Source organism: Pteronotus mesoamericanus, unplaced genomic scaffold (genome assembly GCF_021234165.1).
Source record: "Pteronotus mesoamericanus isolate MK-2021 breed Mesoamerican mustached bat unplaced genomic scaffold, CSHL_Meso_final contig_130, whole genome shotgun sequence".
Lineage (NCBI taxonomy): Eukaryota > Metazoa > Chordata > Mammalia > Chiroptera > Mormoopidae > Pteronotus > Pteronotus mesoamericanus.
In genome coordinates, this window is record NW_026555060.1 from 23757348 (window position 1) to 24010282 (window position 252935).

Sequence of the window (252935 nt, forward strand, 5' to 3'; positions counted from 1 at the left end):
ATCTTGAAAAACTGAAACTATTTGGATTAAACAGCTCTGCCTTTTCCCCTCCCGCCAGTCCCAGGCAACCACCTTTTTACTTTCTGTCCCTATAAATTTGACTACTCTAGACACTTTATATAAATGTACAGTAATCGTACAGTATTTGTCCTTTCGTGACTGGCTTATTTCACTCAGCATAATGTCCTCAAGTTTCATATATGTTGCAGCATGTGTCAGAATTTCCTTCTTAAGGCTGAGTAATGTTATATTGTATGTATATACTACATTTTGCTTATCTATTCATCCATCAATGGAACTTAGGTTGTTTCCACATCTTGGCAACTGTGAATAATTGTGCCATGAATATGGGTTTATAAATATCTGTTTGTAACCCTGCTTTCAATAATTTTGGGTATATACACAGAAGTTGAATTGTTGGGTCATGCAGTAATTCTATTTTTAATATTTCGAGGAACCACCATACTGTTTTCCATAGCAGCTGCACCATGTTACATGCCCATTAACAATGCACAACGGGGAGTGAACCAAATTTTTATAATGGGGAGTAAATGTGTCTGCTCCTTGCTCCAAAGAGAGAGATACCATCTCTCTCTTCTAAGGCTGTTTGCTATATAATTATCCTTGTAAAGATAGTCCAGAACAAAGAGCAGTCAAGTGTCTTGCTTTCAAGACATGGAGAAATATGAGTGGCCCTTGGAGAATCGTCTCTGAATAGTATGCCTTATCTCCTCAACCCCATTACAATCTTCTTGAAGTTAGTAATCATGCCATACTATTTCTATAACCCACATTTCTAGTGGGTGGATAGTGGTCCCCAAAAGATAGGTCTGTGTTCTATCTCCCTGTAAATGAGCCCTTGTTTGGAAAAAGTACTTTTGCAGATGTAATTATCTTAAGGATCTCAAGATGAGAACATCCTGGATTACTCAGGTGAGCCCTAAATCCAATGACAGGTCCTCAGCGGGAGATTAGAGAGACAGAAAAGGAGGGCAGTAAGTATTTGGGAGTGCCTCTCATTATGATGGGCTATGGGAAAGAATAACTAAGAATGCAGCTGTTGATCCTCATCCCTTCTGTGGTTCATAAGCCATTGTCAGAAAATTAAATAATAAATCCGATGAGGTACAGGGACTTGGTAGGCATTTCAATGATGGAGGTTGGGGGGGTCACACATATACCATAGGGGGAAGGCAGGTGGGGTAAACAGAAGGAGAGTATTTGACTGCATAGTAGAAGGCCAAGGACATTCAAGGCTCAGCCCCTACTAGCCATGTGACTTTAGTAAGTCTCTTAACCCTGCAGAGTGTCAGTTTTCTTCTCTATAAAATGGGGCAATATTATCTACCTTACCTGTATCACTTGGTTACAATAAGGCTGCCCAGCTAGCTATACAAGAAGTGGTGCAAAAGAAAGTACTTCAGAGGTTGTCAAGCACAACACAGATGTAGATGAGGCAGAAGATAGAATGGGAAACCCTGACACACTGCAGCTGTCATCAGACAGCATCCTGACTTTGAGAGTCTCCTTGTCACACCTGTTAATGGTTACCATTGTGGTTTCTTCCCTGAGTGAGCAATCAAGGAGGATTGTGGGAAATCACCCATAGACACTTAAGTAAAAACTTTATAAAGCCTGTAACCCGTCAATAGAAGGGAGCCATTCCCCGGCCACAGATGGCCTGTTCCCATTTCCTGGGAAGTGTATTTTCCTTAATAAATGTCCCACTTGCTTTGCTTTATAACATCTATGTGGTCAGTCCAATTCTTAGTCCACAACCACCAAAAGCCTGGTGCCACCTCTAGCTGCCACATATAGAATTAACACAGGTTAGGCATGATATCAAGCGTGGCAGCACTTACCTTCCAGGGAAAGCCTGGAAGTAATGTTTGTTACTGCCCTTTTTTTTTCTTTTAGCCCTGTTGAAGACTAAATGTTCAAGTAGTCTAGTTTAATGGGACAGATATGACATCACAGCACTGTTGGTATGAATTTTCTGGAAGAGGTGGGCTTTGAGATGAACTTGGAATAAAAGAAAGACTTCTTAGATCTTAGGTAGAGAGCAGGAGTGTCTGATAACATGTCAGAGGAGAAATAAGAAAACCTAAAATCTTTTGCATAATTGACCAGGAAAAGATCTGTGAGTGCAAATGCAAGGTGATGTAATTAGGATAATTTGATAAAGAGTCTCAAAATCAAATGTGAATAAATTGGATCCACTGAAGAAGCATCCACCAATTATGTTGTCAAGAATGCAGGTGGGAGAAATGAATTCAACTACAGTGTCTGGATGCAAAACTGCCATTTAGTGTGATTTATTTCATATGAGAAACGACCTCAGGCTGTCCCAGCGATTTACAGGGAGGAAAAAAACAGGACAAACACACACACAAATTTTAAAAACAAGAAAAATCCCCTAACATTTAGCAATCAGCCAGTTTGCCAGAAGGAATGGGAGATTATTCAGAGGTTCCATGCCTGAGGGAGAGTGGCAATGGTTAATCAGATAATCTGGGGACATGTGTTGGATGCTTAAATGTAGTTACTGAGCTTTCTCGTAAATACAATGAGGTATGATTGCATTTTAAATTAATTCTGATCATAACGGTCTTTCAGTTATTTATGTTCATTTTTATTTTGCATGCCAAATTGATTTTTAAAATAAGTATATAATACAATTCAAGAGGATGTGTTCGAGGTAAGCACTGTTTTATTAGCAAGTATTTATTGTGTATTTTCGCTGTAGGTGATGAGGATGATGAAACAAATATATATTTACTGTATGTCAGATGTTGAAGTAAAGACTTTCAAATATATTAAGTCATATTAATCTCTATGATGTAGGTATTATTCTCATTTTCCACTTTGGAATCTGGGCCTGAAAGAGATTATATAGCTTATCCAAAATAGTGTTTTAGCAAATTCTTACAGCCCTACAGTGCTGTGGGGCGGTTGCCCGCTTTGTTTTTAGAGCAGACACTTGTCTACACAATGTGCCACTCTGTGCCTGTCATTAGAACCCACCAGCCCTTATCAACCTTGCAGATGCCAGCTATTCACTCTACTTGCCTCTCTCCCACTCAGAGGTGGCACTTAGATCCCATTAGGTTAATGACACATGAAGGTGCCTCCTGGGGGCCATCAGGGCAATTTTAAGATGTCCTGTCTTCATTAAGCTGCTGCAATACTGTCCAGCCACCTGGCAGAAGGGAAATATATGAATAGCCTGGTCCTCAAGGGCCACAGATCCTCTGAGCTATAGGACTGCCACCTGTTGGCTTCTTTGGGAGGAGAACAAGAATCTCCCAGTGTTTCTGTGCCTTGTGTTTGGATAATGTGTTACTTGCAGCTGAGAGCGTACCACCAACAGAGGGGGGGCAGGCTTGCCTGGGTGCCTGAATTCTCACCACCCACTTGGAGGGGGATGTCTCTCTCTGGGAGACCAGGGCAGCCTGTGTACGGCTGCAGGCCGTCAGGCCACTCTGCATGAAAGCATGCCCCAGAAGAGGATTTGAAGACCAACTTAGGTTCCCCTTTTTGGGAATTTTAACTGAGATATAGGGAGATGGTTGTTCATTCAGCAGAGGAGAGAGTAATAAAAGCAAAACAAAAATGAAAAAACAGAGACTGAGAAGCTGAGTCATGTCAAAGTAGAGCAGTCCACTCTAGTGAATTTCACTCATAAACTACTGATACTCAGAGGAGGACGGATAACCAGAAGGGATGAGCAGTGTGGGCCAGTTACCCCTGTTCACTCCATGTTGTATGATGCTATGGCAGTACACCTCCAGGACAGGGACTCAGGGAACTCAGAGCAGCCTAGGCCTTCCACTCCACCATCGGTACCATGTTGTTTCTTTGGCAAATCTCCAAATACACCAGCACATTTTTAATTAGCTTCGTACTTCCACGTCATTCATCTTCCCAATCAGCCCCTAAACCTGTATGCCAGTTGCTGCCAATGTCTTGGACCTAGAGCAGCCTCCCAGTTCAGCTGTCTCTGTGAGGCCTGGCGGTAAGGCCTATTCTTTCTGGTTTCTTGCTTGCTTCACTCTTCCAAGTAACTATAGGGGAAGCCCCACGCCCAACCTGATGTAGGCTGAGACACATCCTGCATACAAAACAGACTGCCTAACACAAGCCCCTTCCACTAAACCCTGATTTCCTTATACTCAAATGTTCGTTCACTCAGGCTGCCATAACAAGATAAGTGACTTAAACAAGTGAAATTTATTTTCTCATGGTGGTGGAGGCTGGAAGTCTAAGATCAAAGTGCCATCTGCGTTAGCTTCTGGTGAGAGCTCTTTTCATGATTTGTAGACAGCCACATCCTTGCTAGGGCCTCACGTGGCTTTTTCTTGGTTGGTGTGCCGAGAAGAGAGCAAGTGTCAGTGAACTCTGATGCTCCTCTTTTTTTTTTTTAGATTTTATTTACGTATTTTTAGAGAGGGGAAGGGAGGGAGAAAGAGAGAGAGAGAGAGAAACATCAATGTGTGGTTGCCTTTCATGTGCCCCCTACTGGGGACCTGGCCCACAACCCAGACATATGCCCAAGACCAGGAATCAAACCAGTGCGCCTTTGTTTCGGAGGCTGGCCCTCAATCCACTGAGCCACACCAGCCAGGACTGATGTCTCTTCTTATAAGGACACTATCCTACTGGATCAGGGCCTCACCCTTATGACTTCATTTAACCTTAATTATTTCCTTAGAGCCACCATCTCTGAACACAGTTATATTGGATGTTAGGGCTTCCATATACAAATTGAAGCGGGGGGTGGGGGCATGCAATTTAGTCTGTAGTGCCTTGAAAGTGGTAGCCATACTAATTCAGCTTTTAACACCCACCCCCATCAGAGCAGTCCTGATATTCCTCAGTGTCCAATAAATGCTAGTTCAGGGAAGTCATGAATGAAATGACAGAGCTGGAATTTTAACTCAGGTCTTCCAACCACCTAATCAAATGCTAGACACCTACGGAACTTAAAGGAAGAATAAGACATGGTTTGTCCGCTGGCAGCTTAATCTTATTATGGTGGCAAGCCAAATAATTGAAATAAATATAAAGCTTCACGCCATGATGAGTGGGCCCAATGGGAAGCATGGAAGAGAGCTCTGGAAAGGGCAAGACATGAGCTGGCCCTAAGGGGCTGGTTTGTTTTGATACCTTGGAGAGGAAAAGGAAGGGTAATTCGGAAAGAAGACCTTGGGATCTGACATCTGAGATGGAGGTCTGAGATTTAGCGTGGTAGTCCAGGATGCAGTGAGGAGACCGCCTGGGCTGGACAGAAGTACAACATGGGGTGAAAGTTCAAGAATAACCTGGGCAGGAGAGACCAGATCTGGAGAGTTTTGGAAGATTCTGAACAAGAGGATGACATCTTAAAGTCTAAAGTAAACTTTGCACTAAGACCAATAGTCCTGCCATTTAAACCAACTGTTTAAAAATTACTAGAAAACATAATCCTTTCCTTCAGTAAAGGGAATTAGTTCATGGCTATGACAATCAACACTGAATAGATTAGGAAAGATTTTTTTTTAATTTTATGGATTATTGATGTGGTTGTGCAGAAGATGTTATAATTTTAAAGTTAGAAGTACACTCAATATTCAAGATGAAACTTTAAGTGAATTCTTTATACAGCTAAGTGTAACTTCCTATTTTTTTCAACCAATGTATTGGATTATATAACACCTACAGTCATGCTTTAAGCTATAACTTGCATTTTGTTTTTTCTAAAACTATTTATTATTTGGGAGAAGTGAACTCTTGGGAGTATATTTCAGAGGTCCAGCCTGACTCCAGAATTTTCATATATATATTTTAGGAAAAAACTAAAGAACATTACATTTTTTAAAAGAGAATAACATGAAAGACTGCTTGTTTAGCTACATGCAATTCCTTAGACAAACTATCAAAAGCCATACCTACTCTTGGGAAAATATTCAGATAGTGTGATAGAATGAAGTGCTCTCTAAATGTTAAGAAATCCAAAGCTTGAAGGGCACTACACTTCCACTCTTCACTGTCTACAGTGTGTCATCATACTGTCCTTCAACACCCGCCAAGGATCTGCCCATGGAGACAGTGGTGCTTGAAAATTATTGTGAGATATTTAGCGGTTTTAACACAAATTTAAGCCAGAGCTTTTAGGAAGTGTGGATATTTAAGAGAATGCCTTCCTATGTATGTATGTGTATATCTGTGACTCTTTTAATGGTGTAACATTTAAAAAAAGCTAGCTTTTTAATATTAACATTGCTTTAAGAGATAATCCTTTTGGGTGATGTCACACAACTTTCCATATTTAGCTGGCACATTGGTTCTATTTATTTTTTCAACATCTGAATGCATATCATTATCCCAGCCTTGGGCATATTTGGGGCTTAGGAGAATAGCTATTGGGACTATAAGAGTCAAGCCTTTAGCCCTGCCCGTGCCCAGTGCTAAGTTTAACAATTTTGGATTGAATGGTCTACACCCCATTATTTCACATCAAGTCCTTTCTTGCTTTCACTCTTTTTCTTCATTCAAATCAGCATACGGTTGCCCTGCCAGTCTCTGCCCATAGCCTTCTCCCTTTTTCTTTCTCTCCCTCTGGGTAATATAAAGAGAAATGATGTCAAATGTCATTCTACTTCTTGGAAATTCTTCAGGATCCAGACCTCTCCGGAGGGCAAATGCAGTTAATAGATAGTGAAGGTCAAGTTGACTGTGAGAGCTCAGGCCTTTGTTTGGCTGTCCTACGGGTTCTTCTACTGTAGCCCCGAGCCTTTGACCGCTGCAGCTTTTAGGAGAGGAAGAAGAGCCTGGTACTTAAAAGTCCTTCTGCGGCTTTCAACACAGATCAGCCTGAATGAAGGGACAAAGAGAACATGTATGGGCTTCAGGGAAGCTGAATTTCCAGTTCCCCTTCAAACTTCTGCTGAGCCGTCCTCCATTCTTGGATGAGCATGAGTAAGGACACTGAGCAGCTGAGCACAGACAAAAATGCTGGTTCCCACCTGCCTCCTGCCTCAGCATTTACAGTTCCTAACCAGGCCCTGGCTCTGACTTGACACCTTGAATCTGGACTGTACAGTCAAGTTCATTTACTTCCTGGCTCTAAACTACCTGCATCTCAGCTTACCTTTGTCCGGTGTCTTAGCTCTGGCTTTGATCCTGGATTTCGGAACGTGATACTACTACCTTCTGGCTGATCTTCTAGCCTAGATTTATCCCCCTTGCTGTTCTGGATTCCCAGTGTTGGTTTCAGACAGGAAGGGGCTGAAAATCATGGCCAGGTCCTTGGTGAGCACGTGGGCCGTTGACTCTCTGTGCAATCGGCCATTGGACACAACCGTGAGCTCTTAGGCTCCAGTTTCCTCAGGTCTTTCAGGTGAGCCACCCCACAAGTGGCTGCAGTTGGTCACAGGCTATACAAGGTCTCACATGAACCCGTGGTCGTGATTTGGAGGACCAGCATTGTTAGCAGAAGCCTCATGAGACAGAAAGTGTCGTGGAGGCAGTAGAATGGCTGCTACGAGCCTGGTGGCGTCAGCTGTGAAGGCTGTCTTTCTCTTTCCCGATTGGGGTCAGGAGTCATAAAACAATGGCTCTCCCTGCTTGTGATGCCCCCTGAGCCTGCACTGGCTCCCTCCCACTCCTGGCATCCTGAATTTCTATCTTTGGGTTCCGTCAGAGACAGCATACCATCTCACCAGCACCCTACCTCCCCCAAGTTTCTAGATTCCCATAAGATTTTTATTTCAGCTCAGCTTTACAAGATAATTCCCTATAGCCCCAGGGTGTCCAAGGCTCCATTTCCATCCCTACATAACATGATAAGCAAGAGAAGGTCTAACCTGAGCCTCTTTCTAAGCCCTTCTGTTTCCCACTATGGCTAGGAATCTCAGGACCCAGACTCACCAGCCCTACCCCAAAATGCTGAAGGGGTGTTTGGATGTGGAGCTGGAGAAGGTTCCAACATCACGTAGAAGTTAGTTACTTCAGAACAGACCTCTCTGCTCCCACGGGTGCCTTGAAGGAATCCTGTTCTCCCCTCCTGCTGTTGGCAGGAAGGGCCTACACTTGGGCTTATCCCAGACAACCCTTTTTCTAGGGTGTCAGCCGACCCCCAGGTGAGGTTCTACCCCTTCATAGACCGAGCCACTCCTGCCTTGATTTCCCCTTTTGACCCAGAGCACTGGCCTACTCACTGGTCTCTCTCTCTCTTTTTTTTTAATCTTTATGGTCATTTTACTTCAGAGACCCATTGCTAGGTGGGGTTTTCCCTCCCATGACTAACAGACCCCTCCACAATTTCCCTGACTTTAAGTGCTACAGAGAAGGGGTTGGGCGTGAGTCATCCAAATGGCACTAAGCACCTTCCACAGGTGGGACGACTCCCCAGGGAGACAGTTTTGCCAAGCCAAAGACAAAACATCCTACTAGACCTTTCTCCCAGGCCAGTGGCTGCTACATGCCTTACATTTATGCAACTTAAATAATTCTTCCACAGTTAAAAAGACCTTCTCTACCTCTAGTCATTAGGAGCAGGAAACACAAATAGCATCTTCTGCCTTTATAAAAATTTGGGTATAATGCCTTTCTTTCTGCTGAAGGGAAGGGATGTCGTCAGAGTCTTATCTCCAGCATCCGTGAGCTCTATAATCCTGGGTCTTATTTTCAATCCCTCCTTCTTTTACAAGGTAGAGGGTGTTCTCTATGTGTTCCTGGGGAGTATAACAAATTCTTTGTGTGGTGGGTAATTAGAGATGAGGAAAGAAGGTTTACTTTCATTAAAATTTTCTAAATTACCTGCAGCACTGATAAGTCCAGTCACACCTCGCTTTCTTTTTAAATAACTGTGACAGTGCAGGCTGTCACACAGCACAGTCTGCACGCCTCTACAGCGGCATTGCTCAGAGCTGTGATGCATTAAGGGTGACTTCCGGGGGCGTGGGTGAAAAATCCACAGACATTCAATTGCAGTTCTCCCTTGTACACCAAGTGACTGGATCAAATGAAGCATTCTTTAATGCCAGGCCTTGGCATAAAAAGCCTCTTCATGAGGATGTGGATGAAAAGATAAAAATTACAAGTGAAAAACTTTAATGTCATAACTCTGGATCCACAGGAGAAGGTTCTCAGAGGCTGGGCATTTCTCCTCAGGAAAGATATGGTGGGAAAAGCATCAATAATGGCAGTACCTTTCTTATGCCAGGACTTGGCTGCCCTTGGCTTCCACTCTCTGACACTTCTTTTGTTCTTATGGGAGGTTGGGAAGGGCCAAGTTGGCTCTCAAGATGTCATTTGAATAAGCAAGACGTCACTGCAGCAGCCCCTAGGTGAGCTCAGCCCTCTCGCTGGCTCTTCTTTCTTGGTTTTTTCAGAGCATCCCACTGGTCCTTCTTCCCCAGGGCAATCACAGCACATGGGAATGGCTTGTCTTTTATCATACCATTTACTTCTACATAGAGGTACAATACTTATTAATACCAGGCCTTGATACAGCTCTCTGTACCTCTGTGCTAACCACTCTTTACCATGGAATGTCCTGAAACCTTTCCATCTGAACCTGGAACCTCAGCAAGGCCATATCAATTTACAACATGAACTGTCCCAACACACAGGAAAACTTTTACCTTTCATGGTTCTAACAAGATGAGATAATCACCAACAGAACTTGAGAATGATCCCTTACACTTAATGCTATGACTGCTTGTATAAGTGGGTTTTGTGGACAGAAACCTGTCCCCATTTATCTCTGATTCCCAGGACTTTATTTAGTGTTTTTGGCATAATTGGAACCTGAGAAATAACTATTCTAAATATTGAATGACATTGCTTGAACTTAAACAGCATACACCGTTATTAAGGATTTATTTTATTCTCCTTCAGCCTTTAAGGATGTAGATGTATGCAGGAGGAATCATTAAAAAAACTGAAAGGATAAAGATGGACCAAATCTAACTCTTATTCAGCAGGGAATTATTGCTTAGCAGAATTCGCCCAGCTTCTCCAATGAAGGAGGGAACAGGGATTAGTTAATGCAAATTCAAATTAAAAATAGCAACATAGATACGCAGAGACATACATTTTTCCTCAGTGCTCACTGCTCCCCAAATATCTTGGGTGTTGAATGCTTTGGATAGATTATGCCAGAAAATCCATATGTAGGGCGAATAGCATGGGAAAAATTTCACCAGCTATATCAAGTTCCTGATGTATTGTTTTTGAAAGTCCCCAGATAATTCTATCTTTAGAGTAGAATATCTGTTTCTAAAGGGCTCATCTTGGGCTGGTTGCCCTCTATTGTTCACAGCTGTACGTTGCCTGTATCTGCACCGTGGAACCAGACTCAGTCTAACCTTTCATTAAATCTGCAGCTGGGGAGATTGGACCAGGTGACGTCAGAAGGCCTTTTGCCTCCTCGTGCTGTGATGATGTGAAACCATCAGACTAGATCTGAAAGCAGTGACCCTCTCTCTCTCTGCATGTTTTTCTCCCATTTCACTGAGTCAAAGCTTGGAGGGAAGTTGCTGAGGTAATTTCTTTTTAAACAAATAAATGAACGAAGTTTATTTCAGATGAAATACAATGAAAGTAAAGTCGATTCTCATTATTCATGAGAGGTACATTCTATAAAGTCAACGTTAACACTGAATTAGTGAGTACTGAACTATTGCACCCCAAACTCTAATCCAAGAGTCATCAAACTAGGGTTCCCAGGGACAAATCTAGCCTTCCATTTGTTTTAGCAAATAGATTTGCGTTGGAACACAGAAGCAAACACCCGTTCATTTACATATTTCCTATAACTTCCTTTGGCCACGGAGCAGAGTTGAGTAGCTGCAACAGAGATGATGTCCCACAAAGCCAAAGATATTTACTGTTTAACTGAAATTGGTCAGCTCCGGCTCTCATTTGTTCAACAAGCACCTATTGAGTACTTACACTAGGTGCAAGTTCTCAAATTCAAAATAGTACATACGTAATAGGAATTCAGCTTTCTTTCCCAATGATCTTATCTTGAGTGACGCTAATTTTTAAAATCCCTGAAATGGCTCAATTGTAGCAACTTTCGCTCTCCCCCATCCTTGCCCAAGAGTCACTGCAGAGATCCTGCTGCCTCCCCTGAAGGCAGTGCCTGGCTGCCAGCTCCCATCTCTGCTCCTTCCTGAGGGGAGCCCCGTTCTGCCTGCAGTGAAATACCCATCTCCTCTGCAGTATCCCCCTCTCCCTCCTTCTACTCATATATTTTTTTTAAAAGCATAACAGTACAACTATTAGCTGAGGCCCAATCTTTGTTACCACTGCCTAGGACAAGAGTTTTCAAACATTTTTTTTTAAGTGAAATTATTTTAGAAAAAGTAATTGCATGAGGTCCCTAATACATATAAATCAATAACAATTTTAAGATCCTGTCCTGGCTTCCCACCTCACAGAACCTTGGAACACTTCAGAATCATTTTAACACCAATTGCTTAGGGTACTGAAGAAACAGAAATTATGGAAAAATTATATATCATTGAAAATACTCTAGTTGCTCCCTTAGCTGTTAGAAATGTATGGTAAAATGAAGTAAGACCAGTTTAGGTCTACTTTTAAGGGAATTTTCTTTGGGTTATTTTATTTCCCCATTTATAGTTAGGAAGGCATTATGGCCAGGGTCAACCAAATTTTAAAAAAAAAGGAATAAGAAGTCAAAGACTGTGAATCATGCAGAACTAGATCCAGTTGAAAGAATGATGAACAGGAAATGTCCAACATCACAGCATGAGGTTGAAGTTAAAGAATCAAATTCTACTGGAGTGTAACAAGCATAGAGTCAATGTCATGGACTTGTAACCAAGGCCAGAGAGAATGTCTAGCATAGACTTTCAATCTGGAACTTTCTTTCTGCTAGCTTACTTTATCCATTCCTAGACCTAAGTTAATGGCCACGCTTCCATCTAGACTTCTTGTGCGGGGGAATTCAAAATAATGACTTAGGATGGGAGGTCAGCTACGGTCTCCTGCTCTTATGATACAACGTGCGACTGGAGTCACTGTCTCCATGTTTAGCAGGGGACTCATGCCTCCCTCAGACCCTGCTCATCTCTCCTGCAAGATATTCTTCTGCTGATCTAAAGTAAGAATTTGGCTTTTCCAACTATATCAGACTCCAGATTTTGGCATGCTCAGATACCTTGAATTGCAGGCTCTATTAAGACATTTGTTAACATCATATATTTGTAAAATAGTATTTTCTTTCTCTGGTAGCCTAAGCATGTCTCTTTCTTGTGGCATCTATGGAAAGCCGTGATAAGCAGTCAATATACTCCAACGTCCTGAATTTTTCTACTAAATCTTGTGTTAGCTGTTGGTAGGCACATTATCTGAGTTTCAATTTATTGCCACTACATAAAAGGACTTCCAACTTCTTAGCCCACTATAGAGTTGTCCTCAATATTTTCCACTCCACTTAGCCAATTTCACATTGTAGGATGTTACTTATAATTCCCCTCTTTATGGGAAAAAACTACACATCAGGATGAAGCACAATACACAAATAATAAAAGGAATTTATTAGATCACATTGCAAAAAGTGTAATGGCATTTAGTTTGATCAAGGCTCTAATTCCATTTCTCTATGATTCTGTTGGCTTGTTTTCCTGCTTTCTGTCAGGTGCACTGTCCCCTCCCCCACCCCCCCACCCCCAGCAAAATGACTCTCTCTACCAGTTTCAGCTTTCACTGTGCAGGAAGAGAGGGCTGCTTTTTCCTCCAGGGGGTGAACAAAAGAGTGCTTAATTGCATTCAGATCAGACCAGTTTAGATCATGTGCTCATTCCTTATTCAGTCACTGGACAAAGAAGGTGTGTTTATGTTCATTATCTTTTGCCAGACAAGGGCCCACCTCTCCAGTCAATCCTACCTTAGCCACACAACTGCTATGTGATAGGGTTAGTAAGAATGGAAGTGGGAAGGCCACCAACCATGTGCACATACCCCTTGGAGACTCTGCGGGCTAATCAACTGCAGGGGACTAATCAACCCTGGGCAGTGGGCGTCTCCCCCTGGAACACAATGGCTCAGATACCACCTTGATGGCTTGCAGTCCTCCTGGAGCACAAAGTTGGAACTGCTTGTGGTCTCCTGGGGTCAAGGTGGGTCATACCTTCTGTTCCTGAAACAATAGCTTTTTACACATTAATTACCAAGCTTATTGACTATTACCTAAAACTAAAATATTCCAGCTCTTGAGCCCCCCATCATTTCCACACACAGGCAACTGATGTTACATCTTAGGTCATCCTTGTGGCAACATTTTCTCTAACCATCAGAATTTGTCTTTCGAAGATGCTCATTCTGCTCACAACTGTAAGATTGCAGACCATTCTAAAAGGGAAGCATTCCCACAATTTTCTAGGGGTCCAGGGCTTCCATCCTGCATGAAACCCATATTGCCCTTTCCCTTTAGTTTTACCATGTGAATTAGCCTAAATTCAGCCACCCCTCAGGGTGAGACCGTTTCATTTGTAGTCATCAAAGTCTTACATCCTGTCTACTTGCACTGTTACTATCTCAAATATGCGCATTCGTGTCCTCAGCAAACTTGTAAGTTGTTAGGAGAACCAAGGATGAGGGCTCCACCTTCTGTGGGTCCCAGCAGTTTTACGGGTGAAGTGGTTGGAGCACCTTTCCCAGAATCAAACACTGTGGCTACATGATTAGGGGGGACCTCGGACTGGTCAGGAGTTCCGCAGCCTGAAGTAAGAATGCAAATTTCCTTTTCATATCCATTTAAACAACTTAGAAACTACCTTGGGGCTGATCATACTTGGATTGTAGGGCCAGATAGAGTCATCACCCTGTTATTATTTCATTCTTCAGCATATGAGCATATGAAGAGATGACAGAAGTGCACTGATAGGATTTTTGTCTGCAGATCCACACATTGAATCAATCAGCATCACTTTATCAAGGAAACAGATACCAGATAATCATGCTCCTGAGTAACCTCATTGAGAATGTGGTGACTTAATCCACTAAGGGTTTCTGGAATCCTAATGCTTAGGGCAGGTCAGTTACAGGCCTCAGAGGACAAAGGGAGAAAAAATATTGTGTCATATGGAGGCATTTTTTCTAATGATCCCGAAGGTTGTTCTCAAATGGAAAAAGTATATATTGTTACTATGGTACTCCTGAAAACCAAGAGGTCCTGACTCAGCAAGGATGCCATCATCCAATAGTTAATGTCTACAAAGACAGAGTTAAAACTTTTGTGGGGGCAAGGAGTCCTACTGTTTAGTTAATTAACACAGCCATCCCCTTCCCTTTTTGTGTGTGTGAAAAGAATTAAGTTCCACTCTCTTAGTAACTTTCATGTATATAGTACAGTGTTATCAACTATAGTCACTGTGCTGTACATTAGATCCTCAGACCTTATTCATCTTATAGCTAAAATGTTCGTACATTTTTACCAACCTCTCTCCATTCTCCCAGCCACTGGCCACTACTTTTCTACACTGTTTCAATGAGTTTGACTTTTTTTCCTTATAGATTCCATGTATAGGTGATACCATGCAGCATTTGTCTTTCTCTGGCTTACTTCACTTGACATAATACCCTCTAGGTTCATTTATGTTGTCATAAATAACAGGATTAAATTATTTTATTCATTTAGATTATTGGACTTCCAGACAAGATGGAGGCATAGGTAGATGCCTCCTCACACAACCAAAAGAGGGACAACAACAAATTTACAAACAAAACATAACCAGAACTGCCAGAAAATTGAACCATATGGAAGTCTGACAACCAAGGAGCTAAAGAAGAGACATTCATCCGGACTAGTAGGAGGGGTGATGACGGGCAGCCGGGGCGGAGAGGATGCCCAGCAAGACAGCGGCTGGAGGACTGGGTGGGCAAGATGGCGGCTGGCAGCCCCACATTTGTGTGCAGATAAACCAGGAGGAACACCAGGGGAGTGAGATGGTCCACTCAACATGGGGTCCCGGTGCAGAAAAAGAAAGCCTCAAAACCTCTGGAGGGAAAAGCCTGTGGTGGATGCGGCAGTGGGAAAAACTCCCAGCCTCACAGGAGAGTCCATTGGAGAGACTTCCAGGGTCCTACGACTTATACAAGCCCACCCACCTGGGAATCAGCACTAAAAGGGCCCAATCTGCTTGGGGGTATAGGGGAGGTGACTGAAAGCCAGCTGAGAGCCACACAAGCAGCATTGTTCTCTCCCTGATCCCTCTCCCACCTACTGCATCACAATTCAGTGATGTGGGTTGCCCTGCCCTGGTGAATACCTAAGGCTCCGCCCCTTCCAATGTAAATGGTGTGCTGAGATCAAAAAAAAAATATGGCTCAAATGAAAGAACAGATGAAAGCTTCAAAAATAGAGCTAAGTGATGAAGAGATAGCCAACCTCTCAGATGGAGAATTCAAAACACCGGTGATCAGGATGCTCACAGAAATGGTTGGGTATGGTCGCAAAATGGAAGAAAAAGGGAAGGCTATGCAAAATGAAATAAAGAAAAATACACAGGGAACCAACAGTGAAGGGAAGGAAACCAGGACTCAAATCAGTGATTTAGAACAGAAGGAAGAAACAAGAATTTAAAAAAATGAGGAGAGACTTAGGAACCTCCAGGACAACTTTAAATGTCCCAACATCCAAATCATAGCAGTACCATAACAAGAAGAGGAAGAGCAAGAAATTGAAAACTTATTTGAAAAAATAATGGAGAACTTCCCCAATCTGGCCAAGGGAATAGACTTCTAGGAAGTCCATTAAGCACAGAGTCCCAAAGAAGTTGGACCCAAGAAAGCACACACCAAGACACATCATAATTCAATTACCCAAGATTAAAGATAAGGAGAGAATCTTAAAAGCAGCAAGAGAAAAGGAGACAGTTACCTACAAAGGAGTTTCCATCAGACTATCAGCTGATTTCTCAAAAGAAAACTTGCAGGCAAGAAGGGGCTGGAAAGAAGTATTCAAAGTCATGAAAGGCAAGGTCCTACATGCAAGATTACTCTGTCCAGCAAAGCTATCATTTAGAATGGAAGGGCAGATAAAGTGCTTCCCAGACAAGGTCAAGGTAAAATGTTCATCATCACCAAGCCCTTATTATATGAAATGCTAAAGGGACTTATCTAAGAAAAGGAAGATGATCAAAAATATGAACAGTAAAATGACAACAAACTCACAACTATCAACAACTGCACCTAAAAAAACAAAAACAAAAACAAACCAAGCAAACAACTAGAATAGGAACAGAATCTCAGAAATGGGGATCACATGGAGGGTTATCAGCAGGGAAAGGGAGGAGGGAAAATGAGGGAAAAGGTACAGGGAATAAGAAGCATAAAGGGTAGGAACAAAATAGAGAGGGGGAGGTGAAGAGTAGTATAGGAAATGGAGAAGCCAAAGAACTTATATGTACGACCCATGGACATGAACTAAGGTGGGACCGCTGGTGGGAGGAGGGGTGCAGGGCAGAGGGGAATAGGGCAGGAATAAAATGGGACAACTATAATAGCATAAACAATTAAATATAATAAAAAAAAATATTTTATTCATTTAAAAACAAATAGCCCTTGCTGGTGTGGCTCAGTGGGTGGAATGCTGGCCTGCAAACCTAAAGGTCACGAGTTCAGTTCCCAGTCAGGGCACATGCCTGGGTTGCGGGCCAGGTCCCCAGCTGGGGGACTGCAAGAAGCAGCCAACTGATGTTTCTCTCACACATTAATGTTTCTCACCCCCTCTTCCTCTCTCTTTTCCTTCTCTCTAAAAATAAATAAATAAAATCTTTTAAAAAATAAAAAATAAAATAATTAAGGTACAGTTGAAACAATCTAAATGTAATGTAGTAGTCAGTTCAACTCTATATCTTCCAAATACATTTATCTAGAGTCTTAGGCATGAAGAAAAAACATCCAAAGGAATCCCACTTGGGAATCAGAGCTAAGTCAAGGCCTCATCCTAGCCTTGGTTCCTGTCGCTTCCTAGTCTCTTTTCTCTGAAAACTCTTTTGACTTCTGAAACTGAGTGCAAGTCTCACCTTGTTCTTGGAACGTCCCAGACTCTCCTTATCATCTTAGTGCTTATCTGTTTCACCTTTGGATTTTGGTTAAGTGTACTGGACTTTGTATCAGCAGACAAGGTACCTATCCCTAACATGACAGCTGTGGCTGACATGGACTTGGAAGTTTGGGTCAAGTGAGTTGGTGGATTTATTTTTTTGTTCTTTGGGCTTATTTTATGGGCACATGTTAATGCAACATGCAATCATATAGACAGTTACAAACAGACTTGGCTCTAGGCAAGTTCATGGATGTATATGCCAAGGTGTGCAGAAGATTTAATGTAGGTCTTAAATGAAAAAAGGTGAGTTAGTTAAAAAAAAAAAAGGTGGTGGGAACAACTTTTAAATTAATTAAAATTAATCAAATCAACAAAAACATGGAATTTAAAAGACAATTAATGTGAAAACTTACTTTCTGTTAATCAGATAATTTGTATCTTAGCTCTGATGGAAATCTCTGTTCTCACTCCATTCTTAATATCAAGAGCAGAGACTGTGTTTCTTGTAAACTGAGTTAGAGAATGATTTTGACTACCATTCACAAAATTCATGATTTTTACATACATTTTCTGTATGCCTCATGGGACAATACTATATAATTCCAAGGCAGAGGAAGTCAAGAATGCTCTTGGTTCTCATTTATAGAATGGACAGCATCTAAAATCTAGCCAAATGAGAACTGTTGTTCTATCATGGTGACTTATGAGAGTAATAATAGGGTAGTATCAGTCATTTAGGACTTTATGATGAAAATTTCCATGTACTTCCATAGCAGTCAAGTTAAAGACTTCTAGAAGTATATACTCCAGTGTATTTACTTTTTCAAGTACAAGCAGGCCTTCAACTGTCTACATTGTAATACATTTGCATAATTTAATACAAACAGATATCCCATTTTCACTGACTAGGTTATTTGAAGAGCTGAGCTGCCAGGTGTGGAGATGCTCAATTAAGACTGCAAGCCAAACTCAAAGTAAGTCTTCTTTAATCACTAATTGCAAGAGTAAAAGCAAGAGGCTGAACAGGGAGAAGTGCCGGCTCTCCCAGTGTTCCATTTTTCCCATGGAATGGCATGAGGAGAATGAAGAGAGAGTCACCCTATCAGTGTGGACATGGGGTATCTTACTGCAGAGAGTCCTGCCATTTTATGGCCCCAGGGGCACGGGGCAGGGCAACATCGCACCAAGTCTGAAGTGGGAAGGGCAGCTTCCCCTGTGAGGTGAGGCCTGCAGGAAAAGCTTTGTAAATTGCCTATGGGTGGACCTGAAAATCACAGATTATTTGTTTTTTAAATTTTTTATTTATTTCTTTTAGAAAGAGAAGAAGGGAGGGAAAGAGAGAGAGAGAGAAAGAGGGAGAGAGCAAAACATCATTTTGTTGTTCCACTCATTTACACATTCATTGGTTGCTTCTTGTATGTGCCCTGACTATGGATCGAACCCACAACCTTGGCATCGCGGGACAATGCTCCAACTGAGATACCTGGCCAGGGCTGCAGACGGGGCTGCACAGTGGGTTTTAACCAGGAGCAGGACTTCTCAGTTTATTGGGTTACATCTGGCCTGTAGGATGCTTTATTTCTGAGTTCTATTAAGTGCTAGTGACAAGGAAACTTGAACTAACTGAAAACAAAGAGGAATTTATTAGAAGGGTATTGGAACATTTTAAATAATGGGAGGAAGGGGTGAATAATAAAATTATGGGGATGACAGTGATACATCTGAGCTTTGGAATCAACCAGGGCTGGAGTCTTGAATATCACCAGGGCTTTCCTCTCAGCTCCTCTCTACATGTTAGTTTACTTTCTCTTATTGTGGCCTGTCTGCCTTAGGCAAAATGGAGTCTGCGCTGGAAAGTCGCTGGGGCGGCTCAGATAATGAAGGGAATATGACTAATAACAACAACATTGGAGTTGCATATATTGTAGCTCTACCATTAGCCCTATCTTTTCCAGTTCTAGCTGAAGGAAATAGAACACCCCAAACCTTCTGATTGGCCCCTATCTGGATCAGTCACTGTGGATGTGGACCAATCATTCTGTTCTCATAGCTGGGCCTTGGCCGTTGGGGCCCACCCTGACCACTGGGCATCATTCCCAGAGAAGAAGAGATTATTAGCCAGAAAGAGATATGTGTCTTCAAACACATGGGGAGAAGTCATTTTGGTACTATATCTAAAATTGTAAGGGAAGAAGGATTATTGAGAAAACTTGGCAAACAGCTTTGCATTTGCCAAAATGCTTATTTTATAAATAGAGGAAACATCAAAAGTTACTACATGGTTCATTTACTTTGTTTTTATAATTTTTTAGGAAATTCATTTCTCTTCTTTGCCAGGTTTTTTGTTTTTTGTTTTTTGTTTTGAGCTCTTTCACTCTCTCTTTCTCCCTTTTCCTTTACACACGCACACATCCACTGTGCAAGTCTCAGGATGCAAATTGAATGAAAGGTGAAGTTTCTGTTCTTAGAAGAAATTACATTTCTCTTTCCCTCTTGATTTTCACCTTCTCTGTGCTATAATTTTAGTTGAATAGCTCATATCATTAATTCAGTAAATGTGTCTCTGGGAATAAACATGACTTTTCCAACATAAAGTTTTCCTGAAGGTCCAAATTTTACTGTATTTGCCCAATGATAAAGTTAAGTTTCAAACAGTGTATTGTGTTCTTAATAGACTAGAAGGAACGACCGTAGTTCTAGTTCCTTTTAAAGGACAGCTGCTGCTCACATAACTTAAAACTTCATTGCAGGTCATGATCTCAGCCTTGGCTACTTATTTATTGATATTCTGTCTCATTCCAGTAGTCACTTGAGAGCAGCAAGCTTCGGTTTTGTAGAATAATCATCTTTGAAAAAACAACAATCTTTCATGAGGCTGAGGGTTCTATGGTGAAGAATTCTTTCTGCTCCGTGTTGTTCTTTTTCTGAAGGTGCCTCTCTCCAGCTTCCTTTTACCCTCCAACCCCTGCAAAGGCAAACCTCCTCCCTGAGAAATAATTTTCCTCTTCTTTCATGGAAGAAAATGAAAACCTGACTTTCTGACCTCTTTCAACGTAAAATGTAATTGATCTCCAATGCAATTTGAGCAATTCTCTATTTCTAACTAGTTCTTTGATATCCATCACGCCCCTTTTGTGTGTCTCCTGATATCAAACATGAAATTTTCCACTGCTGGGCATTTGATCTCACGTTAACCTACTTTCCACCTTCTCTGGCCTTTAAGGTGTTGCTAATGTCATAGGACTTGAAAATATCCCACCTTGGGGAGTAGGTATCAAGTTATCTTTCTAAGGCTCAGAGGATCCCTTAGGACCTCAGTTACTGCCACCAGGTTTCTCTAAGGAATTTGTAATTATACTATTTATGAAACAAAATTTTAGCTTTCCATAAGAAAATACCACTGTTTTGTGTGAATTTCAGAGTGGCTGAGAGAATAAGGAAGTTGCTCTGCCTCAGGTTTCCCTGTGCTTGAAATGACAGAAGAACTGATTTCACAGGTTCTGGTGAGGAGGAAATGAGTCCATGCACTAGAAGTGTGGGGAAACCTGCCAGAGACATCCGGATTACTCACTGTGAGCTGCTGTTGCTCTGCCAGGAAATCGTCTCTGTAAGGCAGAGTGTGGAGGGGACAATACCACATTTTTGGGCAAAGCATCTGAGGCTTTGGTTCACATCTGGATCTCTACCACTGTTTCGGCAATACACTTACTTTCAGTGTCTTTGGAGTCAAAGGCAGGTTAACATCACCTGCTTTAATGGAAAAGAAGTTGTGAGACAGAACAACATAACACATTATGAAAGTAGTCTATAAACACAAAATCCTTCCTGGGGTTATTATTATACTTTGCCTCTTGTAGTTTTGGTCCCTTGTACAATTCTTTGAAAATCCTCACCTGAGGACGTACTTACTGATTTTAGAGAGAGGGGAAAGGAGGGAGGGAGAGCAAAATAGATGAGAGAAACATTGATCTGTTGCCTTTCATACACACCCTGGCTGGGAACCGATCCCCAAACCTAAGCACGCGCCTTGATCAGGAATCAAACCTGTGGACTTTTGGTGAATGGAATGACACTCCAACCAACAGAGGCCACACAGGCCAGGGCCCTTGAACAATTCTGACACCATTTCTGGTGTATGGTTTTTCCAATACCACCAAGCAATTCTCCAACATTAGCCAGGTGCCCTGCAGTTTAACTCAATTCCAACACTATCTACTTGGACATGGTGTCAGATCTCACAGGTTAGAGGCTCTGTTCCATGAGACTGCCCCCACATCAGATGCCAACTGCAAGTCCAGATTGTCTCCTGCGCTTCTGACCAACTGGCTATAGATCTGAGGCAATGTACCACCTCCTTGGGTTCCATTAATTTGCTAAGTGGCTCACAGAACTCAGAGAAATGTTTTACCTACTAGATCACTGGTTTATTGTAGAAGGAGATGCGTAGGGCAAGGCATAGGGAAAACGGTGAGGAGCTTCCATGCCCTTTTCTGGAACACCCCTCTCCCCAAGTCTTCATGTGTCCATCAACCTGGAAGCACCATGAACCCCATCCTTTTGGGTTTGTAAGGAGGCCTCTTTACATAGATCTGATTAAATCATTGACCACCGGCCACTGATTCAACCTCCAGCCCCTCTCCTGTCTCCTGAGATCAGGGGGGTTGGGGTTGGGGTGGGGACTGAAAGTTCCAACCCTCTCTCATGGCTGGCTCCCCTGACAACCTTCCCCTGCCTCCACCCCCAATCCTTAGATGCTTTCCAGAAGTCACCTCATTAACATAAACTCTGGTATGGTTTAAAGGATTTTGTTGTGAATATCAAGACACCTTTATCACTTAGGAAGTTCCAAGGGTTTAGGAGCTCTGTGCCAGAAACAGGGACAGAGACCATATACATATTTATTATAAATCACATCACACCGTGTTTCACCTGCCTCCCAAATCTGCCTGAACAATGAAGTCCCTCATTTAATTTATGCTCATTTGAGTTTGGTTTCTCTCATTTGCAACCACAAGAACATTGTCAAGTGCAAATGTGACGTGATTGGCTGGTCCTTCACAGTTGCGTGTGGTTTGGATGGCGAGGCTGAGGTGGGAGGCCGTGATGGGCTATGACAGCAGGGCCTCGTAGAAATGGGGTGGGGACAGCAGGGGCAGGTCCAGGAGATATTTCACAAACGATACGTCTTTCTGTAAGTATTTATTTTACCCTACAGCGAACACAAGTTATCTCGATCAGAAGCAGACCAGGATTTGCTTACAAAATATCTTTACACTATTATCCTATATCCATTTTGCCCCTCGGCAATGCAAGGGCACGTAGTGAAGGTAGGTGTTATTTTGGACATACAGTGGGTATCCTTACAGGATAGAAACTCCCAAAGTACGAAATTTGGTGTTAACATAGGAACCGCCCTACCGCACAGCCCGCCTGCTGCGCCAGCCACCCTTCCCCGTCCTGCACCCCAACACCCCCCCACCCCCGCTTCTGCTGCAACCCCTGCCACCAAAGGAAAGAAACTTTAACTTTCTAATGGAAACAAATCCTTTCTGAGAGGAGAAGGGGATGGTTCCTATGCATTACAATGAATGTAAATAAGGGAAAATGATTGGCTAATGAATGGCTCCAGGGCAGAAAAATCTGCTAATCTCTCTGGAGTTACCCACCGCCTCTCTTTCAAGTACTTAGGTTGCCAGTAAGATTTTCTCAGAAAACCCTGGCCAGCCAGATACATGAAATATTCACCTTGTTTTCTGACAGCAGGTGGAACCGATGGGACTTGTGCATGGGTGCATGAATTTGGGTGGTGAGGTTGATGTTAGTTTGGAGGTGACCCTGAGGTTTCTGGCCAAGGAAAATGTGTCTGGTGAGGTTACTTATTCGGGTAGCAGGCGGGAGGAAACTAGGAGAGCTGGGCTTGGAGGGGCAGGGAGATCCATAGAAGGATGTGCGATGGTTCCATCTTAGGACAAATTGAATTTGAGGTGCTTGATGGTCATGTGGATGGACATACACAGTCAGTAACTGGAAACTCGGGTCTGAATTTCAACAGCAGATCTGGGCTGCAGACACAACCGCGGGAGTCCTTCACAGGCTGAGTGTGATACGAGGGGAACGTGTAGCTTGTGCTCAGGACACAGGACAGTATGTTCAACAGGCTGTATGAACAGAGCAGAGGGGAGCCTTGGTCACATCTGTCAGGCATATGCGACTGAGCTTGGGGGACTCTTACAAAACACACTTGCCCTCCCCAACTGCAAATCTAGGACAGTGCAACCAACTTACCCTAGAAACAAAGGGAAAATACATCATTCCCCAAGCTTTTCAGTAGAAGGTGCTGCAAAGTATCTTCAGAATTTCTAAAGCCGTGGTGTCACAAGTGGTGTGACCATGTGACAGAATCAGCTGGAGGAATGTTTCTTAACTCCCAGGGACAGGTTCCACTTGCAAAGGTTCGCATTCTGATAGGTCTGTGGGGTGCCCGATGGCTTCAGTATTTTTTTTTAATCTCCCCAGGAGATGCTAACGTGCATGGGTGTTTGAGCACCGCTGTTCTAAAGGTATGGGCATGTGATTGTGGTCTTCCTACAAGAGCAACTAAATAAGAAATGAAGAGGCCGCTGCTGTGTTTTTGCAAAGGTATTTATCTTTGAGATTAGTAGCAAATAAATTATGGGTATTGGGCTCCTACCCTAAAATTACTGCTTTTGTAAGCTGTGTCCTCATATGCATTCCTAGACTAACATATAAGGTTGCACCTTCACTGAGTCCGCTGGTTAACGAAGAACACTTGGCAAAACATCCTGCTTGCACAAAGGAGGAGAAGCTTGTAGAAGGCAGCAAGCAGGGGAAATAGAGATCCTGCTGTTCTGTCTACCAGTTTCCAGAAACAGTGCAGAGAAGCAGCTGGTATAACAAAAGATGATCACTGTTACACTGTAGCAAGAGGATTAGGGAACTATAAGATACAAAGAATGATTAAGTAACAAATTGTATTTATACCATAATTTACAAGGAACTTTAATATTCATTATCTCATTTGAACTCAACCTACCAGAAAGTTGAGCAGACACCACCAATCCTATCTATAGCCACAGAAGTTAGTCACCTGTCTGATCATTGGTGACAGGTCTGACACTCAGAGGTGTTAGGAGACCACGCAAGTCCAGGTTTCTTGCCCAATCCCTAGATTTTAACAATTAGTATGGCTCCCAATGCCTTCTATTCTAATTGTTGAGCATCTATTGTGCACAGATGAACAGATGGCAGAGGGCACAGAAGAGCTGGCAGGAGGCACAGGGGCTAGAGGGTGGCGGGCCCAGCATGAGGTGGATGCACAGGGCTAGACGTCAGGAGGTGGGCCCGGTCTCTTGCTACGGTCTAAAGGTTTGTGTCTCCCCCAAATTCTTATGTTGAAATCCTGATGCCCAAAGTGACAGTATTAAAAGGTGGGACCTCTGAGAGCTGCTTAGGTCATGAGGGTACAGCCCTCATGAATGGCTTTGTGGCCTACACAGAGCTCTCACCCCTTCTGTTATGTGGGGAATTCTCACAATGAGAATTCTTTGACCCAAGAGTGTCCGCACCAGAACCTGACCACGCTGGCACCCTGATCATAGACTTCAGAAATAAATATTGGTTGTTCGTAACTCACCCAGCCTATGGTGTTTTTGTTATAGCAGCCTGAGTGGACTAAGACACTCCATGTGGTCACTCACTGTCCATGTGGGGAGGTCATCTCAACAATTTCAACCTCAATACCCTACTGTGAGGTTATCAAGCCTCTTTCATGTTCTAAATCCTCAGGCTCTCTAATTCCTCTTCATCCCATTGAGGTGAAAATGGTTTTACAGGGATCATTAGTCACTTCCAGGTACCAGAATACCAGCATTAAACAAGTCACAATCACTGTGAAGAATAACAAAACATTTTCCACGGACTTTGGTGTGTATTTATATCCATAGCTTTGAAAATGTAGTTTTTCGGGGAGCAGGGGAAGGCTTGCAATTTCTGCTTCCTCTAAAGAGCTTAGTGGGAGCTGTTCCACATCTATAGTGTCCTTCTTGTCCACTGCCCACTTTCTTCTTTTATTCTGCGGAACATGGCCACCATCATGCCCACGTCAACAGGTTCTCCGTGATGTTGAAGGCTGGCATAAAAATCTCAAAACATACCTGCAACTTGCTTTAATTACGGTGTCCAAAGAACAAATAAGTCATGGGATTTCGAAACAGTTGAAAAATCCCCCCACATTTCTATCGTTGCACTCATTTTTATCCCTTTGTCCTCTTGATTAAAAGAGGATGAACACAAGAAATCACATAGAGTTTATCATACTTGCAGCCTGATTACTTTGAACTTTTATGGTCTTATTTCCTTTTTGGTTCTGGTCTCATCTTCCTGAGCACTTTGCTTCACTGTTTTAGCATTGATCTATTTTAGTTTATACCAAGTAAAATCCCAAGCACATGAGGTCTTCGTCATTTCAGTGACGCTGCATATCTCCTGTCACGGTTTATGGCCCATTCTTTCTTAAATTCCTCTGCCATCCTGCATCCGGACCAGAACCATGAGTAGGTAGGTGGGTGGTTCTTTTCCCTATGAATGGTGCCCATATTGCACCCTGAGTAACATTTACACCTGGTGAGCAATTTCACCTTGATTTTTCTATTCTAATTAGAGGTTCCCATGTGAAGCTTCAAAAAGAAAGAGACCAGGTATTGAAGTCAGGCAGACCTTTGTTCATATGCTGGGGCAGATTTAGGAGAGATGATGTGAAATATCAGGAATTTTGGAAGCCAGTTGTTAGAAAAAGCAGTTATTAAACATTTAATTTTACAAAGTTATGACTAAATAATTACATTAAAAACAGAGGTAATAAATACTCAAAACTCGTCAGTCCCTAATTATTGACTATACTTGGTTCTTCTTATTCACGGTATAGTTATGTTCTATAAAGTTGCCGTGAATTCTGAATTAGGAAATAACAATGCTAGAATCATTGCTCCTAGGAGAGGGTTATATGCCTGTGAGCCTCTGGTCACAATATTTTTTATCAACTGATCAATATATAATCTTGTTTTATGTGTTGATGCCATAATACTGAACTTACGGCCAATGGCACTATAACACATGCCTGAAGCAAGCTTATCTAACGCATGTATTTTCTCCATAAGGCACATTGCAAGCCTTCTTGACCTTAGGAGAACTAGAAAGCACTTCAGCACCAGGCTTGGGGGCCACTGCACAGTGCTATCACCAACAAAAGCACAAGAATGTAGAACATGTGGGAACATGCTGTTGAGCAACACAAATTTTTTATTGCTCTGCACATGTCTATGAATGACTGCGAAAACACAGCAAGGATTGCTTTGGGGGTTACACGTACATTTTTAGCAAATAGGCAGATTCGCAAATATGGAATCTGCAAATAATGAGGATCAACTATTTGACTATGCTCTTCAGGTTACTTACCTTTATTGTATCTGTGGAAATATAACTGTGTGAGACAGTGCATTTCTTTCCACCCCCTTAAATTTTTTTAAAAATTGACTTTAGAGAGAGAGGGGAGATAACATCGATTAGTTGTTCCACTTAGTTATGCATTCATTGGTTGATTCTTGTATGTGCCTTGACCAGAAATCGAACCCGCAACCCTGGCACATCAGGACGATGTTCTAACTAACTAAGCTACCCAGCCAGAGCCTGTCTCCCCAACTCTTGAGTGCAGTGATGTCACTCTAGTTGCTTAAAGCTGGCCACATGGGAGTATTTACACCAGGGAAATTGGCAATGCCAGAAATCAAGGCTTGATTTGTCTAGATTTAAGAAAACTATGGATAAAAATGTTAATAAAACAGATTCAACTTAAAACTGTATCATGTCTAAATAGTGTGGTGATTGCTGGGGGGGCAGGGGTATAAAGGGACTAAATGGCAATGGGAAAAATATAATAAAGATTAAATTAAGAAAAAGAAATTTGGGAAGGGAGTAGAATACTGATTACTACTTAAAAAAAAAAAAGGGCCTCATGTCTAGACCCATTACCCTGTGACTAGCACAGCAAGTTGAGGAAATAGTCTCACAGTATTCAGAAACAATTATCTGACTCAGCAAAGAAGATACATTATGATGGATGAACAAGTGATGCTCTGACATGTGTCTTTGTTGTTTCAGTTTCATCTTAATCATTCATGTAAAAAAACCAACGTTCGTGTCAGAGCTACATCTCTTTGTCAATAGCTATAACAAGTATGACAAAAATTGATGAAAGCACTCTGAGAAAACTGTCAAATGAAATCTACAACTACGTGTTTTGTTAGGATTTGTAAGCTGTGCCCTTACACATCTTTTAATCAGGAACATTTATAGCTTAAATGAATTTATTTCCAGAGAGATGGATGTTTAAGTGGCACACCCTCCTTGTTTCTAGCTTAGTGGCCTCAAATTACTTAACACCCCAGGCCTCAATAATTAGGTTTAAAACAGAGGAACAGATATGTCTTTGTAACAAGGTTTTAAGAATTGAATGCATTATTATTCCCAATATATTGTTCCTAGGGTACAGACTCAACAAACGTCAGTCCCCATGTCCTTACGTGGAAGACAGCAGCAAGTCCATGCCACCCCTGGGCGTACCCACCCATTCCGTCTTCCCAGGGCTGCCTGGGGAAGTCTCCTTACTTACATCAGGCGAAAACTCACCACTAGGTGGCATAAGCAAGATGTCTTTGCTGGCTTTAGTTCTTGAGACAACATAATGGATTCAGAATGCTGACATATTTTACTCTCACCAGTCGAGAGAGAAGATAAATAAAATGTTTACAGTCTGCAGTCACAGTACTCTGTGCAGACAGAGTCTGGGGATCAGTGTTGGCACCTGAGCAAAAATGCTACCTTGTGAGCCTCATTTTGGACAAGTGAAAATGAGTTAAGCCCCATTTTGGCAGACTCAACTTCCCTTTTGCAAACCTTGTTTTCCTACACAGTGTCTTCTAACCACTGCTGGCTGCTCCACGCTTTCCATACTGGTGGCAGACCCAGATGTGTCCAGCCTAATGAGAAGCTGGAAAAGCCGCCTTACCCCCAATCTTCCTGCTAGATCTCCCATAATCAGTACTGTCAGGTTCTGAAAACTGATGCTTTAAGGCGGTGACCGCCCCTGGCAGCAACCTCAGGCAGAGCTGCGAAGGGCTGAGTATCTCCCAGCATTCCCCCAACCACTTAGGTCTGACCCTGCGTGCTCTTGAACAGGCTACTTACCTTTTCCTGGGACAGTATTTGACAAAGAGCCTCTCCCCGGGGTCTTAGTGGAGTCTGCAAGGGCTCACCTTTCACCTATGGTGGGACTGTTCACTCTCAAAGGTTCCCTTACTTGTTAAGCTACAGACACCCATTTATTTGTTTATTTTTTAAATCATCACCTGAAGGTATATTGATTTTTTTTTTTTTAAGAGAGAGAGGAAGAGAGGTGGAGGGAGGAGAAAAAGAGAAACATTGATGTGAGAAAGACACATCAACAGGTTGCCTCCCATAGGCGTCATGACCAGGAATCAAACCCACAACCTTCTGATGTACAGGACCACACTCCAACCAACTGAGCAATCCTGCCTGGGCCACAGACACCCATTTAGATGTCCCAACACTGTGGGGGACTCTCTCAACAGGTTTCTCTCTTAAAAGCAAAATATTAAACATTAAGATTTTAGAATTAAAGCAGTAAAAATCAGCCTGATTAGTTTTCTGCCTGCCTGGAATTCATGAATAAAGATTTTGTAAAAAAGCTGTTCCTATAAACACAGCTAGCTTAATTTATTGCCAATAATCTCTTCTATGCTCAAATGTTTCCATCAATTATTTTGAGGAATAGTTTTACACATCTGGGATGGTTCTGGTCATTTTAATGAGGTCTTTTGGAAGCTGTTTCAAGGTGAATCAATATTGTACATAAAAGAAAATATCAGTTTCTTGTAAAGTGCAGACACCTCTCCCTATCTGAACCAGCACACAATATTACTTTGTATTCTTGATTGAAACTAAACTCAAAGGTAAGGCTTTAAGCACTTTAACCATAGTGTAAATTTATGGTCTTTGAATATAAGTCTAACAAATTGGCATTTAGACTACCAAGAAATCAATAGCAAATTCCTCATAACAACTTTGAAACAAATAATGGCTCCGATAAATGAAAAGGACCATAAAATAGTTTTTTTCCTTCAGAGTTTATTTTGAATTTTCATTTTTGGATAACCAAGCAGCTCTTTAAGGAGAATGCACAGAAGAGTCATTCTGGCACTTTTGGATAGTACATAAGTTTTTTTTTTTTTTTTTTAATAGTCACATTCAGTCCACTTGCTCAGTCCATACTCCATGTTGGGAGAGCAAGATCAGCCCATAGGATTCCAGCGTTAATACGTAACTGTATATACAAACAGCCAATAAAACCATAATGGTGGCCAGTGGCCAAAGGGATGGGGGGGATCCTCTAAGGTGTCCTCTAGTCTATCTTAGCTAAACAGAATCCACGTCACACAGGAGAACAAGAGTACACTGCGCTGAAGTCAGAATTCTGCGCACAAACGGGCACTTGGCAGCATGCAGTTCAAAGAAAAGGGGTATCATTTAATAACTTTATAAAATCCAGGCAGTTCCATTACAGGAGTTAAGAAAAACAAAGAGGATAAGTGAGGGACTGTCTGTTGTCACTGTAAAAAAGGCACTTGGAGTTAATGGGACCAGAATTGAAGGATTTTCAGCTGATAAAAAATTTCAGTACAATTTCATTAAAAGGCTTGGATGTTAAGAGATGACACTCAGGAGTTCCTGAAAGGAGACATAGAAATAAACAACTGAGAACCAGAACAGATGAAAACAAAGGACTAGAATCTTGATGACCAAACTGGATTTATGAAAATAGTGAACCGGATATGAAACCCAAGCAAAGCAAAATCCTAAACAAAGTAAGAGCATGAAGCAGCGATGCATAGCTTTCCGTTGAGGTAATGAGTACCTCGAGACACTAAGTGCCAAGCTAATTTCTCAATCATAACTTCATAGGAGCATTATCGTGATAAAATTGACTCAAGCAATGCAAAAAGAGTTTCATCTGTTCCCACAATCTGAAGAACTGAGGTTATCATTAGAACCCAGCAACATCACTTGGGGTTTCTCAGTGTCCTCGAGTGGACACGTCAAGCACGTGGAAGGACATTCAGACACTATATTTGGCCACCTCCCTGGTGGTGGGGCATCCCTTACCTAACCCGTTCCTTTCTTCTGAGTCATCACTGTAATTGCTTTCTAACGTTCGCACGAACGGTAATGGACACGTCCACTGGCCACGGTTGCCCTTGTTCCGCTTCTTCCACAAACACATAAGCACGTCCCGAAGTAAGACTTTTTGGCAATTTTGTTAGATGGGGTGACTCTGCGGTCGCTCATTTAATGTTAAATGCCATCAGGGGCCTCTCTTCCCGCTTCTGCCAGGGGCTCTTCTTGTCCTCTCCTTGATCGTCGTCGTCGTCGTCTTCGTCATCCTCGTGAGCAGATCGTCTCTGATCGGGGCTGGCTAAGGGCTCTGGAGGGACGTCTGCAGTTCGTTTGGTCGTCTCCTCCTGCAGGCTGGGCAGCTGGCCGCCGCTTCTCCGGCTAGAGCTGTCCAACAGGCATCGCAGGGCACTGTCGTCGGGGGTGCAGACGGTGGTGCCACACTCACTGCCACTTTGGTCCATGTCTTCCAGGTATACAAGCTGCGTGTAGGCGGTGCTGTCCCCTGCCCTCGGCTCCTTCTGTGGATGCTCCTGGACGGGTGGGTGGTTCTGCGGGAGAGACAAAGGATCTCCTCTTCCCTTCCGGGCAGATTTTGGTTCATTCATATCCACACCCGAGTCCAAACTGGCGTCGTTACTTCCGTTCCTTCCAGCTCTTTGGAGATCTATGTAAGAATGTCTAACATGCGCATTGGACCTGCCATCCAGAGAGACAAACCAGGCCCGGGGGTGCGGGAGCGGCTTCCCACCACCAAGTTCCATCAGAGCCTTTTCGGTTAGGAGCTGGACCTCGCTGTTCATCTGGGCTAAGGCCGCATCGTTCAGGGATGCTGGGATGGACAGAGACTCCGACATGGACGTGTTCTGTGGGCTCCACTCCCGGCTGCCTGCATCTTGCAAGTGCTGCTGAGAGATTGCCTGGCACGATAAGGGCTGGGCTTGGATCTGGGAGGAGGGGTGAGGGAAGATCCCCGTGTGGGGGCTGGAGAGCTCAGCCTGTAGTCTTTCTATTTCAAGCTGCTGGTCTGCTGGGACGACCAGGGGTTGACCTACGTATGAGTGGTCCCCGGGGAGTTTCATATAGTGAGCGGGGATGACCAAGGCAGGCAACACTTTTCTGTAAACGCTGTCATTGACCTGGTCAACGGAACTGCAGCAGACCAGCTGGCCTGGCCGCGGAAAAGACGTAGGTCTTTCCAGGTGATCTACAGATCGCGACATCATACATTCAGTAGGTCTGCGGTCAAGCAGCTGTTCTTTCTCAGGAGAGGAAGTCGTGGGGTACATGTGTTCCTGGATGGTAAGCTTACTTGCTGTGGAAATATGGTTAATGGAGGCCTGACTGTCTCTGTCTTGCTTCTCAAACAAAGGCTGTGACAGCATGGCATTGTAACTCCTCCTGTAGTCACTGTTACCAGGGGACTCATAGCCTTCCCTTTCCATAGATTTCCTAGACTTTAAGGGGAAAATCTCCACGGACTTATGGTAGTCTTTGCCCAACGTCCCGCTTGGTGTTAGGTTATCAAAGGAGATTTGGCTTTTATCTTCTTCCTTATGAGACAGCAGTTCCTCCCGAGAGCTGAATTCTTGGGAGGTGCTGTAGGAAAGCTTTAGCATGGGGGTGTGCATGTCCACTTCTCCATTGGAAGACATCATTTCTAAATGGACCCCGCTCATCAGCTCCTTCGTGCCCGGGGCGTCCGGGTGGCTGTGGCTGGTGACAGCGAGTGGGCCTGGGAACTCCGACTCCCGACGGGAGAAGAGCAAGTTGATGTGAGACATGGAGGTGGACTGATCCCTTTTGGAACTCTCCAGGGCCGCAGGGAGCTGCAGTTTTCTATGGTGTTGACGAGGTTTCAAGCACTTCCGCCTGCGATCAAAGAGACAACAATCCAAACCCAAAGATTAAAGATTCTCCTCATGGTCAAGTTTCAAGTTAAATCCTAACTCGCAACTGCCAAAGAAAGAAACAAGACAAAACAACTAATTGGCAGCGGCAGCCAGAAGCCTGCTCACCCCACACCCTCAGCCTTATTTTGATTCAGAGCAGCACAATCCACAGATTTCACCCTCAGGCTTTATAAGTACATCCGAGTTATTCACTCAAAAGCAGTACCCGAAGAATCGACAATCAACATTCTTGCAAACAGAACAGACGAGGCATCACAATAAAAATAGTTCTGCTTTGTCCTTGAGAATATCACATCTTAATCAACGTTTAGGGATATTCTGAACGAATCATAGGACAACTGTCAAACATTTTTTTTATAACACCCCTACTAGGCAGGTTATATACAGTGTGCCTCATATGTCTTTTGCTCGTTTGCAAGTTACATGACAAATGTTCAATTTGTAGATATTTTTTCATGAGGAAAAAAGGGACCTAGATCAGAGAGAAAAAAAAAAAAAAGACCTCCATATCAATGCTTGCACAAAACATTCTAAATGAAAAAAAGATATTGCCAAAATGGTAAAACATTACCTGCAGTAATATAAAAGGAGACACAGCAAAACCAAAAGTATGAAAGCCATTCCTCCTAAAATGGCCAAAAGAAATACCGTGTGATACGTGGTAATGTCCTGTGTGACCACGGGACCTAGAAGGTCAGAAAAGGGCATTTTAGATTTGCGAAAACCTTTAAATATAAAGAGGGATAATGAATAAAAACGTCATGTTTTTATTACTCTCACGGGCCTGAAGCAGGGCAGATGCGGACACCCTTCAGATGATGTAATAACGTCACTCAGTGAGGCGGGACGACCAGCGCGGGCACTGAAGCAGCTGTGGCCAGCAGCGCCCTGCGTGTGCAAACACTGCATGCAGCGTGCCAGGGCCCCTCCTCAGCCAGGAGAGCCACGTTCGTTCAGCATTGTAAACACGTGAATTTAATAAAAGCAAATGGACGCATGATAATAGAATGAGTGGGACTCTTATGCTCAGAGAAAGGTGGCCTGAATATTAGGAGCTTTTATACTACAGGAGAAAAAAAATCACAGAATTTTACTCTCACTTTCACTGGGCGGTCATTAGGACTGTGTGAAGAGCCCTTTGCCTAAACAAATCAACTGAAACCTACGAAAGAAGTGGACTATGACTTAAAAACCATCCACAGCTTATTACAAGCCTTCCTCTGCAAAAACCAAAGGCCTTCCGTGTTTAAAAAATTTTCCTCTGCAGTAACTTTTCAAAAATGATTAATCTTATGTGGCCACAGACCTCTCCAGAATTTATAGACCAGGTTATCAGAGATAAACTGACTTTTTCATTTACCTTGTACAGAATTTCAAAAGGTACTTTAACTTAGACTCTCTATGTTCAATGGCTGTCAGAATGTATGTTAATGTCACTGACAGCAGGTCCACAGTGTCAACAAAAACCTCCCCAAATTACGCTCCTTGGGCCCTTCCTCGTGTCCAGGTGCCCTGGCAGGGCCCTGAAGGCGGGAAGGCAGGAGTGCAGTGTTTCGTTGTTTCAGAGCAGTAAGGTTCTGATCACTAAATACCAAAACCACCCATTTACTCACTGATTTTTGATATTCTAAGGGATAGATTTCTTCAAAAATCTTCTGAAGGAGGCAAACCTCTTAAAAACTTGATAAACCCAAAAAGGTTTACTAGTTTTTGTGAATAGTGACATTACTTAAATTCCTAGGATAACACCATTTTCTCTCAAATATAATCCACTCCAATGCGGGGGGAGTTAATATTTACAAAAGTTGGAAGAATATCCGACAACTACATCCTGCCTTAACGTCCAGAGAAACAACTGTGTTACACAAAGACACCTCCGGAGGCATAGGGTGCATGTAAAATTCATGTCCAAGTAACTGAACCTCAATCCTTGTAAGTACTTAAAATGTTACTATTTTAACCTCTTCCAATAGAAACCTTTATAAAACTCACAGGTATACTTTCTTTCCTTCTTAACCAGAGAATTAAAGAGGAAAGCTCGAATTATGTTCTTGTTGGTTTTAGGCTCATGAACACACAACATCACTGTAATTTGTTTTAATAACAGCAATGGCTGTGAGATTAACAACATATGTGTTTCTACATTAAATGCCATCAGGGGCTGTGCTATGTATGCTTTTTATAATTGTTTTTCCTCTTCCTTCATTGCTAAGAAGCTCCAGTGGACCTACATCCAGCAGTTCTTTCTCCCCTCTTTGCAAAGGTATCTATTAATCTGTTACATGATGGAAAAACTGATAGCCAACGGTGTTTGAAATAGGTCTAAAATGAAAGTTAACTTTAATGCATTGGCTTTCTGGCCTCTACTTTGGTACTTATGGAATCTCTTTTCTTCCTTATTCTTCATCATCTCCTAGATAGTTCAGACTTGGAGACTGGTTCATGCCTATATTGCTACAAGAACAATATCATAAAGGGAAACACATAGTGCGTAAACACAGGTGTGACACATACATTCTCTCAGTATGGGAATATAAAGTAAATGGTGACAGATCTTTCAACACCCTTCCAGGAATGGCCTCCAACACATTAGTTACTTCAGGAGTCTCAGCGTTCATTCCAGTGATAATTCCATTGCCAGAATATTTTGGACTCCCATTTTGGAACTGCCTTCATGATTAATTTACAAGAGGCTCTTTCCAATCACAGCACACTTCGACCTAGGCTCAATCACCTGCTTTATTTCACCACACTGGGATGTGCAAGACTTTCAGATGCACCTATGCAACATTGAAGGGACCCTCTGAGCATAAAGATCTACCATCAGTGAAGAGTTTCACTAAGGAAGACAGTCCAAGAGATGCAAATTCAAAAGGTATTTTGAGCAATGGAAGCCATCGCTGGAAATAATTCTCTTAATGTGACTATTTTGAAAAAAAACCCTGGCCCTGGCTGGGTAGCTCTGTTGGTTAGAGCATCGTCCCAAAATGCCAAAGTTGTGGGTTTGGTTCCTGAGCAGGGTATATGAATGCACAACTAAGTGGAACAACAAATTGATGTTTCTCTTTTTCTAAAATCAATCAATAAAAAAAAAATTTAAAAAACCCAATTCTGGAATACTCACTGGGATAAATTGGGGCACAAAGATTAAAAAGATAAACTTTTAGTCACATTTTAAAAAATACAAGTTCATTCACATTTCCTAAATGGAGATGAATATTCTTTTAGGGTCAAAGCCACTGGCTGGTTCTAAAGCCTTTCAGAAATGCCAGATTGAGTCTTTTGCCCCAAGAACTCCATGGTGACTTTCTGTGAGTCCTTCTGTTGAATGCCTTTCCCTGCATGTTCTCTTACACCAGGCCACAGCTGTTTCAGGAATTAGGGAGGAGGTCCGAGCTGCCTCTGTGGGCTTTAGATTAAGAATTTCCTATGGCAGCTGTCTAAGAAAAACAGAGACATGAGACAAGATGATTTTCTATGCATTATTCTTATCATAGATGGGGGAGTTCCAGCCAGAACTCCCCAGCCCCACGAAATAACTTAGTTTCATCATTTGATTTTTCAGACTCTCAACTATTTTTGAGTAAGATTTGATGTCACTGCTGAAGTTGTTTTCAAAAGCATACTCAGTCTGACCCCTCAAAGATATCATTCCCCATGACTGCAGGTGCTGGCTTCACATTACCTGGGTTGGGAGGAGACATGGCTGCCACCCAGTACCCCAGCTGAGGGGCAATGTACGTCCACGTCAGCTGGCTGCCCTCCTGGTGCACGAGGCCTAGGCCACTCTTCAGCCACGATCCTGTGGGGTGCAGAGAAAAACTTCAGCTCTAGGCATGCTGAACTCCTAGTTAAGGCTTAGATATATTGTACAAGTCACCTTAAATGTCATGTTGATAACCAATTAGGTAGCCAGAACAGGCTGCATACAGCTTTCTGTAGAGATTCTTTTCAACTTGCTTCGCTTTACTGTTTCTTTGCCTTCCTTATTAAATTCCCTTCAACCACTTTATCAAACATCCCTACTCCCAAACACAGATAATTTTAGCAGAGGCCTTTAGAGTTTAGAAGGAGAATAAAGGTAGCATGATGGGTTGGTGGTAGCAGAAAGAGGGGCGAATCCAGCACTATTTATATTCTTTAACTTCACACAAGTAAGTGGATTTCCTATCTGGAATCACAGACTGGCTACATCAGAATTACCTAAGAAAGTTTAAAAATATGTATATTCATTTCTTGGTCCATCTTTGCAAATACTGACCCAGAAAGCCTGATGTAGGTGAGTATTTTTGAAGACTTCCAGTTGGTCCTGATGCTGGAAAAACACCGAGTAAGTCCAAGTCTGCATTCTGTCTTTTGCTTATTACTTAGGCTAGTATTTACCATTGATGAGCACCTACTATGTCCTGGCTAGTCATAGGGGATATGTTTTATAAACACTCATTCCTCGCTTGGTATCCACAGTATATTGGTTCCAGGACCACCACAGATACCAAAATCCAGGGGTGCTCAAATCCCTTATAGAAGAACAATGCATGCAGTTGGCCCTTCACATCTGCAGACTCCCAACCATGGATCAAAAATATGTGCAGTGGGAACTTCAGTTCTTGAACTTAATTTGTCCCAGAAAACTGTTCGATAAGTGGTTTGTTAAAAAACCGAATCTCCTTTGTCACCTGAGATGTGTGACTGATCATACAGGTATCAGCATGAAAGGGCTGTCAGATCAAGAACTGAGAACCGAAGTTTTGACAACCGAGACGTATTTTCCATCAATGACTTGGTCCAGAACGAATTGTCAAGGACCAAGATATTTCAGAACCATGTTTTGACTTGTACTGTTTTCAGTCCATGGTTGGTTGGATCCGCAGATGCAAAACTCATAGATACAAAGAGGTGACAGTATGTTATCTATAATTCTCACAACAACCCTACGAAGTTGGACTTTTTCCCTTTTTGAATGAGGACACTGGAGATTGGTGAGCTTCGAAACTCTTTCGAGGCCTTCCAGGGATGAGAGTGGAAAAGGGCACTTAGGTAGGTCTGTCTATCCAAGGCCAGCACTTGCTCTTCTGCTGTCCTGTGCTGCACCTCCTAGGAACCTTCCCAGAGTGATGACTTTTTCACTTTGTAAGGTTTCTAGGAGCAGACTCATTGCCCAAGGTCATCGGGCCATCGCCGGTCTCACCTGCAGAGAAGCCTACTTTCAGACCCACTGTGGAGTTTGGCAGCAGAGTCAAGCGAGTGTGTTGGCCAGGCCCACCAAGGACATGTGAACACTCACCCGACCAACCAGGAAAGACACTGGCCACCTACGCAGGACGCTCGCTCTGCCTTGGTGCCCACGGTGCTCCTGCCGAACTCAGCTCCCTCCTGTAATCATCCACTACCTTAAATGGTCACAGGTGAAGAACCTTGTCCACCTTGTCACAGGTGAAGAAACTTGAACCGAGTCAAATGCATCGACTGTGTGCCAAATATTCTACACTCTGGGCTCCAAATCCGTGCCTTGCCCATGTACACAGATCACTGAGGTGGCAATCATGGATTTTTTTTCTTCCTCTTGAAGAAAGAAACAATAGTTGGGGCTGCTTCTAGGGCCTTATCAGTTGCCATAGCAACATTCAAATGCAGCAGGAGGAAAGGTGCGTGGTGATGTCTCGGAGCTCCATGCCTCTGAGCTCGTACACCTCTGCTGACTGCAGCTGAACAAAGAACTGGAGAAGCCAGGGTCAGCAAGCGCCTTGCACCATCTGACTGTCCTGGGGAACAGGCTGAACCATGGCTCCAGACGGCTTCAACTCAAGTTAGATGACAATACACGCTGGAAGGTTTCTAAAATGAGTATGAGAACAAGGATGCGTAATTCCAATTCCTTCACCAAACGTCAAGCCAGAAATGATTAAGCCACTCAGAACATCACTTACTTCTCCAAGGCTAAGGAGGGAATAGACGCAGAGGGCATATGACACAGGAAGTGAAAGAGTTCCTATGTTTGATATGAACATTTCCTTGAAGGTAGAGAATGAATCTCTTGTGACTGCTTCCAGTTCCCCCTGCCCTCTGGGACCCCATACTGCATAGCTCATGACTTACACACCACACCCCACTCCCACACAAGCTCTCCCACAATAGCAACCCTGCCAGGACCTCCGTATCAGCCAGGAAGTGGCTGCACATTCTTTGGTTTAGTTTTCCCCAGATTAGAGTCTTGAGTCATTGCTGTTCGAATGGAGCGGATGCTGGGTCAGGCTAAAGGGAACCCACAGGGAAAGAGCTGGAAGCTCCAGAGTCTTAACTCCTATTCACTCAAGGGCAAACCACCTAACTGGATTGCTAAGCTGCCTCTGCCTTCTACAACACAACACAGCATTTGGAAACACTGTAAAAACACCTCCTAGATATACCAGGGACAAGCTTCGTGGGTGGACACACACATTCCACCCAGCCAACGAGTTCCCATATCCAGCCTGGAAGGTCCTCTGTCCGGCGGCAGCAGCGGTGGTGATGCTGGTGGGAGCCAGAAAGGCTGGTGACTAAAGGACACACGGCTGCCTGGGAGCCCAGGGAGGGCAGAGTGCCACCTGGGGTGGGCAGAGGAGGCTTCCAGTTGAGTTGGGCTTTAATGAACTGGCGGGACTGTCAGCTGTGGGGATGGGTGAGTGGAGCGGGGGAAAGAGGAGGGACTTGCAAGTAAAAGGGCTTGCAAGATGAAATGGGTGGGGTGGAGGTGCAGGGGGAGGGGGAGGGAGGGAGCTGCTGGCGGGTGCTGGAAAGGAGTTTGGTGCCTGCTTGCAGGCAGCTGGGTGGCAGCTGGGTGGGGCTTCAGACGCCATCAGCAATGGGAGGCCACTGGGACCTGGAGGTGGAGGCACAGTTGGTCGAGCTTTTCTCACCACCTACCCCTCTGCCACCCCGCCAGCCCCCTTAGTATTTCCTGGATCGTCCTTATCATGCACTCTTGGACCCAAGCTTGGTGTGTGACTTGGCCGACAACTGTTGCTTCAACCTCACAGTTTCTCTTTTCCAAAAATCTATCCATCTTTTAAGATTCAAGTCACGCCATGCATTTCCCCAAGTTCCTCCAGCACTCAAGCATCTTCCACAACTGGGCACTCCTGGGGCACGTGTTTCTGCATCACTGATTTTCCAGAAACATCTGTCACCCGTTGTCCTGTCTTACCTCCTCTATTAGACCAGAGGCTCCACACGAGTGGGCCGGGTCTGAGATTCCTCTGTCTTCTTCTCAGCACACAGAAATCTCTTTCGTGTAAAAGCTCAGCAGTACTTAACAATGACTGAAAGCCAGACATGCAACTTCAAAAATAACACCAGATGACCTTCTGTGGAAAGCTGGACGTGGCCAGCAGGCAAGGCCTCCTGACAAAAGTGAGGTTCAGATCGTGACTTTGCCCTTTTCAACTAAAGGGAACAGAGCCAGCTGAGAAAGAAGCATTGCTTTTGGCCTAAGTTTTCGGTGAAATGTACCCATATTCAGAAAATAGGGGGTGACACTGTCTTGGGATTCCACAATCATGTGAGTGTTCTGTTTTGTAGGAGAAAATAAGCTGCAGGGAACAGGAGAGTGAAAAAATTGCATACTAGAAACCTACGCCTCTCGTGACTGAATCCTGACACTGCAGGAAGAGGACTCTTCCGCAACTGAGAAGCTGGCACACAGTACAGGTGCTTGTACTCACGGCTGGGGAACTTGTGCCTGGACCATCCCCCTGACGATAATGGCAGCAGAGCACAGACCTCTGTATAATCCCCTTGGTTTGATGAGGTTGTGTGACTGCTGGACCCGATTTGGCCAGGGTGCTCAGCAGGTGACTCTCTCTCACCTCTGTGGGGCCCCAGGCATGGATCAGACAGAAGAGGGACCAGGGTGTGCCTCGTGTGTGTATGTAGGGAAGCTCCAACTGCAAGGCCTCTGCTTGCTCTCCTTGTCTGCCTGCAGGCCTGCTGGATGGGGCAGCCACGGCATGCTCCCAGATCAGAACAACTGCCCAAAGGCCTGTCCTGACTAAGCTTGTCTCCTCTGTGGTCCAGACACAGAGCAGCCCCTGACATCATCACAGCAGCCCAGCAGCTGCTTCCTCTGTTCATTTCACTCCGGTGCTTCTCTTTCTCCTTGTTCCACACTAGTCCCTCCCAGCCTCTTCCCATCACTCCCTGAGGGCTTGCTCCTGACTCACTCAGGGTTCTCTTCAAAGCTGGGCAGATGCCGGGAACATCGCGAGTGTCCAGGCGGGTCACCTGATGCAGATGTGCATACAGGACCCTGTGCTCCCTTGTGCTCTGTCCCCTTGGCCCAGCCAGGAGGCCACCTTCTTCAAGCACAGCTGCTCCTGCACAGAGCACATGGTCCACTGGTAGGTGGGTCAGCGGCATGTCTATTTCTGGGACCCGACATGTTGTGAAGGTTATAGAGCAACCCTTCTGGCATCATCATCACTCAGAAATTCTGCATTACTGAAATTTCTAGAATGCTGGTTTCCAAATAGTGTTTAAAAGCATTTGAAATCTATAATGCTCTTTCTTTATAATGTAACCATAAGCCTTAATTAATACATAAAACTAATACAAGATAAGCCTCTCCGCATGAAGGTGAAGACAACCCCCTCTCTCCATTGCAACTCCCAAGACATGTCCTAAATATGGCTTGTGAGTTATTTTTTTTTATTATAACTTGGGTCTTATTTGCCATAATTTGAAAAGGCAGTTTTGTATAATTCTAAAAAGCATCACTTACTCCTGCCTTATAAAATAGAATTTAATTTTGATTTTCCACAATAGCTCAGGGTCATGACTGTGATTGACTACAATGCTAGGCTCTAAAATATTGCCGTCCTTAGGTCCCCATCCCCTCCCACATTTGTTTCCCACCCCTTCCTGCCCTCCCTCTCTCCTTCCATCTTCCCTCTTCCCCCCGTTCCTCCCCCTTCCCTCTCCTCCGTCTCTGCTGTCATCAGCGTGTCTATAATCAGCTCTGCCCCCTCACCACCACCAAGCCCCAAGCCCCACCCAGGGAGGTCTGCTATTGGGAACTAGATAACCCGCCTCGTTAAAATTGTCTCTGGAAGAAAGTCAGCAGGCAGGGAGAAAGCCTGGGGAGCAAAACCCAGTGTGGAACAGTGGTATTCTGAATCCCAGGTTGCTATTTTTTTGTCTTCAGTAGTACACCAACAGGTCAGTTTTTGCATGAATTGTCATTCCCTAGAGTTAAACCCTATACAATGGAAAGATTTAGAGATATTTTCGAAAATAAATCCTTTGTTGAAAAATCATCCTCACCTTTTGAAAATTATTTAGATATGTATTCAGTTGGCAAGGTTTGCTGTGTATGAAGAGCGCCATGAGTTCTTAACTTGGAAGCTACACTGAACTCCAAGGATTATGACACATAGTAATTGACAGAAAAAGATACTCCTATGCTGGTCTGTAAGATCTGACAGGGGCTCTCAGCAATCACCAAGGGCGCTGCCGGCTTGCTTGTTCCCAAGCAGTAATGAAATCAGCTTTTATTTGCAAAATACAAAGAAAAGTGAGTTCAAAATGGCCATCAAAAGGGAGAAGAACTCTACAATATGAAAAACAGCCCAAAACACAAGGTTTAATTAGAATACGACCTACAGAGCTCAGACTGGCCTGGCTTTTCCTGCCTGGAGGCCCTGTTTTAGCTTAAAGCCAGGCTAGCTCAGCTCTGTATTTGGTGACAAGCCAAAAAACGTGACACTAGGAGCACAACTGACTTTGAAAAGGAAACTCCAAGTGAAAACCCACACTTGACTTGATTACAAGTTGAAGTTGACACCTTGCACAGGAGCAAGGTACAGGGACACAAGTGCCTGCTCTGACACTGAGGTTGGTGGCCATGTGGCACTTCTGGTCACTGGGAAGATAGGAGACCAGCAGGGAAGGGGTGAACTGGCCCCAGTGTAAGATAACCCTGCACGTGAGTTCCAGCTGTGCCACTTTCTAGTGGTGTGACCTGACGACTGGCCAGGGATGGCCAGCAGGGGACCTGGAGGTCCTTGGTGATGTCACGGAGGGAGGGGGGCAGTCCTGGAGCTTTGGTTTCACAGCACTTTTGCCCTGTACACAGTGAACATCCTCACGGTCTGAGCACTCACAGTGGGTGGTCTGCTTCCTAGAGGGAACATCTTCTGACTGACACACTTTTCCTGAAAGAGGCTGGAGTGAGTTCTACGAGATCCATAAGCTGGGACACATGAAGAAATTCCACAGCCACTCAGAAAAGCCATCCCAAAGCAGTTCTATGAATCAGAAGGTGGATATCCACACTGTGACATATAGCCACTTTTACTCTTGCATCTAAATTTCACTGTGAAATGGCTGGTAACAGTTACAGAGAGAGGTGAGACACATACAGGCATGACACAGGCAGGAGCTTGGACGGCAGGGGCCTACGGTTGTCCTGCCGCCCTGCGGACACCGACCCTTGGGCTGTGGTGACTATTGCTGAATAATCAGTATGGAGTGGGCCTTAGCTGGTTTGAGGAACAAAGTTCTTAAGAGGTATGTAACTCTCAGATCCATAGTTAGTGCTTATTAGTATCACTATTGCTAATTTTAGTCATAGGGCTTGTCGAAATCCCTGAATATGCTGAATTTCTCTAGAAACCACATGACGGACTTTTCCAGGCTTTCATCTGTGTTATCTTAAGCTATAACCTCCATTGTACGTTTCTACCAATGGTGCATATAGAAGTACCGAGGTCTATTTCATACATGCCTTAATAAAACTGGGACAAGATCGTTTACTAAAATCAGAATATAAGAATCCATCACATTCATCAGAGTAGCAGAAAGTTTCAATTTTTACTTTTATGATATTGTGGAGTAGCCTTCTTCCCATCCCCCCCATTAAAGTCTATGCCTTTGAGTATCTATGTTTCCTTCTTTAGAATTATTTTTTCATGAAATCTGTGAGGAGGAAACATTCCTTGTTAATTACATAACAAAGCATTAACCTGGTGGTCAATTATCTAATCACTCTTGTTGAAAGCAATCAAACTGAAGAGCAAAAGTTACAGATGGCTGGATTCTTAGAGCTTCAGGCAAGTACATGTCAGGACTGGTTTATACAAGATTAAAATTAAGGGCAACTCACTATAAACAACATCCTTCTGTTCAAATAATAAAAATCACGGATATGTTTAATTATTAGAAATTAAAACAAGAAATGAATCTGTATTCAGCTACAACATGTACTTTTTCAAAAGTGACCCTGGGTACTTTCAGGGTCGTTTTCTGAAAAGAAGATTCTTAAAAATAAATGTAATTTAAGCAACTGATTCCCACCCACACCACCCCCTCCCTCTGCCCTGCCCTGCTGCTTTAAGCTTTAGCTGGGTTATCACAAGATTTTACTGAAACAATTTTGGGGAGAGAGCAGTAATGGGAAACTATAAAGATTCTGGAGGAGTTATAGGAAGCTTATGCCTTAAATAGGTAGCCAGAAGTGGTAGAATACATAATGGCATTAATAAAATTTAATGAGAGAACTCTGAATTTACTATATATATATATATATATATATATATATATATATATATATATATATAAAAATTTTCCAGAAAGGAGTTCATCAGGCTACAGGCTAATTAGGCCCATATGGAGAGAAATTTTGTTCATTACCTAGTAAATCTAATATCCACTTTGCAATTACATCTCAGAAGGGATTGGGTGGGTTAGCAGACCAGGATTCCAGGAGGCACAGCCACTAATATCTGGCATTCGAAAACTTGTTCAAGATGAGGGACAGCGCAAGAGAGAAGTTTACAAACATCTAGACAGATGCAATAAGATGCTCTAGACCAGCGCTATTGTCACATGCGCTGATCTGGTTAAAATGCAGATTCTCATTCAGTGGGTTTGGAGTGAAGCAGGGGATTGTGCAGTTCTAACAGACTCCCCATCTGTGGACCACATTTTGAATAGCAAAGCTCTAATTTATTCACACTTCTGTGGCTGTGGCACTTCTTTCAGAAAACCCTGAGGCCATTTCCCACCATGCTGTTGCGGTGCAGCAACTGGGCAACCAGTGCTTGAGCAACTTCAGAAATATTTCTAACATATTTAAGAAATACTTTAGTCACTTGCCTGATGAAAGGCCAGGAGCTGGCAGGTAGGTCCTCAAATAATGTCGTTTTGTTATAACGTTGATGGTAAGATGCCTTGGGAACTTTAGTTCATGTCAATCAGCCGATAGTACACTTGGTTTTGTTACACATCCTTTCGCTTAAAGTTGCAGTTTCCAAGAACGTATTGAGGATGATGTTAAGTGAGGACTTACCGTACCTACAGCTGTGGTTGCACCCTTGTCTTAAGGGGCAGTGTGGCTTAGTGAACTGGCTGGTTTGTGTGTGGCCACATTGGTTCTAACCTTAAAATCTCTATGTTGACTGTTTTTTCTGCCCAGAACCTTCCACCCCCAAGACATTCCCAGGTCAGGCTCCTAGTTTCAGATCTCAGCTCAAACAGCACCTCCCCAAAGGGTCTGACCAGCCAATCATTCCCTCTGACGTTGCTATGCTTACACATCTTACTGTACTTGTGCCATCTGAAGTAAACTGGTTTGTTGTCTCCATTTAGAACAGAGGCTTCATAATTACAGGGACCTTCCCTGACTTGTTTCATCATTGCTTTATCCCAAGAGCCTAGAACAGAGTAACATAGGGGACAAAGATGTTCAATAACTATTTGCTGAAATGAATGAACTGTTTGATTTTTATAAAAAAAAGAGTGGCCAAAAATAGAAGTCCGTGGCAAATCTTTCAACTTTTAAATGTTGGCCTGTGAAAACACAACAAACAAACAAATGCCCCCAAATCAACTGTGTGGGCCAAACTGAACACATCTGGGAATGGGTTTTTGTCTTGCACTCCCAGATTTAGTCCATTATTGTATTAAGCCACTTTAAGTCTTGCCACAGAAGCAGGAACATACAAAAATCTGATATAATAGGAAAAGAAAGAGTTGAATTCTGAAGGAAATCTGGTTTGCATCTCCCCTTCTCTATGACCCTTGCATGTGCAAATGAGCACTTCACTGGACTCAGCTCCAGCTTCTTTCTGATTAAGAAAGAGCGTAGCCTCCTACCTCCCGGGTTGTGTTGCGAATAGTGATGAAAACTGTTGGTTTATAGTAACACCTGTTTTGCTTATGGATACGCTCGGCTGAGAATGAGGAGGAAAAAAATGCTTTTTTCAAATGATCTCATTCTCCTCACTCTCTTCAATTCAGACACAATTCAAACTGCACATTTGAAATGGCTGGGTCACTGTGTACAACTACATCCATGTGGCATATTACAGAGCAAGCAAGGATGCTTCTGTGGAGACCTATAAGGAAGCATGCTCTGCGCAGGCTAGGTTTGTACTATGTGTGTGTTCCGTGTATGTGTGCGCACGTGTGTGATTCACAGGAAGGGGTGATTCAAGGGACGAGGGAAAAAGAACCAGGATATTAAGGACTTAAACACGTCTGGCAATGTGTTGGGTGCTTTATGTGCTTTCTCTCTTCTGTCCTATACAATCTTGAAAGGTAGGTATTATAGATCTCATTTTTGAGGCTAGAAACATGAGGTGCAGAGAAGTCACTGATTTGTCCAAGGACAGGCCCACCCCTGACATTTGCAGAACTCAAGGCAAAAGTACACATGAAGGCCCATATACAATATATCTAAATATTTAACTGATAAAGCAAGCAGTCACATTGTTAAATAACTATGTCCTCTCCTCCCACCATAATTTTAAAATAGCCTAAAGGTCAGGGTCCAATGCAGAGTTCTTAGACTTCTCAGAGCACATATGAAAGGAGAGTTAGCTTGTGACCTGCCCCACTTCTCAACTCACCCCAGACATATGCACATGGATGTAGACTGCCCCCCGCTACATGTCCAAGCTCATTCCCCAGCCAGCAGCCACTCCTTCGCAATGTCCCTGGCCTGGGGGTGTGCACAGGGCACGTGCATGTGACTGGACAAGTTTGCCTGTGGGACATGGACCTGGGGAGAGGACCTGGAAGCTGTTTAGACCTGTTTGGGCAGGGAATTCTGAGGTCTTGGGGACCAGGAAGGTGTTCTAGAAAGAGAGGCTCAGCTTCCAGGTGGCCACCTCCCTGTGGCTCAGAGGACATCTTATCCCCTGGGGAAGGGGTACAGCTAAATGAGGACCAGAGTGAGACCCTCTGAAAAGGGGGTTTAGAGCAAGGGTCCCTCTTACTAAATTTTATTTGAAAAGACCTATCTAAAGGGGTTCTCCAGGAATGTACACTTTCCCAAGATTAAATCTTAAGTGTTGATGAAACTTTACCTAAAGGAGATACTAAGCCAGGACTACCATTCATACCAATGATTTTCAGACCTGATTAACTTATATAACTATGTTTAAAAGAAAAAAAAATCCCCATACATGCATGGACCTTATTTAAAAGAAGTCATAACGTGTTAAATGTCCTTATACAAAAAGAGCTTAGAGATCATATAAAAGTATAAACCAAAACAAATTTATAAAGGAAACCTGATGACATGTTACTGAGGCAACTTGGTGCCTGCAACTTAAACGCTGGCACAGATGGCTAGGGTGAGGTTCCGTCTGACCTCGGTGTACCTAGGATTCAATTTTCCTACCACTTTTCTCTAGGTAAACTTACCATGCATTTTCCCTCTTTTAACATACTTTGTTTTCCCTTTTTGTTACTATGGTGGGCTGTGTCTTTCATGTATGACATCTGTCACTGTTCAGTTCTCATTAGTCCTATTCTATCAAATAGTCTATTCATAAATGCAAATAAGGCAATACAAGTATCTGATGGTCTTAAATTCTGTACTGAGAAGGTGGGGGGCAAGGAGAATTGGAAGAAGCTGGTCAAAAGGAACAAACTTCCAGTTTCAAGTAATGCACAACATGATGACTCTAGTTAACACAGCTGCATGGTATATATGAACATTAACAGAGTAGGTCCTAAGAATTTTCATTACAAGAAAAAGAAACTTTTTCTTCTTTTTTGCATCTATATGAGATGATGGATGTTAACTAAAGTTATTGTGTTAATAATTTCACAATATATAGTAAGTCTAATCATTACGCTGTGTACCTTGAACTTATACAGTGCTGCATGTCAATTATATCTCAATACAATTGGAAAACAATTCTGGGTCCACATGATGCAGAATCTTTTTCACATTAACTTTTAAAAGATTATTATCAAAACCAAACCCCAGATTTAAAAATCTTGGTGGACAGTTCCCAGACCCCAAGGAAGCTCTCTGGGTCTATAGGCCCCCAGTGGGAGATTCATGGGATCCTACTCAAGAAGAGCGTGGCCATCTGGGATCTTCGCCCTCCCAAGTCCCCATCCTTAGATTCTTCCCCTGTGAAGTGAGGACAACATTACCGATTGCTATAAAGGCTAAGGTCACTGAGCTGTCACCAAGGACAAGAGCAGGGTGGGTTGAAGTTCAGGTGGCAGGCAGCCAGTGGGCTCATTCCCTGGTGAAACCCCTGCTCTGTACACCAGGGGACTGACAGCCCCACTTTACTCAAAGTAAAAAGCATTACTTATTCTGAACTTTGTCATTTGGAAATAGGGAAACAGCAATGACATTCAAAATATGGAACAACTGGTAGAGCATGGGTACCCACTCATCAGCTTGGATGCCTGGTACATACCAGCTCCACAGTAGTCTGGCTGAGACGGGGAGATTAAACTTAAAGGCATTAGGCATTTGTCGTGCCTGTCCTTCTCTCCTATGCCATGCTCCACCAAAAATGCACTAACCGAATATGGGCAATGATGCTTATAATAACAATGGCTAACATTTATAGAGCCCTTTAGTGAGTCCCAGGAACTACTTTAAGTGTTCTCCATTAACAATAATTCTATGAGGTAAGGACAAGGACTGTTAGTCCCATTTTATATATGAGAAAATTAAGGCCCCCAGAGGTTAAGGGACTTACTGAAGGTCACACAGCTGGTAATCGAAGAGGAGCCAGTGTTCAAGTCTAAGCTGTCTTAACTGCTCAGCTACATGCTGTCCTTATCCTACACACTCCTGCTACTGGGTTGGCCAAAAAGTTCATTTGTTTTTTTCTTGTAAGATGGTTCTAATAGCGCTTCGTTGCCTTGAACTTCATTCAAAACAATTTTGTGAGATTGTCTTGTGACAACTGTCATATCAGCATTAAAAAAAAAATCAAAATTGGTGAATTTTTGTGTAGCCATTTTAATATTGAAGATGGAAGAAAATATACAACATTTTGGGCATATTGTGCTTTATTATTTCAAGAAAGGTAAAAATGCAACTGAAACACAAAAAAAAGGTTTGTGTAGTGTATGGAGAAGTTGCTGCGCCTGGTCAAAAGTGTCAAAAGTGGTTTGCGAAGTTTCATGCTGGAGATTTCTCACTGGACAATGCTCCATGGTCAGGTAGACCAGTTGAAGTGGACAGTGATAAAATGGAGACATAACTGAAAACAATAACGTTATACTATGTATGAGATAGCCAATATACTCAAAATATCCAAATCAATAAAGTTATTAGTAGAAATGAAACATGTGTCTTTTATTTTATGGAAAAAATCATACAGACTTTTTGGCCAACCCAATACATGCTGTACAACCAGAGCAATATTCAAATCTGTCAAGAGCACTTTTACCTTTAACTACTCATTTCAGGGGAGATAACTGAAAACAGAAGACATTTAAAAAGTATTTGGTTCTGACATAAGTTATGGCAGCTTTACTTTGCTAATTATTTTTCACCCAGGCTGAGAACAGAGCAATCATGTTAGACGTGGTTCCTAAAACCCAAACCAAGTGGCCCCAAAGCCAGAGGCCTCTGAGGCTGCTCGGTGAAGGGGAAGCCAGCAAAAGGATGCAAACTTGCCACAGATAATCCACAGAGTGAATACTCCGTAAGTGGTGATTAAGAGTTGACTGTAACATAAGACACACTTTCTTCCAGGAGGAACATATTGATCTAAACCACAAAGCGGGCAACAGTCATTTGTAAAGCTTGCCAAAAATGGTTTCAGTTAAACTCAAGGATGGAAAGTTCTAGTTCTATATGAAATGACACTTTAGGAAAATTAAGTCTCTAAGAGTAGGCTTTCAAAACAAAAGGGGCCCTGAACCACAACTACACTATAGCAAACGGGATGGTATTATTCTCTAAAAATTCTCATTTGGTGGGGTGGCGGGGGCTACAAACACAAAAGGCTTGACAATTCTTAGGAATGGATTGGTATTACAAGATTGTTTTTTGAGTTGCTAGGCAACATCAAAAAACAAATGGCCTTGTTCTGAGATCACTCTGCACTCACCCTCCCCACGGACAGCGCATGTGTTCTCCGCCTCACTCTACTCCTCTTGGACAAAGGAGCAGAACATCGCAACTGTGATGCTAATGGCCCATCTCCGCAGAAAGATACCAATCTGTGTCTCAGAAACGAATCACAATTTGTTGGCCACCTGGCAGTCAAGATCTCAGGCAGGACACTGTTTTCACTGGACTGTCATCATTTACGCCCAAATTAAGTCCTATGCTTTCAGTGTTCTTTTCTCTTACATTGCTTCAATCAGCTTTCTTGGCAGGTACATTACCATTTTTTCCTCCTACACATCTAATAGAAGCTCAGTTCACTTTTATGGGCAATTTTCACATCTGGGAAAAACAAAGTAGACTTTTCGTGAGAGTTATTTCTTTGTTTCCAAGAAACAGCCTTCCCTGAGAGGAGACCATCTTTCTTACAGCTATGTTGACATTACTCTACGATAGGTATGTCTGCTTCCTTGTTTGTTAATACCCTTGTTTGTTAACTGTCGAGTCTCTTCTTTTTGAAAAAATTAAAGGATGCATCTGGTTCAAAAATTAGTATCATATATATAAATACATACTTAACATTACAGAAATGAACTCCCTTCTTTTGTTCTAACTTTTACCTACCCAGTATAAAATAGCTCATCCTTGCAATTCAATCACTGCACCTTGGTACTGCAATATGTCCCTTTCCATCTGGACACATGGCTCATGGCATATAGAGAAAAAGATAAGTCAGTGATATTTTCATTTTCTTAAATTAAAAACATAATTTAGTGCTTTAAGAACTCCCACTCCTTCCTCCCTCCAAAAAACAATGAAAATGAACAAAATCTTAGATCTATATTTTAAATCAAGCTCCACCTGCAAGGGTAGCAGGCCATAACTTACCTAAAAGCACTAGTTCAATGAGCCCAGTATCAGAAGGGATATTCACGATCTGAAGCAGAGACAAATCCACTACAGGCCAATCATGAGTGGGTATCCCTAGTGCCTGATACATATGCGCCATACATGATAAGAAGCTGGTTCAGTAACCACCATTTCTATAGCAACCCACACACACTCTGCAGGCTGTGCTTCGGAAAGGCAGTTAAAACTGGATCCTACAATGCAGCTTCACTTAGAACACACTTTTATTCCTGTCATCTCATTAGAATGAGAGTATTCAAATCAAGCAACCTAAGTTATCATTAAAAGGCAGAAACTTGTCACATATGTAACTGTAATTCTTGATTTCTTTGCCACTCAATGTCTATTGGTAACTTTTAATTCAAGCCACTGGCCTGGATTGCTTGTTCCTAAGGGACCATTCCCCAGGGTAGCAAGTCAGATCACAGTCTGACAACCCAGAACATCAGACAGCCATCTGCTGTCCCAGTTATAGGCGAAAGAGAGTAAATGCTTATAAAAGTGGGCTGACACAATCATCTCTTACTGTCCAGAAAGCCTCAGCTACAATATGTTCACCGTGACCAACAAAATTTCATTTGGGTCAAGCTGGCCCCCTGCACAGGACTGATAAGAAGGTGTGTATGTCCACTTTGTCCCACCCCTCAGACACATGTTGACACCCCAGACACAGGCACTGGCACTGGCACTGTACCTCTTTTCAAAGGAGAGAGTACCGTTAGAAGATTATAAATTAAAGACATCTGCTAATTCCTCAAAGGAAAAGACTCAGACTCACTAAATCGAGTCCTCTCTTGCACCATAAATCAAGAGGCATTTTAACACAATGGCTTCCGCACTGCATGTAAACGCAGCAAAAGTTTCAACTCTAGTATATGCAAGTTGTGCTTCTTTTTTTTTTATTGTTGTTCAAGCACCACTGTCTCCATTTCCCCCACCACCACTCACCCCTACCCATCCCTGCTCCCCACCCCCGATCCTATCCCCTTTGGCTTTGTCCATGTGTCCTTTATACATGCACTCCTGGATTGAAGTATTCAAGTTAGTGTTAAAATGTGAATTTACTTTTCAAACAGAAATCCCAGAGAACTAAAAAAAGAGTTCCGTCTTTCTTTGCAGAATTTTAAATCTTGCCCTATAAAGAAGGTGTTGGCACTCTGAGAATCAGTAGTCAGTTCTGGTAAATGCTGGAGGGTTGCCTGGATGAGAGCAAGTACGAACTGTGACTGAATCAGACGCCCCAGTTTGGTCCTGCACAGTGTAGAGTACATTTGCATTCTTATACTGAATGGTAAGAGCTTCCCTCCTGAATTCATTTTCGGTCAGGGAAAACAAAATTTTCTGTAATAGTCCAAACAGTAAATATTTTTCGTTTGAGGGAACATGCAGACGGTCACAACTGATCAACTCCACGGATGTAGTGAGAAAGCACTCCCATAGCCCATTGCAAACAATTGGGCATGGCTGTGTGCCAGTGTCTTAGTCCACAGACTAAGTGGCTTATAAACAACAGGAATTCATTTCCCACACTTCTGCAGGCTGGGAGTCCAAGATCAAGGTGGCATTAGGTTTAGTATCTGGTGTGGACCTGCTTCCTGATTCATCAATGACAGACACCCTCCCATTGTGTCCTCACATGGCAGAAGGGGTCAGGGATCTTTCTGCAATCCCTTTTATAAGGGCACTAATCCCATTCATGGGGGCTGCATCCTCGTGACTTAATCATCTCCCAAAGGGCCCACCTCCTATTACTGTCACATTGGAGTTAGGTTGCAACATGTGAGTTTTGTCGGGGGATACGAACATTCAGTCTCTAGTGTCGAATAAAATTTTACTGTAAGCTTACATTTGAATTTTCAAAATTTATATGTCAGGAGATATTCTTTTTCTTTGAATTCTTTCTTTAAATCTTTTAAAAATGTAAAAACCATTCTTAGCTTTTGGGCCACAGTTTTGCTGATACTTATTTTGGTGAAAAATTTTTAATGGGTTCACAAATTGCTGTATCTGGCTGTTAAAACACTTTGGAATTGTAATTACTTAAACTCACCTCAAAAGTAGATAATTTGAAGTGTTAAACTGGTTTGAAGTGATTATCATACTGGACTTAATCATAAGTAGCAGTTAACCAGTGAATAGTTAAAATACTTAGGAGATGTTCCTATGTTTTTTCCTGATCTGATTACACCACCTTGGAATTTATTATTTAACTGAAATAATTTAATTTATACTTAAATAATATTATTGATTAAATGTAATAATAGTGAAAAAGAAAACCTTATGAAATGTACGGGCTTCTATTGAGTTTAGTAAGTAAAGAATATATGGTTTTTTGATTATGTCCATCCATTCTTAAAGATAACATTTGCAGAAAACACAATAGAATTCATTGGATTATTTTTGAATAACTCTCCAAATATTGGCTTTTTCTCTGCCCACAATCTGTGATAGCCAGAAATTTGGCAGTTATATTTTTTCACAATAAATGCTAAGTTAAAAAGACCATTTACACAGAAATAGATCAATTACTCAATGAAGATTTCCAATGAAAAAAGGCTCCATGCCATGGGAATTGTTTCCGGAGACTTGGATAACTTCAGCGGCTTCAATGACTTCTACTCTGCGTTAGTTTTCTATTGGTGCAGTAATAAATCACTACAAACTCAGGGGTTTAAAACAACACACACTTACTCTCCTAGTTCTGGAGGTCACAAGTCCAATTTCACTGGGCCAGAGTGAAGGTGTCAGAAAGCTGCTTCCTTCGGAAGGCTCTGAAGGGAGAAGCTGTTTCCCTGCCCTTTTCCACTTCTCATGACTGACTGTACTCCTTAAATGGTGGCCGCTTTCTCCATATTCACCCCAAGTTCTGCTTCATTGCTGTCTCCTCTGATTCTGACTCCCCTGCGTCCTTCTGAAGGACCATTGTGATTACAGTGAGCCCATCTTGATGATGCAGGAGAATTTCCTCATCACAAGACTCTTAACTTAATCACATCTGTACAGTCCCATTACCATGTAAAGTAATACAGGGTCCCAGGGATTGTGATGTAGAGATATTTGAGAGGCCATTCTTCATTCTGCCATATATATAAATTCTTTTTTAAAATAAATTTTTATGTGTGAGCTGTATACAAAACTAATGTGAGCAAGAATAGTGTTCCTATAGACTTACGTCATATTGTTATGACATTTGAGGTCTGTCTAGAAGGTATCCAGCCATGTAATATGAAAAATAGAGAAAAATGTTTACTGAAGAAAATACAACATACAAGAAACACTGTACATAGGACAATGATGCCTGTTCCTGCAAAGTAGGCACCTTGGGACCTCACACTGTTCTCCCAAAAGCCATCAGCTGCCCCGTCATATTTTCCTATATCTCACTGATAGCCTGAAATCTTTTCTTTTTCAAAGGTGATTTTAGTTTTTGGAAAAGCCAGAAGTCACAGGGCACCAAATCTGGGCTATAGCGGGGCTTAGTCACCTGAGTGATTTGATGTTTTGCCCAAAAACTCTACACAAGATGTGATGTCTAAGTGGGCATGTTGTTGTGATGAAGCTGCTAATCACCAGTTGCCTGTAGCTGTGACCTTATGAATCATCAGAATAGTTTCCACAGAGGAATGTTCAAGCTGAATGCAAAATCTGATGCACATTCATTGCTTTGCTTGCTCAGTCATTTTGAATGTGACGGCCACACAGTACACATGTTCATTCAATGGAATCTACCACCCGCACTGACTAATACAGTGAAGTCATTGTTCACACATGCGCATTCCAGTCCACTCTTCTTGGCTTCCAGGTTGCATTGATATTGCACAAACCATCTCATTATATTAACAATGGCTAACTTTTTTCCAGACAAACCTCGTATATATGTATAAATTCCTAGACAAAGCTTCAGTGTACAGTTAACCCTGAAACAATGCAGGGGTTAGGGATGCTGCACAGTTGAAAACGCTCATATAATTTTTGACTCCCCCAAAACTTAGTCATCCCTCAGGATCCCCAGAGGGCAAATGGTCCCAGGAACATCCTCTGAAGTTACCAAAATCTGGCAACACTCACATCCCTTAAAGAAAATGGTGCAGAACAATGCATACAGGCGACCCTTAGCATTCATGGATTCCCAACCACAGACTGAAAATATTGTTTTCAATCTGTAGTTGCTTCAATCCACGGATGCAAAACCTGGGGATACTGAGGGTTAATGGTATATTTATGGGGGAAAATATCTGTATAAATGGACCATTGTGGTTCAAATTGTTCAAAGGTCAACTGTACTAGGAACATAAACTTTTATGCTCCCAGCACTACTCAACCATATTCAAGTATAGTCATTCAAAACAGAGGGGGCAGGAAGAAAGAAAAGGATAATGGCAGCAAGATGGAGAAAATCCAATATAACTGTCCTTTCTCTAAATAAGAGCTCAAAGCACCACGTATACACACATAGGTAAGTGAAGGTAAATTCTATGTCTACAGTCATCTTAAGTGCAAATGTTATATTGTCACAGCTTTCACTGTCCTGACTTTAAAAAGATCTGATTCAATCACTCAACAAACACTTTAGTTGGGTACCTAGTATGTGCCAAAACTATTCTTGATGATAAGGATTCTAAGACTTGGCAAGGACACAGATAATAACTAAGAAAGTGCAAGGTCATGTCCTTAGTGTTTCCAGTATCACTGCAATATGTACAATGTGTCTAAATACCTGTTTAGGGGATAGAGAAAGGGATTTGAAAGGAGAGATCCTGCTCACCCAAAGTGGCAGGCTGTGAGGGAGTCCTGAGCATTCCCAGGGAAGGGTAAGTAGTTTATTGTGGCAGCAAGATCGGTGTGCAGGAGACAAGGGCTGGCCATGAGGCGGGGAGGCAGGCAGGGCCAGCTCTGAGGAGATTGAGTGCCATGTGAGGCAGTGGGGACTGCCTCACAGTGAGTCACTCCAAGACATTCTCATGTGGGAAAGTGACCAGTCATTTTGAATGACAGCTCAAGCAGCAAAGCAGAAGACCTACCAGCGGGAAGGAAAGGCAGAAGGCAGTCAGACAGGTGCGGAAACTGACCAGAGAAGAGGGACGCTTCTGAACCGAGGCAGAGATACCACTGAGAAGGAGCGGTGAGGGCAAGGTGGGGAAACGCTGATCTGACATCCACATGACTCTGCAGGGTCCAGACATGGGTGCCGGTGGGGAAGTGAAGCAAAAGAATATACTGGGGATAACTCTGAGGTTGCTATTGCGATGGTCTGGTAGGTGATGCCCTTAACCAGAGGGAAAAAAACAGAGATGAACAGGAAGAGAGGCTGGAGTGAGGGGAACTGATGAGTCTCAGTTTTAGGCATGTAAAATGTGAGTTTCTTGTAGGACATCCAGAAAGAGATGTCTAACAGACAGTGAGAAACACAGAGCAGAGAATCAGACCTGGGTGCACAGACAGCTGTGGGAGTGTGAAAAGCAGTGAGATGCCCCAGTGACTGCAGAGAAAGTAAGTTAGGAGCTGGGTGCAGGACAAAGCCCAGGGACTGGCAGATGAGGAGGACCCTGGAGGATATTGAGTCAAAAAGCCAAGAAAGGAGGGCCCTCTACAGAGGACAGAAAACCATTCAATGCTGCAGAAAACCATTAAATGCTGTGTTTAACAGCATTTTAAATGAGGTCATCTCATTTAACAATCGTGCTGCTGCTGGTGAACTCAGTGACATTTGTTTCAGGGGAGTGGCAAGGTGGAGGAGGGACTGTAGTGTATAGAGAGATGGAGGCAGCACACAGGGAACAATCCTTCGAGAAATCTGGGAAAGTGGTTTGAATGGCACGGCACAGGAGAGCCTCTGCAGAATGGGGGGAACTTTGTTTACCTAATAAACTCTTAGGGAACACTTGCTTTGTACACCAGGCACTGTACTAAGCTTCTTATAAATATTAACTCATTTACTCCTTGGTGTGGTTGACTTTATGTGTCAACCTGGCTAGGCCACAGTTTCCAGATATTTGTTCAAATGTGTTTGGATGTTGCTCTGGAGTTATTTTTAAGACGAGACTAACATATAGATCAGTTGATTGGGTAAAGCGGATTACTCTTTATTACATGGATGGGCCTCATCTAGTCAGTCGAAGGCCTTAAAAAAAAAGACCAACTACCCACAAGGAAGAGGGCATTTTGCCAGCAGGCTACCTCTGGGCTCAAACCGCAACCTCAGCTGTTCTTTGAATCTACAGCCTGCTGGCCCACTCTGCAGATTTTGGACTTTCCAGTTTCCACAAGTGCATTAGCCAATTCCTTAAATTTTCTCTTTCTCTGTTTCTGCACATGCGGGCGTGCGCTCACATGCACACACACACACACATACACACACACACACACACTACTGTTTCCCTGGGGAACTCTAGTACACTCTTTGTGACAACATTAGGTACTATTATCATCCCTATTTTACAGTTGAGGAAACTATGGCATAGACAGGGTAAGCAACTTGGCCAAGGCCATACAGCATGAGGGCAGCAGAGCTGGAATTCCAGCCCAGTGTGCCATGTGAGTCTCTGCGCTTTCGTTCTCACCCAAGGACATTGTTTTCATTGCCTTTAGAGAGGGGAAGGGAAAGGGAGAAACACTGACATGAGAGAAACCTGGCTCTGTTGCCTCCCATACGTGCCTGGACCAGGGATTGGACCCACAATCTAGGTAGGTGCCCTGACCAGGAATCGAACCCACAACCCTTTGGTTATGGGACAGCGCTCCAACCAGCTGAGCCACATCATTCCGGGCTGACTCCCTGCTCTTCACCACATGCTGTGCTGCTGCCCCAGAGCCCTGACCCAATGGTGTTCGGGGCCAACCAGCAGGGCTAATGGAAAGAGGCAGGATATACGAGGAATGAAAATCAACAAATGCAGTCTGGTACAAATGTGAAAACAGGCACAAGTGATTTGTTCAAAGTGTGACTTTAACTGTTACAAGTAGCAGAACCCAGGTTTTCAGAATACCAAACACAAGCTTTCCCCTTTCTCCTTCCTATTTTCTCTCTTCTTCTCTATACACGTTCTTTCCTCTCATCAGAAGTGCCCTGCTCTTCAGAGATTCTCTCAGTCATACTCCCCTCACATTGCTTTCTCCTGGAGGCCCAGGGCTCCTTCTGTTCTGACCGTGCCCACAATGCCTCAAAAAACTACCAAGCTGTAGAGAACACATGCCAATGACAAAGTGCCCTACTTACTCAGTGCAGCATAAAAATCCATCTAACAACAAGTTCAACATATCTGGTAAAATCGATGAATCCCCCACAAATAGTTATGGTCTGTTAGTACTTATTTGGAAAGTGAAAACAAAAAACAAAAAACAAAATAACGTCCCACCCCTAACACCAGAAAGACCAATAGGCATTTGGTTCCAAATATAAATCTCTATAAATTAACTACTCAAGAAATTAGGTGTCTTTGAAAATGCACTTGATATAAAAAAAAAAAACTTCCCAATAATCTGAATTGGGTTACTTAAAAACCAGTATTTTCAAGCTTGACTTTCATGGGACTGGGAACTAAAGTCGCCTAAGCCATCAGAACCCTAAGTGCATGCATGTACTCCTACATCATTATTATGAGCGTCAACTACAAAACTCCCTGAAGAAAAATTTGGAAATACGTATTAAAGCTTTAGAATTTACATTTTTAACTCAGCAACTCTACTTGCAAAATTTTATCTTAAGGAAATAACCATGACCATGCATAAAGATTTAGCTATAAAGATAGTTACTGTGCATTGGTGAGAACAGTCATATTCTTCCTGATTGCAGGGGATTGAGCAACCAAGTTATAACATATCCCTGCGATGGAATACCATGCCTTCATTAACGTTACCATTGCAGAATAGTAGCTAATGCTATGGAAAGATGCTCATGATATACAAACAATTTTTAAAAGCATGTTGTTGAACAGTACACAGCATATAATCCATTTCTGTTAAATATATACTTGTGGAAGGCAGCCTCTTAAAATGACCCCAATAAGCCCCACCAGCAGGTGCCCAGGTCTGTGCAGCCCAGCCCCACACCGCTGGGCTCTGTGACCACGAGCACCTCGAGCGCAGTGACGGTACGCCACCTTGACATTAGGTTATAAGAGACTGTGACTTCCATTTTGCCCACTTACGCTTTTTCATTTTTTTAAATCTCTTTCTTATTTCCTCTTGGATCACGTGCTCTAGGGGAGGCAAGCGGCTGTGCTGCGAGCAGCCCTGTGGAGCTGTCCCCGCGGGAGAGAACTGAGGCCTCTGTGAGGAGCCGAGGCCCCCGACAAGCCCGTGAGTGAGACTGGTGGGGAGGGGGGCGGGCGTGCTTGGCAGCCCCGGTTGAGCCTTGAGACGAGAGAAGCCCTGGCTGACGGCCTGTCTGCAGCCTTGCCAAAGACCCCGAGCCAGAACCACCCGGCAGGCTGTGCCTGTGTCACCGACCCTCCAAAGCTGTGAGATGACGGGTGTTCACTGCAGTCGAACGTTGCCGGGCTTGGGGGCAATTGGTTACCTGGCAATAGGTAACTAATCCATACGTGCACAGTGAAAGGACTGAACGAGTGTGATCCAAAATACTATTAGTGGTTCTCTCTAGGTGGTAGAATAATAATTTTTCTTTTCTTTTCTTTTTTGTACAACATTGGCAATGTTTTCCCTTTTTCAGAAAACAGTAAAAGAAAACCACACAACCAAGACACATTCTTTCTAAAGAGACTTTCTAGAGACTTCCTAAAGAATCAAAGTATAAAGATTAGGAGAACCATAATAACTTTTAAAGATCCTTTTCAAGTAAATTAGCTTAAATGTGCAAAAAAGAAAAGGAAAAAAAAAAAAAGAACTCCAAAGAACAGGTCTGAACGGCACTGTGGAGTAAGCACAACCCACCAGAAACCACGCCACGCACTGTAAGCTGCAGCGTTCAATACCTTCAAGGAAAGGAGACTCCCACAACCCTCCTGAAAGGAAAACCAAAGAGTCAGGATGAAGTCATCGGTTAGCTGATTGTCGGCACAGGTGTCTTGCTTACCCAGCTTCTGGTCAAACCGCCATGCTGCGACATAGGCATTGTGCCTCAGACTGCTCTGTGTGGCCAGGGGCACGGTGACATAAATGGGACCATCCACCAGCACGGGCGTTCCATCACTGCTGAGCAAGTGCACGCTGACAGCTGTGACTGGGCTCAGGTCGTGCCTGGTGCCGTTTCCTGGAAGCAAGAGGCATTCTCCATCACATGCACACAAAGACCCACGTGGGGCTGTGGAAACTGTTTCCAAAAATAAAAAATAAAACATAGTAACAGCTACCAATTACTGAGTGCCGTGCCTCCTATCTGCCAGGGGCTGCATTAAGCACACTACACACATAATCCTCACCTCAACTTTCTAAGGCAGGACAACCCCCCGTTTTACACATAGGGAAAGAGGCTCAGAGAGGGTCATAATGGGAGCTGGCCTAATGGCGCAGAATAGCTGGTGGTAGGGATCCAAACTCTGGTTGCCCATTCTAATTGCTGTGCTTTGCTTTAAAAAACAGGCTCAAAGGGGGAGGGCTTGTCCATAATGTGACAGGGAGGTATGGGTGGAAATCCCTGATACTGACTCCTACCAAAGGGATCCCCATGCACATGTTAATTACTAGGCAGATCACCAAAACGCAACCCAAATTTTCAATGAGGCTGCCTTAAGAAAAAAAAGTAAATTTCTTTAAGGAGTGCTTCAAGATACTAACTTCTACTAAAAGTACACTACTGAAAATTTGGGCTTGAAATATTTATGAGTTATTTTAGTTCCCATTGTTATTTTGATCTGTTTAAAAGGAATTTAATATACCAATTATTCTGCATTAGAGGCCTTTTATCCAAGGCAATGCTTTAATGACTGTCTACAGATAAATTAGGCAATGCTTATGAGAGTGATATTATATTTACACACATTGGCAATCCATTTTAGAAAAACTTTTTTCCAGTGAAATATAATATCACACAAAATGTACTGTCATAACTGTAAATCTTTCCTTAAACCCAATGACAAAAACGTTTTAAGTTACATTAGAACATAATCTATAGGACTTCTTATTAAGCTACTTACATACTTAACCACCCATCAATTACCTGAGCGAATTCAAACATTCAATTAGAACTAAATTTAAACATTTAAAGCTTGTGGACAAAAACGGGGCCACAAGCTAAACCTGACAAGCTCAGGGGCAGCCTGCGTGGTGGCTTTACAAACCCAGAAACCTAAAGGAACCCTACAGGATGGTCTGAAATGAAAACTTCTTAACTAAAAGCAAATCAAGATGGGCAGTCCCAGACTGGTATCTTCCATGACAAAGGTCACTTTTACCTTAACTGAGTCTGTCTGTTGTATTTCTGCATCTAAGATAACATACCTTTTGAATATCAGAGTGTTCCTTTTTTTCCCCAGACCTGTCAAGGCACAATCTCCCCCCAGAGCGCAAGACCACAGAACCCCTCAGAGTTCCCTTGTTCTCCGCACACCGTCTCCACATGCTCTAGTGTTGACTGTTACTATCCTGTACCCACCAATGTAAAAGAAGTATTTCTCTCTTCATTTTACTCTTTATCCAATCTCAGCAATTTCCTTGCTTTGCCTTCTCCCGCCTCCCTGATCAAGGAATTTCATGTAACCCTCTTTATACATCCTCCTTTGATTCTGATGTATAAAATAAGGTGCAAAGCTGCCATTCTCTGGAGCATTTTCTCAATTTCTTGAGCTTTGGCTTCCTGGCAATTGTTGTCAGTTTGGCTCAAATAAACTCATAAAAAACTTTAATGTTTCTTAGTGAATTGTAGGGTTTCAACAAGTTATAGCTAACCCCTTCATGGAGCAATTTCTACACAGCTAACAACAGAAGTACGCTTTATAATTTATACCCACATCGGTTTTTCAATGTAGGGAAAGGTGTGGAAATGGAAATTTGATCAAAAGGTCCACGCTGCAGTCATAGAATCAAGTTCTGGAATCTTTTAGGCTGACCATTTCATTTTAGATAAAGAAAGCCAAAACCCAGAATTTTCCCGATTTCTGGTCAAAATATCCTGTGGATGGAGACCTGAATGCGTGCGTTGCCCAAAGGTCACACAGAAACAAATCCAGGTCTACAATGTGTCCCCCTCTACTGGGTTCTGTTAGGTTCTCTCAATGAGAGAAATTAAGTAACTTCCTAGATGCTGTATAAACAACTTAGAGATAATGTTTTCAGTTAGGTAGTGCCGCCTCCTTCACCAAACCTGAGGCGGAGTCTGAAGAGGGAAGCGGTAGGTAGTCAGAGAGCATTCCGGACTCATCACCATCCACCCTCTCCTCCCACTTCACTCTGCCTCCTGATTCCGAGAAATGGCAACCCTGGTTTCCCCACTCGTCGCATTTGGATTCTCCCTTCCTGTTATCTTGCCTATTCCTGGCCTAGGAAGCAGGGTTCCCGGACCCACTGCTCACGTGCCCTCAGGCAAGTGACTTCATTCTTCTGGGATTTTTTTTTTTTTTTTTTTTTTTTACTTATCTGCAAAACTGAGGAGGTTGGACTAGATGCTTTCCTGTGAGTCTACGGAAAGAGACAGACTCAGCTATAAACATTTGGAAGTTAAGTACAGCACTGCGGAAAAGGGCATGTTAATTTAATGCAATATACATTAAGTTAATGTGATTCAATGTTCCTTTAAAAGTCCTCTGTCTGAAGACCCTGCAGGTGCTCCTGTCTGCTTACTGAGGCCTCTGTTCTCAGGGCCCCACTAAATGCCTTCCAAGCGATCCTCCCCCTGCCCTCCCACTTTCTTTATTCTGGAAAGATTCATACTTTGAAAGGCTAAATTGTTTCTCCTCCAGTCCGTGTTAGGAGACTGTAACTCTATATAAAATACTGAGTTCTGTGTATAAGGGGGTCTTTCCTTTCTGCTCCATCTTGTTACCCGGCTCCCGGCATGTCCGAATGAAGACAGGCGTTGGGCGAAGCAGCGGGACCAGGGGGCAGCACCACTGGCCCATGCTTGGAGCCTCTGATTTGTCACTTTGTAACCTGAGGAGGGGTTTTGCTCAGATAGCATTTAGGGTTCTGTCTGGCTTTGAATTCCATTACCAGCTTTTCTGGACTGCAAGACAATTTCACCTATTAGTCATTTAACTGACTCCCCTCTGTCTTCCTGGAGTTACTAGTAGAAGTATCAATTATTTCTAGAAAGCCCCTTGGGGACATCCCAGAACAGTGCTGTGCTTTCTCAGCAACCACAGGGGACCGTGTAATGCTGGGCAGACATGGTATGTAGCCCTACGTGACGCCAGGAAACTTAACAGAGCAGACGGGAGGACATGAGCAAGTGAGGAAGTGGCTGAAATCTCCACAGGGCTGGGTTTCTCTATTTACAATTCTGGAAGTGCCCTCTAAACTGGACACAACTCCCCTTAGGACGCTCCAAGGAAACCAGCCTTCGGAGTACTTTCCCATTGCATCTGTGGCATCTGTTTAGTTTCACTGAACTCTCATTATGACCTGACATCTCACACAGGTATGTGTGGTGCAGGCTCTCACGCTCAGCTGAAATCTCTTAAATGCAGTTTATGAAACAGGAAGCAAACAGTGATGGGGCAGAGGAGGAGATGTGTACAAAGTGAGCTGGGGATGGGTACCCAGCTGGTGAGCTGCCGGGGTGGGAGAAGGGTCCGTGCGCCCACACCCTTACAGGTGCCGGTGAACACGCCGCGGGTGGCTGGTGCCCGTCCTGGTAGCACTGACAGAATTCTTCCTAGGTCAACTTACCCGTGATTTCAGTGGAAAAGAAGTTGAATGTAACCTTCCAAAGACCTCTCTTCTCTCTAAAATAACGGTGATTTTAAAATAAAATAAACTCCGCTAAAATCAATAGTCCTTTGCCTTTGTGTTCTTCTTTTCCCATCATCTCAGATTTCATATTTATTCAAGAGTTCTAGGACATGGGGCACAGAAAAATTAATGAGCTCCCTGCAATGAGGTCGTTTCTCCAAGTTGGGGTTTTATGATTGTGCACCAGTGTGCCAGGGAGACTGGGTGGAGACTTCACGGTGGTCTCAGATTATTTGTCATGTTCAAAACAAGAGTTTTCTCCTAGGACTGTAAGTTTAAAGTAAAAGTTAACACTTTTTCCCCTATAATGTTTACTTAAGATGACTACCATGCATCTGTCTGATTACTGACTACTAATTGTGTCATGATCACATAAAAATTAAAGAAGAAGAAACATTTCCAAAAACAAGTACTGCGGAGGGAAGGAAAGCAATTGACAAATCACCAGGTCATCTTGATCAACCAGTAATTAATTAATATTCTACAAAACAGAGCAGATGTTGCACATGTAGAAGCTTTTACAGAATGGTCAGTTATGTAATCATTCTGAAGTCGTATTCAATGGAAGTGTCCCTGGGAAATGCAGTAACTTACTCATCCATCAGGATTAAACCCAGAACAGCCTCTGGGTTCGAGTTTATGTTGTGACTAGACTCAAGTGTCCGGGAAAAGAAGAATGGAAACAAGAAAACGATTCGGGACTTCAGAAGGCACCACGCTGCAGTCACCAGAAGGACTGGGGACCAGATTAGCTCCCAGCGCCTGGTGCATTGCGCTGCCGGCTATGAACAAAGGTAGAAGGCACACCTCTCCAGTCTCTACTGGTAAGGATTTATTACAAGTTTTCTGGCTGGTGACCTTTACTTTCTCTGATATTTTGGGGGTGGAGAGCACTGGTTTGCTCATCTCAGATCAGCCCCAGGGCCACCTTCCCTCCTGGCTGTGACTGACACGAGGGTGGGTGGGGCTGTGGACTCCGTGGAGGCCAGAAAGGCGGGCTGCTCCACCAAACAGGGGGTCCCAGGGTCAAGGGGAGCGAGGCTGAGGACACAGGGGCAGGAGACTGCTAACTTTGATCTTATACTTTAAAAAAAAATTTAATTAGAAAAATAACTTCTCTGAATTAAATGTAGTCAGTCCACCAGAGGAGAGCTCAGAGAAGGTGCTTAAGGCAGTTGGTATGAGCAGAAAGTCTCAAAGAGACGAAGTTACTAAAACTCAGCTCTGCAATGGTGCAGGCTGAATGCCTTAAGAAACAGTTTCAACAAACTTGAACCTGGAGAAAGAGCTCCCTCCCCCTTCGCAACTTCAGTTCTCCCCTCCAGTATGAAACACTTCAAGCCAACTACAAAGATTCAAGCACAGAAGCCTGGCTGAAAAAAGAAGAGACTCAAATTACCTGTTCCGTTTCCATCTAATCCTCGCAGGTATGGAAAACTGTCCACCTCGGAGGGGGAGCCCGCGGCAGTGAGGAAGGCGGTCAGGTCGCTGTAGCTGGTGTTCTCCGGCAACCGCAGAGACCTCCTCTGGAAATGAACGCGAGGCTGTGGCCGGGCACCTGCAGAAATTAACCTTTGAGTTACATCCCCAAGGAGCAGTTTCTGTTTTTAGAAAATGCCAAAGGAGGAAGTGCTTCTCTAAGGTTTCAGCAGGGCTTCCCCTGCCCCCAGCCCTCCCCTCAGCGCCTCCCATCCCCCCTCAGGAGGGACACTGAGATGTGACAACACGCTATTATGGGGATAGAAATAATAGCCCATTGTCACGTTTGTTTCAACACAGGATGTTATTTAGGTTTTGAACAAAAAGCTTTCCAAGTGCCATTTGTGAGCAGTCTTTTCACAGCACAGCATGCGCCTAGGGATAGGGGTAACATCTTGGGAAACAGAGTCCATGTAAGTGAAACAAGTAGATGACAATCTCTTTACACAAACAAGGCAAGAGATACCCTTTGATAGGGTTGCAAACACATCCTTCTCTATCTGGTAAAATCTGGTTGACCTCCACAGACCCAAGTGAGGCAGAGCCAGGGAATTCAACGTGCAGCCTGGACAAGAATGGCAGAAGAAGGGCCCCACAGCAACGAACGCTCTTCCTCCCGTGGGAGCTGCCATTTGGCATCCAGTCTCTCCTGCTAGGGTGCGTCCTATTTGTGGCCGGTTATGTTGCAGATTTTATGATGAGGCTCTTTTTATGATGCGAAGTGATGCTTCCTTCACCAAACCGAACTCTTCTGAGCAGAGGGGCAGCTGAGACGACAGGCCCCCATCACCCCCTAGTGACATCATCCACAGTTTGGGTTTGCTCCCGATGTTGTTTTGATTGTAAAACCTGAACTTATTTTTAACCGATGTTGTGGTGACAGTCACAAGGCGAAAAGGTGCCAAGTTATTTTGCACAAACCCACCAAAAACATCATTAAGACAAGAATTAATAGAAACGGGAGTTATAGCATTTTACCAACAAAAGTACGTATTTCTCCTGATTAAAATAACATGGTTGCTCAAAGGCAACAGTCCGTCCTGACATCCTGGTCATCGTATACACCGCCCCAGGTTGAGGCAGACCGCGTGGTTGCCTAGGAGCATGCTCTCCCCAACCCCTGGTGGTCTGGCCCAACAACCCTGCCCAGAGTTGGTGGTCTTTATCCTTGAGGGTTTGTTTTAACTCCAGGTCAGAAACTTTTAAGGGGACACACCTACCTAGTGTTCTAGAATAAAGGAGTTTTATAGCTCTAAGGATCAACTAGCCTACGTCCCTCTTCCTACAGGTGCGGCCATGGAAGCCCAATGGACTGGCTGCCCACACAGGGCAGTGTGGGGTAGGCTGCCTTGACCACGGATGACTGAGGTGATCACAGTTCTCCCCAAACTCCAAGTATCACTGATCAGATTTCCCGTGAGTGGTTCTCCACTCCATAAAACAGGCCCGGCGTTAGGGCCCATGGGAGCCTGGTGCCCAAAGTCACGACAGTCCTATCTACCTCTGGTCACCACTGACACTAACAGGGCACACGTGTTCAGTCCTGCTCCAGACCATCGGTGCCCTCTCTTTGTCCCTAAAACAGACCTTCGGTTATCTACTAGCAGCCATGTGTCTTGTATTATGTTTATTTGTATATCTTGTAATTTGAATCTCTTCTTGTTCTGGTCTTTTTCCCCCCTGTCTTCTCCTGGCTCTGCATAGAGTTTGAATGTCACACGCTTCCCAGGCTAGGAGCTGTTTGCTTCTCATAATGCCTTCCCTCCACTCCCCACATGCGCTGTTTGCCTCTTTGGTCCTCCTCTCTGCTGCCCTCGGAGATGGCAAGTCAAAGTCAACGCTTCCTTTTTCACCTCTTCACCCTCAACTACATAACATTCATTGCTCCTGATTTCTTTTTCTTTTTTTTTTTTTTAAAAACATCAATGTGTAGTTGCCTCTCACATGTCCCCCAAGTGGGGACCTGGCCTGCAACCCAGGCATGTGCCCTGACCGGGAATCGAACTGGCAACCCTTTGGTTTGCAGGCCAGCACTCAATCCACTAAGCCACACCAGCTAAGGCCTGATATATCTATATATCTATATCTATCTATCTATCTATCTATCTATCTATCTATCTATCTATCTTTTTTTTTTCAGTGACAGTGAACTTTTTGAGACTTAATTTCCCTTTCTCCACTGTTTTCCGCTTAAAAATGTTCCTTATGCCTGGGTTTCACACAATGGGGAGACAAAGGACTTACTAAGATAAAGAGTGATGTGCCTAAATTGTGACAGGGCAAAGAGGGGGTTGTCCTTGTGAGGGTTAAGACAGAATGCAGAGTCCTGCTGGTTACCCCAAAACAAGGCAGGATATGTGCACCCTTCCAGGCCTAGGAATAGCTCCGTGAGATGGGCAGGTTGAAATCTTTGTGAAGCCTCCCTACTTGTACTAGACCATGAAAAGGGAAAAGGGAGTCATGCTGCACCCAAGGAAAGCACCCCAGCCCAGCCTTACAGGGTTGCCCTGGGACCAGGAAACCGCAACCAAGGCTGCTCCCCAGCTCCCAGAGGCCCCGGGATCTCGCTCTAGTTTTGTGCCTCTCTGTTGGTCTCTCTTGTACCTTCTCTTATTCTCTACTGTGTCATGCATTTCAGTGGGAGATGCATCTCTCCACTCCCCACCCTTGTTCCCTCTCTCCCCCTGCTGCCTTCCTTCCCTTTTTGTTCAAGAGAAGTTGGTCCCTGGCCAGACATCTGGGTCTCTCTGCTGTGGCTGGGGGTGGGGGGCACAGAGGAGCCATGCTGGGGCAGGTTCACTACAAGGGCATGTGGCTGGCCCAGCTTATTTGACACATGCTGTGACCAGTAAGGCCTGGGTACCCATCTGTTGCGGATCAAACATGCACCGCCATGGAGCTCCGGCAAGACCTCTACCTGGTGACATGGCCAAGGAAACATCTGAGGGTTGTAAGGATTGAGGCTATTCTAGGCCGTGGTGTAAATAAAATTTAAAGTGGCATGTGTGGGACTGGGGGAGCATAATGTCCTGAAGCTTATCTTCTTATTAGAGCTGCTAAATTCCCCACTTTTCAGGAAGGGAGGTGACTGGGTGGGAGGGGAGATGGGAGATTGGACAGGCCCGTCTGTCGATCTTCTCCGAATGCCTCTCGCCCACATTCCCCACTGCAGCTGTCCGAGCCTTCCTCTGTTCTTCTCAGCCACCATCCCCAAAGTGCTCAGACCCTCCTCCACTGAAAACACTGGGGCACCATGTCCCCTCTCAGCACTTCAGATCTTTCTTCCCTCTTCTCTCTGTCCCTGCTTTCTTTCAAGGTCAACCCAAGTATGCAAATTCTTGTTTGTTTTATTGCAAGACTTGGCTCAACCAACTATTTCTGCCTTCGTCAATAATCTCCTCTGCAGGCTTTTCCTCCCCAAACAACAAATATACCCATTTCTTCCTCATCTAGAAAAATAACAATAAAGCACGACTTTAACTGCTATTCCCATAAGCATATGTCTTCTCTCCTCCCACCCAGCCCCCAGTGATGTGGCTTCTACCCCAACACTCGCTGCCCTGGGTAATGTCAACTACTGACGGTATGATCTGCTAACCCTATGACCATTTCTCAGCCTTTATTCTCGCTGACCTCTTCACAATGGTCAACAGTGTTCACCGCCCCCGCCCAGGAACCCTCCTTCTTGGCATTCATGGCCCTGAACGCTGGTCTCTCCAGAGTCAGCCCACTTTTTCTTCTGCAAGTGCTTTTTTCCTCCTCCTCCTCCCTCCAATGGAACAGTCCCTGCCACAGCTGCCGCTGCTGCTTCTGGGCTCTGTCCATACTGACTCCTCTCCACTGCCCCATGCTCAGCTGCCACCTCCCTTTCCCGCCAGAGACCCTGCCAAGCTCTGTGTCCACATCTCCTCTGCCTTCTAGCACCACAACCTGGATGCCCATCGAGCGCTCTCAAATCACCATCTGCCTTCCCTCCCACTGAACGACAGCCCCTTCTCCCCATCCTCAGGCTGGGTTCCAGGCTGTCGTCATCGCTCTCCCTTTCTACCGCCCTGCACACTGGCTCCAGTGCCTGGATTGGCTGATCGTCCCTTATCAAATTTTTTAGCATCTTCTTTTCCTCCCTTTCTGCCTCCACCCTATACTACCCTACATTACCCCTTGTTTTAACTATTGCAAAAGTCTCTTAACTGGCCCCTTTTCATCTATTCACATACTGACTTTTCTAAAATTCCACTCTGATTACATCATTTCCCTGCCAAGAAACCTTCAGTGGCTCTGTACCACTTACCAAATGAACAATGGCAGCGACAGTGAGAGACCAACTAGACCCAAACTACTATTCCATCTGCCCGTGAGATAGAGTTCAGCGCTTGAAGAGTTTAAAAGGTTTTTACATACATATTATTTTATTTAATATTTACTACAGTCATGTGAAGAAGGAACTCTCTCCTCCATATGTGAGAAAATCGAGGCTCAAAGAGGATAAAGTGACTTGCCCAAATTCATTCTGTTTGTAAGAGAAGAAATGAATTATTTTCATTCCAACCTCCATATTCCCTCCTAGAACACAATGCCAACATCAGAAGAGATGGCCTACTTACTGCCAGCCGGCTCTCAGACTGCCCAGTGGGACCGCCCAGCTCTCCGATTCTGTGTACCTGCCCGTGCTCTGTTCTGTGGCTGAAGCTTCTTCCCATCCTCTACTTGCATGTGCTGTGCCTCATACATGGAGCATCTCAAATGTCGCCTCTTCTATGCAGCCTTTCCAGATCCCACCAAACTCTAAACTCTATTTGTATCTCTCTTACAGCACCGATCTTTCTGTGCCCCGTATTCTGCTTATTTGTATATCTGCAAGTCTCCCTCATCAGAGGCGCCATTAGAGAACACCGGCAGTGGAATCACTTAGCTTTACGTTTCAATATTTCCTCTGCCACCCTCTAGTTCAGTGACTTTGGCCTTCAGGTTCTTTATCTTTAAAATGGGCATAAATCACACTTGTCTCACAATATGGTTGTTATGGTGCTAGATCAGGACACATGTGCATGATGCCTAATGGTACCTCCTGGAACGCAACAGGTGCAGGATAAGCAATAATTCCCATCTCTTCTCCCCTTTTAGACAGAAGCTCCTTAATCACAGGTACTCTGTGAAACCCATCACACTGTGTCCTGTAGATAGCTGCTACTCAACAGAGTTTACAGAACTGAATGTAAAGCTGAGTTATACTGAGCAACTCACCATGTACTGTCTCAAATAATGATCTGTTTCAATTCTGACTAGGTCAGGGTTCCTCAGTCTTGGCTCTGTTGACATTTCAGACCAGGTAGTCCTTTGTTGGGGAACAGGGGCCGTCCTGCATATTTCAGTATGTCCAACAGCACAGGTGGCCTCTACCCACATAATGCCGTTAGGAGCTCCCACATTAGGACATCACCAGACATTGTGAAGTGTCCCTGGGGACAAAACTGCCCTCAACTGAAAACCACTGTACAAGATACAGTGAGCACCCTCACACTGATCCAACAATATGGGCAAGGGTCTCCTCTATGACGGGCTCAGGCTGTGAAGGGGAAAGGACACAGGCTCTGCCACCCTGGAACTCAAGGGTAAAGAAGGTAGTCGTGGGAACAACTTAATTATCACAGTGTTTTCTATGCTAAACAGTCCAGGAGCAACTGCAAGAGAGAGTCACCCACTGTCCTGGAGAAAAGGAGTTCTGTAGGTGCTACCTGAGAACTGTACCTGAGACTGTGGAGGTGGATGGAAGAGACCATACACCTAGAAGGTCTGTGTGTCGGGAAGGCTGGGGACTTCTGTGGGAGCCAAGAGCAGGCTGCGTAGGACCCAGGGGCAGAGGAGGGGGCTTGTCAAGGGCCTGGTATGTCCGCTCAACTGTACAGACTTGATGCGGCCAGCCCTGTAGGTTCTAAGATGAGCATGACACACTCCTTGCACTTCAGGTTTTAAAATTTTAGTTGGGGAGTTAAGGTATACTCCCAAATATGGTGGAAAGGGAGGTATCCCAATAAGATTGAGAATTCCCAGCTGGAGGGTTGTTCAAACCCACCCTTCCAGTTACAGATAAGAACAGGAGGGGCAGTAAGGGGGCAAGGGATGGGTGGAATCCAAGGACTGGGCCAGGCGGATGGAAGGCATAGCAGTGCCTGGTTCTGGGCTCAGGGCAGCTCTGGGACAACAAGGCAGGACTTTGTGGGTTTCACCTGACTGCTGCGACTCTGACATGACTCCATGGATCCACCGTCTACTTCTCTCTCACCTGCTATGAACTGACTCCCTTTTCTTACTTGTACTTTCTATTTCTTTCTCATTTGGGCTGTGGGTGGACTGGCCCGGTCGCAGACCCACTGCACCTCAGGACCTTTCAGCTGAGATTCTCACTTCTTCTGGGTCTTAGCTCAGTGCCGGTAAAAGAAAGAGGAAGAAGTGCCTCCAGTTTCTCTCTCCCAGTTGGATCCCAGCCCCTGGCCCCGCTGTGTATGGGTATAACCCCCTTGGCAGCTGAGGTTGAAGAGCAAGGCACCAACGTGACTCACACCTCCAGGGAAGACACAGAAAAGGCCTCCTATACACTGAAGTAACTGGGTGAGCACAGCTTGTCTGTATTAGAGACACTAATTACAACTGTTAGTCTCTTGCTGTCATTTCAACCGGGCTAGCAAAAGACTCCTGTGTTAGTAAAGGACATGAGAAGGAAGCGTGAACATTTCCTCATTTCAGGAACAGTATGGTCTCACCCCCATGTTCACTGCAGCATTATTTATAATACCCAGCACATGGAAACAACCCGAGTGTCTTTCAGTGAATGAATGATAAAGAAAATGTGGTCCACATATACAATGGAATACTATTCAGCCATAAAGAGAAAAAAAAACCCCACTATCTGTGACAACATGGGTGGACCTTGAGGGTATTATGTTAAATAAAGTCAGAGAAAGACAAATATTGTATGATGTCACTTATATGAGGAATCTTAAAAAAAAAAAACCAACAAACCCACACTTACATATAAAAAGAACAGATTGGTGGTTCCCAGAGGCAGGGGGTCATGGGTGGGCGAAATAGAAGAAAGGGGTCAAACGGTACCAACTTCCAGTTATAAAATAAGTTCTGGGGATGTAATGGACAGCATGGTGACTGTAGTTTATTATACTTATTGTACATCTGACTGTTGCTTAGAGAATAGATCTTAAAAGTTCTCATCACAAGAAAGTTAGTAACTATATATGGTGACTTACTGTGGTGATGATTTCACTATACATATATTTATATATATAATATGTTATATATATATATATATATATATATATGTTGTACACCTAAAACTAATAGAAGGTTATTGTCAATTATATAGTAATAAAACTGGGGAAAAAAACAGAAAACCATTATTTTTCAGTTGTGAAGCAATAATAATAGTAAAGCTAATCAAAGCAAAATTGGAGGTACCAAGTCCAATGGGCTTAGGCCATAGTGTAGTTCTAATGAGAATGGAAGCTGAGGGCTAAGGCCTAGGTCTGCTCCCTTAGGGGGAGAGAAAGGATGGTAACTCATGACTCTCACTGTTTTCTCTCACCAACTCAAATTTCATGTGCTGCTACACGTGTCTACTTGTTTTCTCTTCAAGAGCAATGGCTACACATTTACCTCAGCTACGTAATAAAAAAAGAACAGATGAGTTCAGCTCATTTGTCAGTGACACATGAGTATGGTTAGGTAAAGAATTATTAGTGTAAATGGTATTAAACACAGAAATAAAGCAAATAAAAACTAATCTGGTGAAGCATTAAATCCAGGAAATAGCATTTTCAAGGCCAATGATTTAGATGGAAGAAAATAACCTCAGCACAGAAATACATTTGACATGAGCTTTGTTCCCAATTCTAATGCAATACCAACCAAAGGGAAGTCCTTCAAGCTTTCTGTGTCTCCACAAGAGAGGTTAGAAGGGGTGAGGTCACATTTACACATATCACTGCATGTGACATGGGTTAAACTAGGGGACAACAGAGAAGGAAAAGCCACACTCAAATGCTCATGAACTTTTTTTCCATTTTGGTTGGGGGAGGGTACTTTTTAATGTGGTAAAAAACCTGTAATATTTACCATCCTAACCATTTTAAAGTGAACAGTTCAGTAGTGTTAAGCATATTTATATTGTTGTGCAACAGATCTCTGGAACCATTTCATTTTGCAAGACAAACTCTATAGGCTTGAATGCTCACAATCTTTTTAAGAGTGATCCTGTCTACTGGCCAGTGAGGCCTGGGCAGGGTCCTGGCTCTGACCTCATGAGGCGAACATTCTCTCCTTTGGAGAAAAGAGAGGTGTGGTATGGAGAGAGGTGGTGGGGTCCCTTCCTTTCTCTCAACATTTAACACCTGTGCCTACAAGAAACGAGATCACAGCCAACGGATAGATTAAAACCAACAGATAGGTTAACCAAAACTCAAATGTGCTGTGCCCCAGCTTTGGATAAATTCACTGCCATCACTATCTGACAATAAGCCGTCCCTCAAAAGATTTTAGTAGTCAGCCCAAAAGCTACTGTCACTTCTCTTTTTAAATATTCAACATACCTTGGAATCCTGAGACTATTTGGACAACGTCTTCATAAACCATTAGAGTAGCTGATCGTTCCGGAAGCAGGCCAAGGCTCAGGGAAGAAAACACTGCAGACACAAACATAGATGTAAGGGAATTGTCACATAAATATATATTTGGTCTCTGCTCTGGTTCCTGCTCTGGTTCCAAAATCTTGTGTAATTTGCCGAGTGATGGGGGTGACAGGAGTGTCTTTTGTAATGAGGGGACTCTGGGTGGCTCCTGGATTGGGGCTGGTTGCCAGGAAGATCAAGCCATGATTAGAACCTTGGAATTTGCAGCCCCACCCCCCATCCTCTGGGAGAAGGAAAGGGCTGGAGACTGAGTTTATGATTGGTCACACCTACGTGATGAGGTCTCCATGAACATCCCCAAAGCGGGGGATCTGGGGAGCTTCTGGGCTGATGAATACATGTATGTGCCAGGAGGGAGATGCAACCCAACTCCCCAGGGACAGAAGCTCCTGCGCTCAGAACCCTTCCAGGTCTCGCCCCATGTACTTCATCTGGTCGCTCATATGTATTCTTTACAATATCCTTTACAATAAACTGGCACATGTAAGTTAAATGTTTCCCTGAGTTCTGTGAACCATTATAGCAAACTACTGAACCTGAGGGGGGCTCATGGAAACGCCCGATTTTAGCTGGGCAGTCAGGAGGACCAAAGGCAGTCTGGGACCTGTGTCTGAAGTTGGGCGGGGGCTGTCTTGTGGGACTGAGCCCTTAGCCTGTGAGGTCTGCACTAACTCCGGGGAGTTAATGTCGGAACTGAGTTGAATGGTAGGACATGCAGTCGGTGTCCAGAGAGTTGGAGAATTGATTGGTTTGAGGAAAACTTCCACTCATTTGGTGTTAAAAGTGTCAGAGAAAGGAAACAGTTCTTCCTTTCAGACAGACTTCTGCCTTGTCACAGGAGCGCCGCCATCCCTCCTGCAACTGTGGGCTATCCTACAGCAGTCTGCCGTTTTTTATTCATTTACGGTTTTTAGTAAAGCATTTGAACCTCTTCATATAGGAATATATAAAAAGTTACATTGTATGCCGTATAAAAATATAGAATTTGTGTATATGTAACATGAGCTATTAACATTAAGACAGACCTCAAAAATACCTGCTAAGGTAATTGTGTGTCTGATGGTAAAAGAATATTCTAGGAACTAATAAGATGATAGAACTTGTGCTATTTCATTTTAATTACTTTATTTACTTATTTAAAGTTATATTTCATTGTTTATGCTATTACAGTTGTCCCAGTTTTCCCCCCTTTGCCCCTCTTCACTCAGCCCCACCCCCCTCCCTCAGGCCGTCCCCACACTGTTGCCCAAGCCCGTGGGTCATGCTGATAGTTCCTTGGCTAATCTGTCCCCTGTGCTGCACTTCACATCCCATGACTGTTCCCTAACTACCAATTTGTATTTCTTAACCCTCTCACCTTTTTCACCCAGTCCCTTACACCCTTCCCATCTGGAAACCATCACAACATTTTTTCTATCTATAATTTTGTTTGTTCTGCTTGTTTGTTTGTTTTTAGATTGTTGATAGATATATATTTATTGCCACTTTATTGTTCATATTTTTTATCTTCTTCTTCAAGAAGACCCTTTAATTCAGGGGTACCCAACCTCTGGGCTGTGGACTGGGACCCATACAGGTCTGGGCCTGTTAGGAACCAGGCCGCACAGCAGGAGGTGAGCTTGAGTGTCAATGCTTGAATTATCCTGAAACCATCCCCTCTCTCCCAGTCCGTGGAAAATTCCTCTTCCACAAAACCAGTCCCTGGTTCAAAAAGGTTTATGAAATGTTAAAGTTTAACATTCCATAATGTTGGTTTGGTGGTGATGAATTCCTTTAGCTTTTTATTGTCTGGGAAGCTCTTTATCTGCCCTTCAATTCTAAATGACAGCTTTGCTGGATAGAGTAATCTTGGTTTTAAGTCCTTGCTTTTCATCACTTTGAATGTTTCTTGCCAATCTCTTCGAGCCTACAAAGTCTCTTTTGAGAAATCTGCTGAGTTTTATGGGAGCTCCCTGTAGGTAACTAACTGCTTGCCTCTTGCTGCTTTTAAGATTCTCTCTTTGTATTCAACCTCTGGTATTTTAAGTGATGTACCTTGGTATGGGCCTCTTTGGGTTCATCTTGTCTGGGACTCCCTGTGCTTCTTGGACTTACACGTTTATTTCCTTCACCAAGTTCAGGAAGTTTTCTGTCATTATTTTTTCAAATAGGTTTCCAAAACTCGTGCTATTTTAAAAATTAAGTACCTCCTGGACTTCCAGCTAAAAGATTCACAAAGCCTATAAGTTTCTGAGTAAAACATGAATTTAAGAGAAAACAAATAAATGTATTATAGAATAATAATCACCAGCATTACTGAACCCTTCCTAACTTGCCAGACACTATTCTAAGTGCTTTAATTTTGGTAATTTATTTAAATCTCAAAACAACTCTATGTAATAGGTACTATTAACATACCCATTGACAAGTAAGGAAACAGGTTTATAAATAAGGAATCAATTTGTCCAAGATCCTATAGCTGATAAATATTGGAGCTGGGATTTGAAGTTTGGAGTCTGTTCTCAACCACCACGCTCCAAGAACTTGTATCAAAGTCCAAGTCTCTAAGTTTAAAGAGGAGAAACATGAGACCAAAGAGGTAAAGTGACTTTCTGGGAAAATATTAGGAACCAGAAATATTAAGTGTTAAGAATATCAATGACTTAGCACTACTGGCTCATAGTCATACCAAAGGGAACTAGTCAGCTGGCCTTGGATGTAATCCCTCTACCAAGTCAGCATATTTAGCTGCCACTATGTACAAGGCCCAGTACTATGTGTGGAACAGATCAGAGTTGGAGGCAGTGTGCTTTCAAGGGTTCTACATTAAAAAGGGGCTACGTCGCAAGTGCCATGAGAAAGCTAAGAAGGCATTATCGTGTTATAGAGAATAGCCTAGCAGCTCATCAAAATGTTAAACACATAGAGAATAGCCTAGCAGCTCATCAAAATGTTAAACACAGAGTTTCCATGTGAGTCAGCAATTCCACTCCTAGGTATATATTCAAGAGAACTGAGAATATATGTTTCCACAAAAACCTGTATATAAATGTCCACAGCAACATTAGTCATATTAGCCCCAAAATGGAAACAACCCAATATCCATCAACCAATGAAAAGGAAAACAAAGTGTGCTCTATCCACACAATGGAATATTGTTCACCCATAAAAAGGAATAAAGTACTGATTCAAGTTACAACATGAATGGACCTTGAAAACATTATGTTAAGTGAACGATGCCAGACACAAAAGGCCAAGTATTATAGGATTCTGTTTATCTGCAATATCCATAGTGACAGAGAGATTAGTGGTTGCCAGGGGCCAGAGGGAGTAAGGAAGAATAAGCTGATGCTAATGGGTATGGGTACTTTTGAGGGCAAAGGAAATATTCTGGTATTAGATAATCATTATATATCTTTGAGAACTGCATAGTTTTATGTGTATAATATGTATATGAATTATATTCCAAATACAAAATTAAAAAAAGAATTAAGAGAAAAAAAAAAGAATCCATCTCAGGGGTTCAAAGTTAGGAGAAAAATCCACACCGGGTTGGGGGAGGGAGGATCAGTAATGCCTGTGAACTAGAACTGATGGGAGGAACCCTGAGATTAATCTTGCAAAACCACTTCAAAGGTAAACTTAACCTTCACTAACAATGACCCCTTCACCTGGTGGGACAGGGTACCTAATGGCCAGAAAGAAAGGGCCAGATTTTTCTGCCTGTAGGAAACTACTTACCTCAAAGCTCAGGCAGGTATTGCACTCCCTGCATCTCTAAGCACAGGCAGCTGGACACTGTCCTGCTCCGTGAGAGGGTGTAAGAGCTCTGTGCGGACTGCGGTGGGGGACTCTGAGCTCTAAAACTGCCTGTAATCATCTCAGATGTGTGGGACCATCGCGAGGTGTTTTAAAAACATTTCTAACCTAAACATTTGGTACTTCCATACATGAAGCATCTGCTCTAGCAAACTGTTTCTCAAACCTTATTTTGTATGTTTCCGAATAGTTTTCGTGGAGGAATGTTCAAGCTTAATGTAAAATTTGATGCAGATTTGTTGCTCTATTCACTCAGTCATTTTGAATGTGACAGCCACTCAGTACACATGCTCACTCAACAGGAGAAAAAACCAATTTCTTGTCATGAGTGTGCTGTGTGGTGTCAGAGGCTCCAGCAGGGGCTTCCTGAAGCAGGAGGGAGGGGACTATGAGCCTCCAATGGACTGAGTGCCCCAGTGGGATGGAGGTGGCAGAGGTGCTCAGATCTGCTGGTAGAGGGTATTTTAACCATCACAGAGGAGATGCTGACTAACGTCTGGAGGTTCTTGTCATGCCAAGGAGATGTGTGTTTTTTGATAAGCAGAGAGGAAGGAACATCTAAGTCTACCTGGGAGAGTCAGGAAGATTTAACACCGCACCGGGTACTAAAGAACAGAAGACAAACTTTCCAAGAGAACAGTGGTAGAAGAATGATAATGCAGACAAATGTGAAGAGAGTAAAATGTCAGATTCCCGCAGAGAACAGCAAGTTGCTCAGGATGACATACATAAGGGAGAAGCAGCTAGGGGAGGAGGGTCTGTGTGTTGTGTTTAGTCTAAACTTTATCCCAAGGACACCGAAGCACTTTAGGCAGATGTATAATTGTGTGTGTGTGTGTGTGTGTGTGTGTGTGTACATATACCCATATTTTGCCGTTATAATGTGCACTTTTTTGTCCAAGTTTTTTAGGGAAAAATAAGGATGTGCATTATACATGTGTAGTATTAATTCCATAGCTATATAAATGTTTTTAATTCTTTTACTTATGCATTAAAAGTGTAACTCTAGAAAGCAGTAATGATATCCAAATGCAAAATAATACCATGGAATATAATAATAGGTTTTGTTTCTAAATATAAATTTAAAAAATTGAGTTAAAAATTAAAATGAAAGATTTTTTTTCCTGAAACTTTGGGCCAAAAACATGGGTGTGCATTATACAGGGCAAAATGGTATGTATAGGAGGTCCTTCCAGAAAGTACACAGCCATGTAATAAGAAAAATAGAGACACTTACTGAAGAAGATACAAAATACAAGAAGCCTTGTATATAGGACAATGATGCCTCAGTCCCCTTCCAACTAGGCACCTTGGGCCCTCACACAGTTCTCCCAGCATCTCTTCCACTATTCAAAATACTCTGCAAAATCCTTTGTTGGAATCATCATCAGCTGCCCCATTATATTTTCCTGAATCTCTCTGATGGTCTGAAATCTCTTCCCTTTCAAAGGTGATTCTAGTTTTGGAAAAAGGCAGAAGCCGCAGGGCGCCAAATGTGGACTGTAAGGGGTGCTGAGTCACCTGGCTGATTTGATGTTTCATGGAAAAACTCTGCACCAGACATGATGCATGAATGGGTGTGTTGTCAGTGATGAAGCTGCCAAGCACAAGTTGCCTGTAGCTGCGGCCTTCTGAATCATCCAGATAGTTTCCTTGGAGGAATGTTCAAGCTCAATGCAAAATTTGATGCAGATTTGTTGCTTGACTCACTCAGTCATTTTGAATGTGGTGGCCACACAGCACACACGTTCACTCAACAGTGTGTACTGCCCCCACTGACTAGTACAGTGAAGTTGTCATTGTTCATGCATGTGCATTCCAATCTCCTCTCCTTGGCTGCCAGGTTACAGTGATGTCACACAAATCATTCTCGTTTATTAACAATGGCTGTACTTTTTCCAGACAGACCCTGTATATGTATGTATGTATATATGTGTAAAATATACATATATACACATTATACATACACACATATATACACATATTTTATATATACATATATTAAATATAAAAATTATATGCTTATATAAAATATTATATATAAGATGACACTAATGCTCAGTAAAATAGAGCGAGCCAGCAGCCACTGCAGTAGTCCCAGAGCACTGCAAAAGGTCCAGTGGACAATCCCTATGGAAAGGAAAATAATTAAGATGTGGAATTATAGTCCCTAGTTGACAGATTATATTTTATATAGCTAAATTTGTTTTACCTGTTTGTCAAGCTGACTTGTCCCCCCACCCCCAATCTATACCACCTTCCTTGAAAGAGGAAAAAAATATGTATTTATATATAAAAAGATATAATATATAATAATATATAATATATAGAGGAAAAATATACATTTGTATATAAAATATATATTATATACAAAATCATATTACATATTTTATATATTTATATATTATACTTGTAAAATATATATTACACTTATATAATATATAAATATAATAGTATATTATATTATACAGTGAAGTTGTATACATATATTTATATATTATATAAGTATAATATGTAAATATAAATATATATAATATATATATTTTATATATAGTGCATATATAAATATATATCCTCTAGGAACTAGCCAAGGATGAAAAAAGGAATCCATTCCAAAATCTCATAAGTATGCTTTTTCAAACAAAACCAGGCATGCACATGTTTTTTAACATACAGAGGTGGGCAAAAGTAGGTTTACCGTTATGACTATGTAAAACAGTGTTTATTATTTAGTTATTAGTTATTGTATTATTTGCCTTCTTATTATTGTCATTACTTCATATCCTTACTTATGATTTATCTTTTAGGTAATGATAGCTGGTAATTTAACCTATTTGTCCACCCTGTATTTTAGAAGAGGCTACCAACTTTTCTCTCTTCCTTGCCCAATTATCTGAATACCAGGAGTGTTAGTGTTGGCCTCCAAAATTATGCATGAACAAAATAAGTAGTTTACTCTGCTTTTCACAATAGACCGGTCTAAATTTTGGCCACACTTTCTGCGAGAGCCTAAGTAGGAGAATCTTTCTTATGTTGACAAGGCAACCAGGGAAAAATAATCAAAGACATGGGAGGGCCCTTGAAATCATTAATTTAGTCTTATTAATTTAGGTCAGAAATGAGAGATGTGGGCTTAGAGAGCCAGATGGGCCCACATGTGCAGGGCCAGCTGGGGGCAGGCAGGTGGAAACCCAGGTATCTCCATGCCTAGTCCAAAACTCTTTCTATTAAACTACACTGTTCCCATTATTTGACTCATTTAAGAAAATGGACCCTAGGGGAATGGCTGCTTTTTCTCAAATGATCATGTCAACAATGTCAAAATGAATATAATTACAATTGGTCCACATTATTTGTGAATGTGTCAACTCCCTATAATTTATTTGTAATCCCCAGATCAATCCTCACGGTGCTTTACGTGTGCGTGTACAAAGCAGTTAAAGATTTGAGTCTCCTGACGTGCACAGTCCCAACTCAGGTCGAACAAGGCAGCACTGCCTTCTTGTTTTAGCTCTCATGCCATAAGCATCCTTTTTTGTGATCGCTTCAGGCTTTCTGGATTTTTGACTGCTAAGTATGTCTCAGATTTATCCCCATTTTTCTAAAATTTCCCTAAATAATTTCTTCAGTTATATCTATATTACCTTCCATAGCTCACGAAACAGTGGTCTCAACCTTTAGTGAAAACTTTTATCTGTAAGTTTACCTATAAGTATCAGTAAGAAAGGGGTTGTTTGTTAAAATGCAAACTCCTGGGTTAACCTCCCCAAATGAATGGTTGAGTCCTGGCATCTGTATATGTTTACAAGCACCTCCTGGTGCAAATATCTATTCATCCTCAAGACTCAGCTCCCCTCTGACATGCCCCCCTTCCCGGAAGCCATCATTCACTCACCTAGGCTGGTTAACAGTCCTCTCAGGTACCCCTACATTGATATATTTTATTTATATATTTGTGTGTGTGTGTGTGTATATAATATATACACAAATATATCAACATTTATCTCCTTAGATGAAAATGGCATCTGTGGCTGACTTCACAACTAAATTATAAACTTCCTAGGGGCAAGTTCTGTGTCTCTGGGTCTCTCTTCTCAGTTCCCAGGGCAGTGCCTGGCACATAGTAGATCCTTAATAAATGTAAAACGAACTACAGAGAATTTGTGAATAAGGGTAGACACCACAGCTTTATAAGCCAGGAAGAGCCACACGTAGCTCCCCTGTGTCCCCAGAGGCAGCAGGGACCTTAATGGAGTGTGTCCAGTGTTCTGTGGTGCAGAGATGGGCACCAACATTGCCAGGCACTGTGCTGGGTGCCACATATTTATGGAGCACCTACTGTGTTTTAAGCATTGTCAGCTAGTTTACATATGTTCACTACTTCTTAATCAGAACAACTCTGTGAGGTGGTTATTAGCTCCATTTTACAGAGATTGGCATCAAAGCTAGAGGGGCTCAAGCACAGCCTGGGAGCCAGAATCTAGGTCATTTGCTGTCCCAAACTCACGCGTCCACCGCTACCCTGGCAGCATTTCTGCCAGCCGTCAGCCCATCCTTGTTGCTCATCTAATGGTGCAAACATATGATGTGGTCATGCACTAGATGGGGCCTTAAATGTGGGAACAGAAGAGACCTAACGGCTGCTCCCCACCCACCCATCCCAAGCTGAATCTGTGTCAGGTACCATTCTAGCTCCCTGTGGTGGACTGACTACTTTGAAGTGGTGAATGGTAATGTGGCTTAAAATAAGAGATACGTATTTGGTCTTGGTCTCTATTCTGAGTACAGAGCTTCTAAAACCCTCAGCATTTCCTAAGTGAGGAGAGCTATAAAGGTGTCTTTTGTTATTCATAATAAACTCCGGCATGGATGGGAGGGGCATATGTTAATGTAGTGGTTTTTGGAAAGCCCCTAGATAGCCTAAGGATGGGAGCTGGTTGCCCGGAACCAATCACACACAAGAGGGCTGGAACTTTCAGCCCCACCCCCTGACATCCGGGGAGGGAGAGGGGCTGGAGGTTGAATCAATCACCCACAGCCAAAGATTTAATCAATCATGTGTATGTACTGAAGCCTCCATAAAAACCCAAAAGGACAGGTTTGGAGAGCTTCCGAGCTGGCGAGCATGTGGAGGTGTTGGGAGGGGTAGACACCTGGAGAGCATGAAAGTTCTGTGCTCCTTCCCACATACCTGCCTGATGCATCTCTTCAAGCTCCCTGTTTCTTTAGTAGCCTTTATAACAAACCAGTCATCTAGAAAGCAAATTGTTTCTCTGAGTTCTATGAGCCATTCTAGCAAATTAGTCAATCCCCAAGAGAGAGGCTGAGGGAACCTCTGATCCACACAGAGCCAGTCAGAAGCACAGGTGTTGACCTGGATTTCCTTTGGCATCTGAATCAGCATGTGTCAGGGGCAGGCAGTCTCATGGGGCTGATCCCTTAACCTGTGTGTTCTGACACTGTCTCCAGGTTGATAGTGTCAGAATTGAGTTAAATTGTAGGACACCCAGCTAGTATATGAGAATCTGAGATTTGTTTGATGTGTGGAAAGAAATCCACATGTTTTGGGATGAGAAGGGCCGGACGAGGAGGACTGTGAGAGAGGAGATACACAAAAGTGCTTTCTCTTAGCAGGTTAGAATGGGGAAGAGAAAGACCATCTCACCAAGACTCCCCTCATCTTTGGCCAGCGTTGCTCTGAGGCCCAGGAAGCAGAGCCAGGAAGCTCCATGCCAGGACACTGCCCCATGCACCAGGCTGGTAATAATCAGTAAGGTACAGAATGTAACGCTGCACAAGTGCGCAGACAGACACTCTAAGGCTTTGACTCCAGGGTGTGTATACTAAGGGGGAGCCCCAACCACCTTCACACATGACCCCACCTTTCTTCCCATAAGAGACTCCTCAAGGTAAAGCAGAGACTAAGCAAATGCTTTCCTGATTGTCTGACTTCTACTTTCAAAATCATTTCTGTGTCTCACTCTGTCACTAGCCTGACCATGAACTCTGTTTTAGAGAAAGGTTAATAAGAGCACCTTACCAGGTAATCGGATTGGCTTCCATGGGGCAGAGTTTGGCACATAGGCATGCTTTGTGGCAGTGACGATCAACTGACTGCCCAGCTTATACCGGAACTTGATGAAGACGACACCATCGGACCCTGAGGTGCCAAAGGCGATGGAGACCTGGTTGGTGAAAATCTCGACGCGCGCGTCCGGGACTGGCTGATGGGTGCTGGCGTCGCTGATGTGGACCTTCAGTGTGACCTCTGCAAGAGGAGAAAGCAATACAAAACAACTTTAACTGGGCCACTTCAACAGTGCTGTAAGTGTTACAGGAGGTGGTGAGTGAGATATGATAAGAAAATTGAGATCTACACCCAAAATACGAATAATTTTAACATGGGAAAATTTCCTTCTTAGAGATCCCATTTTATTTTATATGATTTCCTATTTTGTTCAAAACCACTATTCCTCACAAACTGCTTTCCCTTCGCTTCTTCCTGCTCACACGAATAACTGAGATAAAATTTCTATCCCTTTAGATGGAAAAAAATATTCCAAACAAATGGGCATGAGAAAAAGGCCGGGGTTGCCAAACTTGTATCAGACAAAGTAGATTTCAAAGCAAAGGCCATAAAGAGAGACCCAGAGGGGCACTTTATAATACTTAAAGGAAGAATCTATCAAGAAGACATCAACATTGTAAACTTATATGCTCCCAATATAGGAGCCCCCAAGTTTATAAGGAAATTGTTGGATGATTTCAAAAAAGATAGAGACAGCAACACACTGATAGTAGGGGATTTCAACACCCCACTGTCAAAAATGGACAGATCTTCCAAACAAAATATTAATAAACATATTGTGGCACTGAACGACACACTGAATCAAAGAGACTTAACTGACATATATAGAACCTTACATCCCAAAGGAGAAAAATACACATTCTTTTCAAATGCTCATGGCCGTTTTTCAAAGATAGACCACATGATAGGACACAAAGCAAACCTCAGCAAATTCATGGAAAATTGAAATAATACCAAACGTTTTCTTGGACCACAAGGTATTGAAACTGGAAATCCACCTCAAAGAGAAACTTCAAAAACTTACAAACTCATGGAGACTGAACAGTAGACTATTAAACAATGAGTGGGTCAAAAATGAGATAAGAGAAGAAATCAAAAAATTTCTGGAAACAAATGAAAATGAACAGACAACTGTCCAAAACCTATGGGACACAGCAAAGGCGGTCCTGAGAGGGAAGTTCATAGCAATAGAGGCTTCCCTAAAAAAGATAGAAACATTTCAAATAAAAGACCTAACACTACAACTTCAAGAACTGGAGAAACAACAACAAATAAATCCCAGAGCAAGTAAAAGGAAGGAAATAGTCAAGATTAGAGCAGAACTGAATGACATGGAGACAAAAAGAACAATTCAGAGGATCAACCAATCCAGGAGCTGGTTCTTTGAAAAGATAAATAAAATTGACATGCCTTTAAGCAGACTCATCAAGGAAAAAAGGGAGAGGACCCAAATTAATAATATCAGAAATGAAAGAGGAGAAATAACAACGGATACCACAGAAATACAAATGATCATCAGAAACTACTATGAACAATATATGCCAAGAAATTTGAAAATCTTCATGAAATGGACAAATTTTTAGAAAAGTATAATCTTCCAACACTGAAGGAGGAAGAAACAGAAAGCTTGAACAGACCGATAACAGCCGGGGAAATGGAAGCAGTAATCAAGAAACTCCCAACACACAAAAGCCCTGGGCCAGACAGTTTCACAGGAGAATTTTACAAGACATTTAAGGAAGAGCTAACCCCTTTCATTCTCAGAGTATTCCAAAAAATCCAAGAGGAGGGAAGACTCCCAGACTCTTTCTATGAGGCCAGCATCACCCTGATTCCAAAACCAGACAAAGACCCTACAAAGAAAGAAAACTACAGGCCAATTTCACTGATGAACATAGATGCTAAAATCCTCAACAGAATATTGGCAAACCGCATCCAGCAATACAATACATTCAAAAGATTATCCACCACGATCAAGTGGGATTCATCCCAGGCATGCAGGGATGGTTCAATATACGCAAATCAGTAAACGTGATACACCACATAAATCAAAGAAAAGACAAAAACCACATGATCATCTCAATAGATGCAGAAAAAGCATTTGACAAGGTACAGCACCCATTTATGATCAAACCACTCAGCAAAATGGGAATAAATGGGGCATTCCTCAACGTAATAAAGGCCATATATGAAAAACCTACAGCCAACATCATACTCAACGGGCAAAAACTGAAAGCTTTCCCACTAAGATCGGGAACACGACAAGGATGTCCGCTTTCACCACTTCTTTTCAACATCGTATTGGAAGTCCTAGCCACAGGGGTCAGACAAGAGAAAGAGATAAAAGGCATCCAAATAGGAAAGGAGGAAGTAAAGCTATCATTGTTTGCAGATGACATGATAGTGTACATAGAAAACCCTGTAGACTCTACCAAAAAACTCCTCAACCTAATAAGTGAATTTGGCAAAACAGCAGGATACAAAGTCAACATTCAGAAATCAAAGGCTTTTTGTACACCAGCAATGCAATAGAAGAAGAAGAAATCAGAGAAAAAATACCATTTGATATAGCAAGAAGAATAATAAAGTACCTAGGAATAAATTTAACCAAAGACGTAAAAGACCTGTATGCAGAAAACTATACAACATTGAAAAAAGAAATTAAGGAAGACCCAAATAAATGGAAGCATATACCGTGCTCATGGATTGGAAGAATTAATATCATCAAAATGTCCATACTACCCAAAGAAATTTATAGATTCAACGCAATCCCTATTAAGATACCAATGACGTATTTCACAGAAATAGAACAGACATTTCAAAAATTTATATGGAACCATAAACGACCCCGATTAGCCTCAGCAATTCTGAGAAAGAAACACAAAGTAGGAGGGATCACAATACCGGACATCAAACTCTACTACAAAGCCACTATACTCAAAACAATCTGGTACTGGCACAAGAACAGACCCATAGACCAGTGGAACAGAATAGAAAGCCCAGAAATAAGCCCAGGTCTACATGGGCATCTAATATTTGACAAAGGGGGCAGAAGCATAAAATGGAGCAATAATAGCCTCTTCAACAAATGGTGTTGGGAGAGCTGGACGGCTACATGCAAGAGATTGAAATTGGATCATCAGCTGACACCATACACAAAAATAAACTCAAGATGGATAAAAGACTTAAATATAAGTTGCAACACCATAAAAGTCCTCGAGGAGAACATTGGCAGGAAACTCTCAGATATCCCACGCAGCAATTTTTTTCACTGGTATGTCTCCTAAAGCAAGGGACATAAAGGAAAGAAGAAACAAGCGGGACCTCATCAAAATAAGAAGCTTCTGCACGGCAAAAGAAAACATCAGCAAAATGAAAAGGGAGCCAACCCTATGGGAAAATATATTCGCTAATGATGCATCAGATAGAGGTTTGATCTCCAAGATATATAAAGAACTCACTCGACTCAATTCCAAGAAGACAAACGATCCAATCAAAAAATGGGCAAAGGACCCCGGCAGATGCTTTTCCAAGGAGGAGATACAGAGGGCCCAGAGGCATTGGAAAGGATGCTCAGCATCACTAGCCACCAGAGAAATGCAGATCAAAACCACCATGAGGTACCACCTCACACCGGTCAGAATGGCCATCATAAACAGATCCACAAACAACAGGTACTGGCGAGGCTGTGGAGAAAAGGGAACCCTAGTCCACTGTTGGTGGGAATGCAGACTGGTGCAGCCACTGTGGAAAGCAGTGTGGAATCCTCAAAAAGCTGAAAATGGAACTGCCTTTTGATTCAGTGATTCCCCTGCTGGGACTATACCCTAAGAACACCAAAACGCCAATACAAAAGAACCTATGCACCCCAATGTTCATAGCAGCACAATTTACAATAGCCAAGTATTGGAAGCAACCTAAATGCCCATCAGTAGATGATTGGATCAAAAAATGATGGTACATATACACAATGGAATACTACGCAGCAGAAAGAAAAAAAGAACTACTAAACTTCGCGACAGCATGGATGGAACTGGAGAGCATTCTGCTAAGCGAAATAAGCCAGTGGGCGAAAGACAAATACCATATGATCTCACCTATAAGCGCAACCTAACCAACAATACAAAGATGCAAGGAAAATAAGACCAGCAACACTGAAAGGAAAAGAAATCAACAGAGACAAGAGGGAAGGGGGGGGGGGGGAAAAGGAAGGGAAGGGGAAAGTCAAGGAACATATAGCGAGGACTCATGGACAAAACCAAAGGGGAAGAGCTGAGGGAGGGAAGGAGGGAGGTGGCAAGGGAAAGTGGTCGGGGGAGGCAGAGACAAATGTATTTGAAAAAATAAATTAAAATAAAATTTAAAACAATAAAATAAAAAATATTATTGAAGATCCAAAAAAAAAAAATTCTATCCCTTTAAGACACTGTACACCAAACATAATACTCTTTTATTCTTTCCAGAACTGCCTGCAAACACAGCCTGAGCAGGCTCAAGCTGCTACAGAAGCATCCTGCAGGCTCTAAGCTGTGCAGCCATATTCTTCAAAGGTCCCAGTGAAGATGGATATGAGCAACCCAGGACTGCTGTGCTGGTAATCATGAAGACAACCCAAATGTAGTCCAAAATATTGTTAAAATGGAGAACCAACCACCGACAGAGCAGGAGGAGAGAAGGTTAGAAGAAAAAAAGGACACGTTTGAAAAGATACATGAAGCTGAGTCAGTAATGTTGGCAAGAAGACATAATGAACATGGGAAATGGACAGATTTAAATTAATGTTAACATATTAAAATTGAATGGATCATGTTCAATTCATGCAAGAGATGTTTACTGAGCTGCTACTCTATGCCTAGAATTGTGAGTAATTGTGCAAACTACAGTGGTGAGGAAAAGGAGTGCACAGGCCAGTGCTATGCCTGGGGGACATTTGGTGCAGGCATGAAGGGGCACTGATGGAACAGCATGTGCAAAGGCTCAGAGGCAGGAAAAAGCCATGCATGCTTCCTAAAAAGCAGAAACAGGTTCTGAAAGCTGGACGAAGAGTGTGACGGGGCTGAGGCTCAGTGGGAGACAAGTAGGGGCGAGATCTCTCATGGCTTTAGAAGCTATCTAAAAGGACATCCTTACCCCAAGGGCATTAGAAAGTCATAAAGGCTTTAAAAAGGGGAGTAGAAATCAAACTTACATTATAGAAACATCTGGCTCTAGATGAGGGACAAACTAGGGCAGAGGAGAGGCTGGGGACTGAGCTTCCAGTTAAGAGGCCTCTGTGATAACCCAGGAAGAGATGATGGTGGCCCAGACTCTAGCATGACAACGGACATCAATTGAAGGACTATGTTCCAGAACAACCAGAAGTGTATCCTGCTCCAACAAACTTGTTTTTCTTAAGTGTCTGATATCCAAAGCTCTTCCACAACTGGGGCAACCATATGAAAAAGAATGTCTTTTGCTTCTAGAACCTCAACCTTGGTAACTTGCTGGCTATCTTATGCTACTGAAGCAACCTTTTCAATACTGCAAATTTCAGCTAGTCAATCATTTTTCTCACCCATTTTTTCACATACTGACTTGATACATTTCTGGAGTAGATGATCATAAAGAACAGCTAAAGATCCCTAGGCCTAGGGACTCCACATTTGTACCAAATGAATGTCTCAAAACCTTGCAGAGCAAAAAAAAGTGCTACAGACACTGAACTTGGCTACTTCATACTATAGAAGAAAACTAATGCCAAAAGTGATAAAATTAACATCATGAAAATCAAGGATATGACATCACAAAGCATATTTAGTCAATTCCCTCCCATCTCACCACCGCCATGTCACTGCAGATCTGCAGGACGAGTCCCACACTCATTTTCTTCTTTAACTCAGTCTTCTCTGTCCCCAGGCGGGATGCAAAGCTGTAACAAATTAACTCAGCTTTCATGAGTATTCACACAGCAGAAGTCCTCTACAACAGGGCACTGGGAAGGTGGCTGTGTAGGGCTGCATAGATGATTTATACAATTTTATGGTAACACAACATTTACTAACAATTGGGATTATACTTCTGTGCTGTCTCCCCTGTTTGCTGGGATGGCAAAAAGCAGCTGAGATTTAGAAAAAGCAAAAAGATTCCTGAATAAACACAGAAAGAAAAAGTTCTGCTGAAATCAACAACCTTGAGTCTACCACTTGAATTTTTCCAACACAGGAAGCTGAGTTCATGATCTGCAATTGTGTACTTTGAAAGAGGTTATTTAGCTACTTCTTTTAGTGTGACAGGATGTGAAAAAATGTCTATATAACTAGGTAATTATTACAGACCACTGGGGTATTATTTTTTTTTTTAGTTTTGTCATTTGCTTTAATCACATGATAGTATATCATGAAGAGTCCTCCAGTTTAACAGTGCTAGATCTAGTTCATTTTTAAAAAATAGATTTTATTCTTTAGAGCAGTTTTAGGTTCACAGCAATATTGAGTGGAAGTTATAGAAATTTGCCTCTGGGGTATCATTTTTCTAGAGTAACACTTAGAATGAGATTATCCCTTCAACAAAAAACAGAATTATTTGTACCACAGGAGTAATCTTATGAATAGGTAAGTGAGTCACTATTCACTAACACTAAATCATTTTGCAGATTAAAGGAAGATGCTATAAATGTCCCCAGGTCTAAGTGTGCATTAAGATGCCCTATATTCCTCTGCTGGCCAGTGAGAGCGAAGGGATGCTGCTGCGCTAGGGCACCTGACAAGTAAACCAAAGCTAGGACATCATTCTTTCACTCCTTACACTGCACATCCATCACTAAGGTCTGCTGATTTTAATTCCAAAATAAAAGTTTCGGAGCAGGCCCCTCTTTCCCATTCTTGTTAACTAACAGTGACTTTTTCAGGCCCCTGCCATCTATCATCCAGATTACCGCTCAGTCTCATCAGAGAAACTGCCGCTGTCCTCAGGACTGGCCCTTGGAATCCCACTGAAGCCAGAGGGAGCTGTCTAAACTACTGACCGGACCACTTCCTGTGCAGCTTCAAAGACTTTAGTGCCCACCAGATGTGGCTGGCTGCTTATTTTTCTATGGTCCATGAGGTAAGAATGGCTTTTATAGTTAAACAATTTAAAAAAAAAAATCAAAAGGATAATAGTTCATGTCACAAGAGAATTATCTGGAATTCAAATTTTAGTGTCTATAAATAATAAAGTTTTATTCAAACACACTCACGCTCAGTCATTCACACACCATCTGAGGCTGGTGATATTCAGAAGTTTTAACAGAGACCCCATAGCCTGCAAAGCCTGAACTGTTTACTTTGCGCTCTTTAAAGAAAAAAAAAATGTGCCAACTCCCAACCTATGGGACACATTTCACGGTACCCCAGGTCATCCACAGTCACCCTCCCTGATGCCCAAATACTGCCCACAGGCCCCATGCACTGTCCCTCCCTCCCTCCCTCCCTTCCACGTCTCACCTCCATAGGAAATGCCTTTCTACAACTACTTTCATGTTGCTAGTTCCTATTCATCCTGTAAGAGTCCTAGTTAAGTTAATTGAGAATCTACTCCCGACTCACCAAACCCTCTCCAAACTGGGCTGAGACCCCTCATCTCCTGATGACAGTCCCTCAGACTGTTGACGCTGACACTGCTCCTCCTCTATTTCCATTTCAGCCGGCATTCACCGCAGGCCGCCAGCGTGGGCCAGCCGTGATGACCAGACCCCAGCGCCCGAGGAGCCGTCAGCTTTAGGTATTACATTAACGCCAAGTGTAATCACAAGATGGGAGAAGTGCCTCAAAGGAAAACTGGGTACCACAGCACAGCAAAAGGGAGGGGGACCTGCTTTTAATGGATGGTTAGGAAGGGTCTTCAAGGAGGTGTCCCTGAAGCTTGGGTCTGAAGGATACACAGCAACTAGCCAGACAGACGCACACAGAGAGGGGCAAACGCTGGGGCAAGAATGACCTGGCTACTCACGTACAGGAAAACCAGGGAGGAGGGAGCTGGCGCGGAGGCCCTCAGGCCTGCAGACGCAAGGTCACCACACACTTGCCCCTGCTTCATGGTATCTGCGGTGCTCTGTGGGCTCCTCAGGAGTAGAGGTTCTCATTTTTTAAAAATTAATTTTTGTAAGCTTAAGGCCTAGCCTGGCACCTAAAGCCGTGACACATATCAATAAGTTTATAAAATGAATGAATGAATGCCAGAGTGAAAAGAAAACATCTCCTAACACTTCACTGTCCAACAGAGAAACCACAGGCCACAGGTGGGCAAGTAAATTTAACTTCTAATTAATTAAAATAAATTACATTAGACATGGAGCTTCTCAGTCACCCCCGGCACACATTTCAAGTGCTCAACAGCCACCACGTGGAAGTGGCTCCCATACTGAACAGGACAGACAGATTTCCATCATCACAGGGAGGTTCTATTCTATTTGTGCTACAAACTCTTATCTCAGAATCTGAGTAAAGAAATCCAGAGCATCAGAATAGTTCGAGGATCTGAGCATGGCTCTGAGCCCTCACGGATGGGACCTTCCCATAAGGCTCTGTGTGACCTCTCCCCACCGCACCTGACCAAATACCTCCCTGCCCTCATTTCCTATGCCGCCCTTTTCCAGGGAATCCGAACAACTCCCTCCTTGCCTGGCACACTCTCCCCGACCCAACCCCAGACACCCATCCATGCAGCTTGTTCTCTCAGTGCCTTCAGTCGCTGTTTAAATGTCACCTCCTAAATGAGGCCTACACTGATCACCAGCTAATTTTTAAAACCGTTATTGAAATTTTGGAACCCAGATAAAAGTAGAGAGAATAGTATGAGGAAACCCTCTGCACTGATAAACAAATTTCAATTGCCAACTTTCTACCACTTTTGTTTCATTAATTTTCGCCCCTATTCAATTTCATTTCCTCCTACCACTCCCTTCCGACCTTTTCTTCCTTTTTCTTTTTCTTTTTTGCTGGAACATTTTGAAGCAAATCCTAGGATTATATTCAGTCACATTATTTCCCCATAAATATTTCAATTTACAACAAAGGCTTTTAAAATCATACCCTAAATAACATTATCATACCCAATACGTGTAACCACCTCTTTATATCATCTCATACCCAGCAGGCATTCACTTTTCTCTGATTATCTAAAACTGTAACGGGGTGCAGAGTGGGGGTTCCCAGAAAATAGCAGAGTCTATTCCCCACAAACCATGATTGGGGGAGGGGGAAGTAGAGGATACAGTGTTTAAGATACTGTGTATAATGATGGCAAGTTAATAGCTGTGCTGCTGTCTAGGGTGAAAGGTGTATGTGACCTTAAGAGTGTATCATGACTCCCAACAGAGCCAGGGGAGGCAGATGCCCACATCACAGGGAACACTTGCCCTGACTAAAGATGACAGCCGAAGGGAGGTAAAAGATACGGGAAACTGGCAAAAGTAGCACCTCATAGGAGAGGCCATCTATGAGGTCACATAGGAAGTTCTGGGCCGAGCATTTAAAAGGGTGGACGGGCTGAGAGAGAAGGAGCAGCAGCCACACAGTATGGAGGAAAGGGTGTAGGAAAGAGCCTCACTATGAGGTCTGGAGTAAGAAGACCTGGCAGAGCTGACGGAGCTGTGCGGGGACCTGCTTAAACAGGCACAGATCCGTGAGAGATGCTTGGAGCTGAACTATGACCAGGAACGCTGAACTACAGACTTTGGATTCTCTGAAGGACATATGGAGAAGCCACTCTCCTGGGCTGTGTGCCTCCCTGGACTCCACCGTGATCCAGTGTAACACGGCACATGTTTTCCTGGACTATTACACGTAGGCTGAGAACAACACACCCCAGATCCTGAAGGAGAGAGCTGCTGCGAGAGGATGGCAACTCTGAAACCCACAAGTGCACATTCCAAAGGGGATGGAGATCTGCTTGCTCAGCTGACTTAAGAACAGATAAGGAAATGAGGAACTTTTGGGCATAGTTTTGGCTTATAGCCCTTTGGGGAGCAAAGGAAGCTCTGGATCTCATGAGATAGGAGGGTGCTGAGAAGGAGGTTCTCAGTCCCTCCAAGCTCTGTAAATAAAAACCTGTTTCCTTCAACATTAATTATTAGGTCATGTGTTAAGGCACCATGTGGCTGAACCATGGTTTGCTCCGTTACAAAAACACATTTTTTTTTTTTAACAAATCTGACCATCCTATCTAAAATGTCAACCCAACCGCACCCTGCACTTCTGATATTATCCTGCTCTACTTTTTCTTTTGTGCATGACACATCAATCCTGGCATGATTACAATTTATGTGTTTATTAACTAACTGACTACCAGAATGTAAGTTTTGAGAGAGCTCTTTTATCTGTTTCTTTTTTCTTCTCTATTCATGTATCCCAAGCACACAGAATAGTGTCTGGCACACAATAAGCACTAAATAAATGTGCTGAATGAGTCGCTAAAACTAATAGGCATTTCTGGATATCATCTGGCACATGACCTAAGTATCCCTGGGTTTTGTTGTTGTTGCACTTACTTTTTATTCATTATTGTTTTAAATAGATAATATCAAAAATTCATTTGAAAAGCAATAATCAATTCAGATAGCTAATTGTAATTAATCAGAAAATCTTTACTGATCAGCTACTGTAGCAGAGTATGATAGGAGGTACTGTGGAAGATTTTAAAAAATAATAAAAAATATATGGTTCTTGCTGTTAAGGAATTTATGGTTGTTCTGGGGGTAGGGATAGTTAGGACCAGCCCATGTACCAGAGAACAAAAAGGATTAAACTACATAAGACAGAGTTTAAAAACAGAGCTAAGAAAAGACTAATGGGGTCTGGAGTTTAGTTACAAAAACAAACACAAAGAAAGTAAAAAGATCTGAAAAGTATCCTAGAAGTAGAGATGGAATAGGGGTGCTATTACAAGATTTAAACAGGGCTACCCATGAGCTATACTGTTGAAGTAGAATGGGCACTGGCTACAAAGAGTTGTACTGTCTAGATATTGGCCCTGAGTATGGCTTCCCAAGTTCACAGGTGGACACTTCCTGGAAGAGACCAAAATGGAAGCTGACACTAGGTAGCATGGGAGGATGGTTCTTGGTGGGCAACCCGGCATCTCCTGAACACCTTCTTCCATTTGAGTACTTTCCTACATCACACACTGGGCCTAAGGCAGAAGATAGGAACTTGCTTCCCAGCCCCCTTGGTAGCTAGGAAGCAGGAATGGACTTTGGCCCTGCTAATCTGATGCCTTCACGCTGGATTCTGACTTGAAAGACAGCAACATAAAGAAGCAGTTGCTTTTTCTGACAAAGGGCCCATGGAAGCATCTGGCTGGGGACAGCAGTGCAAGCTGCCCTGTCTCTGTGCAGGAGGGTGGTAGGGTATCCTGGGCTCAGTCTCGCCATATGGCCTAGGCATCATTCTGGCTGCGAGCCTCATCCTCCCAGAAGTTCTATGAGCTTTCTGCAAGCTTTAATAAACATATTTTCTAGTTAAACTAGCTAGAGTGTGTAGTAGTGTTGTACTCCTCAGGCTCTGTGCTGTCTTGGCAGAGCGCTATATGGCCGAGGATCATTTCCTTCAAATTGTACCCACCTGGTTCTACCTCCAGCCGTGGCTTTCCTTTTCACTCTCTGTAATAGTTAACTTTATGTGTCAACATCACTGGGCCTCGAGGTGCACAGATATTTGGCCAACCACTATCCTGGGTGTTTCTGTGTGGGTGTTTTTGGATGAGATTAACATTTGAATGGCACACTGAGTAAAGCAGATTGCTGGTGGGCCTCATCCAATCAGTTGAATAGAATAAAAAGGCTGACCTTCCTCTGAGTAAGAGAATTTCTCCTGCTTGACAGCCATTGAACCTGGATATCAGCTGCTTCCTGCTTTCAGACTTGAACTGAAATTTTGGCTCTTCCTGGGTCTCAAGCCTGCTGGCATTTGGACTGGAGTTACACCATCTTTCCCGAGTCTCCAGCTTGCTGACTCACCCTGCAGATCTTGCGACTTGTCAGCCTCCATAATTGCATGAGACAATTCCTAATAATATCTTTTTTTACATATATGTATATACATCACATTGGTTCTGTTTCCCTCGGAATGATGACTAACAGTACCTATCACAGGTTCTCATTCTGCCCCCTCATGGTGGATGGACCCACGAGTGTGCGCTCAGGTCTCTTCTCGTTACACATTCTTTCTCAGCGCATTATTTCATAATCAGGAATTCAGTCAGGGCCTCTAGAGCATTCTGAAATTTTCATCAGCCAGCCCGAGAATCAAGAAGGAAAAAACAAGCACTCAGGAATTCTTCCTCCACCATGATTCGGAGCTCCTCTGCACTTGGCAAACACAAAGCGTTTGGCTCTATGGGCACAAACTAGTCCATCCTACGTAACACAACGAACATCTGCCTTGTGGGTAGAAAACTAAACATTATCTTTGAGCCCAGCATTATCTTTAAGTCATTTCCTTTCTACCTGCCACAGATTTAGAACTAAACGCGACAAGGCCTTTTCTAATTGTTGGCTTGCGAGAAGGCAGCTCTAAGTAGCAAGTAGAGAACAAACATAATGGCAGAGCCACGAGGAAGGAATGACGGCACGCGCCCCACAGGGGCAGGGAGGAGCCCTCGTCGGCACTGAACAAAACTGCCAGCAGACGAGGACAGGCCATGTGGAAAGCATGCTTCGTTTCTCCTTCTCCCCGTCCTCTTCCAATAACGTACGCCTTGAGTTAGTTTTCTACAAATGACAGAATGCCCTTATTTTATAACTTCTCATCTGAGCTCCAAAACCAACATTTTCAATGTCTCTGTTATAATCATGTGCTAACTGGTTCTACTCCAGATCATAGTACCCTGTGGTCTTCACTGGGCACGGAGTTAGAACAATGACTTTTCCTTGTTCTTTTAACAGTCTACTCATCTCACTTTTCTACAAACTGGCTTCATCTTGAAAGGCAATGTGAAGTTAGTAAACTCCTATTGTTTTGTCATTGTTGTTTTATTTTGTGCAGTTCTGGCTCCCTGTGACCATTTTTCATTCTCTTTCTAGCTCCTCAAATTGGCCTGTGTCCTGGGATTTTAATTTTTTCCTTCCTCTTGGTGTTTAGAGCTGTTGGTTCCCATAGCAACCCACCTAGTCGGGAACCCAATATTTTCTGGGTGGCCATGGGCCCCTGCTGAAAAAAAGGCCCTTTGCACCAGATCAAGCAAAAGCTTTTCTCCCAAGTTGCTTGGAACCTCCATGGCTGCCTGTGACCAGGGAAAACAGGGGAAGAAGAAGTCACTCTCCTTAGGCCCCAGCACGGTAATTAGCTATATTTAACCCAAATTCAGCGGCATCACAATGGCGTTTGCCTCTTAAATAAAACAATAAAAAGTTACTTGCTCATTTAAAATGTTTTTAAAATGGGAGATTACTTCTGAAATGTTACCAGACTTTTGTTCAAGGAGATCTTGCCATTATTTGGTGTTGACATTTTACGGTATCAGTATATTCACTGAATTTCCTCAACATTATATAGCAATTACAGGCATATCCTAGGACGCACAACATGTTTAGGAGAAGCTTTCTGTCCATTTATTTTATAAACATGAAAGGTTTATTTTACTTTGTAATCCGATGAGGTTAGAATGCGCTTTATTACACTAAAGCTTTCTTGTCATTTATTTTCTCCAGTCTTACATAGGGCATATGCACCTTATATTGTTCAATTTTATTTCCTTTCAAAATTGAGTAAATCATGTCCTGAAAACAAATTATGTATTTTCTTAAAAAGCTCTCTATATAATACAGGGCAAAAGTAGGTTTATAGTTATTTGTATGGAAAGTAACACAATAATTAATACATAATACAAGAATAAATTGTGTTGTGTACTCACAACTGTAAACCTACTTTTGCTCCACCCTGTATATGATGTATATTATATTATCATATTATACATATAATCTATTATATAATTGCAGTATACATTAATATATTAATACTATATACATTAATAGAAATGTTAAATATAGTATATAAACATATTTCATATTGTATATTACACATAATATATAATATAGTTTAATAAAAACCTGCTACTATATCTTGGCTATTGAAAATAACACTGCAATAACACTGCATATATTCTTTTGAATTAGTGTATTGGGTCTCCTCAGATACATACCCAGAAGTGGAATTGTTGGGTCATAAGGACATTTCATTTTTAATTTTTTGAGGAAACTCCATACTGCTTTCCACAGTGGCTACACAGATCTGCATTCCTACCAACAGTGCACAAGGGTTCCTTTTGTTCCACATCTTCACCAACACTTTTTTGATTTGTTAATAACGGCCATTCTGACAGGTATGAGGTGATATCTCATTGTGGTTTTAATTTGCATCTCTCTGATGATTAGTGGCATTGAACATCTTTTCATATGTCTATTGGCCATCTGTATGTTCTCTTTGGAGAAACATCTATTCAGGTCCTCTGTCCATTTTTAAATTGGATTGCTTTTTTGGTGTTGAGTTCAATAGATGAGTGGATAAAAAAAGCTGTGGTACATATACACAATGAAATATTACTTGATTATAGAAAAGGAAGAAATCTTAACCATTTGTGAGAGTTTGGATGGACCTAGAGGGTATTATGCTAAGTGAAATAAGTCTAACAGAGAAAGACAAACATCGTATGATTTCACTTATATGTGGAATCTAAAAGACAGAATAAATGAACAAACAAACTTGAAACAGGCTCCTAGGTACAGGGAACAGACTGAAGGTTGCCAGACCGGAGGGGGTTGGGTGGGTGAAAAAGGTGAAGGGATTAAGAAGTACAAATTGATTTGTGGGTGTAAAGTACAGCATATGGAATATAGTCAGTAATATTTTAATAACTACATATGGTGCCAGGTGGGTACTGGAAATATCAGAAACACTGTAAAGTATAGAACTAACCACTAGGCTATATACGTGAAACTAGTATAAAATAATATTGAACGTGAAAACAAACCCCTACTGTATCTTATAAATCCCAGACTTCCTTGAACCCAGATCCTAGCCCCATTAAATCATTTGGCATTCTTGTGTGTGCTTAATTATAAAAGTAACAGTGGTGTTCTTCTGCAAAGACCAAGACTTCAGTTTCATCACTAAGAGAAGGGACAATATAGACATACTCCTGAGGGACAAATCTGCTGGTCCTAGTCCTTCCTGGTTACACAGATCCGTCCCCTCAGCTGCCTTTCTCTACGTAGACACCTACAGTCTTGATTGTACCTAGAGCTGCCCTAGATTCTCTCTGTTAATCTGAGGTCACAATATCTGACACAGAACTCCCACCTAGGCCAGTTTTCCTTGTCAATGTATCCCTAATTTTCAGTGGAGGATTATGGTCTCTGTAATTCTGTTTGAAGTTCTATGCACTTGAAAAGCATATGGGAGACAAATTTGCTGCTGCAGCCCCTAGGAAGTTAGAATCAATTTTGTGCTTTTTGCGTTTTACTGTCTCTGGCACCTGACTCATCCTCTGAACCCCCTGAAAAGACGGCTATGTGGTCCATTCAACAGTTACAGCTGCAGCTGAGAACAAGGAGAAGAGAGGACTGTGCAGGCGCTCCTGCTGGCTGCCCTCCCTCTGCAGGTCGTGTGCTCTGTGCTTATCCCCTTCTGTCTCCACAAGCTCTGCACGCAACGTGTTGCCTCCACTTCCTGTCCCTCCCATACATAAACCTCTGTCTTCTCAGAGGTGCCAGGATTTCTCCGGGCCATCAGTCAGTACATTCCTACTTTCTCCCATAAGATATTTGTACAAGGATTAAACTGATCATCCCTTTAACAATACTTTCTAACCAATATCACCAAGTTGCAAAGAATGCCGAAATACACAGCAAATGTTCACAGAAGTACAGCAATTACAGGAGCTATGATACCTATATATAGAATACATGATACATACATGCAGGGCATGTATGACACTGACTTTCTATTTTTTTCAAGTGACAGGATGCCTTCTTCTCCTCGCTTTAAACACTCTCTAATGAAAACAGAAAAGGTAATAACAATAACCTGCTTTGACTTTTTGGCTAAAGATCCGGTTAAGTCTATCCATTCACTAATAAGATAAACGGCAGAAGTCATTCTCCGTTCTTGCACTCAGTACAGGACAAGGCTTTCTGGAGCTGGTTGCCTATGTAGGTTATGCTATTACCCCATTTCTGGTTTAAGAACAAAAAAAGTAAATGGAAATACCACTACTAAAAACAGAATGCTATAAATAGAATGATGTCATTTGTTTTCAAAGACTACCAAATACAAAAGTGACATGAAAATAACAATAAAAGTGACATATTTCGTGGCCAACTTTGGGGGTAAGGTTGGTTATCTCAGGGTAAACGCTGTAGCCTCCAGTGCCGCAGGTGAGTATTCTCACGGCAAACAGGGAATGGGTTAAAGCAACTTTAAAGTGGCTACATTTTTGCAACTAACCAAGGGGTTATTTAGGTAAAGGTCCCAGGATAATCTGAAAACAATTGGTGGATTTACTTGATTCAAATGTACAACTTACATTTGAATATAACCAAGTGTCATCAAGCAAAATTAATGACAGAATGTTCCTATGATCTCACCTAAGGAAATGATCTGACAGCAAACTAAAGGAACACTATTCCAATCCTCTCAATGTGGTGGTAGCGGGAATCGCTCAGGTATAGCTTTAAAGGAATGAAAGCATGATTACCTACCTTGGGGGAAGCATCTCTAAAAAAGTCAAACCAATTTAAAATAAAAGGATGCTTTAACTGTTGAAAAGAAGAAAGAATGGAAGCAGGTACTGGACAGCAAAATGATGCCAAATATAGCTAAAAAAAAAAAAAAAAGGCCATGGTTCCAACTATCAAGAACTCTCCCCTAAAAAAACAATTAGTATGTATAAACCTAATAATATCCTCATTATAACAACTATAATATGAAAATGTAAATATGGTGAATGCGTTTATAAGCTTCACACAATGTCCTTCACAACAGAACTATGATGGTGCAACACTGTGGGGACAGAGGACCACAAGTGTAAGGAAATCGCTGTGATCACTTGAAAAGGTTTCTGTCCTGTTGGGGTGGTAAAATTTTCACAAAGCCACAAAGACCACTTAGAGAATTTGGAAGAATCTTGCAATTGTGAAGTTTATGAGTAATATTAAGCACATCTATAAAATTAACATACACACCTCGCCAAGCAGTAAAGATCTGTTGGAAGATGCTAGTTAAATGGTTGCCAAGGGAACCTGGTGAAGGAAAAATTCTTAGTGTGTATTTTCAGATCTCCTTGTAGCTACAAATATGCATTTTTAATAGTTTTTTTTAATAGTCTAAGGTTAGATCAAGAGGAAAATTACACGGCATTTATTCTGAATAAAGAAACCTTCAGATCAAGTGGGACTTATCTGGAATATGCAAGGCTGATTCAACATTCGAAAATCAACCAATATAATCCATCACATCAACAGACTGAAAAAGAAAAATCAGATGATCATGTTAGGACATACAAAAAAAAAAAAAAAAAGCATCTGACAAAAATCCAGCACCTTTTCATAATAAAAGCACTCAGTAAACTAGGAATAGAGGTGAACTTTCTCAGCTTGACAAAGACTATCTACAAACCACCCCACCCCCCCGCAAAAAAAACCCAAACGAACCCCAAACCTACAGCTAACATTATACTTAGTGGTGAGAAACTCAAAGCTTTGCCACTAAGCTCAGGGAAAAAAAAAAGAAAGAAAGAAAGAAACCTTCAGATGTTTCCTTTTTAAATTTTTTTTTAAGTAAGTCATTTCTCTCTCTAGGAAGAGACCACATAAAAAGTGCTAAGGGGGAGCTGGTAGGGACAAAGCTGATTCATTAATGACTTTTAGAATTAAAGGAAGGAGCAAACCAGGCCAGCTGCAGCGGCTTGCTGGGAAGCTGTGAATGGCTCAAGTGTGTGAGGCTCTCTGGCACTTGAAGTTTTATGAAAGAAGAGGAAAGTCCTTGACGCAGCTGAAGTTTAGTCAATGTGGTGATTAAATTATGCATTTGTGCTAATCTTTTCAAAGAAAGAGATATTTAACAAACTACAGTGAACCTATTATTAACATTTTCTTTTCTGTTTCAGAAGAAGCTTAAATATCAGAGAGCACTTTAGGGTCTTCAATACGACACCCGTGATGACTGGAGAAGTGTGTACAGAGTGTTTCATGACCAAACAGTCTGAGGCTGGCTCCCAGGCTCCTCATGTATTTGTTCTGTGATCTCAGTCAAGTCCATCAGTCTCCTGAAGCCTCCATTTCTTTCTCCATAAAACAGGGATTCCAACTGTTTTGAAAACATTGTAGCATTTGCTGGAGGCCTGGCAATGGTATTTGTAAGGGGTCTGCTGGCAAAAGGTCATTCCTGATCTTGCCTCCTGGCCCGAAAGCCTTTCAATTGCCCTGGTGAAACAGTATCTCAAAACCACTACCACTTCTCAATGAAAGAGAAATAAAAAGGGAAATATAATGTGGTTTTCAGAGCAGTGGACTCTGACATTCTGTATTTGAATCTCATCTCTCCACTACCTCCTTAATGCTCTTAGCCAGTTTCTTATCTATAAAAATGGGGATGATGCGCGCCTAAGCATCTCAGAGAGCTATAATGAGACGTTGAGTGTAAGGTGCCTAGCATATAGTACAGTGCACACTAAGGGTTTAATAATTGTTAGTCACTTTTATAATTAGCTATTGTTTCCCAATATTTGACTCAGGATCTCTAGAAAGTTTACAAAAGGCCTCCTGAAAAGACTCAGGGGAGGAGCGGTCTACACCTGATTACAGTCCATGGAAGACTCTTCTTTCTCTTTGACATCCACCACTGACAGTTCCTGAGAACACAGGAAGCTGGAAGGAACAGCAGAAGTCACTGTTTGGTGAGATTTCTTTGGGGGTCTCTTGTACTTTTGCACATCTTGTGAATGAGGCACAGACTACCCTTTGGTGTGGAGTCTCTTTGAGGATGTTTGTTTAGTGAACATTCCTATACAATAAGACAGTACTTCTCTCTGAAGCAAAATAAAAGCCTGATCACAATTCCAATGTGTGTGTTGAGGAGGGAGGAGGGTGTGTAGGTGGGGGTCAGCACCACCAAGAAATTGTTGGCCGTCACCTTACAATTCAACTCAATTCTGGCTCTACCTGAAGATGGTATCGGATCCCACAGGGCAAGGTGGCGCAGTCTACAAGACTGCCCCCTCCAACTGCCCCCACTTCAAATGCCAATCTCAAATTCCGGTTGTCACCTGGCTTCCAACTAACTGGCTATAGATTGAAGGTTCCAACGACCCTCTCCTCTGGTTTGATTAATTTGCTGCAGCATCCCACAGCACTCAGGAATCATTTTACTTAGTAAATCACTGGTTTATTATAAAAGGATATCACTCAGCAACAGCCAGATGGAAGAGACGCATAGGGTAAGGCATGGGGAAGGGTGTGGAGCTTCCACACTTTCTTCAGGCATGCCATTCTTCCCAAACCTTCACGTGATCACCCACCTGGAAGCTCCCCAAAACCCCTTCTTTTGGGTTTGTATGGAGGCTTCATTGTATAGGCACAATTGAGTAAATCGTTGACATTGAGGACTGATTCAACTTCCAGCTTCCCTTCCTTTCTGGGAGGTCTGGGGCCAGCAGGGAAAATTCCAGCCCTCTAAAGATATGGTTGATCTCTCTGCTGACCAGCCCCCATCCTGAGGTGTATCTCAAAGGTTATTTCATTAACATACCAAAAGACACCTTTGTCACTCTGAGAACTTTGGAAATTGCAAGAGTTTTAGGAGTTCTGTGCCAGGCCCAGGGACAAAGACCAAATACGTATTTCTTCTTATAAATCACAATTTCACAGGCAGGCATGCGTACTGCCTATTACAAAAGATTTGGGTTCCTGAAGCTCAGAGTTTCTCTTCTGTAATGCAACCCACTGCATGTGCAGGTATCATCTGGTCCTCTTTGAGTTGCCCTATGGGAAATGGGGCGCAGGAAACTGGGAGAAGAACGCTGATGCTCTGGCTCTAGCTAGAGCAGCAACAAAGAGCCTATTATCTCTGACCCGGAAGTATCGTGTCTTCTACCAGCACCTATACAACTGTGGCAGGCTGACATTAACTTAGAAGTAACTCAGAATCTCGCACCCTTCACAGTTCCCAACAGCCTCCAAAAAACTCAAGGAAATCCAGGAATGACAAAGGCACTGAAGCAGGAAAAAAGTGGGCTAGGGTCCTCGGAGAAGGGCCAGGAGTCAGAGAATTAAAAAACAAAGACAAGGCGGTCTCAAGTTTTAGGTGATGTCTTTTGGCACATGGAGGCTTTTTTTTTTTAAAAATCAGACTTTGGATTTTCAAATTATTAAATGATCATCTATCAGGGATAACCAAGGCTGCCCTTTTCTCTTGGCAAATTATAAACACTCTCACTCCTAATATCATACCTACTGCCACCTACCAGCCACTCCATCAGTTTAACATGTTTATTCCAGTATGTTCCACGTGCCCAGCCTTTCCCATAGGACAACAGGGACAAAAAGCAGAATCTGAGGGTTTTCCATTCCTGGCACTGGTGGGCATTTTGTTCATTTTTAAAGTACTGATCATTTTAGTTCCCTTTTACATCTAAGAGTTGAAAAGCCATATGTAGATCATCACAAGCAATACCTAATGAGTAGAATTAAAATCATATGCTAATTGGATTGTTAGTTGCTATTCATTTAACAGTTGAAAATATACATTTGTTTAGTGAAATACCATTTCTGCTTTTTAAATGTTTGAATAAATTCTGTATTAATGAGACTGTAAACTGTGCTTACTCCTACCCATTACAAAACCTCATAATGTCCTGATTAACATCAATGTTTATGAATCCAATTTAATAGGTTTTTTGAATAAATTTAAAACTTTTCATAGCACAATTTAAATTTCCTGCTTCATCTGAGGCTAAAAAAAAATCTGATAATTCTAAACAACAAAGTACTTTTCCTTGTGTTTTTTTTCCCCACAGTGAACACCAATGTACAATATTTTCCACAGTGTTTAAATTTACAGAACTCTTAATTTGTGCCAAATGGATTAACACTTCACCTTCCAATCTTTATAGCTCATGTACTTGCATCAGTGTCAATAAAGGGACTTCATTTTCCTCTTTTGCCTTGAAAAATGAGTTCCACATTCTTCTTTACTGCCAACTCGATTAATAATTGCGCAACATAAAATGGAGATTTTTCCAACTTGCAGTATAAAAGGTCTGCCATGTTTTGTTTTATACTTGAGAGCCAATGCTATTTTTAGCTCTCCTTCAAAAGCGCATTATTAAATGTCACCTGTTAAATGGATCATAGACATATATTCAACACTGAATAATCATTTGGCTTAGACCAAGAACTCAAAAGCTGTTAGAGTGCAGGGCCAATGACTGCATCCCAAAGAGAGCCCAACTGGCCAAAGGTGTTAGGAATATAAGTGTAGGCAGGAAAGTCCACATATGAAAGAGATTAAACTGAAGTCCCAGGGTGGCCCACTGCTGATGGGCCTTCCTTGCTCGTTAGCCAGGGAGAGAGAGCTGGTCTACAGGTACTCACGGCACTTCCTGGGGCTGAACGTGCACCATTGCACTGGGAATATGAACTGAAAGAAGCTGCGAGTTGGGGGAAAGTAGCAAGGAGTGTGAGAGGCTTCATCTGCCCAATGAAGAAACAATGGGCACTTGGCTGTGCTATAATTTTTAATCCTTCACTTTACAGACTAGGGGACTCTAGGTTCTCATTCAACCTTACACAGCTCGTTTGTAACTGAGATGGGGCTGTCAGGGCTGGTAGGTGTATTAGTAATGTATTTTAATTCTGTATGTTTGATGCTTTGACATGTTGGGGCTTTGCTAACTCTGGAGGGACTGCCCTTCCCAGGACCAGCTAATTCCTAGAGATAGCAAACCATGGTCTTTGAGGGCTCTCCTGTGGGTATGCCTTTATATGCAAACTGTCCTATCCAAGGCCCACAGCCCACCCACCTGCGTTATGAAGTTCTCACACTCAGGGTCACTAACCCCCTGCCTTAATTACCTCAGGGCTAGAGATCAGATAATTAGAGACTGCCTCTATGCTGAAGAGCCCAATAAAATTATTCAGAGTTGCCAATCCTAACCCTACCTAGCCTGCTTACCCTGCCTTGCCCATTCCTCCCCAAAAAGACCATGATAAAAGCTCTCGTTCATGTTTTCCCTCACTCCCTCTACCTCCCAACTGACCTGGTGCTTTCCCATGTGGCTCCCCAAAAGGGCAGGTCTTGGGAACAGTGAGTGTAACAAATGGTCTTTTCAATGACAGCTGTCTCCTGATCTGTTGGCCTTGCCATACCTGAATAATAGTAAAATCTATGTTGTAAAACAGATGACTCAAGGTTTTACCGGTTGAGGGATAAGCCATGAACAGAGTACTGGTACAGAACTAGAGTTAGAGGAAGAACCTTCTAAAACTCTGGGCTGTGAGAATAAATGGTACATTCCACATCACAGAAAATACTTCAGCAGTGGGAGGAGAAAACGATTTACCAGAGAAGAACAACAGGAACTCAAGTCAGAACCTGCACACAAACCTGCAGAACCTGTACACGACCTCCCAAATTCTGTGACAGACTTAAAGTGACCAAAGGTATCAGAGCAGTGAATGAGAAATTGCAGACTTTCAACAGCAGAGGATCAATGAAGATTTTTGAGCAGGGGACTGAAGCAATCCATCTCATAATAATATGCAATATTGGGCTGCAACAGAGGGAGGCTGTAGGTGGAAGGAATGATGAGGAGATTCCTGTTAAAGTTCAGCCCCACAATTGCAGTGAGGGGCTTGCTGGTGCATATGTATGTGTGTGTGAGAGCAGGAACAGAAATAGGAGGGAGGGTAAACTTGAACTTGAACTGACTGCCTCTCAACACAGATGAGAAGAGAGCCCCAAGCAGAGGCTCTCAGTGGATCAGATAATAACATCATGAGGGAAGGGTCTGATAGCATGGACATAGACCTGCAAAGGAGCCACCCAAGCAGTGCACATTCCATGTATATATATGATAAATACATCATGGGTGTCACTTTAGTGTGCAACTCAACTGTACATTTCTTGCTGAGACCAAGTTGTACCTTCACGTTCATAAGCACATTTATCCAAATCATTTGATTTAAAAAAGATTTTAAATTATAGATTTAAGTTCAGGTATTTCACTAAGCCTACAACAGATAGAATATTTTGGGTTCTTCTTTGAAAAGGTCATATTAAAATATTATTATCATGCGGAGGAAAAATGTTTAAATCATCCCTTTATCAATATCAGTAAATTTAGAGTAATTCATTCATTTAGCTTTTTAAGGAGGAGACGTTCTTTTAAAGTTGATTATCAAGACCACCGGATTTGGGGTGAAGACTCTCAAGGACGACCCAAAAACATAGAAATGAGGGCAGTGGGAGAAAACTGCATCATAAATACAGCACTCTGCACCCAGAGAACCAGGAATTACTTCCAGATTCCCGTTCTTCTACTCAATTAGGTCACAATCACCTTCTCACTGGAACTAAATTCGGCAAGCATCCATCATGGCTGCACTTCTGCCAGGTCGAGCTTCCTAGACCAAGGCTTTCCATTAGGCCAATGGAATTCCGGAGTGAACTTGAAGAGCCTTTCCAGGGCTTGGAGTCGTGACAGTCTGTGGCTGCAGACACACACTGAAATCCAGCGGAGTGTTGAGATGGTTTCTGTTGGGTGACCTGACTCCCAGCTTCCACGTGCTGGCCCAGGAGTGGAAGGATGACACCGCCCATACACCCTCAACAGGAAAAATACTCTGACTTGTTTTTCAGGAAGCTGTGCATCAGCATAAATCCTACAACTTCCCACTCGCCTTCCTGGAGCTGTTGGATGCCCTATATAAAGGCCATATGGGGGGTGAACCCATGACCTTGGTGGAACACAAACGGGGTTCTAAAATGCTTGAGCTTAGGGGCCACATACAAAATTAAAAAGTTATGATTTCATCCTAAAATAGGAAGAAACTTTAAGACCCCAAAACAGTAACATCCACATCACAAAAATGTGAACATATTCTTCTAATCCTGTAATTTTTCCCCCCAATCAACCAACCAGTGAACATTTAGTGCTTGTTTAAGAGAACGGAGGCAACGGGAGGAAATTAAACTGTTCCTTTTAATGATTAGAAAGCAGTACATATTTTTATCATTTTCATGCTGACCATATTCATGCATTAATCTTTCAAAATCACTGCTTACTGTGCACGCAATCTAATGCAATACATTACATTCCACGCCCAAGTACACAATCAGAGTACGTAGGATTTACTCAGGAAGGGTGTGTACTGTATTTAGCCAGAAAGCAAATCTGTTACCTCATTGTGAAAGTTCATAGATGCTAAGGGGATAACGAGAAAGTCTTGTAAATAGACAAACATCTGTTAACATTTAATTTTTAAAAGCAGAAAGCTATTTTTAAAGATATAGAAAATCTCAGACATGTTCTCTCAAAAAAGTCTATTTTGATCAATATTTCTGTAAGTAACTGCTCTAGTTTTTCAATAACTTTAATAAAGCAAATATAATCTTAACATGAACAGCTATTCTTTGTTGCAAACATGGTCATACATACTTTAAACATTCTGTTTTCTTGCTCATTTCTTATTATTATATAATTTGTAAACAATAAATTAATGGATAGAGATAATTTAAACATAAATATAATACAAATTAGAGGCAAGCAGAAACCAAGTTTATCTTATTTTCGAATGCATATTTACTGAAATAACCAATATTCAAGTAAGCTGAACATGTGCTCACAACTTACAATTTAAATGCAAACCAAAGTATTCATAATCTTGGCTATGATAACAACTGACTAAGTTTTAAATGAAATACTCAAGAGAAGGTGAATTAAATGGACCAAGAAAACAAAATATTTGGAGGTGAAGAATCTAAGTTCTAAATGTTTCTTTTTGGACTTAAGAAATCAGCATTTTCTATGACTTGTTTTCTGCAATGTGAAAAATAACTTATCAATTAAAAACACAGGAAACAGAAAATGCTAATATTTTAATGTAGAAAATTTTCAGTGATCATTCAATTATTTTTGTTTAATGATAGAGTCAGTCTTCAATTAGGCGAAAAGAAGAACATGTAAGAAGATAATGTTGAATTCCTAATCTTTAATCTCTAACGTTGATAGATCTCTGGGGTTAGTTCTTAAGCAACAGATAAAAGTTGTCTCTTCAGTCTGGGATCCACTAGCCTGATGATAAAAGAGAGTTGAGCTTAACTAGCCAGCTGCACTTGATAGTTAAAAGTTTCGTTCTGGCCTTGAATGACCCAATGTGAAAAAGAAGGACCCATTTCCAATCTCTGCTGCAATGCCTGTAATGCCTGCAATGCCTGCAACGCCAGGGGGTATGAGGGAGGGGGGCACTGATTTGAGGAGAAGAGTTTGGTGAGAGGAAATTGGTAGGAAAGAGTAACATAAAATTGATCATTAAGAAAAAAAAACTCTCTTAAATGTACTGGTTCCAAATAACTGTCACATAGGTTCTATTATTTGGTCTTAGTAGTAATCCCGTGACATAGAGCAGGTAATATCCTGGGTTTACAGAAAAGAGGGGTGTGACTGAAAACTCTTAAAGACATCCTAAAAATGGCAGAGTTGAGATGCAAGCTGGTCCGGTCCTGTGGCCCAACAGCGCAGCCGCGCCCTGGGGCCGTCTGGGCTAGCTCTGCAGAGAAGCAGCAGCCGCCCCCTTTCAGCTATAACCCTGCTTGACAGCTCTCCCCTAAAGGCCTGTTTACAACAAAACTTTCTTCCTGTGTAAAGATCTGTTGGATCTAAGCCTCAGCCTTCCAGAGGTCTTCCGTCTCCCTTCCCACCTCCCTGTGCCAGGAAAGCACCTCTGGGGCGAGATGGACCTTAACCACTCAGAGCAAGACAAAGGAGGGAGGGTCCCAGGGAAGGGACAGAGCCCAGGCAGCACTGCACACCGGGAACCTGAGGGATGCAGGCAGGGAGGATGGAGGGAGGTGGCCCTGGAAAATTCTCTTCTGAGCCTCATCTCTGTGTTTCATGTAGTTACAGCCCACATTCTCCCTGTACCCCCAAAGATTCTCCCATACCCCCAAATAGCACACGTTCACAATTACTGCCTTCTTTTCCAAAAGGGACCACTTTTTTTTTTACACTTGGAGTCTAAGCATTTGTTTGAAAAAGACTGAGCATGCTTTTGCATTTTTGTTATCACAACAGGGGACCTGAGTATGCTTTCTGCCATCACAGGTATAATCTCAATGCATATTTGAAATTTTTTCATTTGCATTTAACATTTCAATAAGTTGGGAGTAGAGGGAAAAGACAGAAAAAAGTTCACTGTCGCTGGTGTTGCTCAATTGGTTGTAAGTGTCCTCCCATAAACCAAAAGGGTGTGGGTTCGATTCCCAGTCAGTGCACATACCTAGAGTGCAGTTGCATTACAATTGGGATGTATGAGAAGCAACCAACTGATGTTTCTCTTCCTTCCCCCACCTCTAAAATCAGTAAGCATGTTTTACTTACTCGGGTGAGGATAAAAAAAAGACAGAAAAAGGTTTAATCCATATTCCCTTTTAATTACTTTTGACCCACTTGCTACAAAAGTAGGTAATGATGTTTAAAGCCTCCAGTCTGCATGAAGTAACCTTTGTCTTCCCTGTGCATGTGATTTTGTTTCCTCCTTTAAACAGATCTGGTCTCCCTCCTGCCATTAAAAATGCACTGTAAATACGGCTTAACCTCCATGCATCCTGGGACTCTCCTTAAAAGAGCTCCAAATCACTGCTCTGGGGGCTTAGGCTGAAACCTAGCTGGTGATTCCCTCCTCCGCCAGGAGGAAGTGAAGGAAGTTGCTCTCATGATCCCAGGAAGGAGGTGCCATGTCTTTCTTACACTCTGTCCCCTCCCGGAGGAACAGAATTCTGCGCAGAGAGAAGAGGTTTGTAAGAAAGGCTCAGCTCTTCTCTGTCCTAGTCTTTCCAGTGCATGGGACAGGGGAATCATTTCCAACCATTTCTCATTTGTGGACAATATGGCTTGACTACAGCTCAATCTAAGAAAAATGGTGTGCAGACAGTACCCGACCCAGGGAGGTCCAGAATCATCCTCCACAGCTTACATAGCATGTTCACACACATCACCTCATTCCATCACTCACTTTTATTGTGAAGTATGTGATACACACCTCATCGTGACAGACATGAAAATACACCCAGAAAGGCTGCGGCCTGCCCCAGGTGTGCAGCCAGTACACGGCAGAGCGGGAATTTGAGATCCATCTGCTGAGTCTGGGGCACTTTGTTACACTCAAGCTCTTGCCAATCAAGTCCAGACTCTGCCTTTCAAATCCGACCAGATCAAAGGGTCACCACAAAAGGAGACAGAAAGCCCCTGCTTACAGAGGTATGCCTGAAAGGATGGCAGGAGGGAGTGTTCCAAGTTCCAAACAGAGCAGCTGGGTTAGAAAAATGGTGATGCTCTGACATGTCATGCTCACCCCAGGGCCCTCATTGCCCCCTGGAGCTGGCTCTAGTTGGAGCCAGTGGGGCGAGGGTGAGGGGAGCCAGTGACACGGACCTCTCCACCTTTTCTGAGACCCTCACCTGCCTCACCATACCTGGAGGACTGTACCCATCAGGCCAAGGGTCACAGAAGTGCCCTCTGCAAACTAAACTGTTTAAAAAAATTGGCAGCAGAATATAAATCTACTACCGCTCTGAGTTCAGCACTGATTTCCCTTCTGGGATGAGCCGCGCATCTCCCCGCCTGCGGGAGCAGAGCACCAGTCCAGGGAACCAGCCCTGGACTGTCCTGGAGTCGGACAGCAGATGATGAGAGCGTGGGAACACACTTAGAACTCCTACTCCGAACGGTGGGAGTGTCTCCTTTATGCTGCTTTGAAGCAGTGGAACCGCCTCAGGTTCCAGGACTCAACAGTGGAGGGAGGGGATCGGGGACTCCAGCAGCCTCAGGAGGGAGAGTCCCAGCTCCTATGGCTGAAATGCCTCTAGCGTCGGCCACCAGCTTCCCTGCCCCCGGCAGCAGCCTATTCCATAACTGGACAGTGCTGGATGTTAGAAAATCCCTCCTTTTCCTGACTTAAAATGCTCCCTTCTGTAACTTTTCTCTCTCCACTACTCAACGTGGGGCCTCAGAAGTCAAAAGATGGGTCTCCCTCCTACAGACCCAATCTAGCAGGAACATGAAGATGACAATGTCTAAACTACAGACTGCCTCTAAATCAACTAGCTCTATTTTAATAGGTCCACTTTATTACTATAATGGAACTGACCATTTTCAAAATGCAGGAGATTTTGGGTACCTGTATATTTTAACTTTTGTGTTTGTTCATATTTTTAAGTCTTTTATAATAAAGAACATCCAAACTAAAAGGAAAATTAAGAGGCATAAATAACATTCCAAGGGTAAAGAAAAATACAGCCTTCCCAGGTAAATAACTCCATTCACAATCCACATTGTCATCCTTAATTTGGAAAAAAAGTAAAACATAATGGATTTATGGAGGCCACTTCAGAATCTGCAGGAGAATGATTTGTTTCCTGTTGGAAGAAAGCAAAATTTTGCTGAGTCTACATTCTAAGAAAGTAGGAATTGCTCCTGTACTATTTCTTTGGTCCCCAGAGCCCAACATGAGGTTGCTCTGGGATCTGGTCTCTACTCACAGTCTTTCCTGAAGTCTTCTCTGTCTCATGCTTCCACAATCAGACCAGAGAAGCCAATTTTCACTGCCAAATCCCAATGATGGAGGGATGGTATGCCAAGAGTAATCATACAGTACATGGTAGGACAGCGGCCACCCTATGATTGTAAAGTATTTCAAAATAGAAGGCCACATAATATAGTGCTTTAAAAACATAGGCCTGAATGCTCACAGTAGATCTGGGAACTTGCAGATTTTAACTTCTGTGGTTTTGCCTACTTGCAAGTCCTTTAAGGCTGGCACTGTGGAGACAACCATAATTTGTCCGGGATGTGAATCATGCTCATTGTATAAGGAAGATAGTTAGTGGGTCCACCTGGCTGACTACGCGACACCAAAGGCTGAACGTGGCAGGGCGTTCTGTGCGAGTATCCAGTGATACCTGGCGACCGAGCTCAAGGGACCCCCGCAGCTCTCATTCCTGGGGCCAATCAAGGCATTTCATTCCAACCCCACAGAGGAGGGCACAGCCCCCAAAATGGCCCGCCTTTCTTGTGTGCAGGGGGAAAGGGTCAGGGAGCATCTGGGTGCAGTGCTCCTCTCTCGTCTCGAATGAGCGCCATTCGGACAGACAGGCCAGAAGTGACCCCAGGGAGCTGGTCCCCCCTTGCTGCCCAAGCCTGCGAGGCTGCAGCAGCTGGAAGGAGGCAAAACCTGCTTCATCCAGGCCCATCTCTCTCTTCTTCCTCCAGAGTTACAGGTGTGCTGTGGACTAAAATGGCCTTTCCTCCTATCACGATGGAAAATTCTCAGACTCGTTTGGAATTAGGAAAAGAAGTCGCCCTCAGGTCTCTTTCTCTTTTTAATGAACTGGGTTGATATAATTTATATGTAAAGAAGTCCACCCATCTTAAGTGTGTACAGCTGGACTAACTTTGACAAATGTATAGACCTGTGTAACCACTGCCACAATGCCTATAAACACAGAACATTTCTGTACCCTACAAAGTCCCCTGTCTTCTCGCCCATTTTGACCCACCTATTGAGAAAGGCAGAACAGTTTCTACTCTGGAGCTGAGCAACTGCCATTTACCAGCTGTGTGACTGCAGCAAATTGTCTAATCTCTCTCTCTCTCTTGCCTCTTCCATCTGCAAAATGGGAACAGTAATAATAATTACAACATTGTACTTTATCTGTGAACTAGGTGGTGTGGTAAGTGCAGAGCATTTGCATTTGTGTCTGGCACACAATTGTTCTTCCACATGCATCTGCTGTCATGTCGTTATCATCTTCATCAGAAATGGATGAGCTTCCTTCTCTGTGACTGACTGTCCCTATTTCAGAGGGACTTGTGACAGGGCCCTGGAGAGATCACCTTTTAATACTACGATATCCCATTATTATAATAGACTCAGTACATACGCAAATATGGATTTATTCACAAAGGCCTCAGAAACACTCATCTCATGTAAGAATTTACTCTAACTAATCAAGATTGCTGAGACCTTGATCACACTTACAACCACCTCTATTTCCCTGAGACTAATGTGGAGTCCCCCTCAGCCTTAGGCATAGGCCTTAAGAAGCTTTGCTGTCCTTTTTATTGAGGTTTTTTTTGGGGGGGGGTCGTTTTTTAGTTTTTAGCCCTTTTTCCCTACATAGCAAGGAGTTTGTATTACATGCACACTTTTACATTTTAAATATAAATCAGCATATAAATATTTCCCTTGTCACTAAAAACTTGGGGTAAAGATTATATAACATTCTCTTAGGCACATGTCATTGAATGATTCTGTATTTTTGACTTGCAGGTTGTTTCCAGTTTTTGTGACTATAAATAATGCCACCAGTACCCCTGTGCATCATCTACCTGTTTTGAATGACAGGCATTCCTGGGTGTATTAGGAAGCTGTATTTTCTGTGTAGACCATCTGGGTTGCCCCTGGAAAGCACAGGCATCACTGCAAAGGGTGGCTTCCTTCCTCGCCAGGCCGCTGACTCTCCATGTGTTGGGAGGGTAAGTTCTGGTGCCCTTCCAAACTGCAAAGTAGTGTGTGTAAGGTGAAGGGCTACTTACGGCCACGATCTTAGCATGAGAGCATCCCTCTGAGTGATCCAGTGCATCTGGCCCCTTTAATGCTAAGAAGCCATTTATGACTGGCTCTCTAGACGCTGACTTAGTGACTGAGGCAGGATGAATACTTCCATCTAAAAGCAGCCTTTTTACTTCTTAAGACCCAGTAACTTTCTTTTCCAACCTTCAATAAGAGAGAGGTGCTAAGCAGAATCACTGAAAAAGCTCCATCTATGAGATACCATTTTTCCCTTAAAAGTTTCAATGTTTTTGGCAAAGGCCAGGAAGTTTAATGATATACTATATTGGTCTAATTTTGGCAACATGGGTACTGAGCATACATTCCTTGATAGGAACATAAGTTAATATAACCCCTCTGGCAAAACCCGTCAAAGTCACAAATGCATATATACTTTGACAGGCAACTGGACTTTTAGGAATTTATTCTCTGACACAATATAAGAGAAAAGGTGTTCTGCCCGTCAGGGGTCCTGGGCAGGCCATGGTGACGCAAGGAGGAAATAGTCCATCAACATTTGAGATACTTTGTCTAGTAAAGAGAGTTGTCTAAACAGGTATCGTCTGGGGGAAGCAGAGGAAAACTTACAAGGTCTTGACAGCTGTATTAGGGAAGCAAACCAAGCCTCCAAGACTCCAGGGAGCAGGCGAGAGGAAGGCTGTGCCCGACAAAATGAGTGTGTAGGAAGAAAGACGGGTGAATCGGGGAGGCCTGCGGACAGGCGGGGCTGGGAAGGCCAGAGCAGAGCTGCACGGATGGCCTGGGGATGGAGAACAAGCAGAACTGTCTGGACATGGGACTGTGCTCAGCTGCAGAGCTTAATGCCACAGGGCAGGCCGGGATTCATCCTGTGGGCCTGTGGTCGTGAAAGTGAAGTGTAAAAACGGCTCACATACGTTTCTATTTATAAAAGAAATCCAATTGTATTAATACTTTATACTGATACATATGATAGAGTATAGAAATAAACACACACATATTGGGGGCACATGCTCCATTTTATTGCAAGATGTACACAAAGAAGTGCAGAGACAAATGAAGTCAGCGATGAGGAAGCTGGAATTTCTTACTAGGAAAGTGACATGATTAAATGTGTTGTTAGCAAGGCCACCCGAGGCTGGAGGCTTCTCCTCCTTAATTCCCAGAGCAATGAGTCTGGAGAAAGAAAGGGATCAGGGACTCCTCCTCCCAGCTGACCCTGCCCTTCTGGGAGGGAAGCCGCTACTCAGATCACTACCACGCAGTACGGTGCCATGCACAGAAGGGTCAGGAGGCTGGCTGTGTATCTGTGGGTAGCAGTTCTAAGCAAATAAAAACACAGTTGACTCCTGCATTGCTTGCAGAGGAATCCATTCACCATCTTCCAAGCAGTCCTGTCACTCAAGATACTGGCCCACTCTCCCTTAGGAAGAAGGTGCTTGGAAGAAGTTGAGTGGATTTCTCTGCAAGAAGCAGGAGTTAACTCCTCTATCAAATGCTCAAACTGGTCTGTCAGGGGTTTGAGAGTATCACCTTGATCAGTTATTTTTAGAAGCTTTGAGGTACATTTTTTCTGTTACAGTGTGCTTAGTTTTATTTCTCTCCTCTCTTTCCTAAGCCTGCCTAGTATTTTAATTCTCTTTCCATTCCTTTAAGACTTTCTCAGGATCTAAGCGTGACTAATGTGGGCTAAAGAAACCCTTACTATTGAGGATCATGCTTACACTCTCTCCCAAAGAGCAAAAGATAGGGCAGTCCCAAATTATTCCTGAGAAAGGAGTGACACTCTGATTTTGACGGTCATAAGGGGGAAATTCAGAGGCCTTGCGGTGGTTCCAAGAAAGGTAAAAGGCTGCAGAGGGGACAGAGAGAGAGGAAGAACAAGAAGGACGTCCATGCCCACCCCCACTCTTTATAGAGGAGACCATCAGGGTGTTCAGAGAACAACTAGGAAGGCTGGTAGGAGGGTGACAAGTCTAGAAGGATACATCTAGACCCAAAAGGGTGGTGAAGACACTTTTGGAACCCTAGCACACACCTCCATTTCTATATTCAAGCCCGACAATGGGACACACATTGAACTGAGCCACCAATCTCTGCCTTTCTTTTCTGTCACTGTTCATTCCATCAGAAAGACCATGTTTGCCAAAAATGAAAAAGGATATATCTGCCCCCAGGGAAAAAATAAGACATAGCTGGGAGTTTGAACACGTACGAGGAAGATTCTTTCTCAAAAGTGGGAATGAGGAAACCAACAAAAGCAAAAACAATCCCTTAATCCAAGAACTAAAGGAAGACACAGAACATATACAAAGTTGTTTTTTTTTCCAACAACCTTCTTCACCATTCTTGGGCCTTTTGGTTAAAGAAATAAGAACAGTAGGTAAGAATATCTGACTTTTTATATTACAAAGACCATTTTAGACAATACGGCAGTAATGCCCATAAAAAAAATCATCTCCTACTTCTACCTAAATAGTTACATTGATAAGCGCAGTGCACGTACTGAAAATCAGTGAAAGGCATGAAAAATTTAAGTAATTCAGACAACTCTTAATTTGTCTAAATCAAATGGTTTCTAGATAACATATTTGAAAAGAGAGTCTAATGGTGATGTGATGTGGGCAGATTTTTGTGTTGATCTTGGCATTCACAGCCGGCATCTCTGTCACTCACGTTAGTTAATTTGCCTTTGATCATTTTGTGGCCCGATTCAAGGAAGTCAGCACAGAAAAGTGCGTCCTTGTGTGTGCAAGCTCGCTGCATGGGAAAAGTAGTCCAGAAAATGGATACTCTTTTAAAAATTCAAAATAGAACACTAAATGCTTTAAATGAGAGATACCCTAGCATATATGATTCCCCTGGGGCACAATTTCTGCTCAGGAAAACGGGGGTAACCTGAAACCTCTGCGGAACCAACAGGCCATCGTTTCATGACAACAAATACAGAGCTGTGTCCAGGGGTCTAAAGAAACAAGCTCTTCTTCTCAGGCGGGGTATGTGTCCTCTCACTCACATTCCTAAGAGGACACTTCTCAGAATTTATTCTTACAAACAATAAATAATGAGAAAGCCACAGTTTGAGCTTCAAGTCCTACAAGCCACCATATAGGGTACTTTTCTTTTTAACTTTTTTCACTAAAACTATGACTTGGTTTCACAAATAATGGATTTACAATTTTGTACAACTTTGACTAAAATAAAAACTCTTTGCAAACATTAAATCACAAAGAAAAACCCAAACACAAACATTTTAAATTTCTGTGAGTCTAAAACGTTGGTATATACAAATATTAGCATTCCCCACCAGAAACCAAAACTCTTTCATGAAAACAGAAAACAAATTGAGGCCTAAAAATCAAAATGGTTTGTGCCTCAAGTCAGAAAGAAATGTTGACCGTATTTCATATCATTATGAACTCATGAAACTACACAGGGCCAACTCCTCTAGAAGATGAATGTTTAGAATAGAAATTGACCTGCTAGTTCTTTCCAGCTCTGTAGTTATACAAGAAAGACAGAGATCTCTGATTTTTATCATGCATTATTTATTGTCATTGAGAAACAAATAGTAGATGCTGTTGCTTACTATCATCCAAGACAGCTATATATGTGCCAAGGTGCAAAATTTTGCAGGAAATAAAAACTCTAATGGTTACAATTCCTTTTGCATGAACACAAAACTCTGCCTCTTTATGCTCCAGTGGTAACCTCAGGCCTGATAGAAGGATGGGTTATTAGATCTTTTAAAACCTCTGCAGAGATTAGAAGGCTGCAGAGAAATACCACTGGGGGTTAAAAACAGCTTTCTGAAATTATTCTAAATGGACAAATAATGCTTTGCTTTCTTTGACAGCTGTTCAATAACTGAATGCAGCTGAGAGAGTCAGCTGCCAAGAGATTTCTATTTGGTTCGCTACCAGGTTTTCTTTTCCAGAAATGCTTTCCAACACTCAAACTAGTCTTATTTATCTTAAGTGCATTAAAAAAGATAATTCTTATTTTAATTCTTTTCCAGCATGCTTCACCCATGTTAGATAATGTAAACTGTGTATCTAAAGGCAGTAGCCTTAAGATTAAAGCTATTCCAGCTGGACACAGGTGGAGATACAGCTGATTACCTTTCAGTTACCTCCATGGGAATACTATATATACTCCTTCAGATGCACTGATCCCTAATTGACACAGTTAGTCACTATTACCAAGAGTGCTTAATAAAACCCTTAATGTTTCAAATGAAAATCACTAGTATGGTACAGCTCTTCCAAAAGTGGCAAGTAAGCTGTCCACCAAATGGTCACCCAGAGCGGGGTCAGTTCTGGTCAGTTTATCTCAGTGTCTGGGCCTGGTCTTCAGCCCTGATGGAGATCTTGCCCCCAGATAGGATTCCTTTAATAATCAGCTACGAGAGACTGATGCATAAAAACAAAATACCAAAGTCTTAATTTGCAATGCAAAATACACCTCTCCTTAAGATGGCAATATTCTCATCAAATAACCAGTACATTCTCTTCCTTGAAAGTATACCAGCCCAAGAAGCCAACTTGTAATTAGAAATTTACTTGGTGGGACGTATAGAAAAAGGAGAGCTAATTATAGGATTCAAATGCATAATGGCATTAGGCTAACTTAGCCCAGAACATATTAGGTCTGTCCAGAGGTATCCAGCCATGTAATATGAAAAACAGACACATTTACTGAAGAAGATACAACATACGTGAACCACTGCACACAGGACAATGATGCCTCAGTCCCCTTCAAAGTAGGCACCTTGGGACCTCACACAGTTCTAATAGCCTCAGCTGACCTGTCATATTTTCTTGAATCTCGCCGACGGTCTGAAATCTCTCCCTTTTCGAAAGTGATTTTAGTTTTGAAAACAGCCAGAAGTTGCAGAGCACCTTATCTGGGCTGTAGGGGGGCTGAGTCCCCTGGGTGATTTGATGTTTTGCCCCAAAACTCTGCACGAGACATGATACATGAGTGGGCGTGTTGCTGTGATGAAGCGGCCGTTCACCAGTTGCCCGTAGCTGCAGCCTTCTGAATCATCTGAACATTTCTGCAGAGGAATGTTCAACCTTAACACAAAATCTGATGCATATTCATTGCTCTACTCACTCAGTCACTTTGAATGTGATGGCCACACAGTGCACATGCTCACTCAACAGCATCCACCACCTCCTCTGACTAGTACAGTGACATTGTCATTGTTCACGCATATGCATTCCAGTCCACTTTCCTTGGCTGCCAGGTTACAATGACGTCGCACAAACTGTTCTTGTTATATTAGCAATGGGTGGACTTTTTCCAGACAGACCTTGTCACCTCCACAATCAGAACAGTCTTGCGAAAGAGACCATGATAAGGTCTATCCTCTGTGTTGTGATTTTACTCAAAGTAAGTGGAAAGTAACACAGGTGGGAGAAAAGAACATGGTAGTAGAATTCAAGTCTGATTAACAGTGCCTGGTGTAGTTTCAACAATTTAAAAAATCTTTAAACACAGTGCAAAGAGTTTAAAAGCAAAAGCCATGCACATGCTAAGAAAAGCTTCCACTCCCAGTACTACAAAATATATAATGGTGAAAAAGTCCACACAGTGCATAAACTATTTCAAAAGCACACAGGGTGGTGGTTAATGAAGTCTGCATGAGTGCTATCATGTAATGCTTTGCTAGAATTCTTGAAATTCATAAGTAAATGGCAAAGTGAATGACAGCAAGATGAATATGATTTTTAATCTCTACCCCAAGACATGTAAGATTTGAGATGGAAACTGACATACATAATGTCTGCTTTGGATTAACAGGGAATGTAACACCTAGGCATCTACTGGTCACATGACCAACTGAGACCCAACTTCCTTTTTTTCTTCCATCTAAAGTTATTAAAGCACAGGAGTCCAGCCCAAGCAGAGCACGACTGATAGATCATTCCAGTGCAACACAAATCCTTCTCCAGACCTCAAATGACACAATTTTTTCCTATCTTCACCTGGGGATATGTTTATCAATTTTAGCAAGATGAAGGGGAAGAGAGAAAGACAGAGGGACATCAGTGTGAGAAGCACTGATCAGCTGCATATGTGCCCTAACTGGGGATCGAACCTGTAGCCTAGGTATATGCCCTGACCAGGAACTGAACCTGCAACCTTTTGGTGTATGGGCTGATGCTCCATCCAACTGAGCCATATGGCCAGGGCTTACAGGGCACATTTTTAAAAAAGGTTCAACTTCTTTAGGGGAAACATTCTTTATATATTGTAATCAAATATATTTTATTCCTATAGTATAATACATTATTGGTATTACAAATTTTAACCATATTCTTCTGGCAACCAGCAATCTCTGTACTGCACTAAGCATTTCTGGTGGCATTAACCCAGTTAGCCTCTGGCCTCATGCATGACCCCACTATCATGTACACCCAGCTGAGATTTACTGTTTGTTTTCAGTGGTGGTTTTACTCACATTACTCACAGCTACCCAAGGAATGGTTAAGAGGTTTCCTATCGACAATCTTAAAATCTACTAAGTAACCACCAGAGTCTATTAAAGCCTTAGATGCAAGGGTGAGGCAAAAAGAGTCCACAAAAAGGAGCAGAAAAACCAAACCAGCCCATGTATATCCTTGCTGTCATGATGGAACCACAATTCAGTCATGGATTTAATAACAAATTGCAGGCAGACCGACCCGAACTAAATAAAGGCGTTTACATTTCTAATTACTCTCTAAGTAAAAACATCTGTACTGATGCCTTCCACCCAGTACCTGCTCCTGCATCCAAGGGCTTGGAACAAAATGGAAGAGCAATGGAAGAGATGAGACTTCGGAAAGTTAGAGACACCTCACATAACTCATCTGTCTAATGATCAATGACTAACAGTAACAAACTGGTAAAAACTAAGTAACAAGATGTTCCCTCTACTGCTTTCCTCCTCTCCTGATAACTGACAGAGTCTAATGTCACCTTTGTTGCAAAATCTATATCCCCAGGAGCACTGTCTACAATTTCCAGTTCCTCTGTAAGTGGAGAGCGAACTTTCAAAGACTCCTGAAAAGCATTCTGATGCAGGATCCTGCTAGCTTTTAATGACTGTCCCCTTCCAATCATTTTTTCCAGTTGTTACACCCAAACCTTTTTTCAGTGGCAAGCCTTTACTGAATCTTCCCAAAACTTTTAGTCTCACAAGAAGGTAACTCTCCTTTCACACTTATATGGTTTATGTAATATTTAATCAAAGCCAACCAGTTACAAATAAGCTCAACTGGTGATAACAGTTTGAGAACAAAATTCTCTGAGCAAGCCTTGCGCTCCAGGGCCAGCTCTGCAGGATGGGCTGCGGGGCTGCCTGCTGTGCGCTCAGCCAGCCGCTGTGGGCTCAGCCGGCCCCCGTGTTCCCGCCGGGCGCAGAGGAATCTGCAAGGTCAGAGTGCTTGTAACACCCGCATCTACCACTGGGTAAACTAAGGACTATCATCCAATTTATAAGAGAAAAAAAAAAGCCTCCTTTCTTTTAAGAGATTTCACCAGCTCACCTTTCTGCTCGAGACCCTGCAGCAGTTAACTGGGCTTCTGCACCAAGTCTAAACTGCTCCTTTTGGCTGGCAGATGCCGAAGACTCTCACCCAGCCAGCCCCCTCCGCACTCCTCTCAGGCACTCCCCTCCCTCCACCTCCATTTCAGGTCCCGCCCCCATCTTCTCTTTGCCTGCTTCCCAAGCCCTTCTGCCCCCAACACTGTGTACCCCAAACACTTATCATCCATGGCACAGTTTTTCACATTGTGTTGGAACTCAGGGTCTCCAAAAGCTTTTTGTGTTTCATGGGAGCCATCGAGTAGAATTAACCCATGAGACAGGCTCAGTCCCAGAATGTGTGTCTCATTGCTTTTCTTCGTCTCCAAATGACGTGCTCACCTGCGCCTGTGGCAGGGCTCAGCTTCCAATCCAATTAGCCGGGGTGGGATGTGAATGATGGGGGCGGATGCTGGTTTTGCAGGCAGCAGGCAACACTGCTTTACTCTGACCCGAGGGAAGATGAGTCACAGAAAGGAAAAAACGAATTGCTTCAACAGTCCATCATTCTATCTTCTCACCCTCATTTTATACAATTATTACTTCAGACTCCTACTTGTAAACTACATTACAGATTAAACATACCTAGTTCAGATACTCGAAAGATGCTCAGGATTAGGAAATCCATGACAAAATGTTCAGTAAAAAAAAAATTTATTTTCCACTGCAGTTAATTACCTCCTAATTTATCTGTTGGGCAAGTTTAGATTCTTCTATTTTATGTTCTACTAATAAACGGTACAAGTCAATTGGACTGACTTGTCTTCTCCCTGCCTCCCATCCCCTGCTCCTTCATCCATAGTTGGTTTGTTAAAGTAGACTCAGTAAGTAATTAAAATAAGTCTCAAATGACTGCCTGTGGTGGGAGTGAGAGCTTACTATTCTTGGTTTTTTGGTCAGGAGGACACAGCCATGCATGGTGGTTTTTTTACCACTAAAATGTGGCAACAGGCATGTATGAAATGATGAACCATCTCTCTCTTCTGAAGTACCCATCAAAAGGCAACGCGAGCTCGAAGTTTCAGATGAAGCAGTCCTTTAGAAAAAAATAACTGAGATCAAATCACTAGGAAGTGGCATAGTGTGGTGGCCAAAAGCTCCAGAACCACACAAGCAGGGCTCAAATCCCAGCTCTGCCCCTTGCCAGCTGAGTAACCTGGGGCAAGCTACCTATCCTCCCCCGGCTGCCGACCTCACAGGTGCTAGGCAGCAACACGTCAGGATACACGGTGCTCCGAACAGTGCCTGGCATGTGTTAAGAGCCCACGGGGTCCCAGCCACTATTTGTATTTCTATGAGGAGACCTGACTCAGAACAGCCTGGATAGGGCTAACTATGTGTACACTGCTTAAATCTACCAGTACTTTTTCACTCTTTAAGAAGAATATTTAAAGAAATAAATGTTAAGTTACTGGTTTCCATCAGGAACTGGGCTATTCTGAACAAAAGCAGACAGGTGTCTTGGAGTTTAATCTTTCGAATATAGAAACTCCAGTGGCCGTAAGCGGTAATGGAGCAGCTTGCTCTTTGGTCCTCTACCTTCCTCGTGGAAGAGAAGCAGTCTGCGCCTGGGCTTTCTTGGGCTGCGGTGCTATAGGAAATCTGACTTCTTCCCATTGGTTGAGGTCACTACTCTTCCTTCATCAGCTCCCTTAACTTCCCCACGACTTTTGTCAGCAATCCCTGTCTAACCCCCAGGATTTGGCAACCTGATTTTCAAACAGCTCAGGCCCTGGCAAGCACCAGCCCCCCAAGTTCTAGTATCAGGCAGCCTCAGGTCTCCCCAGGGCATCATCAGACCTGGCCTCTGACTGTCAGGGTAGAGATGAGAAACCACACGTCTGTTGCTGAGCTGCCCCATGACAGATACGGCACCTGGTAAAACAGTCAGAAGACTCGCAAGGAAGGTCAAGAACCTGTGGGTCACAGGCTAAGAAAATTCGCCCTTTCTCGTGCAACTAATAAGGAGCCTTGGCAAAACCAAGTGAGCCTCCGGGACTGAGAGATTCTAATGTGGTTCCAGGGGAAGAGAGCCTGAGCATCTCAATCCAAGGGTACAGGGCAACGCAAAAATCTGAGCATGGCATGTTTTTTTTTTTTTAATCGGTATTCAGTTATGAGTTTAAAATATGCATATTTATTCAAAGTACTAAGAGTTGACCAATAGGAGTCCTGACCAACCAGCCGTAATAAATGAGTGGGGACTGCAGGGAGACTCTAGTGACTGAGAGTCCCTGATTTCTAGTGGGGGTTCTACTTGGCCCTAGGGGTAGCATCCATAATACGGGTTAAGCCAATTAGCACAGCCCATTCCCTTTTGCCACCGTGATTTCTGTCCTTGGCACATCACGTGAGCAGATCCAATAAGAAGAAATGGCAGAACTTTTCCTGGGGGTTCTGGGGACAGTGGTACATATGGCCCTATGACCTACTGGGACCCATTTTGGGGTCACAGGGAGATCCTTAGAATGAAGTTGACATCATGGAAAGCAAAGCAGACAGAGAAGAAACCAAGACACTTAGTGGCACTGCTAAGCCATATCAAGATGGTGCCTTTTGGCTTTTAGTTTCATAAGCCAATACTCCCTTTATTGTTTAAACTAGCCTTGAGTTTCATTTCTTTTTACTTGCAATCTAAGAAGTCCTATCGCAGGATGCACCTAAAACAAGCACTTCCTTTACTGCACAGGATGGCACTGCAGCTTGTTGAACATGGCCTATAGGTTTAATTCACTTGGTAAACAATTTTTCTCCTCTTAGAGATGGCTAGTGTAAACAGTAAGCTTCAGTCTATTCCAGACTGAATTATTTTACTATATTATCAAAATCACAATTTCTGAATATTTCTAAAGGTACACTAAGCCATTTTCTTGGGATCCACGGAATGGGAAAACGGAAGTGAAAGAGAAAAAGCAGAAAAGCTCCTTGTAATAGTCCTGGGAGTTAATAGATATTCTGATTCCACAGATTAGCACAACATTTCTGTCAGTATTATTCAGATCACCGTAGTAACAAAACAAGAGCAATGCACCAATCTAAAGCTTTTCAGTTCATCCCTCTGGCACAGAGGCAATGGCCACCCACAGGCGGTCTTTTATTAAGTCTCCCCACCACCACCCGTGGCAGTGTGTACAGCCTCTGCGGCTCGAGTACACACACACAGTGTCACTGGAACAGAGATGACGTTCCTGTGGACTGGGAGGCATTATGGGGCCCATATCAAAATGAAGAGACTGAGGTCTCCAAAAGCTGAGTACTGTCCTCAAGATCCAGGACTTCTAACTCAACAGTTTGGAAGTATCTTCTGCCTATGAAAATGAGTAGGCAAACACCAAAGAAATCTTGTATTAAAAATTAGCACCAGAAACACGCCCCTTCATCTTATTCCCAGTTCCAGCAATCATTCCTTATCTCCAGAGGGCACAAGGCTTGGGTTGGTACCTGGTATACCCTACACTCAAAAGACCAATATATGCTGATTACAGCACTGATTTTATATTTTTTAAAAATACAATTAAAATTCAAGAGCTCAAGTATAATTATCTATAATACTTAAAAACTAGTACTAGCATTCTGAGGCATTTTTATTGTAAGTTCAACTTCTTAGAGATATAACCAAACACTGATTGATATTTTCCTTTCTAGGACATGAGAGAAAATACGTCTTTTACTTGGAATTTCCTCAGTTTAGGTGATGCCCAATGGCTCCCTTTTATTCCTTTTAAGCCACAGCGTTTTCATGCTTCTCAGCACTGGCTGGGCTCCAGGACAGATAGGGCTGCATTCCTGCACAGAAGAGCAGATTCTGATGTGGGGCCTGCTGGCACAAAGCTCTCTTTTGTATGACATAGAAATGGTTTTCCAATCTATCTTATTGCATGCAAGTGATGATACAAATATAAAGTCTTCATACAAGATCTGTCCAGAAAAAGTCCAGCCATTGTTAATCTAACGAGAACGGTTTGGACGACATCAATGTAACCTGGCAGCCATGGCGAGTGGACTGCAATGCACATGTGTGAACAATGACAACTTCACTGTACTAGTCAGTGGGGGCGGTAGACGCCATTGAGTGAGGATGTGTGGCCATCGCATTCAAAATGGCTGAACGAGTAGAACAATGAATATGCATCAAATTTTGTATTAACCTTGAACATTCCTCTGTGGAAACAATTCAGAAGGCCACAGCTAGGGACAACTGGTGATTGGCAGCTTCGTCACAACAACGTGCCTGCTCATGCATCATGCAGAGTTTTGGGGTAAAACATCAAATCACCCAGGTGACTCAGCACCCCTATAGCCCAGATAAGGTGCTCTGTGACTTCTGGCTTTTCCCAAAACTAAAATCACCTTTAAAAGGGAAGAGATTTCAAGCCATGAGTGAGATTCAGGAAAACACAACAGGGCAGCTCATGGCCGTTGGGAGAACTGTGTGAGGTCCCCAGGTGCCTACTTTGAAGGGGACTGAGACGTCATTGTCCTATGTACAATGTTTCTTGTATGTTGTATCTTCTTCAACAAATGTCTCTTTTTCATATTACATGACTGGATTGCATGACCTTCTGGACAGACCTCATATACCAACCTGAAATAACTATCATCACTAAGTAACTCATAAATGTAGCCTTCCTAGTGCAAATCTGCCAGGCTCACAGTGGGTCCAGAGCATTCCAACTGCTCCGTTCAGTGATCCCCTGGGGCCTGACTCCATTTGTCCTCTCCTCCTGATCCCCTTCACAAAGGTTTTTTCAAAGTTCATCTCAGGAATGGGCAGGCTGGGAGCAATGAATTTCAGCAAATCTTTCCGGGTCTGGGTACGAAAGAACAGCTTGGAATCACTGAACAATCTTAATGGCATTTATGGGTTGTTGTGGTTTTTTTTTTAAGTGAACAGAATTTATTAAGGGATGTTCCAAGCACAGTGATCTAACTTTCCCTGACATTCTCAACACAGAGCTAACTACAGAGCTCCCACACTCTACATTTTTCATTTTATCACAGCCTCTCTATGAGACAAGTTGGACAAGTCACTGTATAACTCTCCTCTGGCAGTCCTCAGCTGCTCTCGTTACAGCCCCTGAACCCCGTATCGGCTGTTGGGAGAACTCTGCCCACTCTAGGCATCACCTTTCTTCCGGGGCTCCCCGCCCCTGGGGTCTGGGACCTGGGGCTGCTCATGCTTTTAAAACTGTCTTCCTTGGCCCTTCATAGAGCTTTTCAACTTATCCTGTCACTGTTCTCCATTGTCTGGGAAACCCATTTCAAAGCTCAACGTCTCATTATCAACCTTCTTACTAGGATCACTAGGCCAGGTTTTCAAATCTGCCTCCTGGATCCCTAAAGCCCCTCATCTCAGGGAGGCCCTCCCTCCCTCCCAGCAACTCCTGATGTTGCCAACCATGAAAACGGGCGCACAGATTGACTCACCCAGATGTTACAGCTGTGTTATTTGGGCCTCAGCAAGACTAAAGTTCCAGTTTAACTGCAGTAAGGCTTTTCTACGGCCCCTCCCCCTTTTTAATGAGAAATACAGCTCTCGAAAAATGGAAAGTAGCCTCTGACCTTGGATTTTAGAACTTGGGTCTGTGATCAAAAGGAGACTTGACCATCCCCTTGCGTGTCATTTACTGCCTGGTGAGTGCCTCCTCTTCAGCACTGTCCTGGGGAGCAGGAGGTCTGAAGCCAGCACCCCTTAAACCTTAAGTAAGTGATTTTTAAAAATTCCAATGAGTGGACATTCGGTGGTTAACTACTAAAGTCATTAACCTTACTTTTGTTTATAATCTACTGAAAGAGTTAACTACAATTATCTAAGTGCAATAGTGCATTAACAGAACATGCAAGATATATTTAAAGATGCCAAACAAAAGTACACTCTGACGTCCTTAAAATGGTGTTTCCCAAACTATGTTCATAGGACACTAATAGCTTTTGGGGCTGAAGGGAAGGGGTGCACCAGTACATCTCAGGGACCTTGGTTTTAAAAAGGTGATTTTCTGGAAACTACCCTGAGCTGTGAAACCCAGGTCTTTGCGCAGGTCCAAAGCTGCTTCTACACATCATCTTGTGTCTCCAAAACATTTCTGAACGTGCTGCCTGCAATCCGAAAATGCCTGAATACATTTTATGCCACAAAACTGTTCGCAGACGGCTGTATGATTCAGAACCCACTGCCCAGGAAATAGCTTCCCAAAGCGCCTTGCAAAGTGTATCAAGGATTCTATAAAATATGATTCAGAATATGCAAAAAAGTAACTTTCATCTCTTACACTGTGAAGAGAAATCAACATGCACAAACATGGTGCCTCATTAACCGTGCTCTCATATGTTTTATAAGGAGAAATGATGTGAGTTGAACTAATAATAAGCCAAATTGGTAGCTGCCGCAGGAGGAGGGGAAAGGGCCTGAGATGGACGAAGGTGATCAAAAGGTACAAACTTCCAGCTACAAATCAGTCAGTCACAGGGGTGTAATATACAGCATGGTGACTACAGTTACTAACACTGAATTGTATGCAGGGTGGGACAAAAGTAGGTTTACAGCTGTTCATTAGGAAAATAATGCAATAAAGAGTAAATAATAATACAAGAACAAACCGATTCACACACTCACTTGAAGACCTTCTTTTGCCCTACCCTGTATTTGAAAGTTGCCAAGGGAATAGATCTTAAAAGTTCTCATCACAAGAAAAAAAATGTAACTATGTGGGGTGATAGATGGTAATTAGACTTATTGTAATGATCATTCCATAATATATTAATGTACCAAATCATTATGTTGTATACCGAAAACTAATACAATGTTATATGTCAACTATAGCTCAACTTTAAACATAATAAACTTACACTTAAAAATGCTGCTTTAAAAATCTATTTGCCTAATGGAAAGTTTTGTTGCTCCAATGGAAATACAGAAAAAAATCATGATCCTAAAGTACCTCATCAGGATTTTCACACAGAAGGAAAAATAATGTGGGACAAAAGACATTAAATTTTAAATGGCAATTAAATATTTACAAGATGTGTGCTTGTATTTAGCTACAGTATCGGGATTTGAAGAATTTAAATGCTAAACTTGTTTGGTTCATAGCCTGAAAGTGAAAATTGTGCTGTAGACTCCAGGTCACGTTCCTCATGTGTGAACTTCTCAACAAAAGCAAACAGTGTGCACAAATATAAAGTGGAGGAGGGCTCTGACCCACGTGGCTCAGCTGGCTGGGCATCGCCCTGCAAAGTGAAAGATCGCTGGTTTGATTCCTGGTCAGGGTGTAGGCCTGAGTTGCGAGTTTGGTCTCCAGTTGGGGCAGATTAGAGAGGCAAACCGATCAGTGTTTCTCTCCCTCTTTCTCTTCCACTTCCCCTGTCTAAAAATAAATACATAAAATCTTTTAAAAATATATTTAAAAAAGTGATAGAGGGAGTAGCAATAAATTCCTCAAACTGATAATACAGGGTCCAGCACAAATAATGCCCCTCTTTTATTACAAAATCGTAAGCATGTCATACTGTCACCTAACAATATCACACTCAAGCACACCGTATGATACTTTAGATGAAATTTCCGTATTTAAACTAAATGATTACACACCCATATTATCACCCTACCAACCACACTCAGGCAGGCCTCCCTTCCGCGGGACCCTGTTTAAGTGGTAGGCTCATTTTTACTTTGTACTGAGACCCAAGTTTCCGGCTTAAGCTTTCATTATTTACTTGGACTGGTGAGAGAAAGAAAGTGTTTTAATCTTTGCAATTGCCCTCAGGTCCTTTTAGTCAACAATCAGGAGCTTAATACAGTGCCTGGTGTCAGAGGTCCTCATGAATGACAACTGTGAAATCTTTGATTGACATATAAGTCAACTACACAGCATTCTGAGGGAGGAGGGGCTAATAGCGAAGAGGAGGTTCTTCAGAGCATGGTGCCCTCAAAAACAGAGTTGAGGGAAACCTCAGGGATAAACCAGGATGTGAGGCCACCACCTGGGGACCCTCTGCTACCCCGAAGTTGACTGGTGTCATTGGTGTTCTGTGTATGTCCCTTCTGAGGTGAAGCTGGACTGAAAAAGACCCGACTCCCAACTTCCAAAAAAGAAAGAAAAGGAGGACCAAATAAGGCAGTTTCAGCAGTAAAAAAGGTTTGTCCTCCACATGCGAGAGGGAGAAGAGTCCGACCTGATCCTCGAAGATTAAGTGGTTGCCACGCACACAGGGGCTTCGGAGTCTGCAAGAGTGCAAGCCACGTGCAGAAACACTTTCTGAAAAAACCCGTGTCACGTGTATTTCTTTGGTTCTAAGATGTAGCTTTTCTACTCCATTTGACTATTTCTGAAATGGAGGTATGTTTTATAATCAGCATGGGCCTATGATGGGGCAGAGTCTGACCAACTCAAGGAAATACTGTCCATTAGGATGAAGAAAATACTTTTCCTGCCCTCTCATTATTTTCAGCTCTATAGAAGTGTGGTTTTAGTCAATAAATGTCAATTAAATGTGAGTTGTTAGAACACTTCCAGGACCAACGTATTTTCCCCACTCAATGATGATGCTATGTATGCAATAGTTACAGGGGGTAACCTACAAAGTGCTCAGCTTGTTTTGTACTTTGGAAGGGCTGTTTTGATAAGAAATAGGCTCTGCAGTATAATTTGAAATCAGATAGTGTAATATACGGTAACAGAAGATGGTTTGACTTTAGGTGATGGGCACATAGCACAATACACAGATCATATACCATAGAAATGTGCATTTGAAACCTATGTGATATTAACCAATGTCACCCCAATAAATTTAATAAAAAAGAAAAAGGAAGAAATAGGCTCTCAAGTTCAAGGATCCAGGGCTGGGTTTCCCAACCAAGGTGGAAACTGACAGAATCGCACCTACTTTCTCATTCCTACAACGCATCTGCGCTGTGCTCGGCGCCTCTGAGCAGACCCTGCTGTCACCTCCAGGGACATGCCCAGCTTGACTGCTCTGAAGGTCCAGGCCCAGAACATGCTCACAGGCAAGGTGGGATATTAACACTGGAAATAAAACCTCCCCTTCACCCCGTTTTCCTTTGAGAAGATTCCATTTTTAACCCTCTCAGCCAACTACCCTGAGAGCTGAAATCTTGGGGTTCCCAAGTCAGCACTGAGCAATCTGAATCTGAGGAGGGTGCCCCTGAAGGGCAACCAGGCTGCTCTGTATAGGTCTGGGTCTGGGTGAAGGGACCACAGCTTGAAGGCAACTTGCTGGCGCTGGGTTTGGCTAGATTTCTTGCAGGGTTTGTTTCTCCTGGAACATTACGTGGGCGTGTGCTGTATAGACTGAATTGAGCCTCCCCCGTCCCCCCCAAAAAAAATTTATATGGTGATGCCCTGAACCTGATGAACGTAGGTAGAGGCAGGGCTTTTAAGAGGTGATTATCATTAAATGAGGTCTCAAGGGTGGGGTCCTAATCCAATCGAATTGGTGGCTTTATAAGAAAAGGAAGAGACAGCTCTCTCTCTCGTCTCCACCTCACTACCCCTGCCCCCATGCGAAGGCACAGAGAGAAGCTATTCACAAGCAGAATCAGCCAGCCCCTTGAGTTTGGACTTTCAGGCTCCAGGCCTGTGAGCGGTGAATTTCTGTTGTTTAAACCACTCAGTGTACAGGATTTTGTTATAGCAGCCAGAGCAGACTAGCTCAGTGTGGTAGCAGAATATTAATTATTTAGATAAGTGAAGCTACATCCGTGGACAGTAGAGAGTTCGCGTTCCAGAATAAATTTCCTGGAAGCCACCACAGTAGTTGGGCAACAGCTAGATTTATGATCAGGTTTGTTCCATGTATATCAATCTTTGTAAAGGTTCAAAGCCTTATCTTGGTGCAAAGGCACTCATTAGTGGTTGAGTACAAAGGATGGGGGTGGGGTGCAGTGGGTGGAGCTACATATGAGTCCCAGCTCTGCCTATTTGTCAGGCAACTCTGGGAAAGTTGCTTGACAAGTGTAAGGTTTCCTCTTCTCCCAGGTAAAACTGGGATAACACAGCAGCATAGGTTGAGGATGTTTCTGGCTGCAAGTCATAGAAAACTTGGCTAGCAATGGCTTAAACAAAGAAGAAGTCTGGACGTAGCAGCTGCCGTCGGGCTCAGATGCTCAGTGGTGTCAAAATATGGAATTCTTTCTATCAGTTCACTGAACCATCCTCAGCATGTTGGCTTTCTGTCCCTTCCTAGCCAGGTCTCCTAGCTGGAGCACAGGTCACCATAACAGCATCCAAGCAGAAAGGAAGGGAGAAGGCGACCCAGCTCCTCCTGTCAGGGAGCGAAAGCTTCCCAGAAGCTTCCAGCAGATGGGACCAGTTCTCACGCCCCCAAACTGGGTCCTTTGCGGAGTAGTCTAGCCCTGAGGCTGAGTCCACCTACCTTGACCCAGAAACAAAACCAGGGCTCTGCGAGCCAACAGAGAGACAGTACAGACTTTTACTAGTGTTTAAAGTGAAAAGTTATACGCAATATGCTTAGCACAGTAAATGTTGACTATTAAGAAACTTAATTTTCATCTTTTACGATAGCTCAAAGTTATCTGATAAGCTCCACGTCCTTTGGTGAGATCACCTGATGTGGTCTCTATACAAAAAAAATTCAGGTCTATGTTTCAAGGAGTGAGAGTAAAAACATGTGGATGAAATTCCTGAGGAAGAAATGTGAGCAAATGATATTTTATCTGCAGTTTCATACTAGAACCACAAATTTTTCTTGTATTCTTAAATCATAGTTCCTATTACTGGATCCCTTTCTAGTGGCTTCAACTGAATGGGATACTCAAAGAGTATCTTTCATTTAAATACATCAAAGGCCTTTGGGAAGTGGGGGGATGGGGAGAATCCAGCACTTTCATTAGCGGTAGGGAAAAAAGAAACCCTCTTTCAAAGTTGTTATAATTTACTTATCATGGTTTTAAATAAACTTCTACTTAAAAAACAAAACACTCTTCTTAGCAGGCATACCACATAAACAGTTCAATTAAATATCTTTATTGAAATACTCACTTTGGAATTAATCCTGAGGTCTGATTCAAATGAGTATGATCTAATCATGAATGTTTCAGATCTACAGAGACTAAGTGCTCACCTGGATCTCACAGATCCAAAAAATCAACTTAGTGCAGGAAAATTGTTAACAGTTCTGTAGCCTTAAAATCGGTATCTCTCCAAACACTAGCAGAGTTTCATCTTGTTCTAAATCAGACCTGAAAGAGTTGAGGAAAAGAGACACTATTTTGTATGCTCTTTCACAATAGGTATAAAAATAAATACTACTTATGATGTATATGTCAGACTAAAATATGAATGACAATTAATAAAGGAAACGGCCATTAGCAAAGTCATTAATTATGATACTATTTTTGCCTCAGTTGTCATGACTAATGATCTGTTTTGATATCTTTTGCCTCCAGTATACCTGTTAATGCCTATCAATCAATCAATAAATTCACAACAGAGACTTAATCATATACATTTTATCTGAAAATCAAAATAAAGATCAAGGGCATTTGTGAGGAATATACTCTGACAGTATTAAGAGCACCAGAATTCACATATCACATATATTTTCTTATAAAACTTATAATTTTAGCTAATAAAGCATCACATTCTGAAACTACCTCACTGCCACTCCCAGCCCCAACAGTTACTTTCCCTCTTGGGATTACTTTATTTTGTAATAAACATTTCATTTTAGTAGGGTTTTAGATTTACAGAAAAGTTGAAGGTAGTATTGAGAATCCCCATACACCTCTCACCCAGTTTCCCCTGTTCTTACTATCTTAGAGTATAGTGGTACATTTGTTTCAATTAATGAACCAGTATTAACACATGACTATTAACTAAAGCTCACACTTTATTCAGATTTCCTTAGCTGTTCCCTGACGCCCTTTTCCTGTCCCGGGATCCCCTTTCGGGCACCACGTCACATTTCACTGTCACGTGACAGTGTCTCAGACTTCCCTTCTTCTTCATGACCAGGTTTTCCTGGTCAGGTATTCCGTAGCATGTTCCACGATTTGATTATTTTCTGATATTTGTCTCATGGCTAGACTAGGTTATGGGTTTGGGGAGAAAGATCATAGAGGTAAAGTGTCATTGTCATCACATCATGAGAAGGGTACGTACTTTCGACAGGAGTTACACCTGTTGATGGTGGCCTCAGCCCCCTGCTTGTTTGTCAGGTTTCTCCACTGGGAAATTACTTCCCACCCTTTCCACACTGTCCTCTTTGAAAGGAAGTTCACTATGCGCAGCACACGCTCAGGAGGCCGGGGACACTGTGCCTTCTCCTAGAGGAGGACCGAGTGTGGGCATCGGTTATTTGGAAATTCTCCTGCGTAGGAGATTAGCCACGCGAGAGTCACTGGCCGCCCTCATCGCTGTGAAGGTGTCCCTCATACACTGGGCTCATGGCCCACAGTGCTGAACTTCTTGCTGCGATAGCATTATACAGTCCTAGGTGTTACAGAACTTCGGGGTTAGTCTGAGCAACTTAATTGCAAATACTGAGTCCACCACGCCAAAGGCCCACTTCTCATGCTAGTGCCCATCCTTGCCTTCGTCCTCACCCCCCACATACAAACAACCAGCAAATCACACGTGTGATGCAGGTAAACACCCTAACAGGAGAATGGCTAGGATCGGCAACCCACTCTACAGCCTCTCACACAGACTATGTACACGGTGGTACAGGCAATGCATGGGTTTTCAGTCTGCACAGTGAACTTACGATAAACATTTCCACAGATCTTCCTGGTGAGTATATTTGGTAATGAGAACGTGAGCAGCAAGGGGCACCTACCTATTAAACATGGAGGTGACAGAGGGAGGTTATATCAAGTGCTCAGTAAGCCCACAGAGGATGTCATTCACAGTTGGTGACAGCTCAGACGGGGCTAGAATAACAAGGGAAGACTGTCGGGGGGGGGGGCGGTTCTAATTCATAGCCATACCAATATTTTCATTGTAAATTAAGTCCTTCAAAAATGAAATCTCATGCTTTAAAATTTGCAATTTTGCTTATGCCAGTAGATAGCAAACTTTTTTGGTGGAAGAACATCTATAAGTGATAGTGAAATCTGCATTGATATATAGGTATGTCAAGCTTAAAATAAGTTTACAATTTGGGGTAAGACAGAATTCATCTTATAAAAAGTCCTAAGAGACAAGCAGCATAGATGGACTAAAAATATCTACTGAAGGAAAAATTTTCAACTGTGATATTTTCCAGTACAAATTGGGAAAAGTCCCCAAATATTTCATTTTTTTAAAAAAAGTTTGTTCGTTTGTTTATTCATTTATTTTTAAAGAGAGAGGAAAGGAAGTAGAAAGAGAGGGAAAGAAACATCAATGTTTGGTTGCCTTTCATGTGCCCTCTACTGGGCACCTGGCCTGCAACCCAGGCATGTGCCCTGACTGGGAATCAAACCCATGACCCTTTGGTTCGCAGGCCAGCACTCAATCCACTGAGCCACACCAGCCAGGGCAAATATTCCATTTTTTTATATCCAAATCTGCTTAGCTCACAAGTGAGAACTGCTGGTTTACACTACTAATTTGTGTGTTGGAGTTTTCAGCTAACTGAAGGATATACTTGAGGGGCCATGCTCTACATCACCATAAAATCCAAATTAGCAAAAAATAAAGAGGCTTCACAAGATACATTTAAAAAACATTACTCAAGAGTTTCATTATTTTTTTTTCAATTGCTGGCAATAGTCACTATTCTGTTTTTAGCTCGAATATATATTAATGAAGATTTATGAGAAATACACAGAATTACTTATGAATTAAATGCGGAAGACTCTGCTCACAGTTCTGTTTTTTCTTTTTTTAATCAATCTGCCCTCAAAGCAATAGGAAGAAAGTATCAAAGAGGGAAATGTGACACCACTGCATCCAAGCAGACAAAGCTGTGCCTAGGTCTTCAGCCACGGGGCAGAGCTGGAGACAACCTGAGAGAGACCAGGTACTCACCAGGATGCCCATGTTGCCCTCAGACACATCACCGGGTTACAGGGACCCTTCTGCAAAGGTGAAGAGGTCAGGCAACACTGCCCAAACAGAGAGGTCCATAAGAATAAAAATAAAATCGTCATCAGCATCATCATCATCCTCATCAGCATCATCAGCAGCAGCATCATCATCATCATCATCTTCAAGAAAGCTGGCCTCTATCCCAGTCGGGACTTCAGAGTCTGCCACAGTTACGCCTCTCAGACTAACCCCTGGACCCCAGGAGAGAAACCCAGGGATTAGTTACTGCATGCACAGGCCCATGTCCAGAGATCCTGACTCCTTGCTCTATATGCCACCCAGGGACCCGCATATTTCAGCAGCATCCTGGGACTCAGATGAAGGAAGTTCTGAGGACGCTTTCAGACACCCTGACTTGAGGCTATACACCTTAGGTGATGTGCACACCAAACCAGCCCACTCCACCTTGGAGTTGCCCCTCAAGACTTTTAGCAGCAGGACAAAGTTATTAACCTGATGAAGTAGCACCAGTTGAAAGAGCTCTAATCAATAGCCTGGCGCTACCATTTGTTGTACAACTATTAGCAAGTGCCACAGCAATAGGCTTCTATCAGTCAGTACTTACATTTAATGATGTTCAGTTTCCCACTTATCATTTTAACTATTCCATAAAATTTCAACTTCAATTTGGGGCATTTCAGGATGCCAGGTCTGACCCTCAGTGGTCCCACTTATCAATAATTTAAAAAATGGAGTCGGCATATGCACGGGTTTCTGATCACATGAGCCACTCCTGAAAGAGCTCAGAAGCCGCACCTGTGAGTCACAGCCCAGAATTAAACCTGCAGGTGTTTACTCCATAAGCGAAGATCCTATTGCTCACCTTTCCTCATCTGTGCGGGCACCCGGGAATACTTCGAGACAACACATGATGCTGAAACTCAGCCAGTCTCAGCTCCGGCTGGATACCAGAGTCGGGCGGGGGGAAGCTTTGGAAAGGTTAGGCACGTGCACGCCCCACCAGACCCTGAATCAGCATTTCCGGGGTATGTCCTAGGCCTCAGTGTGGCTCTACAACACTCTGGGTGACACTAATGTCCACCCGGGGTGGAGCCCCCCTGGGAATGCTTGTGTTCCTCCAAGATGGGGATGGGCAGTGGACAGTTTCCCACCCTCTACATTACAGACGGAATACGTAAGAAATTATTGCTGAGCTAAACTGAATATATTTCCAGGTCTGACAACTTCTGCATCTCTAACAGGCAAGGAATGGAAGACTGGACTGCCACCTGCAATCTTGTCTTCCCCACCATGCAACACTGTAACGCTTGGCGTCACACCTCCAGACGAACGGAGGTGCGAGGGAGGAGAGTGCCTCCTCCTCACTGCTGCTCCAGCACAGGGCTGAGAAACCTTCTCAAAGTGGCGCCAGTACTCAAGTGGGCAAAGGAAGCAGCTTTCACCAAGCACGGGGGTGTTCCTCTGACCCACCACCACGACCAAAAATGACAGCTAACAGTAGTGCATCCCAACGACTGCCTTCTGCCGTAATGAGGGTTGCCAGGTTTAGTGCATAAAAATGTGGAACACCGGTGACATTTGAATTTCAGAGGAACAGTAAATGATTTGTAAGTGCAATTATGTCCTGTGCAGTATTTGGGCACACTTACACTAAAAATATGGGTTATCTGAAATGTCACTACACTGAGTGGCCTGTATTTCATCTGGCAACTGGACCCAGTACTGGCCCCCAAATAAATGGTCTCGCTTTGGGTTGCTCTATTTCAGGAGAAAGGGGTGATGGTATTACAAGACACAAACATTTGAAAACCTTATGTTTGCCCAACAACATGCTTTGGTGTTCACAGACACAGGGACCATCTAGAATAAGATAGAAGCAGAATATCCCATTCCTCCCAGTGACTTTTCAAAGAACTGAGTCCTTCAGCCCTGAACAAAGGACACAGCGGAGTGGAATGTTCATTGTCAGCCACAGCTGAGCAAATTCATCAAAGAGAGCATTCAACTCACACTTTACATCACACGCACCCCAAAACTTCAAGGAACTATATGTAGAAACCAGAAACAGTGATGAAATTTTTTATCTGGCTAATCTTGTAAGTTTTATTTCCTGTTCTTGCTCCTGAGAGACTGGGAGGGATGACACTGAGCAGAAAAGAGAGAAGAGAGAAGGACGAAAAGAGGCACACTCAGGCATGCTCTCAGTAAGCGCAGGCTGAGGACCCGCGGAGTGAGAGGCAGCTCTGGCCTCGGAGGGACAGATGGATGGTGGGCGTGTGCACACAACCACTCAATACGGGGCGGTGAGTGTTTGGACCAAGTTTTCTGTGGTACCCTGAGCAGCTAGGACAGTGCCTGGAACAGAGCAAAGGTATACACACAGACCTGGGGTGGGGTGGGGGGCATAATGCAGGGACCAGAGAAGACTCCCCAAAGGAATGATGCCCGATGCTTTAGGAAGAGTGACATGAGTTAGCCCGGCCAAAGCATACGAAGCAGGAGGAGCGGCTCGTGCAAAGGCACAGCAGAGGGTGCAGGATCCAGCAGGTAAAGACACCCAACAAACAGCTAAAGCACAGGCTGGTGTTCAGAAGGGAGGTCTGGACTGGGGACGAGATCTGGGAGTCCATCAAGAAGGTAGCTAGAAACTGAAGGCCCAGTGGAGGGAGGATGCTCTGGGGAATCCAGGGATGGAACCCCAGGTTGCTTCTTCCTCTCAAGGGAAAGTTAAGGAGAAGAGGGACCCAAAGAAAACTTAGAAAAGGCAGCCCTCATAGGAGGAGCCAAGCCAAGAGAAGCTATTGCCACAAAAGCTGGGAGATGTCACGAGACGGAGGGACTGGTGCCAAAGGAGAGAGAAGGCAGAGCATTAGGGGGTGAAAGGTGGGTGGTAAGTAGAGAGAATGAGTGTGGATAGCAGCTTTTCTGGTAATGGAATGGAAGAAATGAACAGTTTGAGGCGCTACAGGACCAAGAGAGTGTGGTTTCACAGGTCTGTCCATCTGGCAGGAGAGGCCTTAAGGGCGAAGAGATGGAGCCAGAGACAGGGAGATGCTGACTTTTCTCCACTTCCTCTCCCTCAAAGTCGCTCCATGAACCCCAGACCCCCTAAGTACAAAGTACAGACAAGCCGTGGCCCAGCTGGGGCTCAGGGCCACTCCTGAGCGCCCTGGCTCGTACCAGGGTGAGTGGTGCCTCTTCCAAACGCTAGGAGATGAGCATTTCAAGAAGCAGGGAACAAGGGGACTCAATCCCACTTCATTCATTCAAGAACACAAAATAGCCCTGATTGCTGTGGCTCAGTTGACTGGGGGTCATCCTGCCAAGTGAAAGGTCACTGGTCTGATTTCCTGTTAGGGCACATGCCTTGGTTACGGGTTTGGTTCCTGGTTGGGGTATGTGCAGGAGGCAACCAACTGTGTTTCTCCCCTCTCTTTCTACCTCTCCTCCCCCCTCTCTAAAAATAAATAAATAAAATCTTAAAAAAAAAAAACCAATGCAAAACAAAAATATAAACTCCTGTGAAATAGAAAGACAAGAGCTCACACTGATCATTGTTCTGCTGGTTCCTCGAAGGTCTTTTGGAACTCTGCAGGCGGCCAGGAATCTCCAGGGAGATAAATTACAAAAAAGTCACTCAGGAATTCTGCTGCCTCAGCGGAGCCTGACCCACCCTCCACACCGGGACAAAGCTGAGCACGCAGCTCTGGGCAAAGCCTGCCACTGTTAACTGGGTGTGGTGCAAAAGCTATGTTTTTTTAATGTCTTTTTTTAAAAAGTTTTATTTATTTATTTTTAGAGAGAAGAGAAGGGAGGGAGAAAGAGAGGGAAACACTGATGTGTGAGAGATGCATCGATTGGTTGCCTCTCACATGTCCCCAACTGGGGACCTGGCCTGCCACCCAGGCATGTGCCCTGGCTGGGAATCGAACCAGCAACCTTTTGGTTTGCAGGCCGGCACTCAGTCCACTGAGCCACACCGGCCAGGGCATTTTTTTAATGTCTTAATAATTGTGTATCTTTATTTTTAAAATCTTTTAATATATGTTAATATTTATTCCTTTAAACAATTTTAAATTAAGGTTATTGGGGCAACATTGTTTAATAACAGTATATAAGTTTCAGGTATACAATTCTGCAGTATGATACCATCATCTGTATATTGCACTGTGTGCTCACCACCCAAAGCGTAGTCTCCTTCTGTCGCCATATATCTGACCCCATTTACCCTCTTCATCACCTCATTTCCTCCCCCTCTGGTCACCACCATACCGCTGTCTGTCTGAAAAATGACATCTTTTGAATACGGCAACTCATTCTTCCTTAAAAATATATATGGAAAAAAAACCAGGAACTCTACATTTCCAATTAATAATAGTCATTATTATTTCTTTAAACAAGCCCCAAATAGCAGACAATAAATGACTTATTCAAAATGACATTTGCACAATACTAAAAACCACAATAACAGAAACCTGATAAAAAATGTGCAAGCTTCATAGTTTATAATAGTCACACTCCTTAAAAAGAAAGTACAAAAATGTGGGTCAATATCAAGTGCAAACTGGAACCAGGACAATACCAGTAGTTCTGTTGCTCCCTGAAATCGTTTTTTGGGGTCAGAAATACATGCAGTACGACAGGAGGTAGCCTATGGGCAGATTAAAGACAACCGAATGGAAAGCCTACAACGAGGATCACTGAGGGCTCTGAAGAGTTTTTATTTTATACATAATAAATATCCTAATTCTATGAATGTGTAACCAAGTGAATACTTACCTAGAAAAAAAGACACACAATATCCCTTCCACACAATACTTAAATGTACTAAACAAGCCACGTCTCTTGAAGCTAGGCTTTGACTAAGGTGAGAATAAATTCTTGAGGTAGCTTTTTTAAGCTGAGAAGTCTCGTGAGCAAGTGGCGGCTCTTTACCGGCTGGCAGGCGCGGTGGCAGCACAGCACAGGGGCATGCCAGTAGCGGGATTCGATGGACAGCCTGCCAGACAGTCTCCCTCTGCCGCCGCCGTGCAGCGCAGTGCAGAGCCTTGCTTGAAACAGCATGGCCCACTGACCGGCCCCCTGATCAGCAGCACGGTAAGAGCTGCAGCACCTTAGGGACCACACAGGACCCACTGACCCAGAATCAGCTGGCCGTCTGTATGCATGTTGCAGTTTGGGAAGCCGTGGTTAGACGGGCCAGGTCAGCTGGCTTTCTGTAGGGCGGCCCCGCGCCCACAGGTAATAGGAAGACCAGGCAAGTTACCAAGTACTACTTTCATTATATTACATTTTATTTTGTCACATTTTTTGGTTTTAGTTACCTTTTCTCTAAAGCAACAGAGCTGTTTTCCTTTCCTTTATCCATAAGCCTTAATTTTTCAAAGTAGTTTGGCTTCAGGCTTCCAACTTTAAATGATGTACACAAATAGAATGGGGAAATGGGAAATATTTTTCAAGTTCAACTTAAGATAGGATTACAGTTTTTTTCTTTTCCTGTGACACTCATTCACTAGTGTTTCACGGCAAGCTAGGAAGTCACTTAAAGCATATTATCTAGGAAAATGACATGTAATCGCAGCCGCACAGACGGGGGCCAAGGCTGGTGCCACAGAAGCACAGGACAAAACTGGATGCACAGTCACGCGATGGACAGGTGTTCTGCAACAGCCTGACCCCAAGTTTCCTGCTGGAGCAATAGGTAACTGCTTCCATGGCACTGAAAACTCCTGATGAATGGAGCTCCTGGCTCTATTTTGTATGTCCTGACAAAGAGTAGGAGGAGGTCAAAAATGTCCATGAATGAGTGAATAAATGAATAGCATGTAAACTCAGGTTCATGCTACAACAGCCTGCCCCTTCCCTTTCAATTCCTGCAAAGGCAAGGGAACTGAAGGAACCCCCCACCCATTCCTGGTTGCCAAGAAGCTTCGCCCCGCCTAAGAGGTCTCTACCACGACTTGCAGGAAGACCACTGAAGGGGCCTTTTCTCCATCACTACACTAATTAGCACCAGCTTCTGTATCTTGACGATACTTATAGGACCTGGAGAGATAAACGCTGCACATTCAACTATATGTATCAATCACACACACACACTAAGATTGGGTATAAGTGATTGTTTTCAACAGTTTTCAAAGTCTCTTTCTTCTGCTGCTGAAATGGACTTTACAGAGGTTGAACTTTCTGTACCCTTTCAGTCTCTGTGGTGTGGACACTTCCCATTAACCCAACTGAAAAAGCAAGAAGAAGAATGAGGAAAGAAAGTAAAGGAGATCAGCCACAAAGACGACTAATTGTGTTCTAAATAAATGACATGAGATTAGCAGAGGAGGCTGGGGTAGAGGAAGGTTATGCTGCAAAAGCCAGAGCCTTTGATGTTGGAGCATCTGGTTGAAGATTAACCAACCAAGCAGAATAAATGGGAAAAGAGGATTTATAGTCCTTGGGAGAGGAAGGCAGATCAGACCTGGCAACCGGTTCACAGGCTTAGAATGGCACCCACTACTCATTATGCCCCTATGGTCTGCGACCTGAGTTTATGAGCAAGCTCAGCAACTTCACTGATAATTTTGTATCGACTCCCATCCTGGGGAAAAAAAAAAAAAGAGCTCTTTTTCAAATGCTTTATAGAGAAGCTTGGGAGACTTGGCTGCGGGTGGTGTTATTATTCTCTTGTTCCACCAACAGCCACAACTCCCGGGGACGGTGGGGTGCTCCAGAGAATGCCTGCCGTCCCATTTCCACGGGACTCCTGGCCTCCAACCCCAGCTTGAAAGCCACTCCCTTGGGAAGCCTCCCTCACCGCCTCGTCCGTCCGTCATTCCCTCCTCTGCACCCGCGCACGCTTTGTTTCACAGCACTTTTGGTTTATCTGGGTGTCCTTCGTAGGAGCTCGAGTTCCTGAAAAGCGGGGGCTGGGTCTTAATGCTCTTTTGGAATGCCGTGACTTGGAACCAGAGACAGGACTGACGATCGTGAGCGTGCCTGCTGCGCAGGACCTGGGCGGCTCCGCCTGGAGTCCCTGTGCAGAGACCACGACGGAGACGGAGACACCTGCCAGGAGAGAGGAGGGCGATGGAGGGCGTGCGGGGGGGCCGGGGGGGGGGCGGGTTCCCACTGCCACGCTACACCAGCACAGGATCTTCAGGCCCCGATTTTATCCTGTATTAAAAGGAGTTTCTTTTATATACCTCTTGGGACTATGAGGAGCAAAAGAGATAATGGATCTGAAAGCACTTGAAAACCTATCATGAATCATACCAATTTGAGATAACAATATTGACATTTCAGGGGTGAAAGGTGAGGAAAGCGGACTCTTTGTTGGGTGGGTGGGTGGGGGGTGGATCAAAGAATGGGTGCGTGAGGAAAGGCTCATCGGCCAGAGAGCAGCTGACAGGACGGTAAGGGCAGAACCTGTCTCACTTCACAGCTTGCCAGTCCGCTCTCACTTGTAAACATCTTGAGGATTATGAAATTAGAAATGGGAAGACAGGAGTAGGGAATAACCCCACCTAATTCACAAAAGGTTATCTAATGAGTGCACATAAACAGTACCCCTGGTCTGAAAGGGAGTAACTCCTTTCTCATGTTTACTTAGCATTTATATAGTATTTTAACATGTATTGATTTAGAATGCATAAGTTTAATATTTAATGTGACATCTAGTAGAGTTCCTTGAAGACACTGAAAGAAACATCATTACAGACAATGATTTCATTTTTAAATTTGAAGAGGGAAATGAAATTCAAGATAGTAAAAAAAACCCCACAAAACTGTTTCAAACATTAGTGGGGAAAATATACAACAGGAGCCCTTTATCCATGTTAACTCCAACCAAGAACCTAAGTTACAGCACAAGAATCAATTCTGAAGAAAATACAAAGTGTGTTAAAAGCCAGCTTAACGGTTTGCTCTGCCGAGAGGTAAGGGAGCTAAAGGATCACTTTCTGAGTTTAATTTCACTAGGCAGTCTCTGTGTTTACAGCAAAGGGAAAAATGCATCCCTACAACTGTGCACAGAATATATGCCTGGGTCCAGCAGTTTAGGAAGAAGCCCTACTGGTGACATTTGGACAGTCCACGGTGGGAAGGGGTTCTGCACGCAGAGCCTGGCGAGCAAAGCCACTTGTGAAAAGGGTTCCCTGGGTACCAGCCAATGGCCACAGTCGGGTAAACCTGATCCGACTGCAGACGCTGTGTCCTCCGCCCGTACCGGCTGAACGCACTAACTTTTCTATCCCTCTCCCATATGCTTTTTCGCACATCCAGATACATGTGCAGCAGACGGTAGGGAGGTAACAAAGAGAGACCGATCGGCAGGAAAAACATGGAAAATCTTGTCTTGAAGGAAGTGTCTAGAAGCCAATCAACTCCAACCTCTGCTTAGACAGCAATCTTTTAAATAATCAAGTGGCGTTAAACACAAGTAATTTCTTTTATGCCATCCTGAAGAAGCAGATACTGCCCTTCTGTATTACAATATTTGGAATAACAGATTTGCACTTATCTAATGCTACTGTTTTCCTAGCTTGAAATAAGGACATATTTCCTTAATATCAAAAAATAGGAACACATAAGAGTGACCAGCAGTTCCCAGAGGATGACTTTCTGTCACATGAAACTCCAAACCAATGTAGGGCTTTGACTTTCCGCCTTCAGCAATCAGACTGAACGAGCGTATTTCATGAGCATCAAACAATAAAATGTTCTATGTTAAAAAAAAAAAATCTCCTTTATTACCTGTTTTAATATGACCAGTAGAAGGGCTGTTTATGCTACTAATTCTATCTGCTTACAAGCCCAAAGCAGCTAGGTCAAAGGCCTTGGGAGAAGTACCGCTACTGAAACGGCAGCAGTATACACGCAGGGACCTGCACACAGGTGCCACTGTTCTTTGCCCGAATAGTTCCTAAAAAGCAGGCTGCTCTGAAGTAGAGTAAAAGTTAGAAAGGGCCACGTGAGAGAAGAAACAAAAGAGAGGAGGTTTCCTCCTTTGACTCCAAGCACCCACTCCTTCCCCCCTCCCATACGTGGGTCCCTGAAACAGCTCACTAACACACTAATGAAACTGGCACGTGGACAGGCACATTCATTTGAAACGTCAAGTATTTACTTTTAACATAGTCACCTGGAGAGTCAGAATTAATGAGTTAGCAACACTGGGCTGCCCGGCCTTCCTAAAGCCACTTGTGGGGCAGCACAGGCACGTGCTTCTGAGCAGGAGGGCTGAGTGGACTGAGGCGGACAGAGCCACCCCAACAGCACGGGCACACCTTACCCACAAGGCTGCCTGTGGTCACCATACAGCAGCAAGGACAGGCTGCTGCCACGTGTGGGCTCTCGGTGCCTCCCCACACTCCAAACTGGTGCTAGGGGCTCAGCCTGAGAGGAAGAGGGCAGTTACCTTCAGAGACAAGGAGCCTGGCAACTGTCTCCCCGCAAACCTTAGAAAGAGGCCTGGGAAACACAGTGTCTAATAAATTCGTTCCTTCTCCACTGGCACCTCACATAGACTCCAGCTGAAACAGCACCTCTGATAAATCAAATGGTCTGGTATCATCAACTTTTGTCCCACAGCCTTACTGCTTGAATAACACTCCTATCACTAAAATCTGTTAACAGCCAGCAGGTTGATGGCACAAGCAGAGGAAACAAGGAAACAATCACATATCTTGTCTAAATTTCCAAATGGAATACCCAATCTTTAGGGGAGCTTTGTAAATCTAAAAGAACTCAAAGCAGATTCGAATTTTGTTGAGTATATTTAGAACTTTATCCTGACTTTTTATAACTTTTTTTTAAAAAAACATTTTATTTCTTTATTTTTAGAGAGAGGGGAAAGGAGGGAGAAAAAGAGGGAGAGAACCATCTATTGGTTGCCTCTCACACACCCCCAACTGGGGACCCGGCCTGCAACCCAGGCACGTGCCCCAATTGGGATCGAACGAGCCACCCTTCGGTTCGCAGGCAGGCGCTCAATCTGAGCCACACCAGGGCTCCCCTGACTTTTTAAAAAGGATGTTAGAATACTTTGAGAAATTAACGCAATACACGAATGATGCAAAAGGATTAATGAACTGTCCCAAGTAACTTCTAGAAGCTGCTTGGTCATTGAAAAATTCCAGCACTTGTTCGAGTGCAAGACTCTTCCCAACTTCTAAGTGGCATATACATTTTGGTTTTAAGAACAGACGTGGAAGCAGTCCTACCATAATCTCTAGCAGTGCATCAGCAGAATGCAGATAGTAGCCTCTGAAAGGGTTATTCTTATTTTCTCTTTCTCTCCCATTCCTTCTTCACCTAGACACACATACAGGTACACCACGAACCCACCATGGCTTATCTGGCAGGTATGTGATAAAGTGGTTCTACCTGATCAGATTGGATATTCACTGAGGAGAAAATGTGGCCATGCGATTGACTTTAATAAAATATCAAAAAAAAAAAAAAAAGAGTCTGCATTAAAACACTGTTTAAAAAACATAAACATAATAGTGAAACCTCAATTTTGATTTTTAAAAGTGTTAAACACTCTTCAAACACCAAAGCCATTCATAGCTGGAAAATAAAATGTTACGTACTCTATTGTCTGTCTGTCTATTTATGTATAAATCTGCCCACCAAAATGGCTGACATCAAAAAAATTAACACCACCAAATGTTGGTGAGAATGTGGAATAAAACTTTTCACACTTTTTGTGTGTGTGTGAAAGAAAAATACAACCAATTTGAAAAAAGCCCCAGCAATTTCTTATGAAACTAAACATTCACCTGTCCTGTAACCCAGAAATTCCTCTCCTTGGTATTTTCCCAAGAGAAATGACAACATATGTCCACAGAACAACTGTATAGAAATGTTCATAGCATATTTACAATAGCCAAAACCCAGAAAAACTTATATCTATCAATAGGAGAATGGATAAACAAACTGTAGAATAGTCATACAGAAGAATAGTATTCATCAATAAGAAGAAACGATCTATTGATAAAAAGCAAGAAACGGATGGATCTCAAAAAAATATAGTCATTAAGGGAAGCAAGAGTATAAACCGTATGTTTCCACTTATATGAAGTTCCAGAACAGGCCAAAAAAAGTAACCTATGGTAGAAAAAATCAGAACAGTGGTTTCCCCTAGGAATAAGGCAGAGATTTACTGAGAAGGGGCATGAGAGAACTTTCTGGAAGGATGGTAATAATATTCTGTACCATGATGGGATTTGGGGTTGTACAGATGTATGTATATGTCAACACAAGATTTGAGTATTTTCTTGTATGTAAATTTCCCTATGAGAAAAAAAAATCATAAACAAGCACCTTGAACACTAGGTAATGACATGCATGCAATAGTATTTGGAGGAAAGACCACTGCCATCTGAGAAATACTTTCAAAATGCAGAGAAAAATAAAGTGGATAAATGGATAGATAAAATAATGAGTAAGTTATGGATAAGTAATGAAGTAAAATATTAGTTGTACAGCCTAAGTGGTGAGTATGGTACTCACTGTAAACTTTTTTCCTTTTTTTTTTTTTTTTTTTTGGTTTTGTTTTGTTTTGTTTTGTTTTTTGGTATGGCTGAACATTTTCACAAAGTAGGTTAAAAATAATCTTTTATAGTCCTACAATAACATTTAAACATTTATTTTTGGGATCACTGCATAAGAAAAGAGGAACAAATTGGCTTTTTTAAATTAGAATTTTACAATAAGTTCAAATAGCAAATAAATACAAGTGTACTTCACACTTACTTCACAGTCAATAAAGCCCTCCCCTGATGCCAGAGGGGAACAAGGGCATCTCATTAGGCTTTACAAATCCAAGCATACCTGAAAGGGCTGTTTTACAAATAACCACATCCTTCCCTAGCCCCAACCCTCCAACTGATGGGTTTTAGCAAGTTTCTCTTGTTATATAAACAGTTTGCCAAACGCTAATGGACTTGAAACACAAGCCAGAAGATCCCCCGCCACCCCCCACCCACAACTGGGTGTAACCCGGAATCCCACCCTGCTCGATTGGACCTCCCTCAAAGAGCTCATCAGAGTTATTTGTGCAAACTTATCGCTTCTACCCATCTGGATCCCACACAGCACCAAACACAGAGCTGTGCTCTTTGGAGCTGCTCAGCAAATAACTGTTCAAGGCTGTTTTCCGTGGTTCAAAGGTAAACAGGGACCCCCCCACCCCCTACTGCCCCCCACACACAAGGGGATACTTTTGTCTTTCTGCATAAATACAACCAGGCCCATTAAGAGCCCCCTTTACTATACTGGTAAAATGCTATGATGATTAAAATTGTGTAAAATTACCATCTAATCCTCCAAGACATAAAAGCTGCCAAGTCTGAGGGTGAAGTCCAGACTGCTTAGTGTCACACGGTGGACTCTGCTACTTACTGAGTGACTTCAGGAAAGTGGTGTAACTTCTCTGTGCCTCGAATCCCTCTTCTATAATGTGAGACTGATATTTATACCTCACAGGATGGATGTGAAGATTAAATAAGATAATCCATTCATGTACTTAGCATCATGTCAGGCATGCAATAACCACCGAATACATATTAGCTAATCATTTTTATTTTTTCACGTCTTTGTGAATGAAGCTCAAAGTGCCTGTCACTATTACACTGAGTTAACATTAAAGATAGCAGAGATAGCTAAATATTTACCATTCACAGAACTTAGTGTATTAGTTATCAAAATAAACCTTACTTCAAGTTTTTTGGGGTCAAAATACAAAAACTCAGGACCACTTGAAATACAGCATTTGGTATCAAATAAGCTGCCTTAGATTTTCCTTGTGTGTGATGCCACAGAATTTAGAACTTAGTCCATAGAGTTTACCATCTAAAGTCTCAGACCAGGAAGGGACACAGAAGACACTCATCCAAACCCTTCTCGAGACTCAGTGGAAGGACCCCCTGTGCAGTCCTCTTCCCTGTTCTCCTCAGCCTCCCCTTTGGCAGGGAGCTGTGCCGTGCCCACCCTCTACCCACAGGACCCACGCCCCACACTGCCACAGAATGAGCCCCTTAAAGATGTCCATGCCCTCACCCCTGGAGTCTGTGAATATGTTCCATCAAATAGCATAAGGAACAGCAGAGCTTACCTAAGGTTACCGACAGTAAGTTAGGCAGATTTTCCTGGGTTGTCTGGAAGGCCCAATCTAGTCAAGCGAGCCCTTAAACGCAGGGAAGTTTCTCTGGTTGTGGTCAGAGCGACAAGGCAGAGGAGATATCCGAGAGATGTGGCACACGAGGAATGGACATCGTGCGGCTGCTGTCTTGGCAAAGGAAGGTGCAACATGACCAAGAATACAGGTGGCCTTCTGGAGTGACAAGAGGCTCCCACTGACAGCCAGCAAAGAAATAGGGACCTTGGTCCTCTGTCTGCAAGGAACTCAAATCTGACAATTTGAATGAGTTTGGAAGCTAATTCTCCCAAGAGCCTTCAAAGAGGAGCACGTCCCTGCTGATGCTTTGATTCTGGCCTTTTGAGACCCTAAGCAGAGACTGACCTGAGCTGGGCTGTTCTCAAGCTTCCCACCGATGGCAACTGTGGTAAGACAGCAACGGCTGCTGCTCCAAACTGCTGTATTTCGGATAATCGGTGAAGCCATCAATAGAGAACGAATGCAATAGTCCTTAAAATATCTGAGGTTACCTAAATGGTCTCCCTGTATCTTTTTTGATCTAGACCACATATTCTCTGGGATGATCGTTCATAAATAAGACTCTGAAACTACCTATTTATCTGCCTTGCTTTCTGAAACAACAGCAACATGCCTGGAGTTCCTCCACCTGATGAGCTTAGTTCAGCTCTTCTGGGGCTGAGCTGTGAGGGCCAACAGGGAGGGCTTGTGTGGGAGGGCCGTGTGATCACAGGGGCCAGAAGGCCTACCCCAGCATTCACGAGTGTCACGGATGGATGATCGCAAGACATGGATAACGATGGCGTACAAAGCCAAGTGACCTGATTTCAAGTTCTCCTCTGAATGTGTCGTGGAGGGTCAATCAATCTTAAATCAGGTGTCCAGGAACAAATACAATCCTTCAGGGACAGTCCTACCAGCACATGACACAACAGGATCATGCCCTAATCGGCTTTGTAGAAACCAGGCATTTCTCAGGGCAGCCCAAGGTCACCCTGGCAGTTTTGGTAACCAAGTCCCAATTTCTACTCACTTTTTACTTAACTATTCTTGTAGTCACCTAAAAGATTTAAGTCTTTTTTTTATTCTGCAATTTTGTTAACTATAACCCATACTTAGTGCCTGCAGAGTTTTTTTTTTAAACTAACTTTTACAACAGATTGAATGTTTGTGTCCCCCCTAAATTTATATCTTGAAACCTAATCTTTAATGTTATTATATTTGAAGGTGGTGCCTTGAGAGATGATTATGTCATGAGGCTGGAGACCACATGAACGGGATTAGTGACCTCATAAGAAGGCACCAGAGGGAGCTCCTTCCGCTATGTGAGGATGTAGCAAAAAGATGGCTATCTCTCAACCAGACACCAAATCTGCCAGTGCCTTCATCTTGGACTTCTCAGCCTTTGAAATAGTAAGAAATAAATTTCTGTTGAGTATAAGCCACCCAATCTGTGATACTCTGTTGCAGCAGCCTGAATGGACTAAAACACTCCCTTTTCACATTTATTTCACGAAGAAAGTATAATCAAGACTTCCAGTCAAGATGGAGGCACAGGCAGACACGCTTCGCCTCCTTGCACAACCATCAGAAGGATTACAACTAACCTCAGAACAAAAAACACCCAGAATTGCCTGAAAATACAACTGTATGGAAGTCCAACAACCAAGGATTTAAAGAAGATATATTCACCCAGATGGGTAGGAGGGGCAGAGACAAGGGGCCAGGGCAGAGAGGACGTGGTGCGGTGGTGGCTGGCGGAAACAGGCGGTCCCACGTCAGGGATACCTGGGGAGCGAGCCCCAGGCCAGACCACGCAGCCCAGGGTTCCAGCATCAGGAAAATAAAGTCTCATAACTCCTGGCTGTAAACACTAGTGTGGGTTGGGGCAGCAGAAGAAACTGCAGTTCTCTGAGAATGACAGTCCATTTAAAGGGTCCGCAGGGTCCTAGAATGCAGGCAAATCCACCCACTCTGGGAACCACCACCACAGCAACAGCTAGAGGGGTGCTGGTCACATAAATGACCGGAAGCAGGGCAAGTGCTGAACAAGCCTCCAGCCGTCAGGCATAAGCATTGCCCCCTCTCTGATCCCCTCCCCATATACAAAGCCACAAAGCACTGAAGTGGGTTGCCCCACCCTGGCAACTACCTAAGGCTCCGCCCCAAACAACGAAACAGGTGCACAAAGACAGAGTCAAAGCAGCTCTGCCTAATACACAGAAACAAACACAGGGAGGCTGCCAAATTGAGGAGACAAAGAAATATGGCCCAAATGAAAGAACAGACCAAAACCCCAGTGGAAAAGAAACTAAGCGAAATGGAGATAGCCAACCTATCAGATGCAGAGTTTAAAACACTGGTGATAAAGATGCTTAGAGATCTCACTGAGTACGGCAAAAGCATAAGGGAAGAAATGAAGGCTACACTATATGAAATAAAGAGAAATCCACAAGGAACCAACAGTGAAGGAAAGGAAGCCAGGGTTCAAATCAACAAATTGGAACATAAGAAATAGTCAACCAGAACAGAATGAAGAAACAAGAATTAAAAAAAAATAAAGAGAAAATAAGAAGACTCTGGGACATCCTCCACAAGTGCCAACATCCAAATCACAGGGATGCCAGAAGGAAAAGAGGAAGAGCAAGAAATTGAAAACTTATTTGAAAAAATAATGACAGAAAACTTCCCTTATTTGGTAAAGGAAATAGACATATAAGCCCAGGAAGCACAGAGAGTCCCAAACAAGTTAGACCTGAAGAGGACCACACCAAGACACATCGTAATTAAATTGCCAACGGTTAAAGAAAGACTACCAGCGGACTTCTCGAAAAAAACTTTGCAGGCAAGAAGAGACTGGCAAGAAGAAGTATCTACAACCAAGATTGCTCTATCCAGCAAAACTATCATTTAGAATGGAAGGGCAGATAAAGTGCTTCCCAGACAAGGTAAAGCCAAAGGAGTTCATCATCACCAAGCCCTTATTATATGAAGCGTTAAATGGACTTATTTAAGAAAAAGAATGTCAAAACTATGAACAGTAAAATGACAACAAACACAACTATCAACAACTGAACCTAAAACTAAACCAAAACCAAAACAAACTAAGCAAACAACTAGAACAGGAACAGAATCATAGCTATGGAGATCATTTAGAGGGTTATCAGCTAGGTGGGGGAAACAGGAGAATTGGGGGAAAGGAACCGGGATTAAGACGCATAATTGGTAGGTACAAAATAGACAGGGGTATGTTAAGAACAGTATAGGGAGTGGAAAAGCCAAAGAACTTGTATGTACAACCCATGGACATGAACTAAGGAGGGAATAATGCTGGAAGGAAAGGGGTTACTGGGTGGAGGGAGGCAAAGGGGGAAAAATTGGGACAACTGTAATAGCATAATCAATAAAGTATACTTAAAAAAAGAAAGTACAATCAATTTCCCAGAAATGTACTCATCTAAATCGTTCATATTATTAATATACTATAAATAAAAAATGACTGATACTTAAATAAAGAAATGTTAATAATAAAATATTAAGACCCAAGTTATACATACTGTAATTATCTTTGTTATGATAAATTTTCATTAGAAAATGCTTCTTGTTCACCTTCTCTCCAAAAGATATAAACTTAACTGTGGTAACAAAGGAACCAAACCACAAACACACTCTAACCAATATAAAAGTGAAGAGAATAAACCTCATCTACTGAGACTCTGCTACTAATTACTGTTTTGAAATCAAGAAGTCACTCGTCTGACTCACCCTATTCACTGAGAGTAGCTTTAATCGGTGTTCAGTGTCTTTAGTTCAGCTTTCTCAAAACTGCTTTAAAAATTACATTAAAAATCCTTCCCTCTATATGAATTCAATAACTTTTCTACTGAAATTCTGAGTTAAAAAAATTAAGCTCGATCAAATAATATGTTCATCTGACTTGGAAATAGTTGTTTTTCCTTATAAACTCATGCTTTTCTATCCCTGCGGGGCAAGGCACAAACAAAATAACAAAACAAAACAAAAAAAATCAATCTTTTTATAAAATCAGTACTAACATCCAAGGTATCTTTTCCCAAGCCAGCGTTTCCTATGCCATTTGCTAGGAAAATATTTGAATATGTGATTATATGTTTTATATAAAATTAAGAATTTGAAATACTTGAACATATTAAATCTGTATTTGATCATCTTATCTCCCCATGCAATTTAAGTACTATGAGCTTTACACAATTGTTTCTTGAATTATTTTATTCAGAGCATCAACTGCCATTGGAAAGCACCACAGAACAAATATTTTCCAACCCATGCGGTCTCTGCTTCAGTATCTGATCACTAAAAAGTGCTTTTCTTACAATTTTTAAGAGCACTCAGTGATGTCCTGAATACTTATGCTCTAGAAAATAAAACTTCCTCTGTCTTAGTATGGATAAATTAGAAATAAACGTCACAGGCAACCAATAGCTGGGTTTTAGTTATCCAAGTGAGAGTGGGTTTTAGCTTACTCAAGAAATTCTTGCCTAATTACATTAAAAATACCTTAGTTTTGTTATTCTTTATGAATTTATTTTTTCATTTCTTTTCCAATTGGACTATAAAATATCATGCAGTAAAGACTTCTAAATAGTCAGGTTTACGCAAAAATATATTGTCCCCCACCACAGCACCCTTTTTTGGTCTACTAAGTAGCATCCTGTCTTCATACAGCAGATGCTCAATATTCAGGATTTCAGGAGCAGGAAAGAGGAACATAGCTGTCAGTGAAGGGAAGTGAGGATGTACAACAGTCACCCAGGGGACATGAGTGGTATGTTCTAGCTGGAGAAGATGACTTAAACTGGTGAAGAACAGGAGATGCAGCTGAAACGGGCACGGGAGAAAAGGCGGGAAGATGGTAAAGGCCAGCCCTGGTAATTCAGACTTACTGTGAGCAACATGAAAACACTAAATGTTTTTCGGCAGGCAAGAAACGTGACTAAAGTGGTGTTTGAGAGGGACATCATGGAAGAGACACTGGGTTGAAAGGACAGACTAAAACAGAAAGACATGCTGCCTTCAGCAAGTACCCTCTGAAGGCTACGGCATGCATGGCAGTGACAATGAAGAGAATTGAGTAATGAATGTTTATAAGATATGCTGGGCAGATAGGTATGATACCTTAAAAAGCGGTTAGGTCTTCAGCCTTAAAATATCTTACTGATTTCTTCCCTTTCTCCATTATTTATTTACCTCTTGGCCAAAGCCCTAAAATCAAGATGGTTCCAACTTCGCTCCATTCTTGATTTCACTTCCTTGGGAAGAGACTCAAGCCAGGACACGTCATTATCCTTGTCCTTCCCCCAGCCCGTGAGGTTTGAATCCCACACTAAATTGCCAGTGACCCCCTCAGCTGCTGTGTGGGACCTGTCCAAATGTCAGATGCCTTCTTTCTCTGGACCACACGGAACTTAATTTGTTTGCTCCCAGTGAGATGGAAAATTCACAAGGAAGGCAGTTTCATGCTGCCTGTGTTCCCTAACAGGTGCGGTGACAAGGATAATCCAGGTGCTCCCACAAAGCTCTGCCCTCTGGCTGCTGGCACCTGGGTGTCTTCACATAGTCCAGGCCCAGAGCTGGCGGGGCCTGTTTGTCTAAGAGAAGCAGAGAAACACCAGAGGGGCTGGGCTGAGCCTCTGAGACAACACCGGGGAGGCTATTCCAAGGTGGAGGGCGGACCCTATTATTTCCTTACATGAAGACATGGGGGGCCTATGGGGACATTCCATCACAACTTTCTTTTACCTCACTTACTACCAACAGATATGCTTCAGCAAAAATTAGAGCAAAGCTTAAAAGCGAGCAAGATTCCTAAAAGTGGGTTTTGGCAGGGGTGTGGGAGCCACATGTTCTCCCTTCACGTGTGAGTAAGCCCAAACCTGGATGGAATGCACAGGACTCACGCACCTTGCTTACGAATAAAAACCACATCCCACTGATCTCATCGGGGAAAAAACTGGTTATTTTGGTGATTGTACTAAGGGTCCTTGAGGCGATCCTCAAGAAACCCGAACATGGCTCCAATCTGGCAGAATTTTGTTAAATAGATGCAAAAACTTCAGGCATTTCTCCAGCTTGGTCCCAGGACGAAGTCTACACTCTACACTACTGACTGTATGGATGCAGCTTTTTTTTTTCATAATTCTTGAGAAATACAGTCTGTATCAGTTTCCTATTGCTACTATAACAAATTACCACAATGCAGAGACTGAAAACAACATGGATTTACTATTTTACAGTTCTGGAAGCCAGAACCCCAAAATCAGTACAACTGGGCTTAAAGTAATGTTAGCAAGGCAGCATTCCTTTCTAGAGTCTCCAAGGGAGAACCCATTTCCTTGCCTTTTCCAGCTTCCAGAGGCTGCTTGCGTTCCACAGCTCGTGCTCTTCCTCCGCCTTCACAGCCAGCTCTGTAACATCCTCCATCTCTCTCTGACTCTGACTCTCTGCTTCCGTTGTCACAGCGTCTCAGACTCTGCGTCCCTCTTGTAAGGATACTTGTTATTAGAGGGGTCCACTTGGATAATCCAAAACAATCTTTCCATCTCAATATCCTTAACTTAATCAATTTTGTAAAGCCCTCTCTGCAACACACAGTACTATATTCAGAGGTCCCAGGGATCAGGGCACGCCCATCTTTGGGGGTCATTATTCCACCTCCCACAGGGTCTGTGTGGTTAGAGAGCACTATTATCTGAGGTCACCTTTCTTCTCGCCGCCTGGGTTTCCTCATCTCCAGAACAAGGAGTATAAACTTGACCTTCAAGATGCTTCTGATATTATATAAATACATCTATCTTAATCTAAAGACGTCTATATAAAGATCTTATATAAATGCACCTGTAAGATTACATATATTATAAGATAGAAAGGACCTAAAGGGACACCCAGATTTCAAGTCTCACTGATGGAGAACTTCAGGTGTGCTGAGTTGGAGAAGGAGGCTGGAAGGTGAGGCATTAGAGGGACACTTAGGGCCCTGAAATGAAGGTGTCTAGTAGTAATTTGTTGGATATAAAGAAATAGAGGTAGGACACAAGGTTAAGGAAGACTTAGAAAAGGTAGTGTCATTTGCATAAAAGGGTTTAATTAATATAATCTGTAAGGGCTAAATGAAAGAAAATTATTTGTAGACTGACTGGAATCCATGAGGTAGAGGAGCGAGCAAATCATTTCAAGGAGAGACTTGAGCAGAAGGTAGAATCATCTTAAATACGTTGACTGAACTGTTTATTTTTAAGAAAACTTATTATAAACCACTTTCTAAAATATTTAATCGCCTCAAATTTTGCTTTGTACTTTAGTCATCCAAGTGAGAGTGGGTTTTAGCTTACTCAAGAAACTCTTGCCCTATACAAAAATTATACTTTTCTTAATATAGGGCATACTATTGGGTCATAGTATATAATTTCTTTTAAAAAACAATTATTTCATACAATTAATTGGTCTATTAGAGTGCCAAGTTTGATTTTAAAAATACAATCGGTTCCATGTTTGTTGGACTTGAATAATTTAGCTAGAACTGGGGTTTTTAAGAGCTCTGAAATCATACTTGGTGATGTCAAGTGCAAAAGACTTTTTTACAATATTAATCTATAATTGATCAAACGTCAATAGCATTATTGAACTATATAATAATTTCCACAAAACATGCTTCACAAAAGGTACAAAAGGTAGTTGTTATCACAGGACAAATTCTTCCATCTAGTTTTCTGAAAAAAATTTTATCCATTTTTTTCCTTCAATATAGAGTATTGTTTACCAGTCTTGCCAACTTACTTCCAAGTGCTTTTTTAGTAAGCAGTATGTGCTAAAATTACTAAATTAGTATTTATCAACAACAATAAAGATGTCCAGATTTACAAAGATCTCATCACTAATTTGTTCAAAATAAAGAGTTGATTAAAACTTGGTACTTTCGTTTGCAGGCTATTAGCTTAGAAATCCAGGTATCACTTGTATTATAGGACAAATACAAATAGCATACAAAAATAACTCATAAAATCATTCCAAAGACCTTGCCAGAAATTCCCTAGACTTTGCCGTTGCTTCTAGACAGAGCTTTCACACCTGGCTTCAATGAAGTCTAGCAGTTTCCTAGGATGTGAGTCTGTGAGTTTTATTTAGGTATGTTCTTAATACAGTATCAGTATAAGTAGGGCTTTGTTGACTGATCCTCCTCATATCTTGTGTTGCTTCATCAACTTTCAAGTGATCGGGGTGTTCTAAAAACAGAAATTTGAGTTTCACCGAGAATAGACCTCTCAGAAAGAAGAGAGACAGCCAACCTTTCACCTCAAATGTTATGACACTGTAGCTCCTCTGAGATGAACAAAAAGTTAACACATCATTGCGAAATTAGATAATGAGCAGCAAAGTCAAGCTCATACACCAGAAGTTCAAGCCCGAAGTCCTTAACCTAGTTCTGACCTCTTTTGGCACATAAAGCATGCGGGGCTTCGAAAATACATCTCTGAAGAGCACACCTGCACAATTTACTGTTCTTCAACGACAGCCCCTTTTATCAAGCCAACCTCAACGCAAAGTTTGTATGAGATAGAGAAAGGCAAAATCAGTCAATACTTTGGAATAACACTTTCTCTAACATTTCCAAAACAGAAAAAAAAAAGATGCTATAAACACTTTAGAGCAACCTAGATGAAACACTTAATAAAAATATGCGATCATATTCTAGAACTAGTTCAAATTCATGATTAGCAAAGCCTCACTGTGACACCCGATGCCTTTGAAATCCCTTTGCTGATTCAAAGCAGCTACAGTAAGAAGAGAATCTGAAGCCAAACCTTAAATCTTGTCTTAAATATATAAATAGTAAAGTCATGCCAAGAAGTTTTGCAAGATGTTAGGTTCCTCAGATAATAAATATAGTAAAGATTCATTTAATAAAGGAAAGTTATTCCAGTTAGTCCTGAGAATCTAACTGGAATATTACACAGCGTATGACCTGTGTGTTCTAGGTCTCTAAGTTTTTCCCAAGTAATTTCTAAGTCCCACTGGTACACAATGTCTGTGTGTGTACAATTCATGTTCAAAGTATCATTCAAATAAGTTTCGGCAACAGAAGTAAAACTCCTATAAATTAGGTTTCAGAGAAGATAAACTCTGAAGTTTTCTCCTTCATTTTCTGCTAATAACGATGACTGCAGGTTGCATTACAGCAGTGATTTTTAACTGCTGTGCCTCAAGAATTTTTAAAACATGTGATACCTGACTATTTAGTCAGGGACACTGACCTCTTTTCCCTCAGACTGTCAAATTTAAAAATGATAACAATAACCATAGGTGTGAATGAATCAAAACCATGTGTGTTTTTGGTTTTGTTTTTTTTTTTGTCAGATCGGCAAAAACTGTATTTTTGGGTGTGCCACAGAATTTCAGTAATTAGTTCATGTGTGCCATCAGATGAAAAAGGTTGAAAATAGCTGGACTACAGTACATGTACTGTCTTCAACTCTTCGTCAGCGCAAAACAATCTACAAACTGCTGTGGAAAATGCAAAGTGAAATCAGATGTGGCATTTGTCTTCCTTGTGTATGATCAGGGAGAGTAGAGAAAACATGCATTTTAAAACTATGTTACAAGATAAGTGTCAAGATGGTTTGAAGAACTCAGAGTGGCGAAAGAGACCTTAGAATGTCAAAGGAGATACTGTCTTTTTCCATAAAAATGGTACTAGCTCAAAATCCAGACGCCAGGTTGTGAGACCTTGACTTCGGTTAGGGGTCCTGGGCTCAACTCGTTAAAAAGCTATCCCTAGCCAATCAAGGAAGTAATCTAAGTAGAAAAATATTCTACTCAACCATCCCATATACTGAGATTCTCTTAGCTATGGCAATAAATATCCTCACAGGTTGATCATTTCTCTACCTCTTCACAGAACATTCCATTTCTGAGAGCTGAGTTCCCTTATCTGATTTTTACCAGCGAATCTCTGTAAAATGTGGTCTCCAACCTAAACCTAGTAGGCTTCGTCATGACGTTTCTTTCCCCAGCTGAGGCCAACCAAGCCTCCCTATTTTACAAGTGCGTGAACTTAATATTTCTATATACTGCACTTCAAGTGGAAAACAAAAAATTCAACCCCTTCTGTGGAATTCATGGCCTCCTTGAAACGCAAGTATCACTCATTAAAATAGCTGATTCAGAGAGCAGCAGGGTATTAATGAAAGAGGCTACAATTCAACACCAATGATCTAATGTCCTAAACATTCATTTCCTACATGAAGAAATACATGGCTCTTTTGGTATCTTGCCAATGTCCCCCCTTGCATGACATACATTATTACATTTATACACAATTCATAACGGTCATATCATAGGGTAGCTACGGCAAAGGCAATGCATGAAAGAGATGCCGGCAAACGATACAGCAACGGACGGATACGAAAACCTTTCATTCAACATGTAGCTAACAAGCTAAACCCAGTAGACTGTGGGTAGAATCTTACTCCCTGGTACAACATCAAGGGTGGAAGGCCACCCAGGTTCTCTGCTCCTGTATTTGTTACAAGGGAAAAAGAGGATTAGCATGAGGATGGGGGTAAGGCAGAGTCTGACCAAGAGGACCCGAGAGGGAGAGCTCTTCATTCAGCCTGCAGAACTGCCTTCACCAAGACACACACCTTTCTGCAAGGAAAGGGCATGGGCAAGCAGACCGGAGCAGCGGAGCTGGTCTCCAGGGCTGCAGGGGGACCCTCACGGGAGACCCGAGAGGTCCGCGGGAAGCCGGCAGCGGTGTCCTGCGCGGAGGCAGATGCTCCTTTGCGGCGGCCTCACTCACCCTTGTGAAAAGGCAGGCAACAGAGAAGCACCCGATTTTGTCCCCACAAACGCGTGCAAAGGAAGCTTTGGGGTTCCCCCCAAATAAATTCGTGCTTTAAAAACAAAAGACAGGCGCCTGGCCTTCCTCAGAGGCGACCACATTATTTCCAGGGCTGGAAAGCAGATTTGCAGAGGCCAAAGATTAGACAAAAGGCAGGAGCTGGCGACAAACAGACCTGAAAATGATTGTTGTTGTTTTAAAGTGAATAGGCCTCCCAGTTCCAATTCCTTCTCCCCTTCCGAGGGTGATTCCTGGGGCAATGGGGAAATCCCTCAAGGCCTAGAGAAGACGTCGAATAGGGAGGAGGAGGAGAGCCCCCAAAACTTTCCCTAACTGCGGCAGGACGGTGGACCTTGGGGTCCCGGGGTGCCCCAGGGGTAGTGGCCACCCCCTCGCCACCACAAAAAAGAAAAGAATCGAACACAGCCCTCGCGCCCAGGCTTCTAGGATTCCGAGCCCGGAGGGGAGGGCGGGCAGCGGCGACCCGGGGGCTGCCCCTGTGGCTGGGGCGAAGGAGGAGATGGAGACGCTTGCCTTGTCACGGCATAAAGAAAAGGACCTTCGCATGCATTAGAAAGCGCCACCCGAAGCAGCAAAGCTGGTGCCACCCGCACCCCCACCTGTCCCCAGCCCCTCGGAAGCATCTGCTCCAGGCCCCTCGGCGTCCCGGGGCGGCGCCGCCCCCTCCAGAGCGCAGCGCGAGGGCTGCAGGCCCGGCTCCGGCGGCCGCGACACAATGCGGCCCGGGAGCCTCCCCGCCGCCCCCTCTGCGGCAGGCCCGTGGCCCACACAAAAGCCCGCCGGCCCGGCCTCGCCTCGCGGCCCCGTCGCGCACCCACCTTGGGCTCCGGCACCGGGATCCCGCAGCGTCTTGGTCACCGCCTTCCAGACGTGGCAGCCCAGCAGGCAGAGCAGGAGCGCCGCCGACCTGCTCATCTCCGCGCCGCGGAGCCCGGGCCGGCTCGGCCTCGCCGACCACCGGGATGGAGCGGCGCGTCAGAGGCGGCTGGCTGCCGCGCCTGCCTCCATGTCGCCAGGCTCCGCGCGCGCCGGGCCCGCCGTCCAATTGGCCGCGCCCCCGCCCGGCGCGGCGCCGGGCTCCGCAGCCCCCGGCCGCTCCCTCCTCCGCGCACCCCGGTGGGTTCTCCGAAGCGCCGGCGCCGCGGCCCTGCCCACCCGTTAACCCCTTCACGCCCTGCCCCGTCCGCGGGCAGCGCCCAGTTCCTGGGTCCTGGTGCCACCTGGCGGTGGCCGCGCCGCGGGGGAGGATGGTGCGCCCCGGATCTGGGTTTCTGCCGCGCGACGCCGTCCCTCGCTCCCCGCACCCTTGTGCGCCCGCGAGCAGAGCGCGCGACCTTTGGCACAAGTGCAGCCGCATCCCCCCCATTCACCTGTGCTTTGAATAAAAACAACAGCTGCCTTTCAGATCTCAGGCCTTCACACCTGGTTAACTAAGGGTCTCAGGCAGGGTATGACCTGCCTCGGTTTCCTAAGTGTGATGCCTCCCTGCAACTATTCTTGTCCCAATCCTCCTATGCTCTCAGGGTAGATTTGACACCCAGCCTATAGGTCAGCGGGAAGGGAATCCTAAGCCTGTGTAAATTGTCCTAGGCCTCTGTGCCTGAGTATGACAGGTGAGCACCTCCACGTTGAATTGCGCTTAGATATTTCTAGCAGGTTAAAGTGGGTGGGAAAATTTACCTTGATTGAGGCCATAGATACTTTTTCTTCACTTCTGTTTTGCATTTATTACATTGTGGTCTAAGAGGTAGGTATTGTTATCCTCATTTACGGATGAGAAAATAGAGTCTAAGGAGGGTTAAAGAATTTGTCATTAGCACACAGCTGGTCAGTGGCAGAGCTAAGGTTCTAACAGGCTGGTCCCGAGGATGAAGCTCTTCACAACAACCTCATGCTTCCCTTAAGCAGATGTATATTCACCTCCACGCCAATGTCCCATTCTCTCAACTTGCTCCTGTCTGTGTGCCTCCCTCCACATAGCCCTCATGACACCTTTGACTCTCTCTACCCCATCTCCAACCAACACTGCGGAGACCACAGGACCTCTGCAAGGGACCCAGGCTCTAAGGAAATCCATACCAGATTCACCCCCTGCCCTGTACTACCGCCACTAGAACAGTAGACCAGAGAAGGGTTATTACTGAAATTTTATTAATTGGATGTTTAAGCATGGCAGGCATCGTACCGAAAAGAGAATGAAAGATGACACTTGCCCAGTCGACTTGTAATAGACAAACTATTGTGAGACACAAAGAGACAGAACATGGAAAAACCCATATATATGGGTTTTATCATCACCCTCAGGACTGATGCTACAATTAGTGGAAATTGCACATCTGCACAGGATGGCAGATAGTCAGGGAGGCAGAAAGAAAACCCACAATTGGGAACCACCTGATCCCTCTTCCTTCTTACTTCTAGTGTCAAAGCCTCAGGGTCCACCTCAGAGCAAGGGGAGGGAAATGAATAGGGTGACAGTCTAGCTCACCCTCAACAACCAGTTTGGGTGCCAGCCCAAGGAAGCACAGAGTCCAGACCAGCTAGATGGCTGGGCAGAGCAGGGTGGTCCCAAAGATTCAAGTCCCTTTCATGGCACGGGGAGCTGATTCTAAAAGAAGTGGTATTAAGCCCATCCCAGAACTGAAACTTCTCACTTTAAATATTTTCAGGATGTGCCTTTGTCAAGAGATAGGAACAGCCTGAGGTGGGTGGGGACTCAAGAACCAGGTTGATTTTGAGGAGATCACCTGGGACTCCTACAAAATCCTGAGAACTGAAGTATAAGGTCTCATGAGGGAAGGAAGGATATCATTACAGTTGGGATGCCTAAAATATGCTGCTCTCACTGGGCTGGAGACGTTTCCTCATACCAGTTTACCTGAGTAGTTTTATAACTCCTATCCTGCAATAAACAAACTGAGGCTGAGTGAAAAATAATTTGCCCAGACATCTAGCTCTGAGGACAGCAAACTCAATTCTCTCTACCAGGTTACCCCAAGGATAAGTTTCATGCAAATGTTCCAGTTATCTCCAGCTATGCCCAAACGGTTTTAAAAACCTGTTCTTATCTCTGTAAGGTCTGAATCTAGTTAATAGGGTCTAGTGAATGGTACTGTGCTTACGTCAATTTCCTGGCTTTGGTAATGTACTATAGTTATATAAGGTGTTATACTGGGCGGAGTTGTGTGCATGCTGTAAGGGACCTCTCTGTACTATCTTTTTTTGCAACTTCTTGTGAGTCCAAAATTATTTCAAAATAAAAAATAAAAAAATAAAAATAAACCCTATTCTGTACCATTTTTATAAACTTTACTATTCACTCCAAACACTGGTGTCTGTGATCCTAGTACAGTTACAGAACTTTTAAGAGTGGGAGAAGTCTCAGTAAACATTAAATAATTAATCTGATCAAGTTTGGGTCACAATCATGACTGTAGATACTCCAGTATAATGGTTGCTATTATTGTGTGTGTAACAAATTTTTTGTGGGTTACATAGCACTTTAGGGGGAGTTTATGTACCTATATAACAACATTGAGGCTTGAATAAACAGTTTCAGAATGCTCCTCCCATTTTTCAGAATAAACAAAAATAAGTTGAACACTTTGCACTGTGCGGCCTCAATCTGCAAGCACGTCTCAATGCCAAGAAGAGAGCTGGAGCCCCACAGGCATTCCCTCATCAGGGGGATGTCTTCCAGTTACTTGGCTGGGAGGCTAAGGAAGCACAAATTCTGCTACATCACACAGACAAGTGCACTTTGCATATGATCTGCCCAGAGTTGTATAAGAATTAAACAATCACCCTTCTCCTCTACTGGAATAAAAGAATATGGCTTACCTTTTCTCGTGTTCCAATAAGCAGACTCCCACCTAGCAACTAGGAAAAAAAAATCACTGCCTGAGAAGGAGTCTGCAGAACAATGGAAATTAGAAATGTTCTTTCCTTCTAGAACTTTTCCTGTTGCTCTTACGAAAATCTCACATTGTTTGACTAGAGATGAATTATGACTGTACTTATTTGAAAACGCTTAGAAGTTGCCTGACTGCAGCATTTGATGTTAATTTGCAAGTTCGCTGCCAAAAGTAGTGATGCTGTATACAGAACTTTTCCTGTCTGAATGTTCCAGAGACCTTGACTTTACAGGCTCTGCATCAAGGTTTCTGAACCCAAGGTTCTTTATTCTATTGAAACCTTTCCTGATGTTGGTGACCATGTGGTGGAATTTTAATTGTCTGAATTTACTTCAAGAGACATTTTCCTTCCTTCTCCCCTTTCCGCTCCTGTCTGCCCCGATCCCAGTCCCTCACCCCACCATCTGCCCCTGAGTAAAAAGCTGCCTGTGAACCATACACTTTTTATGAGGTTTGTACAGATCAGGAAGTGTGTCCCGGACATTCCCTAACTTCTGTTAGGTGCTGTTTTTATTACCATTAGATAAAATGTAGCTGCAGATAGGAATTATAAGGGCTCGGCATTCTTTTCAGAGCCCATTTCCCATCCATTTGCAAAAGAAAAAGGTGAAGATATTATTCAAAAAGAATTGCTGTGTTTCTTTTAACCCTGACAGTCCAGCACTTTCTGCTCTATTTGTGGCTCAGCACACATAGGTCAACCTCTTTTGACTTTCCAACAGGATCTTTCTTCCAAAGACACCCTTCTTTTTTTTTTTTTTTTTTTTTCTTTTCTTTTCTTTTTTTTTAATACAAACTCCTTTCTCTCATTCAAGTTGTCAGCCAGGAGTAGCATCCTATTAAGGAAATAATTCAGTGAATGGATGTCTGATGTCAGCTTCAGGGGTACGTTAGCCTGCAAGGGCGACTCTCTGGAAGTGTATTTTCACATCCCCTGTGTGGCTGGGCCCCTTTGCATGCCTCACAGTGACTACAGGAGTCCGGGACACATCCCTAGGTCCTGGCTGTTGGAAAGAATAGTCAGAGGCTAGTTAGTGGCTCACCAAGAATCTGGCTGCCTAGAGATGAATTGAAGGTCTGTTCCATTAGAACAAGGGAAAGTTTCTAGCACAGCCCTTTTCTGGCCATTGAATTACTGCCGTGAAGCCGAGGAAAGCTCATGGATGGTGGGGAAGGAGCTTCCAGTTCTAACGGGAAGAAATGTTTATTTGTGGTTGCTGGACCTGCCTTCAGAGACTTTGAAGGGAATATCAACCCAGCAAGGCAGAAAATAGAAAGGTTTTGTTTTGTTTTGTTTTGTTTTGTTTTGTTTTCTTTTGCTGAGAAAACTTAAAGAGTTACAGGAAAAAAAAAAAAAACCACAGGAAAGTGATGGAGAAGCCAATTAGCATGAATTGAACTCTTGGGGCTTATTCTGTACCTGAAAAGGGAGGAAAGCTTCATGGTGCCAGAGACTCTAACTCTTTGAGTGGCACTTACTTATTCTTTTCTTTTCCTTTCCCTCCATTTCCTCTCTGTTTAATTTTGAGGCTCTTGACCAAAGCTATCTGCTGCCAGGTCATTTTTTTTAGTGCCCTAGTCCTGTTTAATTATTAAACAAGGGTCTCTCCCACCAACAGTCCTCTTCATTATAAGCTCCATAAACATGGAAATGGGAGTGAGAAGGTGATTTGTCTGGGCAAATAATTAAATAGGTTTGGATGCATTTGCTTTGAATATGTATAGCCTTAGGAGATCATTTTCTGTATAATATGAAAGGGTCGAATGGACTGTATTGCCCTGTAGGCTTCTGAAATCCCCCTGATGAGTCTTAACCTAGATTGCATTAGCTGCTGGTGTTCTAGTCTCACCTTCTAAAGATAAGGGGACTTCTGTGGACAAAGGAGATTCACTGGTATATAAAGTTTCATGAAAACTTTAGTAAATATTTTATAGTCGTAGTCTTCTGAAATCTTCAGAAAGTAAATGTTTAAAAATGACACCCCTTCTCATCCCCCACCAAAAAAAGAACAAATAAAAATCAGCTCAAACTCCTAACTTTTCTGTTGGGGAAGTACTGGGTAAAAATGAATGGTTTTCTTCAAAAAAGAGAAGAGGAAGGGAAAAAAATCATTTCTTCATAATCCTAAATATGAGTCCTTGGTTTTACAAATGCATTTTGTGTGTCAATGTTGATTCATAAGTTAGTGGCATTACTCACTTAATGTTACAGATTCTGGTTAACTCCTCTCCCCAGTAACCTCTGCATACAAGGCAAACAGTTCCAATCTAAATATGCACGAATGTATTTATGCTTTTGCTAAAGGAATATTTTTTCCTGAGAGTAATGGGTTAGACAGAGGGAGAGAGGTTCTTTATGTAGAGAGGTATATTTCTTGGTGTGATGGGCCAAAAGATGCCTAGATAGCTGGTAAAATATTATTTCTGGGTGTGTCTGTGAGCATGTTTCTGGAGGCAGAGACTAACATTTTGAACTGGGGAACTGAATAAAATAAGAGGACCCTCTCCAATGTGGATGGGCATCACCAAATCCTTTAAGAGCCCAAACAGAACAAAAAATACAGAAGGAAGGAAAATTTGTCCTTGGCTTAAGCTGGGACATCATCTTTTCCTGCCCTCGGTAATCAGTGCTCCTGGTTCTTGTGCCTTGGGACCCTGGATTGGGCACCCCTTATTCTCAGGCCTTTGGGTTTGGACTGAACTATATCACCTGGTCTTCAAGCTTCCCGATGGCAGGTCAGGGGCCTCCTCAGACTGCATGATCATGTGAGACAATCCATCATAGTAAATATGTCTCTCTCTCTCTCTCTCTCTCTCTCCCTCCTATTGGTCCTATTTCTCTGGAGAACCCTGACTGATACACTCAGGGACTATGGGTCTTCTAAAGATTTGGATATAAAGATATATAAATTAAAACTTTAATAACCATGGTCTGAAAGAGCATCTCCTTTTTCTGAACATCGGTTGGAGGCTCCATCAGTAAGGGCTCAGTTGATGGAAAGAGAACTCTCTCCAGGTTTCTAGCCAGATATTCTACAGGGAATTAGGTGCTCACGAAGTCTGTGGGAGCGCTAGAGGAGGGCCTCCAAGACTGGGCCTCCAGGACAGACCTCCAGGGCAGCAGGATGGCCGGGCAGGAAGCTGTGCTACAAAGGTTGCATTCAAGACCCTGCACTCTTGCCGGGCCCAGGGGTCGGGCAGCACGGCTTCACCCTGCCCTCCTGCCAGTCTCCTTCTAGAACTTCCAGGCCAGTAACAAGGAGACAGCTTTGCCTCATTTTTGCTTCCAAGATCTCAAACATCTAATTGGCAGAATGTAACTCCTACCCAGAAGCCTGGCTGCAAGGAAGTCTGGAAATGTCATTTGAAAAAAATTTAACTTCACGAGTTTATGACTGCACACCAGAAGGATGAGGCATAGATAGATGCCCACTGCCAGTTTACCACATTGCTACAGAACCCTAGAACCTAGTGGTTGGTTGAATGATCAAACATGCTTATCACCCCAGTTCTTTGTTCAAGGATAACCAAAAACATTAATAGCCCCTTTCCAATGGTTCCAGTATCTTCTCTGCATTTTTAAACATGAAATGCAATGGTAGAAATGGAAGGCTAGAACTCAAAGGAACATGAAAAACTGGTACGTCCTCTCTGTTTCACAATTAAGAAAGCAGAAAATTACAGCAGAATAAGGGGCCAGCCTAAAGTCACCCAACTAGGGTGGGTAGGACAGACTACCTTTGCAGAAGTGAGGAAGTCCCAGGAGAAGGTACCCCCAGGCCTAGTGTAGAAGCTGTGGCTGGACAGGAGAAACATGTGGAGGAGTAGAGGCACCCTGTGGACCCTTGTGTGTAGGAACGAGTCTGTGTTTGATGTTCCTTTAGAACATCAGCTGGATGATGCTACCTCCTCAAAGACCCTTCTGACCACCCTATCTAAAGTACCCTCTTCCTCCAAATTATTGTCCATCTTTGTATTGTCTTCCTTACACCTGTCACCATCTGAGATGATCTTAATATTAATTTAGTTATTCAGCATCTTACTATCTGTTACTCAACTCTCACTAAACTATAAGCTCTTTGAGAACAGGGCTTTTTGTATAGCTCACTATTAATATATTTCCAACATCTGAAGCTCAATAACTACTGGACAAAGTGAAAAATCACTTCTTACCTTGAAGAAATACTTCCTTCCAGTTAGTCTACATATATCTCTGCTACATTGGATTGATTTATGAATTGGCACATATTTATTGAGCCCTTACCATTAGCCCAAATTTTAAGGTAACTGAAGACCCTCTCCAGTCCAACACTCTTCCACCTTTCTGAACTTCCCTCTCAGGACAGCTTTCAGAGATCCCACCTCAGAAAAGCAGTAGGCACTCCCTGGGCTCTGAAGTACACTTGAACATTCCCACTGTGAGACCTCTGCTGATGCTGACCCTCTGATTCCTTCCCGTCTTTCAAAGGGTGTCAAGTCATACCTCTGCCATAACCTCCAAGTCCACACTACTTTCTGACAGGTAAGGTTTATCGCACCCATTAACTACTTTGTAGAGTTAGTTATCATTCTAATTACAATGTTATCACATGCTGGAAACAACTGTGTTGTATGTATAAGTTACACCATATATAGAAAAGATGTACAGCCAGATTCTAAAGTGAGTTGGGTCTGCATTGCCCCAAGTGCATGTCGTCTGTCTGTAATACTCAAAATGATATCATCTGATAGGGCTATTTGGGAATGTTTGTGTTAATTTTGACCTCTGAAGGTACACTATTCTTGATTTTTAATATCAGTATTTAGGGAAAAAGTTTATGTATACAATAACTCTCCAGAATCTTCTCAAAATAAGGCATACTTCAGTCATTAAAAAAAAAATCTGAGTGTGATATCTTTTCCACAGCAATAATATTCTCTTTCCAATGTGCAAGTTCTTTGAAGGAATCTTCTCTTCCACATCCCTGTATCTTCCTCAAGATCTTAACAATGCCTTACTTGGAGATAACTTTCTACACTTACCTACTGGCCTACCTACTGGTTGGTATAAATAGATTTGATGGGTTGGAAATAATTCAGATGAAATGTAAGATGTCATGGGGGATGCTAGATTTTGGTGAACAGATGATACAAAATTTATTCTTTCAACTTATAACACCTAAGAGAGATATTACATAACAACATTTTTGTCTTAATAAAAATATTTACTTTTCAAATAAATATTTTTGAGTCATCATCTTGCAAGACTTGGGCATTGTGTTCCTCACTCCATCTGCTCCAGGATCTGCCTTTCACCTGGGGTGAGGGTATTAGCAGATCTCTGGACAACGGTTCTGGGTATATTTCCCTGAAGAAGACCGTTTGTCTCCAGGGATAATGGAAATCAGGGACTTAGAGAAATATAGTCAAGAGGCAGCAGTCCTTGAAAGGGGGAAGGAATGGGTCCAAGCCTCCTGGCAGAGCCCTGACTCTCACTCTGCATGCACTGACAGCTGCTTCCCAGGAAGCCTGGTGGGAAAGCCTCCTGTAGTGGCATGAACGGTGACATTCCTAAACTTACCAAAAGCATCAAACAGACTGAAAACCTCACAACCGAGAAACTTTTCCTTCACCCACCCCCAAATGGATACCTTGCAAAAAATATGATTTGACTCCAGAACATTTTTAAAATTTGAAACTCTCAGAGAGAGAGATGTGGACTTTTCCAACTGGAATTAATGAGAAGAAAGGATACAAGGCACCAACTTCTGGCAGCCGTCTTGCCCCCATGAGGTTAAGAATCTGTGAATGGATTCAAAACAGAACAAAGTAGAACTGAGAGACAGAGAAATGAGACCCTGAATCCAGTATCTGAAACCAGCTTTCCCTGGGACTTTTGCTTGTTAAGCAAAAAAACTCCTTTCTCTCCTTTTAGCAATCTTGCATTGGGCTTTCTCAATTTATAGCCAAAAGAATCTGGCCAAACCAGCTGAACTGAGATAGTAGATGGCCACAGTTTGCTGGTTCTGGATGCTGCCTGCAGGTGGCATCTACCTAACTTCCTAATGCTCATGACTGTGGTTGTTATCATAGTGAAGAAAAACTTTCCAGAAGACCTGACTCTTTTGGGAAGACACTTTTAGGATATTTCCCAGAAGGATAAGTATCTGACAGGCACACAGGAGCCAAAGTGGAAATTCTGGACACACTGGCCAATCATTTCTTTAAATCTTCATACCGGATGAAGAAAGCCCTTTAAATCATATTAATTCTTTGTGTATTGGACCCTCCATTCTTATTATGTTTTGAAACTTAATGTGTCTACCCATCATTTTCTCTTTTTGTTTGTCACAGATGCTGACGGTGACAGATCTCTGCCTTTTCACTTCCACAGTGTAAGCTTGCGTGTTTGGTGACCAAGCACTCACGCCACCGCCTGTGAGTGCCTTCTGGGTAACCAAAAGGCAGTAGCCATCTTTATCTGGGTGAATCACAAAAGCCAGACCTAGTGTGGTAAATAGTTTAGAATTCAACCACCAGCTGAAAATTAAATTTGTGAATATGAATGTTATCTTGGCCAACAAAAATAGAAGTCACCATAGAGGAGTTAATTAAACATAATAAACAGTTCAGGCGGAACAGGAAACCAGGAAACTATTTTTCCTGTCTCCAAAGCTTCTATTACAGGGGAAGGAAGAGCTAATCAGCAAAGAGTCAGGAACATGAGAAGAATGGGAGGCTGACAGCAAGGACTCAGTGTTTGGCACTGAAGCAAAGTCATAAATTGAATTCCCAGTGGGTCTAAGCTCACGCCTGCGGGGAGGGGCAGGGGATGAAAAACTGTGGATCAGTTTTCTATAGAATTTACCACATGAAATGACAGTATGGTCACAACTTGGATTTGCGGGTAAGTGTAGCAAAATACTTTTTTGGTGCTAAGATGATACACCTCAAAGAACTTTGAAGACTGAAAAAAATAAACGTGGAGAAAGGTATTGTGTGGAGAAAGTAGGGGTTGAGGTGAGGGAGAGATGGAGAAGGTGGAGGAACATTAGAAAGAGAAGTCTTCCTCTTCTTGAGCTACAGAGTTAAAGACAACTCATTTAAGAAGCCAAAAAGAAAACGCACTGCTCTCCAAGATGTAAATAGCACCAAGACTTATACTAATTTAAAAATATTCAGTGTAAAAGTGGACAGAAGATTTCCACAGGATTTTCCAAAGATCCAAGGCCCTTCCCCCAACCACTGAATCTCACAAACTTCATGATGGGCGAGCTGAGCAAGAAACAAGGAGGGGGCCACCTCTTTCCCCCATTGTGTAGAATTCCACACACTGCATTCCATCTGAAATGTGGCTGTTGGTTGTGAGAGCAAGGTTGCCCTTTGCTAGATGTGAGGAGGCTGGGATTAAAAAACAGATCCTTTTCTGTGTTCCTGGAGCACAGGCCTTGTGCCTCTCCCACACAACCTGAAGATAGCTGCTCACATCTGCTTGGTGCCTCCCCCACTGAGCAAGCCATCTGTCCTGTGAAAGACATGCGAGGCCTCGCGGCTGAGGAGCTGCTGCAGACAGAGCCCCACAAAGGACTCTGGGGTCCAGTTATGAGGAGTAAACCTGAGAAAAAAAATCCTCATGCTGAGCTGGTTCATTTTAAAAGTAGGATTGAGTGAAGATGCATAAAAACAAAAATTTCCCTGTAATTTCAACTTGTCCTTAAAATGTCCATTTGTGCTGAGGTCCTGAGAGCTGCAAGGGGGACAATTATAAAGAGAAGAGGATGGAGGAAAATCTGAAGGAGAAAAAGAACAAAGTGTGATTTTTCCACTTTACTAATGTATGGCTGTGCCAGAAATGCAGAAAGATGTAGGTAAACCAAAGAGGAACTGAGGGGCACTGGGAGAATTTGGGAGGAAAAGGAATAACAGTTTTCTATCACTGACCAAAAAGCAGTTAAATGTGTGCATAGGAATGAAGATGAAGATACATACTGAGTTATGAAAAGAGAATGAAAACAATCTAAAAAGAAGTAAAAATATTAAGCAACTTTTTGAGATTGCAGTAATTCAAATAATTAAGTAAAACTTGAGACAAGAAATTTAGGTGTAAATCTCCCCCGACCAAATCAAAATAGAAGCCAAAGCTTAACTGGTTATGCATTGGGAATTATTTTTCAAGGAAGTCATTACAACACTGAGAATTTTCTACAGCTTCAAGAACTTTTCCTTGACTATTTGCATGAATTTTGCCAACTTACTTTCTCTTTGAGACTCACTTTCCTCAGTTCTGAAGAAATGAGATGAAAATCACAACTACCTTACAGGGTTGTGGAGGTGATGAAATGTTGCTGCTTATGAAAACAAAGTACTTTGCAACCTGAAAGCTCTAAATAAGTGATAATAATGACAATCAACTCATTAATATATTTTGAGTTTCGCTTTGTACTCATGGAGTCACATCCATGGGGGTCATGATTTTTAAAGTAAAGTTAAGGATCAGGTGCTCAATTCAGATGACCCTAAACATTGGCTGCTGATAAAATGAGGAACACCAGCACCCTGGAGTAGGCATGAGGAAAATTCTAAAACTAAAAATCACTGTGTGTTGTCTTTAGACGGCTATCACAAACCACCAGGCCTCATGCTAACCTACAATATTTGTAATAAAAGGTGAAAATAATCATTGAAAGACAGTGTGATCAAGCCAAAGGGGAGGTCATCAGATGCTGAGTGGCAGTGATAACTATCCCTCCAATTGCTCAGTCCAAAACCCATGAGTTACAGGGAAGGGAAAGGGGGCTTGTTATTCACTAGGTTCACAGTTTCAGTTTTGTAAGATGAAACAAGTTCTGTGAACGGATGGTGACGATCGTAGCACAACAATGTGAATGTGCTCAATGCCAACGATCTGTACACTCAAAAATGGCTAAGGTGGTGAATTTCATGTTATCTGTATTTTGGCAAAATTTGTTTGTTTGTTTGTTTGTTTATAGATAAGAAGGGAAGGAGAAAGAGAGGGAAAGATACATTGATGTGAGAAAGATACATTGATTGATTACCTTTCATATGTGCCCTGATTGGGAACTGAACCCAAAAACCTAGGCAACTCAGGCAATCTAAGAATTGAATGGATGACCTTTCCATCTGTGGGATGACGCCCAGCCTACTAAATCACACCAGCCAGGGCTTGAAACAGTTTTTAAAAATTATGGGGGAAAAAACCCCCACAAATCACCTTTGATTTCCATTTTCATTCATTAATAAGATGAGATAACCTGAGGAGAGATTTTGAGAGGGTGGGAGGGGAAGTTCTGAAGTCAATGAATGTTGGTATGACTCTTTTGACTCCTCGGCTGGTGACCTGGAAGCAGAAGTGTTTCTGAGTCCCATGTTTTTTTCTTGCCCACATGATGCCGCCAACACAGCTTCTGTCACCAGATTCTCTATACTGTCCTCATGCATTCCAACCTCTGGCCCAGGGCTGGTAGCCTCACTGCTGATTCCTCAGGTTGGCTCTGGGTGAGAGCAGTAGGAAATAGAGGGGAAAGACATTCAGACATCTAAAATAAAAAGTAAACTATCCAGGATTTGATTCCATAAAAGAATGATATGACTTGCAGTGATTTTCCATGTATTTCTGGGCAATAGGAAGACTTACCATGATTTTACAAACTCTGGAGGCTCATATTTTGGATATCCTGCTCCTGATGGTTTTACTGTTGAACAGAGGCAAAAATAAGCAAGTGAGTATTCTGGGAGCAGGATTAAAGAGTTGGGCCAGAAATAATTTCCCAAATCTTGGGTTAATAGGTGACACATAACATACCATTCTCATCCTGGCAGGTCCCACACAAGGAATGAAAACAAATAAACCAAAGTATCAGCAGACCAGGAAGCCAGTAAGAACTTCCCGTATTTTATTTTTTGAAGCATCTTTCTAGCGAGGACATACAGGCTTCCACCTTGACACCTGTTGCTAACTCTGGAAACCGTAGATGCCTCAAGCATTGGCAGTGGAAAAAACCTTTGCCTTTCCAAGTGATCCACAAGAAAGCAGAACATGAAGCAGGAAGTACTTCAGGTGGATCCTACAAGAGACATACGGTCATGACAAGCCAGGAGGCCAGAAATGCTGTGACTTACAAATGGTTTATTACCTTAAAAGGGAGGGTAGATTGGAACAGCATTTTGAGGATGTTGAAAAGTTGTGTGTGTCTGTTTTTTAATTGTTTACTCTTGATCTACTAACTCCACTCAGGATTTTTTCTTGTGAAAATCATCAGTCAACTGTAGGATTTTTTTTACAGCATTACTTAGAATGGCAAATAAGAAATTGGTAATAAATTAAATATTATATTGATTAAATAAATGATATTTTAATACAATGCAATATTATGGAGGCATTGATATGAAGGCGGAAATCTATTTATTGATGTAAAGAGGTACATATAGGTCGGTAACCTGCATCAGTTTTTCAAAGAAAGCATATAGACTTTAACTCCTCCTCTCTCAGGAATTTATCTTCAAAAACAACAAAAGTATAATATATTCAGCATAGCAATGTTTACTGTTACAAACATTGCTGTTACATGAAGCTCTATTAATTGAGACTGATTGAATATATTATGATGTAATTATATCATGGAATATCATATGAGCATTAAAATTAGGCTATAACTTGTCTTTGTTGCATAAAAAGCTAACTGTAGTATTAAGTGGAAAAAAATTACAAAATAGTGATTATTGCATAATTCCACCTTTGTTAAAGTAAAGATAAGTATAGAAAAACTGTGTTTGTGTGTCTGTGCGCACACACACACCTAAATGTGTGTTAGGGGTTTTCTCTAGATGGTGGGATTTTTAATGACCTTTTTTTCTCTTTTATGTTTGTTTTTTCAATGGGAATATAGTATTTTTTATAATGAAAAAATGTAACAAGGAATTTCCGTGATTTAAAAAAACATACAAAGATGATAATACTTAACAAGTCATTCTAAAATAGTATTTCTCAGTCTTTTTTTCATTACCTTTCCATAAAGAGACTTTTTAGACATATTTTCCTAAAGACCACCACCATGAAATTTTAATACCACAGACATATTGTATATATGTTTGTAAATATGTACATCTGTTTTATAAAAAAAAAAGTATGATTTTTGAACCCTCAAGAACCAATCCTTGGATCCTCCAAGAACCTATCTCGGAGGCAATATTGTCCCTGTGAAGAGTTCGTAAAGAATAATAGTTTGTGTGCAGATACTTAGTGTTGGGGAAAAGTCCCAAAAGTCTAAACTCAGGACTGATTCTGAAGAACTGACACATAGCCTTATTCGACTTCGTAAAAGCTTCAATAGGAGAAACTTACACACATGGGCAAATCAGCTGCTCCTGGTGTCAGGAACTATCCACACCCCTCCCAGGACAGGGTCCCTTTTTAATAGGGGGTTAAAGGTAAAGCCATTTAATGGGTAGTCACGGAGACCACCAGAAAGAACAATGCATTCCTAAGTTAACAGATAAACATCAGGCAGTCACCACACTCCGTGCTCTCATTAACCTCCTTCCTGGGGGCGTGACGTTCATCTTTGGGCGCATTCTGGGTTTCTGCATAGTTAGCCAAACCTGAAGCTGCAGAGGGTTAAACTGTCACAGAAGGTTACACAGAGAGTCCAACATTTCCCAGATGCCTTTGCGGCTGGAGCCATATTGCGTCTCAGTGAGTTTCCCTATACATAGTTGTCCTAAGACTTGCTAAATTTACTCACCTAGATTTTCTATTTCATTTCTTTGTTTGCAAATATTTCATTTTTTTGCATATACACACCAGCCACCACGTCAACATGCTCAACTGTCCAAATTCTCTCCAACAACCAAATTTTCTGAGAGGCAGAGGGGTACAACATGAGAACGGTAGACTCATGTGTTCTGCTTGATCTTACTTCCTGTCCTTAACAGGTGTTAAGCCCAATAACACCCTCTCAGTCCAACAACTTCTGCATTCTAATCTCCATCAGAGTCAGCCTTCCCCTGTCATCGGAGCCTGTGATCCAGCTCAAACTCAAAGAGTATTCCAGACCTGATTCCAGAAGTACTGGCTGGTTGACCACCAGTTCGTTTCCAATATTAGAAACAAAGACCTATTTAATTTTTGCCTTCCTTGCAATGATCAGAAAAGTTGGGTTAAATTTCATTTTTTAACTCATGTAATACAAATATATTTTTAAAACTGAAAATTTGTTCTCCTTTCCAAATAGTCCAGGAAGTAATGATCACATCCAGAACTTTGAGAAATTCCCTGTGCATCTGAGGGAAGGAGGAAGGGACTGGATTATGATAAAGCAGTGTCTTTGGGTCCTGCCAGAGAAAGCCACAGGAATTTGCTAGAAGACAATCTTCCTGGAGGACTAATTGATTGCTCTCTCTTCCTTCATGCTCCACCCACTGTGAAAACATTCTGTTCATATGCTCTCTGATGCTTACAGTTGTGAGTTATTGCTAAGAATGGGGCTGAAGGACCCGATTAATGACTACACTCTCCTCTGAGCGCCGAGATTAAGAATGTACACAGGAGATCGATGGGGATAGGATAAGGATCGATGTACAATCTGAGCGTTATTGCTGTGTGCAAACCTGTGGACAAGCGGGCTTCTTGATGCTGCTACTTTCCAAAATTGAGCAAATGTGCTGGGTCCCAGGCAGAGAGTGGGCTGCTCCCACAGAGGCCTGGTCACTCCACTGTGTATTTTGATCAGAAGAGGCAGGACTGAAAGGTGAGAAATGCAGCTTGCAGAGGATGACCTTCCAAGAAAGGGTCAAAGAGATGGGACCTTTTTTGAGAGTATCCACTTTTTCTAGTCCTGAAGAAAATATGGAACAATATCTCAGTCTTCCACTGGACATAGCAAAGAGCCAGTGAAAAGTCAAGGGGCAGCAGCAACTTCCTCTTCTAGTTCCCTGGGAATATGGGGGTCTTGGTAGAATTTCCTATTTTATGGAGAAACTTTGGAAAACGAAGAAAATGGTTGCTCCTGTGGAATACAAGTTTTTCCATATAAATTTTATCCATCAATTCATTCAACAGTTACTCAAGTTCTACTATGTGCCAAGCATAGTAAAAAGCAGTGCTTCTGTTAGCGTTTTGTCATGTAATAGCCCACCTCACCCAGCCATTAACGCCCAGTTCTCTGCAACTCCAGATGCTAAGCCTACAAATATTTTAAAAGGTTGGAGGAAATGGTTTGCTGTCTGAAAGTATCCACATTACTGTGCTATAAACAAACAAACAAACAAGAAACAGAGAAAAACCCCACCAAAATCCAAAAAAACAAAACCTCCCAAAACTAAAGTGACTGATTTCACAAATACGGTGCTTCAAGATATGCTCAGTTACAGAAAGAATACTCAGAAAAAAATAGTAAAGGAGACCTACTAACAAAAGAGAAAAGTTGAGGTTGATGGCATAGTGGGGGAAAAGAAATAAAAAGTAGTAAAAACTTACTACTAGCAGGAAAAAACAGCAGGCTGGACTTTTGCTGGAAGTGACTTCTGTTGTCTTCAAATTTTACTGATCCCTCTTTCAACACTAAAATAATGGATTCATATACATATGCAATGGTAAGTATTATGTATAATGATTATCTTAACACTTTCAAGAAAAGGTTAATTTATAGGGTATTTTTATTTTCTAAGGGAGTATTCAATGTTTTAAGAGGCTTTCTAGGAAAATTATTTGAAAAACAGAAACAATTTAAAGTTTTGTTGAATATATGCTCACCTAAAGATCTTATATCTGGATTGGGCTGAAAAATTAAATGTTACTGTACATTACCCACCATGGGGTTGGTCTTCTAAGGTTCCCTTTGTTTGGGAGGAATAAGAAAGGTTAAATTAAAAATAAACCATAGAAGTAATAGAAGGAAAAATAGTTGCATTTTTATAATCTTGGGGAGGTAGATGTGGGGGTTGGAGGGAAAGGGCTTTCTGCAAATGTGGCAAAACTCTAAAGTCGTAAGAGGAAAGTTTAATCAATTTAATTGCATTAATATTAATATTTATGTATAACTAAAATTCTAGCTAGAGCTGTGTTAGAATGAACTGGGACAAGGAGGACCTAGGCCACTGTCTATGCTGCAACAAAGAATGTATGAGTCACTGGCTAAATACCTGACCACGAGACTCCCTATTATCCGATGCAACTGGGGCAAAGCTGCCAGCACCCTGCTGGAAACTGGTTGAATCATCACTGCCCCTCTGGCTCCCTTGAGCTTTTCCCAGAAATAAGGCCCATAAATCTCTCAGACATTCTGTTGCCCTATCGGCCATCCCTAATCAGAGGACAATGTCTTGCAAATTCCTATACCCAGGCACCTGGGGCAGATCAGCAGGGTGGCTCACGCTCCCCAGGGGGCCTGTTATACACCCTTAAGAGCCCCTCTACCCTTCCCCTTGTTGCTGCAGTCCACTGGGACTCAGCTCACCTGATCGCAGTGTCGCACCTCGAATAAATTTAGCCCTTAATTGGAACTTTTTGGCGCCCAGTCCTTTCTTAGCCACCTCAGCTACCTAACAAGCTGTTTCTATACCCTTATCAGCAATGCATTCTGAATGTTTCAACTATGGAAAAATACTTAGAATAGGAGGAAATATAAAAATAAAATTACATGGCTACGTCTTGGTTGTGAGCGTGGGTAATTTTTTTGTTTATATTTATGTTTAGCAAAACTACTAAAAAGATAACATTAATGGGGTAATAAAATTTTTACTTCCTAGATAGGTTTGATTGACATGATCAAAGTGTGTTTACAGCTAATTCTTTTCACAATCATAAAAAGGTGATTTGGCAGCAAGAAAAGAAAAAAAAGTGGTAACATAGGCATGAGCCCATAGTTAGGTCCATTGTTTCCATTATTTGTATAGTATTAAAACACTGAACTGAACTAAGATGTTTGTGAAATTTGTTCAAACAAACACAATGGCTAGAAAGTATACAAACATCCCATTAAAGCTGATACTGATATGAAAGCAAAATTGATGGCTTTTTCTTCATGGTACCTGTTGTTTGGGGAAAACTGAAGTCACTTGGGAACAACGTTCACTTGCTAGCATTAAATAAATGCAAATCAAAAATAAGGCAAGGCCTTTGTTTGCTTATCAACTTATAGATTTAAAGATAATCCTTTTGCAGTTGCAGCTTAAATGAATCACAGAGATATAAGTTAAGTCTACTTTTTGGGAAGTCAATTTGACATTACAAATCAAAATTTATACAATAGACTATTAACTACATAAAAATTATATAACAAGGTCTTAAAAGAATATAAACAAAATGTTTAGTAATGATCTCTGAGTGAAAGGAATAAAAACATTTTCATATTCTTTAATTTTTTAAAATGATTTTTATAGCAAACAACTGGATTCAACAAAAGTGCCCATCTACAAGAGAAAGGATGAGTAAACTAGAATATTTACAGAGTGGATATTCTCTTTTTACACCCCTTTCCTCCATAAGCTTTTTGCTTTTCCTTTTTAAAAAAAGTGGTTAGGTACTTCCCAAGGTGGGCAACAGGTGGAAACACCCACCCCCTTTTTCTGGAGTCTACTGAGAAGAAACAGCGAACTGGTGAGGATGGCCATAACTTAAATAAAGGAAGAAAGAACAGTCACAGTCTCCACATCTCCACGCCAAGGGACCAGGGCTGCCTGGGCAGCTCCGTCCCACAGTGGCCTGAAGTCGCAGCCCGGGGAAGTGGGCGTGGTGGCTGAGGGAGGCCGGGAGGTGCTGGGAGCAGGGCACTTTCATGCCTCATCTCCACTTGTCTCACTTTTCTTTTTCCATTTTTTTTTTTTTCCTAGAAAAAGGTGAGCTATAGTCAAGTCCAAAAAAATAAAAAATAAAATCAGCCTGTGTTGCCTTTTTGGTTCATGCTGACCAAAGATAGTCAACATGAACTACTATAAAGACATTAATAACATGGTTAAATCTTAATAATACTGTATTAAGTGAAAAATTAAGTTCACAAAGACTATGTTAAGCATGAATTCCTTTTTACATTTAACAGTATTAAAAAAGTGTGTTTGTATTAGACAAGCTTATGACTATATTAGAAGACGTAACTCACTTAAGCAAGTTAACCTGCTTTTAAAATATTCTCAGATTGTGGTCACTTGGGTGTCAAAGTGGGTTGTGGATTCAGCCCTGCAGAGAAGAATTCCATTAGCTTCTGCTGGTGCCTTTTGGAAGAAAATTCCTGCCTTGTGGTTTTCCAGACTTCAAACAGGGCCTCCCTCTCCTCTTACACCCACAGACCTATTTCCTCACTATTGCCCCTGCCAGGACAATGCCTTTTCTCATTGACACTTTCTCTGAGGCTATAGCACTGCGAGTTCTGTGAGCAGGGGTGGAGGGGCCAGGGCTGTGACCTGACTTCTTGTCCTGCGTGAGCTCCTGACTGTGCCACTCATCTTCTCTGCTCTGGGTCACAAGCTATCAGTAGATGCCCCAAGGTAACGTATGACACCAGTGTCCACTTTCCCTAAATGGGCTTGAGTTCCTGCCTTGTTCCTTGTTTTAGAAACTTACTTCATTATCTTGTAAGTGCGCTTATGCACAAAAAGGCAATTTTTATTTTTAACCTAGTACTTAAAAAAAATCTTTATTATATTTTCTCCATTACCATTTAGTCCCCTTACACCATCCTCCCCCCAGCAATCCCCACACTGCTGTCCATGAGTCTTTTTCCTTTTTGCTCCATCCCTGCACCCCCTGTCCGCCCCTCCCAGCTGTCATGTGCCCTCATCTGTGAGTCTGTCTCAGTCCTTTTAGTATGAAAGTTTTAGGCTATCTTGTCCACACCATATTTCCAGGACCTGAACTAGAAACTACTTGTATATATTCTTTTTAGATTCTGATGTTTGCATGTTTATGGGTACCATGGACTTCTTATATGCTGACCATGGAACTAAAGAAATAAACAAGGGAGATGTGAACAAGAATCAGAGGAACCTATGGCTACTAAGTAGCTGGGACAGTTGGGCGCACTTGTGTGCATGTGTGCACAGGTGAGATGTAGGGGAGGGGGAAGGGTCTGCAGGGTCTGCAGCAGGAGAGCAGACAGTGGATGTTGAGTCCTGACAACACTGGGCATGATGCGATCGCTGGAGAGCATGGCATTGGTGCTCAGGAAGCAGGGGATAGAATTCGCCATAACCTCAGCATGACAGGGGGTCAGATGTAGTCACTTTATGAGGAGGGGTGGAGGTGTATTTGGGAAGGAACAATACAGCATGTGGCTGAGGCAGAGGTGTGTCATGGAAAACATACTGAATGGGACATCAAAATGTGGATTCAAGCCTTGGATCTGCACTAGTGAAACCTTTGGCAAGTGGCTTGATCTGTTTGGACTACAGCTTCCTTGTATGTCAAATGAAACCACAGTACTGGTGGGGTCCCCTCCAGCTTCAAATTCTGATTCTATGATTAGATGTGGGAATAAGAAATAGTGGCTGCCACTTTTATGGTGCGTGAGATAATACCACTTTTCCATAGTATTTATAAATGTAGGTTGTAAGAATATATGCGGGGAATGATATCAGATGTAATGGAAATGTCTTTTTTTCATTCTAAAGATAAGTTTTAATCATGTTTTGCCCCCCAAATGCATTAACTCAAGTCTGAGTAGACTAATTCATTATTATTCACTTAACACATATCTATGGAGGCTTGGTCATATGCCTGGCTCTGTTCTAGATGCTGGAGATAAGCAGTGAATAAGCCTCCGTGGACCCTGCTTTCTAGTGAGAGAGTGTTGGGAACTGTCCTGCCTGGTTTCAGGGACTGTAGCCCTGCTGACAGGGGAGAGGGTCCCAAGGCTAGAGCTGAGCAAGGAGGCCTTGGGAAAATAGGCCATTGAGGAGACAAAACCTGTGTCCCTGGCAGGGGCGCAGCCCCCGCCTCCCTCACATCACCCTGCTTGGCCCCAGAGGGTGGCTGGTTAGTCAATGACAGGTAAGACCCCCTGAAGGCAGGGGCAACCTAAGACAGGCACAGTTGCATAGGGGCCATCAGGGAAGGACTTGGGGGACACTGAGAAGGGGAAAAAGACCCTCACCTCTCAGCTTTGATATGGCCAGGGTCCTCATTCTTTCTGAAAGAAGTCTCCTTATCTCTTGGCGGCTCTGCCCTGCCTGCCTGGCTCAGGCTTGAAACAACATTAAAGGCAGGAACAGCCCTAAACTGGATCGGGCAGTTCTCGGGAACAATTAGACCTGGAAAAGGAATGCATTGTCTCCTATGAAACTTACTTTGCTAAGAATGCCCTCGAGTTAATGAGCACTGGTGTTTCGAGTTGAGCATAGAATGTGATCAATTTCCCAAGTTTCAGGGCTGAGTGGGTGCCATCCTGACCTGAGGCAAATCTCCTGTGTTCCTCCAATTGTTATCTATGATCTCTATTTTTTTTCTGTAAACATAGCCTTTTGACATAGACTGATGAGCTTTACATCCATGCTGTATATCCTTGCACATATGGTTCTCAATAAAAGCCACTTCAAGAGAGGGGCTTGAGGGCTTTCTCCACTAGAGGAAAGTGCCAACCCCTTCCTCTGTCAGACTGAGAAAAGTGTCTGGGACGATTTATTTTATTTCCCCATCTGTGATGACCCGGAGCATACTCTGTGGGACAGAGTCTGCCTTCCACCTCAGCTGGTGCCCGAACAGGGACCTTCAGGACCTGCGCCACCTCAGGAGAGCACAGCATTTACAGGCTACATCAAATTGTTCAGCAGCTATTAATATGATAGTTTCAGTCCCTGTGGTGCTCTTAGCTAGAATGAAGTCTTCTTAAAATCAGGGGTCATTGTTTATACTTCTGACCCCGACGTGGTCTGCACCATGGTGACAAGGTATTAGTATCCATAAAAATCAGGCTGATGGAATCACATATATTGCTTCATTCTTGTCTCACAACTATTTGGTGAAGAAGAGTAATTGTCAGCATCTTCTTTCCTTAGATCCAGTAACAAGATAAAGACAAATAAAATTTAGTATCAGATGATAGACCAATCCCTTGACACTTAGGGCACTGTTATTTTCATAAGATTGACCACACTGAGCTTGAGATATCAGCAAGCAATATAGGCTACAAGGCAATCTAGGATGATGGTGAACACTATGGGCTTTAGTGATGCAAAAAACGTATAGGGGTTCTGAAAAAAGTAAAAACAGAACTACCACATGACCTAGCAATCCCACTTCTGGATATTTATGTAAAGGAAATGAAATCAGGATCTTGAGGTGTCTTACCTCCAGGTTCATTGCAGCGTTATTCACAATACCTCAGACATGAAAACAACCTAGGTGCCATCAGTGGATGAATGGGTTAAAAAAGGATTAAAAAAGTTGTGAATACACACAGAGATACAGCAATATTATTTAGCCACAAGGAAGAAGGAAACTTCTACCATTTGCAACAACATGGATGGATCTTGAAGGCATTATGCTAAGTAAGATAAGTCAGGCAGAGAAAGACAAATATTGTTTGATCTCGCTAATATGTGGAATCTAAAAAAGCTGTACTCAGATAAACAGTCAATAGAACGGTAGTTACTAGGGCCTAAGGGTTAGGGGGACCAAGGGCATGTTAGTCAAAGTGTATAAACTTGCAACTAGTAGATAAATAAGTCCTGGAGATCTAATACACAGCATAGTGATTATAGTCAACAATGCTCTATTATAAACTTCAAAGTTGCTAAGAGACTAGATCCTAATTGTTTCCACAACAAAAAGGAAATGATAATTATGTGATGTGATAGAGGTGTTAGCTAACATATTGTGGTAATCATATTGCAATATATACATGAATCAAGTCAACATGTTATACACCTTAAACATACACAATATTATATGTAATTATATCTCAGTTAAAAACAACATGCTTAGGAGTCAGATAGATCTGGGCTCAAGTTAGTTGATTCCTGAGCCTTGATTTGCTCATCTACAAAACTAGATTAATGATATCTCTCTTTTAGAGTATTGTGAGGATTTACATGATTGCCAGATTATTAAGAACTTTTAAAAATGATTTATTATCTTTCCCAAACTGATGGAAATTCAAGAGTTGATGAAAATGAACTTTGGGGGTCAAGGTGGCAGCTGGAGCAAGATTATCATCACTTTATGTCCCTTTTGTCACTGCATACCTTTGCCATTTGCTTTGTATTCAGAATTTAAATGTTTTCCCTGATTTGGTTTATGCTTTCTCCTAATAATACTAAAACTCATGGAGTTTGGACAGTGTTCTGTTGCACATACTTTGTTGATTCCTGACATTATTCTATTGGTCCTTGGCATTTTGGTTGATCCCAGAATGTGTATTTTAGATTTTTAATTTGTATTGAACAGAGGTAAGATGTGCATACTTATTTTACTTTGTCTACTTATTGTTATCCCATCCCCTGTATCGGGTTTCATTTTTTTGTATTCCGGTGTCACTATTTCTTTAAATAAATTTTCTATAGTATAGAGTTATAATTTCTAATAAAAGAAAATTTAAAGAATCATTCATTCATTCATTCATTCAAAAAACAAGATTGAACTTACTATGATAGAGTAAAAATAAGAAGATAAATGAGACAAGTTCTTTTTCCTTAAGATGTTGATGTTTAGTAGAGGAAAGGAATAAGGGGATATGAAAAAAAAAAAGCTTCCCAATGCGATCAAATAAAAACTACAGGAAGATTGTCATTATTAATTTCTGTCCTTTTCTAAATGAAATCTTTGGTAAATGCAATTTGATTTTATGTAATTTAATTAAACAAATACATCTTGATGACCAGTTAGGGTGAGTCCTTGGGGATGAACTAGACAATGCACTGGTCCTCGAGGAGTCTAGAGGGCTGCTGATGTGGATTTAGATGTTCCTGTACACTGAACCCTGCCCCATTGTTATAGTTGACAAGATTCAAGAGTAAACCAAATTTAAGGAATTTAGGATCGTTAAGTTCTCTAGGTTTATTTAGTATTTTCCATATGCATAAAATTCCTCTTTTTATTATCCCAAATTATTCCTGTGATCGCTTAAAGCATGGAATTGAACTGCCAGGACCTGTGATTACTGGTCTCTTGGCTAGCTTTCTAAGTGGAATTCCCCTTTTGCTATCCTCTATAAAACAAACTATTTAAGAGTTGCTTGGCTTTGTGTCTTGATGAATAATCATTGAGATAAGATTTTCTCTGAAATGGAAAATATTGTTTATACTTCCTGCTGGACTTGGCTGATAGTTTCAGTAGTTGCTGTACTTCGTGCTGATTTCTCTTGAATGGGTCCTTTTGTTTTGATGGCTCTCCTTATGTAAACCATCTTTATTTTCTTTGGAGAGTCCATTGCTAGCAAAATCACTTGTTAATACTATAAATTTCTTATTCCAGTTGGAAGGGAAATAACTGCTGATTTCCGCCCCCTACCCCCACCACCCCGGTTTTTTTAGCATCTAAACGTTAAGAAAGAGTACAGCACCTGCCCTAGAATTGTAGACTCCATCTTTGGAAAACTACAAAACACCGAACATTTTTATTGACTCCTGATAATTCAGCATGCTCCTCAAAACACTATTTTATTACAGGAAATTTCCTATTATTTTCTAAATTAAAACATGGTTTTTCCTCTTATACCAATAACTCACTCTACTTTTTAATTTTATTTCTTTAGTTATATTGTTAGATGATTCCATATTTATTTTTTCTTTTTATATGAAATCAAAACAATCATTTTAACTCATTCACATGAATGATAATTTGTGAATAAGAGAAAGCAAATTAGAAAACACAGACCAAAAACCATGAGATTGTTGTTCTGGCAGTTCATGCTGTCATCCCCTAAACATGGCTTCTTAAAATTTCCACTTTCCAAACAATACTGACATAAACTATTCCAAACAATGGGACATAAAGAAGGTTCTGCACCCAACTCCAAACTGGGGATTTACCCTCCCACCACAATTCTCAGACACCAATTGTGCGTCCTACAATTCAACTCAATTCTGGTACTATTTACCTGAAGATAGCGTTGGATCTCACAGGTTAAGGGCTCAGTCCTACAAGAGAATCCTCTCCTGTCACACACTTCAGATGCTAATTTCAGCTTTAGGTTGTCACCTCCGTTCCTGACTGACTGGTGATAAAATGGAGGTTCCAATAACCTCCTCCTAGGGTTTGATTAATTTGCTAGAGTGGCTCACAGAACTCAGAGAAACATTTTACTTAGGAGATCATTGATATATTCTCCAAGGATATAACTTAGGAAGAGCCAAATGGAAGAGATAGATGCATAGGGTAAGGCATAGGGACAGCACCTCTTCGGGGGACACTCTTCCGGCACTTTCACGTGTTCACCGGCCTAGAAGCTCTCTGAAACTCCTCCTGGTTTAATAAGCTTATACTCAAGGTCTTCCCCTTATTAGTCTGTTCAGGCTGCCAAAACAAAATGCTATGGTCTAGAGAACTTAAACAACAGCAATTTGTTTTCTCACAGTTCAGGAGCCTAGAAGTCCAAGATCAAGGAGTATCAGGGTCGGGTCCACCAACGCCTGTCTTTTCGGCTTATAAATAGCTGTCTTCTTGCTGACTGTTCACGTGGTTGTCCCTCTCTGCATGGGACACCCCTGCTGTCTCACTATAAGTGCTAATCTCTTCTAATGTGGGCACCTATCAGATTGGATTGGGGCCCACTCCTTATTTTAACTTACCTCTTTTAAGACCTTATTTCCAAATACAGTCACATTCTCAGGTACTAGGGGTTAGGGCTTAAACATATGAATTTTGGACTTATGTGAATTTGACAGGTTGCTGAATATAAGTTCAGAATATAATTTTCAATTGTATTTCTATATGTTACCAATTAACAAAAAGAAAATGAAATTAAACATGCAATGTGCAATAACACCAAAAACTTGCAATAACACCAAAAATGTAACACTGAAAGATGTGTGTGATGTCTGCACTAAAAACTACAAAGTATTGCTGAATGAAATGAAAGAATATGCTATATTCATGGCTTGAAGACTAATTATTGTTGTCAATTCATCCCAAGTTGACCCATAGATGCAATGCAACCCAATTAAAATCTGAGCAGAATTTGTTTGTTAGTTTTTGGTGAAAATTGACAAGCTGACTCTTAAATTTATATGAAAATCCAAATAACCTAGAGTAGCCAAGCGAGTCTTTAAAAAGAAATATATAATGAACACTTATACCACCGGAAATCAATTTATTATAAGGTTATAGTTCTAAGATATGGGTGGTACTGGCACAGGGAAAGTCAAGCAGATTAGTGGAACAGAACAGAGAATCCAGAAACAGATCCAGTCCTACAGTTTAGTAATCCCTGATTTATGGCAGAATCTCTTCTGCAGCTCAGAAGGAAAAGGACACCCTTCTGAAAAAAATGATACTTGATCAAGTGGGTATCAATATGAGAAAAATAAAGTATCCCTTTTTCTTACTATGTTCCAAATTCAACTGAGTAGTAGTATTGTGTACCTAAATATGACAGGTTAAAAAAAGCTTTAGGACAATAACACAGGAAAATATCTGCATGACCTTCAAATAAAAAATTATTTCTTAAACAGATAATTGGACTACATTAAAATTAAGAACGTTTGTTCAAGAAATGAAACCATTTGGAGGCCAAAAGGCAACCTGAGAGTAGTATACAATATTTACAATACATGTAACTAATTAGTGGCTTATTAATTAAATATATTAAGAACTACTACAGATCAATACAAAAAATACAACCCAATAGACAAATGGGCTTGAGCAGACACCTTAAAAGAGTATATCCAAATGGTCAATAAACATGTGTTCATCTTATTATTAAGCAGGTAAAGTAAAATTAAAACCACAATGTGTTAGCACTGTATATATGCCAAAATGGTCAAAATTAAAAAGACAAATGATGTCAAATGTTGCTGAGGACTTGAAGTAATTCTATCTCCCATATGCTGTTGGTGGGCATGTAAATTCCAACAATCACTTCGGGAAATTTCCAGTATCTTTTAAAGTGAATCATGGGCATTCCCTGACTAGGTGAGCATGTCCTGGTTTTCCCTGAACAGTTTTGGCTTGTGCATATTTTCTCAGAATGGTTTTTAGTTTAGCATTTGTCCTAGACTTTTTCATTATGAAACAAAATTTGTTTAATAGTTGCCTTAAAATAAGATAGGACAAGTTTAGTGGACTTTTTTCTTCTTCCAGCTTCTGCCAGGATCTTGTCTAGTAGTACGGAATGTAGACAGTAGAGTTCATACTCTAACACATTACTAAATCTTAAAGACAACCAGGGATAACACACTTTTCTTTCCCTACTTCTCTCCTGATGCCACAAAACTAAAATTTCCTTTTGGTGGGTAGAATTCAGAGTGATTTAAAAATAAATATTCAGGGACACAAAAGTCTAGGGAGAGCGCTCTTCTAGTCTTTAATGGTAGTGAAAGAAGTTTTTGACACTGCTGCCCCTTCTGGCCATTTGGCATAACACCAGCAAATCATGCCATGGCCCTGGCCACTGGCCTGTAAGAAGCATGAAGCCTTTACAGAGCCAGCTGGTGTGATCTGGGGGAAAGTTAAGAAACTACAGGTTAGAAGTATTTGAAATATGTGTAGAAAATGGTAGCTACACTGTCCAGTTAAAGAGTGAATTGAGAGTAGTGTGAATGCTCTTACTATGGTGGTGTTATTATCTGTTACATGGTATAAATCTACAACCATTCATCTATTTATGTCATTACCTGGTAATGCTTTTTTAATTTAACAATAAATTTTTCCTGGGAGCAATGACCTCAAATAAATGAAAGTGCATATTTAATTAAAAAATTAAGTACTGTTCCAGCTTCTCAAGGAAGGTGATGATAAATATATTATTTTCAGAAGATATTTGGTGACATCGGCTATCCATCATGGAGTAATATCACTGGTCATAGACCCAAATGTACTGAAGAAATGTCTGCCTATATATTAAAGTGGTAGGTATTTTAGAAAGGCCGTAAGCAGCCACAAAAGGCGAGTTTACCTATCTTCCACGAAGCATGGTTTTATATTAAGATCAAATAACCATTGCAAATTTGTTTTGTTCATTTTTAAATTTCAAATTTTCTTGTGCAAACACAAAACGTGAAATCATAGTTGTCAGTGTGTTCACTCCTTTAGCAGAACAAGAACTTTTTAAAGTTAAATGATAACAGTATTACAGCAGTGTCATCGATGCCACAAATAGAAAATCACTTCAGTAATGGTTGAATTTTTATTTCTAATCCATGAAAAGTAAAGCTTTTAAATTCATTCTATCAAAGGAAAGATATATGACAGTCTATCAAAGAAAAAGTCTATAAAATGTAGATTTAAAACATTCAACATTGAATATTTTTGTGGTGATAATACAAATGCAAATTTTGGTATAGCATTGCATTGAGGTTAAAACAATATTCTTACTAAATTACAAAACCTATGGAGTAGCAATGTAGTTGGAATTGGTTGTGGTCTGCACATAATTTATTAAGGTGTCAAAAATATGTGCTGTTCTTTAGTACATTAAAAGACACAATCAAAAGAGTGAAAAGATCCACAGAATGGGAGAAAGTATTTGCAAATTGCATATCTGATAAGGGATTAATATCCAGAGTACATAAAGAATTCTTACAATTTAACAACAAAAAAAGAAACACAACAAAAACGCAATTAAAAAGTGGGCAAAAGACTTGTATATACATTTCTCAAAAAAAAAAAAAATATATAAATGGCCAATAGGCACACGAAAAGATGTTCAGCATGACTAGTAAATAGAGAAATGCAAATTAAAAACGATGAGATCCTTTTCGCACCCACCAGGATGGCTCTTTTTAAAAAATGAAATAGAAAACACCAAGTGTTGGTGAGGATGTAGGGCAATTGGAAGCCTTGGGAATTGCTGGTAGGAAAGTAAAGGTGTAGCCACTGTAGAAAAGTTTGGTGTACTTACAAATGTAAAACTATTTTTGCCTAACCCTGTATATCAGCCAATGAATTTCCTTTTACCTTAATTCAGTTTGGGGCATGTTCTCTTTAATTTGCAGTGGAAAGAATCTCCTTGCTGGAATCAGCGTTGGATTTTCAAGGAATGGTCTTTTAGTTTTGACCAACTGAACGTTAATATACTCATAGATCTAAAAGGATCTGAAGTGAGACTAGATGTTCTTTCATTTACTGGAGGCTGATTAAAATAGATCTTTAAAGATTAAAAAAAAGAAAAAGAACAATTTCCAAACGCAGCCCAGGTACCGCAAAGGGGCTGCAAGGAAACTACTACTGCCGTTTCTCAGAGGGCTTAGCTTCAAGACGTGCAGCTGCTGCCCTCCTGGTCTTCACTTACTGAACCAGCTTTCTCTTTCCTTAGAACTCTATAATCGAAGCTGAAAAACACTTTGAGGGTGAGTTACCAGCCTTTTCAGACATGGAGAAATTAATGTTTGGAGACATGACATGACTTCCCTTTTCAGTATCCGCTTAATGGTAAATTCAGGACCAGGAGGAAAGCTGGAGCCTGCGCCCTTGCAGCAGCTCCCAGGAGCCAATCAGCTCCCTGGCCGGAGGGCGCCATATTGAAACCGGCCAAACTGGGAGAATTTACACCGCAGAACTCGGCCACTGCTGAACACCAGTGTTCCGCCTTTTCTCCTAGAAGGCTGTTAGTGGAGCACTTTCCAGCACACCCCTCCTAGCACCCTAAATCCCACTTTCTGCCACATCATTCTGAAGCAAAAGACATTTTAAGACTGTATTTTTGTGATAGTATGGTATAGTAGTTTGTACAAGCAAAAGGAAACCTCACCTTTTGAAATACTTTTACAGCATTACTACATTGCATGTTCCACTTTACTGCTTTAATTAGTGTTAAAAGATAAAATACGTCAATTATAAAAGTCTTCTGAGGTATACTTTTTTATTTTATGCTTCATTTGAGCTTACTTTTTCTATACCTTCGGATATTTCCCAAGTTTCTGTGTAATGTTACCGAGGGTTCAGTAGATGGCGCTGCTACACTGTTTTTGGTCGGTTTTCAGACCTGTTGCTTTCTGGGACACTCACCAGAAACTTGGAATATTCTTAGAACAGGAGTTAAGAGGGAAACCCAGATCTGATAATCTGGTTCTGGGCAGGTACCAACTAAGATTCTCAGTCTCCTTAAAAAACAAAACACACACACACACACACACACACACACACACTTGCCCCCCCCCCCCCCCCCGCAACTCTATGCTTTCACTAAAGGGAGATTCGGTCTAAGGATCCGTTCCTTGGGTATTTCTCTTCAAGACGTCTCATCTGAGATTCTGAAGGTATTCTGCTAATATTTTCTCTCCAGGACTTACAACTTAGATGGGTAGGTGAATCTCTCACAAATCCTCTACTATCTTTTTCTACACATAAAACAACAAAATCTAGAGAAATTGTGTTTCTCTGAAAATTGAATTTTGCCTCTTAGAACACTGCCTCTTGATTTTTAAAATATCACTAACACTCTAAAAAACAAGGTAAACTCTACCTGATGAGTGAATGAATGTGTGACAACCTGGCTGGCTGAAGCATCTTTCCTGCCACCCCCAAGCCCATCACTGCAGCTGGCCAATAGGCATCTTGTTCAAATTTTTCTTTTGTCTTATTATTACATTTTCAGGGGTAAAGATAGGATAGCTAATCTAACAAATATGCACACACCTACCACTAATATTAAGAAAGGAGAAATCACGTGTATATTTGAACACCCAATGTATTATTCACATTTGCATTCATTGCTCTTTCTTCCTTGTATTAAGAGTTCAATTTTTCCATTCGTGTCTTTTGCCATCTATCCCACTGACTTTGTCCTTTTGTGCTTGCTTTCTTTTTCTTTTCTTTTCTCTTTTTTCCTGTTCAACATCATGTTTTGGAAAACTATCCATATTGATATCTAGTTTATTTTTACATTTTCACATTGAATACATTCTTTACATTTTGTTTAAACCAGTCTTCTTCCACTGATGCGTATTCCATTGTTGTTTATGTGTGAGATATTCCTATAAACATATATTTTCTGTGCCTTAGATACCTCATAAGAACAACAAAACATAAAAGTGATATCTATAGTCATTGCAGCCAGTTTATCTTCCCATTTCCTCCCTAAATGTGGCTTGTATTATTTCTTATAGTTGTTAATAATTTTAAAATATTAGAAGGCAATAGACTGGGAGTTTAAAACCTTTTAAGAGGTGATTCAGCCTCCTCAAACTACAGTTTTCTAAATATCAAGGAGTGGAATGGTAGAGTTGTAGGTGTGCACATATTCCACTTGACTTCAAATCTCTGTTTGGGAACTTTGCAATCCACCTCCTCACCTGCCTTTTTTAACTTTTTGGTATTAAAAATTTCAAACATATACGAAAATAGAACAGAATAATGAACTTTTAAGTTCTTATCATTTGGTTTTAACAATTGTAATTAATTCATGGCCCATCTTGAGTCATACATATGCATCTGCCTACACACTCCTTCTGTCCCAGATTCCTTGCAGTATATCTTGTCATTCTAGGATATTAGTCTGAAAGACAGAATTGTTTCTTTTAAATAATGATAATACAATGATCACACAAAATAATTAATAGTCCTTAATAACCAATTGACTAGTAAGGGTACAAATTTTCACAACTGTCTCATAATATTTTTTATGGTTTATTTGAATAGTGATCCAAAGTAAGATACACAAATTGCAATTGTTGGTATGTCTCTTAAATACCTTTTAAAATATAGATTCCTTCCCTCCATTTCTTTTCCCTCTCCTTGATATTTATTTACTGAAAAACTGACGGCTTGTCCTGCAGAGTTTCTCACAGTCTGGATCTTGTTGTTGATTGTGTCCCATGTTGTTCACCTTGCTCCTCTGCCTCTGTATTTTCTGAAAACTGATGTCAGATCTTGATCAGATTTTTGGGTCCCGTAGTTTACAAAGTGTTCCTCCTATATGTCCTTTCAGGATCTCCTTCCAGCTAAAAAAATTGGGCTTCCCTATGAGGACAAAGGTCACGTTTCAAACAATGAGAGGCAACATTCCCAGTTGTTCATGTACATTTTCTACGTGATTTTCCCCTTTTCCCTTTATCTAAATTCAACAATAATATTGAAGGGAGTTGTTAGATTGAATCATTTACGGCATAAAAATAATTTCTAAGCCAAAAACAACTCCTCATGTACTCTGGATCCTGCAAGTCCCTATTCCTTCTGTGACTGGTAATCTAATTTTATTTTTCACCCATCCAGTACATTCAGGTTTGGAGTCAGAAAGCTTAAAAAATTCTCTTTATTGTTCTATTTAATTACTCAGAAATAAACCAGATCTCTTTCCATGTTTCCAGGCTCTTTGGATGAATTAGGAGAAGGCAAAACATATAGAGTGAAAGCTAATTGCTCCCCCAAACCCCAGAGAAAAGTAAATGGTAGGACATTTTCTCCAAAATTCAGCCTCGGTGAACAACACATTACAGGAAAAAAATGTCTATAATATTATTGATATTTAATTTCTTATTTATCTCTTTTATCTTTAAATCCTGGATGCAGGAACTAAACCTGAGAAACCAAATGAACTATAAAGGAAAAGAAGAAGTGGTTTAATTTGATATAAAGTGTATAAACCAAGAGCAGAATCTGGTATTTTCATGCTTAGTCTAAGGGGTGTCAAATGATCACAAAACACAAATAGAAAAGGAGAAAATCTTTTTATTATATTTCTAAGCCTGGGAAGGAGTATGAGGAATAATAATGTAAATACATTTTTGAGGGGTAGGCAGTATATATTTGAGTTATTGCTTCTCATAATCATTTGAAAAGTGATCATTTTTTATTGTCTATTGCATTTTTTCAAATTCAGTTCGGTGAAGTATTCTTTAAAAACAAAATCTAAACATTAATCAGTAAATAATTAGATGGTTCATTGACTGAAATAAACTTTTTTACTTTGAGTCTGATAAGAGTATGTGTGTACAGAAAGTATTTCACAGGATGGAAATATTAACTAACTTATTTATGATGAAATATTGGGCTTTCTAAAGTTATAACAGCTAAGTTATTGAAGAGTTTCATGAGTAGTAATTATGAACCATTCTTGAACACAACTTATCTTACACACAACTGATAGATGTAGGAAAGTAATTTATCTTACACACAACTGATAGATGTAGGGAAGTAAGCAGATACAGGGCACACCTACTGAATCGGCCCATTTCCACCAGGCAAAGGAGAGGAAAGGCTAACCAGGTGTGTTAGATGACACAGAGCAGGTCAGAGCTGTGAGGGACCTTAGAATTATTTCATTGATGGGAAAACCAGGGTTTAGAAGGGATAACTAAGTAGTTTAACATCTCAGATCTCACTAGAGGTGGAACATGGAGTAAAACCTAGAAACTCTGTTTCTGAGACCTTTTTCAATTCATTCTGATGACTTATTATTAAGCAGTAAGGACAGCAGGTAAAACCACTGTTATGACCAGACAGTTATGGTCACATACTAGAGCATAGGCTTCAGATACGAGGGTGTATTAAAATAATGTTTTTTCATGCTTTTCTAGTTACCTACTTGAAGAATAATAGCATGTTCAGCAGGATTATCTTTTAGAACAGTAGTAAACAATATACAAGGACACATACTACAAATACTTCCATTTGGGGAATTGGCCACCAGAGGGTGACAAACTTTCTTTCTCCACCTAGGATGAACATTATCTGATTTGCTATTAAGGTGACTTTCTCCCCCAGAGGATCTGGTCCCTTCCTTTCTGTTTCTACTGCCCCTGCGTTACCTCCCCACCTCACCTGCTCTGGTCTGGGCTGAGTGAGAGCATCCCCTCTGGTTTCCTGGTCTCCACCCTTCCATGGTGTCGCCAGAGAGGTATTTATGACTATGTAGCTTTCCTGTTTAAAATCCTTCAAGGACATAGCCTTCCCTGGGATTCCATGGCATTTTGTACATGCCTCTATTTTAGCCATTTATCACGCAGAACTGCATTGATTTATTTATGTGTCTGCTTCCACATGAGTAGATGAACTTCTCTAGGACAAGACCTTTCTTTCTTCCTTTCCCCCTCCCTCCCTCTCTTCCTCCCTCTTTTCCTCCCTCTCTTCCTCCCTCCCTCCCTTCCTTCCTTCCTTTTCTTCCTTTTCTTCCTCCTTGACTTCTAGCCTGACGCATAACACGTTGTTGACTGATTAAATGAACTTTATTTATTGCCCTGTTCTATTTTGACACACACATAGGGGTTCCCTCGCTCTCCTTGCCATGCCTCTAATTCACACAATATGAGACTAAGGAGGGGCCTGAATTGCTACCTCAATCTCCACACCCCTGCTATGTCCATTGAAAGAGGGCTCTGGAGTTAACCATTGCTTAACCCTATGTTTACATATTTTAAAAAATTGAACACCTTTAGAGGGATTAGTTGACAGCTGAGAGCAGGAAGGAGATTTGGGCTGGAGGCTGCGGGAGTGTAAGGGGTGGAGTGGTGGGTAAACAGGAGGGTATGAACAAGGTGTCCCAAGGGGGGTTTCCAGTAAAACACTCGCATCTCACAGCCGAGACAGTGCTAGCTTCACTTGCACCAGTAGCATCCTCTTATTGGTCATTTTGACACATGGGCTCCGTTTTACTAACTTCTGAACAAAAACAATGACAACAAATGATAAATTTTAAAACATTTTAGTTCTTTTTTTTTAACCTGTTAATATACGCATATGATTTTTAAAAACTCAAGTAATACCAAAGGATAAAATAAAACTTGTTTTAAACATGGCAAGCAAAAATTTCTTATTTCGTCTATGTCATCTTCCTTAGTTTTCTTTTTCCTTGTTTAAAATACCTCCCTCCTCCTAAGGCTTGAAACAATTTTATTTTTAAAAAGACTGGTCTATAATCATTAGAGTTTTAAAATGTTTACTGATCAGAGTTTTAAAGAAGTCATATGTAAAGTGTGGTTAGGCAGCCCCTCTGCATAGCCTTCTCAACTCTGGGACTACAAAGCTCGTTAGTACACTTACCGAGATCAGCAATGAGCAGCTGGCATGTGCCAGAAATTAGGGTGGCAGGTGAATCAGATGTCTTATATTTTCATCGATTGGCTGTAAAATGAAAGATAAATTAAAACCCCCAGCATGGTTTATCTAAATTTGCAATCTTTTCCTCTTCACATCTTGCTGGCAAATGATATTCAGGGTGAAAAAAATCTAGGTTTGAAAAATATGATTATTCTGTTTTGTCTTGACATGGAAACTATGCCTAGGCTGCTGTGAGTTTAGAAGAAAAGCTGGAAGTTATTGCTATATCTAAATAAGTCCCAGTTGTATAAGTTCTGAGACAAAAATATTTTCATGGAATGTTGATATTTCAAAGATGTAATGTGAAGAAACTTCTAGATTTTGGATTTGAATTGATATGATTACTTAACATTTACTCTATTTTGAAGACATACATTTTTAAAGGATGTTGACAATTTAAAAATTTCTTAATGTGGTCCCTGTTGCCTTATTTTAAAAAAACTGTGGAAATGGAAAAAGGATTCCAGACAAAAGACATGCTAAAACTTTGGGGAAAGTACAGGCATGTAAGAAATGAATAGTGAGAAAATATTTTGAGACACAAACCAAGAAAACTCAATGCAAATTTTTATGACAATGTGAGGCTTCCATAGCACACTGACCTGAACACTTTTCATTCAAGATGAAGGCGCTTAGCATGCTGCTTTATGCAGAGATGCGATCAGTAAATGTTATTGGTGGTGAGGAGAAGTTTATTATGGAGAAAAAAGGGAGTTTGGTGGATGAAGAAAAATAAAATTGTGAGGCAACATGGTCAAATGTTTTCAATGACTTTAGAATATTTTTTGAAATATAGGTAATCAAATAAAATATATAACTGATGTACACAATAAGAATTTGTAGTGATGATCTCAGGGAATAATTGAGTTAATTCTGGCCTGAGACATTTCAGATAGAAATAAAAATATAATTTAAGTAACACTTTACTTACCTAAAATGTTCAGTGATTCACATAAACCTGTTAACAGTATATAATGGGGGACCCCCCCAAAACAGAACTTATTTATAAAAAACTGTCTTTATTCTTACATGCTGAAACTTTAGTCACCTTCCAAGTACTTGATAGATGTACCTATTGAGGCATTTTTTCCACTGCTCACAACAGTTTTTGAACTTCTCAGTTTTGGTGCCTTTTAGTGCTTCTGCTGTTTATTGTGTGTTTGTTTCACCTCTTCCACATAGACAAAATGTTTCCCTTTGAGGAATTTTTTCATCTGGGGAAACAAAAGAAAAGTTGCTCTGGCAAGATCATGTGAATAGGGACGGTGGGGCAAGGCAGTCATTTGGTTTTTAGTCAAAAACTGCTGAACACTCTGCACGGTGTGGGCGGTGCGCTTGCAAACCACCCCTCAGGAAATGAGCAAAGGCGTTGAAAGAGCCTTCAAAAAAATTCACTGAAGCCTAACGCAGCCTCTCACAAGACGCCAGCTGGTGCACTGATACAGATGGGCTCCTAGAACACTCACCCAGCAGGGGAAGCCTGTACTACAAGGGGTCTGCCCTTCAGAAGATAATTCTGGGATTTGTTTGGGTCCCCCCCTTGTAGTACAAAATATTGACTATGATTTCTGAATGCTCACATGTTGATTCTTCTTGAAGAAACATCTCCAAGATAGATTCTTTTGTTGAGACACTTTTCTCCTGGGGAGCATCTTTTTTGTTCCAATATTTACATGAAGAAAATAGCCTGTGTTTTTCCATTTTAAGTGAGCAAAATTGGTGGTGGGAGAGTCCAGAATGAGAAAAAGCATAATTTGAAAAGCATACCTCCCTTATTTTGGACCTTTGCACTAGATTTCCTTTTATGGCCAAAGTCCAGCTGGCCAACTTTTCTTACCTTGTTTTGCCCCCTGAGATTTTGTTTGGGATGAAGGACTGAGAAAACAGCTGGCAGAGAGCTGGGTTTGAAGTGGGCAGCAGGGGGAGGTGGCCGAGTCCCCTCCTGCCCAGGGATGTTGCCGTCCTTCTAACACAGGACAGGGCTTCTCCCTGCAGGCAGATCCCACACAGGTTTATTTGAGTTCTCACAGAAGTCAGAAGAATGTCATTGCCTTGGGGTCAGCACTAACTTGTGTCCTCTCCAAATCTCTTGATAGTGTCAGACAAACTCCTAACAATGAGCTGGACAGGCTCCAAATGATTGAGTTCATTGCCCCACATTGTCGAGGTGGAATCACAGAGCCCCTTCCACAAGGGAGGAAGGTCTGCCAAGTGTTAGTGGCCACTTCCACCATGATGTGCAGGATTAAGCAGGATGTCATAGATTGTCTGTGCCAAGACAGACGCGCTCTCCTCTCCTTAGAGAAAAGAAGCCAGTTCGAGGAACCAGCATAGACTCACAGAACAGAGGTTGTGGAGGACCATCAAGTTGGAGGAACTCCAAAAAATCTTGTAGTTTTGCCTTTTGGGGTTTTGTTTCGATTTTGCTCAGTACAGCTTGTAGAAATGGAAGTAGGAGAAAAAGAGGTGAAAAGGAAGAGAGGACTCAGGCTTCCATGGTGAAAAGCAGTTCTAGCAGAAGTGAGGCTGGGAAGTTGGTCAATATAATTTTACTCGCCTTTCAAATGCTTAATTAATTAAAAAATATTTCTTGAGTGGCTCTCTTTTGTTACCAGACAATGTTCTAAGAGCTAGAACTACAGTAGTGAATGATCAAGTCCCTGACATTATGACATTTATATTTATATATATATACACATATTATTATTTATATATAATAATTCATTCACATAAATATATATTATTTTATAATTATACTACTTCAGTAGGAGAGGTAGGCAACAACAAAGTAACCAACTTAGTAAATAAGTAGACCATCAAATTCAGCTAATGATAGGTGTTGTGAAATAAAATAAAGGAAGGTCAGGAAATGAAGAGGGATATGTGTGTGTATGTGTATATTTTAGATAAGCAGTCAAGGAGGGCTTTTAGGAGGTGACATTTGGAAAGAGAACCTGGAATGAGTGGTGTGAGTGATTTATCAATAAATTCGGGAAGTGCTTTTCTTCCCCTCCAGTCCAGGATGTGGGTTATCCCCAGAGCTGGGACCACAGCCTCTCTTCTAGAAGGGGATCAGAGCTCTTCTACGGCAGCCACATGGGGGACAGCTGGGAGCTGATGTCAGGGCTGTGGCTGGGCCGGGAGGGCTCCATCTGGGTGGGGTGAAGGAGTAGCCACACCTCCAGTTCCCTGGCAGCTGCAGGCTACAAGCTGGACTGGGGGCAGGGGTAGTGTCTAAGAGGCATACTGAGCTCTGAATGCATGGGGCTTGAATTCCAGCACCGCTACTCATTTGCTAGGTGACCTGGGCAAGTTATTTAACCTCTCTTTGCATCAGTTTCTTTATCTGGAGAATGAAGTTCATGAGGTCCTTCTGTCACAGGGTTGCTGTTAGAATTAACTGAGCTAATATGCGAGTTTATGTAGGGTGCTCAGGACAGTGCCTGGCATCTAATTAGTTCTGTATAAGTGTTGGTTGTCATTAACACATTGCCCTTTTCCTGCGCTTCTGCACCCCACTGGAAAGGTTGATTAAGGAGCGCCTTCAATAGGGTCATTATTTTACCCTGTTGAAGCCTGTGTCTTCAGGGCCTACTTCAGTTCCTGCAGCTTTCCTTACTGAACCTAAACAAAAATGGGCCGATTGTTTTGACCTCCCTGACAACATGGTATCCTGAGGGCAGACGTCAAGCCTTCTGGGCAGCCTCTCCTGACTCGTGGAGAGGGTTTCCTCCGTAAGGATGGATGCAACTTCCAGGACTCTTCCTACTTAGACCTGAGGAAAAAGAATTTACAAATTTAATCTTCCTTGGGAAATCTAGCTACATTGAACACCCGTGTCTTTAAGTTCATATACAGAGAACAATATTCAATAGTTTATAGGAAAACAGAGAACAAAAAGGCTGACCTAGTCCTGTCACTTCTCTGCTTAAGGCATTTTAATATTAAAATTGTCCCATTGTCTCTTGGACAGAGTGCTCTGCCCCCACCTAGCTTTCCAGCCTCATTGCTCTACATTCCATAGGCCTCCCCTGGAAATTCCAGCCTTGCAGAAAATTTCAGTTTCTGTGGCTGGACAAGCACTTTCTGGCCTCCAGTTGTGCTGCGTGCTATTCCTCAGCCTGGAGCACTGCCCTGTCCCCAGTCACTGCTGTTCTTTACTCGACCAACTTGAATTCATCCTCCACGTCTCCATGTACTCGTTCATTCCGTGTCTTCCAAGTTTGGGTTAAAGGCCTCTTGTAGGTGCTGCCTTAGCAATGGTCACCTTCTCCATCACTGACAGTATTAGCTTGTTACTCAGAGAGGTCTGAGCACCTCATTGCATATTTGTTCCTCATCCCATTGCATCCTCAGCAGTAATGAGTAGTAACGGATGAGTTTATTCACTGAAGGCATGTTCTTTGTTTTCTAGGAGTTTACAATCTGTTTGATGGGAGGGCTGAAGAATACACTGCACACACACACAGAACTACAAAGTGATTCCCTCCAGTAAATGGATTTCTGGGAAGATTTTGCCCGGATGTAGGTAGAGCACAGAGGACAGGGCAGGGAGTGCGGAGAGATGAGTCTGGAGAGGAAGCAGGGGTCCAATCATGAAGGCTTTTGTAAGAGAGATGAAAGAGTTTGGATGTCATCGAAGCACAATAGGGGACAAGGAAGTGTTTTAAGCAGGGGAAATTGGCTATCCTTTAAGCTAACCATGACAAAACAATTTCACACGTCTTATCTGCAGAGGCCGACCCAAACCAGCTTCTTTTCCCACTGCATGTGGGGAAACCTCAGTTCCGACTCACTCAGGATTGCCTTATCTCACCACTGCCCCTAGGCAGCTGTGTGGCCTCATGCAAGTTAGTGCCGTCCTCCAAACGTCAATATCGTCATAGAAAAACAAGAATAATAACTAATAACTGAACTTACTTATATGGCATTATGAAAATTAAAGGAGATACTATATGTGCAGTTCTTGGCACAGTGACTGGAGTAGCATATAAAGGGAATTAAAAGGACAACAGTCAGAGGTAACAGTAATAGCAGTAACGGTAGTGGTACAGATACTCTTTTAACGCAGAGCATAAAGGAGCTGCCCCCAGGATTGGCACTCTGGGAACTGAAGAGAGGTCTCTTCTTTTGCAGATGCCATTTCCTGAGGGCGGAGCGCAGTGAAGCCTCCTTCCCCTTTCCCCGCCTTGACTTGCCCAGGATTGACAGCCCTTCAGCAGGGAGTCCCTAGAACTGAAGGGCCCACTTCACCAGAACCAGGAGCATGGGATTTGGAGGGGAGGAGCAGAGGGGAGAAAAGCACAGAGGGACCTGGGGGAGGGCAAGAAGAGACTGGAAGTCCAAGGAGAAAGATGTTTTTCTTCCAACAGGTAGGCGTTAGCCATGCTCCCCCCCCCCCCGCCACATCCTCCCACACTCACCCGTGAAAATGGGGAAGAGGAAGCTCATGGGAAAGTGTAAAAAAGGTATTCCCAGATCTCCTACCTCTGGCATGGAATATGTAATGGGATGAAGTTCACTTTAAATTGGACCTAAACGGCCATTTTATACACTTTTCTGCGCCCCATTTGAATACACGCTCCTGGGCTACTGGCACACCTCCTCCTTTTCTCCTTTCTCTTTCTAGCACTGTGGGGTAGTGGTGGGGGTGCAGGTAGTACTAAGGCATGTTATCATTACCACCTGCTGTAATTATTTCAATGTAAATGCACGGATCCTTCCATTGAAGTCCATGGGAGATCTGGATTTCTTTGGGTGATCAAAGTGTAGACGCAAGGTGTAAAAAATGGAGGTCAACTTGGGGTCGATCCTCCCTGGAAATGTGTTTCTATATTGGAAATCAACCTTATCTAAATAACTGTTGGAAAAGGCAGTCATTCTTGTATCTTAGGTTGTACACTCCCAAGGCTGTATTTTCTGTTCAGTCTCCCTCTTACATTCCTCCATTCCCCCCACAAAGCCATTCATTTCTTACCTCTGCTATTTATACTTGAATCCTTTTGTTAAAGAGATTGACACCAAGAAAAATGATTGAAACAATTCCAGCCTTTTTTTCCTCCCTAGGAAGAAGAGAACAAAGTGCTTAGCCTCTTGTCCATTTCAGCTTCATGTGATTATGTGGAATCCTGGCTTGACACCATTCAAAATCTGCGCATACTGGCTGCAAATGGGGAGTAGTCACTGGCGGAGAGCAGAGTGGCAGCTGGCTGTGCACTCAGCTTTCAGGAACAGCTCTCCCCGCTTTTCAAATTTGTGAGAACTGCTTTAGTTGGTTGGGAGGGAATTTCTAGGAGGAAAAGATAGATTGAGTCTTAAGGAGGATTTAAACATTTTTCCAAATTTCGTCAATTTTGATTTTTATGACTAAGTAAGCTGTGGTATATTCTTCCAGCCACCATATTGCTTGTCTGTTTATGCTTCTTTGATTACTGAATAGTGGATACCTGTCCTTTCTTCACTTCTCTATTTTAGATTTAATAAATAATTCCAGCATTCCTCATTGGAACGTTCTGAGAGTCCTAAAGAGTTACTGTTCTTCCTGTTTAATACGCCTGTGTCCTGGGAAATATGTGAGATTTAAAACTCAGTGATAGAGATGTACAGACATCTGAAGAGGTAACAGAAGCTCAGTTTCCAAAGGGCAGTCTGCAAGATTTTTGTTCTTCTCATTCCAAGTGTGTGACAACAGTGCTCTGCCCATGTTAATATCTCAGACCAACAAATGACAGTAGAAGAGAATTGTCTCCAATAAGACTGAAGTCCTTTGCCCGAAGCCATCTGCAAGCTGAAGTATGTTGATAAGCACTCCATAAATTGTTACATTAACAACCCATCCTCCCATTTTTGAGGGAAGCCAGCATACATCGACCGCACAGATAACAGTCGCAGGTCTCACATCTGGAGAGTAAAGGTTATAAACAACTCTCCCTCTCCCTGAGCTAGCTGCTGAACAAAGGGAACTAGCAAAACAATGACAATGGTCACCAAAATTGTTTCCAGTTTCTGCAAATCACTCTCCCTAAGAGTGGAAACTAACTGTGCAAACCCTTTCCAAGCCACACAGCAGTGTCATGTTTAGATCATTAATCACTGTTCCTAGCACCAGAGGATCCTTTGGTTAATGGCGTTACTTCCTGAGCCAGGCTTTTCACTATCAGCAGGCAGGATTTATGCCTCATTATTCTCTTGGATAAAGAGTTCCTCAAATTTCATAAGGTGTTCCTCTTCCCACAGGATGAGGAGGAAGAGGACAACTCTCATTCTGTGGTGTGCTTTGTTTGTTTCCTTTGAATTGTGACTGATCTATGTTCTTCTCCCTCTTTGACTAACACCATAATTGATGGGCCTCTAGGTTTATTGGTTCAATTAAGGTTCTATCTACATGACACTAACTGGTAGGTTTGGTCTCGTTCCTGTCAAAAGTAGTGAATTGGGTGGTGAAAAATTTCATTCAATTGCTGATCAATGGACTAAAACCTGTTAGAGCAGCCCCTGAACTGTGAGTAAATAGCCCACAGATCCTGCTACGACTGCGTTATGGAAAGGAAGTTGGAAACTTTTCAAAATGTTTTCTTGATGTGATGCCTTCTTCTCCACATTTTTCTATAGCATAGCAATTCTAGTCTTGTTTCTGCCAAGTCGGTGTTCTTGGATAGCTGTCAGTTGTTTTCTGTAACCAGCTATCAAATAAAATGTGAGTTTTGAGAGTTCAGTAATAACAATACCTTTCAATGAGTGTCTGGTCAACTAAGCTTCTCAGATCTATATCCTAGACTATCCAACCTTAGGGAACCATTCAGATTATTAGGTTGTGAAAACAATTGATTAAAACCAACACAAATGCTATAGCAGACGCGACGGGTAGCCTATCAATTTATCACTTCCCTGGCCTTCCTCACTAACAGAATCCCAGTATGTTCATGTATTCGGTGGCGATGTGCTCAGAGGAGCCTGCCAGTCCCAGGAGTGAATGTTGGCATGGCAAGACTCTCGTCCTTGCCAGGTTTAGATTTGGGCTTGTGGCATAACTTTAGTCAATGATGCATAAAAGGGAATCTTCTGGGAAGATTTTGAGGAAGTTTTTTCTGCCCTAAGACAAATCAACACAAGAGGAAAACTGTCCTTTCCTGTCCCTGAATGAGCTTCTGTGAAAAGGTGACCTTGGAAATTGCAGTAGCCTTCTTGCCACCATAGGTGGGAGGCGAAGGCTGAGCTGGAGGCTCTAATAAGCTGAGGATGGCAGAGCAGAAAGTTAAAAGGAACTTGTTCGCTGAAGTGCTGCACTGTCCTGGGACCATCTTGTCTTTGGATGTTGTTGTTGTTATATGGAATAATAAACCCCTTATTGCTTAATGTACCATTAGTTGAGTTTTCTGCTCCTTACGGCTGGAAAGCATTCTACTAGGTGTAAACACAACACCAGTGTAATCTTCCCAGTGGAATCATGAAGTATATGCTTTGAAACCTTGACCAAAACTGATCTTGAAGATCCTGGTATGAGTTGAAGCCCTGCAAAAGAAAATTTTAGGATCTGTATTAAATATCAGGAATCAGGAAGACTCTCTAATTCAGAGAGGTAATCAAATCTAGAATTCTAATGGAAAGACAAAAATGATATTGATGTTCTCTGTCAAGACTAAAATATGCCCATTATGCTTAATTAGAGGACAGACACAAAAGATTACATACTGTTTGATTACATTTATATGAAATAGACAAATCCACAGAGACAGGAAGCAGATTTTCTTTGTTGGGTGTGCGAAGAGTGGGGAATGACTGTTAAATGGGTACAGTGTTTCCTTTTGGGGTGATGAAATGTTCTGAAACTACATAGTGAAGATGGTTGCCCAACATTGTAAAAGTACTAAAGATCACTGAATTGTACTCTTAAATGGGATAAATGGTATATTTTATGGTTTGTGTGTTTTATCACAACAAAAAATTGTAAAGAAACATGAAATAAGCATAGTATGACAAAGACATGACAAGGAGAGGCGTTCTTGTTCATGAACTAAATTCATCATTAAGTCTTTGAAAATTTTTTAATTTTAAAATTGTTGGGGTTTTTTTGCATATTTTGAGATGAATTAAAAGAAGTTATTTACAAAATCTGTTGTCATTTAATTGATCATTTTTAATTAAATTTTTTTATTGAAATAAATTTTTAAAAAAGACAACAAATATACCACCTGTTTTTGCAATAGTCTATTGTGTCCTAAGGGTTACCAATCAATTGTGAAACATTTATTAGGTCCCTAAATACACCAGGACTGACCTATGCATTGAAAAAATGAAGCCTTTCAGTTGCTTTAGAAAAATCTTTTCCAAAAATGAAAATTTTGATTCTGTAGTATAAGCCATTCCTACAGAAATAGGAAGATGTACCATCTCATGAGGAAATGAGGTAAAATATTCAGCTTTAATTGGAAATGAATATGAAATGTTGATTGATATGTTCAAGCTCTAGAGAAAGTGGGGATCAATGTTGTCATATTTTATGTGGTCTGTTAGGGTAAAGCAGTTTCATTCCAATTCAGTATAGTTGTTCAATATAGAAACAGTCTGAGATTATTTAGCTGAAATTATGCTGTTTCTTCACATATATGTAATAGCATTACATTACATATTGCATTACACATTGCCAACAGCATTAGCAATATCTCTGATACACTGAGTATTGTAATAGTCAGTTAAACAATTAAAAAGAATAAGAAAGGTATCATTAAGTTATTTAACTGAGATGAATTCCATATTTGAAGCAGTTATTGTTACTTATTTTTCAATGAGGATTAATCATTTTATTTTCCCAAAATATTTCTTTAGGAACAAATCAACAAGGAATGGAAAGATTGCTTGGAGAAGTTGGTCTTCTAAACTGGGCTGGAAGCATGAATAGGTTTTATTTGATACCTTCAAATGTGGACTTGGTTTTGACATCTCTTTCAAAGGCATGTGTTATGGCTTCCTAAATGTGGATCTATTTTGAGTGGACATGGGTCACCTTTGTTCAATTTTTGGTGTATTGATTCAGTCTCCTAACTCTATCTATCTCTATCTCTCTCTCTATCTATCTCTTCTCTTCTTTCTTCTTCTTCTTCTCCTCCTCCTTCTTCTTTCCTCTCTCTCTCTCTCTCTCTCTCTTCATCTCTCCTTAAACTGAAAAAGCCAGAAGGGAAAATAATATTTTGCCTTAGATGTAGAGCAGAGAAAACTATTCTGATGCAAATATGAGATTTGTGGGCAGGGTGGGGTTTGGGGAAGTCCAACCAATGTGAATATAATGAGAATGGTCTGTGTGACAATGATGTAACCCAGCAGCCAAGGAGAGTGGAGTGGAATGTGCATGTGTGAACAAGGATGACTTCATTGTACTAGCCAGTGCGGGCAGTAGACGTGTTGAGTGAGCATGTGTACTATGTGGCTGTTGCATTCAAAAATGACTGAGTAGAGCAACAAATCTGCATCCAATTTTTACATTAAGCTTGAACATTCCTTCACAGAAACTATTCAGATGATTCAGAAAGCTGCAGCTAGAGGCAACTGGTGACTGGCAGCTTCATCACGACAACATACCTGCTCATGCATCATGCATAGTACAGGTTTTTTTTGTTTTTGTTTTTTTTGCAAAACAGCAAATCACCCAGGTGACTCACCCTTCCTACAGCCCAGATTTGGCACCCTGCAATTTCTAGCTTTTTCCAAAATTAAAATTACCTTTGTAAGGGAAGATGACGGGACAGCTGATGGCAACTGGGAGAACTGTAAGTTCCCAAGGTGCCTACTTGGAAGGGCAGTAATGCATCATTGTCCTACATACAATGTTTCTTGTATCTTCATCAATAAATGTCTCTATTTTTCATATTACATGGCTGGCTAACTTCTGGACAGACCTTGTATGCCTGTAATAGACTTGGTCTCCAGCACCTAAAACTAAGGCACCTGTAGTTTAAGAGATCTCAGAATGAGGTCCTTTTATAGAGATTGGAACTCCTGTAGATAAGCAAACATTTTCTAGTAAACACAAGATTGGGACTCTCAGTGGCTTTGGGAAAAACTATTGAGGAGTGGCTTTATTTCTTATTGTTTTCTTACAGAGGTACTATGAAGGGATCCATGTATTTGAATTTCTGAGTGTTTGTTTATCAAGAGGGAACAGAGAAATCTCTGAGAGCAAGATTCACACCCAGTCTTTTAGTAATTTTCCAACAAGCTACACTAGACTCTGGTCATAAATCTCAGCAGAAAATGGTTTCCTTCCTTCTGTTGGCTGCTAGCCTCATTTACTCAGGCCATCAAGAGGTGGGCAGTATCCCCAAATCTCCTGCTCTCTTCTTCTGAATCACATGGTCCCGTACACCAGGAGAGAGAGTACAGCTGACAATCTTTGTTTTCTCTTGCGTAGGAGCAACCTCCCTTTGATCTCAACCCTTGACTTTATGGCAGCCAGCCACATCCTGGAAGGAAGGAGCAGGACAGAGTCAGGGCAAGTCATATTTACTTTAGAGGAACCAAAAGAAGCAGGGAGAACATTTAGACATGAGCAGGTATGCCAAGGAGTAGAGTGAAGCAGAAATCTGGAAAGTGTAAGAAAAATAGACACTCTTGAAAGGTTTGAACACCCCACAGTATCATCTTTCCTAGGGACCAGATACACTATCAGGAAGGATGCACGGCCCAAGATGAATTACTTTTATGAGATTTTGTGACAACCAGAGGAGGGGTGGACAAAATCAAAGGATTTGCCTTTCACACTGGCGCGGTTTCCAGTCCTTGATTCTCTGCTTGTTATGATAAGTGGACTGGACTCATGTTTTATTCCTCACAGTGCCAACACCAACACTGTGCGTCAGGGATACACTGCAGATAGGGCTTTCTCCCCAACAGCTGCCTTGTGTCTTGTTTTGAGAGCATAACCTTATATAAATCAACAGTAAAATCTCTTTGCTTGTCTCTTGGAGCAAAGGGTAGCCCTGTAATCTCCTTCTGGTGAAGTGGAACTGAAGTCATCTGCACATGCTCCAAGGGACCCTGCTCCTGGCCCTCAGCGAGCCATCTGTTCACTAGAGAATGGGACTAGCTTCCCTTTGGGGGGACAAGATGGGTGAACGTTTTGCTTTTATACCAGGGCAGGTTCATAAGTTGTTTGTTTTGTGACAGTAATCAACAAATGTCTGATTCTAGTTAAGGAAGCAGTTATTTGAAAACCACTTGCCAACGTGGGAAGGTACTGTACAGGCTTTCTGCATCCCATCTCTGACCTCTGATTTAAAATTTGGAGATACTTCAGAAACCTTTGAAAGTATGTTCTGCTCCCTTCTCTGATCTAATTTGGTTGGGTGATCATTGCTGTGTCTGGACAGGCTGATGCTGCAAATACAGATAAATGATCCACCCTCCCCCCGGCCATGGTTCTCTGTCTTGAGTGGAAAAAGATGCAAATTGTTGAACTTGAGTAAGCTGGTTTGAATTGGCATTGAAGGAACCCTTCGATTATAAAGTGAGCGATTACTATAAGCGAAGTTCCTTTAAGAGTTCCGGAGAAATATTGGTGAAATGTTGTCATTTTGTTAAATAATTTTCAATATTTCCTATTACTTAAGTCATCCTAACATTGCATTTTTATTTGAGTTATATGTAGAAATATATCTCTATATCTAATATTTAGTTTAATAAAATGAATATCATTTAGGTGAAATGTTTAGATATCCCTCTTCCTCTATTCTTGGTAACCATAAAGAAAAAGTGTTACCAACCCAACACTCGTTGCATCCTCACTGTAGTCAAATTCTCTGCTTTAAGTAAAAGTATCTAGGTATGACCTCAAGTCTCAACTCATTACACACAATCACTAAAGTTTGATAGATTCTACCAAAAAAAAAGGTTGTTAGCTTTATAAATGTATTGATTGTGGGGTTCAGTTAAACAGCAGGAACCACAAATGCTATTGTCTTTTTTATAATGTTGGTTGCAAGTATTTATTGTAACAGTATGTACTTTGTAGAACATTTTAAAAATTCAGAAAATAATGAAAAAGAACAAATGTCACCTGCAATCCCAATTTCCAGGGTAAGCACTACTAAAATTTTAGCATACTCCCTTTCAGTCTTGTTATATATACATATATAATTACAAAATGAAGAACATACTTTATATATAATTTTTATGTCCTATTGTTTTCATAACCTTGCAGTACTTTTAAATTATTATTTAATTTTCAAGAATACTTTTGGGAATTATCTGTTACACAAAATCATTTGATAGAATGCCTGTATATTCTATCAATAGTAGGCTGGTCAACATTTGTGTCCACTGCTTTATTTGACATGATTTAAAGTTAAGCTATGTTTTCCCACCAACTACTCCCACATATGTGTCAAGATTTATTCCACTGCTGCTATTACTTTACTAACATTCAGTTTCCTGTTTCTTGACCCTTGAAGAGCCATGGAACTTATATAAATGATTCTCCAATCTTTAGTAATCTCTAGTAAATCTAATAAGTGTTTCAAAAGTTAAGTCATTACTTACTTTCTCCCACTCTTATGAAAAACATGGCATCTAGCTCCTGGAATTAGTCTGTTTAGTGCCATTAAATATTTTGCAGCTAATTCTGTTACCAAGACTGTCACCTCTCCGAAGTGACCTTCAGCTGGGGAAGATCATCTTTGTCTCTTTTCCTCTAAAAAAGACAGCAGAAAATAAAACATTTGACCAAGATATTCTATATAGTAAACATTTTCTTTATACCTCATAGAATTTGAGAAAATTTCCTTTTTATAGTGACTTATATGAAGTTAAATTATCTAGATGAAAATTTAAAAGTTCTCTCTACTGTACAGATTTGGAGATTTATAAAGAAACTTACCAGAAATTTCAAGATACTTGTGGAATTCATATAATTTAATGTAATAAAACAAGTGATTTTTTTAAAAACACTTTTTCCCAATACACTGTCACTGCGTTGATATAATTAAAAAAATTTTTTTTCCTGACGATATTATATTTTCGTGGCATTTTTGTGGTTATGAAACAAGAATGCTCAGAGAGCGTCATTTCCCAGGGTCCAAAGTAGCCTACACTTTCCACTCTCATCACTGAACTCCCTTCCCCTGGCTAGACCACTTTAGGGCCTCTTGATTTCAGGCTGGATTGTGTATGGGGCATAGTAAGGGAAAAGTTGCCAGTAGACAGGTTGAAGCAGTGATTCTACTACCTGTGGTGTGGTCACCCTGCACTGTGTGAGTCCAGTCATGTCTGTTCTCCTGATCAGCCAATGTGGAAACAGGCAGACTGAATGGATTATGGAGAGAGCTCTTCTCAGGAAACACGATCTAGCTGGAAGTGGGAGCCCTGCCGTTAGCACCAGTCTGAGAGTTGGAAAGCTTAACTTGTAATTATGGTTTTGCCCTTTAGCTGTATGGCATTGCGCAGAACACTGTACTCTCCTGAGAATTAATTTTCTCATCTGTAAAATGAGAATATTGATACCAGTCCTGCTTTTTTTTTTTCCTCTGTTGGTCTGTAGATATTGGAAAACTGCTTTCAGTTTACACCACTTAATTTTTTGTCTATTCTGGACACTTCATACAAATGAAATCAAACAATCTGAGACACTTTGTGTCTGGCATGTTTCACTTAGATGATGTTTTCAAGATTAAGCCATATTGTAACATAAATCAGTATTTCATTTCTTTTATGGCTGAATAGTATTCCATTATATTCATGTACTACATCTTGTTTCCATTCATCACACGACGGACATTTGAATTGTTTCCACTTTTTCTTGGCTATTATAAATAATGCTGGGGTCATATACAAGTTCTTCTATAGGCGTATATTTTAGATTATCTTGGATATATATACTTAGGAGTGGAATCACTGGATCATATGGAAACTCTACATTTAACTTTTTAAGGAACTGTCAAACCATTTTCATTGTGGCTGCAGCATTTTACATCCTCACTGCAAAGCATGAGGGTTCCATCCTCCATACATTTGTCAACACTTGTTTTTATCTATCTTTGCTATAGCCATCCTACTAGGTATGAAGTGGTAGCTCATTGTGGTTTTGATTTGCATTTCCCTGATAAGGTGGAATATCTTTTCACATGCTGTTTGTATATGCTTTTTGGAAAAATGTCTATTAAAGTCTTTTTCCCATTTAAAAGTTATCTGTTATTGAGTTTTAATTGTTACATACTTTGAATTCTAGACCCTTATCAAATACTGATTTGTAAATATTTTACCATATTCTGTGAGCTTTCTTTTCACTCTTTTGCTAATGTCCTTTCATGCACAAAATTTTTTAATTTTGATAAAGTCCAATTTATCTAATTTCTTCTTTGGTTGCTTGTGTGTTTGGTGTCATATTTAAGAAGCCATTGCCTGGTGAAATGTTCCAGAACTAGATAGTGGTGATGGCTGCGTGACATTATAAATGTATTAAATGCCACTGGATTGTACCCCTTGAAATGGTTAGAGTGATAAATTTTATGTCATGTCTCTTTAACGCAATAAAGAAAAAAGAAACCATTGCCTTATACAAGGTCACAAAGATTTACATCTATTTTTTTCAAAGAGCTTTGGATCTTTCATCCACTTTCAGTTGATTTTTGTGTATGGTGTGACATAGGGTTCCAACTTCATGTGCACATCTAACTGTCCCAGCACCATTTGTTGAAAATTGCATGGCTTTGTGTCTAAAACGTTATTACAACATTTATCACAGTTTGCTTGGTATTGAAGTTATTAGTGCACGTGTCTGTCCTCCTAGTAGAAGATGGACTTACTGCGTATGGCTGTATAATTCTTTCCTATTTACCACACACAGGTCCCATTTGCATTGAGGATGTTGCATATGATGGTCATCATCCTGATAGTGGTCAATGAGCCTGTAACTAGAAAGACTTTTGAGACCTTATCACTGTAAGAGCTGCTTTCCTTCTCAGTAGTCGTCAATTACTATTTATATAATAACAATGTTTGTGTTACCTGAGCATTGGGACTTATAGGAGTCAATAATTAGAACTTCTCTCTTTCCTGGTTTTATTTTATTTTGTTTATTCATTTCTTTCCACCACCCTTTATCCCCCCCATACCCTCTTCCAACTCCACCCTCCCCAATAGCCACACTGTTGTCTGTGTCCATAAGTCCTTTGTTTTTTTCTCTTTTTCTCTTGATCCCTCCACCTCCCCCAAACACTCCCTCAACCTAGGCTGTCAGCCCGCTCTCTATCTATGTGTCTTTCTCTATTTTGCTCTTTAGTTTAGTTTGTTTATTAGATTCCACATATGAGTGAAATCATATGGTACTTGTCCTTCTCTGACTGGCTTATTTCACATAGCATAATATTCTCCAGGTCCATCCATGCTGTCCCAAAATAAGGTAAAGTTTCCTTATTTTTTATGACTGAGTAATATTCCATTGTGTAAATGTACCACAGCTGATTTATTCATTCATCTACTGATGGGCACTTAGACTGCTTCTAGATCTTGGCTATTGTAAAATAATGCTGCAATGAATTGATTGGAAGATAGACTCAGGAGTCAGGTGGATGTGCAGAGAATAATTTCCCTTTGTTGTATGGTTAACGTTGTTGGAAGAAGGGGCTTGAATCTGTGACCAGGTGGGTTTGCTCTGGCTTTTCCTGGTGTACATTTTTTTAAAGAGTTACAGGCACAGCTCTACAACCATAGACTTCCCACCCAGGGTAGACTGCTTCCCCTCAGCAGAGAGCAAGTCGGGGACTAGGTTGGAAGGCGAAGTTCCTTCTAAAATCACTGATTAGATACTTTGTTTAGGGTGGAAGTGAGTGAGGAACAGAGAAAAAAGAGAGAGAGGTGGAATCCTCTGGCCCTATATTCTTTAGTAGATGAGCTTTGCCTAGTTGGGAAATGTGGAACAATGTCTGTCATATACTGGTATGCTCCCTTTCCCTGTGGAGAATAAAAAAAAAGGGGGAAGGGGCAATAGACCAGAAGTGTTCCTCTGATGGAAGTCCCTCCATAGGGAAATACGTAGAGTAAGGTAAAAGAGTTCCATTGAACAGCTGGCTCAGCTGGTGCCTCATTCCAAAGCAATGCTCAGCTACTAGAGAACCAAATACTGGTAGGGCCAGAAGGACATTTCGAGATTGATTGTAAATCTTACCTTAGGTACTTTTCAATCCTGCTAAATTGTGTTATAAAGTTTGTGACTGACCTCATGAAGACAATCATTTTCCTGTATTTATTTAGCTAAGAAGAATTTTTTAATCATTTCTTAGCACACATCTTTTTATGCTGCTTTCTAGATTAGCATTTAACAATCCTTCATTTTGTGAGGGATCCTAATGTCAACTGAAGTGAGTCATGTGAGATCAGATGATAGATTATGTCTGGAGTCTATGAGACTATTTAGTTTATATCTGTGAAAGTTAAGGAAGTTCATAATTTTGTGTTTTATGAAGGAAGCCTCCCTTACTGTAATTTCCTTAATCAAACAATAGTTATGTGAAGATGCAATGCCTTTTCTGTGATTTTATTATGTTTTTCCTCAAAGCCACTTAACATAACCTTTTAACTTGAAGTTTTTAAGAAACAATCACTGGAGTCACATGAACTCATTGTTCCTATTCTGAAAATATATTATTCAAAATGGGCTCTGTGAAGTTTACACACAATAGCCAGGCAAAACCCTACCATCCAGACTGCTTGCTTGTTGAGGGAAGACCTCTGCTAGGGCCCTAGGAACTTATTTAGGCTCTTTGAGGGAAGGGCCAGGCCTATGATTTGGCTCATCATAGAAGCAAAAGGAATGTACATAGAATGACTAGGTAGCTTGTTTGGCTTATGGAAATTTAGGGAATCCTCTGCTCTGGAGGAAAAGAAGGGGGGAAAAATGAAGACGTCATAAGAAGGAGAAACTAAACGAAAGAAGTTGAGGCAGTTTTGAAACATACCTGCAGGTTCTAGAACACTCCTCCCAACAAGGGGTTGATGAAGACATAGCCCATCTGCAGGTTTGAGGCTTTTTCTCCTCCTTGCTTGCTCCCTTTCAGTTAGTTCCTCATGTCTCTTCTTTATTTTTTCTATATAGGTTGCCAGGCGAATCTTTTAAAGCATAGCTCTGATTACACTACTCTTTGACTCAAAAAGGCTTAATGTCTTTTATCACCTCCTGGACCAGCCAGGGTAGTGTCCTAGTGCTCCCCTGCCAACGGCCAAGGTCCTTCTCCACGTGGGCTGCCTTCGTTCTGGCCTCTGTGCCTTTACTACTCATGCTGTGCCTTTACACCAGAGTCGGGGATGCTCTACCTGGCTTTTATTCCTGCCAAAGTTACAGGTATCTTCCTGCTTCTAATGTGATTCCCTCATAACAATTTTGACTCCCTTCATTATGCTCTTACCTTTCATTTTGAACCCTATAACAACACTGTTAAAAATGTGTCATTTATGATACTATCATATTCTAACTTGTACTTTCTTTATTTTGAATACTTATTCTCACCTTCTTCTGATTGTATGTAAGATTTTTGGGGACACGAACAGGGCTTTACTCCTATTTTCATCCAAAGAAAGTTCTGGTTGAATGCCTAGCACTCAGAAGGTTCTCAGAAACTATTCTTAAGTGAACTTTTCCCTTTTTTTTTTTTTTTTGATACTTTATGGGAATGCCAATATTTTTGAAAAGCTTTTATTATTTCCTCTCCTTGCTTTTAAAAATGATTACTTACAAAGTGTGCTGTTTTATTTTTAAAAATAAGCATTTTAAAAGACTTTATTTATTTATTTTTAGAGCGAGGAGAAGGGAGGAACAAAGAGAGGGAGAGAAACATTGATGTGAGACAGAAACACTGATTCTTTGCCTCTTGTACGCGCCCCAACCAGGGACCTGGCCTGCAACCCAGACATGTGCCTTGACTGGGAGTCAAACTGATGACAATTTACTTTGTGGGAAGACACTCAGCCAACTGAACCATACCAGTCAGGGCTTAAAATAGGTATTTTAATTTTCCATTGAATTTATTTTTCATGGGTATACTGTACAAATCATTTCAAAGCTAGAATAAGCTTGTAACAAAAACACTCTACAGAAGCAAACATTTTCAACTGGTGGCTTTTCATGTAGTTTTTAACAACAGGTGCTACAGACCTTCAGATCCCTTTGATAAAGCCAGTTGTATATAAAACTAAAGCATGGTAACCTTATAAATGACTTAAAAATAACAAAACCTTACATTAAATGCAGAAAACTTGAAAAATATAGAAAATTATACCCTGATCTTTAAAGGTCAGAAGTTTTCCTTAGGTTGAGCTGGAACCCCCCAAAAGTAGACTCAAATGAATGTCTTTATGTCCTGATGTAGGTATAAGGATAGTGTGCAACAGACTCTTGCTATTTATTTCCAGATTTCTTTCCAGAGAATTTATACCAAATGACACCAAAGGAATGACTTTAAGGGGGAAACTTTGAGTCCTCAATAAAATAATAATTCTGAGTACATATTAGAAACTATTTATGATTCTTTTTTAAAATTTATTTATTTTTTGGATATGCTATTACAGTAGTCCCATTTTTTCCCCTCTTTGCTGCCCTCCACCCAGCACATCTCACTTCCTTTGGCGATTCTTCCTCCTTTGTTCATGTCCATGGATCATGGGTGTAAGTTCTTTGGCTACTCCAATTCCTATACTTGCTCTTAACATCCCCATGGCTATTCCATAACTACCAATTTGAAACTTTTAATCCCTTTACTTTTTCCTCTAGTCCCCCAGACCACCCTCCCCACTGGCCACCATATTAATGTTCTCCATATCTATGATTCTGTTTCTGTTCTGCTTGTTTGCTTAGTTTGTTTCCTAATTTCAATTGTTGATAGGTATGTATTTCTTGCCATTTTGCTGTTCATAGTTTTAATCTTCTTTTTCTTAAATAAGTCCCTTTAACATTTCATACAATAATGGTTTGGTCATGTTGAACTCCTTTAGCTTTACCTTGTCTGGGAAGTATTTTATCTGCCCTTCGACTCTAAGATAGCTTTGCTGGGCAAAGCAGTCTTGGCTGTAGGTCCCTGCTTTTCATCACTTTGAATACTTCTTGTCAACCCCTTCTAGCCTGCAAAGCTTCTTTTGAGAAATCAGCTGATATTCTTATGGGAACTCCTTTGTAGGCAATTATCTGCTTTTCTCTGGCTGCTTTTAAGATTCTCTCTTTATCTTTAACCTTTGACATTTTCATTATGATGTGTCTTGGTGTGGTCCTCTTTGCACCCATCTTATTTGGGACTCTCTGTGCTTGCTGGACTTGTATGTCTATTTCCTTTGCCAAATTAGGGAAATTTTCTCCCATTATTTTTTAAAATAGGTTTCCAATTTCTTGCTCTTTCTCTTGTCCTTTTGGCACCCCCATGATACAAATATTGGAACATTTGAAGTGGCCCCAGAATTGTCTTGTGCTATCCTTGATTTTTTAAACTCTTTTTTCTTCTTGCTGTACTGATTAGATGTCTTTTTCTTCCTTATGTTCCAAATCATTAATTTGGTTCTTTGCTTCATGATGCTGCTGTTGATTCTCTGTAAATTATTCTTTATTTCAGTTAGTATATCTTTCATTTCTGTCTGCATCTTTTTTATGCTGTTGAAGTACCCATGGAGTTCCTTGGAGGCCCCTTATAACCAGGGTTTTGTACTCAGCATCTGATAGATTGCTTATCTCCATTTTGTTTAGTTCTTTTTCTGGAGTTTTGTTCTATTCTTTCATTTTGGGCCACATTTCTTTGTCTCCTCATTTTCGCAGCCTCCTGGTGTTTGTTTCTATGTATTAGGTAGAGCTGCTTTGACTCCATGTCTTAGTAGTGTGCCCTAATGCAGCAGGTGTCCTGTAAGGTCCCAGGGGCATAGCCTCCCCTATCTCCCAAGCTGCATACCTGAAGTGTTCCTTCTGTGTGGGCTGAGAACTCCTTCCTCTTATAGATGAGTTTTGATTGCTGTCAGCAAATCAATGGGAGGAATTTACTCAGTCCAGACAGCTGGTAGGACTGGCTGTGACCCCTGGCCAGCAACCACCTTCTTTCATGGCTTGTGGAGGTGTTGGGTGGTGCTCCAACATGGCTTGTAACTGTCTGCTGAGTACCACAGGCTCTGGGGTTTCCCAGGTAGTACAGGCCAATGTCAGTCTCCACCTGTATTTTGTTGGAGGTCCCTTGGCTTAAGCTATAAAGTGATTTGCAGATGGCTCTGCTAGTGCCTGGTGTGGGACCACTCAACGAGAGGTACAGGGGCTGGGCTCAGCTGTTGCTTGTTTTAGAAGATTTTGGAAGGCCTGAAGCATGCACATAGCCCAGTCCTTCATATGAAAAAGCCACTGTTACCATGGTGGGAGAGTAGCTTGTGTGAGCTTGTAAGTTGGATGGGGCAGATCCTTAGGTGATTGTTAGGATGGGCTTACCATGTGAGTCAGGTTGATGGAGACTCAGATATGGTGTCACTGCACTGTGGCTCTATGTGGCAGAAGGATCAGCAAAGGTATAATGGCTACTGCTTGCAGTTCTGTCTGGGAGGAAGCTGTCCCCCAGCTCTTGCCCTGATGCCAGACACTTCAGTTCCTCCCTGGCTGCTGCTGGTGCACTTCAAGCTGCTGCCCAGTTGCTGAGGCCCAGACAGAGTGAGTCTGAGTAAGTGTGTGTGCAGTGCAAGGCCCTATAAGAGGAGAGGCCTGAGAATTTTGCAATTTCTTCTGCTGACCCAACCCCCACTGGTTTTTACAGCCAGAAGTTATGGGAACTTATCTTCCTGGCACTGGAACCCTGGGCTGATTTGTTTGGTGTGGGAGTGGGATACCTTGCTCCTGAGTTGTCCCTCCATTTTATATTCACAACAAGTGGGTTTGAGACCAGCCAGTTCCACATCTCTTCATCTCTTCTCCTCCTACCCCTCTGGATAAATGTGGTTTCTCTAATTCCTTAGTTATCAGATTTCCATATCGTTTTCCATCAGTTTTCTGTTGGGCCTGAGTGATGGTCATTCTATATTTTAGCTGTAATTTTGCTGTGGTTGTGTGAGAAGGTGAGCTGCCAATTACCTATGCCTCCATCTTGACTGGAAGTCTATTCATCATTCTCAAATATCCTGAGACTCTAGGCAATAAGCTTTATGTCAACTCTGTGCACAATTTTAGAGTGGATTATTAAAAAATGACTTGTGAGTTCTTGAATAAGGAATTAGTGTTCACCAGTATCAGTTTTCTAAGGACAGTTTAGTCATGTAAATCCACCAAGTACTTAAGCTGGTACCTGTTGAACAAAATTCTTTCAGTAGTAGTGTTCATAGAGTTCTGGCTTGGAATGATACAGTGTTTAGATTTTAATGGCATTTTATGAGATTGCTCATAATATTCTCATGAATTGAAATGGAGGCATGTGGCTGGAAGTCATAGGGAAATCATTTTCAGTTTAACATTGAGACTCTTTAAGCAGAAATAACTATCCCAGGAGGAAAAGGATTGCCTGTGACCCTAGAGATATTTGAGTATAAGTTGAACAAACATTTGTCAGGGAAGGTATAGAGGGCACATAAATACTAAAGATGTGTTGGAGTTCAATGTCCTTTAAATTTTTTTAAAAATTCTTACGATCTGTGATTCTTGCTATACGTAAAGGCATGATTGGATGAGATATGTCCTCAGTTCCCAGATACAACTTGTACTGCATAACCCAGCCAGGTTCTCATGGGCAAGTCATCGTAGGTATTAAAAAGAGAGTGCAAGTGGATACGGGCAAAATAGTCTTAACCACAGAAAAGTCTAATGAAACACGTGTCCTACTGACAGTGACTTGACATCTCATCATAGTAAGAGGAGGACAGTATGTGTGTGTTGACCACTTTCCTGGGTCACCTGGCTAGTGAGAAGGGAGCAGTGTAGCACAATTCATGGATGCCATCATGTCCTGTTATCATCATAGACTGGTCAAAGTGTCATGCCTGAAGGTGAAGGAGGGACTCAGAGACTGTATAAGGTTCCTATCTGGCCAACAATTTCAAGACACAGTGACTCAGTGACCCAGAAGAAACGAGGATTTCCTGTTAAACCAGAACTCTAAGCCAAAGCTGGCCACCCACTGTTATCAAATCCCCCAACCCCCAGGGGAGAGAAGGGACGTTTTCTGCCTCTCAACCCTTGGAGCAGCAGCCGTGGCCCCTTGGCCTCAGAGCTTCTGCGTGCTGCTGTCAGAATGCTCTGGGAGGAAAGAATTGCCCTGAACTTTGAATGCAGTAAATTGCATTCTCATGACTTTCTCACTCGAGGCCTGCCCCATCAACCTCTCCTGATTAGGGCTGGAAGTTCGGAGTCTGGATGGCTGGCTTCCTGCAGACGAGGCCAGGAGGCTGAGCTGCAGCAGCAATTGGTGGAGGTCACTAGGTCAGTGTTCTCCTCTCTGTTTTCCTGTCCCCTGAAGCAGCATTTTGAATAAACAGCTCTTTCCTCTCACAAACCACGACATGAAAAATACTTCTGGGTCCCACTCGCTGCTTTCGAGGTCCTGTGTTCTGTGCTCTTTCCTGCCATTCTCCCAGATTTCTGTCCTTCGGGGGTGTATCATCCCGGCTAATAGGAGTGGGGTAAACAGGCCACAACATCAATGCTGTTCCATTTTGGGAATGGTCTTGGTTACAGGGATCTCTTCTGTGTTTGGAAAGGATTCTGTGTTTTCTTAAAGGTCTTTCCTTGCAGCAATCAAGATTTTAAAAATTCCACGGAGAAATATTTCCATTCCTGGTCATGCTTGATATCATGCATCACTTAGAATTGGATGAACATAATTAAAACAAGCAGGAGATTCAAATACACAAAAATATCAAGACCTCTGAACACCAGTGCAGGAATATGAAGTTGGTGTCTGTCATTAGCCACCTCTGGTCTGTATTCCCAGTTTTATTGACTCCATCAGTGGCTATGTACATTCACACAACCAACAGGCAGGCATGTACTACTCAAACATGCAATTGCTAACTACAGACAGACCCTGGATTTTTGATGATGATGATTTCTTTAGGACAAACAAACATAAGATGCTTGGAGAAACAAATGTTCTTAAAACATAAATAACATTTTGAATACCAGTCTTATTTCTGTGTGATTAGAAATCATTCTGTTTTCTTGTTTACTCTAAGTTCATTACTTAGAAACCACTGAACCTGGAATTGCACAGTAAGACATCTATTCTCCTAGCCTTCTCATCTATGTGACTTTTTCTTTTTTCTTTTCTTCCTTTTCTATCCCTCTCTCTTTCTTTTTGCTGTATGTGGAGGGAAATTTTGAAGTTTTTAATCCTTTAGTCTCCTGGTTCATTTATCTGAACTAAGTGATAATGATTCCATTCTCTTGAGTTTAAGGCCATTAGGGACATCTTCCCTGCCTCCATCCTCATTCAACCTACCATTATTTCTTGCCTGAATGAGTTAGAGGCCTTAAAACTGGTCTCATTCGTTTTAGTCCTGTTTCCCTATAGTCCACTCTCCCATCACAGAATGAGAAAATAAAAAACAAAGCAAACAAAAAATCCCCTCCCCCAGAAAATTGGACTATGTAATTCCTTTTCCCAAAATTGTCCCCTGGCTCTCCACCACACTTAAATTCAAATTCCTCACCGCAGCTTACAGGGCCTGACCTGATCTAGAGCCTGCTTCTCCTTCCGACTTCACTTTTTAAATGAAATTTAATGTTTTGAGTTTTAATAAATTTATTATCTTTGTAACCATCACCATAATTAGCTTTAGAACATTTTTAACTCTTCAAAAAATTATGATGACACCATTTTATGTCGATCTCCACTCCTCCTTACAGGCACCTCAGTCATGTACAGATCTGCTTTCTGTCTCTATACTTCTGCCTTTTCTGAACACTTCTTATAAATGGAGTAGTACAACATGCAGTCTCTTGTACCTGGTTTCTTTCATTTAACATCATGTTTTTGAGATTCATCCATATCATAACAAGTATGACCATTTCATTCATTTTTTTTATTGCTGAATAATATCCCATTGCATAGATATATCATATTTTATTTCTCTATTCACTTCTTGATGAGCACACAAATTTCAGTTTTTGGTTGTTATGAATACTGCTGCTGTGAACATTCACATAAAAGCATTTGTGTGGACATGTTTTCATTTTTCTCGGCTACATTCCTAAGAGTGGTTCTATGGATAGGTGATATTTGTTAACTTTTTAAGAAACTGCCAGACTGATTTCCCAAGGGGCCGTACTATTTTGTTCCCATCAGCTTTGTGCTAGGGCTCCAGTTTCTCCACATCCTTGCCAGTACTTGGTATTTTCTCTCTGATTATAGGCATTTTAGTATTTGTTCTGCATCTATTGAAATGATCATGTGAATTTTGTCCTTCATTCATATGATACATTACATTAATTGATTTTTGGATGTTAAAACAACCCTGCATTCCTGAGATAAATCTTGGTTGGTCATGGTATATAATCCTTCCCATATGTAGGTGAATTCACTTTGCTAATACTTTGTGAAGGATTTTTGTATATTCATTAGGAACATTTGTATTTTCTTATGCGTAGCTTTGGTATCAGGGTAATGCCGATCTCATACAATGAGTTGATAGTTTTCTTTTCTCATCTAATTTCTGAAGGAGTTAATGAAGAATAGCCACTATTTTTTCTTTAAATATTTGGGGGAATTTACCAGTAAAACCATTTGGTCCTGCTCTTTTTTTCCTAAGAAGATTTAAAATTATTAATTCAAATTATTTACCTGTCATAAACTTATTCAGATTTCCTACTTCTTCCTGAGTTTGTGTCTTTCTAGGAATTTATTTATTTCCAGAATTTCTCTAGTTTGTTGGCAAGAAATTACAACATTTTCTTATAATTCTCTCTTTTTTGTTGGGTTGGCAGTATTGTTCTCCTTTTCCTTCCATATTTTGGTAACTTGTGCCTTCTTTCTTCTCTTCTTAGTTAATGTAACTAAGGCTTTATACACTTGGTTAATTTTTTTTAAAGAACTAACTGTTGGTTTTATTCATTTTGCCTATTATTTTTATGTTTTTGATTTTATCGAGTTCCACTCTAATCATTATCTCCATCCTTTAGCTTGGTTTGGATTGCTCACTCTTTTTTTCAAGTTTTACAAAGTAAAAGCTTATGTTATTGACTTGAGAGTGTTCTTCTTTTCTGACATATGCATCAAAGTTATAAGTTTCTCTTTAGTGCTGCTCTAGCTGCGTCCCATAAATTTTGAGTTATTGCTTTCATTTTCATTCAGTTAAAGATATTTTACAAGTTTTCTCATGTTTTTTTTTCTTGACCTGTGGGTTGCTTAGATGCATACTGCTTAATTTCCAAATACTTGGGGATTTCCAAAGTTAATTTGGAAATGGTGGACCTCTCATTCTCTTTTGTTCAGAATGAAATCATACTTTGTATGGTTTAAGTTCACTGAGTCTTGTTTTGCAACCCAGCCATAGGTCTATTCTGGAGAATGTTTCATGTACTCTTGATAGAATTTTTCATTTTTACAGTTTTTGGATAGTGTTCTCTAAGTATCAGTTTGGTTGATAGTGTTGTTCATTTCTCCCATGTCCTTATTGATTTTTTTCTCTAGTGGTTCTATCAATTATCAAAAATGAGGTATTAATATCTCTAGATATTATTGTTAACTGTGTCTCTTGTAATTTATGTCAGTTTATTCTTCATGTAATTGGGATCCTATTATTAGGTGCACATACATCAATAATTGTTAAATCTTCCTGGTGAATTGACCCTTTTACCATCATAAAGCTTCTTTTTTTCCTATAAATATGTGTTCTCTTAAAATCAATTTATTTTTTTATCTATTTTTTAAATATATTTTATTGATTATGTTGTTACAGCTGTCTCATTTTTCCCCCTTGGCCCCCTTCTACCCAGTACCCCCTTCCCTTCAGCAATCCCCCCACCCCCTTAGTTCATGTCCATGGGTCATACATGTAAGTTCTTTGGCTTCTCCATTTCCTATACTATTCTTAACCTCCCCCTGTCTATTTTGTACCTACCATTTATGCTTCTTATTCCCTGTGCCTTTCCCCACTTCTCTCCCCTCCTCTTCCCCACTGACAACCCTCCATGCTGTCTCCATTTCTGTGATTCTGTTTCTATTCTAGTTGTTTGCTTAGTTTGTTTTTGTTTTGGGGTTTTTTTTTTAGGTTCAGTTGTTGATTGTTGTGAGTTTGCTGTCATTTTACTGTTCATAGTTTTTGATCTTCTTTTTCTTAGATAAGTCCCTTTAACATTTCATATAATAAGGCCTTGGTGATGATGGACTCCTTTAACTTGACCTTATCTGGGAAGCACTTTATCTGTCTTTCCATTCTAAATGTTAACTTTGCTGAATACAACAATCTTGGATGTAGGTCCTTGCCTCTTATGACCTTAAATACTTCTTTCCAGCCCCTTCTTGCCTGCACGGTTTCTTTTAAGAAATCAGCTGATTGTCTTATGGGAACTCCTTTAGAGGTAATTGTCTCCTTTTCTCTTGCTGCTTTTAAGATTCTGGCCTTATCTTTAATCTTGTGTAATATAATTATGATGTGCCTTGTTGTGTGCTTCCTTGGGTCCAACTTCTTTGGGACCCTCTGAGCTTTCTGAACTTCCTGAAAGTCTATTTTCTTGGCCAGTTCTTCTTCATTATTTTTTTCAAATAAATTTTCAATTTCTTACTCTTCCTCTTCTCATTCTGGCACCCCTATGATTCAGATGTTAGAACGTTTAAAGTTGTCCTGGAGGTTCCTAAGCCTCTCCTCATTTTTTTTTTTTTTTTTTTTAGTTCTTGTTTCTTCATTCTGTTCTGTTTGAACATTTGTCTCTTCCTTCTGCCCCAGATTGTTGATTTGAGTCCTGGTTTCCTTTCCTTCACTCTTGGTTCCCTGTGTATTTTTCTTTATTTCACTTTTATTTGTATAGCCTTCACTTTTTCCTCTATTTTGCAACCATACTCAACCATTTCTGTGAGCATCCTGATTACCAGTGTTTTGAACCGTGCATCTGATAGGTTGATTATCTCTTCAGTGCTTAGTTCTTTTTTTGGATCTTTGATCTGTTCTTTCACTTGGGCCATATTTCTTTTGCCCTGGCACATCTGTTATGTTGGAAGGGGCAGAGCCTTAGATATTCGCCAGGGTGGGCAACTCACATGACTGCATTGTGTTGCTGTATGTTGGGGAGGGGTCTGAGAGGAAACAATGTCACTTGCTCAGCTCTAGGCCAGTTTTCAGTCACTTCCCCACTACCCACAAGCAAATTTTGCCCTTTCAGGTGCTGATTCCCAGGTGGGTAGGTTTGTGTACATTCTAGGACCCTGTGGATATCTCCAACAAACACTCCTGTGAGGCTGGGAGCTTCTTCTGCTGCCACCACACCCATAAGTTTTTACAGCCAGAGGTTTTGAGGCTTTATTTTCCCGTGCTGGAATCATGGGTTGTGCAGTTGTCTTGCTCTCCTTTTGTTCTTACAGGTTTATCTACATGTAAATGTGGGACTTCCCAGTCCTCCAGCTGCCACCTTGCCATGTTGTCTCTCCACTTTGGCTGCCCATCGCCACCCCTCCTACCAGTCTGGATGAATGTTTCTTCTTTAACTCTTTGGTTGTTGGACTTCCATACAGTTTGATTTTCTGGCAGTTCTGGTTGTTTTTTGTTTTTAAATTTGTTGTTGTCCTTCTTTAGGTTGTTCAAGGAGGCAAAGTGTATCTACCTATGCCTCCGTCCTGGCCAGAAGTCCAGAATCTTATGCCTTTTAAATAAAGAAAAATATATTTATAGAGTCTTTTAGACTTAGTCACATATTTTCCATTTCCAGCACGCTTTATTTTCCTCGTGGATTTAACTTATCATTTGGTGTCACTCCCCCCCCCAAAGTATCATCTCCTTTAATATTTGTTGCAAAGCATAAATGATAACAAAAATTTTCTCAGTTTTTGCTTATCTGGAATTTTCTTTATTTCATCTATATGTTTTTAAAATTGTTATTCTTCACCTGAGGATATGTTTATTTACTTTCAAGAGAGAGAGAACGAGACATCAATGTGAGAGAGAAACATCGATCAGTTGCTTCTTATACACATCTCAACCAAGGATCAAACTCGCAACCTAAGGAGGTACTTTGACTGGGAATCAAACCCGCAGGCTTTTGGTGTGCGGGATGACACTCCAACAAACTGAGCTACTCAACCAAGTCTCATCTATATTTTGAGTAGCAGTTTTGCTGGATATAGGTTTTTTGGTTGACAGGTTTTTTAATTTTAATACTTTGAATATGTTATTTCACTGCCTTCTGGTGTTCAAAAGAAAATAACTCCATGGCTAGTTTCATTTTTCTGCAGGATCAAGCCTTTCTAAATAGAGCATTGGAACTTGAGTTAGAAGATATCGATGGCAAGTGCACTTTGGAAGTTCAATTTAGAAACTTTCAGAGAGATTAGGAGACATCTGCCCTGAAGACAAGTTTATTCCAAAGGGTAACACAAACTTCACAGCTTCTCAGAAAGAATTTGCTTATATTCCAGAGTGAAGGCTTCTCTCTCTTCCTCTCCCTCAGGTGCAAATGTGCCAGAAGTTCCTATATGAGCTCTGAGTTTCAAATTTTTGGGAATTACTATCTTGTGGTATAAATTTTATTGCAAGTGCAGGTAACATTGACATTCATCACACTGTCCTGGGATTGGAAAATTGATGTTGCCCAATTAAGGCCTGTAAATAAAGCCCTTTACCTGAATCCAAAGGTCTCTTGTTTCTCTTTATAGATCTGCACACTGAGAAATCAGCCCTCAATACTTGTTCCCTTGTATGTGTTGTTTTTCTCTTGTTGCTTTTGAGATTTTCTGTTTGTTTCTGTCTTTCTAAAGTTTAATTATCTCTTTGTGTTTATATAACTTGGATTTGTCAAACTTCTTTGACCTGTAAATTAATATTTTCCATCATATTTGTGAAGTTTTTGGCCAGTATTTCTTCAAAAATTTTTCTGTCTCTTTCTTTCTCTCTTATCATTCCTGAACTCTAATTATATATGTGCTGATACAGTTGATACTGTCCCCCAAGTCTCTGGACCTCTGTATATTTTTCTTCAATCTTTTTTCTCTTTGTCCTCTTATAGGATAATTTCTATTGCTCTGTTTTTAATTTCACTGATTCTTTCTTTTGTCATCTCCAATATGTTGCTGAGACTCTCTGGTGAGTTTTTTGTTTTTGTTTTTAATTTCAGTTATTCTACTTTTCAACTTCACAATTTGCATTTGATTCTTTCTTATAATTTCTTCATCTTATTGAGATTATTTATGCATGGAGGTATGGTTATACTTTCTTTTAATTTTGTAAACATCATTCTCCTTAGTTCTTTGAGTTTCATAAGCAAGTTTCATAAGGGCAAATATTTTGTCATGTTTACTGTTGTATCTATAGCACCTGGAATAATTCCTAACATATAGTACACCTCAGGGAGCATTTACTGAATGGGTGAGTAGACAGTGAAGTTTAACTTTGTCCTCTACATATGTGTCTCTTCTCTTCAGGTTGCATGCCTGAAACCCATATTTATTTATTTATTTTTGCTCTGAAAATGTTTGCTTCAAGTGTCTGGTCTTAAAATGGAGTATTTTCAGGGGCTCATCAACTTCTCAAAAAATAATGGGAGACTTTTCCTCAATCATGAGGAAATAGCAGATGCACCAAGGGTCAAGGAAATCACAGTGCATTGATGACTGATAACAAGATGCAGAATACAATAGTGCATTTTTATGTAAAATATTTATTGCAGAGATGGTAGGAAAACCACCTTCCTCTGAGTTAATTTTCCTCTTTCTTCCACCTCATCTTTATCTTTCCCACTCCCTTGCACTGGCATATAAAACAATCCACATTTCAGCAATCTAGGTTGTAATGGAGGTTTGCTTAAAGACAGACAACTTAATGTGTGGACATTAATAGAATGATTAATAGAATAATCAGAGAGATTAAAAAAGTTAAAAGGGCACAGTTAAGAAGTAGGGCACTTAGATGATTGTCAACATTTCTTGCAAAAGGTAAGATCTTATCTGTTTCCTGATAGAGGAGACAAGGGCGAAATAGAAGAAACTCATAAAAAGTTACTCTCATGGGAGTAAACAGAAAATTCTATGGAGGACCACCAGAGAGAAACCTGATGTGTTTCTCTTGGTGGAAGGGGAGTGTTCTGGAAGCTAGAAAAGTGTTTTCAAGGAAGTCAAACCTGATATGAATTCTGGAGGATAGGCAGGAGTTTGCTCATTTGGTGGAGAGCAAGGAAAAGGGCATTCCAGGCAGAAGGAGCAGAGCAATAGCAAGAGACTAACAGTTCACTATATAATTGATTTTCAATGCTGATAGTCACAGTTATGTTTATTTAGTTCCATTTGATAACCATGTTAACTTTGAACACATAGCAACTAAGCGTGAGGGAAAGAGGGCCCCAGACAGGCTAAATGGTGAAGTAAGTTAGACTAAAGTTAACATGTCTGCAGATAATATTCTAAAAGAACAGCTCACAGGGTTAACTGAATGATGCTTGCATTGACATTTTATTACAAAATCCACACATTTACAGAGATTACTTCTCTAACATTTGTACATGAATGCTATTTATGTTGCTTCTTTTTTCTTTTTGCCCTACTAAATTGTTATGTTTACTCTGTTCTTTTAGATTAGATTTTACTGTCAGAGTTGACTATTAAAATAAGTAATAAAAATAAGAAGTGTGGGGAAGTGTGTTCAATACAGTCTGATGAACTTTGATTAAATGAAGAATTACAAGTGGTACTTTGGCGCTCATCATTAATTTATTTCAGACTTGTGACGAGTGCCCAAACTCATGGGTACCAAATGATGAAACATTTTCTCTCGCAGGCAGCATGCTGTGACTCATACAAGTTCTAGCAAGTGTGACAAGTCCCGAGCAAGCAGCGAGTGCTGAAACACTATTTTCTTGTCAAAAAGTGACAAATACAGTTTTTGATGAGCACTGAAGCCGACAAGTCCTGAGGTATGGCAGTGTACTCCAAGAGACCTCGAAGTCATTGCATAACCAGCCTGGCCTCAAGCAGGGACTGAGAGTTAGGAAAAATCTGCACTGCCATCTTTTCCAGTAATTGCCTCTTCTCTGGCTCTATTAATCATCTGCAGTTAAAATAACATTTATTGCTTTCTGCTTAATGTTCTGGAACAATCAGGAAGCCATGAAGCACAGAATATGGGTAATCTTAAAATCAGTGAGATGTCCTAACCAGCCTTCCCTCTTGACTTGCTGTAATTTATTAGGCAGAGGAGTTAAAGCACTAAGTGGCTCCATCCTTAGCCTGAATATGTGAATGGAGCTGAAGCATAAGACAAAAAGTTTAGAATCTTAAAGCCTCTCCCATGTAGAAAGGCTTAGGAGTTGTATAGATAGAGACTATTGCGGGGCCTGGTATTATATATCCCAGAGCCTGAGACTTCAGTGAATTTGGGGGTGGGGGCTGGATTGGGGAAGGGCAGGAATAGGATAGTGTCAGCCATTCTTCTTCCCTATGCAACAGAGGGACATCAGAGTGGGTATTTGGGGGCCACATTACACCATATTCCATCTTTTTTTTCAATGTGTGGTCTTCAGGTTTAACCCACAGTTTTTTTCTTCTTTGCAACCATATACTGTGGTCATCAAACACTCAGACATCGCCTTTGAGTTTACAGAGCACAGATTCTACTCAGTATCTACCCCCTGTAAAAAGTATTTTGGGAAAATGAGTTACACATGGCGTCCTGCTCAGACCATCTCATCTGACTGCTGGTGGCAGGCGATCTGGGGGCTCCCTGCCCCCCACCGTGGGAGATTTGAGTCAGATAGTTACCAAGAGCTCTGAACTGTGCCTTTGAAACATTGCTCTCATCTTTTCTTTGGAATGTTTCTCTTCTCTTCCCCTCTCTGTTGCCATAACCACCACTTTATAATTGACACTTATTACCCATGCTTGGATTTTGGCACTAGCCTTCCTAGCTAGTTGGTTTGACTCCCTGCTTAGAAGCTAAGTGGCTCCTTATTTTGATGTTATGAAGTGTGCATATGCCTGTCTTGCTCTAATGTCCTTTCTCATCTGACCCCACACTAGCCCCGTGAGAATCTGTCATGCCAATGCTCCCCGTCACAGCCCCTCTGGTCTGATTGGGCCCTTGTCCTCACTGTCCCTGGAAATTTCTCTGGAAGCTGTTTTTATTTTATTTTATTTTATTTTACTTTATTTTATTTTTATTTTAATTTGATGGATTGCCCCTTTTCTTCTCTTCTGCTTATTTGTATCTTACTTAGCTTTTGGGACCCCCTCTTCCAGGAAGCTTCCATGGGTGTTCCTGCTCTCACTCTTCTATGAATTTCTCTTGGGCTTCATGACTATCCCAAGAACTCAATGCAGTTTTGTATTGACTTCTATCACCTAATAATTGTTTTCAAATATTAGTTTTCCAATTTAAAAAAATGCTTGATAGTTCTATTAATACACTTTCACTGTGTTTCAAGTGCCCCCAACAGACCTGCACTTATAATAAATCTCAATAAGTATTTAGCTTGATTAATTTGTCATTGTTTCAGTACTGAAGAGCACTGTAGTCAGTTCCACAGATGTAGCACTTATTCCCTTCTTCATAGTTACTCTGAGATACTTTTAACATCTTTAGGGGACTGTTTTGCCATTACAGGGGCAGGGTAAAGTGGCTTAAGCTATTCATCTGGAAATCCATTTTCATAACACAGTCACTCTTCTGAGCAGGGTTCTTTTGTTCCCTTTAAAGACCACTGAAATGTTCTTTCTCACCCTTTCTTCTGCCTCATAGGAGTATTAGGACCTCTCATATAAAAGATTTTTTTTTTAACCTGAGTTACGGTGTTGCTCTCACTCCATTCTTCCCCACTAGGATCTTCCCCAGAAGGAAGATCATCTTTCATCGGATGAACAGTTTCATTAATCCCTCAAGAACACTGGTCTTAGGTTTCCCTATTACTCAGCAGGTATTCAGCCAGCAGTTTCCAAAACCATCCCCAGGTGCTTTACTTTATTCCAGTCTCACCCTTACTTTTAGAGGCCTGTGTTTTGGGGTGATTTTCTGCTGGAAATAGAATTTTTCCTGAGTTAAAACTTCACATCTCTAATTCCATTTTCTCTCTCTTTGTGTTTCCTTCTAATTTTGTTTACTTTCTTCATTTTTCATCTTCTAGGTCATTAACAAAGATACCCTTGCTCAGTTCTAACGCAACTCAAATTCTCAAAAAAAAAATTACATAATGTATTTTCTTACTCATTTTACATTTAGCTTCTGTTGAGATTTTTTTTTTAAAAGATTGAGCTATTGACACAATAGTTTCACATTAACTTATACCACTGAACCATCTGATTTTATTGTATTGTCGGGTTAAAGAATTTAACAACATTAATTTCTCAGGGGTGGTTAATGCTTTCAGTTCACCTGTAAAGCAACCACTGTTTTTCCTGATATATTCTCTGGAGATGTACAGAGTGAGGTAAATGTATTTATAGAGAGTTCTCTTGGAGAGATCATCCATAATTAGGAGGTAGCCAAAATCTCCAAACTTGATTAGGAGTGTCTTTTTTCTTTTTTGTCATTCTTTTGCAAAACTCTTGATATATTCACAGTCCCCTAAGCCTTGGTCTGTTTCACTAACCTTTAAGTCACTAATTCTATTATTTTCCCTCTCCTGAGACCCATCACTTGATTTCTTCCCTTTTAGGAGATTTACAATAGAGTTTAGATTTAGGAAGAATATTTTTGAAAGGAAGGGAATTGCACCCATACCAGAAGGGATAAGATTCCTTACTTTTTAGTGATGCTATTTATAACCTGGGATTAAACTTGATTAACAAGTGTTTAAGTTTCAGTCTAGGGTATTAGCAAGAGATTTACGTTTAGAAATTTCTCTGCTGCAAAGTGGCCTCTTCTAGGAGGGCAGGGAGAGGGTGTCACGTGTATTGTTAATGCATTCACAGATGACTGGAAAAACTCAACAGAGTTTTTCAGGCTGAAGATGAGCTCCTTGTTTCCCCAGGCAGACATCCTGCCTGCTGCCTAAAACCAATAACCTTGTGTCTCTAAGCCTCCTCGGTCCAAGGCTGTGTTTCAGTTGTCTGGCTGTTTGTTTTGGAAATGTCACAGTAAATATCTGAAGAAAGAATAGAGAAAGGCTACAAATTCTTTGGGGACATAAAGCCACATTCATGTGGTCTCTGAGAAGAGGAAATCGCTATAGATAGTATTTGCTTTTTCTACATTCTCTGAGGACGATAGAATAGAAACAGGAACAAAAAGTAAAAAAAAATCTGTTATTTGTTCGCTGAGTAAAGGCTTCTATTTTAGTCATTTTGGTCAAACAAGGGAATTAGGGACACTTGATCGTGAGCTGATTCAGTGCCCTGGAACCCAGGAGTTAGATGATTATATCCAGAGGGGTGATACCCACTCCCACGCCTCTGAGACCGGACCAGGTCTCTCTCTCTGGAACTTGGCAGGGCTCTGCTGCATCAGCTAGGTTTCCATCCATTTCATCTGATGCAACCTGAGGCTTTCTGATATAGAGTGAGTTTGGAGATTGCTTTATAGCCTCGGCTAAGGGAGAAGTGGTCAAAATCAAAGTACCTTTTGCATGATCTTGTCTGTGCACATGCAGGGGGCTCTCTCCTCCCTCTTCTTTTTGAACATGGCTCTGTAGGGCTTTGGCACCGGCACAACAATCACCACAAGAATCCGTGAACCAGAGCCAAACCTGACATCACCAAGAAGATGAAACACACCATGTGCAAGGCCTGCAGACATAGAACCCATTGCTCAGGGGACAAAGAGGGCACTGGCAGCATCCTAGGTGGTGACCCACCCCAGGACCGGCTGCCCCTCGCCCAGAGGAGGAAATGTCTGCCAAGTAGTCGCTGAATTACTCAGAGCTCATCAAAGAAAGAACTCTACTTCCCCGGAGAGTTGCTTATTTTTCCTCTTAATTACCAAAGCATAAGGGTGTCTTTTCTGAAATGTTGATTTGGAATTTAAATTTGTGAGGCTGCCTCATTTAGCTTGCAAAGAGGATTCTAAACAGCACAGTGGGAAGGATATTTAGATTCCAATATCCTCAACCTGGGGGAGGTGGGCAGAAGAGCCAGAGGAGGCTGAATTGCTGACATTTGCAAAGGAGTTATTAAGATGGACAAAGGCTGACAAGTAACCATGACAGGCAGAAGCTGCTATATTAAAAAAGGAGGATTTTAGCAAGAAATGGTCCCTTAGCTTTCCAAAGGGGAGGGCTCACACTGGGATGAAAGTGATTAACTGTTCCTTAAATCTCAGAGGAAGATTCCTTTAACGTTGTAGATGACAGAAATAAAGAATGAACTTTATTATCTGATCTGAAGTCGGGAGTCAGAAGTTGCTGAAAAGATACATATGGCTGATAGGGAGGAAGAACCAAGGGCAAGTTTTAAATAAACTCAGAAAAGGCTTATTGAAAAAATTTTTTTCCTGGTTTACAAGCAATAGAATACTACTGTTTTTGGACTGTAATTGACATGTGTTTGAAAAAGAAAGAAAAGAACAAGACACAAAGTACAAACCAAATATCTAGTCCTCGGAGGACCTGTGCCACATGGGCAGCTTCCTGCTCAGTCTTTGTACCCACAGGTGTAGTTTGTGGACCTACGAATATGCTAGGTCAGTCTGGGTTCTCTGAGGAATAGATGACAAGATGATATTAGTGAACAAAGATCTCTATAGTGGAAACACCTGTGTGGGAGGAACTGCAGAAGGAGTCAGGAAAGGATGGAGAGACATCAGACTGCAATGCAAGGCTGACCCCAAGTGAAGAAGAGAGGGAAGGAAGGTTGGGTGGTCATGTCCAAGACTGCGGTGCAGTTCAAGAAGGCTCAGTAAGACCACTGGGGCCAAAGCCAGATTTCATGTCCTATTACTCACCTGTCTCCTGGATGTGCTCATCTGTGCTCAGTCATTGGCTGAGAGCAGCCTGTGGGAAGAATGACCTGGATACAGGCGTGATGATGGCTTTCAGAGCATGAAGCTGGGCCTCGCCATCAATTACATTTCCTGTAGTTGGAAGTTTGCCTGACTTCTCACGGCCACCGCAGAATTGGAAAGAACCTTGAAGATCATTGTTCCAACCCTCTCATTCTGCACGTGCAGAGACTTGGGCATGTGGGGCTGGATGACTCAGTATTGGGCAACCCTGGGCGGTGGAGCTGATGTTATCCTTAAAGCATTCAAATGTCCTGACTCTAGTGTTCTTTTCACTGAGCCGATAACATCAGCAAAGTTGTGGGCAAGGTCACAGTTCTTGAAAAATAAAGTTTATATTTCTGATGATAAAAATGTATGCATTCTACAAATTTGGAAAATAAAAAGAAGGAACAAGAAAGAAAAATATTACTTTTAACTTAGCCAACCAACCCCCCCAATTCTTAACCTTTTGGTGTATTTCCTTATGGTTTTTCCATGCATTTTTATATATATTAAAGTTTATACTATATAAAATTTGTGTCCTGCTTTTCCTCACATGGCATCATAATATAGGCATTTCCCATGCTGTAACTATTTTATAAACTTATTTTAAATAACTACATAACACATTCATATTTGATCCAGTTATCATGAACTATTAAAAGACAAAGGAAATTTCAACATAATCTTTTAAAGAAAATGTTGTGAAACTTAAATGTTTCAAGCTGGGATATTAGACCATGGCTTCCTACCTTCTTACCACTTCCTCCCCTGTCGTTTTACGGAAATTCTGTCTGGCCTCCAAATGAACAGAAAGCTTTGGGGGCTATAGGTTTGGGAGAGAATGATTGGGAATGAAGGGGGAAGGGAGAATTTATTATAACTCATCCCGCAAAGCAGAATCTACATGAGTAAGGAATGACTGCGCTGGATGTCACAGACCTGGAGTCTCTGAGCCCAGAGGCAGACAGGAGGAGCCGACACTTATTTCTTGTCAGGTCTAGGTGTTGTCTGTGTTCTCCTAGGAAAATGCACATGAGCAGCTCACTGTTTTTCTTCAGCCAGCTCTGTCTTAGTCCTCCCTCCCTCCCTTCCTTCCCCTTTTTCTTTCTTTTAGTTTTCCTTTTTTCCCAGAGGAAAGTCTGAAGTAGTTATAGCTTGATTCAAATTGCTATTGTTGTTTAGCTCATTCATTTAACAAATATTTATACAACACTAGAAACGCCATGTATGTGCTGGGTTTTGGAAACACAAAGGTATAAAGTTACAAGGGGGGACCCCCAAAACTGAAATTTATTTATAAAAAATTTTGTATTTATTCTTACATGTTTAACTTCAGTCACCTTCAAAGCACTCTCCATTTGATGCAATATACCTATCAAGGCTTTTTTCTACTGCTCAAAACAGTTTTTGACCTTGTCGATGTTGATGCCTCTTAGTGATTCTGCTGTTTTGTGTTTCATCTCTTCTCCATCAGCAAAACGTGTCCCTTTGAGGACTTTTTCATCCAGGAGACAGAAAGTCACTTGCGGTGAGATCAGGTGCATAGGGACAGTGGGGCATGGGGTCATGCCAGTTTTGGTCAAAAACTGCTGAACATTCAGTGCAGTGTGGGTAGGTGCACTCGTCAATCACCCATCATAAAATGGGCAAATACATTGAAAGAGTGTTCAAAAAAATTCACTGAAGCTGAATGCAACCTTTCACAAGAATATCAGCTGGTGCACTAATACGAATGGGTTCCTGGAACACTCACCTAGAAGGGGAAGCCTGTACTACAAGGGGCCTGCCCTCCAGAAGATAATTCTGATTTTGGGGGGTTCTCCCTTCTACATAGTCTCTGCCTGCAACGAGATTAGAGTCTGATGGGGATGTATGGAAAAACAAATAGAAATATAGCATTTTACACACACACACACACACACACACACACACACAAGGTATAGAGGAACACCTCTTCCCAGCGAGCTATGAGTGTGTGCATGCGCATGCATGTTTAACATTGTTTTAGTTAAGATTTCCTAGTAAAGAGAGTCTTATGTAAATTATACCATGAAAATGTTTTACTTGGAATCCAATCCCAGGGAAGCAGGAGCAAAGCGCAAGAGGAATAAAGTAGGGAAGGACTGAGAGCAGTCTGAGGGGTGCATTGGCGAGCTGGGCACTGCTTGGTATCAAGCATAAGGGATTGCTTGATTTTGTGGGTCTATTTTCAGATAGGCCACAGGAAGAACACTACACACCAGAGAGGAAAAGAGTGTATCCACTGTGTCCCATTGATCACAAGTTCTTCACATGGGATGACCCCTCTTCACACATTTAGATTGTGCATATGTGGGCACTAGGAGAGTCCTGCAGCATCTCACATAGCAGAAGCAACAAGGAGGTCCCAGGTAAGGAGGTGATAGGCCCCAGTGCAGGTGTGAAGGGAGGTGCTGTTGGGTTCTGCCCATGGGAACATGGTTGTCATGGCAGCTAGTGTTCAGGAATGCCCAAGGGACCAAGAGTCAGATGCCTTGGGGAGGGTCTTAAGTACTGCCTATGCAGGTCAAGGTGTTGCCTACACAGCAGACAAAGCAGTGGTTGTGAGTAGTGTCTTCAAGATTTCACTTATATGTGGAATCTAATGAACAAAATAAGCTAAGAAACAATATAAAAAGAGACATAGATACAGAGAACAGACAGAGCTGTCAGAGGGAAGTGGGGCTGGGGCGCTGAATGAAAGAGGTGAAGGGATTAAGCAAAAAGGAAAACAAAATCAAACTAATAGACACAGACATCGGTATGATGATTACCAGAGGGAAAAGGGGGTGGGGAGAGGCAGAAGATGGTAAAGTGGGGATAAATGGTGATGGAAGGAGACTTGACATGTGGTTTTTGTCCTTCCTTTTGTTTATGTGATACATCACATTTACTGATTTGTGGAAATTGTATCAACCTTGCATCCCAGGAGTAAATCCCACTTGATCATGGTAAACGATCTTTTTAATGTACTGCTGAATCTGGTTTGCTAATACTTCGTTGAGAATTTTAGCATCTATTTTCTCCCATCCAAGTACTAACCAGGCCCAACCCTGCTTAGCTTCTGAGATCAAGTGCGATCAGGCGCATTCAGGGTGGTATGGCTGTAGACAGATTTTAGCACCTATGTTCATCAGGGATATACGCCTATAATTTTCTTTCTTTGTACTGTCTTCATCTGGTTTTGGATTTAGGATAATGTTGGCCTTGTAAAATGAGCTCGAGAGTCTTCTGTCCTCTTGAAATTTTTGCAACAGTTTGGTAAAATTCTCCTGTGAAGCCATTTGTTCCAGGACTTTTGTTTGCTGGGAGGTTTTTTTTTTTATTATTATTTCTTCAATTTCACTAGTTGTAATTGTTGTATTCAGATTTCTGATCCCTCCTGATTCAGTTTTGGGAGATTGCATGTTTCTAGGAATTTACCCATTTCCTCCAGGTTGTCCAGTTTGTTGGCATGTAGTTGTTTGTAATATTTTCTTATAATCCCTTGTATTTGTGTGGTGTCAGTTGTTACTTCTCCTCTTTTATTTCTGATTTTATTTATTTGGGTCATTTTACTTTTTCCCTTGATTGGTCTGGTTAAAAGTTTGTCAATCTTGCCTACCTTTTCAAAGAACCAGCTCTTGGTTTCATTGATTTTTAAATTTTTTTAGACTATAGTTTGTTTATTTCTGTTCTTATCTTTATTATTTCCTTTCTTCTGCTTACTTTGGGCTTTTTTTTGTTGTTGTTCTTTTTCTAGTTCTTTAAGTGTAAAGTTTGATTGTTCATTTGAGATTTATCTTGTTTTTTGAGATTTTTCTTTTTTTTTTGAGGTAGGCTTGTAGTGCTATGAATTTCCTTCTTAGGATGCTTTTGCTGTGTCTTACAGATTTTGGGTTTGTTGTGTTCTCATTTTCATTTGTTTCAAGGTATCTTTTGATTTCTTCCTTGATCCCATTGTTAACCCATTGTTGTTTGTTAATATATTATTTAGTCTCCATGTTTTTGTGTGTTTTTCAAGGGAAGGGGTGTGTGATTGATTTTTAGTTTCATACCATTACGGTCAGAGAAGATGCTTCATAGGACTTCAATCTTCTTAAATTTATTAAGATTTGATTTGTGTCCTAACATGTGATCTATCCTAGAAAATGTTTCATGTGCACTTGAAAAGACTATATATTCTGCTACTTTGGAATGAAATGCACTTGAGATATTGACTAAATCCATCTGATCTAGGGCATCATTTAAAGCTGCTGTTTCTTTGTTGACTTTCTATCTGGAGGAGATATCCATTGATGTCAATGGGGTGTTAAAATCCACTACTATGACTGTATTACTGTTGATCATTTTCTTTATGATTATCAATATTTGCTATATATATTCAGGTGCTTTGATGTGGGGTGTATAAATGTTTACAAGGGTTATGATCTCTTGTTGACTTGTTCCCTTTATCCTCATGAAGTATCCTTCTTTGTTTCTTACTATAACTTTGTCTTCATGTTTATTTTGCCAGATATAAGTATTGCTACTCCAGATTTTATTTCCCTTTCTATTTGCATGAAATATCTTTTTCTGTCCCTTTTCTTTTAGTCTGTGTGTATCTTTTGTCCTGAAGTGAGTCTCTTTTAGGCAATGTATATATGGATCTTGTTTTCTTATCCTTTAGCTACCCTGTGTTTTTTGACTGGAGCATTTAACCAATTTACATGTAAAGTGATTGTTGATAGGTACATATTAGTTGTCATTTTGTTTTTTTCATTATGTTCCTCTGTTTGGTTTTTCTTCTTAAAGCAGCGCCTTTAACATTTTTTTGTAATAATGGGTCTGTGGTACAAACTTGTTTAGCTTTTTCTTGTCTGGGAATCTCTTTATTTCTCCTACAGTTTTAATTGGTAGCATTGCTGGGTAAAGTAGTCTTGGTTTTAGGTCCTTACTTTTCATCACTTTGAATATTTCATTCCAGTCCCTTCTGTCTGGAATACTTCGTTGAGAAATCAGCTGACAGTCTTATAGAAGCACCCTTGTAGGTAACTGTCGTTTTCTTGCTGTTTATAACATTCTCTCTTTGTCTTTAACCTTTGCCATTTTAATTGATGTGTCTTGGTGTGGTCTTTTTGTGGTCATCTTGTTTGGGACTCTCTGTGCTTCCTGGACTTGTGTGTCATTTTCCTTGACCAGGTCAGGGATGTATTCAGTAGATATTTCTTCAAACAGGTTCTTGATCCCTTGTTCTCTCTTCTCTTCCTGGTATCCCTATAATGTGGATGTTGGTTTGCTTCATGTTGTTTCAAAGGACCCTTAAACTATTTTTACCTTTTTAAATCCTCACCCAACGATTTGAGAGAGAGAGAGAGAGAGAGAGAGAGAGAAAGAGAGAGAGAGAGACATTGATCAATTGCCCCCCAAATCACACCTCGACTGGGGATTGAACCCACAGCCTAGGTATGTGTCTTGACTGAGGATCGAACCTGCATTCTATTGGTATACAGGACGATACTTCAACTATCTGAACCACCTGGCCAGGGCAAACTGTCTTCATTTTTAAAAATGCTTTTTCCTTTTTGCAAATTCTAACTAGTTTCCTTCACCTCTATGTCAGGTAAATTGCTTGCCTCCAATTCATGTAGCTCTTTTTCTGGACATTTCGTTTGTGGCATCTTTCTTTATCTTCTCATTTTGGTTGCCTCTTTGTGTTTGTTTCTATGTATTGGGTAGACCTGCTATAACTCCCAGTCTTTGTAGGGAGGCCTTATATAGTAGGTGTCTTGTGGGACCATGTAGTACAGTCTCCTTGAATATCTTTCCACAATGGCTGCACCAATCTGCATTCCCACCAACAGTGTAAAAGTGTTCTCCTTTCTCCACATCTCTGCCAGCACTTGTTGCTTGTTGATTTATTATTGATAGCCATTCTGACTGGTGTGAGATGATATCTCATTCTAGTTTTAATTTGTATTTATCTGATAATTAATGACATTGAGCATCTTTTCATATGTCTATTGGCCATCTATATGTCCTCTTTGGAGAAGTGTCTATTCATGTCCTTTGCCCATTTTTTAATTGGATTTTTTGTTTTTTCGGTCTTGAGTTTTGTAAGTTCTTTATAAATTTTGGATATTAACCCCTTATCAGATATATTGGTGAATATATTCTCCCACTCTGTGGGCTGTCTTTTTAATTTGTTGGTGGTCTCCTTTGCTGTGAAAAACCTTTTTAATTTGATGTAGTCCTATTTGTTTATCTTTTTCTTTCTTTTTTTTCTTGCCTGGGGAGATATATCTAATAAAATGTTGCTATGAGCAATGTCTGAGATTTTGCTGCCTTTTCTTTCTTCTAGGAATTTCATGGTTTCAGGTCTAACGTTGAAATCTTTAATCCATTTGGAATTTATTCTTGTGTGTGGTGTAAGAAGGTGGTCTAGTTTCATTTTTCTGCAGGTATCCAACTCTCCCAAAACCATTTATTGAATAAACTATCTTTAGCCCATTGTATGTGCTTGCTTCCTCTGCCGAATATGAATTAACAATAAAGATGTGGCTTTATTTGTGGGCTCTCTATCCTCTTCCATTGATTTATGTGTCCGTTTTTATGCCAATAATATGCTGTTTTGATTACTATGGCTGTATAGTACAGTTTGATATTATTTAGAGTGATTCCTCCAACTTTGTTCTCCTTCTCAGGATTGCCATTGTTCTTTGGGGACTTTGTGATTCCATATAAATTTCTGAAGTGTTTGTTATAGTTCTGTGAAATATGTCATTGAAATCTTGATAGGAATTCCATTGAATCTATAGACTGCTTTGTGTAGTATGAACATTTTAATGATATTATTCTTCCTATTCATGAACCCAGTATGTCCTTCTCTTATTTGTATCTTTACATCCTATGTTACACATTGGTTTACATTCTATGTATTTTATTCTTTTTGAAGCAATTGTAGATTGGATTGTTTTCTTAATTCCTCTTTCTGTTAGTTTTTATTGGCATATAAAAATGCAACTGATTTCTGGATATTAATTTTGTATCCTGCTACTTTGCTGAATTCACTTATCAGTTCTGGTAGTTTCTTGGTGCAATCTTTGGGATTCTCTATGTACAGTATCATGTCATCTGCAAATGAAGAAAGTTTTACTTCTTCCTTTCCAATATGGTTGCATTTTTTCTTCTTTGTCGATTGCTGTGGCTAGGGCCTCCAGTACTGTGAAAACAGACATCCCTGTCTTGCTCCTGATCTTAAGGGGAATGCTTGTAGTTTTGCCTGTTGAGTATGATGCTGGCAGTGGGTTTGTCATATATATCCTTTATGTTTAGGTATGTTCCCTCCATTCCCACTTTGCTGAGAGTTTTTATCATAGATGTGTGTTGCATTTTATCAAATGCTTTTTCTGCATCTGTTGATAAGATCATGTGGTTTTTATCCTTCATTTTGTTTATGTGGTGAGTCACATTTATTGATAAGTGAATGTTCTACCAACCTTGCTATGAAACTAGAAGAATAAATTCTACTTGATCATAGTGTATGATCTTTTTGATACATTGCTGTATTTGGTTTGCTAAATTTTGTTGAAGATTTCAGCATCTATGTTCATTAGGGATATTGACCCATAATTTTCTTTTTTTTGGTAGTGTCTTTATTTGGTTTTGGAATTAGGATAATGCTGGCCTTTTAAAATGAGCTTGGGAGCCTTCCCTCTTCTTGAATCTTTTGACATAGTTGAGAAGGACAAGTGTTAGTTCTTGGAATGTTTGGTAATATTCACCTGGGAAGCCATCTGGTCCAGGGCTTTGTTTGTTAGGAGTTTTTTGATTACTGCTTCAATTTCCCTAGGTGTAATCCATTTGTTCAGATTCTTTGATTCTTTCTTATTTAGTTTTGGAAGATTGCATGTTCTAGGAATTTATCCATTTCATCTAGAATGTCCAGTTGATTGGCATATAGGTGTTCATAACATATTCTTACAATCCTTTGTATTTCTTTGGTGTCAAGTTGTTATTTCTCCTCTTTCATTTCTTATTTTATTTATTTGGGTCATCTCATTTTCTTGATGAGTGTGGCTAAAGGTTACTCAATCTTGTTTATCTTTTCAAAGAACAAGATCTTTGATTCATTGATCTTCTGTATCTTTTTTTAGACTCAATTTCATTTATTTCTGCTCTGAACTTAATTATTTCCTTCCTTCTACTCACTTTGGGCTTTGTTGTTCCTTTTTATGTTCCTTTAAGTGTGAAGTTAGATTGTTTATCTGAGCTTTTTCCTGCGGGTTTTTTTGTTTGTTTGTATTTGTTTTTTGGTTTTTGGTTTTTGGGTTTTTTTTTGAGACAAGCTTGCAATGCTATGAATTTCCCCATTAGGATTGCTTTCCCAGTTCCCACAGGTTTGGGATTGTTGTGTTCTCAATTTAATTTGTTTCAAGGTATTTTTTTATTTCTTCTTTGATCTCACTGTTGACCCATTTATTGTGTAATGATATGTTATTTAGCTTCAGTGTCTTTGTGTACTTCAGTGTTCTTGTGATTAACTTCTAGTTTCATAGCATTGTGGTCAAAGAAGATGCCTGATATGATTTCAGTCTTCTTAAATTTATTAAGACTTGTTTTGTGTCCTAACATACCTATCCTAGAAAACATTCCATGCGCACTTGAAAAGTATGTATATTATGCTTCTTTGGGGTGAAATGCTCTGAAGATATCAATTAAATCTATTTTATCTAGTGTGTCATTTAAGGCTGCCGTCTCCTTGTTGATTTTCTGTCTGGAAGATCTATCCATTGACAACAATGGGTGTTAAAATCCCCAACTATGACTGTTTCTTTTTATCTCTCCCTTTATGTCCATTAAGATTTGCTTTTCATATTTAGGTGCTCCCATGTTGAGTGTGTAAGTGTTTACTAGAGTTATGACCTCTTGTTGGATTGTTCTCTTTATCATTTTGTAGTGTCCTTCTTTGTCTCTTATGGTAGGCTTGGTTTTAAAGTCCATTTTGTAAGATATAAGTATTGCTACCCCAGCTTTTTTTCTTTCTAAGTGCATGAAATATTTTTTTCCATCTCTTTTCTTATAGTGTGTGTGTATCTTTCAGTCTCAAGTGGATCTCTTGGAGGTAACATATATACGGATTTTGTTTTATTATCCATTCAGTTACCTTATGTTTTTTTGTTTTCTTTGTTTTTTTCTTTCTGTTTTTTTTTCTCTCTTTTTTTCTTCTTCTTCTTAGATCAAGCCTTTAACATTTGTTGCAGTACTGGTTTGCTGTTAACAAACTCTTTTAGCTCTTTCTTGTCTGGGATGCTTCTTATTCCTCCTTTAATTTTAAATGTTACCCTTGCTGGGTAAAGTAGCCTTGGTTGTAGGTCCTTGCTTTTCATTACCTTGAATATTTCATGCCACTCCTTTCTGGTGTGAAATGTTTCTGTTGAAAAATCAGATGACAGTCTAATTGGTGTTCCCTTTTATGTCACTACCTGGTTTTCTCTTGTGGGTTTTGGATTCTCTCCTTGTCTTTAGGCCTTGCCATCTTAATTATGATGTGTTTTCATAAAGGCCTCTTTGGGTCCAACTTGTTTGGGACTCTATGTGCTTCCTGGGCTTGTGTGTCTTTTTCCTTCACCAGATTGGGGATATTTTCAGTAATTATTTCTTCAAATAGGTTCTTGATCCCTTGCTTATCTCTTCTCCTTCTGGTATTCCCAGCGAGAATGATGCGAATGTCGTTGTCCCTAAGGTTCATTAAGCTCTCCTCATTTTTAAAAATTCATTCATTCATTTATTTATTTTATTTTTTTGCTGCTCTGTTTGGGTGTTTCTTTCTAACTTGTCTTCCAAGACCCTGATGCAATCCTCTGCTTCATCTAACCTACTGTTTATTCTTTCCAGTGTATTATTTATCTCAGATATTGCATTCTTTATTCCTGACTGTTTTTTTTTTATGGTTTCTATGTCTTTTCTCATGCTGTTGAGTATCCTTATAATCATTACTCTAAACTCTCTATCTGATAAATTGCTTGCCTCCATTTCATCTAGTTCTTATTTTAGAGAATTCTCACATGTCTCTAGTCCATTCTGCCCTCCCTCTGCTGGAGTACAGGGTAAGTGGCTGCAAATGGAATTTTGTGTGTTGGCCCTTTATGATGCTGTCTGCATCTCCAGCCATCTCTCCCTGATGGACAGAAACCCTGCTGCTTTTCACAGCTGTATATTATTAGGGTCCCTTTCCTGGTTCTAGTGCTGTAGGCTGCGGAGCCCAGTTTTGGGTTTAGACCCCATACTTCTCAGGGGGAACCCCCTGGCTGCTGAAATATCCCTCTGGCACTATAGAGTCCAACAAGCCCTGTTGCACCTTCTCTACACTCCCTACCAGTCTTATTGTGGTGATGTGGCTTCTTACATCTCTCTATGGTTCTAAGGCTTCTCTCCACCTAGTGTTCAGTTGGTTATTTGGAATAATTTTTCTGTAATTTACTTGTAATTCCGGTTTAGTCCTGGGAGGAGGTTAGTGTAGCTTCCACTTACTCCTCTGCCATCTTGTGTCCTCTGTAATTGAGTCTTGATTGTTATAGGTCCATTTGTGTGTGGGGCTGACTCTCAGGCTGGCTGACTGTGGTAATCAACCCTAACCACTGTGTACCAGCTGCTGTGCAGATGCTGACCACACAGAATGGAATTTGCCTCATCAGGGTCTGGTGAATGCTGATAGCGCCTGGTGCATACCACTACTTGTGAAGCTAATCGGATCCTGCTTTGATGTTTTCTGAACCTGGCCACTTAGTGTGTTGGTTTTGGGGCCTCTTTGGAGGAACTCTGGTGCAAACCAATATAAGACACTGCCTGTGGCTGGTCCAAGGCAACCTATTTGGAACCACAGTTTGTGGCTGTCTCTGCCCTGTCTGAGTGTGCGCAGGAAGGACCAAGCTGTGAACCAGGGCTATATTTTACCAACACTGGGTCTGGAGGCAGATCAGCAAAAGTCCCAAGGCACCCTAAGATCTACCTCTGCCTACCTCTGCCTGCTAGCTGCCTGTTAGGCTCAGTTGCTGAAAGAGCCTATGATGGTACTTGAATTGCATGAGGTAGGTAGGCTTTCAGTGAGTTACCAGGTAGAAGGGAGTGGTGTTCACCAGATTGATACAGGTTCAATTTTGGTGCCAGCACTGTGTCTGAGGCTGCCCAGCAAATGTCCCAGGATATACCAAGTCTAGCTGCCTTCTGCTGGGTATTGCATACCTTAGTGATAGGGTGGGGCATCAGGGAATTGTCAGGGAGAGGCTAGCAGAGTTTATCATGCCCAATCTGACCAAGATTTAGCCATGCAGAAGGAAACTGCACTGGTTGGGTGTGCAAGGTAAAATTTTCTTCTATCCTAAAGCCACACAACTCAGTCTGTCCTAAAGTCTGTCTGGAGAGTGGGGTCAGGAGAAGGTTAAGTGTCGGCCAGGCATGAGGGAAGGTCAGGGGTATGGCCCCTGCTCCAGAACCACACAACTCAGTCTCTCTTAGATTCTGTTTAGACCTCAGCAGGGCAGAGCCACCAAGGGCCTAGAGAATGGGGTCACCTGAAACTCAGAGGGTGAAGCTAGTGGATCTTTAAGAAGGGGAAGGCACCAGCCAGGTTCACAGGCTAGTTGGGAGAATGGTCCATACCCCAAAGCCACACAGCTCAGTCACTGATATAACCTGAGCCTGCCCAGAACCTCTACACTCTGGTCCAGGCAGCTGAATTCTCAGCATGGTGTGAGCTCCCCAGAGTGGGGTGACAGAGAGTCCAGAGTTGCGGCCATTGTACTCTCCACTGCTGATGCCATAAGGAGGGATGAGCTCCACCCAAGAAAGATGGCATCTGTGGTGCAGTAGTGTAACTCACCACAGGAGGTCCCAGTGGCTGTCATCTCAGCTGTCTCACCAGAGCCACAAACCCCAGACTCCCCTCACATGACTCTAGTCTGCTTCTCCCTCCCTCTTCCAGAGCCCAGGATGAGTGGTTGTGAATGAGGTTTTGTGCAATGGCCCTTTAAGAGGGCAAGTGGGTCTTTAATAGATTCTTGTCTCTCTCTGGCAGACAGAATTCCCACCAGTTTTTACAGCTAAATAATATGTGAGTGCCTCTTCCCAGTTCTGGTGCTCTGGCTGGGGGTACCTGGTGTGCAGTTGAAACCCCACGCTCCTCAGGGGTAGCCTCTGCAGCTGAGATATCCCTGCTGGATCTCAGTCACCACCCATGGGAGCCGGGCCAGCCCTCTTTGCCTCTCTGCACTTCCTACCAGTCTTCATGTGGCTTCTTCAATAAATCCTTGGATATAAGACTTCTCTTCAGTTAGTCTTCAATTGGTTATTCAGGGTGATTGCTGTATATTTTAGCTGTATTCCAGTTTGGTCTTGGAAGGAGGTGAGTGTATCTCCCACTTACTCTGCCACCATCTTGGATCATTGTAATTTACTTTCAAATGACCTGCAATATTTATTATCTACTTATCTATCTATCCATCTGTCTAGTTAAAAATAATATAGCAAAATGTGAACAATTTTAGATTCCAGATGGAGGGCCTATGTATGATTATCATCCTAGTCTTCGGCATGTTTGAGACTTTTCATCAAAAACATTGGGAAAAACAACATTGCAGACGTTTATGATCTTGGGGATAAATGTGACCCCAAAGGGTCATTTGTTTGAGGCTTGCCTCCCACCAGAATTGCACTTGAACCATGAATGTTGGAGAATAATCTTTCTTCCAAAAAAGCATTCCTTATTTGTCTTTGGCATTCTGTCCTATATCTGTCTTTGCTGTTAGGAAGTTCTTTCTTATATCTGTTCCAAATGGTAACTGAAATCATTGAGGCTCTTGGCTATTTTGGTATCTTCCTATTTCCAAAGTTAGTTGGAGGTTTGGAGCAGGTGCTTGATTTTTACTTTTCTTCAAGATTTAAATTCCCATAGGCATTTCTGAATGGCTGGTGAGACCAGCTTCCTTCCAGTGTGGTCTGATATTTATCCAGAAACTTTGAAAAGAAACAGAATGCAGCACTATGATGCTGAGCCAGCTCTGCACATGTCCCAGCGCCTCACTTCATTCGCTGTTCCAAAGGGAGGCCTTTTCTTCTCTGACTGCCTTGTCTGAAATAGCAGCCCATTACTCTGCCCCGTTTCCTTGATTTACGTGTTTAAAAAATTACATTGATCATTGCCTGACATTATATCACACTTTTTTAAAAAATTTATTGCCTTCTTGTGAAGGTACACGCAGTGAGGGTGAGGTCTTGATCTATGCCAGTGGTTCTCTAGCTTGAATGTGCATCAGAATCTCCTGGAGGGCTTGTTAAAACACAGATTGCTGGAGCATCACCTCCAGAGTTCGTGCGTTAGTAGATCTGAGGTGGAACCCAAGGATTTGCATATCTAACAATTTCCAAGTAATACTGATGTTACTGGTCCCAGCACCACATTTTGAGAGCCATAGGTCTATTGTTGGCCAAGGCATCCCAGCATGTAGAATAGTAAAATGTTCCACAAGTACTTGTCAAATGCATGCATACATGCATGAATGAATGAATGAATGAATGAATAACGAATGAGTGGAAGCTGGCTTGCCAATATGATCACTGGGATCTGGAAATGAGAGAACTTTGAAAAACAAATAATAGACAGCTGAGGAAACCAGTGTGGTTCTCATGCTGGAGACTTCTGACCTGGGGCCAGTGTCCAGGCGTGCTATACTATGAAGCATTCAAAATCCTTATTTTAAGTCATTCTTATCAACTCTTGACAAGGAATTTAAAATGTTTAGGAACACTTTAAACTTTTAACAATGACATAAAGGACAATTTTAATCTAATTACTTTTAGTGTCCTTATCAGAAAGAGAATGTAGAAGTAGCTGATTCAGTGGTTTTTGTCTGGATGATCCAGTGGTCTGAATTTGTGACACCTTTCTTCCTTTTGGGCATGTCTCCCTCAAATGCTTTTCCTTTGTTAAAGACTTCCTTCTTGTCAGTTCTATTCTAGAAGACATATCATTATAAGAGATACTTCATTTGGAGTTCATACTTAGAGGTATCTGGGTGGGCACCAAGAAGCCATTCTCCAATTGTATTTGATCTCTGGAATCTCAAACAGAACAGCTTTAGCTATGTGCCCCAAATCCTTTTCCTCCAACTACATTTGATTGTTTGTTTTCTAATGATATAAATAAAACATGCTCTTAGCCATGTAGACAACTGCACGAGTGAACTGAGTGCTGGAGAATGAGAACAGAACAATCCTAGGTGTTATTATTAGCAGTGTGTTATATTTGTGTAAAACTATAGTTTCCAAATGATACAAATGATCTCATCTTCCTTGGAATTATTCTGTAGTGGACAGTTTGGTGTTTAAGGAACTCTGGGTGAGCGGAGCAATTTGTGTTTCCAGATGTACACTTGTTGGTCAAGATTGTGCACATATGCCCTGTAGTAAAGATACATTCTAGTCTGAAAAAATATAAGTGCATGTGCACGGGCATGCGCACACACGCACGTGAGCGCGCACTCCCCCCTCCCCCCCCCAATTAAATACATGAGTTTGCACCATGGAATCCAGGCTGAAAGAAGCAGTGCTACCCTGGGTGTGCTTGGTCGGTCGGAGGAGTAGGGGTCTGGAATGTTTTCAAGGTTTTGTTTTGGTGTCAGATTGAGTGGAGATAGAGCATTCATTAATTTAACAGAGCATCTGGGATCTTTAAAGCCAGAAAGAGCCATACAATTTATCAATCTTAATTTGCTCACGCTGCAGTTAGACAGAGAAGATCTCTGGGAAACTGTGACAGGACCCAGATGTTCCCCATTCGGCTGCTATCACACACTCCAGCAAAGCTGCACAGCTCCACCCCCGGCTTCCTCAGCCCCGCTTCAGTCTGGTCCCTTTCACTTTGGCCTGCTGTCCTTGTGCCTACACAGGTTTTAGCTGGAGAACCACAGTCAGGCAGTTAGGTATCTTGTGGACAACCTTCCTTGCAACCTTATCGTCAGCTGTTGGCACTGGGACCAGGGTGAAACTTTTAATCTAATAAACATTTATGTTGTTAATGAGCAGATCAAGAGGGAAATGGCCAACCCACACAGGATTCAAGACACTCTCAGGTCTCACAAATGCTCTCCTGCACCACCCATGTGTAAAGGCCAATGGAAACGTTAGAACTGCCTCTTCATTATTTTAAGTTCCTTGGAGGTAGGAGCTGAATTTTATGTCACTTATTTTTCTACAGCTTCTCCTCTAATACCTTACATAACAATTCTCAGTTACTGTGTGTGGACTCACACCAATTTACCCGCTTTTTGCATTCATCTTCTCCTTTAAAATTTCTTCTTGAAAATGGGGTTATTAGTCCCATAGGAATAATACAAACACATTGCTCTATTTCCAGGTTATGGATTTCCTACTATGTACCCTATCCTACATAGAGGTTATACAGAAGGAGCATATAGAAGTAGACAGACAAAACTTTTGGCTCCACACACTTTAAAATCTGATGATTGAGACAGAGAAGTAGGCAGCTATCGCTGATGAATGCTACAAGGTCAGGGAAGGAGGAGGTACTGAGTTTTATGAAGGTGTGTAGCCCATTTTTATTCTAGTGTAGGGGTCAGAGAGGAGGAAGTAATACTTATTTTGATTCCTAAACCATGAGAAGGTGTGAGCCAGGTACAGGTAATGGGTGAATCTTAACACACAGATTACAAAGGAACCGAGCGTGGTATTTTGTTGTCACTGCCAGTGCTTGGGTGGCCAGGAATGAAGTAGGCACTTCCCTTCACTTTCCTAATGGTGACCCTATGCATGGAAAAAGGAGGTGACTATTCTTCTGTGACATCTAGGAATGAGATTCTTGGCATTTGCACTATTCCTTTGAATTTAGTCATTATAGTTTAGGAGACCTCAATAAAAATGTGAATTCTCCTAGGAAGAGATCATAAAAAAAAAATCATGACCCACTGGCAACTTTAAGTGAAGTAAGTGACCTCTTCATGTGTTCTAGTCACCTCTCTGGGCTTTGAGGAAATGAGCAAGAAGGCTTGAATTTTGAAGGGATGAGGTGGGGTTTAGAAGAAGGGAGAAAAATTGGAGATGGAAAGGTCTTGAGGCTCCCCAAGTGGGACAACTTTTTTAACCTGGTGTTAGGCCTTACTTTTACTCCTCTCAGAGGTCCCATGGCCAAATAAGTTGGGAAAACACATGCTTAAAGAGAGGAAAATTTAATTTGTAACAGGGCTTTTCAGAGCCTCCATGATGCCAAGATGCAATGTGGTTCTCTGAGGTGTTATAATATTAAACATTCCCTAAATGCATTTGACCATGGCATCTGCTTGGTAGAAAATGTTCTGGGAACAGTGTTCCAGACAGTGCGCTTTATGAAATTCTGGTTTGAGTATGAAGTGGCTGAAAAGAAAGGCAACTCCCAAAGGGACCCGATCGCGCCATCGCAGCAGCCGAAGTGTTATGTGGGGGCGGGTGTTGGGTTGACTCATTTTTTGTCAGCCTTATTCCTTGCATAAATAACTATTTGCGCCTGACCTACTGTAGAGTTCAGAATATTTTAGTTTTGTAAACTATTCTCTCTTTATTTATCTATTTATAAGTTTTGTGATATTAAAGTTATGTACTGTACTCCCTAAAATGGGGCAGATCCATACAGGATCTGAGCTCTTATGTACTTGCTTTCCAGAAAAATGCTCTAACTGTGTCTGTAAATGTCTCATTCAATCCATCTTGGCCACTTGACCTTTTTTATCTTGCTTAGCTTATCAGTTCATCTTGGAAACACACACTTTCACCAAGCTGACCATGACTATTTATATACATTTGGAAAGCATTCCACCGTATATTACCCTCAAAATGTTCTGTTTAGTATAGCAAGGAAGTGGTAATAAGACCCACTGTTTCTTCCTTGTGTTTTCCTTAAGATAATTTCCTGTGGTGTTATCAGCCAGTTCAGGATTAAGAAAATCTCCTGCGGGCATTCTGAAACTTCATTCCAACTCTTTGGGTTTCTTCTGGAGCAAGAAACATTAAAGCTATGTCTCTGCTAAAAGCTGAGAAGGCAAAATCTAAGAGAGGAAAGAGGGGGAGAAATATTTGTTGTATTTATTTCAACTATTTAAATTTCAACCATGCATAAGAGGCTCTGCTGCACACCACAAAAAATGTGGAAAGGGGTATGATGTGGCCACGTGGCCCTTGCCATCAGGAGGCTGACAAGAGAAGGAAACAAGATAGCTGTATAATTGATTAACTATCAGGCAGGCAACTAGGAGATAACAAAACGCTCAAGATTCACTCTGAGAGGGGTGAAGGGAGAGTTTTCTGTGACAACTTCATGGGAAAGGTGGTATTGGAGACAGGCTTCGAAGGATGGATGGGGTTTCACCGTGGAGATGATTAGGGGTGATGTTTCATGGGAAAGGAAGAATGAGAGCAAAGGTGAAGATATAAGGTGTATTCAAGAAGAAATAGGCATTTGTTTGGATATTAGCTCTCGCTCATCCTGTAGTGTCAGCTAGAAATCTGGAGTCATTCTTTGCTCCTCCTCTGCTTCCCATTACCTTTCATTCAACAGGCCCCAAGCCCTGTGAATTTTACCTTCTGAGCACCTTTAAATCCCCCACTGCTCCATTCCCACTTCATCTTTTCTGGCCTGTCTTGTTGTGATAGACCCCTAACTGCTTTCCCCTTTCCCTTCTGGGCTGCCTCCAATTTACTCTCCACACTGCCTCCAGAGAAACATCTGGAAGGTGAACTTAACTCTTCCACATGCCATCCAGAGCAGCCCATGGCCCTTAGGATAGTGTCCCAATCCTCACCAGGGCCTGAGCCCCACAGACGGACAGACTTGGGCTCAAATTCCAGCTCTTTCTTAACGAGCTGAATGACCAGCTGTGTTAACCTGAGCAGTGTAACCAAACCTCAATTTCCTCACCCAGAAAATGGGCCTCATTGGCAGCCATCCTCTGTTTTCTTGTTACTCTTTCCCTGCCCCATTCCCACAGACGTCCTGGCCCCGCCTTCAAGGCACTGTTTGCCTTCCCAGCCGCACGAGGTTCTCCCTTGGCCATTCCTCTTCTGGTCGTCCTTCTCATTGTCTTTCAAGACTGGTCCCTTGCATCCCCTCCTCTTAGAATCCGCTGGAATCCTCCTCCCTGTCCTCACTGGTCCCCAGAACCCTTTGTGCACCTCTTCTGTGTTCCCATGGCCACCCTCCAATACATACCTCACTGTGGTATGCCTTCCCTTTCCCAAACCTGGCTGACTGTTTCTCCAGGACAGCCTCCAGAAGTGGAATTGCCAGTCAAACGATGTGTATTTTGAATTTAGATGTCCAGTGTGAGACTGCGCCTTGAAAAGGGTATCAATTTCCACTCCCACAAGCAGTGGATCAAAGGGCCTTATTTCCCTCTTCCTACCCAGCCCTGGGTAGGATCACTCTTTTTATTCTTTGCCAATCTGATAGGTGAAATATGATATATCATTGTTGTTTAATAAGACTTTCTTTGATCTTTAGCAACATTTCATGGTATCTGTATTTCTACCTTTGTGAATTGCCTTTTTTTTTTTTTGCCCTTTTTCTAGTGAAGAATTCCTCTTACTTATTGATTTATGAATTATCTTTCTGTATGCACCTTTAAGAAGATACATTGCAAATATTTCCCCAAACTTGTTATTTACCTGTAAACTTATGTCCTATGGCCTTTTTTTAACCATAGGAAAGTTTAAAATCTATCAATCTTTTCTTTTGCAATTTCTGATTTGTTTTTTAAAAAATATTTACAAAGACATCCCTCATGTAGGGTTATAAAAATAATCTACATAATTTTCTTAGACTATTTTTGTGGATTTTTTTTTACATTTAAATCTCAGTCTATTCAGAATTAATTTGGATATAAAATGTAAGGTAAGGACCAATCTTGACTTCTCCCCAAACTGACAGTTCATTGTTTCAAGAGAATTGAGTAAGTTTATTTTCTCCATGAACTGCCAATTAAAAATATTTGCATCATGTAATATATTTGTGTGTGTGCATGTGTTTATGCCTGGTTCCTGGACTCTTTATTCTTTTACAATGGTCTACCTTACTATTCCTGTATGAGTTCTATACTAATTTAGTGGATGCGACCTGACAGTATGTTTTGATATCTGGTAACCCTCAACAGTCTTATTTGTTGTAATTTTCCTATGGCCCAGACCTTGTCACCGTGGAATGAGGAAGGGAATTGTAGCTGTCTGCCGTCCCAGGAGATGGCTGGGGCGCCAGTGCCCTGAGGACATCTGAATGCCTGGCTGGGTGTGTTCTTTTAGAAATCCTCAAGATTGGGGCATGGCTCAGATTTGAGGATGTTCGCGTAGCCTGGGGTCTCAGTGCTGGCCCCAACCTGTGGGAGCGCATGTACAAGTCCAGACTATTTCTGTAACAGTGGAGGTTTTAAAAATTAGATAGGTACCACCTGGAGATCGATGATAGTGGAAGGCAAGGATAGCGGTGAGGGAGGGCCAGGAGAAGAACGATATGATTTTGAACTATGTTGTCATTCTGATTTATATTCAGTACTGATACAAACCCTTCAAAAGGAAATTTCCACATTTATAAAATTTGGATACCTAAGCTGATCTATTAATTACACTTACAATAAGAATGTAGAAAGTGACGCATTGCAAACATGAACGTTGGTGACTGGAACACTGTGTGAAATGTTCATCTACAGAAAGAATGAAGTATTGTTTATTCATACCAAGAAATTCTTTTAATATTTTTAGGGCCAAGAGGAGAGAGATTTTGCCCCAGTACCTTATATGGGTCTCATTCCTATCCTTTGCTGAAATGAGAGCACATGAATTCACCATGCCTTCATTCATACGTTCTTGTTTCTAGCCACTGAAACTGTCCAGCTCTCTTAACTCAATCCAGTCCCAGAAAATACCGTCTGCCAGAAACAGATCAGGAAAGCAGCAAGCAAGGTTTGGATTAAGCCTGTGGAGAAGCCCTGCT

At 41.7% G+C, this 252935-nt stretch overlaps 1 protein-coding gene across 2 annotated transcripts; it reads right to left on the reverse strand.

Moving 5' to 3' along the window:
- Positions 1-29325: 29325 nt before the first annotated feature.
- On the reverse strand, positions 29326-160844 carry FAM171A1 (family with sequence similarity 171 member A1). 2 transcript variants are annotated; one of them, XM_054593408.1, is made up of 8 exons: positions 160690-160844; positions 83369-83596; positions 73432-73524; positions 64752-64910; positions 59541-59717; positions 35930-36046; positions 32816-32930; positions 29326-32203 (listed from the first exon to the last, which is right to left on the reverse strand). In XM_054593408.1, the coding sequence occupies exons 1-8, from the start codon at positions 160784-160786 to the stop codon at positions 30502-30504; spliced, it is 2688 nt and encodes an 895-aa protein (XP_054449383.1). In that variant the 5' UTR covers positions 160787-160844; the 3' UTR covers positions 29326-30501. The 2 variants fall into 2 exon arrangements, with proteins under 2 accessions (XP_054449383.1, XP_054449388.1); XM_054593413.1 differs by lacking the exon at positions 160690-160844 and adding an exon at positions 135804-135837.
- Between the last annotated feature and the right edge of the window lie 92091 nt (positions 160845-252935).

Coding starts and splice junctions, on each gene's coding strand:
- FAM171A1 (XM_054593408.1), bottom strand. CDS start 160,786: ATGAGCAGGTCGGCGGCGCTCCTGCTCTGCCTGCTGGGCTGCCACGTC. Junction 83,597..160,689: donor TCCCGGTGCCGGAGCCCAAG/GTGGGTGCGCGA, acceptor CTCCTCTTGCAG/AGGTCACACTGAAGGTCCAC. Junction 32,204..32,815: donor CTCCTTTTATATTACTGCAG/GTAATGTTTTAC, acceptor CTTTGATCGCAG/GCGGAAGTGCTTGAAACCTC.